Consider the following 282,500-nt stretch of genomic DNA (forward strand, 5'->3'; position numbering starts at 1 on the left):
TGCGTGTTCCCGGGGGCGGGGTTTATGTAAATTTTAGGGTTATTGATGTCACTAACCCGAGAGGAATGTCGTGTAGTCCCTACCAGCTGTTAGTTGTAGTCCTTAAAAAACGATTTCTGTAAAAGCAAATATCTCCTTTTGCTTTGAACTTTGAGCGTTGTAACTTTGCTGTTTATGCTCAAACAGCAACATTACACACTAACTAAAGTTAGAAAAGTGAAATCATAATCAACCACCCCTTTAATAAATATAGTATGTGGTCTTAGAATAACATGCACTGATTCATCGGTTCATGTTATTCTAAAAAGATAAATGTTTGACAACTGTATGTTCAGAACAGCATGCTACCATAATGCTGTACAAAGAATGCCAACTTTCTATTATGCATGGAAAATTCAGATTACTTTCCCAAAATGTATAGTATATAACAGCACACTGCATGCAAAGGTATATCCAAAAACGCAATGCACTTTCATTTACAGTGTGAAGAACGTAATATTAACTGTGATTGTAAACATCTTGGCTCATTATTTGCTTGAATATTATTAAAATGATTTCTGATGTAACAATGTAACATTATTATTTGAAATGTTTATTGTTGCAAAATGCAAATGTTTTCACAGTTAAAAAAATAAAAAAAGGTTGCATGGGTGGAGAAAATAATGTTAACCAATAAAATCAAGAAAATAAATATAAAACAACTAAATATTCCAGAAATATTTCACATTACAGAATTTAAATGCTTCCGAATGTTGACTCACGTTGTCCTTGGAATAATAGAAAAGCAGCCCAACAACGTGAATTAATCATCGTGAGAAATCTCAATGGTCCAAAATCGCACTCTACAAAGCTGTGTAATAAACATCAAATATGTTCTGAGTCTGGCTGTGACTGTGTGGCGTCACACATTTCCACAGACAAATTGTTGATGGAATTTTGTTGCGTTTTGCAGATTTTTGTAGTGGAATTAACCTGTTGTAGTACTCACTAAAACACTGTTTAAAAGAGGATTTAGCTGCTGATTAATTGTTAAAACCAATGCACTACATTAAACATACTGTAGATTCTACTGCTTGAATCTCCTACCTCAAAATGTCCACAGCTCAGCTTCAGAGCGCTGCTACAACCACAGCGTGAATGATCAATCTAACCTAGAGTGATGAGGACATCTGTGTTACTACAGTGAGAAAATGATTACACCAAGTGCTGTTCATCAATAGGTAACCAAGCATGATACTAATTCCATTGAATCTATTTTGAATTTCCAGAAATCTGAGGTTAAAACTAAATCTTGTGGCTGCATGCTTACTGTATATCTGAAGTATTTAGCCTTTTTAGCATGTGAAAAAGACACCCGTAAACACAGTTACTGACACTTTAATGCCTTTTTCTTCTTTCAAGTGTCATGTGGTTGTGGCTGTGGCCACAAGTCATAAACAACAATGGGGTAATTCTTGCAAGCTCAGTCTTTCAGTCATCGTCATTTAAACGTTTCCCTGAATGTCACTTCCCCTGATGTTCCTATCAGCTCTAGGAGGCCAATGTGTTGGGTAAACATGGGTAAACAGCAGGGTCACTAAGGGTCAGTACAGTATGAGAAAAATGCTTTTAAAAACAAGATGGTGCACTTTTACTTGCAGGCTCAAAGGACCCCTTTGGATTGGTTTACTATGTAATTTCAACAGTACCGTTTTCCATGTGTCCTCCATAAAGTGTTTCAGACGTGGCAGATGGACAGACATGCTGGAATGACTGAGACTGTTCAATTTTATAACCAAGCCTAAAACAATAGAAATATAGGAAGTGACACTAAACGGAAACTAATTTTTTCAATTCCACATCTTTTGCCACCAGCACAATTTAAATGAAATCGCCGTATCTTTTCCGTTTTCACTCTGTTATCACTATCTTTGTCAGAACCTGATAAGGGATCAGATCACATCAGCAGGGATTCTCTTCTCTGTAAAGACTTGCTGTTAGCTCTTAACTAACAGTGCATTTCAGCAGCGGGTCTAAACATTAAACTTTAACAAGCAACTCATATTGGACCATCTGAGCTACAGGAATCATGTGGCTTGCTGAAGATAGATGAACATTACCGATCAGACTTTTGAAGGTGAAGGTTTTTCACCTGGTGGATAATAAAATTGTTGGAAAATATACCTATAGATTTACATTGACCTGTGGGTGGCATTGGACTTTTGACTTTGACTCCGGCTATGATTTTTGCACTTAAGCAAATATAGTCATTCATACCTACAGTTTTGCGGGAATCGCTGTTGTTTAAGGGGTTCAAAATGAAAATGTCTTGATGTCACATTCATAATGGAAAGGGTCAGCACATTTTCTAATGCTGCTTTGCCCTCAGACTCAAAAGCCCTTAATGTTACATGGGAAATGTCATATCAGACTGGAGGAAAATGATTAATTCAAACACATCTTAGATATCTAATATTGCCAGCACTGCAACTTGTTTGAGCATGCAAGCACTCACGCATACACAAACAGGATCCCTTTTCCCTGTACCTGTTTGTGGTTCCTAAAACAAGTTGGTCTTCTCAGATTCTGCTCCACAAAGTTCATTTTAGAGTAGTGTAGTGTACGTGTGTGATACACAACAGTACAGAGTGTAATGTTTCTATGTGCAGACATAGGACAAGCAGTAAGCCAATACCATCCTTGCAGCAAAGCTTGGTTAGCAGGGAAAGAGACAGAAAACAGAAAGAGAGGAAGAGTGAAGGACAGAGAGAATGATGGGGGATGATAGATCAAGAGGTTACAGGAAGGTTTAGGGGTCAGAGGCCTTTAATTGCCAGATTCCCTTCTTCCATGTACCTTCCTGTAACTTGGCCGGACCACATCTTTGTGAGCAGGGAACAGAATTAACTTTTTGCTACAGCTACCAATAGTGGGTTAATTTAGAAAATGTAATATTTCACATTTTGGTGATTTACTATCAGAAATAGTCACCATGTAAAATAAACAAAGTTAAAACTTTAAAACTCATGTTATATTTTTGACTCAGATGTAAGTGAGTCAAGATGATTCAATTACAGTATAATCAGTTTGGAATGATTCTTAAAGGGATAGTTCACACAAAAATGAAAAAATTTTCATCATTTACTCACCCTTATGTTGTTCCAAATCTGTATGAATTTCTTTCTTCTGTTAAACACAAAAGAAGATATTTTAAAGAATTTTGGTAACCAAACAGTTTGCAGTAGCCATTGACTTCCACAGTATTTTGTTTTTCTACTATGGAACTCAATGGCTACTGGTTACCAACATTCTTCAAAATATCTTCTTTTTAGTTCAACAGCAGAAATAAACTCATACAGGTTTGGAACAACATAAGGGTGAGTAAATAATGACAGATTTTTCATTTTTGGGTGAGCTAACCTTTTAAGTAGATTGTTTGTATGACTTGTAACACTGAACTGATCATTGAAATGACACAAGGGTGAGTAAATGATGACAGAATCTTAATTGTAGCATAATCTGTTACTAAAAACCTGTGTATTTATTCTAAAATGCATTGAACATGTTTAATCAGACCTATTAGATAATACAAAGTTATTTTAAATGTCAAATCAAGCATTCAAACATAATGATGCATGAATGCCTCATACTGCTGTCATAAGGTGCACCATATGCTTTGCACATGGAGTAATCATGGTGCTTTTCTTCTACAGATGGAAGTGTCATGGCCGACACCATCTCTTTTCTCACCGGACAGAGAGGAAACAAGATGGAGTGCCTCAAAGGAATTCAGCAGCAGGTGTGTGTGTGCATTAGGAGGACAGCAAGTTGAAAGCCTTCCTTCTTTCAACCTCCGGAATCCAGCACACACACAACACACACACACAAAGTCGTGTGGTGAGCATGCTCAGTAGCTCGCTTCATTCAAGGTCAGCGCTGAGAGGCAGGTGATGACATCATTACTACAGCAGCTCTGTTATTTCACCGATCAATAGAGAAGCAGAAATTAGTTCATCTGAGCTAAGGCCAGATGGCTGGAGCCACCCAATGAGAATCCGCTCCTTAAACACACACACACACACACACACACACACACACACACACACACACACACACACACACATATATCCCACAAGCACCGGCAAAGTGAGGCATCTACACTCAAAGCAACAGGAAATTCCCCTATATACGACACAGCACACACACACACACACACACTGAAACGCATCTAACCAGGGTAGGCATCTCCAGCGTTTAAGGCGTGTGGCTGCGTTTGTAATGATGAGAAATGACTTTACACAGGATCTGTGCGGAGGGATGCTCCCTGTTTCCACAGCAATGTTACAGTCTATTCATTCCACCATTTAACATAATGAGACAGGACTAGTTTATTCAGCCAGGGAAAAAGCAATATTTATACACGAAACAAGCGTAGCAAACCAGTGACTCACACTAGAGGACGGATGTCTCGGTATAATATTAATGGAGGAAGGCTTTGGCGTATACACTAATATTATCAAAAAATGTACCTTACAGCTCTGGGAGTATGTGTTTTAGTATAACATATTATGGGTGCCAAATGTAAAAGAAAGTGTGTTACAGAAAAATAATCTTTTAATAAATAAGTTTTTATAAAGGAGCCATTACCATATAATAGAAAAAAATATGTATAGGGAGACTTTCACAGAAATATGCTAAATTATGAATGCCAATATTAAGTAAACATCAATCTAATCTGTTTTTAATGAATGAAAATTTATAGACTTAACACCCTGAACAATTTTTGCATATAATCTAAATGTCAAGCTTATGATTTATATTTGGATTTTTTATTTAATATTGATTTTTTTATTCATTTAACGTTTCATATTTCAGACGAATATTTAAACTTACACTACAGTTCAAAAGGTTTGGTCTATAAGATATTTTTTTGAAAAGTGAAATTTATATATATATATATATATATATATACAGGCTTGGGAGGGTTACTTTAAAAATGTATTCCGTTACAGTTACAAATTACTTCATAAAAAAAGTATTCAGTAACGTAATCCAAGTACTATAATATGAAAGTAATGTAACTGATTACTTTTGGATTACTTCAAGGTCACGTATAGCCTATAAATAAAGTTAAAAAAAAAAAAAAAAAAACTTTTATTTATTAAGAATTTGGCCTTAACACATTAACACAGGCCTGAATATATATTTATGTAAAGGGCTATACAGACATCTAGTGGCTAATGTATGGTATTACAGATTATTTTCTTTTATTTTTAACAAATTTTTTACTAAAAAATAAAAACACATTTAATTTTTTTTACACAATCTACATATTAGTTTATTTTAAAATAGGCCTACATGTTGACTAAAGCCGTGATCTTTCTTAATTTGCCTGACTGAACTTGTGGCGTTGGCAGTGGGAGTTCCCCTATGTTACCTAGACAGCGAACATCCCGTTACGTGAGAAAATATTAAGAAAGGACATTTTGGGTACTAAAAAAGCTACCCTCCGAATTTCTACAAAATAGCAGCGGAATTTCCATGAATTAAAAGCGATTTTACCCGCAGGCAGCGTCGTTTAGCAGCTGTAATTCAATCTGCATCTGAGGAGATTGTAGACAGCTGTTATTTGCACATGCACCAGCGCGTGGCACACGTGAGTCATTACTGGCAACAGAACCAGGAACTACTGTATAATCAAGCAGCGCTTAATATGTGTTATTATGCCAAAATAATTATTTATATAGTTTTAAATGAAACCATTGTAATCCTGAAAGTATTCCCCCTTTTTTCAAAATGTAACTATAATCTGATTACTACGTTTTTTGACGTAACTGTAACGGATTACAGTTACTGGATTTTTGTATCCTGATTACATAACGCCGTTACATGTATTCCGTTACTCCCCAACCCTGTATATATATATATATATATATATATATATATATATATATATATACGTATATGCATACTGTATTTGTAAATGTATTATTTCAAATAAATGCTGTTCTTTCGAACTTTCTATTTATCAGTGAATCCTTAAAATAATGTATCAGGGTTTAAAATACTAAGCATCACAACTGTTTTCAACATTGATAATAATAATAAATGTTTCTTGAGCAGCAAATCAGCATATTAGAATGCTATGACACTGAAAACTGGAGTAATGATGCTGAAAATGCAGCTTTGCCATCACAGTAATAAATTACATTTAAAACATTAAAATTGAAATAATTACTTAAAATTGTAATAATATTTCACAACATTACTGTCTTTTTACTCTATTTTTATAAATAAATGCAGCCCTGTTGAGCATAAGAGACTTCTTTCAAATACATTTTTTTTTTTTAATGGTAGTGTAATTTAAGATTATGATTTATATTAATAGATCATTTTAAATTATTAATTTATTTTTAAATTACTAAAGCATAAATCTAGGTTAAAATGAAAAATAAATCAGGCCTTTTTGTTTTTTTACCAGGGTAGTCGAACATTGATACCTCAGCTGTAGATATAGTCACAAATAAATCATGGCAAGCGTAATCGTGTCATTGACAATCACAAAGCCTGTCACTCAACCAACAATCACCATTCAATACCTCCCTTTTGTGTGAAACTACTGGAGAGGTACAACAGGAGAAGTGGATATCTCTTCCACACACACACACACATACACACACACACACACACGCGCAGGCACGCACGCACGCACGCACGCACGCACGCGCACACACACACACACGCACGCGCACACACACACACACACACGCACGCACGCACGCACGCACGCGCACACACACACACACACACACACACACACACACACACACTCATTTACAACTGTCTAAAAAGCCACTCAAAATCTCAAAAGCTCCTGGTCACACTCAAAGTAGTAAAACTCAATCGGTGACAGGTTCATTCAGGGCCGTCTTTGGGTCATTGTGAGGGACTGATGGAGAGATAGCTTTGTGCTTCCTGCGTTTCTCCTGCTGTGCTCAGCTGGGACAAATGCAGCAGTAAGTGGATAGTGTGAGGGCAGGTACTTCTCTCAGGTTACCGTGTCGTACCCCAGGCTGACCTCATTCCTTTTAACTTCTCTCTTTCTCTGTCTGTCTCTCTTTCTCAGTGCTGAGGGCGTCATAGGCGCTCCTTTTCTCTGACAACCTGACTGACATCATTGTCATCCCATCATGTCAACGTGTGTGTGTGTGCTCTAGTTTGGCACCGTGGTTCTTATTCTGTCAAGGATTTGTTTACCACCTTCTGGAAACAAAATATTTGAAAGCTATTTTCAATAACAAAGGAATAGTAAAGGAATAGGAACCTACAAAATGTGTGACATGGCTCTGAATATCTTGATATAGTAAAAGACAAGCAAAAATGTGGAGAAAAAATCCATCAGAGGAGGCCAGTGTTGTTATCATTAACTGTGACTAAAACTATTAAAAATAATTTTTGTTAATTGAAATAAATCTGAAATAAAATATAAATATTAGATGATTTTCTTGGTGGAAAATTTTTTTTTTTAAATTAAGATTAAGTACTAAAGTAACTAAAACTGAAGAAAAAAATGTCATTAAGAAAGCTGAATAGAAATATTTAAAAGAAACTAAAAGACAAAAGCATGCAACAAAATAACTAAATAACACTAAAATAACATAAATTGTATTTACAATTTTTTTTAAACAACTACAATATGATAAAATGCAGTGTTCTTTTCAACAATTTATCCTATACTAACATGCATAATAAAAAAAGTTCATTTTTATTAATTTTTTTATTTCATGCATCCAGTCTTAATCACTGCACGAGTGTAAAAAGATGCTGACGACGTACTACATTCTTTTATTTTGAGTTTTAATTTGGAAAGTTTGCGCTTTTATATAAATGTTTGGCACTAGATGGTTCAGACAAACAAGAGCTTTGTGACTTGCTACTGCTACTTACTGTTAAAACATGTAGTCGGCTTGGTGCAGAACATAAAAAAATATATAAAAGCAGAATTCAAGGCGCGCTCGGGTCTATTTATCTGCAGTAAGAGAGGACAAGCAAATTAATCAAGCACCAAAGCAAACACACTACATATGCGTAGGCTTTTACTTTAAAGCACCCTCAAGCAAACCCCTGCAATCAAGCCTTATACAAGCTCAGAGACAGCTAAAAAACATCATGTCTAAGAAAAAGAATCAAAGCTACAGATATACAAAGGCAGATGGATAGATACAACAGTGAAAAGCGAGAATATAAAAGAGAAAGAGAGTGAGAGACAAGAACATGGGAGAAAGATGGGAGAGTTTATTTATGCAGATCTTCAGACGTTCAAAGCTCCTGATGACTCCTGGGAGCCGGCTAAAAGTGTGTATAGGACCGCCGCTTCTTCAGCCCCCTACTGTGAGACAAGCCTGAAAGCAAACCAAACTAGCTTTGTGCTAGTTCATGCATTCCTGCATAATTGATAGTATATAGTATATTACGGCTATGCAGAATTATTAAATTCTCCTTGTAACTCCTTGTAGATAGATTATGTAAAGAATAGTAAATTCAAAGGGAAGATAATGTATAGATAGCCTACTGCATTTATTTTCATTCACATATGAACAAGAGGCTGATGCAGTGCTGTTTTTAGACACCAGATGGCACTGTATTTCACCTTAAAGTGATTTAATGGAGAAACTAGAACAGTTCTGGAATCAGTGTACACAAGTATTACACTGTGTATCACTCTCATCTGCAGTCAGTCCTTAATGGGAGTGTCTCGGAATGATGAAGTGAAATCTCAGGATTTGCACAACATAATTACATGTATGTGTATATGACACAGTGGAAATCACCGTGGGAAGAACCTGAGGTATAATAATTGTATGTGGTCAGGCTACCATATGGTCTCATTTTGCGTTTGAAAAGCAGTGCGTTTGAGCCTGACAACAGGCTGTAAAACACCTTTCTGTGGCAATGTGTCCTAACCAAGTTGTCGGTCCACACTGAGAGTGAAACAGCCGTGTGATGTGGCACAATAAAAACCTCAGAACATATTTAATGTTTGTAGTTGTGTGGAGCAGGATTTGGTATATAATTAGTTAAAAATAGGCTGTTCAAGTTAATATAAAGTTATGTACATTTTATTTGCAATATTATCAATATTGACTGTTTTTGCTCTATTCTATCAATGAAAATAGTTCCAAACAGTCAGAGTAGAACTGTTGATCTCTGATTAACACAGTGGTGTTTCCTTCCTGAATTATTCAGCGTTTTTGAATGAATCGGGTGAGTCAATGATTCAATAACCCATTCATGAAGACATTTAAAGGAGACATATCATGCTTTTAAATCGTTCCTTTTTACATATAAATCATACATTTGTAGTCTATATAAAGCGGAACTGCAATGCTTGGGTCTGAATTCCTCATTATTATAGCTCCACAGGCCCCTTTTCTACCCCTTTTCTGATGTGCGTCTGAGAGCAACTCGTTTTGGTGCGGTCTCTTTAAATACAATTGAGACACTTCATACCCCGCCCCCTCTCCAGGATGTAGAGGTGATACTCGGTTCAACTCCACCCCGTTCGGCCATTTCAGAGATACGATTATCTAGCGGCACAGAAACTTTTTATTCACACGTTATTAACAAAATGTCAACAACGGAAGACTTGTCCAGCCAGCCTTACATGTTCGAGCCAGAGTCGGAGCCGGAGCGAGATGAAAATGAAGACGACAAACCTGCAGAACAACGTCTTCATATGGATGTATCGCAATGGTGTGTTACTGTATTTACACATGAAACTTTGGTCTTCCGACCTTTTACCACCGTGTCGATTTATTTTGATTAATATGTGCGAGGGAGAGAGAGCAAGACAGCGTCTAGTTTGGAGACGGTGTCTTGTTTACATTTTCGCCTGGCTCCGAAGAGAGAGAGAGTGCGTGCGCGCGACCGGGTCTCTCTCTCTCTGCTCGTTCTTTCAGTTAAACACAAGCGCGGCAGTTCACCTACATTAGACGGTGTAATGAAGCGTGTGGGTTACTACATCCAACAACCAAACATTTTAACTTACCCTCTCGTAACTTCTGCATCCTTTAGCTTGGACTACAAAATTGCAGCGAGAAATAAAAATGGCGGATTGCTCGAAGTGTTGGGCTGGAAGTCAATGTCCTTATTTGGCAGTTCCGCTGCAAATACTGTGACGTAATAGTTCACAAAACGTCATAGATAACAGAAAAATCGGAACAGGTTGAAAAATATGACCAAAACAGAATATAAAGATATCAACGAAGCACCTGAAGAGAATAATTTAAACTTTTCTGTACTTCTAAACACTCCAAATATACAACAAAATGCATTTAAGGGCTAAAAAAGTGGATTTAGCATGATATGTCCCCTTTAAATGTGCAGTAAGTGATTTTTGAAAAACACTGTTGAAAGTGGATCAGACAGAGCCAATCAGCAGTAGGGGGCGTGTACACTCATGATGGAGCAGAAGAGAGAATGAGCGAGAGGGAGACTGTAGAAAGAGAGACGGCTGAGAGACATTACAAAAGAGAAAAGGTCACTGGAAAAAAATGGTTACGATCAGGCAAGAGCTTTAGGACCCGCGTTAATATTAGAAAAGCTTTCTAAGGCTGGAGAGACATAAGTGGGAAGGCTGGAAAACAGACGCAGAGGTTGCGTTGTTTCTGCTCCATATACGAGTAACAAACTCTTGCTTGTGTATATTACTGTACTCTATGTTCTTCCTTGTCGTTCTTTCACCATCTTCGCTTTATTTTTTCGTGAAGTTTTATTTTGCTTCGCTTCTGCTGGTAAAGAGACATCCAGTCTTGCATTGTGTGTTTGAAAATTTGGAGGGTGGAGCAATGAGGGGAGGGGTGTTTGTTTGGGTTTATTTCAAATATCAACAGTGTTCTACAATAATTCTCAGAAATCGCTTACTGCACCTTTAAGTGTATAGAGGGTGATTCCAGACACAGTGCAAGTGACAAAATCATGCCGCTCACATGCTTGGCTCCAGCTGTATGATTTAAAGTGGGACCCTCCCACCCTGTACAGCCATCTGTACAAAAACCTTCATGCCTGATTTGGAAATGCTGTAACATGAAGTTCTACACTTTCTGCAATGGCAAACGCAGTTTGTATGCAAATGTTTTGAAGTGGGTGGGTATGTGGGTGGTTTCTTGAGATCACTACAATATGGTAAACAGCACAAAACCTGATTAAACACCTCCAGGTCATGAAGTGAGCGTAAAAATGAGACGAAGAAAAGAGAGAAGGTAAACTCAAATGAGGGGGAACCCCGGCGCAAGAGGCTACAGGTTTAGAAAAGCAGCTTTTAAACAGAGCGTGATTAAAATATAACATTTCTTCAAGTATTTTTAGGGCATCCCACAGCCTGTCACTGTGAGGACAACAAACAAGCAGGCATGTAATGCTTACATTACACTTACACTATGCTTTTCAAAATCTCATCCATTATTTGATAGATTGCCGTAATGACATATCTTGCCTTATTGCCTTTCTGTTCCTAAAAATTCTCCTCCTCATCTTCAAAGCCTTTCTATCATATAGTAGAGTGAGAGAGTGTCTATTCTGAGCAAACTGCACACACAATACAAAATCTGTGCAAGAGGACGTCATAAGCCCCCGTTTAACTGGGTTACATGTCGCTTTGAGCATTCGCATACATGAACTCCAAATCGCCCTTTCAAATGCCCTGAAGTGTGCATGTTTGAACGAGAACGTGTCGTGAGTGTCGCTTTAAGAGCGACGTGGTGTTTATTGAGGCAACCACACACTGCGAGTCTATTTATAACCTCTGTCTTTGAGGTCTCCATTACATTTGCATGGGAACCGTGCACACACACTTCCCTCGCATCTCATTTACATATGCCGTGTGGTTTTCCTGCTGTGGGTAACCATTCCGCTGGCTTTAGATATGTGTCTATGCATGCATTTGAGCAAACATGTTTGCGTGTTATTTGGCAGTCACTATGGTATTAGTAGTCCTAACTCACATGCTGCCCTTGGCAACATCAGGTACAAAAAAAAAAAAATTAACTGTGATTTTTCTACCCATAAAATAAAATAAAAAATTACCTATGTAGTACTAACTAATATTTCTTCACTCATGTTTATATAATAAAATAAATTAAAATGATGAAATAAACATCTACATGTTTAAAAAAAAAAGAAAAATGCAAAATAATACAAAATTAAGCAAATTATCTATGTACTCAGGTATAAAATAAAATTATAAAAAAAACTACCTATCTAGTGACAGTCTGTTTTCAAAAAATAAAAAGTTTAATTAAATAGAAAAATGATACAGAATATACAGAATATAGATGTAGAAATTACTTATTTATAAATCAAAATATTAAATTCAAATGTTCACATTGGTATAATTAAATAGAAATAATATATATATATATATATATATATATATATATATATATATATATATATATAATTAAGTTAAATAAAAGCATATGTATAGAAGGGATGTGCCTGAGTACTCGGATGTGACAGCGACGATTGATCACGCAAACGGTAATATTTATACAGTTAAGTGCAAGATGTGCAGCACCAATCTGCCATATACATATAATATTATAATGAGAACACTATAGAATTCCCTATTGTGAATTCTTTGTGCTTTAGTTGCACATGTTTTAGCGCATTGTTACAGGAAGGGTTGATTTTACAACGAAAGTAACACTTTCTGGCAAGCACTTAACTTACTTCAAGTTAAGTTGCATTTGCGTCCTTTTGTGCAGATACAAGTTGTAATGTTCCATTTATTTTGTGTATAAAGGATATCTGATTAATCTCATAGGATGTGTCATATAGAACGGACTTCAGTATACTGGTGTTCATTCACTCTTCAGCTTCACCTCATGCAGCTATTCCTTTTAGATCTAGCAGTTAATAATTTATTAATCTAGCAGTTATTTTCTAGTCATATTTTTATATTTTGATCAACATATTTTCATGTCATATTTTTATTTGTCAACATTAATTTTCGTAACTGTTTTAAGTAAAATATTTTCACTAATCGCCATGACGGAAACGCCTCACCCCGCCCCCCTGCACAAGCCCCGCCCAGAGTACTCGAGAACTTGTTTTTGAGACCTATCAGTACTCGAAATTAAAAATTGACAAAAATGTCCATCCCTTACCCTATGCAACACCAGAAATAGCTGCCACCCTTGGAGACTATGCCTATATTGCCCACGCCCACATTTCTTGTACTATTGTAGCCACAATTGCTACAACAGTGTGAAGTAGTGCATGTGAGTGTTTGTCAGTCAGAAGGCTGTGCTTTCATTTCTCGTTACTACAGTGTGTACGTGCATGCGGTTTAGCAGGGCGGTGTGTACTCCAGCAAAGACAGCCACATGAGTGTTTATGATGAGTCACTGCCTGAAACAGCAGGGGGGATTACTTACACTCACTACACAAGTGTGTGAAAACGAGCATGTGTGTATACAGTACATGTGTGAGAGTATTACGGCGGTGTGCAGAATATGCATGAGTATCAGTGGCCATGTTTAAGTAAAAGAGGCCAGATCTGTACCCTTTCCACGCGTATCGGGTAAATGCAGTCTTGAGAGAGCCGTTGTGTTGCAGATCCCAGGCAGGCGATCGAATAAAGCAATGCAAAACTGCAGCCAAGCACAGTAACACCAGATACACTCACTGAGGAGCGACACGGAAACTCCTCCTACTCCTATACACTTCTCTCTGCGCTTGTTCACCGAGCTGCTGTTCTCAAACTATATCAGTGGTGTTCTAAAATGAGGATAATATATTATAAGTAAATTCATGTCCCAGTTACACTTAATGTTGTCACATTTCCCTAGTTAAATAAACATCACATAAAAAAGTGATGATTTATAAGCATTTTTACTTTTATTCCAAAATAATAACTAACTGCGGTAACAGTTTAATATATTTTATTTGTGGGCTGATGTTCAGCTGTTCTTTTTAAGGCGAGACGCTACAGGTGAAAATTTTAAAATAATAGATATCACCATGAAACTTCCTCAGTTGATTACTTACACAAGTATATAAAAAAAATGTATTACAAGTTTTAGAAATTTGTATGTTTAATTATGCAAATTAGGCATTATCTCATTAAATATGCACGATTTTGCATATATTTTCGGTAGATAGATCTGAACATATGATAAAGCCAGATGCAAAATTCTTTTTTCATTTTGTTTACACACAAGATGAAAATAAAAACTCAAAGGGATTTCAGGATATATGCTTTCATTACCTAGGAAATCAAAATATACTGTCCAAAATAGATTTTCGCCATATTTTTTTTATTAAAATGTCACATAAATCAGGTCAGGAATGATTTATTAACAAATCCCTCTGAAAATATCTTCAGAATACTGCTAAGTGTATAACTGGAAAGTTTGGTGTACACAGGTGCTACATAGGCTGAGATTAGGGTGACCACCTGCTAATAAGCCCAAGGGGGGACAAGGGGTATGTTTCTGAGGGACAATGTGGGACACTGCCTGGCGCGGCGGTGCCCCACTGGCAGACTCACTGATAGTGGTTTACCCATTTCTAGCACATACCACCTTGCATAGTATTAATAATGCCCTATTCTCCTAAACGTGTAATTTTTGATGTATGCTCATGAATAGGCCAACCAATGTGTATTTTTTTTCTAAATAAAGACTCATAATATTTTGAACATTCAATGAATTGACAGATGTACTTCCACTTAAGATTTACTATTTAATTTTATTTATTTTTCATTACAATTTATTTACTTTAAATAAATTAATAAATTATAATATAAATTTATAGGATTAACAGGAATTGTAGTTGCTCAACACCACAGGAACAGTTAAAAAAAAAGTATTTAAAAAAAATACGATTGACCTCGTGCATGTCCGATTGAGAAGGACGTTTTGCAAAGGTCACAAAAAGCCCTCTCGGTATCCCCCTCAACACCTTCCAGCCACAAATATTCATTTCCCCATTCTTGTTTCTTGTACTCACACCTTCTCTTTTTAATTGATGATGGCGTTGGCTCTCAGACAGTCTCTTTCTCGAATTTTTCGAATTGGAAAGCGCGCATCTGAAAGTTCCTTCCATAGACTGTTCCTTCCTTCCAAGTGTGTCTGGTATGCGCGTGCGTGCGCTGTCATGACAACAACGAAAAAGTTGACAACAACCTAGTCAGCAGTTCAACTATTTTTGTTTTTGTGTGGTTTGTGTGGCAACAATAGCATGCTGAAATGTCAAGTAATGTTCGTTTGTCTGCTTGGGGCTCGAGTATATAGAGCGACCAACTTTTTTTGAGCAAGCATAGATTATGCGTGACACGGTCTCAATTTGCGTGACGCGTGAATTGGGCTTCAAACGCTGTGCGCGCACGCGCTACGCGGGACGGGTGGTCACCCTAGCTGAGATGTTTCTACTGGAGAAAACGGCAGTTAAAGATTTAAATAGCTCTAAATGAGATTTCGTCATTGGCTTTAAAGGGATAGTTCACTTTGAAATTAAATTTTGGTATGTTTTAGCTTACCTCAAGGGCATCCAAGATGTAGGTGTCTTTTTTTCCGCAGTAGTTTCAATTTTGATATTTTTAGGTCAAACCGTTCTTGTCTGTCAGTCATTTAATGCAGGTCTGTGGTCACTGTCTCAAAGAGCATGCACAGAGTCCAAATTAAAACAATTCCCCATCGTCCAAATTAAACAATTCCCCATCGTAAGTACACATTGATGGCCTAAGACACGAAACGAGTGGTTTGTGTGAGAAAACGAACAGTATTTATATCGTTTTTTAACTCTTGTACACAGATACGTCCAAGTGATCTGAGGGCGCTCGCGCATCCTGGTGTGTGACGTGTACGCAGACTGGTGCATAGATATATACACTAGAATAGATGCCGCCTTGCCTACGCCATTCATTCCAATGAACTGCTGTAGCCAAGGCGACGGTGTATATATATCTATATACATATATAATAAAGGAAATTTGGGAAACTGTGCTTCATGAGAGAGGGAGGGTGCTAAATCTTGTTTTTCACACACATACTGTATAACAACATGATAGCAACCACAAAGAACACACTAGCAACTGCATAGCAACATGCTAACACCCACTGAGAACACTTTAACTTCTGCATAGCAACATGCTAACAACCAGTCAGGATTATTGTTCTGAGAATTATTATAATATACAAATATTTTAGGTGGGGTTAATTTTATAAATATGTTTCTCATGTTCGTCCACACTAAGGGGCCTCTGTCACAGGCTTTAATTCAGGCACAATGTAGAGGTCATTAGCAGTGATAGCCACTGACGTGGGCTGATCCTTCCGCTCAATGCTATTTGCAATCCAATCAACCTTGACTAGAAGCCCAGCTGGTTTTACAGCTCTTTCCGTGGGCAGCGAATCACGGCAGCCTACAGCTCGCTCGTCCAATTTACAACCATTGATGACCCTTTGCATTTAGCATGCTTAGAATTTCTCCCAGACCAAGAAGAAAGCAGGAGAAACCGAATGGTTTCACAAACTTAAGTCTAAAAGGCTGAGTCAACCGCACACGTGCCCTTTCATGCACTTTATCCCCAACATAGGTACATTCACAGACAAGAACAGATGCTTACTAAGTAGCATGCACACTCATATTCACTCACACAAGCAGACGCAGCTGAAAAGGATTTACCGATACACTGCAAAAAAATCCTATTCTTAATCAGTGTCTTGTTTTCCAGGAAATATATCTCATCAGTAGGGATGGGTATCGTTAAGGTTTTAACGGTATTACTACTCTTACCGATACTTCTTATCGATCCGGTACTTTAACGGTATTCTTATCGGTTCTTTTTGTTATATTAAAAAAAAAGGGGGAAAAAAATAATTTAGAATAGAATTAATATTGCTTTATATTTTGAAATGTAAAATAAATATCTTCAGCAAAAGAAAAAGCAATGCTTTAACAAAACAAATAAAACATGTATGTTATGCAGAAGGGTGCAGGCTTTTGTGTTTTATATTCAGAAGACATAGGACACCAAAAACAAAGTACAAACACATGGTCAAACAAAAAAAGGTATACAATAAAACAAATACAAATTATATACCCAGTGCTTTAATTTCAGTAATGTCTACTGACATTACTGTTCAGGAGTAATATGGGCTAAAAAGACAAATAATAAAGTCAGATGTAAAATAACACTGCATAGTTTATCATAGATAGATTAAAGCTTATAAAAGCCAAAATTATTCATTCAAGAGCTGCGACTGACTGACCTGCAATCGTCAGCAGGTTTATTAAGACTGCTGCCTCTTTAAGACCATATGCAAATCTAATCATTATTACGCATCATATTTTCTCCCAGCTATTTACGCCCATTTAAGACATAAACTGTATTTAAGTGAATAAACTGTTTAAGTGAATCTCCAAGACGGCCATTTTGACATATTTTTGTGTATATTTGATCGTTTAGATGCGCACACGAAGCCCAAAATATACGTTTCTTGTCTCCTTGCGGTGTGTTTCGGAGCGCGTGCCGCATTTGGAACAGCGTCTATTGCGTCAATTTTGGTACTTTTAATATCAAACGCGTCCCGCAGTTTAGCAACAGTATAGACTACATTTTACAACAATCACCGATCGAAGTTACGTTTGGGTTTTAGGGACAAATGACAGTGCACCGCTGTGAAGGGAAGGAAGTTGCGCTTGACAGAATGCGGCTTTAGTTTTTAATGGTTATACCTCAAATATCTTCCTTTTTATAATCATTGGAAGCCAAAATCTAAATCTAAAATAAAATTTGTTTAATATCAAAGATCTAAAGTGTAACCGTTTGAATGTTCTGTCCTCATCGTCAGATCGCTCTCTCTCTCTCTCTCTCTCACAAAAATGCATCACAAACAAATGGTTCAATATTATTATATATAGAAGTGGCTGGCGAGATTAAATTTGCAAGATAATAATTTCTTACTAGCAATAATAAATAGCACGTGTACTTTCTTAATTTCTCCAGTACCGACAGCAGAACCGGTAACGTCCGAGCTTATCAATCCAGCGGTCTTTCATAATTCAGCACCGGGGCCCGTTTAATACCGGGTTTCGGTACCCATCCCTACTCATCAGTCTTGAAACAAGATCATTTTACTTGAGAGGCAAGATTTTAAAATAAAGCAAGGGTGATACCAGTTTTTCCTTTTCGATCTGATATAAGTACGATCAATAAATCAATACTGATGATCAATTCTATTACTCTATACCTTTAGTAAATGGATTTTTTTTTATTTTCAGAAGTTAAAATGAGTAATAATAACCAACAGACGGTTTTGAAAACCACAATATTTCACATTTAAAAGAGCCCAATTGGCAAATTATCAGATTTATTTTTTGTTTGCCCCTGACTAACCATTATAGAAACCTTTTAACTTAGCAAACATCACACAAACACATCATAGCAAATGACACATTGCCGTTATTCAGAGTGGAAAAACTCCAGATGTCGTTTGCCTGTTTTTCTGTCATTTCTGTCTTTTCTCTATCCATTCTGTTTGAATGAGTGCTGTGACTGTCTGTTGCTGTCTGTCATTTGTTGTCAACATTTCTGCACAGTAAAATAAGTGAAAGAAGAAACGGTTCTAATCTTTCAGAACTACATGCTAATACACATTTTGTTCACTTCAACGCTTATAATATGTATTCATTTTTAAGCAAAATAAAATCACAAGTTAAAAGTTAAATCATTAAAAATAAGTGATTAGAAGAAATATTCAATTATTATGTTTACGTGAAACCAAGTAATACGCAATAGGATTGAATAGCTTTCATGTAAACACCTCAATCCATCTGACTGAGCCTGATCTGAATGAAACTGAGTTATAAGGGATGGTGGATACCTAATATAATCTGAAAAAAAAAAAAAATCATGTAAACACCTGAATCTGACTATTTTCTAACTTCGATTCAGAAGTACTGTACCTTGCACACATGTGTAGTGCCAGCGTACATTCTACATCTACACAAGATCGATCTCGATTAAAACATCCACACGATCTTATTCCTAAATGACAATGATACGGCTATGTCTACTAAACCTTTGACAAGTATGATCACAGCAGAACATTCAAATTTTGGCATTAAAATGATAACAATGAAACTAATAATTATTGTTCTAACATTTATTGGTATATTTATTATGCTACCATTATAGTATAATATTACAATTTAATAAATACTATAATTATTAAATATTTTAAAAAGTATTTCTAGATTTTATTTCTTACTTTCTAACAGTAGCCTAATGTTTTACAGTTCACAACATATACGAACATCTCTCAAGAATCCTGCTAAAAATGGCAAGTTATGGTTACAGGCTTTATTAAAACAATGGCGGAAATGTATTTTGATTTACAGTCATTTGATAGGTCTTCACTGCACACACTAATGTCCCAGTGGGATCACCAGTTAAACGGCTCTAAATGGGCAGTATGGAGATCCGTGCAGGGCGCGGGGGCCGACATAATTGGTTAGCATTGCCAGTGCCATCCTCCTATTTGTGGCGGATTAGGGCTATCCACAGTTTGACAAACAGCTTTCTACACAACGCACCAATCATGGCTTTTTATCCCATTTTGGGCATGAGGAAGAAGGGCACTAGAGAGGCAGCAAATTACATGTGTCATTATTAATGGACCAGCGCTTGTGATAATGCATCAACATTAAGGCCCACACATTCCACACACACAGCTTACTCTCTCCCCACAGCTGTCTGCACCTCTCAGCAGGGCTTTTAGTTCTCAATCAATCAAATCCACTACCTCTTACACAATTATGAAGACGTGTGCACACACAGATGCACGCGGCAACACGTATATAAGATGCTCAAATCAAGACACTCTAGAACAAGTCTGACATTCTCACAGTCATTAAACACACTAGCTTGCACACACACAAATGCCATGACGTTAAGTGTAGCAGAAGGTCCAAAATAACAATAAATTGCCAAACTCCCACGTTCTTTAATTGAAACCTGCTTGCTTCGCTCTGTTGCGCTGCACAAGTCTGGACGGTAAGTATTTCAAATCAAGAGAGCCAAGAACAAGAACTGAAACATAATTCCTGTGGAAAAAAAATCCATCCATGCTACTGCTTTCAGAAGAATTTCCATAAAGTGAGCTTCCATATTGTGCTTTAATACACACCAGTGAGCTGTGGAAGAAAGGAATTGCAATCTTTGTAGCTCATGAGAACGATGAGGTCAGATTATACATCTAAAATTTTAAATATGGTTTTAATTTAAAGTAATTTTTTTTTTATATATATATAATTATTTATTTATTTATAAATATCCTTCAGTCTTTGGGGAGTCACATCACATGACATTTTACAACTTGAACTAGCATTGCCTTTCAAAAAAAGGTCAAAGAGACATGTTGACCTTGACACACACATACACACACACACTATGATATAATTTCCTGTTTTATATATATTTTTTCTGTACATTAGTTAAACCACATATCCTTAATTTGGCAGACCATTTTTCCTCCATTCTCTTAAATATATATATATATATATATATATATAAAGATTAATTAGCAGTGAAGCAAAAAATAAATATAGACAATTTAAAATTTAGGTTAAAATATAGAAATAGAAATATTAATAATAAAAAAAATGCCAATAAAACCTCATTAGAATAAAAGATTTTAATAAGACTTTTTTATTCATTACAATGTCAGAACAGTTACATTATCCTGACAATTTTGACTTTATAAACCCTAAAGATATCAAAATGATTTTAATATCAAAATTATGCATATAGAAGAGCAAAAACACTGTCAATGCTGGCACTTTATAATTATTCCCACATAATTCCCATGATGTGCTTTACCAGGGTTTTTCCTGGCTCAAAACGAGGCGGAGGTGGTAAAGTCCTGATCATGTATTTTAATAGTAAGATAATTACTATACCAACATATAGCATCATATAGCCTACTGTGTTTTCCACAGTATTTTTGTGGGTGGTACCTCTAGGGGGGTCCAGGGGCGGCCGCCTTGTAATTCTCTAAGCAGGAAAAACCCTGGCTTTACTACACACCAGTGTACAGAAAACGGAAGTGCCCTCTCCACACTTCAAGAGCAGAAAAGCATTACTACTAGGAAGTTGGTCTGTTTTGGTCAGTGCATAATGTTTGTGGCCACAGTTTATCTGTTTATACACTAGTCATATGATAGTGAATACAGTCCAGTTGAGTGGGAGTTTAAGTGCCACTTCACCACACCATCAGGCAGAGAGAGAGAGAGAGTGTGGTCTGGCTTTGAGATTTGCTGCCCAGATGGGTCCCTTGTTTTCAACAAAGTGTTAAACAGAAACATACCAACTAAAACAAATGGAAACTCCCTCACACATCCATTAAAACACACTATAGGCACACTAACATGTCTCATCCATATATTACATTATATATTACATCATATATGCACTGATGGCAATTCATTGATGTTGCAGCGATCACTCCCATCTTCTCATTAATGATAAGTGCCCTTGTCCTACGTGCAAGACGAGGAGGTTTCTTCAGCAGCTCTCAGGCTCACTCTTACCTAATCAATGTGTTCTGCTTCTTTACGGCTCCTACAGTGTCTACTGTAAATCACCCTGATCCATTTATCTGTGTCTCAGTCTGTAAGAATATCGAGATCAGGATGTGGTCTTGAGGTGATCTACCATGCAGTGTGATCGATGAATCGATTAAGAGATGTGTCAGTGGGTATGCAGTGTCTATGTGTTTCACAGGAAAAGTGTAGTGTGGGTTGGGAATTAAGGATCGTACATGTTCAGAATTGGTTTTGGATATTAAAAAACACAGAGCCAAGTATTTTTGTGATACTTGGTTCTGTCAACAGTTTCTGAACATGTATTAATCAACGTGGAAGAAATGCCTTAACAAGACATGAAGTTTGGGGTCTGGATTGAATGTGATATGAGAGAAATAATACATGAAAAAAATAAATTTTTCCAAAACATTTTTCCATTGTGTAGTTCCTGCTTGAATGCATGTCACAATAAAAGGTGATTCACAAACGAGTGATTCTTTTGAGCTGGTTCTATTAAATGATTCAAAATGACTCACAAATGAGTCTTGAACTCTAAAACGGCTTACGCACTGAATTCACTCTATTTTAACAATTTTAGCAGTAAAATACACTCAATCAATTTTAACAATCTCTTCTGTGCGCCATCCAGCGCTTCACACTCCAGTCCAGGAGGTGGCTGAAGCCCTGATATAAAAAAATTTATGATAATATGGTATGGTATTATTGTAACGTGTAGTTTAGTATCATTGTTAATTTAATTTATGCACCAGTTCTGTTTCCCATTGATTACTCTCCCTTGCATTTAAGTCCTCAGTTTGCATTTTGAGTTTACGTGGTGGTTGTCTAAGTTCATGTTTTTCCTAAGTACTGATATTAATGACTGTTCTTGTGAATCCTTTATATTGCACAATATAATCCACAATATATTGAAATTGTCTAAATTTTACATATTTGTACTTATAACAAATGTGCAAATCGCAAATTTGACACACTTTAAGTTTTTACTTTTTGTATCACATATCACATTATTTAACAAGTTGTCTGATGCAAACCCTTCATTATGTACTGTGGTGTACCAGTGTTTGAACCAATCACTCTTTCCCATTATCCATAGATTCTGAGGGGTCATATGGCTCAGTTTCCTCTAGTTGTTCATTACGGTACACACAACACTGACTCAAGGTTGGTGTAATTATGGGTGCTTATATAGCAGCACTGCTTACACTGACAACCTCAGGGCAGATACAGAACAAGCCCTCAAGCTTTTCACTGTTGCCCAATGGAATTGTGGCAGATGATAAACCACAACCTTGACTAAAACCAGACCTAGACTCAAAAGTGCATGAGAAAAGGAGAAAGCGAGAACGAGAAATACATTTCCTATAGATTAAGCAAGATACATTTCCTTTATAAGTTCAGACCGTAATGTGCAACCCGAGATCTAGAAATGACATCTTTGTATGTGCTCCACATCTAATGGGTGTACGTGCAAGTTCCTTTCACATGACTCATATCAGGGCTTCAATGAACCTTCCAACAGGCACCGCTTTGACCTCAACACGAAAAGACAATGCTACAGAAGGCCGATTTTATTAACCCCATTCTCTGACTTTCTGTCATGCATTAATACTAAAATTGTTTACAAGCTGATAATTATCTTCCTATTTTGGTATAAATAAATATGGAAAATTCTATAATTTGTCTAAAACTAAAATCAATTGTTTTAAATGCTCAAATTAAAAAAGTGATTTTAGGAATCACAAGAATGTACAGTACAGTATGAAAATTGATGTACATTTTGATATTTGCTAAATATTACATTTAACAGTGTTATAAACTTATTAGTGTCTTTAAAGATTAACTTAAGATGACAGCAAAGGTAATCTAAATGTAAAAATAGAGGAAGTGATTATACACAATTAAACATCCAATATTGATCAATGCAAAACATTTTTAAAAACCTCTAATATCATCTGATTAACGATGTGGTATAATACTCTGCATATATCGTTCATTGCAATTTTTTGCCTCACCTTTATTTACTTTACTTACCAAAACCAAGTGTTGACATGAAGGTGCCTAAAATCATCTATTAATGAACCTAAAAGCTCCATTTCCCATAACAAGTCTTCACTTCGAGTCAGGGATCACCAGGTGTTGCATCACACTTTCATAGCCCTGATTAGAAGTGTGGAGGGGGCTATTAAAAACATGCTACTCCTTCATTTTCATCACCTCTCATGGCATAAGATATGCTCTGAATCGAGATGGAGCTGTAAAAAGGCGTACAGAAATGCACAAAGACTAAAAAAGTAACATAAAAATGGCAAGAACCCTGTCAAAGAGATTTCACAATCACTCCCTCCCTACAGGCTTTCCCATTTCCCACCTCTTCTCAGCCTCATCGCATGCTTTTCAGCGAACCCTCGAGCCTATACGGAAAATAACACAGCAGCCTCCATCGAAGCTGTGAACTCGAAACTGTGAGCTTGTATTTTTAGGTCTAAAGTAACAGCTCTTCAAACACAGATCTCACGCCGACGCAGAAGGAAAGATTATAACTGTACAGACAATGGATACAGCATGTGACATTCATAGTCGAATCAATAACGTAATGCACTAAACAGACTCTGTAACAACATCACTGTACTCCATCAAAATTCTCCAATGAGCTGACCAAATGAGGACATCCATCATTTTCCAGCACTCCTCGTCCAGGCCTGTTTCTTGTCACTTGAGTACGGATCGACTCCTCCTGGACCTTGATACTGTATATACTCTTAAAAATAAAGGTTCTTTATTAGCATTGATGGTTCCACTAAGAACCTTTAACATCCACAGAAACTTTTCATTGCACAAAAGGTTCTTTATAGTGGAAAAGGGTTCTTTAGATTTAAAAAAAAAATCTTGACACTAAGAAGAAAATGGTTCTTTCAAGAACTGTTCTTTAGGGAACAAAAAATGTTTCTTCTTTGTTTCTTCATTTTGGAACCTTTATTTTTAAGAGTACACACACTGAATGCTTATCACATACTCACACGTACAGTCAAACAGGAAATGAATCAATCGGCTGTCCCAGATTCTTTCGTCATTCAACATGTGTTTAATGATTAGCATATGGACCAGGACCATGAGAACAGAGCCCAGGCCACATATTTTAAACAGCACTGGGGGTCTTTTATTACTGACTCAATGCCTAGACCACATGCTCATGAAAGACACAGTGACCTATCAGAGCGTCCAGTGTGAATTCCCCGCATCAGCCTGTCTGTGAAATTAGGCTGTGCAATCTTTCATACTGCTGCAGTTTGTTTCCTCTCCAGTCATATCAAGACTACCTTGATTCAAAATGAAACCTATACAGTATGATAAAGTCAGTCAAAGTGCAACAAAATTCGCAACCTATAATATTTCCATGACGTTACATATGTCGAAGTGAAAAAATATATAGCTTGTGCATCCTACATCAGCAGTTCTCAACCTTTTTGAGGCCAACACCCACAATGTCCAACACATTGTTCAGAGATCCAATATGCAGGTAAAAATATTTCTTCTGGTACTTCTGATGTAATGATGATAAAGCTGCTGCAAGTTAAAAGCACTGTTTTGAAACAGAAACTTGGGAGTCTGTCATGATCTGTGTCATTAGTTGTCACGGACATTCATTAAACCATCACACCTCTTCGTTATTTAGTCATCACTGTTTTTTTGCATCTTTATCATCATCATCCTCTGACCTAAACCATGACAGAGTGTCTATTTATAAAATATTACAAATATATTAAATATATATAATATAATAATTAATCGCAATTCATTTTGTGATTATTTTTTAAGTTACAAGAATTGTATGTTCTTCATTAAAATCTGAAAAAAACAATACATATTATTATTATTATTATTATATAAATAAATTATATAAAAATAATTATGATTAAGATTAAGATATATTCCTAGTGAAATTATTTTAATATAAATTATATTAAATAATACTGTAATAATATAATAATAATAGTAATATAACAAAAAAATTAATAAAATTGGAAGTTGTCCGAAGCCTCTTAGTTGAGAACCACTGGCCTAGATGAGATCAGCTGACAAGCAAAGTTGTTTCTGATTGGTCAGTACACAGTTTGTGTTGAGTGTGTTGATTGGTCATCAAACATGTTTTGAACACTTAGACTAACATGCACCAGTGAATTGTGTGAAACAGAAAGACCAGAGGACCAGAAATGACCACTAAAATAAACAGGGTAAAAAATAATTTGGATTTCACTATGACTTTAAGCTTTTGAAAATAGCAACAGCATGACTTGAAATAGGCAGCGATTAAAAAAATACAGCAACGTTTTCTCATGCGCATGCCTTGTTCTGTACATCATATCAAATATCTTAAAGCTGGCCACTACTATAAATTGCCTTTATGACATTATAGTGTCACTGGGCACAGCGACATGTCATTTGACCCGAGTGTAGTGTCCTGATAGCCACAGCCCTAATTAAAGGATCTAGGAAATGGGCGATGCTCAAAAAAAAAAGCACATTGATAGATTAAAAAAACAAATGAGAGAAAAGTTATGTAGGGGTGAGAGACATTTGATGGATTGGTCATCAATTGTTTGGTTGCTATCCTAACCCTATCCATCTTGCACCCTCTATTAGTGTACGGGTTCCTACAACACTCACGTCAGTTGTGCCGCTAACCAGGGCATCAATTCAATTACAACACACAGCACTGGCACTGCAATCTGCCCTGTGACCATGGAGACGAGGAGAGCGTAAAATAACAACACTGCTCTCATAAGTCTCACTGTTCAAATGGTAGTTCCACTGCCACTCAACTCAGTTCTTAAATAGAAGCTCCATTTCTTATCCATTCAGGTCTACTAAACCCCCATTGGTCCTTCTGAAGGGTTAAAATGGACTTGAACTGAGAGGTTACATCAGCAAGCTTTGATTCCGATGGTGTGAGGTGAGAATCTTTCATGCTGGCATGCCGAAAGATGGCCTGGTCCATTTTTAAATGTAAAACCGATGTAGGCAGTGGCTGGCTCATTTGTCACCTGCCTTATCAGTGACAGCAGCCTACCCCGTGTGCTAGCCAAGGCTGTCAGGAGAGAAACCTGAGGAAAAGCCACCCAAAGCAACCGGAGGATATAGGATGAATACCGACTTCGCCCCCTCTTCACACCCTTGGATTGGTCCGAGGCTCCAATCAGTGCCTATCACTGTCGGGTGAAGAAATGTGCGTTTTGAGGGCTCAGGAAACCTCCAAACAAGCATGACAATAAGACCATAAGGAGAAATGCATAGATGGACGCAAGGATGGATACGGTAGCAGAGTTGGTGGGCGTCTATTTTCTGTGGTGGTTATGAATTTATGGACACTCTTACACAAATCTTACACTGTCTCTTAACAACCAGATAACCAGCTGTTACCTTATTTTGCAACTGGCCTAACAATTTTATCAATGTTGAAAAAGTACAATATGTTTAATATTTTTGTGTTACTGACCCCAAACCTTTGCATGGTACAGTATTATATATATATATATATATATATATATACATATACAGCATCATATATATGTACAATTATTCATGTGTTCAAAATTTTTTCATAGATTTGATCATAGAACATCAAACACGTTCTGATTGGCTGAGATTATGTTGCTTAGCATTTTTGCTGCAAACTTGTCATACTCTGAAATTCTGAAATCCTTTTCTTGCTGCGATTTCCTTTTGCCTGTCTTATTTCTTTCCCTCTCAAACCCTTTTGTCACCGTCACGTCACAATCACGGTATGTAGTTCAAACATTCAAAGCAAATACGTACAGTGAAAAGAATAAATGCCTTTACGTGCTGATCCCATAAAGCTCTGCTAGACTGAAAAGACGTTCCTGCACACAATGCGATGTATTGTATGCAAGCGTGCAGGTTCAAGTGCGAACGCACACACAGACACGCCGTCACACCTACAAACCCCATGCTCTCACTCACTAAACAAGTTTTCACTCACTCAGAGTTGTGAGCGAAGTGAAACACCTAAGAGAGTGTGAGAGTGAGAGAAAGAGAGAGAGAATGACAACCACACCTCACTCATCATATTCATCTAGACGGAGAGAACAGGTTGTCCATCGGAACGACTAGAGGAGCATTTCCACCACCCGTATTAGTATTAAAGTATTAACTTTGCAAAACCATTCCAGCCCGGGTCTCTATATGTGGGTGAGTTATGAGAGAAGGCCCAGGCAAGGACAAGGGAACTGGCCAGGCATTTTAATTATTCAGAGTCAGCGCTCATTTACAGAAGAATGGCTGCTTCGACTAAGCTCCGAGCCTGACATATGACTCACATAAAGGATTTAGCAAAGACCAACTGGAAGTACATCCATGCTAATTGAAATGTATTTCTATTAGCAGAATGATATAGTGTCTGTGATATGCACTAGAACCTTCATTTCGGGCAGGGCGGTGTTTACACTACATAGCTGAACGATGAGCGCTTGCAGTAGCATAGTGAACATGCCCAATGTGCAAATCACAAGAAACACTTTTATGGTGCTATGAGGTCACTGTTTATTTGATTTTAGTATAAAGTCTATGACTATGTTTATAAAGTAATACTAGCACACTGCTTTATACATACTGTGCAGTATATTGCAGTATACACTTATGTCTTTTAGCAGTCTGATCAAAAAATGATATTGAAATCAACATGGATATTTCTTCCATTTTATTCATCACATTTCATCATTTAAATAAATAAAAAATACACTAAAATATTTGTTGATGCATCACATAAAATAGTGTTCATGTTACAGAACACCCAAATTATTTTGTGTCACCTGTGTTGATTGGTCAGTAGTGTCAAGTAGTGTCTGTGTTCTGGTTGCTGATTGGTCAGTATAGTTTGTAGCAAGTGTATTGACTACTCAGTGCTTTGGTCATAGTGTGTTGACTTGTGTTGGGTTTGCATTCATTCATAGTCAATGCCTATAATGAGTTGTAAGCGCTGTGTTTTTTTACTGGAAGGAGACTCTGAGTCACTGTCTTTGCTCTGATGTGACATTACTTCTCTGATCACGTTCTGGTTTTGTCTATAGTACTCACTCACACACATACTCACACACGCACGCACACACGCACGCACGCACGCACACACACACACACACACACACACGCATATCTCTCTGGATCCCACTGCTAACATGCTCTAAAAATATCTGCATCAGAAGCTCTCCTTGCTGTGTGTGTGTGTGTGTGTGTGTGTGTGTGTGTGTGTGTGTGTGTGTGTGTGTGTGTGTGTGTGTTGGGATGAATCATTCAACCAGAGACAGCTACTCAACTGGTCCCACACTCTGTCTCTGTGAATGTGAAAGAAATAGAGAGAAACAAGGGAACAGAGGAAGAGAATTAAAGAGGGCATGATTTTCCAAGAATGGACTACTGAATACATGCTCTAACAATTCCAACCAAAGGCTTCCATCCAAGGAGGCAGTGACTGCTCAAAAATATGACTAAGAAAAATACTGACAGTATAGAAAATAGAGCAAAACAAATATTACAAGATAAAAGTGTGTTTTCCAAGGATTTGTTGACTAATGGTCTCAAAAGAAAGTGACTATGAATAATAGCCTAATAATTGTTGGCAGAAACAAATTGTTCTTCTATTGTTTTTTCACTTTGACGTGACTTAAGTTTGTCAAGGTCAAGGTCAAGGTCAAGGTAAACTTTATTATCCACAAGTAGGAAATTCATGTGGTCACCATTACACGCTCCAGTGTAAACAGAACAAAAATTATTATTGGTTGCTTGTTAATATAATAAGGTAAATGGGGTTTCATATGGCTGGGGATTTCAAACATTTCGATACAAAGGACCCTCAAATGAGATTAATATTTTCAATATTCTACATTTTATAAAGACCCTTTTATACTGGATGAGAAGAATCCTAAGTATGGTATTATCAAGACAATTGTGTGCTACATTACTGTATATATAAAGTTTTTTTTTTTTAATTTTACTAAATTCAAAGAAGAGATTAAAATATTATCTGACAAATATTTACTTTGTACTTAATACAATGATTTCTCACTTTTCTACCCAATATTTATTAATGTTAGATTTACTTCTATAGCACAAATACTGTTCTGGTATATTACTTTTAATAGAGAATAGTTCCTTACTAAACCAAGGTTACAACAAGATATTATATTAAAATAGATATTAAAAGATATTAAAAAAATAGATATTTTTTTCTACAAAAATGTGTTGTAATTTCTTATTGTTCAAAACTAATGCTGTCAATAGAATTAAATGATTGTGAATGCTGTCATGATTTCTGATAAGTCTTTAAAGGGGTCATATAATGCAATTTAATGTTTTCCTTTTCCTTTAGTGTGTAATCTGTTTCCTTTAGTGTGTAACAGAGCTCATATTCTCCCACAAAGGGATTTATTCTATCTAACAGGGAACCCTGATCCAGACCTGCCTAAAACACCTTAATCCAAATCCAAATTACCTCTCAAACCTCCACATCACAATGTGAAAAATTGGCATAATGATATTATGCCGACTCATGCTTGAACTGATACGGTAAAAACCGACAACATTATTATTAACTGTGTGTTTACAAATGCTTTGAAGCCTTGAAAGCTAAAGCTTGAGATTATAGTAAGGGACGTTACATTTCCAACACACGCTTGAGGTGTTTGGCCAATCACAATGCACTGGGTCAGCTAGCAAATCAGAGCACTCTGAGCTTTTCGGAAGGAGGAGCTTTCAGACTGGGAATAGAGGAGCTACAATAATGCACAGTATGTGAAAAATTATGTTTTTTTGAACATTAAATCATGTTAACCTATTCTATTACACCCAATAATTTTTTTTTGTTTACTTGTTTTTTTTTTTTTTATTATTTTTCCCCATAGAACTCTTTGAAAAAACCTGCCATGCATGAGTTTAATAAACATCAAATGTAAATGTAAATATCATTTGCTAACATGAATTTATCCTCAGAGGGGATATGAATTCATGAATTTATTTCAAAAGTCACGGATCACTACATGCAAATGAGCGTTTTCTGAGTGTCGCTGCATGTTTTGTACGTGTTGATTAAACACTGCTGTGCAATGTTTGCATTTTCACGAGGGTGTGACAGATACGAGCATGCTAAGGTTTGCATTCCAAGAATTGCACTTCCTGTCAGTCAAATTAATCAAGTTTCACTCTGGATAGCAATAAAGAGAGCGCAGGAAAGAGAAGTGAGGAGAACGTGAGTGAGAGCAAAAGGACAAGAGCTAAACAAAGTAGCGATTGCCAGAAAAATAGAGACATTAATCTGTCCTCTCCCTCCGAGGATCCATCAAATCAGGCAGGACCCGTCAATCACGGAGACCTCAAGCATCTTGCAGCACATTATGGAAGCTGCCCGTCCTGTGAAAAAAACATTCACGCTCACACACACTGCCTACGATAAACTCATCACCTCCCCTGCCTTGCACCTTATCTGCCACATGTCTTTCTCTCGCAGCTTCAGAGCGCAGAAGGACCTGGCGTGTCCCTGCCGAAGGCTTCCCTTTAATTCTTCCTCAAAATCTCACATGAAGAATGACTCATCTCTCCCCGTCTCGGTGAAAGACTTGATCTGTTCTCTTCTTTCTGGCTTCTTAGTGGCCAGTGTCCCTGAACCAGACAAAACAACCTGCAGGAATGTATAAGAACAACTATGATTTATTTATATGAATATCTTATTGTCCACTAGTATCCCATTTATCCCAATAGTAGCGCAGGACCACCGAAAGTGCAAGATTTCTCGAACAAATATGATGAAATTGAAAAGAATGCACTGGTTGTTTTTTCTCCCTTGCAGTTGCACAGTACTGGGAATGAACAATACAGATGCAAAAGCTCTAATAAGCATAAATGTGCACATTTGTGGCTGGATCAGATTGAAATTTAAGCAGAAATATAAGTTGTCATTGGCAAATTTTCATCTCCAGTGAGTCTTTAATTGCTGAAACTTCAGACAGTGAGTTTGGTTTTGTGAACTGGATCAACTGGACTCCTCAAAAAGATCTGACTGATCTTAAAGAATGATTAATTTTTTTTTACTTCTCATCAGCAGGCCAGGGAAAACTTCAAGTGGACTTAAATTTCAGTCTGTTTGACAGATAAAGCATCATAAAGCTACTTTTTGAAATATTGAAGCTCAAGTCCTCATTCATCGTGATTGCATGGAAAAGAGTGACCAGGAAGCTCTTCAAAACTTCACCTTTTGTGTTCTACAGATGAAAGTTATAGAAGCCAAAACAGAGCCAATCAAAACATATTGGTCCAACGTCTTGCTTGACATTCCAGTGTGGGTGAAGCTATCCAGCAAATAAAACCGTCATTGTGAGGCCATCAAAACGTCACGACGCGTGGAAAGAATCTATGCAAACTGAAATAGCCACAAAAAGGTTTGGTTGTAGTTAAAGAGGATATGTAAAAAGAGTAGACAATGATACATAGTCGTCACTGATACCATAATGTAACGGCATAAAATAATAATGCTAATATGTGGATTTGCAAGGTGGGGAAGATAAGGATGTTTCAATTGTTTTGTTTCATTATCTGGCTGAATAAAGTGTGAGAAACAAGCACCCGTTTGATAATAACTTCTATGAAAAACAGCAGCTCCTTTGAACTCATTGTTCGTGAGACATCCGTCCTGCGGCTGACCTTTCCTCTAAGTCTTTATCAGGGAGGCCATGAGGGAAATGACAGCGCTTCAATACGTCCAGCGCGTTTCATAGCAGTGATGATTTTTTAATTTTCTTCATGTCTTTTTCATGTGACATTGACCTCCTATGACCAGCAATCCTGTTCATTCACAATATAATTTCATATAACGCCTACAAGGATTATTTTACCATTGTAAACATATTGTTCACTGAAATCGCTGTTGAATGTAAACAGATTATGAAACTTTTCTTCCCCAGTCGCCCTTCAATCGATGCAATTTCTCTGCAGAGGAGAAATTATCTCCCAATAAGCCGCAGATATTAAAGATCATTATGCGACGCTTTCTGTACACAGTAACTCTATAGATACTAAAGTGGCTGCATTGTTGTGCAGTTTGTGCCGAGGGCTGTGGAGAGGACAGGCGCGGAGCTTGTCTTATCGGCACAAAGACTCACTTCAGGATGGACTAACTGGAAACGGGCCAATCGATGGAGTTCTGCCTTGAGCTTGTGGACAATAACACAGCTGAAAAATAACTCCAGCCCTCCCTTTTCTCAGTCTTTTCCAAAATATCGTTGCTGTAAACAATGGTGATGTAATGAGTTATTTTGTCACTCATTCCAAGTGGAAATTGTAAACATTCATCTATGAGAACAGAGATATGACTTTGATAATATGAGATGTAAAAATAGCATGATAAGTCATCTCTTGGTAACAGCATTATGGTCACCGTGTTCAGATACAGTAAACAGGGGGCGCTCAATGCTGTAATGAAGACATGAACAGTCCCTTTGCGGCAGAAGAACCTTTCTGCTTGGTACACTACAAGCTTTTGGTAATTACCAGAGTGCCAGAGAGCATATTAATAAATTCATGAGCTCTGACTCAGGTAATTAACTCATTGTTTAGTAATTAGAGATCAGGAGAAAGAGAAAGAGAATGAAAGACAGAGAATGAGAAGAACATTTGTTGGAGATTAAAAAAAATCAAGATATATAAATAAGGATGAGAGGATGAGAATAACAAAAAAAGGAATAAGGGATGTCAAAAGTACCAAAGTCAATACTAACATACTGCAAAAAAAATACCTAAAAGTAAAATATAGAAAATTTTATTTTAATTATACATACACTATAGAAATAAATAATAATGATTTCTATTTCAAATAAATGCTGTTCCTTTAAACTTTCTATTCATCAAAGAATCTTCATGGTTTACACAAAATCAGCATATTAAGATTTCTGAAGGATCATGTGACACTGAAGACTTGAGTAAAGACTGCTGAAAATTCAGCTTTGCCATTATAGGAATAAATTACATTTTACATAATATTAAAATATTAAACTTTGTAATAATGTCACAATATTACAGTTTTTTTATCAAATAAATGTATCCTGAGCATGTTTTCAAAATCATTGAAAAATCATTTCATTTCATTTGTTAATATTAGTATATAATATGCAGTCAGTGAGCTTTTATTGCGAAATAACCCAAAAGGACCATGTCTGTACATTATCCAGTTTTAAACAATGGTATAAACCAAATAAATAGGAATGAAATATTGATTTGTGTTTAATTTATTTTATTATGTGAGAAATAAGTGAATGTGGAGTGAAACAAGAGACACAACATACACAGTTATGTAGCAAATCAATTTAATGGTCATTATTCAAGTACATTTAACCACAAAAGGCCAATTTTACACACTCTACTTACTTGGGGCAAAAATTATCTCCACACACATTTCTCACTCACATATTCTGGTACTCAGTGGAACTAAAATAGTCAGTCATATGTTAAAATTTTACTTTCGACTTGGTACCGAAGTACCAGTACTTTTGACATCCCTACTGGAGAATGATAAAAAAAGGTTAAGAGACGTGAAGGACGCCGAATGAAGGGGAAAGAGAGAATGAGTGGATTTACATTTCGACCAATGAGGGGGGACAGGAGTAGAAAATGAGGGAGTGTGAAATGACACCAGAGGCAGAGTGAGATTCCTGTCAGAACTCAAAGCTGAACAGACACTCCTGACGGGTTTATCCACGCACCGCTGGGCCTGACTACAGCTCAACCAGCATCAGATCCCGTCCCCACAGACACGCTACACGCAAACACACAGCCAATCTCACAGAAACGTCATCTTGCATCACATATCACATTCAGTCTATATGTGCACTAACACGCTATGACAGACTGGAAGCTTCTTCCTTTCCAAACAGAAGCTCGTAGTCAGGATGGGAAGTGAAATTAGTTCCACAACAGAAGCTAAATTATTTCCACTGTCTTATGGCGCGGAGAGGAAAGACAGCTTTTGGAGGATGAAGATCAAACCTATGATGAGGAAAAGGTGGGCCTAAATGTTTAATAACGTGACTACCACATTTCTACACTCACTGTGGCAATTTAAGGTAGGGTAGGCATTTTTCGGAGAGGCTAGCAATAGCGAGCCAACTTATATCTCCAAAGCCACGCCTCCTCAAAACAACATGAACTAACAAGAGAGCAAACAAAAGCATTAAAGCCCATGTTGCAGGTTAACCACCACTGTCGATTAATGGGTACATAAATCACTCAAGATATGTATATCATTTTTAAAATGTCTTAAAAATGGTCTTAAAGACCAGTTTTTTACGTTTTTGGTATTAACAGGGTTTTTTTTACGCAATTCGGTGATGACGTCACGTTGGGTAGAAGTGGAGGAAAGGTAGCCTCAGCCTAGTATTATGGTGCGTTCAAGTCATCTCGTATAGATCGTATTTACGAGTTAAACGCACTTGAACGCCACCACAATATCGTAAATACTTAATAATTAAATGCATGGTCCGAGGAGAATGAGTGGAGCGTTGGTGAAGTGTCCTGGTGAGTTCATTTAGCAACGCAGCAATGAGCACTGGAGCTAGTCTACGAGTAGCAGTGCACAATAACGGCACTTTTTTTTTTTTTTTTCTGTCATTTAATAGCACAGAGTGAAAAATCAACGTTTTCTTTATATCTAGTAGAAGTGATCATGACGTTAGTTCAGATAAGTACCGCTAACCTTTGTCATAGAGTAGTACTGGTAAACTTGGTCTTTGTCATCTAGAAATAGAAGGCATCATGCTAGCTATATGGGCGTTTCTTAGCGTTTATCTCTTCCTCCGGTGAAAATGTTGTTGCAAACGTAGCCGCCGCGTGTCTGCCGCTGTGTTTGGCAGGTGCTTGTGTGAGCGGTGCCGTCCCATGGAAACTGCGTTAGAAAGCATGTGCTGTAGGGAAGTGAGTGCGTTTTGGTCGCTGGTCGAGAAACTCACCCAGCGACCAGATGTGACGTGCCTCACTCAGCATCCAGAGTTTTTACACTCAGCACAAACACAGTAGTTCACCATTGTCAATCTACCTACTATATATTTCTATATATTTATCTATCTAGCTGCTAGCTATCTATGCTAACGTTATGCTATCTGGCTGTCTGCCTATCTCTCTCTATACTAGCCTATCTATCTATCTATCTATCTATATCTGTCTATCTGTCTATCTATGTCTATGTATTTATCTATTTATCTATAATCTGCACTATCTGAATACTCTCGTCTCTCTAGTCACTCTCAATGCTCTCAAGGCGGGCTTTATTAAATTCTCTCCCCAACGTGACGTAATGCAATGCATTGTGGTGGAAAGGAGAATGGCAAACCGCTGTAAGATAGTACCTACTTTTTCGTATTATATTCCGTTTTGTGATACCCAACAACATAAAATACAATGGATAACAGTTTAAATGTTTATTACCAACAAGTAAATTGCACAAATTCGTTGAAAAATTACCCTGCAACACGGCCTTTAAACTACCTCATGTCTCAAAGCACATAATGTTACAATAATAATGAACACAAACAACTTAAAGAGCACTGACCTCTACCACCAGATTGCTGCAGATTCATTTTGCCGTTGATAAGTGTTCGAGTCAAGAACCACTTCCAAAAATGACATGTATACATATAAATACATTTAGACCACTTAACTTAGTGATTGCTATCAGGATGTATAGAGATTTTCAACCAGCATAACAAAAAATGTTTCTGGAACAAATCACCTACCTTGCCTTTAATTGAAATAAAGCCTTGGCTTGGAGCGATTAATTGGAAAGACTGCTATTGTTTTTGCTACTCCATCTCTGAAAGCACTGCGAGTTTGAGTAACGTTCATTTGAAAAAGCAAACATCTTCCTAAACTTGTAATGTGAAGCATTTATAAACCTGTTGTCTAACAAAAGGCATTTAATAACATTTTTACTCCAAACTCACTTCATAACGTCAGTCGAGTGTTTGAAATAACTTCCTTTTGTGGGCTGAAAAAAGCTGTCTCCAAAATGTCTCAAAAAAAAAGTCTCATCGTCCATTTTTTGTCTCGTTGTTGTTTTGTTTTTCCATTCAATGAAAGTCAGTGAGGTCAAGTGTTGCTTTTGAAAATATCTCATTTTGTGATCCGCAGAAGAAAGTCATAGGGGTTTGGAATGACATGAAGGGGAATAAATCTTTTTTTTATTTTTGGGGGGGAAATATCCCTCTAAGATGGAAATAAACATGAAGGCATAGACTGTGAAAATCAGTGAACAAAAAGACAACAAAACACTGTGATCACAACAAAAGAAAACTGGAGGTAGAAACAAATGGCAAACAATTGGGAGGACTTTGAAAAAGAGGAAGTCAAGAGTTGAGTCAGCAAGTGAAAGAGAGATAACAAGTAAATGATCAATGTGTAGAGAAAGAAGAAGAGAAACATAGACACTTAATACATTTCCACGCAGCTGCGTGATGAGGCTGACCTCACGTCAACTGTCTTTACACACAAACACTACTGAAAAAAGGACTGAAAATATTCCAATTTTTTTCCAGTAATCACATCTGACAGAAAATCCTACAGTACAGGCAGAAGAAAACACAAAAGTCTAGAGATGAACCTGTCGAACAGCCATAAATCGGAAACGGTTTTTAGTTTTATTTCGGCCAATCTCTATTGCGGACTTGCACACAGACTGCATTGCAAACATTTCCCAAAAATGTAATTGTGTGGAAATTTTACGAAGTCTGTAAAAAGGACTTTAACACAGGCCAGAGATGGGACACGCCGAAGACGGATGCAAAAAAGAGATATAAATTGTAGGCATGAAATATAGGAAGAAAAATATAAATATTGAATTGGGGGTGGGAATTTATATGGCAACTGACTATCTTCAGAAAACTTTTGATGGCATTTTCTTTTCCTCTTACCTCTGTGTAAAGTAGTGTTTATAAGCACAACGCCTTTGTGTATTAAAGAAACCGCTGCTGTTCCATAAGCGCCACCTACTGTCAGAAAGTGAATTTGCAGATTCATTCAGTCCGTCTGCTGTTTTTGTTTTGTGCGGGTGTCTTTTGTAACATAATTTCACAAATCTAAAGTCAGACCATTGTGTTTTTGCTTAAAATCTTGTACTTGTAAAATTATACAATCTAATTCAAAACAAAAACAACTGCTCATGCTACATGTGTGTAGGATCATCTTAGTTTGAGATGCCTCCAATTTCAAATGGCTACAGATATTTTTTAAGATCAGTGTGGCCTATTAAAGAGCAAATAAACAACAAATAAATTTGCTTAAAGAAAAAAAATCGGCAACTGGTATCATTTTGCTTGTAAAAAAAAAACGGAATCAGCCATGAAAAATCAAGTCTCTCTTTCATAAGAGGTCTATTATGAGTACATGTGTTTTGAAGTTGGAGGTAAATAAGCTTGACCTAAGAAAGTATGAGTCTTGTGCACAAGCCAATCTAGAAACGTTCAAGTGCAAGTAAACTGCTGTCTTACCCAATCGGGAGGATACAGGTGGATCTTGAGCAGGTAGAATGTTCCGATGTTCAATCGGAGAGAAGGGTCCAGCTGAAAGCACTGTGATGGGGACGAGTAAATCTCTCCTCCTGCTGTCTGAGGGGACGGCTCGTGATTCCCACTCTGTCTGTCCACGTCTGCGTCTGTCTGGCTCCAACTACCCTCACCATTCCCTGCCACATTCAAAGAAAAAGAGGTTTACACTTCAGCAATGAGCTCCAAACAGCTGTTGTGCTATATTACATTATATTGTACTGCTAGACTCTGTATTTGATCATGATTGGAACTACTGTTTTGACCAATCAACATCCAGAACTGAAACTGTGTTTTATAAATTAGCTTTAATTGGATACATCATTTTAGAAATATATTAAATATGTAGATATACATTTATATCTATCATTTATTAAAACAAATGTGTTCTGAAATCCTCTTGCAATGCTACTGTCACTCCTCTTGAATATGTAACCAAGGTAACAAGGGACTAGTTGAGAATGTACTTTAAATAGTTTCAGCCATATGATCCAGTGAGACTTTAGGTTTGGGATTTACTTTACTATCAGACTAAAACCATCCATCGAAAATAAAAAAGATTAACTAAGGATGGATGGATGGATGGATGCTTTATTAATCCTGAAGGTTATTCAACAAAAAGACACTAGTACACACAATATCAAATACAACAAATATAATTGATAATAACAATCCATATATTTTTTTAAAGAAATTATTACTTTTTCAGCAAGGATGCATTAAACTGATCAAAAGTGACAGTAGAGACATATATAGTTACAAAAGATTTCTATTTCACATAAATAACGTTGTTTTTTTCATAAAAGTATACTGAAAAAAAGTATTACAGTCTCCACAAAAATATTAAGCAGTACAACTGTTTTCAACATTAATAATAATAATAATAACTGTTTCTTGAGCACTAAATCAGCAAATTATAATGCTTTCTGAAGGATCATGTGACACTGAAGACTGCAGTAAAGACTGCTCAAAATGTATCTTTGCCATCACTGGAATAAATTACATTAAAAAAAAAAAGTATTTTAAAATAATAATAAGTAATTCTTACAATTACTGAAGAAGAAAAAAAGTACCGACCCAAACATTGCATAAAATACATTATATTTATTAAATTACGATACATTTATCTGATTTCATTCCAATAATACAGTCGTTCATCAGTAAGTGTGCATTCCTCTAAAGCCATTTTTTTAGCCATAATGTTTTGTTTTTTTCTTAAACTGCCTGACCTCTCTGTCCAGTTTAATGGTTCATTCCAGGACTGAGCGGTATGAGGAAAAGCTGTTTAATCAGAATCACTCTCCGGGTCTCTGAAGCTCCTTGGGGAGACCGCATTCACAAAACAAACATTGGACACTATTTATAGATGCCTGTCGACATGGCAACCACTCTTTGTTTGTTTGAATCAGAAACTATTTCTCCTTTTTTCCCCTCAAATGTTTCGCTTCTTGCTTCAAAGCAGACGCTGAGACTTAAGACGCTCAGTTGTCTCATTTTGCTCTGGTATGTTTCTCCAAAACAAGAGGCAGGGTGGAGGGTATGCTCTGGCAGGACGATACGAGTCCTTTTGTGCGTTTGTGTACAAGCCTGTGCACTTAAATATTGCTGTGTCAAATCTATTCCGAGTAAACCACAAGTTAATCTTGTTTAGATGCCCATCACCTATGGCAACAAGGGCGGCACATACAGTATTTACGCATGTAAAGGAGTCACAAGCTGTTTACATCAGTCTAAATCAGATTGGTTGAAATTTTATTTGAAAAACTGCAGGTCAGTTTCACATCTGATTGAAAGAGCAACCCGCAGAGTAAAACAAACCCTGGTGCGAGTTTTTTGTACAGTACATTAAGGTCACAGATCTGGCAGAACTGAAAACACACAATTTAAATTAATTTTCTCCATAGAGAAATTGATCTTTAACATACATAATGTAAACTTTTCAAGACTCTGAATGACTTCTCACTCCTATAAAAGCATTGCAACTGACATAAAAGTACCTGTACAATCTCAAACAACTTATGTATTTCAATAATTTGCAATAACCTTCAATTATATTGTGGTTTATATGGCATAATTAGTAGTTCACTCCCTCAGTGATGTGGTACATGGTTTAGAACTCGTTATTAAAGCTTAATTTGAAATTCCTATGGAGAAAATGAATGGGGAAAATCATTCTTGATCTTTACTGGAACCTTGAGTTCTGCTGCTACAACACTTAATAAAGACTAAACGCAAATTTTGTGGATCAGACATGCATACAAACAGGTATACGTAGACACACGATTATACTCACATATAAACCATCACCCTTCCTTGTCTTAGTCAGCAGCGCTGAGTTTTGCTGACTGTTCAAAAAGGCAGGAAAGAATATTAATGTCTGTCTGATGCCCTGCCCACTGTTAGTCAGACACCTCCCACCTCTTTCTTCATAGGGATTACATACATTACACCACAGGATATATTGGCTTTATAAAGTTGCTATTCAGAGAACTATTTTAGTTAGTCATAATAATAGTACTAACAGTTAGTCATCTGATACGTCAAAACCTAATCACATCTCAGTCAAAATAAGATATAGGCTTACTGGCACACTGGTAATTAGGAAGTGACTAATATATCTATATATACACATCTATCTCTCTCTCTCTCTCTCTCTCTCTCTCTCTCTCTCTATATATATATATACACACACACACACACACACACAGACACACAGACACAGACACACATGCAATAATAACATTATTACAAATTAAAGGTGCCCTAGAATTTGAAATTGAATTTATCTTGGCATAGTTAAATAACAAGAGTTCAGTACATGGACATGACATACAGTGAGTCTCAAAGACCATTGTTTTCTCCTTCTTATTTAAATCTCGTTTTTGAAAAACACCCCTGAAAAATAGAATATTTGTTTCAAAAATTTGCATATGCCAGCCCATGTTCAATGCCAGGCGGAACTGTGCAGCCGAATCATCGTCCGAATCATTTTTCTTCGAGAGACATCATGGATTGCAAACGAGCGAAGCATGGCAGTTGCTCAGTGTTTGGATGTACAAATGAACACAAAGGTATTTTTTTAGTTCCTTCATCCGAGCCTCTGAAGAACCAGTGGGTTATGTGAATGTCTGATGTGTAATTGTTCAAGTTCAGACAGATAATCTTTCTCTCAAAGTCGTTCAATACTGTTTATGCATCAGTAAATCAAGCCAGTGACTAAACGATCAACTTCACGTCGTTTCTTAGTAGGATGAAAATAATCTTACTTAAACTGTGATTAATATACAGATAGCGATCAAAGAACAATCCCTTTCCAGTCGCCCAAGCTGTCAATCACACAGCGTGAGTTTATCTGGACACTTGCCAAAACTCGTTATGAAATCAATGACGCTGTTACACCGCACAACGAAGCTCTTACTGTACGTACATTATGTTTGCATTGGTGAAATCATTAGTGAGAGTGCAGAAACTGCGTTGCAATGATAAGATCTTCATTCACGTGATCAACAGACACGCCCCTTCAAACAGAGTGTTCAAATCAGAGGCTAAAATCAGGCTAGGAAAAATGCCTTTTATTTCTAAATTATAACAAATTTTGATCTAAAAAACATACTAACATTATAAGGGCACCCCAGGAAACATTCTAAAATAATAAAATAATCCATGCAATGGCACCTTTAACATTCGTTGTTCATAATTATGCAATTGTAATAATGTATTATGAACAAATATTAACAATAAAAAATATATATATTTATTAAAAAAACATTAACCTAGATAAATGCTATCTAGGATATCTAAATGCTAACATTAACCTTATACATTGTAAAAGAAAAAGTTATTTATTATTAGTTCATAATGCCTTATGCTTTAACTAATGTTAATGGGCTGAACCGTATACTTTAAACTTATTAATCTGTTTAACTAGACAAACTTTACAGATTAAAATAAGACCACTTTTTAATGGCAACCAATTCTTACTATGATATTTAGAATAAGCATAAGCATTGTGACATTGTAATATTACCTTACCGTAACTTTTTCTCTTCTCGTCAATAACAGTTTGTATTATTTTACGTGTCAAACTGCATTTCTGCCTCTCTAGTATCTAACACAAAAAAAGAGCATCTCCTGCTTTCACAAAGAGCAGTCTCTGTTTCTGTTTCCCAGAATTCAGCAGCTGAGAATGGCTGCAGGCTGCCGTTTCTCTCTCATCTATCTGACCAGTTACAAGTGTAATGGGTAAATGGCAGCTAACCACAAACAGTCAAATTTGTATCACTTGTATTCAAGAGAATAAGTCAACTTGTAAGTTCACTTGTAAGTCAAGAGATAATATTATTCACATGCTGCTAACAATGCTAAGTGAAATGTCTTGTAAGTCGACTGTGTATTTTGTTGGACAAACTAAACCAAGACACAGTCATGGAGTTTTTTTTTTTTACAAATCCTGTTTTTAATATATAGCCTGTCTGTCTACTAGAATATGTATTTTCATCTGCTGCTGATTGACGCTTAAGTATACAACAGCATAAACTGCACTTCTGTCTCTCACAGCCATATTCTGATTTCTGGTAGAGAAATGGTTCACCCCAAAAAACAAACAAAAATGCTATAGGGTTATTCCACATTACTCTGAAGTAGGAGAACATAATAACACAAAAAAGACAGACAGGAGCTTTAATCTCCCAAACAAAATGACCTTCACCACTCATATTTCTAACGCTATGGTGTGTGAGAGAGTGTGTGTTCCAGAGGGCTTTCAGTCTTTAGAAAATTCATAATGTCATAAGTTCATCTGCCCATTCACATTAGCAGCTGTGTTTAGCTTACTAAAGAAAAGGTTAAAAATGTCTTAACCTCAACTTTCCCTCTCTTTCTCCCTCACTATATTAGTGAGGACATCTCATAGACTTTGATTGGTTTTATATCAATATTTTACATTTTCCATGGACTAACCCGACCCCTACCCTTACACATAAACCTCACAGAAACCCTTGCAGAACACTATAGAAACATGATTTGGCCAATTTATAAGCCTTTTTAAAGAGGACATATTATGCTTTTTTACATTTTCAACTTTCTTTAGTGTGTAATATTGCTGTTTGAGCATGAAAAATGTCTGCAAAGTTACAAAGCACAAAGTCACTCCAAAGGGAGTTATTCTCTATATCAGTGCGCACTGTTTCTGAACTCCCGAAACGCCTCCATTTTAGTCTTGAGTTTTCTTCTGCGAACATACACATCACAATAATATGAGTTGCATTAGTGGTGTGTTGAAACTCGCAGTTATGGTAAGGGACGTGACACTTCCGAAACACACTTGAAGCGGTTGACCAATCACAACACACTGGTCCAGCCAGCCAATCAGACCACATTGCGCTTTTCAGACTGGAACTAAACAGACTGCGAAGAGTAAAATATGTGCAGTCTGGCCCAATCATTGGTGTTCAACAGGTTTCACCATTACTGAGGACATTTTTGAATGGACATTTTGGGCCTCACAAGCATCGTCAAACCTGTACACACACACAGTCGGTTTAATCACAAATTTGCCTGTGTTCCTTTGTTCTCACCATAATCAGTTACCATGGATATTCATTTAATCATCACAGCTGTTCATTATTTAGTTGTTCTTCAACATGTGTATTTAAGTTCCTCACCTTCACTCATTCTTTGTCCGGTATTGTTTGTGCATGGCACGCTTTTTCAAGTTGTTGGCTTATGTTTAATAAAGACTGTCATTATTTGTACCTTCTTCTTCATCATTGTATTAAACCGTTACAGGCAGATGATACAACTGCAGCATGCGCTTATGATAAACAGAACAATATTGTACGTTGGTGTGGATGCTAATATAGTTATCGTTATTGTTATCATTTTTGGTGTAAATTGGCCTTTACTTCTTGCACCCCCTAGTATTAGTATTACCAATTATTATTATTCAGTCTTCAACATCAACAACACAAATATGGGAATTTACTCCCATTTAAAAATTATAGTTATAATTATTATTTTTGCCATCTTAATTATATGGTTAGTTCAGTTGTATTATTTGCATTTAGCATTGTTGGGTTTTTTTGTCTCGGATGTCCGCAACCCCTATCAGAAAAGAATGTTTGCATAAATGTTTTCTATGTCATGGCAAGCGCTCGTCGGAAATCACGTCACCAACTCTCATTGAAAATGAAAGACTTCGGGTTTCTGTCGCTACGAATCGCTGTCAATGTGAACGGCCCTTTAGAAACTACTGAATGAAGCTCCTGGCACACACACGCTGGGCTCAGCGGCAGTTACATAACCGTGAACACACACCCCTATCGGTCAGCTCAAAGTTCTTCTGCTCACTGCAGATGGCTGACCTCTGACCTGTCAGTGCGCAGCAGCCAGTCACGCAGCACACTGCTGACATGGATAATGAAAACACACACAAACACTCCACCCAGAACAAGCTCCATGACAATGACTTACTAGTGAACTGAATGGACTCTTGCTTCACAGTAATAACAATGCGGCCCAAAGGGAGTATCTACAATCTAATTATTAAAGGGACAATTAGAAAAAAATTTAAGTTCTGTCATCATTTATTCACCCTCATGTGGAACAATTAGATATTATAAATAATATCTAAAATATTAGAAATTAGATATTTTGAATAATGTGCTAGCCTAGCTGCTGTATTACATAAAATTACTATTAGCGTGTAAATTCATTTGTTTGTGTGAACTATACCTTTAAGTCCAGACATCGTGAGCCTTTAGTCGCTTTATGACATGAACGTTGATAATCTGGCAGTTTAGTATTTGCTGTTCTGAACTTGCGTAATGTGTGTGTCCATGAAGTGTAAACGCCATGTAGTTTTATTCAAGAAGAGAACTTGGACTTAGTTATTTGTTTGTTGAAGATTTTTTTTCCACTCAACAAAAATGGTTGAGAATCTCTAGCTTTTTAAACCAATCCACATTTTGATGGAAACTACAGGTTACAGAGGCATCGGTGATGAGGCCAAGACTACAGATCCAAATGCATTATGAGACAAAGGGATTATGATTGGCTAAACCATCCCCACTGTCATCATATAAAGCATTTACCCCAGTGCGTATATTTAAACAACATTATAGACTAGGGATAGACTAGTCTATTTTCTTTTCAAAAGCACAACACAGTTATTAATCCTTTCTAGTGTAAATTTATAGTGTAATCATTAACTTTGATTACACTATAAATGTACTACACACACAAACATGCACTGAACATGTTTCTATAGCCCTGTTAAATTTGCCCACAACATTCGGAACATTTGACAAAACTGGATAACTTCATTAATCATAATTTTCTAATTATTTACCATTTTGCACACATTTTCTGAAGTTCAAAAATAACCAGTCTTAATAACTGATATGGGGGTTAGACAAAAGGAAGCATGTTTCATTCATCATTCTCGTATTACGCAGCACATTTGAGCTTCAACAAGAGGATTGTTCTTGCGCATCAAGCCGGTTCAGTTGATCTTCCGTTTATGTTAGCTGATTAATGTTTATATGTGAATAATAGCCTAAATTCAATCTGTTCATCATATTAAGCGGCCGAGTCTCTTCAGAAAATTTAGACTAAACCACTTAATTCATATGGATTAGTTTTACGATCCCTTTATTAACTTTTTGAAGCGCCAAAGTTTGTTGCGTAGCAGTCTATGGAAGGGACAGAAATCTCTCAGATTTCATTAAAAAGATCTTTATTTGCGTTCTGAAGATGAACGAAAGTCTTATGGGTTTGGAACGACATGGGGGTGAGTAATTAATTAAATAATTTGCATTTTTGGGTGAACTAACCCTTTAAGTACAGCCATTTCTTTGTAAGTAGTAGTAGTGCAATTAAAAATTGCTGTATACACACTTAGAAAAACAACTAAACAAAAAAAAAAAAAACACTTTGCCAACATCAACCTCTCCCACATACACACAAGACAGCATGCTCACACACACCAGGCCTCCGCTTCTCTAATTCACTTGCTATGTTGCTGCTGGTTTGTTTCACAACACTGTCACATCCAATGAGATTCTCTCTCTGTGTCCTGGCTTTCTGCCACTAAGTAAGAACGACACAGTAGAGACCCTCTCGCTGTCATTCAGACCAAACCCTCCCCCCTCCATCAGCATTACTTATCAGCGTCTGGCCACTGTCAGCCCATGCACGGCCCAGTCAAACACACTGAGCTCTTTACTACAGAGTAATTCCATGGGCAAATCCACAGAGGGTATAATGCAGGGATTAGAGCTGCAAGGCATTACAATCCAAAACACACACTTCAAACGCATCTCTATTCACCTGCCTTCTCTCTCTCTCTCTCTCTCTCTCTCTCTCTGCTCTTTCAATAATTACACATGCTGCCCTAACAAAAACATACTCTGGTGTTACCAGATGGTAATATTTTGACATATTCCATGACTCGGAATGATTGCCATATTCTAGGGGTGGGCGATATCTCGATATTTACGATATATCGAGATACTTTTTAAACTCGATATGGATTTTGACATATCGTATATATCGATATATTGTTTATATTTAATTCTGATTTCGCCACTTTGCTTGTTTGCCTTCTCTGTGCTGTGCTCGCCCCCGCCCTCCTCCGCCTCCTTGCTTTTGTTCCCCCTCCCCTCGCGTGTTGTCTCATTCAACCAAGTCCCCCGAGTCCGGTCAGGCACATCAATCTTTCCCCGCCCAGCGAGTGCTTGAAGTGCGTCAGAAACAGCGCGCGCGCGATCAACAAATATGCCAAATACCACATATCGTATATATCGATTTGTTATCGATATATACGATATGTCAAAATCCATATCGAGTTTAAAAAGTATCTCGATACTTCTGAAGTGCGTCAGAAACAGCGCGCGCGCGATCAGTTGTTGTAGGTAAATTTTTGTGTAGCGTCGCCTCTCGCCGCATTGCTTTTGTTTGAGGGCGCTTAACACACTCACACTTAACATGCTCCCCTGTAGAAACGGGCCTGGCAGCTCGCGCCAGGTCTAGACACGGTGAAAGTTTCCTGATTGTGACGGATGGCCGAATTTACATGACACATTATAAATTAGCATTAGCCTACCTATTCTGCTATAGATACAGAGCCAAAAAGAAGAGAAGAGGATAAAGACAGAGGTAAAGTGATGTAATGAATGAACAGTTTATCTAATTGCATAGTAGTAAGATACTGTAATTTAATGGCAGTTATTTTTACCTTAAACTTTATGCTAGCAGTTGTTCTGAGTTCTCCAGAGGCCTAAGACAGTGTGATTTTGTAACAATCATGTCAGTTTTTAGACGCATTTTTATAACTTTTTTTTAAATTAATGTTTTACTCTACAGTTGTGCAGTTTTTGGGGGATATATGGCATTTTTTAAATTTATTTGCCAAAATTAGTAATGATATTTATATACAGGTTTATTAAAAATAGTGCAATATGTATTATTTCTTCCTTTATTTTACAGTTAAATTATTATTTTTGTATAGGCCTACAGGGATTTTTTTTTTTTTTTAAATTTCGCAGAAACATTTTTTTCATACATGAACTGCCTACCTATTTGCACTTCAATAAAAAAAAAGACTTGTAGTATTTGGCATATTTGTTTTTGCAGTAGTTTTTGGGGGGTTATTTTTCCTGTAAAGATATCGAGATATATATCGTATATCGAGATATAGCCAAATATATCGAGATATATTTTTTGCTCCATATCGCCCAGCCCTAGTACATAGGCTAGCCTATATAAAAAACAAGGTAATCCCATTGTACATGATAAAAAAAAAAACCTAGTGATTATAACATGGTACATCTATAAACAAGGTAAAACCACAGTACATGTCTAAAAACAAGGTAATACAATGATACATGTAAAAAACGAGGTAATATCATGGTGCATAATGTAAAAAGGTACGCACTTATCTAAAAAACAAGGAAATACATGGTGCATGTAAAAACAAGGTTATATCATGGTACAGTAAATATCTAAAAAAAATAAGGAAATTCCCTTTACATGTATAAAAAACAAGGTAATACCATTGTACATGACAAAAAAACTAGCAATAACATGGTGCATGTCTTAAAAACAAGGTAATATCATGATGCATTTGTAAAAAAAAAATAAGGTAATACCATATTGCATGTCTAAAAAACAAGCTAATACCATGGTACATCTAAAAAAAACAAGGTAATACCATGGTATGTCAAAAATAATTCATTTTAATTTTAATCCATTTAGACAAAATAGCCTCACTTGGCTAATAATGTTGGATAGCTAACAACAATTGATCTGATAGGGAGATTTTTTTTTTTTTAAATGACAAAAGTGAACAACAACATAAAAAAAGTTGCATAACGTTTCAGTACACATTATTTCATGTTATAAAAGTTATATACATCATAAAACGATATTACTTACCTTTCACAATCAGGCTGCCGCTGATGTCCGTTGACTGTGACTGGACCGTTAATATTTGAACCATCGAAGCGTGAACGTATTAGGTTATAACTAAAAATAACCCAACGACGTAAACAAATGACCCAACGAATTTTAAAAATAACCCAACATATTGACCCAATATGCACAAACCAACGGTTGATTTAGAAAAAATAACCGAACGTTTTTTTACTGTGTAGTAACAGCACCATAACATGAAAATAATTATAAGACAGAATTTTAATATCAGTGCAAATGATATGGAGAATGCCCCCCAAAAAGGCCTACATATATCATGGAACAGTACATGTTCAGAAATCATAGTGGCATCCTACTTTTTTGTAAGTACAAGATGTCTACATCTCTTCTCTGCCCTCTTTCGCAGAGCATAAAGGATGAACACAAGCATGCGCTTTACGGAAATGGGGGCCTCCTCACAGAAATCCGTGAAAGCAGCACAAACAAAGCTGGAGTGAGAATGAAACACCACGAGCTCTCTGATGATCCAGCAACGACAGTCAATCGCGTGACACCCCCGCCGCGCGTGTATGTGCGCACATGCGCTATAGGCCTGGCAGACAGTCAGCGGGGACCTGCCGATTCAATCCAAACCAACACAAGATTTCATGACTCTGACAGCACAACCTTTCAGCCTTCCCATGCTCCCCTACAAACGGTTTGTTAACATTACAGCCTTGGAATGGCCAGATAAAAGGTCGCAAAACCTTTCAGAAAAACTTTTTCTGTCACTTTCAATGAAGACTCTTACATAACAGCTCCACAGAAGTTAGCAACCCCTCAGTGAAACAGGAAAAAAACGGTTTACTGCGTAGGCCTACTGAACTGACCCTCAAAATCCTCGTTGACGGTCGGGTGTAGGACACATGATATGACTAATTCTGAAAACAAAACCTGTTTTACAAAGCGGAGCTGTTTTTCCAAAGAGCTACCCAGTGACCTGAGTATGCCCGTCATGTGACCCACCTTGTGATTTTTATCAAGAAGAGTATTTAAGACCTGCACGCCTGGGGTGAAAATGCTTGTTTGTTGTAAGATAGTTATTTTTATTTGTCTATTTTAGGGTATCTAGGGTAGGTATGTACAGCTTTTTATGATCTTTAAACCCATTTAAGAAAAGGGAGTGTTATAATGAAATATGCGTCCTGCATAAAAAAATAAAAAAATGGGTTGTTTTTTGCATAGGTCTGACCAAAAACAGACTCCCTGAGTCCCTGCCAGTAGGTGGTGCTTATAGAACAGCAGTGCTTACCCCGGTAACACCTGTAAACAAAGCAGCTGTATCTATTAGAATGAGGTGAAGAGTCTGCAGGTATATAAGCACCATTAAGAAAACATTGTCATAATTCATCAAGAGTAAATCAATAAGCAATCGCTTAGCATAAATGCGTGGTAGGTTATTCATTGATTGCGAACTGCTCTGAAACCGCGAGCCTGTAGAACACGCATAACTTTTACTTTGAAACATGCAGCACTCTCTTTTAATTAAATCATATCCATTTCATTTAATAAAATGTTTAATAATCAATCACAATACACTATATTCCAGTGCCCAAATTTAAGACTTGAAATGATAATTTAGACTTCTCTTATAACATTCAAGACACTTAAGACTTTTTATAGCCTTAACTGTGATAAAACATAATTTAAGACTTGACCCGTGGGGACCCTGCTATATGATCACTATTCTGTAAAACTACTGACAAAAAGTGTGCGTGTTTGTGTGTGTACAGCAGACACATCAGGGTCCCTCATTTCTTGTCTCTGCGGGTCTCTGTTTGCGATGACCCTGCTTATGTAATGAAGGATGCAGAGACACACACACACACACTTACTCTAAAGAGCTTCTTGCTGCTGTTATTTAGCCACACACTTGGTCTAAGGATATCTGCTAAGATCTGAAGCCTTCTGGTGTCCGGCCTATTATTATTATTATTCATTACTAAATAAATAAATAGTGTAGTTCATAACCTTGTGGGTTGAAATGATTGTTTTATATGTTTGAAAGAAATGCTCACCAAGGCTGCTTTTATTTGATCATTAAAAAACGTAATATTGTGAAATATTATTACAATAGAAAAAACTCTTTCTGTTTTAATATACATTTTAAAATGTAATTTATTTCTTTGATGGCAAAGCTGAATTTTCAGCACTTTCAGTGTCACGTGATCCTTTAGAAATTATTCTAATATCAACTCTTGCATTGTCAATACAAGATATTGACCAAAAATAACATCATAACATTTATTTCCATCAAGAGGTGCATACATTTTTGGTCAAGATAATGCATTGACAATGCAAGAGTCCAGCACTCTGTAAAGTCTCCTCCAGCACATCCCAAAGACTTTCAATGAATTTAAGACTCAATTTCATGTGTGAAAATTATTCTTCATACTCCCTCCCAACCATTCTTTCACAATTTGAGCCTGATGAATCTTGACATTGTTATCCTGGAATATGGCCGTGATGTGTCTTCCTACATGGTCGTTTAAGAAAAGAAAAGCTACACACTCCATCAATTAGGGCTAGAAGAACTGTTTCCAAGCATATAACATGCTAGAAACATAATAATCACTGCAATAATGATCCTTAAGCATTTGCTTATTTAAATCCAGACAGCGACTTTTTTATGGCCGGGCAGTGTAGCCACAGAAGAAGAAATAAACATGAAGAATAAATTCACAACTCTGACGTTTTATTGGGAGAAAAAAACATATTTATGACCAATAATATATTTTGTCAATACAATCATCATGCGCAGGTGTGGTAAAAAGTTCATTTTAGGCCTTGTACATAACTCAATGAACTTTAACCTCATGGTAAACTGATATAAGACTCCTGAGAGGTACCATGGATCAGGGGATCCCACAGTTGAAGTTTCACCAATGACCCCACTAGTTTCCACACACCATATCGATTTCAGCTCAACGTTCAGTCTCCGACCCACGCAATACGCTTACAGATTCAAACACAAGAACACAAGAGGCCCGAAATAGCTCTTCCCTGCATATACTCACCCTATATAAACCGCAGAGTACACACCCATTTCACACACAACATTACATAAAAGCGTGTAAAGGCATCTTACTCGCACGCACACAAAAACACAAGGTGACACACGCCCACACAAACATACATCTCCTTGACAGTCCATTCTGAAGATGAAAGACTGAAAGTGGGGCAGATGATGACAAGAAAAAATGAAAACGACTGCAGTGGTAGAAATAAAAAGACCCCCTCCTCCTCCCCCCATAAGCATAAATACACCAACACAGCTTCACTTCATTATACGGTCCCATTCAAATCCGCATCACCAGGGGGAACGGGCCAGTCAGCCCTGCAGAACCACAGAGAAGCACCGGGATAATTGATAAGTAATTGAGGGAAAGATCTGGGGTCTTTTAATTAACCATAAGAGAAGCTCTGCACAATTTTAAGTAATGGTTACCGAGAAGCCCTTAAGAAGAATTCCCAGATTAGACTGCAGTGCTTCATGTCTTTTCAACTGACCTATTTAATGGAAAAAACTTCTTATCAGAAACAGAAATACTACCAGTACCATCTGACCCCTAGTGATTAGTTAACATGATTAAACTGCAGTGAGAAAACTAAATAAACCAAGCGAGAGTGGAGAGCTGTCATCTATGGAAACAGAAATTAGTTGACTTTGACACCATACAGATTGTTTTATGTTTGTGTGTAATAACAAGCATTCATTATTAGTTATTAATTATATGTTTTTTTTTCAGCTTTTTGACAATCATAAAATTATATAAAACAAAATAAAAATGTACTTTCATTATATTTCTGCTATCTAAACTACAATGATTATTTATTAATTATTGTTTTTTAGCTTTGACACAATAACACAATCAGTAGAAAACAAAAACATGGCGTGCATTATAAATAATAATATGATAATTATTATTCATTTCTTTATTTTTATCCCATCATATTTATTCGGTCGTTTTGTAAGGAATCCCTTTTTGTGAGGAAAACATTTTCGAGAAAACGCAATAGAATTGACAATTTTTTTTTTATATCGCCATGTCCCTTTAGGGGCTCTGTAGATTCTTGTTATTGTTGATTTTAAATTATATTTATGCAAAATAGTTTTTCAGTCAAAACTGTTCCAAATGCCTTAACAGTTGCCCACAACACTAATTGTTTTAAATATATAAAAAAATAAATTAAAAATGAAATGCTCCACATTGCTCATATGAGAAGGAAGGGCTATGAAACGTAAACAGGAATAATTATGCAAAAACTTATGCTACTTTAACACTGTTGTTTCCTATTGAATGGACAGTGATGTTGAGTGCTATTCTTTGGATAACTACGGATAAATATATAGATTGATGATGTTATTGAGGATAGCTATCTAATGTTATGTGTGCCTTGCCATAAAATGCGGTTCTTTTGAAAAATAGTGAGACTGAATGGGTTTTTTTACCACACCAAACAAAACAAAAATCCTCTTTACAAAAAAAAATGAATACAGAATGCTTACTGAAGGGCTGATTTATCCTCTGAGATTTGGGAAATTGGAGTAACAATGGAAAGTTGGTGTAACAATGTGTAATTCCTTTACAATGTATTACAAAATCTGCCCTCAGGCTTAAGAGATTAAACACCACCACCGACGACAACAACAACAGCAAGTACACTGCTTTCTAAGCTAGAACAGGCAGGATTGTGAAATATTACTATTGATGGAACGATCACGAGCTACACTTGGCAAACAAGACTGTGAGAATTCAATGAAACCTGCTAATCTAGCAAAATCTGAGCAGTTAGAGCGAAGTCTACGGCACATCATCTGCCAACGTTTTTCACACAGGAAACTATTTGGAAACTGTTACGTTCCCTTGTCTTTGGACTTGAAAGTTTGAAGGCTCGCCGGAGAATGGGAAAGAATGTCTTTGTGCTCAAAGTAGACTATCCTTGAAATTGTGAGTCTACCATATAATGTTTCTCTAAGGGTGGGTTCCTGTCAGAGAATGCTCAAAAAAAACAAAAAAACACTGCCTCCTCTCTGAAGTTGTTCAAAGCCCAAAAAATACAGTGCTATTCTGTGTTCCACAACACACCCCATTACCCCGCTGTCTCTCTGTCACCGGCTGAGAGAAAACGCCAAAGCTTGGCTTGTGCTCTAACGTTGAGGTAACTAGTATGAATGTGTTGCTGAGAACACAGGCGACATGAATCAAATCATTTCCCCAACAGGAAAAAGAAGAAGCCTCCAGCCCCTTTCTGGTATGCCTTTCCTGATGTAATCTCCAGAACAACACAAGCACGCTAAGCGAGATGGCCTTCTTCCCAACAGTGACCCCGGCCACAGCGAACACTGACATCTGTTTATTAAGTTCATGGACACTCAAGGTCACATCATCTGAGTCAGCGTCAACCAGAAATCCTTGTAAGCTAGTCTCTGGGAGCTTGTTATGCATTATGTACAGACCTTTACTTGAATCACAATTGCGATGAACGTGGGAACGTGCCAGGCCGGCTTGGTTTAGTAGCATTTACCATGATATGCATGGCTGGTGCTACACTCAGTCAAACCAGACCATCTCCATGCATTTATCAATTGCACACGCTGAAGGTTGAACTAAAAGGTTGGTAACTGGCTAGTGATGCACCAAAATTTCAGCAAAAGAAAATATTTAGCTGACGTTTAATTAGCGCTTCTCCAATGGTGCATTTTGATGAGGTGTCAGTGTCTATTTTGTGCAACAATATAGATAAGCTACAACAGGTTAACATGTCAGCTTTGTGGATGCAAGGGCTGGGTGTGTTGAAAGAAACAGTACAACTGATGTGTATCATGTCTCATGTAATTGTTCCATCAGTGTTTCAATTACATAAAAACGTCAATAAAACAGCTTGTAAACAATATGTTACACACGCTACCTCAGGAAAGCCATTCAATGACCATAAACATGTTAGTTAGCTAGAAAAAAAGAGAGGAGCATTTTGCTAAATATGTGCACTATATTACATTTTCAGTTTCATGAAAATAAAAAAATTTCAGTGCATCACTAGTGCTGGCATGTAATGTTACATTAACTAAGTGGATACAGGACTTTTTAAAATAATTTATGGTTTTAGATCTAGCTAACTATAATAACCCTGGTGCTGATTCCTTGCAGGCTTTGAACATGCCCCTATGGAAGCTTGTTTCCGCCACAGAATAAAAAATAAAAAAGGTAATTGCAACTTTTTATCTCACAAATCTAACTTTTTAAGTTATTTTTTTTTTCGTTTTTTTTGCGTGATATAAAGTCGCAATTGTGTATTATAAAGTCAGAATTGCATGATATACAGTGCTATGCATAAGTTTAGACACCCATGCTAAAGTTGACTAAAAAGAGGAATAAAAAATCATCTTTTGGAAATTGAACTTAATGCCTTAATTAAAAAAATTAGGAAAAATCCAACCTTTAAGGACACCAATTTTCTTTGTGAATGAATAATGTATCGTAAATAAATAAATGTTCTTCCTTAAAATACAGGGTGCATAAGTTTGGACACCCCTATGTTAAATTCCCATAGAGGCAGGCAGATTTTTATTTTTAAAGGCCAGTTACTTCATGGATCCAGGATACTATGCATCCTGATAAAGTTCCCTTGGCCTTTGGAATTAAAATAGCCCCACATCATCACATAGCCTTCACCATACCTAGAGATTGCCATGGTTTTATTTCAGTTAGCCTAATAGCTAGTTTGATTTGCATTGAGAGATGATCTTATGGAAAGTACTCCATGCCAATCTCTAGGTATGGTGAAGGCTATGTGATGATGTGGGGCTATTTTAATTCCAAATCTGCCTGCCTCTATGGGAATTTAACATAGGGGTGTCCAAACTTATGCACCCTGTATTTTAAGGAAGAACATTTATTTATTTACAATACAATATTCATTCACAAAGAAAATTGGTGTCCTTAAAGGTTGGATTTTTCCAAAAAATTTTAATTAAGGCATTAATTTCAATTTCCAAAAGATGATTTTTTATTCCTCTTTTTAGTCAACTTTAGCATGGGTGTCTAAACTTATGCATAGCACTGTAAACTCGCAATTCTGAAAAAATAAAAAAAAATTTACTTAGAATTGGACTTCTTACTCGCAATTACGAGTTTATATCTCACAATTCTGAGAAAAGAATTCAGAATTGCGAGATATAAAGTCGCAATTGCGTGTTATAAAGTCAGAATTGCGAGATATAAACTAAAAAAAAAGTCAGATTTATATAAAAAGTATATTTTATAAGTGGTGGAAACAAGCTTCAATATGTCCTAACCACAACTGAAGAAGAGAGATTTATCAAGTTATCTAGGAAATATTTTCTGTTATTAAATGGTCTTTTCTCATGAAATGGATATCTGTCTGCATTCAGCCAGATGAAGTAGAGAACTCGCCCTGTGCCCTTCCCTTGCGCCTGCTCTCCTTCTCACCTCCAACTGTGAAGGGTAAATAAATAGCAATTCCGGACGTGACATGAAATGTTTAACAGAACCAGTGCCAAGGCTGTAGTATCTATTTTGCATACCACACCTCTCTCCCTAAAAAAAACAACCCTTCAGACACAAACAAAAAGCCCTCAAGACTGATCAATCATTCGTTTTGCTGTGGATATGATGTGTTTTGTTTCAAGTATGGGAAAATTCTCTTTTACCGTTCCAGCAAAACCATTGACTTTATTTACTACGCTCAATATGGATTTCTATGATGCCCTTAAAATGCACGCTGGGACGAGCAGACCTCTTTAAACCTGCATTTAGAATCAAGTGTGGATCTGCAGATGTCACAGACAGCTAACATTTCAGGAACAAGACCCATCGACAGCAGAACATCCTCATGCCGTGTACTACAGTGACCCCTTTTCCATGTGCTTTCTGAGATGGTGGTTTCGGTTGGGTAACCATCACAAGAGGAGTACAGTAAACAAACAGATATCTGGACTTCCTGTGCAGTAGCTTATGGTAAAAATTCTCAGTCACTGCTGACACCTGGGATACCGCTTTACACGGTGGCCTTCAGATTAACCTCATTCATCTGTGTCAGGCCTCATCAGTCCACTGCCTGCTGCTCATTCAACCTGCAAACCTCCCCATCCCAAAGCTGCTTCAGCACGCTGACAGCTGTTGACTCTGTGCAAGAGACGGCCTATTTAGCAAGAACCTTCACATTTATCATTAACAGGCTTTTTAGCTTAGATATAAGCCACTCGATTTTCTCATAAACATATGCTAACAAACAAGTTGCTAAGGTGTTATGATTGCTAGCTATTGCTTACTGTCAAAAGAGCCCACCCTCAAGTTTAAATTATATTTTGGTCTCTAAATATAGAGGACCCCCCCCCCCCCCCCTTCTAGTGATTTTTAGGGATGTACGCCATATCAGTCGAGATTAGAGATATTTTAATTCATACATATGCATATTGGATATTCATCGGCCAGAATTGGATATTAAATTGTTCATGCTCATTTCCTCTATTTTACATTTAGATTACTTTTGCAGTCATCTTATGCTCACTTAAAATTAATCTTTAAAAACACGAATAATTTAAAGTTAAAGGGATGGTTCGGAGTAAAATCAACCTAGGGTCCTTTGCACCATGACCTCGAGCCAAACACCCCACCCAGAAGCCTTTTTTCCCTTGGTCGAACATTATTAAAGTTAGAGCTTATTTAGAGATATCAGCCGAATGGCTTAGTGCAGGCGCTAATGGATCCAAGGATGTATCTCGTAAATTACCCCACTAATAATGGTACCAAACTTCTACAGTAGTACAAATAGGTTCTGTACTCATAAAAAGAGGCATTGGAAAGTTTGTAAGTACATCAGGAGTTTATTCAAATAACACTACGCCTGATGGCTTATGCTACCGCTAACCCGGACGCTGAGGTCACTTCCGTTATTTGGGAAAAGCATGTAAAAGTCCTGGCAGAAAGCGATGCATATTATTTTTTTCCGAAGTTTTGACAACTTAGTGTTAACCAATAATTGTTGCAAACTGGTACTACCAACAAAATATTAGTGCATTCCTGGAAATGGGCGTCGTTACACTACATCCTTATGCATCGCTTTCTGCCAGGACTTTTACAGGCTTTTCCCAAATAATGGAAGTGACCTTGACGTCCGGGTTAGCGGTAGCATGAGCCATCAGGCAAGTGTTATTTAAATAAACTCCTGATGTACTTACAAACCTACAGATAGGAAACTATTTGTACTACTGTATAAGTTTGGTACCATTCTGGGCATTATTAGTGGGGTAATTTACAGGATACATCCTTGGATCCATTAGCGCCTGCACTAAGCCATTCGGCTGATATCTCTAAATAAGCTCTAACTTTCATAATGTTTGACGAAGGGAAAAATGGCTTCTGGGGGGGGTGTTTAACTCGAGGTCATGGTGCAAAGGACCCTAGGTTGATTTTACTCCGAACCATCCCTTTAAATGGAAACTTCAAATTATATATATTTAATATTATAGCATAAATGGAATATTTAAGATGACAAAAAAAAAAAAAACGATTTAGTAAATGAATATCCATTTTTCATTCAGTACATTATAATGTTGCAAAGCCTAAATTCACTTGTAGCATTTAACAATTTTATTTAACAAATAACTTTTTCATTTATTTAGACAAGTGCAACACTATTGTTTTCCTGTTTTGCTCACTAAGAAAATGAATAACACACCTCTCATCAATAAACCACATGATTTGAGGATAGCTAAAGTTTAGTTACTTAATATTCAGGCCTCTAACTTTAAAAAAAAAAAAAATCACCACTAAAAACGTTAGCCAATGGAAAACAGACAGATTATCCTTTTATGATACAGCTAACAGTCATTAAATAATACTTATGAGATCTGTGATCTCCTCCAAATGATTTGAGAGCTGTATAATGTTAATGAACACACTCAATTGTTCTCAGTGTGCCCACGTTGAGAATTTATGTTGTAAGTACCTCTGGCTGACTCAGACACACATTGTTGGAGGGATTGATGGAAAAAAAAGAAGAAAAAACAGAGCGGTAGAGATGCGAGAGGGAGGAATGCTTTTCTGGCTGACTCCTCTGAGAGTCTCTCTGGAAAGACTTTACGGGATTTAAAAAAGGGGAGCGTCTCTCCCTCCAAAGTTGGCGCGTCTCCACCGCTCCAGTGACATCATTTAAGAGGGAAAACGGGACGGAACTGGGATGGCCGTTTGCTTGTTTTATCTCGGCATGCAGTATTTTGCTTTGCGTCTGCCTGGTTTTTCTCTAGTGCGTCTCCCCTTTGTCAAAACCACACTTTGTCTATTCAAGGCCAACGTTAACTTCAGGAAATTCCTTCAACGTACTGTAACTGCACTAAGTACGGCTTGTAGTGAAGTCCCTGCACCCTGCCCAAAAACTCTGCATTCTTTCCACAAAATTCACCAAGGTGAGTAGTTGCTAGGGACTTCACATCACCTGCATAATACAGCATGCATATTAAGGAAATACTCTATCATGCCAAACATAACAGTGGTAAGGGTGGATTTCGGTATTCCACGGATTGTTTGTATCCATGCAGTTTTCCTGTTATTGAATTCCTCTCTCGGTGCATATCCTCCTTTGTGCTGGAAGTATTCAATCCTGATACCCACTGTGAGACCCATGATGCTTGGCAGGTCCCACTACGTCCCTCTCACCTGGTAAGGTGGAGACATCTTCCGGTATATTCCCACCTCTGTGGGACAATCCTTTGTGACAGTTGCGATAGTCCTTTCTTCCCTATTGTGACGTATATCTGAGTGAAATGGCTTCTCGAACAAGAAAAATGTAGGGCGGGACTTGATTTTGTCCATCAGGAACTGATTGGATGGTTGTGGTTTACAATTGCTGTGATCTCGTGTGAGTGACCGGTTGCCTCGTCATCGCGCCGGTAAATGCATCATCAGAGAAGAGATGTCGTTGCAAGTGGGAGGACTTATATTGGTTAAAGATTATGAGAGCACATGTATTAAAAAAAAATAATGATGTGCACGGAATAATCATTCATAATAAATATTGCAATATTCCATAAAAAAAAAATGTTTGATGTCATGTACTGTAAAAAAAAATATATTTTTAAGTACAATCAACTTGGATGTTTAAGTCATTTCAACATTTCAAAAAAAAGTTCAAAAAAACATACAGTATGTTGTCATAACTTGTTGATCATATCTTTTTTTTTTTTTACAGTGTGGTGACTCAGAAAATACTGAGAAGTTTTCAAGAACTGCACCTAGGAACATTCATGTGAATTTCTTAATATTTTTCTTAAGAAATGTATTGACTTCTTTCTTAAGAAGATTTTCGTGAATTGGTTCTTTATGGAATCCCTACCTTGCCTCCCTCACTCTCTCTTCTGACAATCAAGCTGTCACTCCAAGGAAGTTTAATTTGTAATCCCGCCCTGTACTGCATGATATGTGAGGGCAGACAGAAGTATGCTTTGCGGCTGAAGAACATTGGTGGTCCTATTTATCTGCCTAGTTGCATCAGGAAGGATGGCATCTTGGCAACAGGAAAATTGGTCTTCATTTGTGTGTTCTCTGCTTCAGGGCTCATAACATGCTGGTCAAATGGTTCCAGCTGCCCTTTGTTTATGAACTATATGCAAAACAGTTCAAAACAAGCTAAATTTATTGCTGCTTCAAAATGTAATACATATCAGATGGAAAGGAAGAAGCAGAGATGAGATATTCAGCCACATAATGCTCTATTATTTAGTCATTTTCATACTAAAATAATTACTAGTGACATGAAACATGAGACTGACAGTATGGAGCCTAAAAATAGGTGGGCGATTTTTCCCTACCAAGTTCCTCATTACAAATAAGGCAATTCTAGTTCCAAACTACATAGTGAATGCCATTAAAAATGAATGAAGGCCAACTGCTGGGATAAAAAGGTTGAGAGACATGAATGTACACTAACTGCACAGACGTCTAGCTTTGTGCAGAACCTCAATAACAGACAATTTTTGCAATATATGTTGAGAATGAGGCTTTTAGACACATTTTTCTCATAAATTCTCAGAACCATCATATTCTTGCACATTGATAAACTGCAGTGCATAACAGACAACTGAGAAACATTAAAGAGATGGTTCCCCCATAAATGAAAGTTTCATCATTGACATCTTCAAAATTTCTTTATCACTTATTCACCTTTGTGTTGTTCCAAACCAGTATGACTTTGATGAAACACAAAATGATATTTTTAGCATGATGCTAAAGCTGCTTTATCCCAACTCAATGAAAGTAAATGGTGACTACTACTGTAAAGGACGATTTTTTTGTCAATAAGGACATAACTTTCAATCTGTTCACCACACTCAGCTTCAAATGACTTGCAAAATAGTGGAAGAGTTATTTATGATGCTTTTATCATCCCTTTTTTTTACTTTTTTTTTTACTTGCCAGCTCTTTGTCAAGTCACATTTATAGTGATTTTCACAATATTTCAAAGCAGATTTATAGAAAATCAAGATGTTAACGTTTATGATATCTTAATGATATATCTTCACACAGCCAAGATTTGCTATAGTACATATTGCTTTACATGAGATATACTATAGAGCAAATCTCGACTGTGTGATACTTTTGTGATCCCCATTCACTTTCACTGTATGGAAAAGATTAGCATGAATATTCTGCTAAACATCTACTTTTCTGTTCCACTGAAGAAAGAAAGTCATACAAGTTTGGAACTATAAAGATGAATAAATGAGGGCTGAATTTTGGACTAGGCCTATCCCTTTAAGGAGGCTCCAAACGAGGGTTCTGCTTAAGGATTTCACAAACAGGCCTTTTCCATGACAAGCTTAAAGCGGATTTTCTACGTGTTCTAAACCAGCTGCACATGAGCGTGAAGCTTTGCTGTTCTTTGTTGCTTTCATGGTGAAAGAGTGGCATCAATAGTGGCTCTACTGTCTGGATATGCCCAGAGCACACAGATATCCGCACCAGAGTAGAATACCGGCCCATAGAGGGGTCATCGATCCCAACACTGACATAGAGCCGCTACACTTACGCTCGGCCATTCAGAACTTCAGCTATCGATTCCTTCGGAGCCAATCTTCACTACAATCAGCTGATGCTGCCTTGAAGTGCCTTCACATGCACCTGGTAAGCTGCTACTTCCAAAGTAGGCAGCCGATCACAGAATTTAAGCAGGAAACAAAATACAGAAGTAGACAAAACCAATCAACTAAATAGACCTGATAAGCTTCTATTTATGGTGTTTCAGCGTCTCAGAGTGACTTGATTCATTTACACTGAAACACTCAGTTGACATAATGCATAGACAGTATATAAACTGGACACAGCGACCCCATTGGATTCAACGGAGGAAAGTGAAGTCAATTAGAAGCACTAACTTCCTGATGGTCGAGCGTACTGCGCAGACTCAAACTGAGCTTGACGACGTAGATGTGACGTGAGCAACCCGTCTGTCTTCTAGTAGCTGTGCCGAGAGAAATCTGAATCATTCCCTTCCGAAACTTGCAGAGACGGAGAGTGTGAGTAGGAGCTGTCCATGAGCTAGCAGCAGGAGAAGCTTTTGCTAAGTATTCTGATTAATTATTTTGTCATTTTGCCTCCACGTCCCCCCGATTGCGCGCGAGCTTCTCCTCCTGTCCATACGGTAATCTCTCTACTGTGCGACAGAGAGTCGCGTGGGTATGACGCAATCGTTAGCCTATTTTTACAAAAACTGCTTCTACGGGGCCATAACGTAAGATACAAGGTAATGGAGCCTTTTATACATTTTCGTGTTTCTTTAGAAATAAATAATGGACAAATGGAGTCTTTAAACGCCTCAGATGTAAAGTTATTCGCTGTCAAAGTGACGCCAAAATGAATGGGAGTCAATGGGATGCTAACAGCAGGTGATGGTCTGATAGCCAATGGCGGCGCCCGGGGAAGCTTCAACATAATATGAAACGCTGCCCCCCTGACATAATGCCACACTTCACTCTGAAACCATCGGTGTTTATATTTGTTTGCTGGGCCAACCACCAAAATAAAAGCTTGATGGTGGTTTAATGGTAATGCTGAAATTAGGATGTAAATATTAGAGAGTGCATTATGAAATACCTTTTTTTAAATAATATTTTATGTTGTATCACAATAGTATTATTGCAATATATTTTTATATTTTGTTTAATATTTTTATTTACTAAAAATCATATTTTATAGTCATAATGTCAAAACAGTGGGAATGTGGAAACTCAAGTGGAAAGATTTTATTTCAAACTCTTTTGTTCAACTGAAATAGGTTTAAGTTGGATCTTATGAAGAGGACATCAACATTTCTTAAGTTTTTAACCAATCCAAAATGTACAACCAAAACCTGTATTTTTTTAATTCTGCAATATAGCCTATATTGCAGAAAGAAAATCACATTTTTCCAATATCATGCAGCCCTACTTGAATCTATACTGAAGCGTTGCCTTCCACCAACATGTTTAACAACCCAGTTATCACTTCGCTTGCCTTGATCATTCATGTGCTTTTAACTCAAAATCACAATATTTCTGACTCGTTAAGGCCTCACAAGTCTAGGACTTTAAAGACTTAAAAATGACTCCTGGCCATCCAGAAACCACATACACATAAGTTAATCTCCAAGCAGTAGAGCCTGGATATGATTTCTGAAGGCTTGCATGTGATTTATTCATGCAAGTGCTTTATTTTTAACTATGCTTCTAGATGGATGAAAAGATTAATTGATGAACCTGAAACGCCACACTTTGACAAAATGAATAAGAGGACCTAAATACATTTTTTTTTTTTTAATTACGTAACATCCACTGAACAAAGAACAGTTTCAAGCACGTTCACGTTTATCCCATTGTTCAGCTGAAAAAGAAAAAGCTTCAATTCAGGCTATACATAAAGCCATCACGGGGAGTCTAGAGGAAGACGAGCAGCCCGCACGCTGACATCCACTCATTGGAGAAAGGAATGTTTTTCATCTCGATATCAAAAAAAAAGCTCTTGAGCGCTGCAGTACAAAAGCAGGTTGGGGATGTGTACTGCGCCCATGGAGGGAGAGCAAATGAATAGAGCTGAGAGATGAAAGAAAAGGGCTATAAAGGTCTGGAAACAGAATTGCTCAATCGATCCCATTCCCCTCCCATTCCTCGCCTCCTTCTCCCCACCTCACACTCTCTCTCTGCTGTGAGACTTTGACGCTGTGAACGGACATTGAACTCCTGTAGACTCCGTTTAAACAGGGTACTAGCATCTAATCACAAGCCTACAGAGATAATAACAGGTGTAAATGGGGTCCAAAATGTTTTGTGATCAAATCTCTCACATCACATTCAGAAGTAGTCGAAAACGCACGTGACTACATGGCATTTGTAGTCTAAACTCTAATCCATTTTGAGGCGTCCAGGGAAGCAGTGAAGGACCGCCTACTCACCTGTCAATCAACCACTACACTAAAACAAGAATTTTAAAGTCAACATGAAAGGAAAATTCACGTTTTTGATCTTATTGTGAACAACTTGTCCATGCATGTTGCATTTAAAAAAAAAAAAAAAAAAATTTACCTCACAATTTTTAATCACAATGTCATAAAAGGATCTTTGGGCGAAATTACAGACTTTTCTCTGGTGACGTATGCAAGACTTCTCCAATAATTTCGTATACATAAAAGCTTGTCATATGACACAACATCAAGTTGTCACAACACAAGCACCACTGAGGTTTGATGTTAATAATGTGATACCATAATTGAATATGGGGTCTGTATACATGTGTTGATCAATGATTTAATTTGATAGTGAATGGCTCCTAAAATATTCGTTTCCATTTTAAGCTCTGTGGAAATACATGTCTGTGACAACATTTCTGTAAAATGATTTTTCGTTGCCACCAACACTAAACTCTAAACCCTTTTATCATAACTAATGTTTCACATCGTAAGTGCAATGCTGTACCAGATGAGCTACCGAGCAAGTTTACTAGTACATCGGAAAAGCCATTCATGTGGATCTGATTATGTGATGCAAACATCTAAATGAATTACTTTACAAATCATGCCCTATGGTAAAAGTGTTTTGAGGTCATAATAACATAACATTGTGCAAGGAACCATGTGAAAACAATTATTTATTAATCAATAATCATGATTTGCGTGAAAGAATATAAAGTTGTTGGTGTTTACTTCCTCTAGTGTTCATTTCAGCTGGAAACTAGTGAATTGCATGCAAAAATGTAGGTAGAGAATGGGTTGAAAATGTACAAAATGGTAAAACTTAAACTTAAATGAAACCACAGGACTCCTTTTATCTTGAAACTTTTGGACCCCATTGACTTGAAAAGCTGAAACATTATTTAAATAATGTCTCGTCCTTGAGACGTTAAACCGAGATCCCGACTCTCTATTGTCATTAAAAATCCTAGGATGTCCTTCGAAAAAAGAGTAGGGGTTTAACCCTGGCATCCTGGCAAAATTTGCCCATTGGCCTCTATCCATCATGGCCTCCTAAATCATCCCCATATATATACTGCTTAGCTTCATCACTCCGTCTCCTCTCCACCAATAAGCTGGTTGTGGTGGGCGTTCTGGCACGATATGGCTGCCGTCTCATCATCCAGGTGGATGCTGCACATTGGTTGGTGGTTGAGGAGATTCCCCCTTTTAATCCACCAGCACTTGCCAAGAAAAGCGCTATATAAATGTAACGATTTATAATTATTATTATAAATATCATTTTTGGGTTCTGTAGAATAAAGATAATAAGAATGGGTGAACTATTCCTTTAAAATAATGCAAAGTATTCTGCACAAACATCACATGTGTGGCGAGATTAAAACTCAAAAGTATATATGGAACAAGCTGCCAGGTGTATAAAGAAAAAGATGGCCAATTTGTGATCAAATAACCAAGACTCCATGAAGTGTTAGATTTAAGGGGCAACACAGTGGACTGTCATCCCTCAGATTTCAATCACAGAAAAGCAGCTAAAACAAGAAGGTTGGAGCTAAGAGAAGAACTTGGCGTAACATTATGCTGTGCCTTTTATGCTGCAGAACAATGCCACCCGAGTCTTGAGTTCATGCATGCATACCTGTGAGGGAGTGTACTTTAAAAGCTTGCCTGGATAGGTCTAACTTGAAACTAATTTCCCAGCAAAGGGTGAAACCAGGTTGACTTTAGGCTCCACCCCTCCGATGTGTAAACAAATTTCTTGTCCAGTTGGCTCTACTCACCATTTGACTAAATCTTTCCCTGTCAATCACAGTGGAATTATGTAAGCAGTGTCTGCAGGTGGAGGTGTGTCCCTCCATAGTTCACTGGCACTCGAGTGTGTCAAGTTAACCTTGCATGCATCTGTCACAAGCTCAGTTGGGTTCATCGAACTCAACTCCACTGACACTGTAGTAGTTTGAACAGCGCAGCTACTAAGGAGAAATAAGAATGGGCACTTCATAAGTGGCAGGTGTGTGTGTAAAAACGAACAAATGAGCAGACGCACTAGTGCAATTGTGATTAGGCCACTCGGTGTCTTAATTACTGCTCATTAGCATTTAAAAGTAAGTGGTAGTGGGGCCATTAAAAAGAGATTTGCTTACCGAGTTATAGCACTGAGCAATTCACCACCGCACAAATCCCTCTGAAAAAAAAAGCATTCACTGCATAATCAGAGCAGACAGCTTAGTCCCCAGGTTGCAAAGGGCAGCCCATACCGTTTGAAATGTATTACAACCACACAAAAAAGGGGAAACACTAATCCGCTCGCTCTCCGAAACAATAGGATTTTCATTAAAAGCACTAGGATTTCTTAATCATCCAAGAGCCATGGAAATGTACACTAATAATAAACCAAGCATGTGGCGGCAATACAGAACACGGTGAAACTGCAGCACGGTGACCTTGCAAACAATCCGCCTTATTTATTTGAACATGCTGGTCTTTCAACAAGAAATCAAGCGGGAATGTTTCGCTCTATAAATTTCATTTCTCACTACTGCTGTCTTCTTTTTTTGCCTGTTTATGCATGCGAATTCTAAAAGTGAATTAAATCTCTTCAAAAAACTGAATCAAAAGGAAGATGTTTTCTTTCTATTTAAACAGCCCTTTGGGAGTAACAATGTTTCCACAAGGAATTTTTTGCTTCGCTTCACTGCAAAGTCCTACAAGCTGTAAATCTGCACACAACTAAATCCAAAAATGTAAGCTACTGTACATACATTGCATAGAACAGAATAGAATATGCTGCATTTGTCCTATCAACAATGAATCATTGCATAATTAAGTCCATTCAAAAGCAAAAGCTCTACAGTACACATTGCATCATGGTATAGTATAGTATAGTATAGTATAGTATAGTATAGTATAGTATAGTATAGTATAGTTTGTGCATTAACTGCGGTAAACCTGTGCAGAAATATCTACAAAAGAAATTAATAAATTAAAAACTAAATAAATAAAAATGACATTTATTCATTCCAGTATAGTAATAACTTATTTTTATTTAGTTTTCTTTCTCTCTACACTGATCTCTAGTCTAAGAGTGTGTAGTCATCCCTTCATTTGCTAGGCTCAGTAAACGTTTTTATATATGTATGTTTTATTGTTTTTAGTTATAACTGAAGCACTTTAGGCAACAACGTTGCTATTAAATGTGCTATATTTAAATAAATAAAAGTTGAAGTTTGAAGTATAGTTTAGAATACACAGTGCAGTGCAATAAAGTATAGTAGTATAATACATAGTATAAGCAACTGTCCCATGAGCCATGAACCTATTAGCCACAATCAGCTCAAAAGTCAAAACAATGTGTTAAAAAGTATAGTGCGGCATATCATAGTATCCTGCAGTATAAAGTGTAACATAACTGTCATATGACATGTGCAATAAATCGTTGCAAAGTAAACCTCATTCAAATTGGTTAAGGCTATTTGCACAATATAGTTTAGTACAGTGTAGAGTATGGAACTGTTTGTAAAATGCACAAACTCTGGCTACATGTCGCATAGTATATTAATAAACAGAACACACAGAACAGTATATTAGTATGTGACATCATGATACTGGCCGTAACGAAAGACCTACTTAAGGCTGTCTTAACCAACTGTTTACATAATCAGAGCTAAATTGCACCGTTTATTTAGTAAAGCAACAAAACCCGGCAATGCATGTCGGTCACAATGCATCTAGCGCCCCATCAGCCCTGCCAACATGAAATATACACAGCAACAGCTCATTATATAACCAGCCGGGATGAACCGAGTGACATCACGACGGGATACACTCAATGGCTGCGTCTCCAAACCTAGTAAGGCTGCCTACCTAGACAGCAGTATTGGAGTCAATTCAAAACGCGCCAAACAAATCACACTGCGTTTTAGGAATCATACATTATGATGCCCGAAAACGACACATAGCCTACTGGGTATTAAAACACAGCCAGTTTATATTTAATAATAATAATAATAATAAAAGTGACAGTGAAACGGAGACAAATGTTGTCGCATACTATAAAGGGCTATTATCAATTTAAAAGACACTTGCATAAACCGCGTCGCCGAGGAATAAACAGTGCACAAGGGTTGAAATTGCAACTCTTACTAAAACTTCCGCGATTGTGTTTTCACATCAAAAGCCTTCCAGCAAGTGTTGACTCAGCAGAAGTGAGCACGGACACGGTGAGTGACAGTGTCTTTAAAAAGTACAGCTGACTGATCATTAATCCACCGATAACTTGATGTTTAAGTCTATCAGGAGCGATGGAAGAAGGCGGGGTGGCGCAGTTACTCCAGCCCCGGCGAGAGCGCTCCCTGCTCGGGCTTACAGCTCGCAAGTAACCGCCCCGCTTCCCGTGCGCTACTTCAAAGTAGTTATATAATTTTTAATCGAGATGACAAACAGCACATCTTGTACGTCTCGCCCAGTCGATCGCAGACAGGATGACATAATAATTAGTGCAAATGTCACAGTAAATATTTACAAGGGTTTTTAAATAAACGTCACATTCTGTTCCCCCTGCGTCTTTTAGTTCCCAGCCATTTTTCCCAAGCAAACCCAAAAGACAGTTTTGTGCTGGTAACAGAAATGCACGGACTTACTGTACGGTCTAACGGGCAGGGAAGCGCGAGGCTCTCCGTGTTGCCAGGGGCTCCGTGCGTTCTCGCGCACTACCGGTGGAATCGTCTCCCCTCCGCTCGTACAATGATGTCTGCTGCAGCCCGAGCTAATAGCTCTATCGCTCCGTGCCCCCACCTCCAGTGAGTGAGTGAGTGTGTGTGTTTGACGGAGGGAGTGAGTGTGTGGAGGCGTGCGTAAGAGTGTGTGTGAATGTGTAATCCAAATATGGAGCAGTTGGCCGGCCCAGTTAAAGAAGGGGTGGGAGGTTGTTCCAATAAAAAGTGTAAGAAAAACATAATGACGTTTGTGGCTCCGTAAACAAATCGTGTTTTAGAATAAAAAGGGGTTATTTAGTTTCTCTAATTTAAATGATAGAGCGGCGTTCAGCTACTATTTAGTATAACAACACTGGGAAGTTGCACCAAATGTTCAATTCGCTCAGAACAGGGAACGGGAAATTGAAACGGAGTGGAGCTGAAGACGAGTGATTACAGAACGCTATGAGCCATGAATCTGTCACTCCGCTCCACTCATTTAAAGCGATCCAGACCGGCCTTTAGCCTGTACTTTAATAGGCAAACTAAAGACTGTGTGGTATCTTTTCAACTTTGCCAGCGATAGTTCTTTGAAGAAATGTACAAATTAGACGATTTTTGTCTGAAATGTAAGTTTCTCACTTTTAATTTCTTCATTATATTACTTATTAATGAAAGCAATATAACAAAAATATCACAAATAGCAGCATGTCAGTAGTTACCCTTGGCCTTGTATTAAAATAACTGAATGATCTGCATGATTTCCCCCCCAAACCAGTTCAGCCCAAACCTGCAGCCGAATTCATCAAGAAAAGTTCAGAATTCATGGATTCAGTTCAGCCTTCAGAAATATCATGGCTGGATCCGATCACGACAAACGGTAATATATTATCTAATGTGCTACCGCTGAAGCTATTTTAAAATTAAATTAAATTAAAATTAAATTAAATAAACATGAAATGTAAGTTATGATATACTTTTCTTCCCTATTGTGACGTATCCGAGTTAAACAGCTTTTCGAACAAGAAAAAATGTAGGGCGGGACTTGATTTTGTCTGTCAGAAATTGATTGGATCGTCGGATCACCAGTAAACGCATCATCAGAGAAAAGATGTTGCTGCAAGTGGGAGGGGAAGTTATTTTGACTAAAGATTACAAGGCACATTAATTATAATTTAAAAAAAATGCATGGATAAACCATTTATACTAAATACTGCAATAATCATCACTGTGATTGACATGACCAATGAAATCTTTAGAATCTGCTGTGGGGTGGGGTTTGTGCTTAACTTCTTTTTTGGGGGGGGGGGTCCATATTATCCACTTATTTGAAACACGTAAGTAAGCTATTTCCTTTGAATATACAAGACTTCCGATTCATTAGCAGCTATAGGTAAATACTTAGAAGAATAATGAAGTGCAGTAAACGATAAAACTATTTTGTGGATAAAAAACACAAACCAGTGTGTTTTAATTACGATAAGAAATTAAAATAATATGATAACAAATACCAGTTTACAACATCAAGAGACTAAATAACAGTAAAAATAACTTGAAGCAGCTGACACTGGAAGCCTTGTGCATGTTCAATTTAAAATGGCCGAGCCTGTACTCGTGTAAATACTCGTGTAAATAGTCATATTAAACTAATTTTCTGTTCTGCTTGAGTAGAACATTCTGTTTCAACATGACATGTAAGATTATTGTTAATTGTGCTAAGACATACCTGTTTAAGTAACAATGGTAGTCTATAATATTTTCTTTGTATATTTACGCTTGCAATTTAAAACCCATTATGGAGGTGAATAGAATTAGACTAAATGTTAAACGCATGCACTCACACACTGACACATTGTGGTCAGTGTTTGGGAAGGGACTTTCCAGGAGAGTTTGTGCCTGTGTTTCTATGGAGACTATAACATAACCATCCACCACCCTGGAATACATCAGCATATCTGCACTATTATTTAAGAGTTTCAGCACAGCATTTGGTCAAGAAGTTTTACATGTTCAAAACCTGTAAATACAACATTTGAGAACATTGCCAGAACAACCAGAGCTTTAGGAATTACAACAGTCCTCAAAAACACTCAACACTCAAAAAGAGTGGGATAGATAACTCATATCATATGTTAAAAAGGTACATTTCTGAAGAATACGATGACTGCTCTTTTCAGTATAATGAAAATGAACTGGGTTAATCGATTCCCAAAATGACAAAAAAGCAGTATTACAATAGTACAAAAATAATTTTGTGAGAGGAACAGACTGAATTTTAAGTGGTTATTTACCGATAATCGTCTCCACTGAAGCACTGAAATGAAATGAAAAAATGGTGCATTATCACAAAATGACATTGGTTCTTATGCATCTCGTCAGCAAACATTACTGATGTAGTGTCTAATGAGCTACAGAGAGGTGAATAACTTAAACTTACAGTAAACTTGTTTGTCACACAAATATCCTTCAAAATACTTGGAATATAGTGTGCAAGAGTCATATGAAGTGCATTCTGACAGCCCCTTGTCACTTCTATTAATAAGTAAATAATGACATCTTTATTTTATGAGAATCTAAGTGGCAGAAAACTGATAGTAAAATACTGGCGATCTCAAAGGCCCTGTCTCAAACGAATCTAAGCCTTCCTCCGAGTTCGCACTTTCATGATGCAATGGCACTTTGGGCCCTATTTTAACGATCTAAGCGCATGGTCTAAAGTGCACGGCGCAAGCACACTTAGGGCGTGTCCGAATCCACTTTTGCTAGTTTAACGATGTAAAAAATGGTCAGCGCGCCCGACGTATGGTCTAAAAGGGTTGTCCCTATTCTCTTAACGTGCAATAAACCAATGAGAGTCTCATCTCCCATTCCCTTTAAAAGCCAGTTGCGCTCACGCGGATTCACTATTTACATGGCGGAATATGCGAACCCAAAAACTGAACTCGTGCACGAGTATAAAGCGTGCGAGCAGACCATCTACGGGACAAAGTATACGCGTGTTGTGGACCTGCCTACAGGCGCAAAAACATTGCGCCATTAACTTTAGACCAGCTCGCGAGCACCTTTCTGAAACCTAAAATGACAAACGGGACACCCTACGGTCTTGTGGAGTTAAAGGGATAGTTCACTTTGAAATTAAATTTTGGTATGTTTTAGCTTACCTCAAGGGCATCCAAGATGTAGGTGTCTTTTTTTCCACAGTAGTTTCAATTTTGATATTTTTAGGTCAAACCGTTCTTGTCTGTCAGTCCTATAATGCAGGTCTGTGGTCACTGTCTCAAAGAGCATGCACAGAGTCCAAATTAAAACAATTCCCCATCGTCCAAATTAAACAATTCCCCATCGTAAGTACACATTGATGGCCTAAGACACGAAACGAGCGGTTTGTGTGAGAAAACGAACAGTATTTATATCGTTTTTTAACTCTTGTACACAGCCACGTCCAAGTGATCTGAGGGCGCTCGCGCATCCTGGTGTGTGACGTGTACGCAGACTGGTGCATAGAGATATACACTAGAATAGATGCCGCCTTCCGGCATTCGTTCCAATGAACTGCCGTAGCCAAGGCGACGTCTAGTGTATATATATCTATGCACCAGTCTGCACCAGATCACTTGGACGTGGCTGTGTACAAGAGTTAAAAAACGATATAAATACTGTTCGTTTTCTCACACAAACCGCTCGTTTCGTGTCTTAGGCCATCAATGTGTACTTACGATGGGGAATTGTTTAATTTGGACGATGGGGAATTGTTTTAATTTGGACTCTGTGCATGCTCTTTGAGACAGTGACCACAGACCTGCATTAAATGACTAACAGACAAGAACGCTTTGACCTAAAAATATCAAAATTGAAACTACTGTGGAAAAAAAGACACCTACATCTTGGATGCCCTTGAGGTAAGCTAAAACATACCAAAATTTAATTTCAAAGTGAACTACCCCTTTAACAAACACGTGCACGTGGCAGCCTATAAGTCCACAAGACCACAAGTGCATGAAGTGTGCCATTTGGGACAGGGCCAAAGACTGTTGCAAAGGATAAGAGTGAGTGTGAATGTGTATGTGTGCATGAGTGAGTGGCAAGCTCTCTGTGGATGGGCTATTGATCTTCTGTGAGGAGGGTACGTTTAGGCCTTTCCCTGTGGGCCTGCTGCTGTTTACACTTTGTGCCCTAATGATCAGCCACTGCTTCTCCAACCCACATCCACATGCTAGACCACACAATCATACACCGCCTGTTAAAAAAACACATGCAGCATTATTCAATATGAAAATGAAGGATGTTAGCATTTTCCTTTCTCTAAATACCGACAGACTGAGTTGTCTGTACCTGTTTTCGCACCACACCCAAGCACTGAGACTATCTGCCTGTCAAATCCACTGCACAGCATGCACAGCACTCCTTCTTCCCCTGGCATGTCAGATGTTCATCTGTGTATCAGCCACGCACTTTATGCCAGTCTTTACTCCGCCTGCAAGCACAGTCACGCTCGGTAGGCATCTTGTCAAGTTGTATTCACTATGATGGAAGGACGTGTTGATTCCCATACCTTATTTCTGCTCTATTATCGCAGCCACAGATGTCTTGAAGTTGAATAGAGTTTGGGTTGTCTGAGGAAGAATGTGTGCGGATTATGGGAAATGGAAGAGGGTTGTTTCTGAATGGGTTTCATCAAGACGTCTGCCCTCTACTGGTCACAGAAAGAGGTTTATTTCTTAACTGAACTGAAGCATTAAAAATATATATTGTGAAATGTGAGGGTGGGTCAGTGAGAAATAAAAGTGTTTTAATAAAGAAAATGAATAATCTATTTCGTATAAATTTACTCTTTGTATTCATGCAGGCAATGGTTTTGACGAATTATAACATATTTGCCTTAAATCTTTAATACATGTGAGTGGACACTTTTTTTTTTTTTTTTTTTTTAAATATATTAAGGTAAAAAAATTAGCTTTTTTCAAGTATTTGAATATTAATATTTTCTAAGAAAAAATAATAAGAGATTATACCAAATAAGACTTTTTCTCTTTGTTAAGATATCAGTTGTATCACTTGTAAAAAAAAACATCACAATAAATATTCATTCTTAAATAAAGATGTATTCAAGGCAGTTTATGAATGAATTACATTTTTTATTAAATTAATTTTGGACAAAACAATATTGACTCAAAAGTAATGGCACACATTAACATGAAAATAGCTTTAACAAAAACAGTATAGAATAAGTTCTATACTTTAATACCAAGTTCAATACTTAGGTTTTTTTTTTTTTTTTTACTAAACCAAAGTATGAAAATAGGAATTTCTAATTCTTTGGCAAACAACGCTTGCTTAGCAAACATCAGTTATTACACATAATAATATAATAAAAACAGTGATTGGTGTATTTTTCAGGATAGTCCCTGCAATACTTGGCTGAAAAAGAATCAGTAATTTTTTCTGCTGTATGTCGAGAGAACTTTATATTAGACGACGTTCCGCTTGAGCTTTTAGCAAATAGAAACTGCCCACACAGGTCTCTCTAAATTAGATTCATCTGTTGTATAAACTTGACAGGGAAAATGTTCCCTTATCAGCCCTCACTCTCTCTGAGCTCCTTATGAGTTTCCACTGTAATAATAATTTATTGAATGTGAGATTGTCTTGATGTGATAGTGGATAATGCATCACTAAATCAAACCTCTTCGGCATTTTTCACAGTGCTGCGCATACATGCTTCAATCTGTGCTGGACTTCAGAGAACGTCTGTGTGGATGATCTCTGTACTTGTAGCTGTAGACATGAGAACAAATGCATGTGTGGGTGTTTGCTTTTGCACACTCTTCTCTAAATTTATTTTACACTTAAATGAACTCAACAAATAAAGAGTGCTAAGGGATTTATCTTGAGCAATAATCTTACATCTACAGCCAGAACACTCTCTCCTCCGATCTTTAGTATAAATGTTTGGTCTGCCTATATAAACAACTGTTATTTAAATCATACAAAAAAAAAAAACAGCTTAAGAGATTTCAATGTATTAGCTACATATTAACTAGTGGATTTAGATGTGTGTTTATACTGTAGCTATATTGACACTGTATTATGACATATGTTTATGTTTTTAAGTTCATATTCATGTCATATGAAGTGTGGTCTACACATGCAGATGTTATCATGCAGTTTGACAAATATAGAATCTGTTATTTTATAACTGAATTTTTGACTGACATTTGAAAGGACAAAAATAGGAAAGAGGGATGTAGTAGGCCTACTGTTTAGAAGTGAAGGAAAAGAGAACTGCTGCAGAATCATCTGTTTAAAGTCTTTATTTGGGGTTTTTCCTTTTTTATACCTATATATGTTTTATATAGATACGTTTTTTTTATATGATGTGTTTATGTATATGTTTCAAAAGCTTTTTTTTTTTTTTTTTAAAGAGGCCATATTATGCCCTTTTACATACTGTTGATTTTGTTTTTGGGGTCTACAAGAATAGGTTTCCGTGCTTGAATTTTCCAAAAACATTATTTTTTAAAGGGGTGGTTGATTATGATTTCACTTTTCTTACTTTAGTTAGTGTGTAATGTGTAAGGACTACAACAAACGGCTGGTATGGAAAATTTACATAAATTCAGCCCCCAGAAACTACACATAAGCTACATAAATTCATCTACTAACCATTCAAAAATGTCCTGTTGTATTCTACATGTTGCCACTTCTTCTTGAGTCTCTCCATCTTTTTCTGACTCCGGTTTGAACATAAAAGGCTAAAAGTTTTTGAAATTTTCAGTGCATGTCTGTGTGAGGAGGTAATCGAAGCTCCGCCCTCTGTGCCGGGAGCAGCAGCTCATTTGCATTTAAAGGGACACACACAAAAACGGTGCGTTTTTGCTCACCCTCAAAAAGTTTTAACATGACACAATTTTAACATGCTATGTAAAAATATCTGTGGGGTATTTTAAGCTAAAACTTCACATACACACTCTGGGGACATCAAATACTTATTTTACATCTTGTGAAAAGGGCATTATACCACCCCTTTAACATATTTTACTTTGTTGCAGCACCTCACTTCCCAGTCTGTCTGTTTTTTTTCTTTCTGTCTCTATGAAGCCCCTCCTGTTGAAAAGCGTAATGTGCTCTGATTGGTCAGCTGGACCAGTTTGTTGTGATTGGTCAACCACTTCAAGCGACTTTTTAACACACTACTAATGCAACTCAACCATGGCGTAAAAACAAACGCCCCTCACAAATGTTTTTTTGCATATGTCTTGGGCAGGAATTATTTAAATTAGGATTTATTTAAATTAGTAATATTGTGACGTGTATACATTCCAGGAAGAAAACTCAAGACTAAAATCAAGGTGTTTGAAGTGGACTTTGTGCTATGTAACTTTGCAGACCTTTTTCATGCGCACACAGCAACATTACACACTATAGAAAGTTGAAAATATAAATAAAAGCATAATAGTTCCTTAAAGTTTACCACAAATTCAGTAGCCTAATCACTGAAAGATGCCTGTGGAAATAAGTCATGTGTTTCTGAGGAGCAAACAATAGGACTTTTTGTTAGGATCTCAGATAAAACACAGATACATAATAAAACAGTTCTGTTATTATTTATCACATTATTGTTTACAAACAACTTTATTGTGTTAAAGAAACTGTTTTCTATTTTAATATATGTAACCCTGAACCACAAAACCAGTCACAAGTCGCACGGGTATATTTGTGGCAATAGCCAACAATACATTGTATGGGTCAAAATGATCGATTTTTCTTTTATTAGGATATTAAGTAATGATCATGTTCCATGAAGATATTTTGTAAATTTCCTACCGTAAATATATTTAAAAAAAATGTTTTTGTGAGTGAATGCAACACAATCGTGAACATAAATGCACAACTTTAAAGGAGATGTTCTCAATGTTTCGAGATTTTCAATAGTTGTATCTCGGCCAAATATTGTCCTATCCTAACAAACCATACATCAATGGGAAGCTTATTTATTCAGCTTTCAGGTGGTGTATACATCTCAATGTCCAAAAACCCTTGACCCTTGTGACTGGTTTTGTGGTCCAGGGTCACACATGTTAAAATATAATTTATTCCTGTAATGTTAACGCTTAATTTTCAGCAGCCATTACTCCATTCTTCAGTGTCACATGATCCTTCAGAAATCATTCAATATCAATATGTAACATTCCTGTGTGTGTGTGTGTGTGTGTTTTAAAGTCATAATTAACAAAGCAAAATTAATGGTTGGGAATCACTGCTTATACTACAACTGATATACGAGGTATTCAGTCACTGGTGTGACACGAGCAGACAGGCAGGCACAGACAAAGCCGGGAATTCTCCAGCGGATATTTATCAGATGACAGTGTAGTGTAAACCTCAGCATGGCATGCTGTTTCACATTAGCATTTCACATCCCTACCATTCTCAGCATTCCATGTGTCGTGGAACATACATTCAGTTATCTGGTGCTTTTTGCATGCCATGAATTTGAAGCTACACACTGCTCTGAAGCAGCTACAAGAAATAGTTCTCAGATAAGACATGAAGAGTGCTATTATCGTGCTATTAACCACCCAATTTAATCAACATGTTTGATAAAGAAAGATTAATGCTAATCTTTGTATGCCTAATGCGATCTTCAGAAAATTTAGCGTTAATTAGTGGTTGGAAAATCCATGAGAACATGCAGAGTCAGGGAGAAATCTTGCCCCTCACCGTCACAGAGCCAGATAGAGCAAGCAAGCGACAACATCTGAATTATGCAGAACGCAAGATCAAAGGTAACTCATCTAACACTTATCACGCCACATTCAGCAACACAAGGCGGGAATCACAGAGAGAAAGCCAAGAGCTACAGACTATAAACCCCCTTTGGAGCTCTCTCTCTCCTTTGAGACTTTGAGGTGCTCTTCAGATGGACGGATAATGCCTCCAAAAGCATATGCACCTGGAAAAGAGGCTGGCTGAGGAACCTTGCCATTCAAACAGTTATTTAGTCATTAGAGAGAAAACACTGATGTATCTTCAGGATCTATAGTTCCTGAAGCAGAAGTGATGTGTAGTTTACTTCTGCCTTCTTGAAGTTCAATTGGACTATTTCTCATTATGTTGATTTGTTTACAGTACAATGCTGTTGCAAATGTTCAGTGCATGTGTGTGTGAGGTAAAAGCACACAAGCTCTTGTAGCTCCGCCCCCTGTGCCGGGAGCAGCAGCTCATTTGCATTTAAAGGGACAGACACAAAACGGTATGTTTTTGCTCACCCTCAAAAAGTGACAACTTTAACATGCTATATAAAAATATCTGTGGGGTATTTTGAGTTAAAACTTCACACACACACTCTGGGGACATCAGAGACTTATTTTACATCTTGTGAAAAGGGCATTATACCACCCCTTTAAATTCAGAATTTTGTCCAACCCTGCTGAGGGTGAGACCATGTCCCATTAGGGGCCGTTTACATGACACCGTTTTAAAAATGTAAAACATTTTGGCCGTTCATCTACACGACAACAGCGTTTCATTGTTGTGTAAATGTACCCTTAGTTTGCACAGGAATCCAGAAATATCGGTTAACATTATCCGTTATGATAATAGGGCTTGGTGGTGACATCAACTGTAAAGGAAAATCATTATAGAGTCAAAGGATGTTACTACATTTTGTAATGATGAATCATTCACTGTAATACCAGGGATCAGTTTTGATTTCATGCTAACTTTAATCTCAGACAGCTCAGTTATACGCTTGTGTTCGGAACAAGTGAAAGAGGCAGAAAAAGAGAGTAAAAAGCCGAAGGAGTGAGAGAGAAAGCCATTGGTTAAATATTGACATATGGAGAGAGCAGCCCTGACGATACATTAACCCCCTGTCACTTACTAGCTCACACACACACATGTAACACGCAGTGACATTAGCATGCTATACAGCATGCAGAGTGTGTCCCTGTGAAAGAGGGGTCGATCTAGGGGTGGCTGAATTATGGATGAGAGAAACAGCGGCAGGCGGTGAACAAAATGGGAATCAGCTTTCGCAGCGGCTGCTGTAAACTGTGGTGGAACAGAGATGGACGTGAGTCAATGGGGTTTATGAGCTGAACTGATAGGGAACTGGTGGGAATTTCAAGGGATTAGCAAGATGCATCAAATGGCACAAACTATTAAATGAGTTATAAATTCAGACTTGATGTGTCTGTAGATCAGTGGTTCTCAACCAAGGGGCCGGGACTCACTAGGAGGCATTAGCACACTTCCAAGGGGGCTGCGAGATGACTTAAATCGATTTAAAATAATATGTGTTTTAAAATAAGCTAAAAATCAAGATGTAAGCTGAAAAAAGATTTCTTATTTTAATTTGTTCCCTTAAATTCCGCCATAGTTTTTTTAAGAACCAGGGTTAACATGAGCATATCCAAGCATAGGCTATTAATATTATCAGGTAGAAATGTAGAAAAGTAATTTAAATTAATTGTTAATAAAAAAAAACATGCAAACCATGAAGAACATTCAGCTATTGGGATTATTATTTATAATTATTAATTTAATTATTTGAATATATTGCCACTCCCAGTTTCTTTAACCCTTAAATGCATGAATGTTTCACCAATCATTATTACATATTCAGGTCTTTAGTGACCCGGATCTATTTTCAACACGGAATAATTTTTACCAGTTTCGACAATATAAGACTCTCCTGATATTAGAGAAACAATTACAGAAGAATAAAATTTTGGAGCTTGGAAGGGTTCCCAGTGCATTCAGCATCTGGCTCATATTCGCGATCTCAAACATATTCTCAAAACTATCATTTTCAACATCTTCAAAATCAATATTTTGATCACTGACAGCTTCTTCAGCAGATCCACCATCAAGTGACTGTGACTGACTGTGATAGCATTCAGTACTTAGTAAATCGCTGAGCCATTTCAAGTTTTGCTGATGATACTTCCTATTCTTTTGTTTTCTGCCTGTGGTAACTATGAGTGAAACTTCACAACATCATTGTGTATCAGACATTGCCACCTTGTGGAATAAAGGTGAATGGCACTTATTCAGTCATCAAAAATTCAATTATTGTTGTGCAGAAAAAATATATACTTACACTGTTATACACCTTGGGTCGTTATCGACCCTATACAATTTTTACAAAAAATAAATGGTAAAACAGGCGTACTTATATATTATATACATTATATATTTATAATGAATTAATTTAGGAATGCTTAGAAGGTTGAATGAGGAGGAGGGCAGTGAATGACATCCTGGGTCACTAAAAACCCGAGGTATGCATTTAAGGGTTAAATACAAAGTTTAAAGCAGAATCAGAAATTTCTTGGGGGGCCTTAAAGTATTATCTTTGACAATGGTGCATCAAAGTGTTGGACATTTATGACAATGGAGTCATAAATGTTTGAGAACCAATGCTGTAGATTACTATTGTGTTATAAAAAAAAACATTATTTTTCACATACTGTACATTATTGTAGTACCTCAAGTCCAAAACCACACTTGACCCATTTGACTTGACTTGACCCCACCCAAACACTTAGACACTCATATCTTCTTTTGTGATCAGCGGAAGAAGAAGAAAAGAATACAGGTTTGGAACAACACAAGGGTGAGTAAATATAGAATATTATATCCCTAATTTGAACTACCCTTTTAATACAAAGTACAAGTGTTCTATTCTATCACCAATCTTTAGTACTAAACATCACTGTTGACAGGCGATATGTTTCTAGTGTGTAACTGCAAAAAAAAAAAAAAATGCCAGTCACATTGATTTATCATGTGAAGGAAGAGTTCAGTCATTGCTAGAACAAGGACAGACAAACACAGCATCATCAGAAACTTTCTTTTCAGATTTCTCTTTTTTTTCCATGAGCTGATTGCTCATTAGCAGCGGATCTGCAGAGAGATGACGCTCCTTCGACACGGTATTTTGACTACTGACTGAGAGAACAAACTGTGAAAACGCGAGAGTCTATCTATCGCAGCATCACATTTTTTCACCTTAATCTTTCATTCCTATTAGTGATGGAATGGCACATGGACCTGATGACCTCAATCCATCCATTGATGTTAGCATCACTGAAGCATGTACAGGTATGAGTGCGTAACTCCCTCGTGACTGCAGAGTTCGCTGTGGAAAACAAGTAGTAATGGCATAGTACAATTAAACAGATAATGGTTTCAGAAGATCTGACAGAAGAAGAGACAAATGTAGCACTTTTCTCTCTTCATTTTGTTGTTTTTAATGACTGGAACAACTTGTTTATATACATTAAAAGGTACACTATGTAATTTATTTTGTTCAAAATTAAAAGAAAATTTGCATATGACAAAACATCATCAATCCTTCTTCCAAAATGTGTATATTTCTTACCCTGAATCACTATGGTAAGCCTATTATAAGTGTTTATACTTTAGACCTAGCAGGATGGTTTTCGTGGGAAACTGTGTACATACCAACCTCACTCACCCGTGTGTGTCTAGTCATATCCGTAAATCCAGAAAAGTTGCAGCTACTTTGAAGTGTGTATGGTGTGGCAGTGGCATAGGTTAATTGTCACAAGGAGCGAGAAAGGTTAACATGGAGCAGCAAAATCTCGAACCTCCAGGGAATAATCTTCTTTTTTTTTTTTTAAAGGTGAACAGAGGAGAGTCTGCTGACAAAGAGAACGTGCAGAGCTCGTAACAAAATGAAAATCAACATTGGCTTGGGAGAACTGAGCGATTTGAAATGTTGTAAAAGCGATGCAGCGATGGAGTTTTTATTACTCAACAGGTGAGTATAAGGTATTTTATTGAACAAATAAATTGCCATATGTAGCTCTCTAACAGAGTTTATTGTAAAGAATCATTTATTGTGAAGGGTCATATCATCCGCACAGTCGAGCAGAGCCAAAGCACAACCAAAACAATGTTCTTCCGCAAAATGGATGCAGTTTTGTTTTTTAACCGCTAGTTACAAAGTGCACCTTTAAATTAGAGTTTCAAAATAAATTTGAAGTACTTAAGATACATTTTTTACTCCACTGTATAGAAGAGCCAATGTTTATCTCTGAAAATTCTAATACAGATAGGACCAAGATTACAAAATGTGATCGCTGATAAAAAAGCAAAGTTAATAAATTAACTGCATATGTCTGCTCTTCATTCTGTTTGAGCAAAATGAGAGAAAAACTGCTCAAGATGGAGTGACTATTTATTATTATTTAGAATTTTTATTAATTGTATATAAAATAATTATATTTTTAGATTTTTTCCTAATTTATAATATAGTTAATTATTTATTATTTTTATTTTATTTTATTACGGATAACACACACACACACACACACACACACACATACAGTATATATATTATTTAATTTGTATCTATATATATTCTTTAATTTGTATAGAGAATGGGAGAAGTGGAGAAATGTCATTAAATATTTAATTAAATATGTCTGTGTTCTCAGTAGGTCTTTTAATTCAGATTTGTCTATGCACTACACTAAACAACATATTTCAAAAGAAGCCTGGGGCATGTGAAGCCTATTGAATCAACATTATCCAGCACACAACGTACTGTAAGAGCAGCGTCTGATAAACAGTCCTGATCAAGTGTCCCAGATCTTTGGTGCTTCTGAAGGGTTGTTGAGCATTGTCTCGTGGCTGTTACAGTGTACACTTTTCTTTAACTTATTTTTTTGTTCCCTAGTTTCTAGGTCAAGGGCTCCCCCTATGGCAAACTGCCAGTTGTAGCCCAGTCTCACATAACTCAGCACAATAAATCAAGCCTCCTCTGAGTTTCTGCTGCCCTGCCCTAGCAACCTGAACTTGACACATAGTGCACACACTTTATTACTCGCAACAGCTAATAGATAAAGAATGTGTGCGTGTGTGTTTGTGTGTATTTAAAATGAATGTCTTTCTCCCTGCCCTCTGGCAAGTTACATAATATGACAGTCACAGTCTGCTCACAGTCTGGTTGAGTAACTGGTTTAACCTACGGCTGGATTCTCTTCAGGGAGTTTGTGAGTGCTTATGTGAGATGTTTGTTGCACAATAGGTAAATATATAAGAGGTAGATTGAATGTAGTAAGATTACATGGGCAGTTTCAAAAGATGATTTTGAAAGTATGCTTTTAAACAAACATACAAAAACATGTTTAATAATCAAACATATGTTAAAGTATACTTTTTTACACATATACACGAGGGTCCGCGTATAGTGGTATGTGACGCAAATTTCATCACCAGAATCAGGGTTTTAGCTGGGCAGGATGTTGCTGTTGGGCCCCCTTGAAATCAGGTTTTGGTCGCCCTGATTTTTGTAATGCGCATTGAATTTGTTTTGAACTAATGGCAACACTGTCCCGGCCAGTTGTTTCACAGAAGAAAACAAAACTAAAGGTTGGTTACACAACAATGATATACTAAAAACGGAAACGTTTTTCCTTTATTTTCGCCGTACAGATGACAACGTTGTTAAAGTGATCCCCATTCACATGGATCCGCGAAAACGATTAAAAACGCTGTATTATGTATGCCAGGCCAGTAGTTGGCGATGTCACTTTGAAAATAAACACTACATGCCTATAGACTGAACAATACACATGCGCCACTTTCACAAATGCACAATTTTGTAGTTTACATGATAACAGTATCGTTTTCAAAAACTTGAAACCCATTTTGAAAAGTTTGTGTTTTCAGGCCCCTAAAATGGCGTGGTCATGTAAATGAACAGCCGTAATAAAATATTATAGTTGAAAAATTGTGTCGTGTAAACGGCCTCTTAAAGAGTAGTACAACACCAACAACAAACATACCGGAGACTGCAACAACAATACTGCCCTACAAAACAAAAAGGCAGTAACTGCATTTTTGGTCAAAAATTAGTTATTATCATTTTCATGACATTCAAGGCATCCTTTGTTATGTGACAAAACATCTTATCTCAAATGTGTGTCGTTTTGGAGAAAAATGGTAATAGTTTTTGGAGAATCTGTAGTTACTGCCTTTTTCCTTGGTATGGTGCCACGTTTTTGGTAAGTAATACAAAGCAAATTTACAAAGCAAGAATACAGTAACTGCAAAATAGGGGTAAAATATCAAATTAAATATGAGGATTGATATGTACAAAGAATAAGCTAATATAACGTAACAAAACAGCCACATGTCCAATAATCTACCTACAACTACTTAGGCTGGATGACAGGATAAATTTAAAGTCATTTTTCTCAGTTCTGCACTCTGCGTAGTTACTGCCTTTTTGCTTTGTAGGGCAGAATAGACGCCCGCATCAAGTGCTTGTGTGAGGTCTATTTTATTTTAAGACATTTTTGTCAGTCACAACTTCTGGAGTAAAAAAGCACAGACACTGGACAAAGATGATCTTTGCGGATGTGAAGTAAAAATCAAAAAATTTGTGCACGCTATTAAATGGAGTAGGCCATACTTTGAAAGGCTATGCGTTCGACTGTATCCATATGCTTAAAAATATTCTAATAATGGGCTTTAATATTCTATTTACCATTTAAAAGTTTGATTTAAAAAAAAATTAATAGTTTTATTCAGCAAGGATGAATTCAATTGATCAAAAGGGACAGTAAAGATTTTTATAATGTTACAAATGATTTCTATTACAAATACATTCTGTTCTTTTGAACATTCTATTCATAAAAAAATCCTGAAAAAAAAAATATATACTGTATCACGGTTTCCCCAAAAATATTAAGCAGCACAACTATTTTTAATATTGATAATGATTTTTTTTTTTTTTTTTAATGTTTACTTGAGCACCAATCCAGCATATCAGAAGGACGGATTTCTGAAGGATAATGTGACACTGAAGACTGTAATGGCTGCCATCATAGGAATAAAGGACAAAAGAAAACCCAGTAGGGGTTCAGCGAAAAATCGGCAGCTGGCAGCAGGAAGTAGCTGCCACTGGCAGCTGACGTCAGCTGCCGCTAATAACCGGAAGTCGGAGGTGGATGCCGCTTTTAGCAAGGCAAATAAATTATTATATCAATGTATATATATAATTTTAGTACTTATTTAAATAAATTACTTAAATTTGTAATTATTTTGTAATTGGTTTAAAAAGGTTTATCAAATATAAATTAAGAACCGAAGATCATAGAGATAGTACAAAAAACAAACATTAAACTACACTTGAAATTATGAATTTGTACGTGTATAAATATAATTTGTGCACATGTTTGTCAAAAAATGAAATATATACATAAATTAATGCCTATATAATAATATTGTATATTTATTAAACGTACATAAACATTCATTAAACAAATAATGAAAGTCATGTCTAAAAGAAGAAAAAAAAAACATTTTCTCAATGACCTTTATTTAAAAATTATATTTTTCTATCATTTAAGTTCAGTTTTACATTTGTAGTATTTCAATACATTCTTGTCTTTGTTTTATAAAACAGCTGTAACTTTGAAAACAGGCTTGATATTTGTTGTTCTGAAATCGGAATGAACAACAATTCTGAACTAGATGTTAAAGTTCATAAAAAACTAAGTTGGCTTGAAAAAGAAAGTTTGAAAACGTTTTACAATGTTCTAGCATGGTTTAACATGTTTCTAGTGTTAGGGAATAACAGCTTAAAGACCCAGGACCAGATATGATGAAAGAAGACCAGGAGTCGTGAGGTTCAATCAAATAAGTAAAAATTTACTGAAGAATAGTTTCATCGGTAGAGCCAGGCGTCAAAGTCTCACGGGGTCACAAGCCAGAGACTCTACTGTACACAAAATCTCACACCAGTTATACCATTTCCAAGGGCATGATTGACATCAGTAAATACAGGTTGGCTACTTCTCATTGGTAAAAGAACAAAGTTAAAACAATTCTACACTTATGGATAGACAGGAGGGTAAGTCGACATTGTCATCCGAGTCCAAGATGGTCCGGTGATGACCTCGGAGGTCGTAGAAAGGCGTCTTGGGGTCAGCTGCTGCATATCACAAGACCTGCACAGAACATTCAACACACACACACACACACACACACACACACACACACACACACACACACACACACACAATGGAATCGCAGTTCCTCCAAAAGTAGTACAGATAATGTTCACTTTAAAGAAAAACACATAAAAGTACAATTCTGTGAATCAGATCACATAGTGTTTAACCCCTGTAACCTTAAGATTAGTAAGAAAGACAGATGTTAGAAAAAGATAGATAAGTTAGGTATAAGTAGATAAGATAGATATGTTATGGGGAAACAAAATCACCGTAATAACTTACCATTAGCATGAATACACTGCAGTCCACAGATCCCAACTGAGCTGGAACATCCTGGGAAAAAAAAATCTAAATGGAAAAACTAACATTTTATTTATACACTAAAGATAGCAAAGAAATCAAAATTGTTGTAACATGAAATCAATACCTTATTTTTAACAAGCTTCCAAGATCCCGGATCCATCTTTATTGCAACTGAGCTTAAAAAGAAGGGGGAAAAAGTTAGTTATTTTACACACACGAGAGAAAGAGAGAGATGAACTCCGTGTTGAACCACTTAGCCATGTTGCAGCAGTAGACAGTAGCATACCTGAACTAGGGAGCAGGTGTAATTTATTTTTTAAATGCCATTGTCTATGCCTATCTAAAGCCAGAGAACAAAGTGTTGAACTGAACCACTGGACTAATATGTAAAACTTTGAAACTCGGTTTCACAGATAGGGTTTAGATTATGCCAATATTAGGCCTTAGTGCAATTAGGACTTTTATAAATATGCCTTAGAAAAAACATTACTGTTGTGAATCTTAAAAGAAACAATGGCACTGATATTTTAAGATACACAAGTGTAATTTGCTTTCAGTTTAACATGCATTTTAGTCTGGGATTAGTTTGAGCCTTGTCTGTGAAACTGGGGGTGAAAGTTATATGGAAAAAGTGAACAGTTCCAGTATATTTTGAATAGATATATATAAAATAATTATTTTATATTTTATATATATATATATATATATATTCTGGTCTCATCTGGTGATTGGGTCCCATCCAAAACATGATCAAACTAAGAAAATAAACAGACACTGAAATGTCAAATTTTCGATACAATCTAGAATTTGTATAAAAAAAATAAAAAGATAAAAAACAGAATGCCTTTTGCCTGCTTTGATCAAGACAGGATATAATACGTGAAATGTGTGAAAACATACCAGTGAGTTTGGTTGGTTTTGCAACTGGAAATCTGGGGTTTCCTTCATGGCACATATGTTTGTCCATCCCCAGCAATCTGTGACAGGCTGTGGTGAACTTGGTGAAACTAAAAAACAGAAGTTTAGTATATGGTGAAGTAATGTTGATTAAAATGGTGTTGTATTAAAACATAAGTTAGATCATTTGGGATATGTTTTGTTAGCGTTGCACGTACGTGTATCATAAAGGCTTTATGACTCAATCATAAAGACGCTAATATTTAATGATAATGGTAACGTAAGTTAGTATTTTAAATTAATGATAGCCCCTCACAAACCAGGAGCATACGGTGCACAAGCTGCGTTTCTACAAATGATTAAATTAACCAATTCAACTTAAGTAGTCACAGATACACTGTCTCTAACATAAAAGTTAAACTCCAACGTACAGAGCAACAATTATTTATTAATCTGATAATATACGAACTTACCGAGCCAAATACCACCGCCATTACTGAAGATTCACTGGCGCCACCATTGGCTGCTGTCGCTTGACTTCCAGGTAAATGTGATTGGTTGCTACTACGTTGGACGATACTGATTGGCTGCTACGAAATGGCAGGTCCCTCCTAATATGGCAGGGCTTCCGGCTGTCAACGGCAGCTACTTCCTGCTGCCAGTGGCAGCTACTTCCTGCTGCCAGCTGCCGATTTTTCGCTGAACCCCCTCTCAGAAAACAGTTATTTTAAATTGTAATAGTATTTCACAATAATACAGTGTTTACTGTATTTTAGATCATATAAATGCAGCCTTGGTGAGAATAAGAGATTTTTTTGATAAAAAAATTCATCTTGCCAAACCCAAACTTTTATTTATATATATTTGCTTTATAAATCTAAATTGTTAGCCTGGATGCCAGCCGAACTTAGCCCCGCCCACAAAATTTTTAGGTCGGGAAGTTCGGTCTGGACTCGATCCGTTGAGGAGCTATTATGCCCGAACAAAAATTGTTCGGACCAATCAAATTGTCAGGGCGGGCTTTATACGATTATGGACAGATGAGCAACGGTAACGTAATCATCCACGTCATCAACGAGCGCATGGGTTGAATTCAAATGACTGCCGCTGAAGAATTGAGATTTCACGAGTTCACGCTTACAAATCGCTCGGTATTCGGCCCGAACCCAAAGTACTCCCCCATATTCCTGGCTGTGGAAGAACAAGCCAAGAGTGAGTGGAGGGATGCTGAAAACTGTCAAGGAATGTTAGGTGAGTTGACAGAGTGAATAAATTATGTTTCCTCTCATGCTGATAGTGTAGACCGTAGACGGTTGATTGGATTGATTATTTGAATGTGCTCCTCCTGAACTTTGTTTATAAAACATCATGTGTAGATTCCGCCATCGCGTCTGTTATAGAAGATAACGACAGCGCATTAATTTTAAAAGAGGAACAGAGAACCGCGATCGGAAACATGAATGAAAAACATACGTCACTTACTCCGTTGCTCTGATTGGTTGTAGGTCTATCCAATTGAGTGCAGTGGCATTCTTTTTTCCTGGTTCGGTTGAAACACGCCCCATAATGAAAGCTCAATGGAGCAGTATCAGACTCATATTCTGACTAGAATCTGAGTATGACGACGTCAGGCTACTAAATTGTGGGAACAGACCATTACAAACAATGAAAAAAAAATAATCATGAAAATAAAATGAAGCTCCTGAATTTTGTACTGACATAAATTTGTGTAAAAACAATTAACACAGTAAAACATGCCATCAGATCTTCATTGTTGAAGTAAGTTTTTACGCATGTATATTATGGACTCAAATGGCACCTTCTTTGCAGAATGACCCACAGGTTCTCATTGAGTTTTGGGAAGCAATCCATGGAGAATGAAGCATCTGTGAGACTGAGAACAGAGAATAAACTAGGCTTGGAAACTACACTGAGCACAAGGAAGGGATGTGAACTGACACAGTCCTTTCAGAGGTTACAGAGATGCTCGCTCACACAAACACACACACACATCTCACTACTGCTCCCCTGAGAAGTTCAGTTAATGTGTGCGCGAATGCCATCTGAACAACTACAGATTCTTTCAAGCCCCCATCAGGCCTGTTCTCGCCAGTTGCTTTCCATTCTTCCCCAGAGACTTCTGACATTCTGTTGTGTACTTGCACCCAGTCAGCCATTCACCTCACACTCACCTTACACACTCTCAAAACCCCCTCCCTCATCTGACCCTTCACTCTCGAGGCGAATAACAGCGTCTGCTGAATGATGCTCTGTGAGGAAAATAGTCCTCATTAAGCAAACCAAGCTGCTATCGTTCCTGTCGCCGGGCTTTAAGACAAAGTAGAGGCTACGGTCCAACAAGCCCTCCTGTGGTTCTGCTGTGTGCTTCAGTTCAGTGTGTTTTTTAACGTTTTCTAGTAATTCAGTTCTAGTCCTACACATCTACAACACTGGCGTGACAGTTTCAGTGATTAAATCTCCTAAGACGTGACTCAAAGTGATTTCAAAGCTACATTAATCTAAATATGCCGACTGTAAGCCATAGCATTTGTCATTACCCTGAATGAGCTTTGGAGCTCGCGTTAGACAACACTGCCATGACTATTTTTAGTGGTGTGTAATCACCTCTGCTGAGCTACAGTGTGAAATCTAGTGCTTCTAGTCATACAACAACAACAACAAAAAGCTGTTTAAAACATGATATAGAGAAAATAAGACTGAGGACTGTAATGGCACTTGAAAATTCAGCTTTGCCATCACAGGAATACATTAAATCTTTCAAATACTGTATATTTAGATTGAAAACTGTAGATTGAAAATTGTAATTATATTTCACAACATTGCTGTTTTTACTGTATTTTTATGATCAAATAAATGTAACATTGGTGAGCATAAGAGACTTCTTTCAAATACATATTAAAATCTTGCAGAGCTCAAACTATATATATATCTTTGGTAACACCACTAGTTTCATTTGTTATGCATTAACTAATAATGAGCAATATATTTGTTACAGTATTTATTCATCTTTGTTAGCATTAATTAATAAAAATACTGTTAGTTCATCTTAGCTCAGGTGTTTGTGTGTGTGTGTGTGTGTGTGTGTGTGTGTGTGTGTGTGTGTGTGTGTGTGTGTGTGTGTGTGTGTGTGTGTGTGTGTGTGTGTGTGTGTGTCTGTACGTGTGTATGCATACATACTATATGATAATGATTCTAAAATAAAATGATAGCACACAGGGCCAAGTAATGTATTACAGTAATCAAATATAATTTATTACTATACTAAATTATATTCATTTATTCAATTAGATTAAGAGGGAAATAAAATGATATAAGATCCGTGTTGGGTCTATTCCCTGTATGTCAGAGTCAGAACAGGCTGTCAGGTACTACAACATTTATTAGTGAAACAACTCATCTTTTCCTGGTGAAATGTCCCTTTATTAGCAATGTGCCCAATTCACAGCATCACCATAAGAAAAATCTGTGTTGTGTGCAGTGCTATTATTGGTAACTGAACACCATTAAGGTGCAGTTTCTCTCATTACAGCTGAGAGCCATGAGTCAGAGTTACTACTGCATCCTTCAAATGACTTCTGCTGCACGTATCAGAGCCAGGGTTATAGAGACAAGACAACACACCCACACAAACGCATACAGCCACACACAGATGGCTGGCCTCTGCTGCAGTGTATTATTTGTGTGATCCCTCACTCCATCTTTGCCGGGCTATTTTTAAAAACCCTTGCAGCGCGCGGCCATTCTTAAATGCATGCTGTCAGTCAGCAGGTTCACAGATTAGGCTGTTTTTCTACCATCTGTGACCATATCTTGTTTCGCGTATACAGTATCGTCTTCTACTGAAGCCTCCAGGCGTCAGGAACACAAGTTCGTGTTGTTGGGAGCGCGGTGGGCATGTCAGTAAGGTCGTAAAGCTGTGGGTTATCAAGCTCAAAACATATGGGTATTGATCATGGCTGTCGCATGTAGAAATGATGCAGAAAAGATATGCACTCATACACAGTGGCATAGCTTTAAAAAGCCATTAAAAGTATGAGACTACACTGAAAATCTGAGATCTTATTAAAGGCACACTATGTAAGTTTTGGCCCTCTAGCAGTTAAAAAACAAAACTGCATGCATCTTGGTGAAGAACACAGTTTTGGTTGTGCTTCGGCTTTGCATGACTGCAGATGAATATGACCCTTCACAATTGATAATGAACTTTGTTAGAGAGCTACATACTGTATTGTAATTGATCTGGGGTGCGTTTCCCGAAAGCATCGTTGGCCAACTATGGTCGCAAGTTCATCGCAATGTCCATTGAACTCTATTGGTAACGACGGAACTTGCGACCATAGTTGGCCAACGATGCTTTCGGGAAACGCACCCCAGTTCAGTAAAATTCATTTCTCAGCTGTTGAGTATAAAAACGCCTTCTCCACGTAGCTTTTACATTTCAAATCCCTCAGTTCTCGCTATCTCCGTAAAGCCAAGCCAATGCTGATTCTGGTTTTATTAACTAAGTTCTGTTGCATTCTCTTTTTGCAAGCAGACTCTCCTCTTTTCTGTGGTTTTTTAACGGGTGATTCCTTGCCTGGAGGTTCAAGATTTAGCACGATCCATCACAACCTTTTTCACTCGAACTAACCTATGCCACTCCCACACTCGGGCCGTCACTAGAGGGGCAAAAGGTGGTGATGATTTCAAATCGATTTCAACCGAGGTAGACCCACAGCAACAACCCGCCCCGGGGCCCCGGATACCATTTTCTACTTTTCTCGATTTACGGATATGACGAGACACACACGGGCGAGTGACGTATACACAATTTCCAGCGAAATCCATCCCGACAGGTCTAAAATATAAACACTTATAATAGGCTTGCTTACCATAGTGAATCAGGGTAAGACAAAAACACTTTTTGGAAGAAGGATAGTGTGTAGTGTGTAGAAGGATGGTGTATATATACATTTTGAACAAAAAAAAAGTTACATCGTGTCCTTTTAAATCTACAAATAAAGAGAAAGTTTAGCCATTTAGAAAATAAGTAAAAATAAATATTTTTAAATTCTGCATCTCTAGGTCAGTCAAATAAGCACATTTGTACCAGGCTAAATTGTTTTTCAGTTAAAGCAGCATTCAGTAGTTTCGCATGTAGTTTCGGGATTTCTTCGCTGTATTCTCGCTTTTTGCTCGCAGGTTTCTCTCTAGAGCTCCCCCCACAGCTTCGGAATAGATATTTGACAACACTGTTGTAAAAACTCGTTGGCGATTCTCAGACACCAGAGGCTAGTAGATCAACGACATCAAAGCAGATGGGACAGTCTTTAAAACGTCTTCTTCATTCGGGTTCGAACAGCGTGAGGGAGCGCAATAATGACAGCATTTTAGCAGATTTCTTTTGGCCGTAAAGCAATTGTTTACATCGCGAGACCTTATATCACGCGAGACTTCCTGACGCGGCGGCCCGCCGGCTCAAAGTTGCAAGTGCGTATTTTCCGCTCACGGGCACCAGGGGGGTGCGAAACGACCACCATTCAACCCGAAATAAGTAATATAACCATTCCAAAGACTCCGAAGCTGTTCATTTAAGGTAAAAAAGTTACTTAGTTCACCTTTAAACTTTTCACTCAAAATGTAATGCATTTCATATAATTTGTAATTAATAAAATTGTATATAATTAGAAAAATGCAAAACAGAAGCATTTTTACTAGAGGTATCAGACTTTTAGCTTTTGGACCCCACTACACACACACACACACATGTTGGATTTTCATGTTTTATGGGGTCATTCCATATACATAAGGATTTGTATACTGTACATACTGTATATTCCATCCCCTAAACCTATAGCCATCGCAGAAAACATTTAAAAATAAACATAACAGTGTGATTTATAAGCTGTTTTCCTCATGGGGACCAAGAATTTTCCCCACAAGGACAAGGATTTTGGATATTGCCATCTCTGGGGGACATTTACCAGGACCACACACACACTAAACATGCAAAACACATACAAACTGAGTTACACAGGAATGTGTTACCACCAGACAGAGCTACTGAAGGTAAGCTGCAATAATGTTGTGTATCTGAAGTGTGTCTCTTTAACCCCTGCTCCTGCTCATGATTATTTTGGAGGTATGAGCCACAGGCCTCTCGGCATAGAGTACATACCTTGTCCGGGTGAACTAGGTGCACCGCCTGCTGAGGCCCCATTGTAGGCACTTGTCCTGGGGTATTGCAGGAGAATCTGTTTCTCTGAGCCTGGGTCGCCAGGGGCACATGCTACACTATTCGCATTTGTACACGTCGCCTGCCTGTCTGGCCCTGTCAGCAGCAGAACTAGGCCATGAGAGGTAAGCACTAAGCAGGTGCCTGATCTCAGCTAAAACAAGTTTTACAAAGCAGCACATGTGTATTTTATGAATATAGATATAATAACCTTGCTGGAAAATCCAACTTAAGTTGGTAGCTGGTCCAAACTGGTTATTAACTGGTCCAAGCCCAAGAGTAAGTATACTGTAGTTTTGATTTTTAGTTTAATTTTCATTTCTATTTATTTTATATATATGGCATTCAATTTCTCAGCAAGATCCAGTGATATTTTAGTACCATTGATATAGTGTATTTTGTTAATATTTTTTAATTCATTTTAATTTTAGTTATTTTTATTTTTTTTGTATGTCTTTTATTTATTATGTTAAGTTTTAAAATGATCTAGTGTTTTAGCTATTGTGTGGCATTTTCATTTGTACCATGCATCAAAAACTAAAACAAAAATTATTATTTTTTAAATACTATAATTAAAATATTTTAAGATTGGTTAAATTAACTAATTAAATTAATGAAAATAATTAAATTCATTTAGACCATCTTGGACCATCTAGAAACCAGCTACCTTGTTCCAATCTTTATACCATCTTATGTTGGATTTTCCTAAAAGGGAAGTTCAGCAAGTGCTACACAGGTGGGGAGATTTTGAACAGCCTCTGCTGTGATGTTTAGTAATTCCCAGGGTCACTAAAGCCTTACTGAGGGCGTTATGTGCCTGGAAACATGGCCCGTGAGTCACCAGCGCTTGTCTTTTCCCACACAGAGAGCGCTGTGTTTGCGCAGAGACACAACCACGAGAAGTTGGGCTGCAGCCCATACTTTTATAGGGAGTGAAGGAGAGGCCAGCCAAGCCAGCAGAGAGGCTTTGAGTGAGGGGCTCTAATGGCTGTGTAAACAAGATTATCGGTAGCTGAGCTTGTTCCAGTAATATGATACCAGTTACCACACACCCACGCACACATACAGATAGTACTCAATGCAAGAGCTCATACATACATGCACTGTTTCAAATACACACATAAAGCAATAGCAACAGGTCATGCTTGGTCAGACAAATGTAAATACACACTGAAATGCCAGTCTGTTTTCTGTCTTGCACATATGCGTTTGAACCCATGACACACACCTCTCAGAGTCAGGTCACTGTCTACCATCTACGTGTCTCATTTAGCCGGTCTAGAGCAACAGGTGCCCTTAATACGTTACATCAATATCACTGATGGTGAAAAACATGACACTTACATAAAGCACTGCATACACAACTGGAAATTTTCCATTGACTCACAACCACCAGCAAACAAGTAAATACAACCACAACAAAACTAAACTAAACAGATAGATAGATAGATAGATAGATAGATAGATAGATAGATAGATAGATAGATAGATAGATAGATAGACACAGTTCTAACTGACTAGAATGCTTTGTGCATACATATTGAATTGACTGAGAAATACTGCACAGCTACAGCTTCACTATATATATATATATTGTAGTCCTGTCATCAAGTGTTTAGTCCTTCCCCTAACTCTTTTTTTCCCTCTCTTCCTCCCACGCTCTGTCTCCTATGCTCCCTCCAGCAAAACCCAAGAGCTTTTAGTACTACACTTTACAGCTGACAGCACATGTTGAGGCAGCACATTCCACATTATTACTACTTTAGATACTTGTGGCCCAGAAGACCTCTGATTGGTGGAGGAGCCTCTGACACTGGAGACGCAGACAGCCAATGAGGTTCCTGCTCCAGAGTGCCTTGAGGAAGGTAGTAAATCAATGGCATCTGGTGTACGGGGCAGTGCTGACACACACAGTCACTGCAGACTGCTGAAAACACACAGTCGGGTGCCTATTCAGCTCTGAACTCTTTAGATTTAGTGGAGACTGTTCTGTCACTTTACACATTACACAACATGAAACATTTTTGACTATCCTGCTGTTCTTTTGTCTGTTTTATACTAATCTCACCCAGACATGTGAAAAAACATCTGTGAAGGAATGAAAGAATGCCAGACAGCCCTCAGGCCCATTTCAGAGGGCACCTTATGGTTAATGCCATGGGGCCTGACAGCTGAAGCCCTGGTTGTTATGGGCATACGCTTACTCATTTATTCAGACTATGTCAAACCATGAAACATTAGTAAATAGTTTTAACAAAGATCCACTGAGCCTTCATTCTTCCGCAGACAGCCCCCTAATGCCTCACATCTCCTCTCAAAGACATTTTCAAAGACTCTGGATCAGATACAATGGAAGACATCCACTAAGCTGAGGGAAAATTGGATCTGGTGCTTGTGAAAAACTGTTATCAGTATGCAAAGAGAATGAATTAACCAGTGTGAGGATGCTGACTGATGCAATGAAACGTTGCTTTCCATGATGCCACTCTTTTTTTATGGAATATTCCAGTATTTATTAAATTATTTATCTGTGCACAACATAATTCTTTTTTTCCATAAGCCTTTAACAATCAGAGGTGGAGAGTGACGGAGTACATTTACTTGAGTTCTGTATTTAAGTATAGGCCCTACACTTTTTGAGTCTCTTGAGTATTATTTTTTCTAGAAACTTTTTATTTTAACTTCACTACATTTGAAAGGCTAATATCGTACTTTTTACTCCACTACATTTCTGTCAAGGTCCTTCAGTAGAAGTAATGTCAGTCAGGGGATGATTTTGGTTGCAGGGGTTGCATTTTGGTTGGAAATAAAAGTCGGGTTGACGTCAGAACCTTATTTTTATTTTCAACCACAATACAACGTCTGTCCAAAGTTGGAGATCAATGTCAATCTGACGTTGGATTCTGACATCAACCTGATTTTCATTTTCAACGTTGGGTTTGGTCTTCTAAATGCGAATTTTGTCATTGTTTGGGAGCACACTAGCTTATAGATAAGCCAAAAAACTTTAAATAGGGCACTATTTGAGGAAACAGCCATTTGGGGGTCCGAAACCATTCTGGACGTTATTGAGTGCACTTATTCAATCTCACATTCAATCTCACTACTGGAACTGTGTTCTAGAAATAAATTTGATATTGATATGAGGGTAGGTATAGCAGGCATAGATTCAGAGGCATAAGGTACTGTAAGTATTACATACAACAATGCAACAATAATAAAACAATACATTGACATTTACTTTTTACTTCTGATACTTAAGTACTTTTAAAAATTAGTACTTCTTGAGTAATATTGGACCAGTAGTATCTGTACTTTCACTCAAGTAAGGAAGTTGTGTACTTTGTCCACCTCTGTTAACAAGATAATTTCCGCTTCCCCTTGCGTTAATGATGTTACTGATCACTACCTTGTAACGTGCATACTTCATACTGCTAATATTTGCCATACCACATCACGTTATCGACCAGATAGAACAATTAATATACAAATAAATGTGAATGTGTGTGAACAATTATCCTTATCACTAAAGATTCACAAATAATCTGCCTGATCTGCCTCAGTGGCTGAGTGTACTCATAAACACAAATGAACTTGATGAAATGACTAGCGGTGTGGGCACTATCTGCTGTAGTACATTAGAAACTGTTGCAACCATCAGATTAAAAAAGGTTACAAAGAAAAGTACTGCACCATGGTGCAACAGTAAAACTCGTAACCTAGAGCGCAAATGGAAACAAACTCATTTAGAGTCTTTAGAGTCGCGTGGAAAGACAGTATGTCCTGCTATAAAATTAAAAAGGCTCTAAAAGCTGCCAGGTAACGCTGGGTACAATTTAAGCTAAAACGGCTTGCCATAATAGGAATGGATTAAGGGATGTAGAATATGCTCAAGCAGAATAAGGCATTAATATGTGCTTTATAAGTAATAATAAACAGCCAATATCCTAGTAATATGCATGCTAAAAAGCAACTAGTTAATAGTGAGAACTGTTCTCCCTAAACTAAAGTGTTACGAAAAAGTCTTTATATGGTCAACGTGTTAGCAGTAAAATATCTGTAGCCTATACTACAGTACCAAACCATCTGAATGGCGCCACTTGTTGGTCTTTTGAAATGCAACCATCAGTTCTAACTGTTAAAAATATTAAAAGCATTCTGAGGTTATGACCTGAAATTACAAAACAGTATGTCTGCTTTGTGAGGCCTTTACATTGATTGGCATGTTTTCCTTCTTTCCAGAACAAAAGGGTGATCCCTTTTAAACAAACAGCAGTGTGTATCATGTATGCATACTATATGAGCAGATAATATGTTCCCTATATATCTGTCAAGTGAGCTGACCTTAGTTATCATCAGGCAGAATGTGCTAGGGCTGCCTGGGAGCTACAAATCTACCTCCAGTTACCATCTGTTCTCTATTGGCTGATTAGCATTATACTGCAGGCTAGTAGATAAAAGGACATATTTCTGAAGTTTTACAAGGTTCTTGCAGACCCAGCTCCTCAGAGGGGCCTTATGATACCCTTGCAGCCCCTACCAGAGCTGGTCCAAACCAAGAAAACCTTTATCTTTGTGCTGGAGTCATGTAAGGGTTTTTGTAACATCATGAGGAAGAAGATAACCTATACATTCAGACTACACACTTTAGCCTATACTTCAGGGTGTAGTGTGTGTATATGTATAGTTAGGCTTTCCACTCTATAGAGTACGTCAAGCATCAATTAGGTGGGCTAACCTTGTGTAATGTAAACATTCAAATGTCATAAATCTAGATAACAGGTCTGCAAGCAAGCACTCTCTGATCTGTATGGACAAATATAACAATACCACGCTAGCAAGAACATTATGTTTTTCTCAATTGCTGCAATTAAATATTCAGACAACACAGTTGATACAATATATGATATTAAAGGGGTCATATAATGTCATTTTTGTACAAGCTAATATGATTCTTTAGGGTCTAAATTAAAAGTTTGTAATATACTTTAATTAAAAATTCTCATTAGTATTGTAAGAAAACACTAATTTTACCTGGTCAAAAACAGCTCTGTTTTCAGCACGCCGTTTGAGTGCATGTGTCTTTAAATGATAATGAGCTTTGCTCACCCCGCCCCTCTGTTCTGTACGTACACCATTTGTAACACAATAACCACAACGCATTGTTTATTATAAACATGGGATTATGAATTATATTGAGAACGTCATACATAGAAAACATGCCTGAGTGTAAACAGCCGCATTCATTGTGAAGCGTGCAGCAAGCGATTTGCAAAGATTAATATAAAGATTAATATAAAGGTTAATAAAACGTTACACTCACTCACTTCTTCTGGAGGTGCAGCAGGAACACGAATAGTTGGTACTGATCCTTTTTTCAGGAGCAGCTTCTTAGTAAAACCAGCTTTATACTGACCCTCGTTTGTAAAGCAGTCTGGTGAAATGATTCGCGCATACATGAAAGCATTGACGTTGTGGGGAATATTCCCTTCGAAAACAAACTCAGCCACTGCGTCTTCAGCGGTTCGGATTTAGGAACATCAAAATTACTGCTGTGTTCGTTATTACACCCAAGAACACCACAATTGCTTAGACGCCATTCTGCCCATAGACAGTGCTCCAGCTATCAGCAATGAACGCGCCGGTTGGGGCGGGCTATGATTGACAGCTCGCTCACGAGGGCGCGAGGGCTGGTCTGTGTTGAAACGGGTCTGTCAATCACCATTGTGGGAGGGGCGTCCGACCGTGTGACGTCACACGGTCGAACGGCTTGATTTAGGAGAGGGGGAAACATATAAGATGATTTAAAAAAAAACACTGGATGGATTTTTATCATTTTATGATGGTTGTGTACAGGCACTGCCAACACACATTTCAGTACAATCAACTTGTAAAAGTGCATGTACCATTATATGACCCCTTTAAAGTTCAGTAAACAAAAAAAATAATGTTGAGTAACTTACATTTTAGACACAATACTGCCAGCTACAGTTTGTCTGTTTTGTTCCACCAACGAAAATCCACAGCAGAGCCGTTGCACCTCCGAGCTCCTCTCTGAATGAATTAGTGTTTTGAAGGAATAGGTTGAGTGAGTGATTCAATGACTCGACAGCCAATCTATTCCTGAATGAATCAGTGTTTTGAACAAATCGTTTTGAGTAAATGATTCAGTGACTCACTTGTAAACATAACATTGAAATAGTCACTTGTCGCCACCTACTGGCACTGACATAATGATTTAACCTATAGAGTCACTAAAAAATCGGCACCAAATACAGACTAGCAAGTGATACAAAGATAATAAATCAGTGTTTTTGGACTGTTATATCCGGAACTAGCTGTTGTATAATATAATATAATATAATATAATATAATATAATATAATATAATATAATATATAATTGGCTACTACAAAAATATAACCTTTCAGTATCCATGCTACAAATTACATCAGGAACTTTGTGTCAACACTGGATTTATTACCCTTGTAGAGCACACATTGCACATGTTGAATATCTTATGTAACTCCAGGCATTGTTAGAATCTGAATCTTAATGGATTCCTGCAGGGAATTTTCACTTAGCAGACTCCATGTCTAAACATCAGACAGAATATACAATCGCTACACTTTCGCTCATTCTCCTGTTCTCCATTCACTTTGCATTTGGCCCACTCGAGATGCAATTATAGCTAAAAATCTTTACTTATTTTATTGTGTGGAAGACAACAACTGACGAGCCTCCTCTCCAGAAACTTCACAGAACTCTCTGGATCTCAGCGGGACCTCAGCGAAGCCTGACCCGTGCGTGACTATCACAGTCTATCGCTATCACAATCTTCAATTCTGCTGCAAATGCTCTGCATAAGATGCTTGAGTAGAATGCGAGTGAATATCAAACTTTAGTAACCCTGTTTAGAGCACCACATGTGCTTTTCTTGTGCAGGCTATGAGGAAAATAGTGACTTTCGCCTGTCCGGAAATCCAGTCACACTAAATAAGGTCACTCGGTTCAGACTTCACCACAGTGGTATCAGCATACAGCAGCAGTGTGGTTATTCGTGCACAGCGTGACTCTTGTTTGAAAGGCACTAATTCTCCTTCTGTCCCACTGTAGGAAACCCGATTAGACCACGTCTTAACAACTCTGCCTTTCAGTTTCGGAAGGGGAGTACAGGGATCTGCAAGATGGGCTACTTGTAATATATAGCTTTGGCTTCATTGGTGATTTCAGCTCTTAGAGTGATAAAAAATGGCAGAGAGCTATAGTGATTATGAATGCATAAGGATTAATGGAGGCTATTTAAAGACTCTACACAGAGGAGAGAAGACAGAGACACATTTTTCCCTTCTGAAAGGAAGTGGAAAATCCATGGATTATCCCCAAAATGACTATGCTGTGTAGTTCAATCTTCAGACTTACTGTTTTGCCATAGTTCTGATACCAGATGAAGCTTTTTACGCCACTGTTTGTTGTATTGATCAGTCATTGGTTGGTCGGCAGTAACCAGTGGTGGTGAACCAGAATGAACCAGATGCAACCAGGGTCACACATCTTTTTGCTTTGTACTGTTATAAAATGCATTTCATTTCAAATGTACCCTTTTTACAATCAACCTAATTATATGTTTATGATTAAAAGTTTGGGGTCAGTAAGTTAGAAATATTAGTACTTTTATGCAGCAAGGTCATTTCTTTCTATTTCAAATAAATGTTGTTCTTTTGAACTTTATATTCCCCAGACAGCAACATAGTGTCGGCCCAGATCAGGGCCACATCTGGTACGTGTGGATTCAATGCGTTCCAAATGTGTGCCGGATATGAGCCGACACTGTTGCTGTCTAGAATCCTGAAGAAAATGTATCACTGCTATGATGACGTATCTGTGGCCAAATAAAAGTAAAATGTATGCAATTTCACTGGCTTGTTATTCCAGTAAGATAGATACAAAATAATTTTTCAGAAGTCAAAAGATTTAGACCTAGGTCATGATGACTTGTGAAATATGTAGACCGCTTTATACTTTGAAGGTCTGGTGTGCACTTTAGTGTCAATAACATTGATATTTAAACCATTCCTGTACTTTATGCATCAGAAAAATAAAATAAAAAATAGGTCAGCCAAATGTAACCTGTTGTAAACAGTATTACTTTCCAAACAGGCCTCATTAAGTCGAGGCATTAATATTGCGCTCTGCTTTCAGTGCTGTGGATCGCTGTGGGATCAGCTCAGGAGAGATCCTTCCTGTCGACGGGGCTTGTTATTGTCACAAGCATCCTCACCAGCTCCTCTCGCTGTGAAGTTCCCTAATTAGTCACCTCGTCTCTCCTGATTCACAGTGAGCGGCACACAATACACAAAACATAAAAAGAGTCATTTTAATGAGGCCGTGTTTTCAGGTCTACTAGAGATAAAAAATGCAAAGGGAATTTTGTTTCACAGGTAGTGGGTCACATGTAAAAACACTGAAAGCAAAAATAACTGAATAATTAAAGTTCATGTCGGAATTATTTTGGATTGCTCGTTTCAACATGTTCAGAGTCCTTCGCATTTGTTTGTGTTCCTCATCTGCGTTTTCCTTTTTCTCACAAAATGTGTGCGCTCAATATAGACAGAACACCATCAGATAGCCTACAACAATTACATGTCAAATATTTATTAGAAATATTGATTAGTAGGTCATTCAGGTTAGCTAGTGTTTCAAACTGATTCTCAGATTTATCTAAGTGAGATTTTTTTCTTGTCAACCAGAAAATCATTGGCGTTGTCGAAATAACCATATTTTGACATATCACACGTATTAAATGCAGCAGTCATATAGTGTTACCAACAGGGCCTAATTATCATTATAAAGCAAATTATCTAAAAATGATCTAAAAAAAATCTGTTCAAAGTTTGTGGTCACTAAGATTTTTTTTAATTTTTAGAAATAAATACTTTTATTCATGCATTGAATTGATCGAAAGATGACAGTAATTACATTTATAATATTAGGCTACGAAGGTTTTCCGTTTCAAATAAATACTGTTCTTTTGAGCTCACGCAAAGAATCCTGAAAAAGGATGATCAACATTTTCCACAAAAATATTAAGCAGCAAACCTGTTTTCGACATTGATAATAATAAGAAATGTTTTTTGAGCACCAAATCAGCATATTAGAATTAATTTCTGAACTTGAACTTTTGAATGGTAGTGTATAATAAAACTCACCAGAGCCTTTGATGTTTTTTTAATTATTAGGATATAATTACAGCTGAAGAATCATGAAAAACCAAAACAGACCCATGATTAACATTGGCCCAAAAACAAACTCTTTATTAGATTCCTATGATGATGTGACTAAATTAAATCAGCTTTTTAACATCAGCCATTTGTTACAAGCAAGATTCATATCTGCATGGGAAACACCGCTGGTTAAAGTCCAACACTTTAACCACTCAGATGATGCTCATATGGCACAACATTATTAAACATAATGTTTGTTTTCACATTGGAAATCAAGACTAATCCAACTAATAATTTCAGCATGCTGTCGGTTCCAGGTTGGGCTGCACTGCGGTTCAGTGGCAAACAAACCTACCATATCAAGTTGTCTTGAGCCTGCCAATCAGTCCTCTCAGCAGGGTGAAGTACTATCCATGGGGACGGCTTTACCAGAATCCCGGATGAAGAGGATGTGGGAAGAGCCAGCAGCTGTGAACCCAGTGGCCTTGCCAAGCACCGCTGGCCAGCCAAACCAGATGTGCAACCCAGTAAAAATTCATATTAGAAATGACGGGCAGACATTGGTGGGGCTGTGGGTGAGTAAAGATTCGTTGTCTCTGAAGCAAACTGGCAGACCTCACAAAAAGAGAGCAAGACTCTCTAAAATGAAAACACTGAACACTATGCTCTCAATGACATTTAAGTTTGCTTGAAACTAAGAATAAAACAATGTTAAGTTTTTATTTTTAACTGGAAATGTATGCAAGTTGAGTGTGCCTATGAGGCAGTTTCTATGTTAAAAATGCACTTAGGTTACATCCGAAATCGCATACTTCCCTATAGAAGGTGAAAAACAGAATGTGACAATAGAAGTATGTCCGAATTCACAGTACTATATTCAACAGCATCCGGATGACATAGTACTTCCAGCGAGATTCTGAAGGGTGCATACGATGAACACTTTTAACACTTTAGTGACGCAACTGACACAAGCTGTGGTGTGAACTCTGCTATTCTTTAATATTGAGAACCTTTATCGTTATCTTTGGACTAACAGGGGTTTGGATGCAGTAAAAACTAATCACAGCAAACGTTTGTGATTAGTGATTCTACTGTATAAAAGTGCTATACGCAGTTAGCCGTGATTCATTTATTCTGTGAGTGAAAGTGTCCAATAATAAAGTGGTTTCCAGGAAAAGGTTAGTATTCATCATGTGATCTCAAAATGGCTGCCTCTATGAGACGGTCTTCTCCATGTGAAATTAAACAACCTTTATTAGGTGATGTTATATGACTGGAGTACATCTCATGTGACTGTACTTAAAACATTTAGCATTTATTTTTTAAGAGGGAAAAAAATCACTTTTAAGTGCCGTTAATGCTTATAAAAGAAACTCGTGCTGCACAAGACTACAAATTCAATAGGCCTATGCATTATCAGATGAACTTGAATGATCCAAGTTTATCTGATAATGCATATCGAACAAACATCACAAGATGATATAAGTTGTATCATCTTGTGATGTTTGTTCAAACCCTTATTAGACTTAATAGTACGTGTTTGTGTGTGCATGTTGGTGCGCACATTTGTCCTAGCTAAGACCCGTGTGTCTGTTTTCTTCATTTGCTCCACAAGGTTTGGATTATGAGGAATTACCCCTGGAACACCAAGACCTCCAGAGAGACCAGGACGGGCAAACAGAAAGAAAAATCAAAACAAAAAGGCTTTATAGTTATGGATGAGATATGTATTTCAAAGATCTAAATCATCAGTGAGTCTTACCAGAACAATGCAATTTCACAGTTTTTTGCATGATTGGCACGTGATCATTAGGAAACATTCTCTGCTTGTGAGAATGTGGACTGCCACTATCTATGGAATGTGACTGTGTAATTGAACAATGCCAAAGGACATTGGCTTTGAATTTCAAAGAACTCAGGGTTGTGTTTATGAACAAATATCACCACCTAGTGGTTATCAAGAAGCACTGTTTTAATTCTCTACACTAGTAATCAATATCCTCATCATTCCTTAACCCTGTACTTATATGCTTAACTAAAACCAAAACCATTAAAAACCTATCCGTAACTTAAAATAAAATAAATGTTACCTGAAATAAAAATATAAAAAGCTTAAACTTACTTTATTTTAGCTAGTTGCTAGGCAGCATTTCTCATTTTCATTTCATATTTCAATTTTAACTTGATATGCTTAAGTAAAACTAAAACTGAAATAAAAATTAATTAAAACTATGGACATATAAAAAAAACATGATAACAAAATGACTAAAAATTGCAATTTCAATTAAAAAGAAAAACGTATGGATAAAAAAATATATATAAATAAAAACTATATTAGTATCTCAATGATACTGTGACACGAGAAAGATAATGTATCCCATAGAGTATCGTCTTCAAGGATTTTAATAATTTTTTATATATGAATCATGCACAATGATAAATCAAAACAGCTGATGTGTTTGGCATGCCAAATACTGTAGGGGCAGATAATGTGAATTTCAAAATGTAATACTTAATTCTTTACATATAAAAGATCATAACTGAAACAACACATGACAAATAAAACAGGTTTTTAAGAAACCCTGAGAAATGTTGTGAGGCATATCAGCCACCGACTGAATTTACAACAGGAACGGAACATTCCGGACAGCTGCATGCATGTGTGGAAGGACACGAGCTCAATTCCTTGCCTTTGGTAAGATTAATAACAGACTCGTCTGGGCCATAAAGCTCAAATCTGGGGAGAAGTCATCAAAACCTTGTGGATTAAGCTGGTGTTTAGAGTAAAACATTCCACCCGGATGAAATTTCCAAGCATGTCTACATAAAACATGTGTCTTGAGCTTAATATCACTCATCATTCTTCAACATGAAAAACTGTTTGTTGCAAGATCAGTAACTTCTCTAAGAAAGCAGATATTTCCCAGTGTTGTAAACAATAGCTATGTGATCAGACATTGATACTGGGATCATTAGTGCAAATCTGCAGTAAATACTATTATGATATATTAAAATAAAATACTGAGAACATCTGTAAGCATTTGATGTTTGACAGGGGCCGTTTTCACATGACTTTGACACAAACAGACCTGTCATCTGGCTCTTCTCCGACGAACCACGATGGTTCCAGCCACAACGTCATAAACAGTTCTGTTGTGTTGGAAAAAGAGTAGCGTGATAAAGATAGGGAACAGGAAGGCGATGGAGAAGTTTTTGTTTAAGGCCCGTACTGTGGACCTGCAAGATGAAAAAAGAAGTCATTAAATTAAAATACTTCTAATGTATAATTTTAGTTTGTCTGCCCATGCATTATAAATACACGCATAACTCACGCAGATAAGCTGACATTGGATGCCGGTACTACCAAAACCCGATTAGGCTGCACCAGGACTGTCGTGTCACATGTGACGACTCGAAGACCCAGCAGGAACTTTCCTGGAGTGGCACCTCCAGCTCCCCAAATACAGATGATCTGCAGATAAAGACAGCACACAGACTGAAGGAATGTGTGAGCTGTCCAAAACCACACACTCATTCAAATCATTTCTTGACTACAGAGGCTTTGCACCAGATATTAAGGATGGAATAAACAAAAGAAAGAAATATGTAAATTAAAAACAGACTGAGCGACAAGGCTTGTAAAATGGAAGACAAATGATGCCAGAAGCTTGCGGAGACTCACTCACTTCATAGACGCACACTAGGACTCTGTATGCTAAAGCCACAACCATCATCTTCTGCAGGTCCTCCAATGATGTGGTCTCATCAATCTCTTCCACGATAAACTGCATCATGAATTTGGAAATATCTCTGTACAGAAGATCAAAGACATGTCATTATACGACATATGAGTCGGTTATGAAAGATGTCTCTTATGCTCACCAAGGCAGCATTTATTTGCTCAAAGATACAGTAAAACAGTAATACTGTGAAATACTATTACAATTTAAAATAACTTTTTTTTCTATTTTAATATATTTGAAAATGTAATTTATTCCTGTGATGGCGAATCAGAATTTTCAGCAGCCATTACTCATTCTAATCATTCTAATATACTGATTTGGTGCACACTGCACATGAAACATTATTATTATCAATGTTTAAACTTCAATAAAAATTAACTTGAAACTCTTTATAGGATTCTTTGATGAACAGAAAGTAAAAAAAACAGCATTTATTTTAAATAATTTTAATGACTTTAATGTAACTTTTTTTCCATTTAATGCATCCTTGCTGAATAAAAGTATTCATATTTCTTTAAGAAATCTTACTGACACCAATTTTTTAAGTAGTGCATATCTCTATATATAATTGATAAACTACTATTTTAAAAATATAACTAAATCTATAACTGTACAGTGATCCAGAAGGAAATAATTCTGACAGTAGTTAGTATTTTGAACAACTTCTCAACTCACTTCATTCCACTGAGATGCATGATCCACAACACTATGGTTGCCTTTACACAGAAGAGAAGGAAGAAATCCACAGTTTCAGCCAGAAATCTACGTAGAGGGGAGGGGATGGTGTACTCTCTACCTGAAAGAAAAAAGATAACGTTAGGACAGAGAGTGCCATCATATAGGCAGACATAAATGTATCAAATAATATGATTTTCACATGAAATTCAACAAACCTCAGTGTGCATTCTCAAGGTAGTTATGTGACAGATAATATGTGACATGTGCACTAAGGTTGGTTCTGTGCATTTGTGTCATTTATATGTGGTGGTGTGAGACTTTTGTACCCAACGTCATACACCTTAGTGAAAAGGTGGCACAGACGCGCTTCAGACGTGGATTTTAAGTGTCTACACAGACTGCTGCTTAGAGGTGGCATAAATGCATTTACACAGCTATTTCAACTGCATACTTTGTAACTAGAGGTTGAAGTAGATCGGAGCAGGTATAATTTAATCTGTTTTTATACAACATTCTGTCTTTACACTAAATGTTGAGTAGGCACAGTGTAGTCTAACAGGGTTAGTTCACTCAAAAATTAAAATTGTCCCATAATTTACTCAGCCTCAAGCAATCCTAGGTGTATATGACTTTCTTCTTTCAGACAAACACAATCAGAGTTATATTAAAAAATATCCTGGCTCTTCCAAGCTTTCTAATGGGAGTGAATAAAGCCTTAGTTTTTGAAGCTCCAAAAATTGCATCCATCCATCATCAAAGTAATCAACACTGCTCCAGGGCGTTAATAAAGGCATTCTGAAGCGATGCATTTTTGTAAGAAAAATATCCATATTTATAACTTTATAAACTATAATCACTGGCTTCCGGTAACTGCCGTACACAAGTCTAGTTCTGGCAGAAGAGTGACCTCTGACCCAACGCATGACGTAGGATCTAGTCGTAGCGTAATCTTTGGTGAGAGGACACTGGTAGTGCAAACAAATACGACTGGGCAACAAACTGGGCTCCTCCAACATTTCTCTTTAAAAATTCTCATTTTACTTTCAATTCGTGAACGGTGTTTTGTTTTGCTTCCACTTTCATCAATATGTCATACGCCGGGTCAGAGGTTACTCTTCTGCCAGAACTTGACTCACGTATGGCTGTTACGTTACTTTGCTTCAGAAGGCCTTTATTAACCCCCTGGAGCCGTGTTGATTACTTTTATGATGGATGGATGCGCTTTTTTGGGCTTTAAAATCTAAGGTACCATTCACTCCCATTATAAAGCTTGGAAGAGCCAGGATATTTTCTAATATAACTCTGATTGTGTTTGGCTGAAAGAAGCAAGTCATATAGGATGGCTTGAAGGTGGGTAAATTATGGGATAATTTTCATTTTTGGGTGAACTAACTCTTTAACTTGACTGTGTAAAACACATTTAAAGTAGCCTACTTAAAACAATATGGAAATGGTTTATATAATGCTAAAAGTTTATCCAGCTGGGGATTATGGAGATATACTATAGCTAGATAAAATGTAAATAGTTCAATTCTTCATTAACGTAAGTTAACGTGTGTTTAATGATGCAACTGATGATAACTCCGTCTCCTCCGAGCATTGGGTTGACAGCTACAGTACCTGCGGGCTGGGGCTGTGCTGCTGGTCCTCTGTCAGCAGTGCTGGATGTGGCAGTGGCTGCTGGACGGCTGGACGGTGGGCTCGTCTGGTTATACCAGGCGGCGATGTCAGCGGGCGTCGCGGCATATGCAGATGTGGAGCTGCCGGGTGCCTGGCAACCGAACTGAGGCGGAGGAAACAGCGGCGCGGACATCAACACCCAGCTCTGCCAGCTCGCATAGCCACAGTAATAGCGCCACATCCACTGCTGCAGCTGCGCGCAGTATTCAGTCGTTGTCATGTTGTCACTGTCATCGGATTTCTGACCGTTTTTGGCCGTTTCTTCCGCACTATCCGCTGTCATGTTGACTCCTTTTGTTAATCTTATTTAGACTTCAACTCACTAAATAGGCTAATCTGCTCAGGCAGCGGCCATGACAACCGCTCATTCGAGCCGGAATATACCACTATGCTAATACATTTGTCGTTGGTGTTTTTCGCATCAACTGCCTTAGACCGTTTCTGTAATTTTATTTATCATAGCAAAAAGACTTGTCTGCTACAAAAGATACAAACTGTGCAAATAACTCAAAATTAAACTGCACCAACTGTTTGCGCACCCCTGTGATATCCTATAGTGGTGCAGGCTGCAAAGACCATTCATTATGCGATGAACATTACTATACCAGGATGTAAAGAAAGACAGTCATGATTAATCTGAAACTCGGTTATTTAAAATATGAATACGGTGATCATATAATTTTAAACTGATTATTACAATATTTTTAATAATTTTTATAGTAAAATAATTATTTAGGCCTACATTTATGCATTTGGCTGGCCTTTGTTATCTAAAGTGACTGACATTGCAGGAAGTAAAGTTATAGGCTGCTACATTTTATTAGTTAATGTATTCCTTAGGAATCGGTCACCACACTACTGTTTGAGCTTCTGGAATTATGGTAAAATAATTAAGTATAATTACACAATAAAATAATTATTTTCATTTATGCTTGACAATACACATCCAAACCCAATTGTGCATTTACATGTCTGATGAAAACTTCCTATTTTCTCATTTAACTTTTATTATTATTATTAAAAGCACTACAAAAAATTCTGAAACTTTTGGAAAATTAATACAGCAGTATAAATTGCTAAAATAATTGTCTATATTTGTAAGTTGGGTATTTTCAACACTCGCTATACTTATAAACTATTTAAAAAAAAAATTCTAATTATTTTACAATTATTATCCATACAGTGTTCATTTCCTCATATTTATTTAGAGTATCATGTTTGTATTTTTATTAAATAATTAGTCACACTGAATGACCATTTAAAATGAACTAGAAAATAAAAAATAGAACCATAAAATTACAATTTCATTTATACATTCATAAAAAAATCAATTATCTTGATAATAAAAAAGTCCTCAAATAGAAGTGAGACTCATCACCACTAGGTGGCGACAATGTCATTCATATGATTTTGCAGTTATGAAATTGAACTGGGGTGCGTTTCCCGAAAGCATCGTTGGCCAACTATGGTCGCAAGTTCATCGCAATGTCCATTGAACTCTATTAGTAACGACGGAACTTGCGACCATAGTTGGCCAACGATGCTTTCGGGAAACGCAACCCTGGTCAATTCTCAATTATTCAGATTCTCAAACTTAAAAGTTATTTCATTTTAAAAAAGGGAACGAGAAAGACAGAGAGGGGATGAATTGTAAACTCTACTTGCGAGCATTCCTAAATTGAGTTTCTGCGGTTAGAAAGTGTACTGATTAAATTAGATTAATTGTGCTTATTTAGACATCCGCATGTCAATGCAAAAGGGTCAAATGTAGACGGCTTCAAAAACTGTCCGCCGGTTTTGTCTTTGGACGCTTGTTATGGTGGCCAGCTGTTAAAAGACCGGGATGTATTTATGTCTGTGTGTTGCTCTCATTCTCTGTTGGTGGTGTATTTGCTGACTGGGCTGCCCTGGGCCTGTGAGTAAGGTCTGGCCGGCCTAGTGACTCTGCTGGTCCCTGAATGGAGGCCCCCAGGCGGAACAGAATCTGCCCATGTGAGGATGATCACCCCTGACAGGATGTGAGGTGACTTGCACAGAAATAATCAGGGGCAAATAAAAGCTGTGTCCAGCAAACGCTGACCTGCATGGAACCTGCCACCGGCTGAGGATTACGAGCGAGGTGTGTGAGCGTGTCTGTCTGCTGTCCATACACAGATAATCATAGTACCTGCATGGTTTAAAGCGAAGAACCACGATGGGTTAAAGTTTTCCAAATAAAATCACATAGTAAACGCAGAGGAGGACATTTTACACTGGAATTTATTGTGTTATAGCCTACTTGAACTTTGTTACTATTGTGTCAAGAGTTGTGAAGAGCTTTGCAATGTCTGAAGCAATAAGTGACTTGAAACCTTTGCTGAACTCTGTGTCATATGTTAACAGATGATCTGCACAATTTAAATGTTAAACACCTGTTTTCCTTCAACATTTCATGGTATATTCAAAGCATTTCTTATGCCTGTTCACACCAAGGACGATAGCTATATTGATAATGATAAAGAAATTGTTCTAAAAATCATTTTAAATATAAAAACAATAGCAGAGTCCACACCACAACTATAAGGATAAGGGCACAGAGAAACGATCTCTTGGGAAGCTCTCTCAGAATTTTTTTTTTTTTTTTCAGTTGATGAAAAATGAAAAAGAATGACAGCCAATCAGAAACCGCAATACTTTAAAGAGCTCGAGCATTTAAAGCGACAGACAAAAAAAAAAAAACTGCAGCGCGCTTATAATAAACAAAATCGTTCGTTGCTCTGAACACTAATTAGTCTTGGTGTGAACGGGACTTGTTACAGCCTGTAGCTCATACAAGTTAAAGGGATAGTTCACTTCAAAATGAAAATTCTGTCATCATATACTCATCCTCAAGTTGTTCCTCATATACTCACCCTCAACTGGAACCATTGACTTCCATAGTATTTTTTCTCCTATTATGGAAGTCAATGGTTCCAGTTAACTGTTTGGTTACTGACATTCTTCAAAATATCTTCCTTTGTGTTCAGCAGAAGAAAGAAATTCATACAGGTTTGAAACAACTTGAGGGTGAGTAAATGATGACAGAATTTTCATTTTGAAGTGAACTATCCCTTTAAGAACTTTGCTGTCCTCACCCTCACACACCCAAAATAAACTGGGGAATCAACTTTCCTGCTTGCAAGAACAGCACAACCCGTCCCAATCTGCTGCAGATTCAAAACTCGCCTCTTTTGATTAATAATTGGGGTAAAGACAAACTCTGTAGCAGGCTTTTAATGTCATGCAGCAGATAATGTTTGCATTTGCGGTTTCGCATTTGAGTTAAAAAATGTATTTTGGTTTAAATGAAAGGTTTTTATTAATTCTAGGCTTGACCTTGAAGACGTGAATGATTTCAAAACTATTTCAAGCTGTAGGCCTACAATTCCTTCATGCAGTCGATGATACATCTTTTCTTTGCTGACTTGGTTTCTTATGAACTCCTATCTCTGCAAAGTCTCAGTGTTTGTGATTTAAATGCCCTTATTTCAGCGCTAATGTTAAGGGAGTTTAATAAGAAATTGTGGTGACAGTGCAGAAAATCATTTGATGTCAGCACCCACACCGAGATTTAACCTCAGATTTGCACACATTATATTGTAACTTAATTCAGAAATGTCACTAAAATCATTGTATAACGTTTTATTAGGGTAAATGACACTATTATATCCTGATAAACACTTTATTGTTAAATCTAGGTAGGTCATGGGTAATGGATGCATATAAGCCTTTACAAATTTAAAACAGTAAAGTTTAAACTGTTTAAAACTGCATGATAAATAAGGAATCAAAAATAAAATTGGTCATGACATTCTTTTAAGCCTTCACTATTTCATTTTAAATAGTCTAGTAGTGTGACAAATTATTTATTTATTTATTTTAGCTTTGTTCTGTTCTGTTCTGTTTTGTTTAAAAGTACAACATTTCCATGTATTTATAAATTTATTTTGTTGTTGTTGTTGTTGTTGTTTTGTTTAAAAGTACACGAAAACATTTGTTTTGTTTTGTTTGTTTTGTTTTGTTTTGGTTTTTTTGTTCTGTTTTGTTTAAAAGTAGAAAACATATATGGCTTGTTTATTTTGTTTTTTGTTCTGTTTTGGTTTTTGTTTTGTTTTGATACAAAAATTCCATTTAAAAGTGCATGTAATATGACTCAAAAGTATATCATGACATCTACCCATATATCAAAAAAAAGGAAGATCTTTTACTGCTTCCGTATACGTCGGCTGCTTACGTATTTTGTTCCTTAACTGAGAACTAAGAGCACACAAATCCCTTTTCATATGATTTGTAGCCATTATTTGACACATAGACCCCATTAAGTTAATTATGTCACATTTCAGAGGTGAGCGCTACTGTGAAGGGCTTGGCGTCATGCGGTCAGAGCTCATATACCTCCCACCACCTCCCTTTCTGTGGCCCATTCAGAGTACCTCTCAGCCCTATATGTGGCTCTGTCTGTCTGATCACATGAGCCACTTCCCCCTCGGCTTTTCTAGATCAAAAGTTAACCGTGGGAAAAGCCATAAAGCGTTCCAGAACATCTGACATTTGAAAATGTTTGTTTGCCATACGCTACTTGCAGCTGTGTGCAGACAAAGCCGAAGACAAGCAGCCATCACTTCAAAGTTGCTTTGTATTCCACATTTAGAGCACTGAGCAACAAAGCAATGGGTTAAATTTATCATTCTTGAAATAGCATTGATCTGAAGGTACGACTATAGTGATATATTGGTGATTCTGAGCTAAATTACACCAAATCCTGTTTGGTGTTTCAAATAAATCTCAATCCGTGATGATTCGGGGGTTAAATTTCAAGTACAACCGTAAGTGTTTTGTTTACAAGCAGTAAGAAGAAAGGTCAGTGAATGACTTATAGCTTCCTTTTCCTCTGAGCTATCACAGACCCACGTTATCTCCCCCCTACAGCGTGTGGAAGTACGTGTTTGAAAGTAATTAAAGGGTGTTCACAGAGCTATTGTTCTCTAGACTCTTAAAAATAAAAACACATAGATATATCTCTTTTTATATAAACTATACAGGCAAAGTATTATGACGCTCAAACGTCAATTGCTCCTCTCCAACAGGAAAAAAGTACTTTTTCATTGCTTGACATGTATTGAAATTGATCAGCGGAAAACAAGGAGTTGACGGAAAAGGTTTGGAGAACTTTGTTCATTCGGAACGTAACAGGCATTTCATTGACATGATCATAAGGGTAAGAGAACCTGAGTGGATTTATAGGGTACTGCCCACAAATTGGGTACAAATTCAAAGCATTAGAGGCACAAATCATATGTTTTTGTTTTGTTACTGGATAAATTATTACCTAACTTACAATTAACATGGCTCTATAAAAAGTATATTGTTAGGAACACATTAAAGTCCCTTTTGATTTTGGCCTGTCCAGTTTACAACCCTAACCCTAACCCTAACTATTTTATGAGGAGGCAATTTTGCATGACTTTTTACGATGTGATTCATATAGAAACATTTAAAAATTAAAAAAAAAACATAAGGATGAAGGTCCAGCCTTAACCCCACCCCTACATCTATCAGTGGGGCATAACAGATTGTATGAGTGATATATCAGTTCACCTAAACATAAAATAGTTATGATTTGCCATGAGAGGTGGGCCTGTCCCACCGCAGAAGACCTTCTTGACTATGGCATATTCAGCGTAATTTATTTATTTATTATGTCATAAAAAAAAAAAAAATTTATATATATATATATATATATATATATATATAATCCATAGAATTGTGGCAATCAGGACATAAGATCTTTTGGACTGTACATAATTTCAATTTCTCAAATTGTACGCAAATTTTATTGTTGACTGTATTTGTCGAGCTCAACCATTAATTTTTGGAAAAATTATCAAACAACTATTGTTCTTTGATTTATCAGAAAGAACTAACACAGTGTGTTACAATTACATATTTTTATAGTTTTTTTTTTGCATTCAAGAAAAAAATGAAAAAGCAAAAAGTAAACACTTCATAGAAAGGAGAGTTTACCTGACACTTACAGTCAACATTTAAAAAAAAAAACTCTTTTCACTGACCATGTTTAAAAAGGAAAAAACAAACAAAAAAAGCTAAGCTTTTTTAATTCTAAAGATTTTCTAAGGCCTTTTCTGTACCTTATTTGTGTAACATGCCATATTCACCGCCTTAGGATGGGTTATGGGAATGAGATTTAACTCCCACTTGCACATTCTCTTATCTGAGACGAGTATACTGTGTTCCTCAAACTATATCTAACAGGAATTCTAAACAGAATTCCAAAGATCTTCCTTTCATTCCTTATCTGGTCCCAAATGGGAAGATTCACAGTGTTCCAGAAAATCGGGTATCAAGCAAATGTAGTCCTCAAGCTTCCTAGCATTAAAGACAGCTGATTGTTTGCAGCTGAGACAGCTGAGTGTTTGCATGCTGGACTGAATTTGGGATGGGGAAGCCCAATGGTTACTTTGATTGTGGATTCAGCATTCAATAGTTAAAAGTTTCAAGTTCACAATTGTGTTCTGTTACCATTGTGCCCTTGAGAAACTCCTCTACAATTATGTAGGATGAACATCTGTGACTGTTTTGACTGGCCCCTTTTTTTGATGTTGTACAGAGGCTCCATACTGAGCAGTTCTCTGTATGGGATTACAGATCACATGTCCTCAGTGAATCCAAAGGACGAGGAAGGAAATCAGCTAAAAACACTCATTCATGGCTCATCCCACATTATTAAGGTTAAAGGGAGAGTTTGGACAGATTGCAGTGTTCTTAAACAAAGCTGACCTCATGTTTAGCAGTCTTGAGTAATGAATACAAAACAAAGAAATATTTTGCTTATAGTCCAAATGCAAAAAATGAGACAGAGTATGTGGTATATAAAATTATCAGTTTGATTTAAAATACAGTAATGCATTAAAAGAACAGTTGAACAATTTCATTTTTTTTTAATCGGTTGGTTGGACGGTTGGTTGGTTGGTTGGTTGGACGGTTGGTTGGTTGGTTGGACGGTTGGTTGGTTGGTTGGTTGGTTGGTTGGACGGTTGGTTGGTTGGTTGGTTGGACGGTTGGTTGGTTGGTTGGTTGGACGGTTGGTTGGTTGGTTGGTTGGTTGGTTGGTTGGACTTTATTTTACAGTAGGCCTATGTGTACTTATGTGTACTTACAGTGTACTTACCTAAGAAAGTACTGGTTAACATGTTAACTAAATGGATTAAGGTTAGGTTTCAGGTTTTAGTTATAACCCGCAATTACTATAAAAAGTATATAGTATGTACATAGGGAACAGGACTGTAAAATAAAATTTATTTATTTAGTTGTTAGTTAATTATTTTTCTTAAATTAGTTAGTCTATTTACTGAAACATGTTCCAAGTTAGTTAGTTAGTTAATTTCTATTAAATGAGTTAGTCTATTTACTGAAACATGTTCCATTGCAAAACTGATTTTTTTTAAAAAAAAATTCATGGAACACAAAAGCAGATTTTACAAAGTGAATAACCATTATTTTTTTATTTTTTGGAAGCAGTTCAGACATAGTGCAAAACAAAATATCTCATTTTATGTTGCACAAAAACAAACAAATAAACGCATACAGTTTCAGACAGAAAAAATGAGTGAACGATATGCCTCTGTCAAGTATTAACATATTTGTTCATTTATTTTCGGACTGTAAGATAAAAGATTCCTTGCATTTACAGTCATTTCTCAAGACTGTTAAGCATGAGGTCAGCTGTGCACTCAAATCTTTCAGCCCAGTTTCTTGCAGGTATGGGTTATTTGGCCACAGACGTCCATCCTTCAGTGACCATTGCAGCTCTTTGTGTTCTGAGCTGGATTTGGAGTCCAACAGGCTAGTTGCGTAGCAACAAGCTTCCCAGAAGCCCCTGCTGATATCAGCCCTGACTCAACTGACACATAGCAACCCTGATTCCCACCAGGCAACTGAAGTGAACCCAAAACCCTTTTCAGCAGCTATGTCGACAGATTGATTTGCAAATCAAAGCATTTTACAACATATCAGCAACTGTTGTGAAGGCACGAATTGAACAATTAAAACACAGAGGTCATGGTAGGCCTCAGGAAGATTAACATTGAAAAACTAGGGAATGTTACAAACATGCTAGATGCTAACTGGCAGGTCTTTATTGGTTTTATAACCTTCACTGTCTGTGGAAGAGGCTCTGTTGATCTGTCAATAACAGAGGAAGCTGTTTTATGGCAGTGTGAGGGACTGTATCCGAGGCCGATTTGATTGTCCGTTCCAATGTAAGGAAAGTGAGCGGAAGGGTGCGATCCGTCTCCTGCGGTGCAGCTTTCCAGATGTTACTCAAAGGATATGATTTCATTCCTGTAGTGTTATCTGCACAAGCAAAACAGTCTGCAGGTCAACACACGAAGACAGGACCCCTGTGAATCCGACACACAATACTGAGACATCCCGCAAGCGGTGCACACACCCATAATGCAATACACAGACGCTCACAAGATCTGATCCATGCAGTCAATATCAGCTTACATATAACCTACCTTGTTACATGGAGATTCACCAAATTAATCAATGTTTTTAAAGTTTAAAGTTAAAAATTTTTTATATATAACTTTACCTGTATATTATTGTAATGCATCCACAACTAAACAAAATAGTCTATTAAAATCGCCATGAAATGGACATTGCTAGGCTAGTCTTTTCTTCCCCATTATGACATGTATCTGAGTGAAATGACTTCTCAAGCCAGAGAAATTGTAGGGCAGGGATTGTTTTTATCCATCGCGAATTTGTTGGATCGTTGGATTGTTGTGGTTTGCGATTGTGTTGACGTCTGAGTGACAGGTTGTTCCACCCTCGAGCCAATAAACACGTCATCATCAGAAAAGAGATGTCGCTGCAATATTTCATAAACAAAAATAAGAATTGTCCATTTTGATTTCATGGTTACTTTAAGGTGCGGTCGCATTTACCGTTGCTCGGCAAAATTTTGCGGGTGAAATCCAGTGGTTCTAATGAGCCACGATTTCGGGAGTTTTGCATGAGTGAGAAAACGTTTCCCACGCTGATTCCGTTCATGTTCAAATTAGAATTCGCCGCCCTGATAATTAGAAAGCTTCTTAAAAGGGACTTGACTTGTTCTTCAGGCATTGCTACATTACTGACAAAAGGCATGCACCTTTATGATGTACAAAACAATCGGATGAACATTGTAAAAACATTATAGAAGGCTAATTTTAACTGAAGTTTTCCTACGTAATTTTAACTACAATCAATAACTGAGACGCAAAATGGCAGCAGTTGCGTTTGTTCGAGAAACAAGAGCGTACAAGCAAGCAAAGCCGCTTTAAGGCAAGCCTGCAAGATTAGCACAAAAAAAATGAAACATAAAAATAAAAACGTAATGTAAGGTAGGAGGCCTTTGGATGTCAGTGGAGGAGAGGCTTACTACACTGAATAAACTGCTTTTGTGGGAAAACAGCTTATCATTTAATGAATCGACAGCATATTGGCTAATCTTCAACACGTTTGCCATTACGTGTACTTACTATAGGGTTAGGGTTAGAATTAGGTTTGTTGTAGGGTTGTTTGCATTTAATTATGCATAATTAAAAGTTATTACTTTAGTAACACATGTGACATGTAACAAGGACACTAAAATAAAATGTTACCCATGATTGTCTTTCCAGTTTCCACCCAAAAAAAAAAAAAATCAATATTGCATATTGTCTTCGTCTAATATTATAACTTTAACGTACAACTGGGGCAACAGCACTTTCCCTTAATTCTGTAACAACAAACATGAAACCTATTGCTTGTAATCTAACTTCTCTGAGCCTTGGCTCAGTTATGACAACAAACATCTTTTTATGAAGTAAATCATTCCATATGCTCAGCTCTTCTGATCTCAGCATGGCGATGAGAGGTGCATCAGGCCAAACCCAAATCAAATGAGATAGGAATCACTATGTTAGAATTAGAGCGTAATAATGTGTCTGAAAATATGTGATCTTCAAACATTCAAAACACATTTCCAGAACCTTCCACCTTTTAAACTTTGTACAGGTTGGGTAATAGGAAAATGCATTGTTTTTATTGAATAGGCTGTACAGAGAGAGCTGGCTCATAACCTACCTGTTTCAGCTGTTTTTGCTGTCAATTACAATCAGTGTATCTCTACACTTTCCTGTCCTGGGAAAGTAGCCACTGGTGGAACATTCTCTGCTCTTTGTGTGGGTCAAAAGGAATGACTCTGGGGACTCGTTGTGTTCCAGTTTCGTTACGCATGCTAAAACTATGTTCAAAAAGGGAAATGTTCGACTAAAAGGAGGAAAGAAATACATATCCTCTGTACCCTTGGACACAGTCCACTGTTACAGTAACTCTCTTGTTGTCTTCATCCAACTGAGGTGAAGGGGCAAAAAAGACATGGGAACGCAAGAACCATCTGGATCTACATATAGTTTAATGAAGATAAATCACATCAGTCCATCAGGACGGTAACTTTCATTTTTAGTGAAGAATATCTCAGACAGAAGCTATAAAAATAGTAAATGACTTTATCACAAAGATTTGATATGTGGAAATAATGTACATTATAAACACTCATAGATGACAGCAAGGAGCATTTTTACTGGAGCATAAGATTGTAATAGTTGAACATCATGTCCTGAAGCAATACTCAACTGTGTAAAGCTATAAAAGTGTTAACTTGTAAATCTTATGAATTAAAATGGCATTACTCAATTTAATTTTAAATGCTGTGAGAAAATACATTTTTTGTTGCTCCATAAAGGGAAAGTTCACCCAAAAATGAACATTTTGTCATCACTTACTCACCCTCAAGTTGTTCCAAACCTGTTATGTTGAACACAAAAGAAGAAAATTGGTAACCAGACAATTGGTGGCACCTTTCTTTTGTAAAGAAAGAAACTCATAGAGGTTTGGAACAACTTGAGGGTGAGTAAATGATGACAACATTTTCATTTTTGGGTGAACAATCCTTTTAAGGAGGGTTCTGTCAATTTTAGATCTTGAATAATTAATAATGAACTATTAAACACTTTAACACATTTTCTGAGATGTTAATCTATATGTAAGGGTTTCAAAATATGGAAGACTAGAACAATAGGGCAGTTAAAGTTAGGGATTTTTTTTTTGGATATATGGATGTGAAACAGATATGTAGTATTTGACAGTTAAAAAAAAACTCATTATGTAATTAGTGAGATAATCCTTATAATTATAGTAGATCATCCTTATTGCATAATCCTTGATTCTCATGAGGAAACATCTCTCACGCCTTGTATTATGCGAAATCTTTCAAAGTATGCACAAACGAGAAGTTTATTCCTTACTGTGAGTCAACGCTAAATCTCTGGCCTAGATTTTTCGAAAACGTCGACACATGCATTTTGACTAAGCCTATGTTAAAACAGCAGGGATCAACAAACCACAACTCAGCTGAAGGCAAATAAAAACAACTTTATTCAAAGCACCATAAAGACTGATAATAAATGCATTTTAAAAGGGTCAGCACGCATTTGCTTTGGTGTCAAAAATAATTTTTCAGTAGAGAAATAATGTTTCACTTTGGCTTTTTGCTCATTGAACTGAGCCTGGCATCTTCAAATCCAGATTGGATAACTTCATGCCTCCTTCACATATGTCCTTACAGCCACCACATCACCCATAGTGCATTTCTGCAAAAAGAAGATATGGTTATAAATACCTCAAAAGATTCATCTGAGAAAGTAAATGGGAAAAATGTCTATCTTCAACTTTTCTGTACAATGGTTGTTAAGCATTACTACATTAGGCTATTCTAGGCTATTTCCATTTATATTGCACAACTCTATCATCTTTAAAAACTGAACATCTGAGAATGGAATAATTAGGTAACATTTTAAAGTAACTTAGCTGTTAAAATAACTAATAGCTGTCCATGGTTACTGGATAAGGATTTGAATCATTTCAAAAAGATTACACTCACAAAGAGCAAACTATAGCAGAATAAAATATTTTAGAATATTATAAATTATAAAATCATATATATTCAATACAGCAGCTTCCATTTTTAAATTTCCTGATAGTTCCAGTTTTCTATGGGAACCCTGAATATTTATACATGGAAATATAATAAGTTGCATAAAAAATAAAAAATAAAATAAAAATAAATAAAAGTGAAATCCATAATTTCTTCACATTTATTTTCAAATTGCAAATAACATTTTTTTAAGTTTACATACATATATACATATATAAAAAGTTAAACAACATTTTTAAATGTGAGTTAGCAATTATATTATAAGCATTATATAATGTAATACCATTTGTTAATGTTATGAACTTTTCTATGACGTGTTTATAATAAATAAAAGAGCATTCTTACAGCTATTAATTTCCCATCCGTCACCTCCCTCTCTATCGTCGACTCCTTGCCATCCCAGGTCTGTTTCTGCACAAGTTTGCCGTTCTCAAGAGTCACGACAGTCTGCAGATAAAAAGAGAGAGAGGAGCCCGTTAACTTTCACAACTTTTTATCTTTTGTCGAATCAACTTAGATAATTAATGTAGTTCAGATAACACAATATTTTGAGTTTCTATATATTAAACTAATCTCCTTTGTTGTATTAACTAAAAATTATAATTTCAATGAACTCAAATTTTTAAAGCAACCAGTTAAACCAACAATATTTATTTTTACAGTGTAGATAGCTTCAAACCACTGAAAATATTCCAACTATTCCATTACAAACCGTAGTCTTTCTATCATCTGCGGTGGTCTCCTCGAATGACTCGTTCAGTTTAAATTTGACCTCAGTAGTTTTGAAGGTGCTCTGCGACTTCATGCAAATGAGCCCTTGGTCATCCACACACACGACCAGGTTGGGTTTGGTCCGGTTCCCGACCTGACGAGTAGCGAAACCGACACCTGAAAAAGGAAACGTACCTCTCATTCACGAGACACCTTGACCATCAACAGAAAATTAATAATGCACGTTAAATGCACTGACAATTTTTCTTTTTCTTTTTGCATTTAACAAAATTGAGAGATTTGCAAAATAACATGCATTTGATTTCTTAATAAATTATTAAATGATGAAGAATAATACCTATAGCCTTCATGTACTCGTCAAAGTTGTCGCTGGTGGTCATCTTCCATGTTCCCACGAATTTGTCAACCATTTTTCTGGATGATGATGTTCCCTGTCACTCAAAACAACAGCTCAAAGCTCAGATTGGGTCTGATGTGATCGAATGACTGCGGGGTTTTTGAACAGCTCCTCCAGCACGTGCACGATCACACTAGCCAATCAGATCCTCCGGCGTCAGTGAGCGGAGTTCCTCAACCTCCCACCCGCAAACGCAACTCAGAACTGGGGAAGGGTTCGCATTTTTTTAGGACCACAAAAACGGTCTAATAACATTCACTGGGTCAGAGGATAACAATCACAAAGATCATTCACATAAAAAGGCTTAATAGTTTTACAACTGCGTGTTTTACCAACTATAAGAGGAAACCTTTCCTGACTGAAAAGATGACCATCCCTCACTGTGCCTGACAAGGTCTCATTTGTGAACATTATAGGCCTACATTAGTTTACATGAACAAATGAAACAATGAAAAACACTTCTATAGCATTTATTAATCTTAGTGTTAGCCTCAATATTTACTGATAGCCTACATATTAAGTTCATGATAACAGCCTAGTTCATGATTGCACCCCAATCTAACATTAATATGAACATTTTTTATTAACTAACATCAACCAAGGTTAATACATGTTGTAAAAATGTATTGCTAATCGTTAGTTAAGAATTGTGCATTAACTAATTAGACCTTATTGTACGAAAAATGTTACCATTGTACTCTAACAACTACGTATGTAATAACATGCTTATTACAATGAATATAGACAACTCAAACATTTTTTCTAAGCATTCAAGAATAATTATTTCACAGACAAAAGCAAATTATGTCCCTGACATTATTTTCACATAAATAATCATTCAGATATAGAACGAGAAAACCAGACTCTACCAAATGAATGGTTATGCGTCCTGCTACCATTCATATTTGGCTATGTTCAGAAGGGAATACTGACATACTATTTATTTACTGTGCAGAATACACTTTATACTGCATTACTTTCTCTAATAGGAATGTATGTAATAACAAACCTAAAAATCTCCTTTGTGATTTTAAAGGTTTTAGAACATGATACCACACCAGAAATTCTTCAACACTAAATACATTATTTACCTGGATGTGATGTAAAAATAACATGCACACATTTGTTTGGTCAAATCAGATTCATATTTCCACAAAATGTTTGTCAGAGTGGAACATTAGATGAGTAGAGGCCTGTTGATATACAAAACTGTACAAGATAAAGTGACTTCAACTCACAAAGACATGACAGATACCAATTTTATTACACATCTACGCACATATAAATACATAATCAACAATACACTACTTCTTGTCTCCTGCTTTAGCCTGAGGATCTTTAGCACTGCAGCGGGTCTGTAAGGCTGAGAGCATTTCTTCAGTGGTGAGTTTGGATCCCTTCATCACCAGCCTCTCTCCATCCACTGCAAAAGACCACAACTATGTTAACTGAATGCATATTTACAATATTGGAGATGCACACTGAGGTCACTCACAGAATGTGATGTCAACCGTAGGCTCTGATCGGTCATGCTTTACTTCTGTGATAACTTCACAGTTCATATTTGTGGCTCTGACTTTTTCGGACCCGACCATGATGAGAAACTCTCTGTGGGAAGGAAAGGGACATAAGATATGCATGAGATGTGATGGAATGAAGTGTTTTTGGGACTTGACAGTTATGCAGTGCGACTGACTTAAAAAGCAATAATTAAAAGCCATTTTAATTTCTGCAACAAATGCTTGAGGACTGTGGGATAATCAACCTAAAGTGGCTCTTGAAGTAAAAAGTTCAAACTAAATATGTCATCTATACAGAGTGGGCAGTTTGTCATCAAGCTTTTCCCAGATTTTGAGAAAAATTTCATAGCAGCTGATTCTATCTACATAAGGAAATTTGTCTGTAGAATCAACTGCCATGAAAAAGAGAAACAGAAATTTGGTATGAGGCTGGAAAGTAATGTACAAAGCATACAGAAATTGTACGTACTGTGCCACATAGTAGGGGAAATACTAGGAAAATACTAGTTCGTTCGAACATAGCAGTAGCTCTCATAGTTCAAGTTCAAAACAGTTTGATAGCCTGCTGTAATTAATGCGTTTAGGCTGAGAGGGGCGCCAGAGATCTCACTGAGATAATATAACACAACTCAAGCATCATGACATTTGGTATCATAAGCATGTTCATGTAACGACGTTTAACAATAAATTCGCGAATTATCGCACATAATCGGCATATACTAGTGCACTTTGGTCCTCTAAAGTAAAATGTCGGGTGGAGAGCAGTTCAACAGTGGCGACTGCTGCTTTAAGAACGCTGGAATCAAACGTAGCCTATATAAGCTGAGAAACACACGGTGACATCTAAATTATTATAATTGGCATCATATATTCCGTCCCTATGACCGCTATTACGGGACGACAAAAAAAACCCCAGCAAAGCTCATGAAGTCATTCTCATTCACAAGATTTTACTGTAATAGACAGACCTGTTCTTTAACCTCTTTAACTTTAACCACGCTCATTTAAGGTAAATCGATGCATGTACAGTATACTTACCTTGTGGAGCGAACATTAGTTTCAAAGGGGCAAAACTGTACAATAACTTTCTTAACCGCCTTTAACACTACAGCTCCCCTGGACGCCGCCATCTTTCTCTACATGACCTTTCACCTGCTGATGATGACGTAAGCACCCGGACTCGCCAACACAAAATATGAAAGCATATTAATTTAACATATGTTTGTGATGCCCTTTATTTTTAAGTTTCTTTATATATATATTATATATTTATATATCTTTTTTTATTTAAATTATTGTTGTGTTTCAAGTTATAGTTAAAAAATGTGAAAATGTGTAAAAGGAATGGGTCAAGAACTTGATATTGAATTCTGTAATTTTGTAAATTCAATAAATAAATAAATAAAATAAAAATATGAAAGCATCACAAATTCTAAGTGAATTGCAACCTAGTCTTAAATATATCATCTGTTTTACTTCATTAAAAATAGAACAATATATATATATATATATACATATATATATATATTAATAAATATTGATGTGTTTTTGTTATTAGGAACTTTTTTATTCATCAGACTAAAAGGAGTAACTCAAAACCCAATTTTGCTCATTTTCAAACAGCCTTTAAATGTTTATTTAGAATCTATAAAGCTTTTAAAAAGAACTGTCTCTGTTGAATTAATTTAATATATTTTAATTTCTATTTTATTTTATTTTACTTCGCTGTTTCAAATTGTACTAGCAAAATGTAAAAATTGTGAAATGTCTCGAGAACTCGTAATTTTTTTTAATTGATAAAGTTAAATTAAAAATACATTAAAATCATATATTAAAAATAAACAAATAAAATGTGTCGTTCATTTATTATTTAATTAAAAAATATTTTATTGATAAAATATAATTTTGCCGTCAATATAACAGCTTATATTTGTACTTTTCTTCTAAACAGCGGTGTCCATTCCATCAAATTCATTCAATTGATTTAAATAATTTATCTAAAACTTCATTGAGAGTCAATACTGTACTGAAATAAAATAGTTGCAAATAAATACCGCCTGCTACCTCGTTTGTATAAGTAAAAAATATAAAATGTTTACAGCATGTTAATGACAAAACAGGAAGCACATCCAGTAGATGGCGCAAGTGGATAGTGTATTATTCTTTAGGACCCCACGGTTTATCTTCCACATCATTTTATGTTCAGTTCATTGAGTTCATTTTTAATAGTTTAATTTTGCCGTATCATCCTTCACACGCCTGTCCATCATCTGTTGGATAGCCTTCAAATTTAATTTGTTTAAAATGCACTTTCAACAAGAAATCATGTTGATCATGTCATTTTGTACCAAATAACCAGCCAAAACACTATCCTTCTAATATAGTATCAAGATGACTTTCATAACTTTCTACATCCGTTTGCAATTATGTCACCAATAAAGTGCTTTTGACAGACCATACTCCCATTGTGACATTTTATAGAGTCCCTAAATTTGAGATGTTATAACAGAATTATGCAAGAGTTGAAATGGAGAATCTGCCCTGTCCTTTTAAATTGATTTATAGGAAGTTTGAATATTTAAACAAACAAGCACTTCAAAATTCGTGAAGCTATTTCTGGCACAGATGAGGGGTCAGTCTTAGTCTTACACTTTAAATAAGAAGTGAATGAGTTATATCACGCTGAACAACATCTGAACTAATATTTCAGAAGTATAGACAGACATATAATGTATAAGCCCTCAAGACATATTAATATGCTCACATATGCATTCAATTTGAACAGTTAAATTAGCAATATTTTAACAAATGCAGATATATTTATAAAACTCTTTGAACAGAGATCATTTTGAAACATATTAATCAAACTCTTGCACAGGCCTACTTAACTTAGGCCAATATAAAATGTACAGCTTGAGCATTATCATGAACAATATCAATATTTGTGCCTCTGCCTTATTGTGACACTTCTGCAGCTAAATAAATGTGCGCACTATAAATGTGCTATCGTCAACATACGTTCAGTTTTTCTGTTTTGAGGAACTAACAAGTTGACTATTTCTCATGTCACCAAAAACGTTGCCCCTTACATATACAGTATACACAAGTGTTTTACTAAGGCCCCGCTCTCATGCTTCTGGTGACCAAAGGGTTTCTTTCCTGAAAAACTAAGTGCACAGTTTGGTCACACATTAGAACTATATTTAGACACGAGCTTGAAGGCTGAACTTCCTATCAAGCCCTTTCTAAAAACAAGTTTCTCTTTTCCTTACTAAAACAATGACAGTGAATGCTCCTGCCACCACATCCAAAATAAAGAAAGCTATAAGCAGCAAAGGCAGAACCCCGCGGGAGGAGTTAACCTTTTATAATGCATGTTAAAAGTTATTTTAGTATTGCTGTCATTGCTTTGTGTTCTAATTATAATTTTGCAGGACCTGATACTGAATTTGATCAGTGATATTCAAGGTTCTTCCATGCTGATGGTATTGATAAGTAAATCACTGTATATTGTCATTGTATATTATATTGTGTATTGTATAATTGAATATTTGTGCGTGCACACGCACACGTAAAAATGTATATGATCAATAAGTTATGACAACAGATGTTTTTACATTGCTTTAACTCATCAAAATAAGCAATTTTCAACTTCTTTAATAACTAAAATTCAAATATTTATTTTAAGGCAGTTGAATGTGATTTAAGTTGAAATTACTTAAATATCCAAGTTGCTTGTACTTAAAACGTATTACAGTGACACACACACACACACATACACTTGTGGGGACTTAATGGTTTTTATACTGTACAAACTGTATATTCTATCTCCTTACACTAACCCTACCCCTAAACCTACCCATCACAGAAAACTTTCTACATTTTTACATTTCCAAAAAAAAAAAACTCATTCTGTATGATTTATGAGCTTGTTTAACCATGGGGACCTCAACTTAGGTTCCCACTGTGACACGAGTCCCCATGAGTCTGTGTGCATTCAGGGTGAAGTCCCCACCGGGATAGAAAAACATGAACACACACACACACACACACACACACACACACACACACACACACACACACACACACACACACACACACACACACACATCACTGGATAAACTGAAGATTATATTTTATTACTATTATTAATATTTTTATGATAAAATTTCCCTTAGCAATCCTGTAACTTCATATTCCAATTGAATTGTTCCAACAATATGACTAAACTAACTTTTGAAAAAAGCAGCAATATAAATCTATATATAAATATATACAAACAATAAAACACAATTTGAAGAAGAAAAAAACTAAAATACAATATCAAATTCAGCTAAATGTTTCATTGTCCCTCCCACACTGACATATGTGGAGTTAAAATAAAATGTATAAGCTTGATATAATTTGTATATCAATAAAAAATATTTAATTGACTTAAATTTATATGGCTTTGCAAAACGTCATAATATAATAGGCCTATGAAAATACATATGGAACTACACACATTATTAAAGGCCTCGCTTAAAATGCAGCACTCAATTACTTTTCCTTGTCGTTACTTTTTGTTATTTTTTTCATTTTCACATCATCCACACACCACAAACTGAAAGCAGCCGCCTGAACACACCCGCTTTGTTGCGGTGTCCATATGAGCAGAACTACACCTCCCGTGACACATTGCGCGGCTGGGATCTGTCACTCCACCCCTCTGCATCTGTGAAGTGTTTCGGAGGATCGCAGTCACAGAGTCACAGCAGCGGACCGGTAATGGTGTGTGTGTGTGTCAGTGACACACACCTCAGTGCGCACTGCAGCTCTCCAGCCTCACTGGCACTTTCCTCTGTGATCATCTGTAAATACAGCATGTTGTTTGAGTGCTGCCCTGAGCTCGAGGAACCTGCGCTGATCATATAAACTCGAGACCGGAGAAACAGCTGATCCACGGATGCTCGTCTGGGGTAAGTGCTCCTTTAATATCAGCCCACCCGGACACTATGACTGGAAAAGTTGCGCGGAGGGAGAAATACCTGTAGTGAGAATGATCCCGTTAAGACTGTGACTACATGTACACTGAACTTCTCTCATGTAGTTTGCATGGCGCGCGTGAGAGACAGACGGACAAACGGACACTGTATCCCAGTGCTATTTATTTATACGACAGAATTCCCTGCATACCGATTGAGGGAAAAGTGGAATGTAACGGAATGAGACGGAATGAGTAAGTCTGGATGATTAGGTGTCAAAGATTCTACGCATAGCCTATCGATGGGAGTCATCTGTTGATTTCTTAGTTCTGCTTCTGTATGAGAGACATGGGATGTTTAAATACAACTAGCCTACATGTCATTTGCCTTAAACAAGAATTATCCCAACGTGTAAACAATCATCTCAAGACAGTGTGTTCATATCATTTATTGGATATGAGCAGACTTTCGACAATTATTTGGATTGTCTCTTAAAATTGTCCAGTGGAGTAATTATCCAGTAAAAAGTAGCCTAAATACTTAATGCACTTTCAATAAATGAGCATTTATATATATATATATATATATATATATATATATATATATATATATAGGCTATATATATATATATATATATATATATATATATATATATATATATATATATAGGCTATATATATATATATCTTGACACCCAGGGGCTAAAGCAGTCATTAAATCATTTTAGGTTATTTATACATCATATATATATATATATATATATATATATATATATATATTAATAATAATAAACGATTTTACCAAACTGCTAAATGTCAACATTTCTTTTTTCAAATATTTTAGCTTTTTAATGAGTGTTTGTTTTACAATCTCTGGACAGTTACATTATGTTTTACTTTAAGCCCCACAATATGCACAAAAAATATAATCGAACACGTTAATTTTTCATCAGAAGTATAGGCTATTGACGTAATTAATCAAAACAAAGGAGCATCACGTCACATTTATGCTTCTATGATTTGATCAAAAGGCAAATGAAGACCTTTAATTTGTGTAACATGTACTAAGTAAAAATAAAACGTCATACACATACAGTGCCTTTGAAACAGCATTGGACATTCTTGTCTTCTACAACTTTATCTTAAACAAATAGACAGATCTATTTTCCGCATGCTCATTTTATAGAGCCGATCTTAAACCTTAACATTTCCTGGTCAGAATAGGGCTAAGGGTAATTCCATTAGTGCACTAGTTGCATGATAAAGGCTAAATGCATATCACACATAACTCATCATTACATAGATCTGCCAGATGGTTATCTGCAAGTCAGCAAAGCGTGTAAATATCAGTTCACTGTAAATGTACACTCTCAGCACAAAATAAAGCCTATTGCGACATAAACGCAGACAACATTTAAAGTAGGATCACGATACAGGCTATTGTCTTAAATCCATCGGTTTTCCCACATCTAAGAAGCATCAAAACAGTTGGATTGAGGTCAAACACTCGGGACAGAAGCCCTGCCTCACATGTTTATTAGGCAGATAGTGTTTTTCTGGTTGGCAGAGCAGAGATTCAGGCTCCGTTCCACTGCTGGCACTCTCGACTCTGCAGCAGTGCAGGTTTTACTCTGTGTCTGCACCTGTCCTTTACACTTGAGTTTCCCCCGACTGATTCTAGTATAGCAGAGTCCAGATTTCATGCTTTGGTACAACAAAGCATTGTCAGAAATGGTTTTTATTGTTGGAACTTTGGACTCTGTTCTGGCCTTGGAGCTGTTTCTCAAAACCGATGCAAATGAGCACCAGTGGAAGAAGGCTTTTGTATTCAGTATATGTTGGTTAGCACAGCTCTGGTGCTTCATGGAGTTTTACTCATAAATGTCAAAAGGGTGGGAGTGAAAGAAAGTGAAGTTTCCTTCAAAGGGTTTGAATCTTAAATGGAACAGAACTAGTTTGAACTGTGAAGTCTGAAGCTGTTTTTGCTATCGAGAAAAGTCTGATTGGATCCATGGATGTTTCTGGAATCTGTTCTATGGGGGGTGCGCTAAATCCTCTCAAATGGGGATACCGTAATCTGGTATATAATCCCCAATGCATAAATGGATATTCTCTACATTATCATTGAACTTAATTTTATTGTTGTTCAGCACTTGTTGCTAAGATACACAGCAGCAGATGAGATGTGATGTTCAGTGTGAGTAAACTGAATAAAACCAGATGTTCTGCTAATGATCATTAAAGAACAAACAACCAGGATGCAAAAATCTTTGCTGCTTTGATTCAGTAGGAGTAGAGAACATTGCAGGTACAGTGGGTCAGTGACCCAAGTATATCTGTAGTCAAGGGAACAGGCAGCACTAGAATTCAGCTTTTCACACATGAAAGACTCAAGAAAACATTTGTTGAATTTCTCTCAAAACGACTAATCTTTTGTTGATTCGTTCCCATTCAAACTGTTGGTTGAACTTGAGGACAGTGTGTTTAATGTGTCTGAAGTTAGACTTTGGAGTGTCTAATATTTTCAAATATTTTAGACAGAAAATCTGTAAATAATCATGGCAGACAGATTGCAAATGTTACGTAATGTTACTTTGACTAAACTGTAGTGTACACAAGTCTATGCAAACGATAAATGCAAATGATGGAATCCACCATTAGTTGAGATAGCTTCCTGATGATGATAATGTTTCTGAGAACAGAATATGAACAAGAGCTGAATTTATTCCTCGAGTTCCAAGATGTCCTTGATGAAATGGTTTGATGAAACAGTTTTGCATTCTCGATTACCCAACAGTAATGGGGAAGCACTAAATAAAGAGTAGACCATTCATGATGAGCGTCCCAATTCACATACTTATGAACACTTCTTTGCTGTTTTGTAAAATAAAGAGTGTGAAAATTCCAAAAAAGAAAAAGTGCACTTTAAAAGGTTATTAGTTCACCCAAAAATGTACATTCTGTCATATTTTACTTATGTTATGTCATGTCATTCCAAACCGACTTTTGATTATCTTCTGAACATATAAAGTTTTTAATGAAATCTAAGATATTTCTGTGCCTCCATTGACATTCCATGCAACTACCACATTGACGCTTCAAAAAGTTGGTTTAGTCCAATTTTTTCTGAAGAGACACGATCGCTTTATATGATGAACAGATTGAATTTAGGCTATTATTCACATATAAACATTCATCAACTCACACATCAGTTGTGGTAAACGGAAGCTCAAGCAAGTTCGCTTGATTTGCGAGAACCAATGAGGTTCATTCTCGTGTTACGCAGCACGTTTGAGCTTCCGCAAGAGGTTTGTTCTCGAGCGTGAAGGAGATTCGGTTGAGCTTCTGTAAATGTTCGCTGATCAATGTTTATATGTGAATAAAAGCCTACATTAAATCTTTACGTCATATAAAGTGATTGTGTCTCTTCAGAAAATAGAAACTAAACCGAAAAAACTGCTTATTTTTAAATAACAAATAATAACTGTCCCAAAAACTATCACTTATTAATCACAATAAGCATTTTAGAGAGCTATATTGAGTTTCTTGAAAATCACTCAGAAAGTTGGTAATCAAACAATTGACGGAAGCCATTGACTTCTATAGTGGGGGAAAAAATACTATGGAAGTCAATGGCTACTGTCAACTGTCTGTTTACCAAAATTCTTTAAAATATCTTCTTTTGTGTTCAACAGAAGAAATAATCTCGTACAGGTTTGGAACAGCATGAGGCTGAGTAAATGATGACAACATTTTCATTTTTGGGTGAACTATCCCTTTAACATCATGGGATTTTCATCACAAATCCAAATTGTTTTAGTATACTTTGTGATAGTTTGGATTTATTATCAAAATGAAATTGCACGATAAGATCTTTATTTAATTGATAAAAGATTTATTTGATAAATGTTTCCAGAACACAGTCTTAAGGAGTTAACTTTTTGTAACTTGTAACTTGTTTCTAATTGAAGAATCACCCAACTGCAGAAAACTGCACAGCAAAACAAAAAATGTGTTGAACACGTTGTGTTGAACACGCATTAATAATTGACACAAGACACATGTGAGATAAGTGATAGGTTATTGAGTTACTTTTTGATAAAGTCCTGTAATTGTCATTACAATGCTGTCTAGATGTAATTTTTTGCAATATTGTTTTTTGTTACAAGATACAAACTTTTCATTATAGGTGTGTAATATACTATAGTGACTTTGTATGATTTAACATGAGAAGAACTACAATATCTGCATGACACACCAGCATAAAACTCATTAATGACACATAAAATGTTAAATGATGGGAAGCCGCTGCAGTCAGTTGTTTCACTCCTGAGTCACAAAATGAATGTGACCAATTTCTCTCGCATGTTGCGTCGACAAAATGTAACGCTGGAATGTTGATTCTCTGCTTCGATCTGTTTTTTTTTTTACGTAAAACTGACAGCGTTAGCTGCCATCAGACATGTTTGGCCAGTCTCAGACACAACAGGGCTTGCCTGATCTTGTCGCACTCTGTTATCGAACGAGGGGCCAATTGCAATTTTCTCTGGATAACAGGGAGCTATGTTTGATTGCTGTTTTGTTGACTGCACTCACTCGCTCCACGCCGCTCAAATAGAAATTGCTTCCTGCTGAGGAAGTGTGTGACTCCTTCACGTAAAAACAGAGCAAATTTAATTAAACCAAATTATCAGAGTGGTGCTGGGAAATCTAAGGCTTCTTGAGAGCGTACATAATGTGCCACATCAAGCTCACCCTGTGTGTCATTTGCTTCTGTCCTCAATGGGTGGTCATGCTGCTGATAACTGGACTATTACAGTAATGTGACATCCTATCATGACTTCAGTGAGCTACTACAAAGCCACAGACAATCATGGATTATATTCTTTTGTTATGATTAACATTTCACAGAGACAGTATAAAAAAACAGGAGCCCTGCAAGAGGTATAACTATTTTAGAAATAATAATCATAATTGCATCAATTTGTAAGCCAACCTGGTTATTTATTTGAACATAGTTCCCTTGGGGAATTTCTAATGGGTTTTTAGAATAGAGGTTTTGGATTTATGAGTGAAATCAGATCTGTGGTTATTATTACTTGAAGAAACTTTGTTCTGCTTCATAAATTACACACGGTTATACCTCGAACATGGTTTCAAAACCAAGTTGCTGACAGTTGCTAAGTAGAATATGGTTTTCTGATTTATCAAGTATATCATTTCACATTTTTGTAGTAGCTGTAGCCCTTGTGTAGAAAATAACATTTACAGTGTGTATGGCCTGGGGCACACAATGATATCAAATTTACATTTGAGGTATGGCTGTAATTTCTGTTGTACAGCAAAACAGGAAATGCTAATTGTCTACAAACTGAACAGTTGAATGCTAAAAATGAATAGATTAATCATAGTCCAGTGTTTCCTGCACTGCTGAATCTGTGCCGTTGCTTCTAAATAAATGAAGTTGTGAATGTGAGTGTGCAGTCTCAAGTGCATACTTCAGTACTTCAAAAGAATTGCAAAAAAGCATATAGTGCAACAAAAGTCAGAATCAAAACTCTTGTTCCTTTATTGTATCATACAAAATGGTTCATAAAGGCTCTGGGTTCTGGTTTGAATCAGTCCAAAAAATTCTATATTTGACTTGCTTACGGAGCTGTAAACTACTATTACTGTATCTTTAAATGAAGCATGTTTTGTGTACTTGAGGTTTGTGAGATCTATATCAGTATCATTACTGACTAGGTGTTTATATGATGTCATTTAGTTAAACGTACACATTTGCATGTGGCGAAGGACCTAAACACTGATGCTCATGTAGTACTAGTGTTTATGGATTGTCATTCAATTATGTTCTTGCAACAACTGCTGTGAAAGGTTTTAAACCGTGTGTCTACCTTCATGTTTATGATTGATTTCATTGAGAGAGGTTTCAGCTGAATGTTGGGTCTGTGGGAATGTCTGAAGAGCTGTAGACCGGGGTTAGTTTGGCATGCTGCCCGTGGGTTTATATGGCACATGGAGGGTTTTCATGCTAACCATTCAGCCATACAGAGAGCCAAACACTGCCGTCCAGTGCTGCCTGTTTGAGAACAGACTTTAGAGTGAAGCTGATTTGTTTATGAGAAATGAAAAATTATGGTTTATGTTTTTCCCTCTTTTGCTTATGTTTTCATTTTAGGTGAAATGTCATGCCATGTAGACACTGCGATGCAAAGATTACAGCGTCTGTCCTGCGGGATGTGGCTCATGACCGAGCCGTACAAATGTTCTTCTGTTTAGTCGTCTTAAGAAGAAAATGAAGGGAGGCATATTTACTCACTGGCTGCATTCAGACAATGTTTGTGTTGTTAAACAGAAATGTGTGAAGTCAGGTTTCTGATGTGCTGCTGAAATAGCAAGAATGGGAATTAAGGAAAACTGCTATGACAAGCGATTTAAGCTCATTTATCGAGCAAGGTTTATGACTAGGGTTACCAGGATCTGCAGAGAAAAATCTTTTTGGGAAAATTAATTTTTTTTTTTTTTTTTTTTTATACCACATATGCCATTTGAGAATTAAGTAAACTTTTGCTGGCCTCGCTTTTACATACTCAGTAACTCTCCTTAAAGTGACCCGACAACAATCATATTTATGGATAATTTCTGTAAAATTGCACTTAAAACATACAAATCTTTTATAGACTTGCATTACAAAAGAGATGCTGAGGTAGAGTTGTTCAGTAACATTTTAAGGCGGGGCTTGACAAGGGATTGGTTGCAAATGTACACAAATATTATTTTTTTACTCATCTGTAATGTTTAGCACTGACAGTTGACAAGTTGCGCTTTCTCGGCTGACAGCGAGTTGACACCACAGTGCATGTATTTTAGTGTATTTTGTGCATTCAAGAGCTACACTGTGATAATTTACATACGATCATTGTGTCAGAGCGGCTCGGTTCACAGTTAATGCTGCAAAGTTTTTTGTGGATAGATGATTACATAATTTCACTATATTTGTAATGAGATGTGTTTAGGGTTGCAAAGGGCTGAACATTTCCAGTAAATTTCCAGAAACTTTCCATGGAAAGTCAAGGTGGGGAATTTTGGTAATATTACAAGTTGGATAATTTACGAATTAATTGAAAATTTGGGGCCATTTATATAAACTGTATCATATGCAAATATAAACATTTTGTTTGGTAATTAGCAGACATGCATGCAAAATATTTTTTTTAATTGATTTATTTAAAATCTGGTTGTTTTAACCAAGATTATGCTGCAAAATTTTTGTTCAACTACATTTAAGTTCCATGTTATAGGCTATCCTGTAATTTTTTCAAATTTTAAGTTCATTCCCATCAATACCCATTCATTCCCTTATATTCCATTCATTCCCATGGAAAGTTTTCAACTTTGAAAATTTTTGGAATATTGCAACCCTAGATGTGTTTGTAAACCTGTTGTCACAAACTTAAAAGGTCATCCTACAGTTTTCCACCAAAATAAAAGTGTGAGGGTTTAACTCTTGCAAGAGAAGATGTTAAGCATTGTAATACGTTTTGACATAAGTAATAAAAATTCATCTTTTATTTTACATTGCAGTTGTATTACAAAAGTAATATATTGTGCTATGTTAGAATTATTATTATTGATATTATTATTATTATATTATCCCCCTCTGTGGTATCAAAAATGGTATTGAAGAGATATTTTTCATTGTATTGAAGTTATTACTGACAACACTAGATGTATGCAAAACCAATTCAAATGTGATAAATCGTGAAGCCCCCTCAGATGTTTGAGTATACAGTAAGTTGCCAAAATAAGGGACAAACTGTGTTCTGTATGGATTTAATAGGGCACACAAATCTGTTCCTACGGACAGCTCTGTACAGACGGCTGGCTACCCTATTTGCATGATTTGCGCTCAATTCATTTCTTTGTCCCAGTGGACGTAAACTTCCTGATCACTCTGATCTGGTGGCCGCCATCCTGCATGGGTAGGTGGGTGTGAAAGTGGAGACCATATCTGAAATGTTATATTGAAATAACCTGCTTGCAGACTAGACTTTTCTTATTAACTAACCCTCCCCATTTCCCTTCCTTTCGGAAATGTGCCGTTATCAACAGAGGGCATACTGTATTAATAACAGGCCTTGAAAAACAATGGCTAGCTAATAGAGAGCTGCCCTAGCCACATCTGTGCCCAGACAACTTCAAAGAACTAGTGTGTGTGCGTGTGTGTTTATGACTGGATTATTGGACATTGGATCAACAAGAGAACAGGAAGTGCATGAGAGTTTGGCAGTAGTGCTGTCTGCTGGGTGAATACCTTATTGCTGGAATTGATCTGTAAACGTTGCACTGGGTAGTATGAATAGTTTTTTTGCATTTCTGAAATGACTTGCAGAAGTGAAACTAAAAGTATTCTCCAGTGGTAAGTGATGCTGTGAGATGTTTGTGTACATGTGTGATAATGACACAATGAAAAAAAACCCTGCAGAATAGAAGCATACAAGTACTTGTCATGGTTAATTGCAGAAGATAGAGGTCATTAGTGTGAGGTCTATTTTTCGGTCTGTTATGTTTTTTTAATTGTATTCTTGTCATATAGACAGAGAAAGTAGCTCCGTTCTAAAAACCCAGTGCCTCACTGCATACAGTCTTCCCAGGCAGCCTCACAACTGAAATACAACCTCAAATGGGACTGATTTGGATAGCTCTACACAGACAGGAAGTTTCTGAACCAGAAATCACAAACATTGCTCCTCAACTATAGTGCTCACAGTTCATTACATTCGAATTTGGTGTTAGCATGTTGCTAAGCTAAAAGTACCTGAGGGAGTGTGAACCACAAAAACGCACAATACTCTAGAAGTATTAGTGGAAGTTCCACCTTTTAGGATAATTTTCACATTGGATAGAACAGTTTTTCTACAATTTAAGGAAGAAGGAAAATAATAAATGCAAATTTAAAATATGTTATATTGACAAACAGATTAGGTGACTTTGGTCTTTCCTCATTCAAGCAAACTAGTGTTCAAAAGTTTGATGTCAGTAATATACACTCACCTAAAGGATTATTAGGAACACCTGTTCAATTTCTCATTAATGCAATTATCTAATCAACCAATCACATGGCAGTTGCTTCAATGCATTTAGGGGTGTGGTCCTGGTCAAGACAATCTCCTGAACTCCAAACTGAATGTCAGAATGGGAAAGAAAGGTGATTTAAGCAATTTTGAGCGTGGCATGGTTGTTGGTGCCAGACGGGCCGGTCTGAGTATTTCACAATCTGCTCAGTTACTGGGATTTTCACGCACAACCATTTCTAGGGTTTACAAAGAATGGTGTGAAAAGGGAAAAACATCCAGTATGCGGCAGTCCTGTGGGCGAAAATGCCTTGTTGATGCTAGAGGTCAGAGGAGAATGGGCCGACTGATTCACGCTGATAGAAGAGCAACTTTGACTGAAATAACCACTCGTTACAACCGAGGTATGCAGCAAAGCATTTGTGAAGCCACAACATGCACAACCTTGAGGTGGATGGGCTACAACAGCAGAAGACCCCACCGGGTACCACTCATCTCCACTACAAATAGGAAAAAGAGGCTACAATTTGCACGAGCTCACCAAAATTGGACAGTTGAAGACTGGAAAAATGTTGCCTGGTCTGATGAGTCTCGATTTCTGTTGAGACATTCAGATGGTAGAGTCAGAATTTGGTGTAAACAGAATGAGAACATGGATCCATCATGCCTTGTTACCACTGTGCAGGCTGGTGGTGGTGGTGTAATGGTGTGGGGGATGTTTTCTTGGCACACTTTAGGCCCCTTAGTGCCAATTGGGCATCGTTTAAATGCCACGGCCTACCTGAGCATTGTTTCTGACCATGTCCATCCCTTTATGACCACCATGTACCCATCCTCTGATGGCTACTTCCAGCAGGATAATGCACCATGTCACAAAGCTCGAATCATGACAATGAGTTCACTGTACTAAAATGGCCCCCACAGTCACCAGATCTCAACCCAATAGAGCATCTTTGGGATGTGGTGGAACGGGAGCTTCGTGCCCTGGATGTGCATCCCACAAATCTCCATCAACTGCAAGATGCTATCCTATCAATATGGGCCAACATTTCTAAAGGATGCTTTCAGCACCTTGTTGAATCAATGCCACGTAGAATTAAGGCAGTTCTGAAGGCGAAAGGGGCTCAAACACAGTATTAGTATGGTGTTCCTAATAATCCTTTAGGTGAGTGTATATATATTAGCAAATTAGCATATTAGAATGATTTCTGAAGGATCATGTGACACTGAAGACTGGAATTCAGCTTTGACATCACAAGTCATCATAAATTATGTTTTGAAATATATATATTAAAATAGAAAACGATGATTTCAAATTGTAATGATACTTATGTTATTACTGCACAATTTTTACTGTATCTTTGATCAAATAAATGCAGTCTTTGTGAGCACAAGAGACTTTCATAAACATTACCCCAAACTTTTAACGGTAGTGTAGAAAAGAAAATAGCTGCCTGATAAGATGGTCACAGAGTGAACTGACTTGCCTTATTAGGACTTTAACAATACACCAATGAGCACAAAAAATCACTGAAGTATTGCGTGACATGGTCCATTTTTTAATTCGATGAGGCTTTTTATCAATGTTTTTCAGTATTGAATAAAATATGAGTACATTTCATCAGGCCACAATTGCAATGCATTCTGGGATTGTCTTCTCCTCAAAGGATACATGCAATGCTGCTTTAGAATATAGACAAAATTAGGCATAATTATGCTGCTTATTGATTGGTAACATGCCAATGATGCCTAAAACTTCTTGTAAGTTAAGCAATAAGTGCTCTTGTGAGTTGCCTGAATCCTTACCAGGATGAAACCAGACAGCACAATAACGTCATTTGCTCTAATGGTCCTGTAATATGAATAGGCCACATCATTGAATTTCCCTCATCTCTTTGCTTTCAGCAGTGTATGTCAAAGCAAATCAGTAATGGGAGCACAACAGCATGGTAAAATGATGCGATTAGGGCCATTACCCATGTTATTACATTATTTGTTGCCACTGTGCCCATCTCTGGGGCTGTTTTCCGACAAAGCAAGTATAAGTCTATTCAAAGAAAGTGTTTGTAAGCAGTAGAAAAAACAGCGGCTGGTGGCTTGCCAGGCCAAGACAATATGGAAATGTCTTTCACTCAGTCCTGGACAATAGCTTGGGACTCCATTGTGAATCAGGCTTTGCCATAAGAGACCCCTCTGAAAGACCATGTGACTGAAAGCATGCTGTCATGCATTGGTTTTGGTACGAACTGAAGGAATGCTTTCTTAAATCGTTGTATTATTATCAGAAACATGTTCCCAGTCCCACTTTTCAGTCTTGAGGTTCCTAGGAATGTGCACGTTTTGTGAGTGGGGGGATTCCCTCCAGGGAAAAGGGTTTTTCATTGTCAGGTTTTTTTTTTGTGTGTGTGTGTGTGTGAGAGCGCTGATTAGTGTGACAACCATTGGTCTACAGACGTTATTACGATGATAATGGCCCCCGTTTTTGATGCCTTCATAGTATCCGCTCACCAAAATAATTACCGGTCATGCTAAAGAAATAGTGCTGGGGATTATGCTAATTCATACCAATGTGATTATGTGAATGAGCTCTTCAATTAATCTCTCTCTCTCTCTGTGGGTCCTGCATGCTTGTATGGCAGGATAATCTGTCCAAATGATACCAGTGTTTGTCAGCAATTGCCTAAATGGAGCAGCCCTCTCTCATAGACACATATGGCCTGAAAGAGCTGCAGTTGCCTCCCTTTGAATTAATGATGCATCTTTCAGCAGACCAGACTAGTTTAAGGCTCGTTTCTGTGGTCTGTCTCCCTGTTATCTTTAATCAATGTGTCAGAGCTGCTAAAAAAATGCCGTTTTTAGAGTTTCACTGCAGGAACACCCCAGTACTGAATTTTTGATCTATGGTTTCTCATATTCCACAGCTATTGGAATTCTCTATTTTAAGCTTGGAGATCATCATTTAGAAGTGAGAAAGCCTAATAAAGCCAAAGATGCATGGTTATGGTTTGGTCAAATTTGATCAGCGTTCTTTCAAAATTCAGTATTTTTGTCTTGTATAATGTAAAAAAATGATGTCACTGTAAAAACAAAAGTTGCTGCCTTTCATTTAACTTTCAAGTAATTAACTTTGATATTTAAGTCATTTCAACTAATTACATGATAACTAGTCATTACATTAAACTGACTTAAAAATTTGTTGAATTTTGAATAACTTATTAAAAAAAACAGAAAATTGCTTAACTTATTTTGATGAGTTAAATCAATATAAAAATTAGGACTGGACCCGAATATTCAAATATTCGTTCGGTGGGTTGGTATTCGATTTTCAATTTTGGGATTTGAATATTCGTTTTTTGGGGGATTTTTTGCACACCTGGCATCCCCCTTGAAACGGTTCTCATTCACACTTGAATATGTTTACACTATAAAAGCTGGCGAAATACAATAGCCTACTCTTTTTTACAATTATCTTATATAGCCTAGCCGTTTTTATTAGGATGAACAGTTGAAGAAACCCAACCTCGTTATACTATCACGCGTCTTTGTGTGGAAATATAAAACAAATGTTTTTTTAAATATTTAACTTTATTATATTAAGTTACCAATACCATTATTTACTGATATTTATTTCAATGCTTTACAGGCTTTAGTGTGTTTTTTTCATTGACGGAAGTGCTCAAATAAACACGCATGTCTGAATGTTTGAGCCTCATTTATTTTTATTTATTTTTATTTCCCTCCGAAGCTTCGAATATTCGGTGTTGATTAATACCGAAGCCTCGAAGCTCAAAAAATGGCATTCGGACCAGCCCTAGTAAAAACATATGTTGTCATAACTTATTTATCATGTATTTTATTGGATAATAAATATCACTAGATTTTGTTGTTTATTGCTTAAAACAAGCTTAAAAGTTGAGCAGTTGTGCCTAGAGGAAAATTTGATTGCGTTTTCATGGGTCAAGAGACTTCCCTTCTCTCCCTTCTTTCCCTTCTCTTCTCTTCCCTTCTCTTTAAGACTTCTCTTAAAATTCCCTGGGTGAAATAAAAATGGACACAAAATGAAACATTCAGTACACTATAAAGATATTATATCGAAAACAGACAATGACAAAAAGATTTTTATTTAGTCTTTGACTAGTCTTTTTTGGTTACTTGTTTTATGAATAAGTTAAAAACAAGTGAAGAAATTTCCAAAGCAATAAAATGAAATGCTCATTTTAAAGATTTTTTTTGCAATATGAAATTAATGTGGATGGCATATACCGGTATGAGTCTCATATCATGACCATGCTTCATGCAGGCCAGTCAAGATCTTCCACACCAGACTCAGTAAACCTTTTACTAATGGAATCCTATGAAAGCACCCTTTAAAAGCAACTGAGTCCCGCAGAGGACTGAGCACTTTAGCAAACGCTCATGCAGAACAAAAGAAAAAGCGGAAGAAAACCTGAGAACTGTTTGTTTGTCCTAATCTAATGAGATCTTCAAATCAGGATGTCCCTGGTCTTCTTGTAATCAACACTATGTGAAGTTTGATATTTGACAGGTAATTTAAAAGAAACATTTAGAGGCAGAGAAAGGAAGAATGAGGGGAGGGAGAGGCGTGTGACTCAGGGCTTCTTTTTTTGAATATGTGGCAGCAAATGGAGAACAAATGGTGGTGGCAGGAAGAAATCAAGGGCAAGTAAAAAAAAAAAGGAGCGGACTCTTGTGCTGAGGGTGATTCAGGATGTATGAAGGGGAAATCCTAACGATAATCACACACCAGGAGATGACCGAGAGAGACCTGAGGGTTATTTTGTAAGAGACATGTTGTGTAATGTTTCTTTAATACAATAGTATTTTATCTTACTGCATTGGCAAGTTTTAAGCATAAACCAGTGAATAAAAAACATTCTTTGAAAACTGTTCTTAATATTTAAAGGAATAGTTGTTTCAAACCTGTATGAATTTCTTTCTTCTGCTGAACACAAAGGAAGATATTTTGAAGAATGTCAATATGCCCATTGACTTCCATAGTAGGAAAAAAAAATACTATGGAAGTCAATGGGGTTACCGGCATTCAAACACATGCTTTTTTTTTTCTTTGGAAGAACATACACTGATGGATTGTGCATAGTAAGACCAGGAACGCTTATTAAGAACGCAATTAGGGTTCATTTTGATTTCATGTTGACTTCAAGCATCCCTCAAATTTCAACAGATTCCTGCTGATGGGGTTGAAAGTGTTTCTCTTTCATTTGCCCCTCATTTTCAATCTCATCCCTCCAAATATGTGACGGGTCATTTGAGAGTGTCTCTTTTCATCGCCCGAGCTCCTTCTTGGCTGGATGCCAGTACGACAAGAACTTGTGGTTTGCAAGTGAAGAAAAATTACTTAAAGAACACAGGCAAGTAAATCTTTAGCTAACCTGTCTACCATGGTTTCTGTCAGACCTGTAAAAGTCGTAAATGTAATTTTTCCATCCTGACCCTCATTTGTCATTGGTAGGGACTGTGAACTAACAGGACCCTAAATCACATGCATACATACGATAAAACACACACTCCCCCAAGACATCAAACTTCCACCCCAGCTGTTGCTGCCGTTTAACCACCACTGAGCAGAAATAATTGCTACAGAACGTTCCGGAGAGTGACTTTGCGACCGAATCTCAGTGAGAGCCGAGAGGCCAGAGAGAGGCACAGACCATCAAAACAGATGCTTCATGTTCCCTCCAAAACTGTGAATGAGCCTTTATGGTTTGGACTGGTGCTAAGATCTCTCACATTACACTTGCTTTGTCTCTTCACTTCACACAAAGTTCTCCATCAGAAATATACTAAAGCCATTTCACACCACATACTCAAGCGGCACGAAAGCAAAGCATCTGAGAAACTAACAGCAGGAACGCCTTGTAGTTTCACACCAATGTTGTTTGGGGTTAGTAACTGAACTGCATCGTCATACAGAAATGTAATAGAAATTTACATAAAATGTACTTATTCAATATTGATTATTTCCTTTAATAATGGCCAGAAAATGATCAAATTGTTCAGCAAAAGTTGGCCATGGTGAATTATTACAAACTTGATAATAGTGAAATCTAATTTACACATATAGAGGAGAGGCTCATTTACACCCAATTCATATTTAATCTACCTAAAATGGAACCCAAACCCCATGGCGTAACCACAAACTGCTTAACTCATCTGAATTCAGTCAGATTTACTGAATAGAAACTGTTTAACTTCCATGAAGGCTGACTGACATATTTTTCCACATAATGGGTGAGTAGTTCCCTCCAGTATTTGCACGCTATGGCCGTTGATTCAACTTCGCTTGCTAAACATTATGCTGACAAATAGTTTTATAGTACATTTTCACTATATACTCTCTGCTAAGTTCAACCCCAAAGCCCCTGTATTCTTCTTATCCACAACACTGTTTTGCTTGGGCGGACTGTGTGAATGCTGTTACCTTTCAATATGGGCGGTAAAATAAGTATGTGTTGCTTCAAGGTGACTCAGATGCTATAAAGTTTGCTTTTGAGAATATTTTAGCGTGATTCATCAGCTGCTAATGTCTCACACTAACATGCTTGGTCCATTGTCTGTTTATTTATAGATTTTTGTTCTGATCTCACTAATTACTTAGCCTGTCTGTGCTGGGATTTAGGGAGGATGCAGCATTTTTTGGTGCCATGACCCGGACGTTCTGTTTTTTAATACAGAGCAGTGGAGTGGGCAGAGAGGTGCCTGTCGTCTGCCAGATGGGCACTTAGAGTCTTCATTGGCCTTCAATCCCACAGTTAGCATTCCCGACAGTACTCGTCTCCCAGAAAAACTGCCCATGTTCAGGATTTCAGCCAAAGGCGGGAGGGAAATTTTGGTAAATTTTTACCTAAATAAACCGTCATTTGAAATATTATGTTATTGTAGGCTGGAAATGTTACATATTTTAGAATTTTTGGCTAGCACTGTAAAGTGATCTTCTCTTTTTTTGTGGTTAGAGGAAGTTTCCATATCCACTTTAGCATTTAAATGAGAAGACAAGTTTACATTGACATGAAAAGGGAAATATTTAAAATTATGATGTGCGCGGGAATCAGGCCACATGTGTTGATTTGGTCTCTCTCTGAAGTTTTCTTTTTGCCGTCACTAGGGATAATACTGGCAGCTGTGACGAATGTAAAGCTAAGGATTATGGGAGAATAATAAGAAATGAGCAGAGTTGCCCGCCCATAGTGTGCTACATGTTTGTCTGATGTTGTGATTGGACACAGATGTGGATTCTTGAAATGGACTGTGGCCATACAGTATATGTACTTCCACATGCCAACCACAATTATTGGAAACGGTCATCACTATAGGTAACACTTTATATTAAGGTGACGTAGTTACATGTACTTACTATAGTAATAACCTAAATTATGCATAATTAAAAGTAACTAACCCTAAATCAAAACCCAACCCTATCCATAACTCTATAGTAAGTACATGTAGTTAATTAATATTACTCATCTACTTATATGAGTAAGGACAGTGTTACTACATCACCTTAAAATAAAGTGTAACCACCTACATTTACTACTGTTCAAAAGTCTGGAGTTGGTGAGATTTTGTAATGTTTATAAAATAAGTATCTTATGGTTACCTGGGATGCATTTATTTGATCAAAAATACAGTAAAACAGTAATATGGTGAAATATGTGTTGCATGATCCTTCAGAAATCATTCTAATATGCTGGTTTGCTGCTCAAGAAACATTTCTTATTATCAACGTTGAAAACAGTTTAGTGTATTCTCACTCGTCCATTTCACCGAGGTATGTTGTGTCGCAACATCCATTCAAGGCTCAGTCAAACTGTTTTACTTGAAGCTTAATTTACCGTGTAGTGTATATGAGAGATAAAGTGGCTATCATATGAAACAGCCCGTCCCCTCTGAGGACAGGACAGACGGGAGCGAGAATTACATCGGCAGCTGGAGTCCATCACTAGTGATTATAGTATCACGGCTTTGATGCCCTGTGTCGTAACTCCATTAAAGGTCCTTTGTGTGCTGTCATCTTTACAAACCAACCACTCACAGAGAGAGCGTGAAAGAGATGGACTGTCTGAACAGATACAAGATTGTAAAAAGAAAGGAGCACATTAAAAAGAAGCTGTTCTAATGAGCAGTAATTTAAGCATTTACTGAAAAGGAAAAAAACTATCAATAAAAAAAACAGACAAATGATATTAAAAATTGATGATTTTGCTCAATATTTTTTATGTGCTGAGTATTTTTATACACATTAAAGCATTGTGTTTGCTTACTGTAGCAACATTGTGTTAGCTTAGCAACATGGTAACATCCATCAAACTCTTGATTGTGGAATCAGGGTGTTTCAAAGGTTCATTTTAGTTAGGATATTCATATTGCCTGAGAAGACAGCTGTCTATAAATTCATTAAGACAGCAAGGCAGCTTGCTAGGTTTTAAAATAGAGTCTATTAGACTCTGGAATGTGAATAGAATAGAATGGAATGCAAACTCAGAGATGACACAGCTTAAATATTTGCAACTGTTAGAGTGGGGTTTAAAGTTAGCTGTTTTTTAGTGGATTTAATGTCAACTATACTATGGTTATTGTGTGCATGGTTTCTTTCAATAGATGCTTTATACAGTAATATTGAAAGTGTAATTTTCAGCATCATTCCTTCAGTCTTCAGTGTCACAAGATCCTTCAGAAATCATTCTAATATGCTGATTTTGGTGCTCAAGAAACATTTCTCATTATTATCAGTTTAAAACAGTTGTGCTGCTTCTTTCCTTGCTATTGACGGAATTTTCTGTCATTTACGACACAACCCTTCCCTGCCATTGAAATTCCGTTATACGATAGGGGACGCTATTACGCATCTTCTGAAAGAGTATAGATTCTCAGGATCAAAACACAGGCAGAGAAAAAGCAGAAACAAGCGATAGAAGCTTTGTTTATGCACATGTAAAATAATCCAATCATCAAACATTAAACAGCATATAAATCAAAACTGCGTAATGAAATGTCGACCCAGGACGAGGTATAGAACTGTGCATGTATGTTTTGATCATTGTTCTAAATCCGATCCAATTTCTTTTGATTAATTGTATGTTCAGATATGTATACAAAAAAATATTCTGTGGGCCATGAATGTTTTGTGAAAATTATCAAAAATGCTGGCGCTGACTGACAAGTTTTTTTAATTTTAGTTCTTTGATGAATAGAAAGTTCCAAAGAACAGTATTTATTTGAAATAGAAATCTTTGGTAACGTTATAAATGCTGTTAGTTTTTATCAATTTGATGCATCCTTGCTTAATAAAAGTATATTAATTCCTTTCCAAAAAACCCCAAACTTTTGAATGTTATGTCTTTCAGACTGAGATCATGGTGTGACTCAGTCTCTCCCTGTAGGCAAAAAGTCAATTTTCAGATTGATCCGCTTCTCAGATTTTTTCTCCTGAGAAAACAGATCCCTCACACCTTTCATACTGAGAGTTTCAGAAGATATCTCTGCACTCTTATGTCAGCAACTGCCTCATTGTGTCTATTTTTATTTCTCCTAAGGACTTTTAGTCTCTTGAGCAAAGTCTGAGCAACTTCTGAGAAATAGCATTTTCATTTTCGTCTTTAAACAAAAACGCTAGGCCACTTCCGAAGGTCTAAAGACGACTTGCTCAGCAGAAGGGAGTTTCACTCTACCTTCCTCATTCTCTCTTTCTTCTCTCTCTCATTCTTTCTTGTCATATACTCTCTCTCATCTTAAAGGAGCCCACATCAAAGCACCCGTTTATTGCTGGTTGGCAGGTGTAGGGTTTTTAGGACTGCATAATGATTTTCTCTCAAAAGCAAACCTCACATGGTCCTGATTTGTGTGCTCATAAAGCAGTGGGGTGTACCTTTGGGGTGTACCTTTTTGTTAAATTAAAAGTCCTAAAAGAAAAGAAGGTTAATACATTATTTGTGAAGTAAAAACTTGCTTTTACAGACTTTGACTGTTTGCACTAAATGCAAATATATAAAATGTATTCATCATTTTTTTTTAATGTACACCCGTTTTCAGGGAATGTATCAGAATTGTGACACTCCACTTGATTCAATAGAGCTTTGCTATAATGGATGAAGAGGTTTTGCCTTGTTTAATGTAACAGGCTCATAATCATAATAGTGAAAAGAAGCACTTTGAAAACTATTAGTGTAATACTTGCTAATGATTGCATGGGACAATATTAGAAACTGAAACTTTTCAAATGAACCGCAAAACAGTTTTAAACCACATAAGTAAATGGGAAGTTGTAGTTCTTTCTTTCTAATTGCAGCTCATGTTCTCAACATACCAGGTCACTTTTTTTCTTTCTTTCTTGGTGACAGTGTTTTTAAGAGTTTGACCCGTTTGAGACCTCATTCATCCCTGGTCTGAGACACTGTCCTAATCTCTTATTGACCTAGAAAATTCGTTGTCCCAAGCAGAATGTCAAGTACAAGTATAATGATACCATTCGTCTCACAATCCAGATGTTTAGCGAGGCCTTCGACGGAAAGCGGAAGCAGGCTTGTGTACTTTTTTCACCTCACTTGTACTATTACTTGTTTCTGTGTTCAAGCAGATGCAACAGCATGTTAATCATGATTTATGTTTAGCTCACACTCACATACATACATCTGAGATCATAAACCTCCAGTTCATCTTCCGAGGTCTCCACAGGGCCACATTCCTTTAATGCCATTGAAAACGTCGATCCATATTCCTTTGTTAATCCTAATGCCGGTGTATTTTTAGGCTGGGTTCTTTCTATGCCGCTGAACTTATGGTTTCCTGTGGCCTTGTGCTCTGTCTGGTTTATTTAAGGCCCTTGAGGGTCCTAGGGCTGAGGTCCTAGCCTTGAAGAGTCCCTAGAAATACCTCCTGGTGGTGTGGCATTAGGACTGGATTTGCTCTCTCTTTAATTATGAGGGGCTGTACTCTGTTTACTGCAAAGGCTCAGAGAGGAACTAATCCATCATCCTGTTTGTCAACTCCAGCGGGAGTCTCAAACCGCCTGATATGTGGAGAGAGAAATACGGTCCTGAGTGTACACCAGGCAACGGCATAAAGTCCTCTGTCACAGGTAGAAATACTGCATTTGCTCACAGAGGATTACAAATATTTCTTTTTTCAGGCAGTGTAGGAAAGTAATGCGATCTCTTCCTAATTCTTACTGCATGTGCTCTCAAAAGGAAAATGTACCCAAAAAGTACAGAAATTCCCACCCATTACAAATTATTATATTATATTATATTATATTATATTATATTATATTATATTATATTATATTATATTATATTATATTATATTATATTATATTATATTATATTATATTATATTATATTATATTATATTAATTACTGTCCCAGTATTAATACCAATACCCAATTATTATGTTATAAATATAATATAATATTTATAAAAGGAAAAATATATACTGTCTCTGAAAAGTTTTGGGTGAACTATCCCTTTATTTACAAATTTCCCACCCTTTAAATTTGATATTATATTATATTATATTATATTATATTATATTATATTATATTATATTATATTATATTATATTATATTATATTATATTATATTATATTTATTTTTATGTTTATTTAAATTTAAATTTTATATATGAATATTTATAAAAGGAAAAATATATACTGTCTCTCTATCTGAAAAATATTAAATATTTAAAGGGTGGGAAATGTGTAAATAAAGGGATAGTTCACCCAAAAGTATAAATTATTCCTTTTTATAATATAGCCTAATATAATATAGCCTAATATAATATTATATAATATAATATAATATAATATAATATAATATAATATAATATAATATAATATAATATAATATAATATAATATAATATAATATAATATAATGAGAGCAACGATAGCCCAGCATTCGGATGGTTATTGTTTATACAGGATTGAGGTCAGGGCCCCTCAGTGGATATAAGGTTTTCCAGCTTGTGAGGGAAAAAAAATATGATAGCCATTATAGAACCATTTTAACAGAATTATTAATGACCCCGTAGGTTTGAGGGAAATATGAAAAGCGAGCTGCCGGACAGTGCGCTGGGACTCTGGTGCTTCATCATATTTCATGCTAACAACGTGGGCTTTGAACGGCTGCTCAAATTACATCCTGATAGAGTGATCAGGCAGAAAGCCAGACAGACATGATGGGCAATATGTCAGCACTGAAGAATGGTGTGTATGGATGTGTGTGTGTGTGTGTGTGTGTGTGTGTGTGTGTGTGTGTGAGAGCTTTACTTCTTCGGCTTTAAGTATCTAGGGAATTAATGCTCTGATAGGAGACATTAAGGCAGTTAATTGCGATGTAATTGTTGCTAATGGAAGGTGGTTTTTCAAAACCTTTTAAGCCAGATTTGAGTACAAACACTAAGAGAGGAGATTCAGAATTCAATAGCCTATTATGATGTCATTGTTGTCACTTAAATTTTTAATTCAAAATATTATATCTGAAGCTGAATTTAGCTACACGGACACCTTTTTTTTGAATGAAATCATTCCGATTGATGAATCCGAACATGCTTTTTACTTGAACACTAAATAAAGTGATTGGGTTGATGTGCGCATTTATATGTCGCAAGCTTCGAATCGGAATTGATCTTATGACATGCGGCACACTGCACGAATATGTTCATGTTGTCGAAATTACTGTAATTAATAGATGGCAACTCTACTGAGATTCTACTGAGAGCTGTTCACATCCTAGAATTCTTTGTTTCTATGGCAATGTGGAAGTGCAGCTTTATTATTGATGACTGCAAAGCACTTTTAAAAACTATAAATTCACCTTGATGCTATTGCTAAAATATAAGAACAAACATTAAAAAAAAAATGTCTTAAGAAAATATGTACAGTATAGAGGTTGCATAAAGAGCTTTTAATAAATTCAGTATTTCAAACTTGTAATTAGGACTTTAATGGTTATCACAAGTTGGAATCTGTAATTATGGTAATTTTGGCATGACATGAAAGCAGCAGAAGCTCTCAAGAGAATGCAATTACACATTGCATGCATATTTATTTATCATTATTTACTATACAGGAAACAAACGAAACGTACAGAAATGCCTTTATTAATCTCTAAAAATATTTAAATTCATATATTAGCAAGTACATCAGGGTCTGCAAACTCCTAATTAAAGGCTTTTTGTAGCTGATGGTACCATTCATGTACACTTTGTAGCACGAGAAATGACTGGTAAAGACCCTCCCCTTCATGCTTTCTGCTATAATCGACTGCTTTCAAATCTGTGGTGTTGACTACAGCCAACTAAGCACCTAAACGTGTCAAACACATCTGCAGATCCAGCTTCACAGCTTGCTAATGTATTCTCCTGCTCAGACTGAGCTCTGTTGGGCAGGCAGTCGCTTTAACTGGTTCATTTCTATTCTGTTAGCATTAGCAGACATCTCAGTCGACTCAGCTCAGCTGAATCACTCCGTATTATGGATTCAAACCCTTTTTTGGAGAAAAAAAATACTATAGGTGTTAATCAAATTGAACATGATTACATGATATGCTAATTAATCAATATTTGCTGAGAAAATCCCCTTAATGAAAATAGTTCTAATACAATATATTGTTGTGGTGGACCAGAAGAGGGCCCTCAGAAAAAAGTTCTATATAGAATCTTTAAGGGTTCTTAGGCGCTTCATATAGAACCTTAGGGGTTCCCATATGGGATCATCTTATGGATTTAATTTAAATACATTTTGTTTTAATAAATTTTTTATAGACAGCGTGTAAACATACTTTACTAGAAAAAAATGAAATAACCCATTAAATAAAAAACACGGATTATGCAATCATTTAAGACATTTCTTCTTGTATATAACCTTTTTGGCATAAACAATTCTTTGAAATTGAGTCAAGAACCCTAGGTTTCTATTTTGAAACCCACAAAGTTTGAAAAAAAAATACAAATTCTGTCATAATTTATTCTTCATGTCATCCTGTATGACTTTCGTTCTTCTGCAGAACAAAAAAACCCAGAATATTTTTTTGTTGTTGAAATTTTTACTAGTTTTGTCCATACAATAAGAGTTAATGTGGTCCAAAAACAACAAAGACAAAAAAAAATCTTCTTTTTTGCTCCCGAAGAAAACAAGTCATTCAGGTTTGGATTTGAAACAACATGAAGAGTAAATTATGGAATTTTCATTTTTGGGTTACCTGTACTAAATGAATGTGTTAAAATTACCTATACTAAATACAAACTACAATTTCTTAAATCAGATGTTACTCAAAAAATAGCTGGTTTGATAAAGTCTTGAATATTGCATACAGTATGATACCAACCAGGCTGTGTTGGTGCATTTCCACCATTATAACCTTTATTGTCATTCAAATGACCCTTCATTTCACGCTGAGGTCGTACAGCTTCCATATTTCCCATCTTTACAGGCTGATATTGCTTGATGATACATTTTGTGTAAGCAGAGGATGTGATGAGATATAGAGAGAAAGAGACATCCTAACAAAAGCAATATGGATTCATACCCTGTGGTGGCTCTGCTGAAAAATGGTGTGTTGGAAAGGTCAGTGTAATCGCCAGGAGAGCTATGTGCTAAACCCCCCGTCTTCACACACATACATACACAAACACGCAACAGACACACACTTGTTTGACCAGCACCCCCACTCCACGTTTACTAAATCAAATAAATCAGACGGAGGAGGGGTGATACTGTTATGAGGAGCTTCCCCTCCCCCGCCTTCAAATAAATCACATGGAGGTGCAGCCCAATTCTGCAGAAACCCTCTCCGCTCGCATTTCAAGGCGACCACAAGGAAGGGTGGAGGGGTGAAAGCATTTTTTCAGTTACTTTGATGACTTGATGGTGAAATATTATTCATTATGAATCCTGGGTATGAACACATTGTTATAAAACAGGGATTTTGAAGCTTTGATTTCAAGGACCCCCAAATAGGCCTACAACAATTTGTTGGCCTATTTAGTGTTCTAATAGTATAATGATATTATGAAGACAAATAATTTGTCTTTTATTTATTTTAAATATTAATATGCTATCTGGAAAGCATTTACTTTCTATTAAGTTGACATTGTCTTTAAGTTAATAGTCGGTTTCCCCCCCCAAAATATTATTATTGCTTATTTTCAGTTCAAGTCAAAGGTCGGATAGTGTCATACATCTAGTTAGCTCTGAAATACAGTGCCAAGAAAAAACTCCCTAAAAAGATAAACAAGTATTTAGAACATTTGTATGTTGCAAGAATTAAGAGATGAACACTTATTTGAGGTGTATACACATACACACACACACATACACACACACACACACACACACATATGTGTATATATATATATAAAGTATCTTTAGAATATTTGATTACTGAAAGAATTGTTATTAATTGTTAGCTATACTCCTATAAGGGTGGAACAAACCACTTGTCAGTTGTTGGACAGTTTCACATCTCCCTATCAACATGAAATCAGACAAGTCATCAGTTGTGGTGAATAAGTGCATGTTAAAAGGATGGGGTGGGGTTTCATTTAGGCGTTTACAGATAGCTTTTAATAAATCCATTTTGCCGTTGCTGAACTTAAGAGCCCTTATTAAGAAATATGATACTCCCATGTCATGTGTCCAGTGCATTCCTTATTTGCTGCATTAAAAGCTCATTGCCCAGCAGGAGCTTCTCTGATGCTGAGATGTGTATAAACTGGACTGGCGATTGGGTGTGGTCGTGCTCAGTTCAAAGGTTTTAATATGTGACTAAGATGATGATGATGATGATGATGATGGGATATTCACAGGGAGGAAGCTCTGATGCTCTGTATTGTGATTAATCCCTTGAAAGGTGTTAGACTTGTACCTTCCCTGCAGAGCAGACGGAGAGCAGGGCAGGAGTTATTCTCATACTGTGTGCTAATCCCTTTATCTGCACAGCGATGCCTCTCACCGGAGCTCCAGTGTCAGGCAGCAAAGTTATCGGCATCTCTATCAATCAAAGTTATATGGGTTCTCATTGAGAGGCATGTTCAGCCTGTTAATCTAATAAACATTGTCTCACCAAGACAACCCTTTCTCCTCCTCCCCCCTCTCTCTCTCTTTCTCTTTCTCTGTCTGTTTCAATTTAGTGTGCTTTATTGGCATGAACATTTTTTATTTGTATAGTTTTAGAAAATACAATTAAAAATAATATTTTAGAAATTATTTTAAAATATTTATTTTACAATTATTTTAAAATATTTATTTTACAATTATTTTAAAATATTTATTTAAAAAATACTTATTTTTAAATTATTTTAAAATGAATTTTATTTTTAAAATTAATTTTGATAAATAATGATCAATTTCAGAATTAGAAGTTGAAAAATAAGACCAAATATGTGTGGTATTCTGAATCTGCATATAACAATAGAGACAGATCACTCTGTCTCTTCAAATTTGATGCTCGCAACATCAGGATTAAATTCTTATAGAGAATGTGTATTAAAATGTATAGCCTATACCTTGAACATACTGTAAGTCGCTTTGGATCAGTTCTACCCCTCACAAAATTGAAGACTCCCTGTTTAATGCTGTTTATATGTCTATGTGGTGTTTTTAATATGCTTTAAGACAAACCATGTGCAAATTCATCATTGCTGAGTATTTTCTTCTTAAAACTGCAGTGAACCAAAGACAGTCTCAAAAACGCGGTTTGAAATCGCCGTTGTTCTCGGTCACAAAAATGTTGTAACCAATCCCGTCAACGTGTGGGCAGGCTTTAGGATATCATTAACTATGCTCTGAAGCAGTGGAGTCTCCTGGTATGTTTTTCTGTTGATATGAAAAATTGTGTACATTTAGCAGTATAGCATATTACAATGTTATGATGAACTATATGCCTTTCTCTACTAAGTTGTTCAAAGCATTTCTAAGGATAGTGATTTTTAGAAGGCAGACTGAGATGGCAAACGGGAACATGGTTTGTGTAACATTAGCAACACGTTATTACGCTTAACGTAGTCAAACAAAAGGCTAATCATATTAATTACCGTTATGTGTTGTAGAGAGTGATACATTAAACCTATTACCTTTCTGATACATCGAATTGTAGACGACCCTGTATAATTCACTCTTCCACTTTTTATGAATCAGTTTTTGGTTCAAGCATATACTGTATGGCTGAACTAAACCAGTATTTCCATTTGACAATGTGCAGCGTTTACTACAGTAAAGTTGAGCAAGTGGATCAGGTAGTCAGGTTATCAGGTAGTAGCTATTAAATTCATATTTTGTAAATCTTGTTTTGATAAAGTGGTAGTTTGGCAGACATTTTGCAGGCATGATTACTTAAAGTCTCACTACAAGTGTGGGGAAATACACTTGACTGAGTTCTGACAGTCACACACACATTTACAGTAGGGTGGGCCTCTTTTTGCAGAGTGCAAGCATTGTTTGGCCGTTGTTAACACAGTTCAGTGGTTCTGATCTAGTCTAAATTTGTTGAGGAATGAGATAAAGGTCAAGAATAATCTGGGACGCTCCCTATAACATGTCACTGTTCATCTGTCAGCGCTGAATGTGCTTAGCATTTTAAAATGATGCAGTCTCTCTGGCAAATCTTTGCATCTACTATCCACAGCGCTGTGATCATTTTCTTGCTCAGCTTGATTAGCACCTGAGCATTATCTCCACCACAATGGCAGGGAAATTTGATTCCTCTTTGTTTGTGCTGAATACAGAGAAGGGGAATTCAATAAGAATGAATTGCGCCCACTGATAGCGTCATTTATTTGCTCATGCTTTAGTGTCCAGTTCACTAAAGGAATTTGCTAATCAGGTAACGTGCAAACAAGCCTACAAAATCTGCGCTGAACTCAATTTGTACGGACAGTTTGTGCAAAAATAGCACGAATTGCCCCAGAGCGCTTTGCTTTCAGCTGATTTCTCTCTCTCCTCTAAATAAGCAGTGTCAAATTTATTTACTTGAACTGGCATAGCCTGCTTTTTTTCTCCAGTGTTTACTAAAGTGTGAGAGAGAGAAAGCGGAAAAGTGAGTGGAATAGGTTTACACAAGCTGATTTGGACCGACAGCCAAGTGAACCAAGGCTTTGTTCATTTAATTTGGTCAAAAGCAGGGGATACTAGAAAAAGAGGCTAAATCAGAGAGAAAAAGGGAAAAAGGAATAAGGGGTCTGTACCAAACGGCCAAATACACCAAATCCCAAATACAGGATCACTGTCACACCCACCCTCACAAAAACCCAATTGCATCATTTACTGCATTTTGAACCACTTTCAAGTGGTTAAAACACTGTTTTTTAATAGGTTTATTCTTGTTTTTGCTGTGGTTTAGAGTGTTTTTTGTGTTTAAATAATCTTCACAACTTCTAGTGGAACAGTAACACTCAGTCTGAGTTGTTCATTACAAAATAAACGTCATGCCTGGTTTAATAGTTATACAGTTTAGCATTCATTCTATTTTAAAAGATTCATAGGTTAATGTTAATCTAGGTAATGCATCTTGTTGTTCTTGCTTTAGCTTGTGCACTATTGCTTACACTTGACACTTGGCAATGTGTACTGTAAATATTGTGGCTCTTATGATAAATTGGCAACATCGTTACTCATTTGTATTGTGCTAAACCTTTGTGAAAAAGAAGTGTATTTAATTTTATTGAATGCGCACTTGCAGTGTGATTAAAATCTAAATAAACTATACTTGTATATAATATGTATATATTATGTAGATAATAAAATATTAATGAGATTTAAGATTACTTATGTCTACTTATCTAACATCACAAAAAATACTGTGTGCAGGGCTAAATGCGCTTGTCGTATGTGCTTTGCCTACATATAATGGTATTTTGACCAGCTGAGTTTAAAAAATATGTGAAGGAGTCAAAACAGCAGCAGGAATTTATCCGTCACACACACAAACGAAGATCTGCTGTGAGGAGACGCAGTTCTGATGCCTGTACCAAACAGGTACAGGTGTATGCTTGAGCATTCTGTCCTTTTTAGGCTTGCATCTTGTGACGTCATGTCCTGTTTTTGGTTTGTTTACATGTCTTTTGTCCGTGTTGCGTTCATATTTCATTCGAACTGCAGAGTTTGTTTGGAAGCGGACCGAGACCCATCTTTTCAGTGGTTTCGATTCGCTTGTTTGTGCACTGGTGTGCGCACCAGGGTTCGGATGATAGCGTTTTCACTTATTCAAATGAACCGCTCTAACAGAGCAATCACACCAGGGTTCGTTTTAATTGAACTAAACATGCCAAGTGTGAACCAAGTGGCAACCTTCGGATCTCTCTCTTGAATCCAACACGGAAGTGACTTAAATTGCAATTAATCGACTGGCCGCTAGAGACAGGCTCCAAAAGAGAGTCAATGCCATAGAACCCCCATGTTAAAATACCCAACTTTACCATAGACAGTATATAAACTGGACACAGCGCCCCCATAGGTTTCAACGGAGAAAAGTGAAGTCAATTAGAAGCACTCACTTCCTGATGGCTGAGCGTACTGCGCAGACTCAAACTGAGCTTGACGACGTAGATGTGACGTGAGCAACCCGTCTGTCTTCTAGTAGCTGTGCCAAGAGAAATCTGAATCATTCCCTTCCGAAACTTGCAGAGACGGAGAGTGTGAGTAGGAGGTGTCCACGAGCTAGGAGCAGGAGCAACTTTTGCTAAGTATTCTGATTAATTATTTTGTCATTTTGCCTCCACGTCCCCCCGATTGCGCGCGAGCTTCTCCTCCTGTCCATACGGTTATCTCTCTACTGTGCGACAGAGAGTCGTGTGGTTATGACGCAATCGTTAGCCTATTTTTACAAAAACGGCTTCTACGGGGCCATAACGTAAGATACAAGGTAATGGAGCCTTTTATACATTTTCGTGTTTCTTTAGAAATAAATAATGGACAAATGGAGTCTTTAAACGCCTCAGATGTAAAGTTATTCGCTGTCAAAGTGACGCCAAAATGAATGGGAGTCAATGGGATGCTAACAGCAGGTGATGGTCTGCTAATCAATGGCGGCGCCCGGGGAAGCTTCAATGTTTTCCGGAACATTGCTCCCCTGAACTTTACAGCAGAAAGTTTTTTTTTTACAGTCTGGTAGAAAAAGTGGTTTTGGTCTATATAGCTAATTTTGTCCTTCATTTTTTTCCCCTGTGAGGGGGGTGATTTTTTTCTTTTATAACTCATCTGTTTAAATTATATTAAGCCTTAAAGTTATGCATGATTAAGGGAGTGGTCACTTGAGTGACAGGTGGATTGCCGTCGATGTCACTACTAGCTGTTTGTCTGTTAGCCGTCAAGTCACCTCAGCTAATGCCACCTCTTTTCCCATTTTCGGTTTATCCCATTTTCGGTTAGTAACGCGCTACCAAGATGGCGGCGGCCGGCTCCGCCCACTTTGGGCTTCAAAAATGCTCTTCAGAAACCTACGGGTGACGTCACGGACACTACGTCCATATATTTTTACAGTCTATGGTGTGAACACACCCTAAATGTATCATTTTCTTTTTTGTTCCTGACCAAAACAACCAAGAGAACCAAACTACAAGTGTGAACACACCCTTAAACCAGCTAAGACCAACAAACCAGCATATTGTATGCTTATTTCAGAAGGCAGTGTACTAGTACATAAAACTCAATGATCAGTAAATTATTATTCCATTCCCATCATACCCTGTGTCGATGCATCTCTGTGTGTGGTTACTGAGTGTAGATTTGCGGGAGGTCAAGGCAGGCTCGTGGTACGTGCAGTAGGAAATGACAGTGTCTCCGGAGACGGGCTTTAATGGTACATCAGTCTGTCTGTGGGAGAACATAGAGGCACAGCTGTTGCATACACACTCCAACACACACTGCACAGGAAGCTGAAACCGTGGTTTCATAACTCATGGGCTTTCCGAGAGGAACGTGTCCTCTTTAAACATCTGTCACATTTCAGAGAAGGACATCAATCCAAACACACACTTTCAACCTATCTGTGAAATGTAATAGTGTTCAGCAAACAATCACTTCCTCTGATCTGTGTTTTATAGTCTCTCTGTGGTGATGCAGCAATTCTAGGCCGTCTGACCTTCGCGCAGATTGTTATTAGCCGCGTCATTAGTACATGCCGCTGCAAGTTCTCTTTATATGCAAACCATCAGGGGATCGATTTTCATGCCAGCTGATTAACCCATGGGATGAGTGCGGTTGCCATAGAGACACAAAGGCAGTTGATCAAATGTGGCCATTTTAATTGGAAGGGCCCTCTGGCTCGCGCTCGACTACGAGCTCGCTGATTGGATGGTCGGTTGCTGTAAGGCACAGATGACAAACCATTGACCCAAGGAAATTGCTTCCTGTTCATCTGCCCCCAAGACTGGTCTTAATGAAACCTTACATAGTTCATTAGCTGTCTGTAAAGGGTATTATTTCATCATCCTTGACTCCTAGGAATATGTGAATACATTGAGGATCAGATTTATTCTTCAAAACAGGCTGTCCTTTTCGCTCATCCCTCTGTTTTCACCCAGACACGTGGCCTTGTTGCATCCAGACTCAAGATGGCCAGTGTTCTCTCCTTCTCTCACTGTGAATTGGCCTCAGTCTGGTGATGAGGAGGGGGTTGGGCGGACAACTGTGTCCTGCCTGTTGTCATATTGGTCATTTTGTGAAATTTTGTGAAGATGTTGCAGTATGTTGTTGCACATAAGCTGCAGTGTTGCGTTTTAAAAAAGAGCTGTGTTGGGTCTTAAAGGGCTAGCTAAGCCAAAATGTAACATAGTGTGATCATTTACTAACCCCTCATGCCATTCCAGACCTGTTTTATTTTTTATTTCAATTTTCTGTTCAGTTATAACGAATGGGGACTGGAGCTTTCAAGCTTCAAAAAGGATACAAAAGTAGTTTATAATAATTTATAATACCGTTCAAAAGATTGGGGTCAAGATGCTCATTAAGGCTGCATTTATTTGATCAAAAATACAGCAGAAATGTAAAATATTATTACAATTCATGTATATTTTAAAATGTCATTTAAATTATGTTTTAAATTACATTTATTGAATAGAATGTTCAAAAGGGCAGTGTTTATTTGAAATAGAAATCTTTTGTACCATATATGTCTTCTTTACTGTCACTTTTGAACAATTTAATGCGTCCTTGCTGAATAAAAGCGTTAATCTCAATGCATTCTTAAAAGCTTTAATCATTGAGACTCGATTTGTGAACTGGATCACACAATTCATTGAAAAGATTTTATTCAAAAGACCTTGCCACTGCTTTCATAAATTCATGATTTTGGGTAAATGTCAAGATTTTCAGTGAACAGTGGTCTGTACCTTACATAAAGCTATCGCATGACTTCAGATGAAAAACTTGAAATGTAGTGCACGTTTTGGAGCATTTTGACAACTTCATTCCTCATTCACCTACATTACATAGAAATAAAGGCTAAAATATTTTTAAAAATCACCTTATGTGTTCCAAAGAAAGCCATATGTGTCTCTGGAACGACATAAAGGTGAGTAAAGATGACACAATTCTTGATTTTGGGTGAACTATTCTTCCTTTAAATCACTTAAAAGTGCCCTGAAGCAGACTGAGCTTCCTGTCACAGCAAGTGCAATGTAACGACAGACGACATGCACCCCCGTGTCCAGCTGAGAGCCAGAATGCGACATATGTCGAATGTGTCATTCTCCTCTAACATGGCCAGAGAGACGCTGTGAAACCGTTGGTGCTTTATAAGCTAATAGCCTCTTGATTGACACCTATGGAAACTGTATTATTCTCACCACCTCCTGCTGCAAATATTTCGTCAGCTTAGGCTACACAGAATGCAGACTATTTCCATTAGGGGTTACAAATGCTGCAATGTTCTTTTTTTAGAGCGAGCTCCTTTCTCTGCTGGAGATGAGTTATTATCAAAGCTTCTGTCAGCAGAAAAACTTATAATAACAAAGCATCCACAAAATTCCTTATTGCATTACTCCTGCTCCAGTGCAATTATTTATTCAAGAGCTGCCGCTGGCGTTCGCATGAGAATCCTTTACCGGATGCGTTCTCAGCAGCAATCCAGCTGTGCTTTTACACAAAATCCAGCCCTCTCTGTGACCCCTGGGGAGGAAAGTCTTTGCTGTATGGTTGTCTGTAACTATAAAGTAACTATATGCCAGATATCTGTAGGCAGGTACAGTATGGTATTTGTCATACTTTTTTTCCTATTCTGACCCGTGGCAGCCAGATACTGCGTATTTACGGTCACAGATACACGGGATCTTATTTGATGGTATATTAAAGGCTCTAAAGAGGTAGTTCTTAAACAGGATCTGGATCTTAAAGATTCTTAGTGATTCTGGCAAAGAATCCACCAATGGCTTGCACAAAGTGTGTTTGCCAAGGACCACAGTTGCTCACCTCGGGCTGGGACTACAGCCTTTCCAAACACATTCCCCCATTAAATGGCTTTTCCAGTACCTTATTTTATATGGCATGAAACACACAATCCTAACATTCCATGCAAAGAACTTTTCAGTCTAACATTTCAGTGAGAATGGGCCCCGTATTTCATAACCTATAGTTGTTTATTACTGGTGCTTGATTTAAGTATTTTATTTAGAGGGTTACATATTTGAATGATCGATGATGGACAATGAAATGGGAACCAAAATCCCATAGACAAATATTGTAGAGACTTTGGGATGGGTAGTTTGGACTTGGGCTTGTAAGCAACCACCAAAAAGCAGCACAAACATGCCTTTTAAAATCTGAACAGATTTGAAAATACTAGGCATCATGCACTTTCCGAGTTTGTAAAGATACACTAAATGACTGAGAATTACAAACTGACAGATTTTCAAGTCATTACAACAGAACAAACTCATGTCTTGTTGCTTTTAGACTGTGTTCTAAAATCGGCTCAAAATACTCAACATGATTGATGTCCTCCGACTGGATGGAATCAAACTTTCAAGCTAAAACCCATCATACACATCACGATTTTCTGTGAAATCTGCTAATTTCGGCAACTAGTGTTAAGACTGTAAATCGGTGGGGAAATCTGGGCAACAGTCATATAGTGCATTCCAGCCTTTAGCAACCACATAACAACATGCTAAAAACCACTCAGAACACTTTAGCAAGTGCAACATTAAGACAATCATAGAACTGTGGCAGTAACATCAAAATCTCCATTTATGGTTTCCATGTATCTTCATCTGCATGTTATACTCCCTGAAATACATTCATTAGAGCAAATCATTGCAAACTATCTTCAGATCATGGTTGCTATAGTTACTCTGGAGCGTGTTTATGAGGATCAAGAAAATGTTCTTGGTGCATGTTCTTCATGTTCTCGCATGCATTTTAGCCGATGTATGATATGTGCTCATGCTGTGAGACTCTTAGTCATGCTGTGAGACTCATAAGTGCTCAATGATCCATAGACTTCAATAGACCCAGAATGGAGAATTTATCATTGCATACAAGAGTCACTTTGTCTTGCTAGTTTTCTTTTTTTCATAATATGATGCTTTATGTAACAGATTGTGATTTATGGTCAGTCATTTGTAAGTTGGACTATGAGTATCTGATCATTAGGATTGCACGTCAAGATGTCCTATACCAAAATATATAAAAAATATATATTAGTATATTTATTTTTCACTAGGGTTGTCTGGTATACAGTATATGCAGAGCTCCCTTCCTGAATCTAACCGTCTTCTCTCTCTGTTTCCCTGCAGGCAACAGTCACCGGAGCCAAACAAATCTTCAGGTAGGACCCGTTTGTCTTTTATTTGGGACTGAGAACTGTGCAAGGCTTGGTTTTTACAGCTTTTTGGGAAATGTTTTTTTTTTCTTTCTCCAAATGGATTTTACGTATGCGAGGTTTTTGTGGTAGTTTTATTTTAAAAAGATACGTTATGAATGTTGTCTTAGGATATCCTCTTTTTTTTTTTATCTCACACAGACACTCACAGAAGGCCCAGAGCAAGTATTTGATTATTTCTTAAATAAATAAGTGATAATTAATTATAAAACAATCAAATAATAAATAACATTTATCATTATTATTACTATTATTATCAGCAGGGATATCGATCAAGGTTTCCCAAACTGGGGTTCGCAGTTTGTGAGTTGATGAAAAGCTAATAATTAATTAAATAAAAAAATGTAAAATTAAAATAAATAAAAGCTCAATTTACACAATTACAATTAAAAACACTTACTAAAAAGATTAAATATTTTAGTTGTTTACCTGCATGCCATGTGGCAATTTGCTAGCATCAGAGAACCATGAACATGGTCATGTGTTGTTAAATTATTGAAATTTGAATTGTTATAGGTCATTTTTTTTAATTATTGTTATATTTCATTTAAATGAAACCTACACTACTGAAACTAATGCTCAGGAGATGTTGTGCACTGTTTAACAGTCATTATTTACGAATTAGTTTAAGAATCAGTTACTATGTAAATGCCTACGCTTCAGTCACATTTGCATATTTTCTCGAGTTGCACAATTGGCTTTTTCATCTCATACAAACCTACAGTACTTCTTCTGGTATGCATTAACTATTCATTTTACGAGTAGGATGATTGTATTTGCATTTTTTTTTTTTAAGCCAAAAGACTGAATAATTCCAACATTAAAAACTTTGCATCTGTTCAGAATGAATGCCAACTTTATGCTCTTGGTGAATTTGGGTGGCTTTCCATTCTTCTGTTTCTTATCGGAGAGTTTGAGCGAGTGGAGAGGAAAGACTCACCCCTCGGAGAGCCAGTTGAGCTGTCCATCTCCTCTCACACAAAAGATCAGAAGCGCTGCCCGGGCCTCAGTCTCCGCTGGGATGCCAGCCATTTGATTGTTATCTGTCTATTCAGCTTGTGGAGGTGGGGCCCACCATCACACATCATCCCGGACCAGGGCTCTGTTTAATCTGGCTTGGCTTTTTGGACTGCTGTCAAACAAAACTAGCCTACATGTTTAGCTTACTGAGTGAAAAGTCCAAGAGCCGTTTGTTCTGAAGGAGCCGAGTTCACTGCAGTACCGCATGACAGGATTGTGCATCTGCACTAGTCTGCCCCCTTGTGGATGTTGACTCGCAAAGCTCATGTAGACAAAGAGTTCTACCTCAGTGAGGGATGATGGCATGTTTCTTCCATGACGTCATTTGAATTTGAGATTATCTATCAAGTTATTTCAGTTATTTCACTTACATATATCAACGATTTGACTAAGGATCTGGAGCAAAAGTGTTTCTGATTAGAATAAGGTTTCAGATTTTCTTATTAAGCTGATTCGACCTGCTGATTCTATCAAGTGCAAAGGTCTTTTGGTAAACCTTGAAACTGTTTTTATTCTTCTCTCCTCCCCCATTCTTTCTCTCTGGCTCTATCCATTTTTTTGTGTCCAGCCTCTGCAGTGAGGTGCATTTGGTCGATGAAGGCGACTCATCATTGTGATGTATAATGGCTCCTGCTCTGAGTGCTATGTTGGGGTCAGGGGCCGTGGGGTCAGAGGTCGCAGGGGCGGCGTGGCTGGCTAAAGGGGAGCTGGCACTTGTAGGCACGCTCACGGGACTCACGGCTTTCCTGCTGCTCTCTGTCCTCCTGCTGCTGTGTGCGAGCTGCCAGGGGTGAGTAACATTCCTTGAAATGTCTTAAAAAAATGTATTGTACAAACAGGTTTTTTCATGAATATTGTATTGTTGTTCCGAACCCATGGACCATTTTTGGAGCAGATGTCACAGTTACGTCCACGGCCGTCGCTAGCAGGTAGAAAGGTAGTGACGATTCTAGGGGCCCCCAGCTTTAGGATTCTAGGGGCCCCCACACAACCTACACAGGGGCCCCCGTTACCCCAGCTACGGCCCTGGTTACGTCACTGCAGTTGCACGCACATTGCGGTGGCATAAAAACTGTGGTAAAAAGTGGAGGAAAACGGGGAGATCCACGGAATATCAGAAAAATTGACCTATTGTGCCTTAGGATGTCAGAATCGGAATTTTAAAAAAAGATGCTCTTCATTTTTACAGAATACCGTTGTCAAAGACGCCCTTTGAAGGTTAACGCAGACGTTTATGGTTGCAAGCCATTAAATGAATAGACTGGACTGATAAAACCTGCAATGATTACCCTACTATTAAAGCATGACTTTGATGTGAACAATAGATCTACAGTTAATAGGGGGCATTCATCTATTGCAGTTAAATAACATTTAAACCTATAACATTTTTATCTCACAATTCTCAATTCGGACTTAATAACTCACAATTGCGAGTTTATATCACAATTCTGAGAAAAAAAGTCAGAATTGCAGGATATAAACTCGATATTCTGAGGAAAAAAAAAAAGGCAGAATATCTAGGTTTTAGGTTTTTCTTGAAATAACCTTTATTTATTATAGAACTATAGAACAGACTGATATACAATACAATTTCGTGATAAATGAGCAAAATCACATTTCCTTCAGAAAGTTCCAGAGTTCCAAAGAACTGGAATGCCATCAGTCACAATATTCAACACATCCCCTCACCCCTTCACCCTTATATTACATATTTTGTCTAATTTAATTATGCTTTCTAATTTTCATGTTTTCAGCTACTTTATATAAACGAAATATTTGAATTTGAAACAAAAGGTGCACTCTGAATACAAACTATTACTATTAAAAAGGTAATAAAATTTGTAATAATTATATATATATATATATATATATATATATATATATATATATATATATATATACACACACACACATAACATATATATATGTATATGTGTGTGTGTGTGTGTGTTATAATTATTATAATATATACATTATAAAATATTAATAAAAATATGTTTGGATTTGTATTTTAAGTATTATCTCAAAAAATTAAAATAAAATAGTGAATTAAAAATTGGCCTGGCTCATAAAACTCTGTCTGTCACTAATATTTAGTAGCTTTTTATGTCATGGATTTACGTTAAATCCATGCATTTCTTGACAAGATCAGTCTGAACGATAATAATAATATTTATTATTAATATGTAAAATGTATTAATATTTTCCTATTAAATATTTTTCTATTTTAACATATAACCAGCAGTAAACTCCCAGTGGTGGTTTCCCTTGCAACAGATAAACCTTAATCCTTGATTCGGTACTATATTAAATGTGATTTTAAATGCTTTGTTGTCTAGAACAAGGCTTAGTTTGCATCTTGGAATGCGATGATTCAGAGTACACAGCCAAATCTACAGACTTAATCAAAATTTCTCAGTAATGCTCTCCCTCTGACTCCACAGGCAGAAAAAAGGGGGGCCGCCAGGAGACCATGAAAACCTGATGAATGGGGTAAGCATGTGCTACCACGATCCTTTTCATCTCAGAGATTTTAGCCTGTGCTGCCTCACTGCGGCTCAAACAGAGCCATACAATGTCCTTGTTTTTAATTTCAAAAGGCGTTTTCAATTACACAGAGTCCCGAGATTACGCGAACCATCTTTAGAGTGTTTAAGTCATGAGAATGTGTGACCGCTGTGCTTGAGGGCCTGGTAAAGTCAGGAGAACGGAGAGGAGAATGGACGGTCATTGTGAGGCTCGGGTTTTGTGGGAGGAAGGCATGAAGCAGACAGAATAACATTTTTGTTTGACCGGAGGGAGATGAGAAACTTCACGCATGAGTCGCCTTTATCTCTGGCTCTGTTGCGTCTGACTGGGTGTCTTGTGTGAAATTATCATCCGAGGAAAGAGTTCAAGAGTTCAGGAGATGTTTAGCAATCAGAAGATTAGTGTGACCTACTGAGGGCATAATTGACTGCTAAAACACACACACACATGCATATACACAAACAGCTGTATAGGCAGGGTCTGTGGGATTGTGTTATGCTTGAATTGTTCATTGTAACTGTCATTAAATGAGGGGCAAGCATGTGTTCATGGCTTGTTGACTGACTGTGGAGGCTTCTGAAGCACATACATTCAATGAACACATGGATCATGGGGCCACTTCACAGCCAGATGTTGATTTATGTTTATTATAATGTTCATCAGGTTGTGTTTAACTCAACTTTATCATTAACTGCTACATTTGCATGCTGTGCACTAGAATAACAGAACCATGAAAGCTGTAAAAATGTCTAAACTTTGTGGCCTTTATGCAAATGATTAATGACAGCCATTGATTATGCGTACAGTACAACAGAAACTACTGTATATCAGGGGGTCGCAACCTTTTTTACTCATTTTGGATTTCAAAGGTGCAATTATGTTCTTAACCCTCCTGTTATGTGTATATTTCATCAATGTTTTTGTGTGGGATCAAAACGCCCCCAGACATCACCGATTGGGTAAAAATGTGTACAGACTCTGTAACAAGATGTGCATGTTTTTGAATTCTTCTAATAAATGCAGTTAGTTGCTTTGGGGTCTTTTTGACCCAAGACCTTACAGGAGGAATAACAACACATTTTACTACTTTACTACCTACTTTATTACTTAGTCAGTTTAATTGTTGTTGACTGACAAGAACTTTAACAAATCATTTGGGCACTGGGTTGTAGTTGTGAAAAAGAGGTGGGCGAACTATAAAACTCAATGGGCATCCTGCCACGCATTGGAAAAGAGATAAACCACCACTTGCAGCAACCAAAGCATGTAGTCTTTTAGATACTTTGTATGTCAAATAGCTGAGTGCAAACAATTTTACTGCCTTAAACAGAATTTTTTGTTTTGTTTTAATCAAGATAGTTAAATAAAGTTTAAGTTTTACAAATGTCCCAAGGATTAGAAATGGTAAATATACACTGCCATTCAAAAGTTTGGGGTCAGTTTTTTTTAAAGATGAATTATTATTTATTTATTTAGCAAGGGTACATTTAAATTAAAATAAATTTATTTTAAGTTTCAAATAAATTCTATTCTTTTTAATGATATTGGCGGGGGAAAGTATCACAGTTTTCACAAAAATATTAAGCAGCACAAACAGTTTTAAACAGCCTGAGCAGCAAATCAAAATATTAGAATGATTTCTGAAGGATCATGTGACACTGAAGACTGGAGTAATGATGCTGAAAATTCAGCTTTGCCATCACAGGAATAAATTACACACTCAAAAAAAAAAGATTTATGCATTTAAATTAAGTAAAATCCCATCAAATTGAATTGAAAAATATTTACATATTATTCATATTAAGAATTTTAAATGAGCAAAAACAAAATAATAAAATATTTTGTATAAATCTTAATGGAACAAGGGAATAGACCATTTCGTTTATGTGATTCGTATTCATAAAATTGAATATATATATATATATATATATATATATATATATATATATATATATATATATATGAAAATATGTTTAAATTTAAGTTTAAGATTCACACAAAATGTTTTATTAAGCTCTAGTTTTTTACTCAATTTTTAATTCATAATATGAATCATATTTAAGGATTGGTGGAATTTTACTATTAATTGAAATTCGTAAATCTTGAAAAAATATATTTTTTAGAGTGTTTTTAAATATATTCATATATAAAATTTTATTTTAAATTGTAATTATATTTCACAGTACCGGTATTACTGTTTTTACTGTATTTTTGATCAGTTACATGCATCCCTGGTGAGCAAAAGAGACAGCTCTAAAGAACAAAAAAAAATCTTACCGACCCTTAACCTTTAATCAGACAAATGCCATTGAATTAATTGTAATTTATTTATTTTAAGTTAAATGTGAGCAGTTAATAGGTTAATCAACTGGAAAAAACTAAATTTTTAATAAACATTGCACCTAGTTCACAATGTAGTTGAAATGATATTTTACGCTCAAGAGGAGCTACGGGTGGTCAGATATGGGTGTCGTCAATAAAACTTAAAAAATAAAACAAAATTTATAAAGGTTGTGACCTCAAGGTTGAGATCCTCTGTATAATATAAAGTGAGTATTAACGATTGTGAAATGCTTAAGCAATTGCCTGACATTATCTCTCTGTTAACACTGTAAACCTCTTTAGTTTTGATGGATATCCGAAGGCTAACCTTTGCATGATAATGTACATCTTGCCTGTCGATATATTGAGTAAGGCTTCATTTAAATGGCGGTGTCTGTCACAGCCTGACAGGTTAAATGGGGTCTTTGTCTTGCTGTGACAATCTGAGTGGCTCTCAGCTTTAACCTTCTGTATCTGAAGGACTTCATTGCCCTGGCAACAGGCATTTTCAATGGGCTGCCACTAGGTGGTCCCACAGTGCCACTGCATGGTGTTCTTGCTATGGGTTAAAAGATGAAAACAATGAGCTCATTCCAAGTGTCTTTGTCTCTTGTCTCTTTATAGCAGGGGTTTTCAGATAATGTTTTTTGGTCCATGACCCAATTTTACAATTTAAATCCTTGCACCCCTACCAGTTTCACAGAGTTAAGCTATGAACGTTAGCATATCATACGTGACAAATTATGTTACACGGATATAACACATTTTACATTCAGGCAATATTATTAGAACTGATTCTGTGACAGAATTCAAATCTGAATGTGCATATGTGACGACCCTGCTTTTGCATGCTGTCTGAATAGTGATTGCATCAATGAATACTGTTTAGTTCACAAATAGTGCATATTAACATTTCTGTCCTGTTTCTCTACAGGTGTCAGAAAAGGAAACATGTAGTCAGTCAATAGAAAGTCATGGAACTGACTTGGCAGTCAGCAGCTCCCATAATGGGCCTCTTACAAGTGGTACAGGTAACAGTTCTCCATGTACGTCTCACTGACTATAACCAGGGTTCCTACACATATTCCATATCAAAAATCCATACTTTTCCAGACCTCCTTCCAAACGATTCTTAGACCGTATTTAACTTAAATGGTTCACACAGCATTCGGTAAATAGGACAGTCATCTGTAAATATTTTTATTTTCTCTGTTTTTCATTGTTTTCTCAAAGTGATAACATGCGCTTGCATGATGAGAAGAAACCTAAAAAGCTTTATAACCTTCATTTTGGTGCAAATTATTTCTAAAAAAAGAGTAATATTTATTTTGGGTGAACTATCCACGATACATATTGTTGCATTTTTGTATTTTGCATTTTTCGATTTATTGTGACACGATATATTGTTACACCCCTAGTGTTTAATAAATAATTAAAATAAGACAGTATTGCTTTTCATGTGGAATGATTTCAGTAAAAATGTATTTTTTATTAATGCAGTGACAGTCTTCAATGCAATGACAGTCTTCAGTTCAGTGACAGTCTCTAATGCAGTGACTGTTCGGTTCAGTGACAGTCTCCAGATGCAGTGAAAGTCTTCGGGTCAGTGACAGGCTCCAATGCAGTCAGAGTCAGTCGGAGAGGCAATGTCAGTCTTAAAGGGACTGTCAGTCTCAGTGGCAGTGTCAATCGGAGAGGCAATGTCAGTCTTAAAGGGACTGTCAGTCTCAGTGGCAGTGTCAATCAGAGAGGCAATGTCAGTCTTAAAGGGACTGTCAGTCTCAGTGGCAGTGTCAATCGCAGAGGCAATGTCAGTCTCAGAGACAGTGTTGTTTCTAAGGCAGCATCAGTCTCAGAGGCAGTGTCAATCTGAAAAAGAGTCTCAGAGGCAGTGTAAGTCTGAGAGGCAGTGTCGTTCTCAGAGGCAGTGTCGTACTCAGAAGAAGTGTCGTTCTCAGAAGAAGTGTCGTTCTCAGAGGCAGTGTCGTTCTCAGAGACAGTGTTGTACTCAGGTATAATAAAAAACAGAGTCAGCGCAGATCCAGTTTTCTAAAGCTACTTGCTTTCGAACGTGCCTGACAGTCACTCCGACTAGAAATAAACAATATCCCGGATTATATGTTACTCCAGTAACTACGACAGTTAACTGATGGAACTGATGAGCACGAGCATGCGTTTACTGCCGAACGTACAGTCAGGTACAGCCACGGTATCTTTGGCCAGGTGGTATATAGCATAGGGGGCGGGACGCTTCAGATTCTAGAGAGCATTTGATTGGACAGAAGATGTGATGAGAAGACTGTAAAAAAATATGGACGTAGTGTTCGTGACGTCACCCGTAGTAGAGTCCTGCACGGGTTCGGGTACCCGACGGGTGACCCGCAAATTTTGCTCAAACGGGTGAAAAATATCCAACCGTGTCGATACGGGTGCGGGTCGGGTCGGACACGGGGGAAACACGGGTCTAAACACGGGTTTAAAACAATTACATGCAAATGTAAAAATATATGCATATTTTTAGGGACACATCTACAAAAATATGCCTGTATTTCAAGTTGATAAAATAATTTAAAATCCACATCAGTTTATTTGTGCCGACGCGCCACGCCCTCCCAGGAATCTATAACGTTACCTAGGCTACTTTTACTTTTAAAAATGCATCATAACCGCGCGCATGCGCGCGATCTGCTTGCAGTCATTGAGATGGATGCTGAGGAGTTGAAGAAAAGTGGAGATTGTAAAGTTGTCCACAATACATCATAAAAAAATCAAATCCACTATGTGGGAGAAATTTGGAGTTATCTGAAGTATTGTGAAAGGCTTATTTGCTGCATGCATTTTCGTGTTGGATAGCCGCAAATGTGGAACTTCATCGGCGAGGAAGCACGCAGAAACTGTGGTAACAAAGCAGTTCTATCGAACAGTATTTTTAAAATTTAACACTGTTAAGTATGTGTGGTGTGCAGGGCGTGTTTGAACCCAAAATTATCAGATGTAGGCTAGACGAAATTGCGTGGCATATAGTGTTGTCGCTGCGTCTGTTCGATTGGTAAAATGTTAAGGCTACTCAGTTTTGTGGTAACGTTTGCCATGTTCTTCATGTACCGCCCTTTTGACAGCTTCGGCTGAAGTTGTCCTTGTGTTAATTGTCGTGTAATAACTTCTGTATGACCTGGCAATAAACATTTTTGTAATTGTGTCTATAATGTGATTGGCTAAACTGATTTTATTTCGGGTGCGGGTCGGGTATCGGTTCTGTTTTAAGCGGGTCGGGTCGGGTCGGGTGCGGATTTTAATTAGTGCTACTGTCAGAAAATGGGTCGGATGCGGTTTGAAGCACTACGGGTACGGGCGGGTGCGGATTTACAAAATCGGACCCGTGCAGGACTCTGACCCGTAGGTTTCTAAAGAGAGTTTTTGAAGCCGGTGTAGTGCCGAATTTCGACCCCCACCAAATTATTACCCCCCTAGTATTGGTAGGTTTAGGATTAGTTGTGGGGGAGGGGTTAAGATTAGGGGTGGGGTTAAGATTAGGCAATCAGGTACTGACTTCTAGAGCCCTGCATTTCAGCCCGAGCCCGACGGGCCCCGACTTTTTTACGCCCCTAGGGCCGGGCTTCGGGCCAATTTTCACGTCATAGTTCACATGCGGCCGGGCCTCGGGCCTTTTTTGAGTTATCCTTCTTTTTATATTTTTAGACATTAATAAAAAAAAATATGAGAAATTGACGTCGACGATAGAAAAACAAACATAGAAAGACATTTAATAACCTCATAACTTTAATAATCTTATAATTATTTACACTGACATATGATTGACATGACAGTCGCACGCACGCACGCGCACACACAAGTGGTTTCCCGTCAGCGCAACCAACGATTCACCTCATGTGCAAATAATGGAGAATATTAAGAGAAAAATCGCGAGTGATAGAAGAGAGGACTGGGTTAAAATCTTCCACTGTGGATGCTATTCTTTTTCTCCACGATGCTCTGTAAGAGACTATTCTAACTTTTCGCTTGATTGGACTTTATTTTCGTTTAACTGTTGGAAACTTCTGATGTTTTTCGTTTTTCGTTCGATTGGACTTTATTTTCGTTTAACTGTTGGAAACTACTGGAAAAAAGAATGGCCATGTTCTGTGGTGCATTTTTGAGGTAAGATAACCTGCAAGTTTGTTTTTTATTTATTTTATTTAATTTGTTTAGATTGACTATTGCTCATGTCGTTTGCGAGCGCTGTTGCGAGCAGCCTGAGCCTGCCTCAGTATTTCAAAAAAAAATTACTCACTGTGGTTTAATAAATAAACATTAAACTAACTGTCTGTGTGATATGCTTGAAGTGTTTTACATCTATGGATTTTATTGTAGCTAAGTAAAGTATTAGCGTTGATTTGAGAGGCTAAATTGATCAAACATTACTCGCTGTTGGCTCGGCTGCTTGGTCGTCATTTTTTTTTTAAATGCTCCCAACATTTGTCTAAATTAGCTTAATAAAGAAATGAAAAGAAAAGAAACATAACTAACAAAACGAACATATTTTAATGGCAGTATGCCGCTGTGAAGAAAAAAATAAATAAATAAAAAAACGGGCTCGGGTCGGACTCGGGCTGATAATTCTGATGAGCTGTCGGACACGGGTCGGGCTAGGGCCTGAGCGTCTCGGGCCAGGGCCGGGCTCGGGCCTAGATTTGAGGCCCGTGCAGGGCTCTACTGACTTCAACGAGGGGGGTAATAATTTGGCAGGGGGTCGAAATTCGGCACAACACCGGCCGTCGCCACCTTGGCAGCGCGTCACTCCCGGATAACAGAAAATGGGCAAAGAGGCGGGGCGTGGGTGGAGCTGAGGAGCCTGGCTGCTGAAACCACGCCCCCTATCTCAGGCTAAGGAGCTATGCTACTGGCTTCGTGCTACAGTGACAGCTGACTTGAAGAAGTAAAGCCAGTAGTTAAAGTTCATGTTTTTGCCCTTTGAAATACTATAATAGTTAAAAGACATAACTAAAAGTGGGACTATGTGTATCGTGATGCATTATTATTCTGCTAGTTAAAAATGTATTATCATATTCTTACTAGTAAGAATTTAATTAGAGAGCTCTCTAATTGTAATTGTTACTAGTAATAATTGAATTAGAGAGCTCTCTAATTGTAATTCTTACTAGTAACAATTCAATTGTAGAGCTAATTGTCTTACTAGTAACAATTCAATTGTAGAGCTCCGTAATTAAAAATGAATGGAAGTCAATGGAGACATGACTAGTAAAAATTCATTTGTAGAGCTCTCTAATTGGAATTGTTACTTGTAAGAATTGAATTAGAGAGCTCTGTAATTGTAATTCTTAATAATTGAATAAGAGAACTTTCTAATTGTAATTGCTACTAGTAAGAATTGAATTGTAGAGCTCTCTAATTGAATTCTTACTAGTAAAAATGCAATTACGACGAGTAACGCTGGGTACAATTTAAGCTAAAACGGCTTGCCATCGTTTTTGAGCGTCGCGCTACTTTGTGTACAGCCGTTACCATGGAAACCGCTGTTTCTGCCGCTCCTAAAGCTATACAAAGGCTACAACTAACTGGTTGTACTGTCTGAGATACAAATTAAAATGTTATTTAACAACATAAACTTGTTTAAACACATCGTTCATGACTCAAAAATATGCATTATATCAGTTTTGAAAAGATATTTTTAAAACACCTTTTTAAAGCTTTATTTGTCAATTACCCTCATATTTGTTTGATTGCACTGTTAATTCAAAAATAATTCAACTATCTTAAAATGTCAAGATCACCCTTTTATAATTACTTAAACCAGAAGTTAAAGGATTTTGATGAAGTGTATCATCTTTTAAAGCTGGGCTCGCCCTGAACAAAGCATCTTCCTCATCATGAACGGCTTTAAGGCCTAACCCTAGAGCAGCAAATAAAACAAAACAAAACATTTCAATTGATTTACTGCATAAATGATAATTTACTTAATTTACTTGAATATATGCTCAGGTGGAGATGGTACAATGACAATGCGCACATTGATATTTTGTGAAATGCCATTCTAGTTGTCCCTTTGTTGTCTTTGCGATCATTTTTTCTTGTATGGTTCGTTCCGACTGCATTGTATTAGATCCATTTTTGTTCACCTTGGTGGAGAAGTAACGCACCAGCACCAGACTCACAGTGATCAGCATGGCTTGAAGTTTTTTGAGAGCCAGCTCAATCTTCCAGACAACAGTTCAAACTTGGTCTTGTAGATTGAATATATCGACTGAATTCTATGTAATCGAGCAGAATAAAACTTGCAGAATAAATATTATTTTTAAGCAGAACAAATCTTGCAATAAAGCAAACAAACTATTGTATTAGCAGTACCGAGTAATGCAGTTAGTCAAACAGAGTTTTCGCTATAACGATTGTCAACATTCTAATTTTTCTTAGCTGTGATGTCACTAGTGATCTCATCTAGGCCTGTATTTCTCTAATAATCTCTCTGATCTCCTTTATAAAATGCCCTCTCTTATTGCCAGTCTGATCTGCTTTTGAACCAGTATACAAACTAATAGGCCTATATCTATAAATTAAAGGATCGTAAAACTCTAAATCAGATATTTTAAGAGAATGCTGATGTATGTTTGCACATGATGAACATGGTCTGAGGCTAGGATACCGAATGCTTTTATATCACTTTACTCCCAGAATGTTTTATATGAGGTTCTGTTTTCAAGCACCCTTCATCTGGTCATTCTGCTAACTAATCTCATGTGCAATATGAGGCTCTTTTGTCCGTGTATTTGTTGTTGTTGTGAAGTATGTGTGGAACATGTTGTAATGTCAGTGTATTATGTCAATTAAGCTGTATGTGAGCATACCAAGACAAATTCCTATCAACTTAGTTGAAATGGCTTAATAATAAATTGAATTGAATTGAATTGATGATGGGACCCTAGTTAATAATAAATATACTAAAATGTATTTGAAATACATTACAGTATACTACAACTACATTTACATCTTTATGTACTTAGTATAAATACCCTGCAATTGTACTTTTAGTATACTAATTTGGTATACTAAAAGTCTGCTATATTGGATCAACTAATTTTGTACTTAATGCACTTTAGTTATCCAGAAATAGTGCTGAAGTTCAACTAAAGGTATACATATATGTACCTCTGACACATGACTTTGATACTGTAAATGTGGGTTGATGTTGCACGATCACCAAACAGCAAAATACAGTCTGATTTACAGTAGATGATCGTTTGCCTCTTTATCTGTTGCTTGTTTGAGTGGCACACGCACATTCAATTAGTTAAGTTCAAAAGAGACTTGCTTATGGTAAAGAATTCATTCATTCAGTCAGTCATATTCGACAATAAAACAATCACTACCTTTACCATGAAAACACTCCACTTGTAGGGTTGTGTTGACAAATTTCACAATTTGATTTAGATTCTCAAGCATACGATTCAATTCAACTCCAATTCAATTCAATTGCGATATGTATCAGATACAGTACATGGCAAATTTTCAAGGACAAAAAAAATTCTGTATACTATGGGAACCCCAGTACATTACTATAATATTACAGGTTATAGTGGTTTTCCAAAGTTAGTCACTCAGCATTTTCGCCCCCAGCAAAAAAACTGCCATATAGATATTTTAAATATCATCTCATAATTTGGCATCAGATATATTAGGCTGCTGTCACTTTAAGACCTCACGCACGGATCCATTATACTGTTAAATATGCGTTTTCTTTCTCAACTGTTTATGTACACTTAATACATAACTGACTGTGTTTACTCACCAAGACCAGCATTTTGACATTATTTTGTGTGTATTTGTCTTTTTAAACACAAAGAGCAGCGATAAAGAACTCAATTTAGTACTGAGAGGCGGCTTTATGTGTATTTTGGGTGTGAGCATAAAATCTGAGGGAATGAGTTAAATTATGTGCAATTAACGCAATCCCACGCCGAAATTCAAGCTCTGTAACAGCAACAATATTCATCCGGAGCAAATGAAGCGAGAGAGTGAAGGAAGGCAGATTTATGTGTAATTCGCTGTCGGAGAGATGAGAGAGAGAGAGAAAGAGCAGCTGGTATCCTGTATCTATTCTGCGGGAAATAGATACAGTGTTGGAAGCGTTTCAGATATTTCAGTATCGATATGTATCGAAAAATTCAATATTTTTAAATATTACAGAACATGTAAAGTAAAAACACAATAAATATGCAAAATAGTGTGTATATTTAGCAAAATGCTCCTCTCTAGAGTTACATTTTTCTAACTACCTATCAAGTTTATTGTCATTTAATGGCTTTTCTGAGGTAAATATAACATTACGTGGCATATTATTTACAACAGGGGTTCCCAATCCAATTCCAGGAGATCTACCGACATAAAGATTTCAGATCCAATCCAACACGCCTGTCTTTTATTTTGTTAATTAATGCTTCAATTGTGTTTGATCAAGATTGAAGCTGAACTTTGCTGGAAGGTAGATCTCCAGGAACCGGATTGGGCACCCCTGGTTCACAAGCTGTTTTATCCATACTTTTCCAGACCTGGAAATTACTCAAATGAAATTCCATACTTTTCCAAACTGCGTAGGAACCCCTGTGTAACAGATATTTACACTCTTTCCCCTTACCTTTTTCCTCAGTACTCACGGACACAATGGACACAAGTCCCCAGCCTTCAGAAGACATGCTGTCCAGCCAATCAGAGCTCAGATCCTCTAAGTATCACCAGGATCGTGAATTACCCAGCATTCCACCCACCGATAACCTCAAAGCAGCTGTGGTCGATGCTCAAGTTGCCTCAGGAGAGGGCACATATGAGGTGGTGAAGGACTGCGCCTCCCGTGATGTCAGTGTCGAGGACTGTCTGTACGAGACAGTGAAAGAGCTCAAGGACATTGGCCTACCCAACGGTACACTAAGCCCAGAGGAACCGCCTGCGCCTCTTTTCAACGGCCACCCAAGCCCTGCTACACCAGACCACACCATGCTGCCCAATGGTGTCGAGTACGCCTCCGTCAACCTCAGCAAGAAGAGCCGCTACAGCACTGACCTGGAGGCCAGGCGCTCTGCCACCATTGTGGCGTACGCAGATCCTGAGGAAGAAAAACCACCTCCCATACCAAATAAAGTACTGGATGAGAATGACAACCAGCAGATTCCAAATGGACAGGTGGGGCTACCAAACCGTTTTTCTTATAAAAGTACCATTGTTGTCCTGTAGAGTTCATTCTAACAAAAAAGTAACAAAAAGTTCAATGCATGCATCCACATTACTGCAATGTATAACGTACCTGCACCTGTTTTGCCTGGCAGAAACTGTACGGGTACTGGATTTACCGTTCTTGAAACTCTGTACTACCAATATTTCAAGAACGTTATTATAACATTTTTTTACATTTTAGTATCAACCAAGCGGCAACCTTCCGGTCTCTCTGTTGAAGACTAACACGGAAGTGACTTAAACTGCAATTCATCGACCGGCCACTAGAGACAGGCTCCAAAAGAGTGTCAATCCCATATACTCCCCATGTTAATATGCCCAACTTTACAGCAGAAAAAATATGTTTACAGCCTGGTAGAAAAAGTAGTTTTGGTCTATATAGCTAATTTTGCCCTTCATGACAACTGTGAGGGGGGTGAATTTTTTTATAACTCATCCGTTTAAATTATATTAAGCCTTAAAGTTTTGCATAATTAAGGGTGTGGCCACTTGAGTGACAGGTGGATTGCCGCTGCTGACACTACTAGCCGTTTGCTTGCTGTCTGTTAGCTGTCACGTCACCTCAGCTAATCCTGCCTCTTTGCCCATTTTCGGTTATCCAGGAGTGACGAGCGATGACGTGTTGCCAAGATGGCGACGGCCGGCTCCCCCCACTTTTGGCTTTAAAAAATGCTCTTCAGAAACCTACGATTGACGTCACGGACACAACGTCCATATTTTTTTACAGTCTATGGTATCAACTTACCAAAGTACCAGTAAGTTGGTACCCCTGGTACCTTGGGGGTAGCTTAGGAGTGTCCAATCCTTCTGTTGGGTTTAGCTCTAACATACTTGCTTAGAAGTTTCTAGTCACTGCGTCCAAAATTGCGTAGTGTCAGAGTATGTACTACATTGCATGAAAAACTTACTTTGCGACGTCCTGCTGTACTACGCCCACCATTGTCATGTGACTACAACTTCAGTTATGTCACTTCCCCGCCTTTTATGAATAATAAAGAATCCATTGGATACCTTTTTCAGTACCACTTTTTGCTTACTACAGTATATGGTAGGGAATAGTCACAATATACTGGTGTTGATGATTTTTAAAAATTTAAATATTGATATTGTGTTAATACTACCCAGATAAAAACATCGTAAAATACTCTTGCAACAGGTTAACTGGTTGACATTCCAACACAGTAGTTGGCGGTATTGCACCTTATCGCTGGTTGTTGTTACCTGTCATAAATGGTAAAAAGATGAAGATAATCTTGATTAGCTGGCTTAGTTGTTTAATAAGGGTTGACGCTAAGAACTAATGGCCTCCCAGGAGCATGATTGGACACCCTTGGTGTAGCATGTAAATCTCATGGTAAATGAATGTGGCAATCATTCAGTACATGATACATTTTACAGTACCATAGTATCATGGGATTACCATGGTACCACCACAGTAGGCTACTGTTGTAAGTTTCACTAAGGTGTTAAATAGCGAGTTAACAGCATCAGTTGCTCTCCTACAGTAATCACTTCCTTTAGCAAGAGCTTTTCTTTCTCACTCAGGAATGATGCAACCCTTCACACGTATAACAAAGAAGTATAACATGAGAACAAAGAAGAATATTCTCAGAAACAGACCAAAAAGGACTGCACTAACATTCTCTAGAGCAAGCTAAACTTAGAGACCACAAGAGAACAATAGAGAACAGTGTGTTTCCAGTTTAATTACAATCTTTTAGGATATGTGCTCTGGTTGACAGTGATATGCGTACATGCGCCTGTAGCATACAAATGAAGCCATCTGTAGAGGTGAGCAGAGAGGCTGCTGTTGTGCCCGCAGTCAATGTCTGCACACGATGTAAGCATCCACTACAGCCACACGCTACTGTCGCCAGTCTAGGACACTCCGCACCTCTTTTGTTCATCACTCCCTCATGCACTCTCGCTCTGTCAGTCTCTCTCTTTTGCTCTCTCTCTCTCTCTCCTTTTGTTGTTCTCATTTCATGTTTTTTTTTTTTGCCCTGTATTTCTGGTTCCTTTGTACTTGTACAATATCAATTGTATGTCTTTTCCACCAAAAATGGTGCTAGTTGGTTGTTCTCATGAGCTAATGGTGCTCATGCTCGGCCAGAGATCTGGAAAACTCCAACCAAAACTGACCCACGCTTCCACTGACTTGAGCTGAGCTACATTATGACTTCTTTGTTTATGTATGCATTATGAGTCTTTGTTTACAATATTGGAGAACATACTTTAACATCAAAAATGCTTCGATCAGAATGTATAATGAATTAAACTCCAATCAAGCAATCAGTACTCACATTTGATATTTGTAAACAAAATCATTTTAGTCAATGTCGGATTGAGAAATAAAGTGTCAGATGCGGCGTGACATATAGTTCACCAACTGAACCAATGCTAACAGTGAGCAATCTAGTTTTGCTTTGCATCAGACTTGCCAAAAGTGAGTTGTTTCAAAAACTTTCCAGCCCTCGAGCTTCTGGCTTCTGGCTTCTGGTTCCTGATTCGAAACCAGCAGATTGTAGGGGCCGGGGCCAGTACAGAGCCAATTTTTCCCAACCTTTCTGCAGCAGAAATGTGTGTAATGGTTCCAGATTGGCCACTGGATCTGGCACTGGCACTCTGGCAGTGGAAAGGGGCTTTAGTGAATCTGTAGATGTCAGATGGTGAGTCACTTACCTGAACCGTTTGTGGTAAAGTGTCCTCTCCAATACTCAGTAAAATAAGTGGTTTACTCTATTATCCTCTTGATCATTTCGAGAAACTGTTTGTACCCTTCTCCTACTACACTGGGGGTTTAAACTTGACACCTGTCATTCCATATCCCATTTGCCGTGACTTGATGTAGACATGTAATGGGGCAGCAGTGATTCGTCTTATCTGTCACGTTTGTGCTAACATATGCGTATAGGGATCAGAGCGTTCCAGATGTCCACTGCCTGACAGCTCACCCTCATGATGAATGAGACGGCAAAGCATGTGTTTACAGGTACATCAGTCTGTGTTTGAAAAGGAAAATCAGTCAGTTAAAGCTGGGATGCCCAAACTGACAAGTGCATGCTGTAACACATGTACGCACATCAGACACGTTGCCTCATTAGTTTGCGGTGTGGACTGTATGCTTGGTTATTTGAGCAAAGCACGCAAGCCTGGCTTGAGCGGAGCGCCATTTGTGCCATTATGCATTGGTGCCAATATCACTATGCTAGCGTGATGGACTGAGGGCAGCTGTCTTTGATAAACTGTGATTTCAGCACATCAACACTCAGAAGTCTCCTGCTGAAGGGAAGGACTTTTATTGTTAGTGCTGTTGCCTGTCAAAGGATGCGTGGGCACATGCTGACATTTGCGTGACAGTAAATAATAATGGACACCATTGAGTGCAGCGCTACAGGCCGTTGCATCATGCCCTGGCTGTACTGTCAGCATCCTGTCACACTCAGGGTATCTTCCAATGTGAACTTCACATAGTGTTCGACCATTGGGGTATTCAAGGGCACGTATGTGTTCAGTCTCAAGGGCACTACAAACGGAGATCAATAGGGAAGTTACCCACAAGTCATTGCATATCACCTCAGTACTATTCAAAATTTGGCTAAGGTTTGATCCACCTCAGGTATCTACGCAGGTGTTTGTGGATATAGTCCCTTTCAAGGAAAGCCAGTTCACTCGGCAGCCATATTTGAAACTAATCCAGGCAGCTATTTCGGTCAAGCAAGCCTATCTCCAATCTGCCTGAATAGAAAAGTACTGAAACTGCTTGCTAAGCTTTAAATCAGCAACAAAATCTGACATGAACTGTCCCATAAATGTTTTCTTAAAAGCGAATATTTTAAGTGTGGTCCAGCAAATGTGCATGTGCAGTCCCAAGCATGAGTAAATATACTTTGTAGATTAATATAAATATTTAACAATATGAATTTTATATAAATACATCTTAATTTGATATTGATTCATGTGTGATGACGTTGCAGTGTTTTTAAATGCTGATGATTGTTAATTTCTTATATGTGCAAATCAATGGAAGAGGCACTTTAATTAATAAAGAGGGCTGGACAGAGACAAAGGCATGAGTGAATTAGCAGATAAGCTTTATTGTAAGAGACATTTGTTAGTTGTGATAAGGTCAGGGGGGTCTTTGCAGAGCTACTTGAATGGGCTATTAAATTAATTGCTTTGCTAATTAAACCAATATCAAAGCACATCTGGCTAGCTCATGATGCTCATTTTGCATGATCATAATCAAAGCAAAACAGGTTCATTGGGTGAGGTGGCTTCATCAAAACAGGCTTGAAATGTTGGTGCTAAAATTGCTTAGGATTAATCTTGGAGGGGTTATAGCAAAATTTTCCCACTTGACTGTTGCCTCTCTGTCAGTGAGGTGACTGAGACAGGTATTGATATTCTTCTCCAACAGCCAAGGTGTCCGTTATTGACCTTCTGTAGGGTTTACTTTGTTAATTAATGACTCAGTTATTGATTCCTTTTGTAAATATACAACCGCTCTTGCTTGGAGAGGAATTGTACATTTGATTTCAATCAGTAACTCTTAAGTAATGAATGAGTGGCTTCGTTTTTGCATCAATCAGTCCTTGACACTAGCATGTGTCAGTTGAAGTGAGGTATTTCCTGTGTGTTAAAATTGATTAAATATGTTTTTAACTAATGGTCTTGTTTCAATCATTGTCCTACAGTTACACTCCCCTGTGATGACTCCAGAGCTTCAGGACAATGTGTCTCCGGACAGTGAGGTAAGGTCTATCAACATCTCAAAGCCTTGTAAAGACCAACTTGAAGTCTTAGGTTTTACCAACAATTAATAATATTTGCATTTTAAAATCGCCCTGAACCAATCATTCTGTGTTACATTTCCATTTTCAGATATCAGACGTGTACTCCAAGGTAGTGAAGAATACTGTAAAGGAAACAGAGAATGACTACAGCAGCATCGGAGACATCAAGGGAATGGTGCCGGAGTCGACTTCCAGTGATCTTTATGCCTCAGTTGGGGATGATTACCCAATGGCTCTTGGCTCCCAGCCTCCAGAGGGGCTCACAGAGAATGCAGACCCTGCCTACGAGACCATCAAGATCTCCAAATCGGCTGAAGAGGCTCATCAGGGCAACGGGATCGGGGAACCTGACTATGAGAGCGTGGGGGAACTGGGTCTGAATGGGGAAACCTCCCGTCTCTGACCACCCATCTAAGGGACCGTGAACAATGAGAACTCACTTCTCTTAGGTTTAGAGGTGGAATTTTGGGTGGTATCATGAGAATAATGCACTTAACCTTTCCTGATTGAATGTTTTTCAGTGTAGCTTTTATGCACCCCATTGTTTTTGAACATTATTAATGAAAGGGTTCATTCAGACCTGTGACCCAGCATAGAGTCGCTCAGAAGAGGGTTTGTTATGCTATTCATGTGAATAATTGGGTACCACAAACCCGAGATGCCCCTATAGAAGCTGTGTTCAGTGGCATCATGACGTGAAATGCATGTCTCCACCACTTTTTGCCATGGCCAGTTTTGTCCCCACCACTTTCTGAAATAGCTTGCAATAGGGATGTATCTAATACAGAGGTGGCATCTCCAGTTGTTAAGCGGGAGTTTTCAGTGCATTTGTGTGTTGTTATAATAATGTCCCTGAAAGCAAGGATAGCAACGTTCTCTCTAGCACACACGCCTGCTCAGATACGAGTATATGTGCTCTAATCTCATTTTTCTATGGCTCGTTCCTGTTCTAGTGAAATCACAAAACAAACTGCGAACAATTTTGTTCCCACTCCTGATATCCACTGATGTAAAGCTGTAATTATGGTCCTATGGACAGAGTTCCATTAGGGCGGATTAGAACCCCAAACCCCTCATATAGAAAGAAATCGTTTTTGCTAGACCAAAGATTCAGAATTCATATGTAGGAATATACAGCGAGAATGACTGCTGCATCAAGAACTTAGCAACAATGTGTGACAAATGTATTAGTTTAAATGATTTTAAGACACTTATAATGGTAATGACTTTTCAGATTTGGCTCAAAAATACGCTACTACACACTTAATCAGTAAATGACAGACTACTTATTAGAACAGTAAAATATCATGTTTGCATAATATTCAGAAGCTAAGCTTTCACTATTTTGTGACATAACAGCACATCTTTGTAACCCCCTTCCCACATATCCCCACCACTTTTCAAAGCAAAGTCACAGCAGTGGCTGTTGTCTTATGAGAAATATTTTATTCATTGTGTACTAGTAGTTTCCATGCTTTTGCACAGCGCACCTGCTGTAAGCTGCGCTCTGCCTGCCCGTTATCACATGATACTAGTTGAGCAACTGACGGGGTTGTGTCCTTATATAACCCCAAAAAGAGAACCAATCAGATACAGTCAACAGCAGACCTCTCAGCTCAATCCATTAAGGAAGTACACTCATTTTAATCATTCAGAACGGCTGGAGCATTTAGTTTTTACTAGTATGCAAGTGATGTTCACATAACGCATATCAAAATATAAAAGAAGAACATTTAAATGTAGCCATCATTCTGAGCCGCTTAACATGTTTTATAATTAATGTGTCAACTGACAGGCTCAGGTGAGGAAGTGATCTTTAAGGTACGCAAAGTTAAGCACTCATTTATGAGTGTACTAAAAGGGTATTAATGAAAAGTTGACCATTATCTATTGCTGGTGTTCAGTTGTTCACTAATTGCCATTTGTGATGTAATTGAGCTATGTTGCATCAATATGTATGTGTGATTTGTTTTGTTTATTGACGCAGCTGTATTGATTAAGTGTATCAGATATATTATATATTTCAGATATTGTTTGGTTTTTACATGTAATAGGTACGCAACATTTCAAAAGGATGAAAAGCACAGGGGGAAAGAGACATCATGGTACTGCCACACTGCAGCTTTGCCTGGCAGCTTAGTAAATGTACTTTATGATCAGGTATGCATTTAGCTGCTTTTACATTCATGTAGCAGTATAATCAAAAAGCATAGCATGTCCAGACAGCGCATGGGACAACTTCATGCCAAGAGACACTTGTAAATATTCAAATGACTATTTTCATCTGTTAAATTATATCAGTTTAAGTATGCTTCTGTAAAAATTGGCAACAGCTCTCATATGACAGCACAAGGACAATTTATAGTTTGTATTGAGGAACTAATGAAACTTTAAGAGTCAGTGGAATACATGGTGTTAGATACATTTTTAATTCAAGAAAATTTAAAGACTGTCAAGGTTTATTAACATTCAAAAGGCTAATAGCAGGAATATCTATTGGTTTGGAATTCTTATTTTAATGTGAGGTTTAAATAAGGACTGGATTGAGTCCCAATGTTGTCCGTGTTTGCTTGTAATGGTACATTGTGTTGGTACAGGTTCCATATTGAGAAGATCCTTGTTATAGTTAATATCATGGTGAAACATTGTATGTTTTGGTTCTCCCTTTAACCAAGTTCTGTGTATTTAGTTGTAAATAAGAATGAATTTTGCATTTGTTTATTTCATCATAATCTTTGTATGGTGGTATTTGCTTCTTAAACAATATAGTCATGCTGGACTAATATAATGTGTGTGCATGTGGTTGTTTATCCACATAACTGATTTATATAAACATTAACATAATTTGTCCCTATTTACATGCAATCTCAATAAGACAAGGACATTTATATTGCCTTAGAGTGCAAAAACACAGTATAATCTGTTGATATTTAATCTGTCGATACATCCTACTAAATTCTCAAGTGTAGAAAAACAACGTGCAATAAGGCAGTTGTATTATCATGTCAATGCACTGGTATTAGGGGACTTTAAGAACATATTTCACTGCACAGCCTGCTATTGATTGAATCTGTGGTCAAAGCAACATTCATTTTCAATGCAAGTAAGGGAGCGGTGGCAAACAAGCGCACTGAATAGATTTTTTATTTTCACTTCATAAGGATAAATTGTTTCTTAAAAGATTAAATCTTTTCAGCCATTCCTTAAGGGGTTATTCCTATAGACAGTTTGTTATACGAATCATGCCCACAAGCCCACAGTAATTATATACACTGAGAAATGATCAATGCTACCATCAATTCAGAACTCACACTGACAAGCACATACAATAACATGAACGTGTTCGTGTTTAACAGGACACAAAGGTAAAAATGTCCAATTAAGGCAATATAGTGCACAAAAGAGGGTGGATTACTTCTGAAGTGTAATCGGTACAAATTGCACAACTAAAACTGTAATAATGTAAGAATCTTTGTTGAGATGATGACATTGTAATACTTCTACAATTTTGACAAAAAACAACAACGAGGAGCATATTCCTTAAACTACACTGTTATCAAGAACAGAAAGAGACTTACATAATAGTTTATTACCACATGTTTTAGATTAAAATCTAAAAATTTGTATTACTGCTAGTTTAATTTTTTTATTATGTGCTGATAGTCTGAAAACTCTGTAAGTCACGTAAAAATGTCAAATGCATAAATAGCATAAAAGTGAAATGTAAACATTTGAATAAACGATTCAATTATAGCCTTTTGAACTGCAAATAAAAGGATTGAGGGATAGTGGTATTTTCCATGTGTCTGAACGGAAGGAAAGTTATGTCAGTATGTGTTCAAATGAGAACAGAGACAGGTCTCTCTTTATTGTTGTAAGTAGCCTATAGTAGGCCTACCTGTTTGGGAAATGCAGTTAATTTCAGTGTAAACACCTCAATTCAAGTTTGTGGCTGATAGTATTACATTGACATTACATTTTAAGGGAGTATCCTGAATTTATTCTGAATGGTAAAGTCAGTCCAGAAATTAACATTCTGTCATCATTTATCCTTTACCAAGTGAATGGTGACAGAGGCTGTTATTTTGTCATCTCATTTTGTGTTCAATGGAAGAATAGAATTCATACAGACGTAACAACATGAGACTAACTGATGATAAGATCCTCATTTCTGGGTGATCTTTCCCTTTAAGACGTCAAAAATAGAAATATGTCCACAGCGTTTCCTTCCTCAGCATAGCAAATCTTTTAAATATTTGCATTATGGTAAGAGTCACAGAAGTTTATGTTTTGGTATGTGGCAAGTGTGACTGATTTTGCATAAACAGTCAATCTACTGTATTGACTAAGTTACTAATGACAGGTCACAACATTGAGGACCCTCAGGAATCCACACCGCCTGTCAATCATTCTCACCGGGTCACACACCCTCACATTACACTCATAACCCGGTTTTGACAGTTTTTTTTTATCATCATCACTATTATTAATGTTATGTACACTGACCAACCTACCTAAATAATAACTACTCAAAGACTCTCTTCTCTCCATCCTTGGGTCATTGTTTTATTCGCAGCGCCCGGGCCGTTGCTTGTATTTGGAGGGAAACTGCAGAAGAAAGCGAGCGCGAATGAGTGGAGGCGTGTGTGCCGTGAGCCAATGAGAACGCACACTGGCTGCGCGAGTGCACATGTTTACAGGCGACATTCCGCCGGTACAGCCAGTGGCTCTTGAAAACCCGGATGGATTTTGTGGAATGGAGTCTTTCTCACATGAAACCGGATTTACGCTAATCTGGGGGGTAAAAACGGATTTTTACAACAGCACAATCGACACTGAAGACGTTTATTAATATCATAATATTAATTAGATTTCTGTTCGGCCGCTCTTCGGTCATTTATGACATAAATGTTCGTGGTGTGTATTGTGAAAAATACATCGTGTTTGTCGAGTCAACTCGGGTGCTCCGCTCCATGTTTTACCACAACCCGCCAGCTTTAAGGGAACGGCAAGCAAAACAAACAGGTCGACAGAAGAAAGATATCGGTTGCCGGTCGGTCGTTCGGTCGGTCGGACGGAGAGGTTATTAAGCGTAGCTCATTTGCATATTGTAACGGTTCATTGGTTTAGTGTCCCGAACATGCGCGCTCACGCCGGTGAAATATGTGGATGCGGTCCAGATCTGTGGTGATGTTGTATTATTCGCATGTACGGCCCATGATGACGGTCGGTCCGTTCGGGTTTTGTCAGCGTGACATTTCTTGTTTTTAAAGCGACATTGCTGTGCAACGACCGAAGTACTTATATTTGCGCATTTCATTGATATATCAACTATGCATACGCGGCGGCTGGTGAAGCGCTCGGTCATTGGGAGTCGCGTGTACGCGCCGGGTTTAACGGGAGACGCGGCTCCGCTCACGGGAGTGATCCAGGCAGTCAAACAAGACAACAGAGATGCTTCAACCGGCCATCGGCGCAACGTGTACACGGTGCTTATGCAAGACGGGAGCTTGAAAGAATACTCGGAGGAAGAGATTGCACAGATGACTGCGAAAGCACCTCTGAAGTCGAGCTTGAAGGTGTGTGTGGTCAGATGGGCTTGTTGTTGTGCTGCTTGTCGCACACAGTATTGTTTACAGTGCACTGAGATATTGTTTGTTTGATGAACCAAATAATGTGTGAGAGTGGATATTGCAGTAATCATGCTGAGCACGAAGCTACGTATTAAAATGACCATTGAGTCATTGGTCCCTCAAATGAAACATTTAGGGGCCAATTACTTTTTAGCTTACCAAATTATAGAATTGCTCGATATAGATGGTAACGTTAGTTCAGAAGCGCCGGTGTCCATGCTCACAGTCCATTACATGAAACTTTTTTTTGTTTTGTTTTTAATATATGGACAATTTTGGCCTCTTTGTTAGATGGGAATAGTTGCAAATGACTAAGTAGGCTACATATTGGAGTAGCATATGCAATTTGAGTTCATATAGCTTACTTTTTAACCTTCACTATGAATGAAACTATGCAATTGTTAGTTATAAAAACGGGGCTAAAACGATTTAAAACTAAAATGATGTTAGTGATTCAGACTGTATTTGTGCAATATAAATATGTTTATTATTATTTGGAGAAAAATCTCTCATCTTACAGTCTTACCCAAGTTCTCCTTTCAGCACGAATCCATCTTACAAGTGGATTCGACAATTAACTTGTTTTTATTTTTTTAAATTCTTAAATCTTTTACAATATAACTCGACTGTGCAAACATATATTTCGATTTAGGCTACATGTTGTCATATGAACAATCAGCTGAAGTTTAGCGAACCTAAAGCCTGAGTAGCCGTGATCGGTTTATTTTCAATCGAACATAAACGAAAAAAAAAAAATGACTCGCAAGTTCAGTGAGGGAGTCATTTGTTCCGAATGATTCTCTGTAAGATTCAAATCGAGAGAGCTCAACGCTTGGAAACACTTGTTTTTGAATCTTTTGGACTCATTTATTAAAAAGAACATGTTCATAAGAGTCATTTGTTCGCGAACTAGTTTAATGCATTTTGCGAATACAACACAAAATAGCGGTGCTGGAAACCTTGACTAAATATGTATGCCCAATCACGAGATGAAATCTGATGAAACCCCTGTGGTAAACAAACACTAAATTTTGCCGACTGACTAGATTCTAAACGATTGTCGTAAAATAGTGTTGTTTTGTTGCATTTGTGGTCGTTTTAGTCGCAGTCTGTAGCCCTGTAGGGCCCGTGTAAGCCGATGATGATCTGACTTCAGTGGGTGGATGACAGTGGCGAACAAACACACTCTGCAGCATTCATTCATTCACGCGCCAGCAGAAGCATCTGTGCGCGCGCGCGCACATCTCTCCGCTGAAACCGGCTCTTTAGTGATTTTTTTATAGTGTTTTCGACATTAATTGCTTTAACAGTGATCGCGTTTTTGTAAATATGTCATTTGATATTTAGTTAATGCTTTAGATCATGTTCATTTTATTCACTGAACTCTGTGTGATTGCACACCAGGCTGAGTCGCTTGCACGTAATTGCAAAATACAAAGGGTTTTTTATAATGACCTAATTGCAGTCATCAAGTTAAACAGCCTGAGGTGCCATATCAAAACAAAGAGGGTCAAAATTACAAGAATGGCACCAGTTCTTCTGTTTCATTCTCTTATAATCAGAGCTGTAAGACTGGTTAATAATATAATAACTGAAACGTGCATGCAATATTTGCAATCAATTTTTATTTGGATGCTGCTGTATGTAATGATTTGCATGTGTTTGTTTTTGGCAAGTATGCTACACCTTAATGTTTGTGTAACTTACATCTGCACCCCCAAACAGACATCCATTTAATTTGCAATTAGAGATAATAAAGTGTTGCACTTTTCAAATGCAACACAAGCAACTATTATATACAAGACATGGTGACATTTTCTCTGGTGACGCATGATGGGGAAAAAGGTTAAGATGTAAGCAATGCAAGCAGGGAGGGATGTGAAACTAGGGTGGGGGCTAATGGTCCCGGAGCAGCTGCTCCGTAACGGTGCAAAACGGAGCTCTACAGAGGTCATGCTCATAGAATCTGGGGCTTTGGCAAGGCGCCTGGATCCCAAACGAGAGCCATTCGGCTTGGGGGAATGCCACTTGTTGACTGGTATAGTAAGACTAAGGAGGGGCTTCACGTTAAGTGTGTTACAGTGTGGCATTTCCAGACAAAGGCGGACTAGATTGTTTTCGTTCCCCTGTTGTTTCCACTGCTTAATATCAAAATGTAATTAACCCACTCAGGCTATCTACCAGTCTTAACTCTTTACGCACCAAGGCTTTGTTGCTGGTTTACACTTTGTTATGGGTTTATAAAGAGCGGCATAGTTCTTTTTGGCAGAAGATATTTGAAACCTTGAGTGCAGCATCTCGCACGTGAACGTGCATAGTGCGTGTGTTTATTTTCCTCACGAATATTCAAATATAAATAAATAATTAATTTGTTTATAATTAATTTCGAGTGCTCATCTGTGTGCATCCTGCTCTCAAATCTAATTAATTCTCTTATTAGATCAGCCGAGATCTGTTTAAATTGATTAAAACCCTCTAACTCTTTAGCAAAAACAAGAACTTATTTATGAATAGGTTTGATCATTTTGGAGGCTGTGCTCCACATGATGTGAGAAAGCTGTGGCCATTAAAATGCACAAAGCAAGGGTGTGTTTTGAGAGAGAAAGACAGAACTTAATAGTGTGTGAAATTTAAATTTGAACTTGTCAACTGTGCATTTTTGATTTGACGCTTGAAAGTCTTGCACAACATGATGCCGCTTTAACAAATCTGTTCATCTCGTGAAAATACGCCAAAGCCTGGCATTCATTTTCTACATGGAATAGCATGTTGTGTGTGTTTACTCCATCAGGGATGTGTTGTGGTATCGACCCTTCATTTTTTGTGGTTTGTGTATTGTAACTGAATTTTTGACAAATCATGTAACAAAAATCTATTTTTATAGTCTCCCATTGATGTCTATGGGTGAATTTAAAAATTAATTTTTTATTGTTTTTTTTTTTTTTTTTTGGTGGCTGTGTGTGTGTGTGTGTGTGTGTGTGTGAGCAGAGCGTTTAACATTGTGGATGTGCAATAGGGTTGCCAGTTCACTTCGATGTATTTGTGTTCTGTGTTTTGGCTGGTTTAGATTTTTATATTTGACAAATATTTTTTTTAAAAAGTACCACTTTTTAAATTTACCCATTCATACTATTTAAAAAATATTTTTTAATTTGTTCATATAAAATAAAAAATGCCTTAAATCCCCCCCAACACTGCACACATGTAGAGTGAAAACATTAATACAGTGAGTGACATTACATTTTAAAATAATTACATTATTTTGTTACAAAATCACATTGTATTGTGGGTCTCGGGAGACCCCGACCATCCTGAGAGGCACTTTTTTTTTCCAGATATCATTTCAATTTATTTTATTGTTTGTATTGCTAGCAAGTGTCACAACATCAAGTCTCATATTTTAGATGAAGGGAACATTTTTTTTTTTTTTTTTCCAGCAAACGTCATTTGGGGTCAGTAGCGCATAAGGGCTAGAATTATGGCTAATAGAGATAAGCTGATAATTATTTTCATGCTATAGCTGATAATAGTATTGTAATATCTGCCATTTATCAATAATTTAATTTGTCTAAAATAAAAGAAAACACAAAAACACATTTTTAAATCCCAAATTGAAAATGAATTTACACATCACAGCATTACAGTGGGTTAATTTTAACTACATACTGTATTTAAAGGGGTGGTTGAATATGATTTCACTTTTCTAGCTAGTTAGTGTGAAATGTTGCTGTTTGAGCATAAACAACATCTGCAAAGTTACAACGCTCAAAGTACAAAACAAAGGAAGATATTTTCTTTTACAGAAATTGATTTTAAGGTCAGTGACATCACTAACCCTAAAATGTACATAAATCCCGCCCCCGGAACGTGATTTATAGATTATCAAGACAGAATATGCTAATCAATGACTAGAAGATAACTACACATAAGCTACATAAATTCACCAACTAACCATTGAAAAATGTTGTCTACATGTTCTCACTTCTTCTTGAGTCTCTCCATCTTTCTGACTCTAGTTTGAACATTAAAGGCTAAAAGTTTTTGAAATTTTCAGTGCATGTCTGTGTAAGGTAAAATGACACAAGCTGTTGAAGCTCCGCCCCCTGTGCCGGGAGCAGCAGCTCATTTGCATTTAAAGGGACAGACACAAAAACTGCGTTTTTGCTCACCCTCAAAAAGTGACAACTTTAACATGCTATATAAAAATATCTGTGGGGTATTTTGAGCTAAACCTACATCAGAGACTTATTTTAGATCTTGTGAGAAGGGCATTATACCACCCCTTTAACATTGTTGTTCAATATTTTTTATTTTTAAAGATTAAGTGAGCATTAGATAAATGTACAATGTAAAAATAAGGGCAATTATATTCACAATTACCTAGCTAATTTTATATTCAATAATATCCAGTAAATAAATAATAAAATCTTGTTGTGCACCCCAAATTTTTCTCCCAAAGCTATTATATGAAGATTTGAATATTGTACCATATAGTTCATGTTTGTGAACATTTTTATGATGCATCTGTATTCTTTTTTGAAGCTTAAAAGCTCTGGTCCTAATTCACAGTTTTTGCATAGAATAGAGCAGCCAGCACATTCTTCAAAGTTTCTCCTTTTGTGCTCTACGGAAGAAAGAAACCCATTTAGCTTTGGAACGACACGAGCGTGAGTAAATTATGACAAATGGTAAATAAATAAAATTGTTATTAATTCAGTAGAGTTTATTAAGATAACCACACTTCACTAGTGATGAAATGGGTATTGAGGCAGGTAATCCATTTGATTTTTAACTCCATTGAAGTATGTAAACTCCCAGATGCTCAAAGCTCAGCATGATAGGCGTTTACCCTCTCTACAGTCAAGCTAATCATGTTCCGGTAAGATAATGACCTGTATTGCACGCCGCTCACTGTTAGATCATGCTCTCCGCTGGTGCATGAGGTGATGTGCGTTGTCTTGGCCCCTGTTTGTCCGCTCTGTAGCTTGAGGTTTGGTGTACCGCAGCTTTAGTCGCAATAAATAGAAAAGTTTACGGCAGCTGTGCAGATGAGACGTGCAAGAGGAAAAGCTGCTCGTCTTTGCATTGGTGTGGTCACGGATGGTGGCTTGTTGTGCTAAGGGGGAAATGGCAGAGTGAGGGGGATTTATTTTTCTTTTTTTCAGCTGCGCAAAGATCTAAAACAAACAAGCCTGCAGATCAGTGAATATGATTTCTTGATCCAAAACATTGGTGAGGTGTTTGAATGGACCGATGTATTAAATTACAAACAGTTTAAATACAGCCTAATGCACTGTGATTGCAAGCAAACAAGCCTCACAGTTGGGGGTCTAGCATTAACGGCCCCTGTAGGTGTAAATAGGGCTTCATTGATGGGAGGCACGTGGAGAGACTGTTAAGACTGAAAAAACTCGAATTTGTTTACCTCTGCAGAGCACCTGTAACGGTGGCCAGCGGGACGGGCCCACGCAGGGCCAGAATGGAGGTGTGCCGAGAGGAGAGGCGCCCTCCCTCAGCCCGGAGAGCATAGAGGAGCCACGGGTGCTGGAGCACAAGCGAACGGGCCGGGCACTGGAGCCGGAGAAGGATCATACCCGCTCCATTTCTCTGCTGGAACAGAAACGCAAGGTGGTCTCTTCCAGCATCGACGTACCACAAGTCAGGTAAGGCTACAGGATGAGCACCCCCTACAGGCACTGATGAGAACTAAAGGAATTATGAATGGCATTGTTTACTTAATTTTTTGCTTTAGCTTTGTATGCACTGAACAACAAGAGCTGGGGTCTCATTTATAAACGTGGCTTCCCACGCAAAGGTTGTGATCTATGAAAAACAAACTTGACGGGAGAATGTGCGCACCTGTAAGTAAACTCTGAGCCATGCGTACGCACATTTTAGAGTCAAAGCAGTTTGGCGACACCAATGGTGAGCTGAGGGACTGACGGCAGATGAAGGAAAACCACTTTAAATCTTCATTATGAGTCCTAATAAATACAGTGCATGGTCACAATAACAGTTTAAATTAATATATGCCATTCTCATTAATGGAGGTAAGCACTTAAATTACATGAAATCATTACCGAGAAGTTACAAAAATGTTATATTATAATAAATAGAAATATTTGTAGTGGATGCGATGCTTTTGAACACTTTTTACCTGTGGCATGCTGTGTTTTAATGTTTTAACTACGCCGTGGATTGCTTAGCGCATGGTAATAGCAGAACTCATGGTCTGAGAAAATATTTTTGCACAAATAATGATCAATAATGCACAATAGGGCCTATCTGTTTCCATTAAAAATATAAAGCAATTAAAAATACTATTTGGCCATTGGAAAAGATTGAGAAAAACTTTCTCTGAAATGTATTTGATTTATTTATTCAAAAACAAGGCAAGGTTAGGCTACTAAATGATTTTTAGCAATGTAATGTGACGGGAAATCCTCATCTCATATTTTCCTAATGTTATATCGTTAAACATGGAATCCCATGGATGAATATGCTTATGCAAATTATATGCAGATGAGGATATGCATAGTAAAACTATGGTTCGGGGAGGAGACGGGGTGAAGATGCATGCACGCACAATCTTCCGCTGACTGGGTTTTATAAAGGGAATGTTGCGCTGGTTCTGGCGTACGCATGGTTTTGTAAATTTAAATAAATCTTTTTTTTTTTTTTTTTTTTTTTTTTAAGTTTAATAAATGTGACCCCTGGACTAAAGTGCTGGTGAGATGTTGGTTTCACGTTATTTATAAGTGGCGTCAGTCTCCATAGAAACTAATATCAGAATCCCAAAGAACATTAACAAGTTATATAAATGGTTTGATCTTATCTTTTATAATTATAGATAATTTCTTTCAGTAAAAGTGATGTTTACACTGGATATTTCATTTCATTTTCAGAAGTTATTGATTCCAAGAACTTGAAGCATTTCCCTATTATATTATATTATATTATATTTAGGGCTGTCAAACGATTAATCGCGATTAATCGCATCCAAAATAAAAGTTTGTGTTTACATAATATATGTGTGTGTATGGAGTATAATTATTTTATATATATAAATACACACACATGCATATATATTTAAGAAAAAATTGTTATTTATATATAAAATATTTATATATAATATAAATTATATATAATATAAATATATATACACAGTATATACATGCAAATATTTCTTAAATATATACATGCATGTGTGTGTATTTATATATAGAAAATAATTATACACCGTACACACACATATATTATGTAAAAACGAACTTTTATTTTGTATGCGATTAATCGCGATTAATCGTTTGACAGCCCTAATTATATTATATTTAAACATTTTATATTGTTTTGATCTAAATCCATAGAAGCATCAACAACATCAATGCAGTTTTTTTTAGCATGGTAACACCATGGTATTCTTTGCAGGACTGGAAAATACTGTAGTAAATACACTACCATTCAGTAAGATTTTAAATTTTTTTAACCAATGGTGCATTTATTTGTTCAAAAATACAATACAAACGAGCATATTATAATAGTACAATAGTTTAATATTTTAATATATTTTCAAATGTAATGTATTCCTGTGATGGCAAAGCTGATTGTCAGCATCATTACTCCAGTCTTAAGTGTCACATGATCCTTCAGAAATCATTCTAATATTCTTATTTGCTGCTCAATAAACATTTCTGATTATCAGTGTTTTTCTTTTGTGTGGAAACTGTGCTAAAAAAATTTTTTCAGGATTTTGTCATGAATAGAAAGGTCAAAAGTACAGCATTTATTTAAAAAAAGAACTGTTGTAACATAAATGTCTTTACTTTCACTTTTGCTCAATTTAATGTGTCTTTTCTCAATAAAAGTATTAATTTCTCAAACAACTCAGACTCCACTGACTGCTATTACTGTAGTATGGTACATTCACAGTATATGTCTTTGTCCTTTAAAGGAATCATATTGAAAGAGCCTTTTTGGAGCTTGATTAAATAAATGCTTTATTTATAATGAGGAGGACATTTTAAGCTATGAAACTTGCAGGATTTTTTAATGGTACAAAGACAAATGCAAATTTGATTTCTCATGTCATGACCCCTTTAATTTCATGATTTACTGTTATATATTCACTAAATAAAGTGAAGTGTGTATGATAGTTATATTTATTTAGCACTCTTAGTGAAGTGCAGACCACCGGTACATTGATACAAGCTTGTTTGTGAATCTTGTGGTCTGAATGCTTTACAGCATTTGTACTTTCTTTTCTGACACCTCTAGCATGCAGCAAGTCGTAGAACTACAAAAACATAGTTAACAGCTCTTTTCCTTTTGTTTGTCTCATGCAATTTGTAACAGACACACACTAGTGTGTTTTTAGTGTGACTTTTTGCTTTTTAAATATCAAAAATCAATTGACTTACAGCTTTGTGTGAAGCACAACATAAAACATCTGCCGTCTGATAGCTCTATTACTACACTCAGACCTGATATTGACTTATTTGTTGACGAATTATTTAAATCCTAGATCAATTTACATTCTATTCATCCATTCAGGAAAAAAAATGTCTCAGTGAGCTCTGAATTTATTTTTTGGTCAGACAAAAATGTTTATTATTTCTATCTGCGTTAATTGGCCTTGCATGTTTGATTCGCTATAGGTTGACTACTGATATCTCCGGGTGTTATATTGATTGCCTGAGTGGTGCTCCATTTATGAAGCTCATTATTTTTAATGCTTATAGAAAACTGCGATTACTCCTCCATGTACAACATTGTTATGTAGTTTGTTTTGCTACGTCTCCATCCTGACAGATTTTCAGTTGTACTGTGGTCATATACAAATAGTTTTCTGAACAGATTATATATAATACATGAGATATTTTCTGTAATAAATTAGCAGTTAAAACGGGCTATAATTCCATTATCAGTATCGATAATAATTACATTTCCCCAGTTGTCTGTAAATATTAAATCGGCCATTAATATAGATTACTGTTAAAAAGTTTGGGGTCAGTAGGCTGCTCCCCCCTCCCCTCCCCCTTTAAAAAAAAGAAAACTTTTATTAGATTTCTATTTCAAATAAATGCTGTTCTTTTGAACTTTCATCAAATAAACCAGCACAACTGTTCTCAACATATATGATAATAATAAAAAATGTTTCTTGAACACCAAATCAGCATATTAGAATGATTTCTGAAGGATCATGTAACATGTAACACAATATTAATGTTTTTCCTGTATTTTTATTTTTTTTTTCAAATAAATTCAGCCTTGGTGAGCAGAGACTTCTTTGAAAATATTAAAGAATCTTACTGAAACTTCTGAATGATAGTGTATCATGCGCCTCTATACTGAGCAATTCATCACCATATCCTGGCTAAAATCGAACCAATTTTTAGATTTGCGTGCTTGAATTGATTCAGTCTCAGTGTGTGTAACCATGTTTGCTCATATATTTTCTTTTCTGTGTTTCTTTTGGACAACACAAACCTCAAAGCATGTTAAGCTCTGAAGTCTATTAGTCACGACTTTGGACAAGAAGCAGCCGCACGTTAAGACAAAAATAATTGCCTTTTTGTTGGCAGGGCTGGTCGGTTTAGACAAACAGAAAAAGTTCTGGATAGATTTTTCATTTTTTTTTTCATTTCTTAGCTCCAAGATAGTTGATTGATCCCTTAAACCAAAGTAACATGAGGATTAGCTTCACTATGTTATTATGTAAAGTGTCAAAATCAATATATGGAGCCTTGCAACAAATGATTTTATTGTGCGCTTGAGAAGATCATTAGATCCCATGGCCCAAGAGTGTATTGTATGAAATCATGTGAGCACCAAGCACTTAAGTTGATGAACACAGAAAGCCCTTTGACAAAAGAAAAGATCAGATATTGGTTCACCAGCTTCCTTAAAATTCGGTAGGCCTAGTGGTTATTGGTGTGATTACTCTGAAATTTTGACTCATTGCTTTGAAACAGTCATTGGTTCTACCTAAATGGGAACGAGTGACGTAGGAAGGGAATGGAGGGTTTAAGAGTAAATCGTTGTGAGGAAGGTGATCCGAGCACATACATTGAACAAAATTATAAACGCAACACTTTTGTTTTTGCCCCCATGTTTCATGAGCTGAACTCAAATATCTAAGACTTTTTCTATGTACACAAAAGGCCTATTTGTCTCAAATATTGTTCACAAATCTGTCTAAATCTGTGTTAGTGAGCACTTCTCCTTTGCCGAGATAATCCATCCACCTCACAGGTGTGGCAAATCAAGATGCTGATTAGACAGCATGATTATTGCACAGGTGTGCCTTAGGCTGGCCACAGTAAAAGGCCACTCTAAAATGTGCATTTTTATCACACAGCACAATGCCACAGATGTCGCAAGTTTTGAGGGAGTGTGCAATTGGCATACTGACAACAGGAATGTCCACCAGAGCTGTTGCCCTTGATTTCTCTAACATAAGCGGTCTCCAAAGGCGTTTCAGAGAATTTGGCAGTACATCCAACCGGACTCACAACCACAGACCACGTGTAACCACACCAGCCCAGGACCTCCACATCCAGCATCTTCACCTCCAAGATCGTCTGAGACCAGCCAACCGGACAGTTGCTGCAACAATCGTTTTGCATAACCAAATAATTTTTGTCTCAGGGAAGCTCATCTGCATGCTCGTCATCCTCATCGGGGTCTCGACCTGACTGCAGTTCGTCTTGAGTGGGCAAATGCTCACATTCCATAGCGTCTGGCACTTTGGAGAGGTGTTCTCTTCACGGATGAATCCCGGTTTTCACTGTACAGGGCAGATGGCAGACAGCGTGTATGGCGATGTGTGGGTGAGCGGTTTGCTGATGTCAACGTTGTGGATCGAGTGGCCCATGGTGGCGGTGGGGTTATGGTATGGGCAGGCGTATGTTATGGACAACGAACACAGGTGCATTTTATTGATACCATTTTGAATGCACAGAGATACCGTGACGAGATCCTGAGGCCCATTGTTGTGCCATTCATCCACGACCATCACCTCATGTTGCAGCATTATAATGCACGGCCCCATGTTGCAAGGATCTGTACACAATTTCTGGAAGCTGAAAACATCCCAGTTCTTGCTTGGCCAGCATACTCACCGGAGATGTCACCCATTGAGCATGTTTGGGATGCTCTGGATCTGCGTATATGACAGCGTGTTCCAGGTCCTGCCAATATCCAGCAACTTTGCACAGCCATTGAAGAGGAGTGGACCAGCATTGAACAGGCCACAATCAACAACCTGATCAACTCTATGCGAAGGCGTGAGGCAAATGGTGGTCACACCAGATACTGACTGGTTTTCGGACCCGACCCCCCGACCCCCCAATACAGTAAAACTGCACATTTTAGAGTGGCCTTTTACTGTGGCCAGCTTAAGGCACACCTGTGCAATGATCATGCTGTCTAATCAGCATCTTGATATGCCACACCTGTGAGGTGGATGGATTATCTCAGCAAAGAAGAAGTGCTCACTAACACAGATTTAGACAGATTTGCGAACAATATTTGAGACAAATAGGCCTTTTGTGTACATAGAAAAAGACTTAGATCTTTGAGTTCAGCTCATGAAAAATGGGGGCAAAAACAAAAGTGTTGCGTTTATAATTTTGTTCAGTGTGTTATTGGAGACCAGGCTACACACTCTTGAAGTTGTGATTGCAAATAGCAGTGACCTAGATGCAGTAACTCAATTTAATATCACAAGGCTGGAGCTTAAGTAGCCACTTGGTTTCTTTTCAATCAGCGTTCAATGGAGAGTGTGGTGGAGTTTGTTTGGTGACCTGCAGGTCTAGGGGGGGTGAATGGAGCCACACGTTTCCCACCTCACGTCAGCTGTTTTATGTTTGTTATTGGATACCGAATAGCTTAGTTCATCATATTTGTTTACAGAATTACAACACAAGCATTATGTCTTGTATTAGTTGACCGAACATGATTATTGACCTCCCTAACCCCCGCCCCGGCTGCTTTGCTAAAAGAGAGGTTTGTTAAAAGATGGAATGCTGGAATGTGGAAACCATTTTTGGTTCATATTTTCACTAGTGTACAACAAGAATCTACAGCAGCTTTTTTTTTTTTTTTCTATAGCAGGAAATTACCTATTTGAACAAGAGCAGTCAGACTGTAAAGTTGCAGGCCTGACAAATAGCCTTCACTAGACTAATTGCAAGCAGGAAATGAATGATTGTGTGTGTGTGTGTGTGTGTGTGTGTGTGTGTGTGTGTGTGTGTGTGTGTGTGTGTGTGTGTGTGTGTGTGTGTGTGTGTGTAAAAATCAACATTAGCCACTTTAAAAGAATAGTTGGACTAAAAAAAGTTTTTTTAGTTTAAAATTTGGGCATTATTTACTCACCCTTATAATGATGAACCAAATCCATATAACATTTTAACTTCTATAAAGAAGAAAATGTGAAGACCCCGTCCCGAATGGCATCATTTGCAGCATTTTTATAGTTTATATGACTTTTGTAGTCTGTTTAAGAGCTTCAGCGGAGATAAAGATTATTAGTGAATGTGACGTAAATTTTGCCTCACTTATACAGTAGTTGTCTCTGCACAATAAACAGACTTTAGAGTGTTATAACATGTACATACATCTTTAAACCATTAAAAGAAGAGATTTGTGATCCTGAATCATTATTTATGGGTCCTGAATTATAGCTCATTCACCTGTGGGAGACCGAGACTGTAGCAGAGACAGTGGTCAGAAAACCACATGGGAGGATTCTCCAAATGAACTCATTGCTCTGAGAGCTCAGTACCATCAAAATAAGCATTTGCATTACAGTGGTAAACCTACGGAAATGAATGCAACCAAATTACTAGGTTTCCTACAATCTCTCATATAGCCATATTGCTTGATTTATGGGCGTGACCTTTGTTGATGCTTTTTTCTTTTAACAACAAGCTTTTTCCTTCCTCCTCCCCCCCCCCCCATCCCCCCCCATCCCCCCGTTGATCCAGTGTCCGTATGTGCTGGGTGAATAAACTGGGAATGGGACTGCTCTGGTCAAACAGTATGCTTTCTCAGTAGAGCAGCTTTAGTGGCTGCCAAAGAAAACAAGTTGCTTCAGTAAGCGGGTGGTGGTTGGGCTGCAACTTTAGAGAGCATGTGATTACCATCTGAAAAGAGCCTCTCTTTGCAAAAGCTGGAGTTCTGCGACGCTGGATTCTTTCCAGCAAACAACACAGTGCCTGGTGTTGATCTTGGGTGTCTTATCAGACTGGACACTGCATGTTTTTTCCTTTTTTCAGACTTCCCTGAACCTCACGATGATTGGAGTAGTTTTGAAATAGTTCCTATATCTGATTGGCTCGACATGCAGCAAGATGACTACACAATCCATATGCACCTGGTTAAACTTAGTAGCCGGTGGTCAGTGACTAATAGGGCTGGGTAAAAAATATCGATTTCTCGATTTTAATCGATTCTCATTTTTACGAACCGATATCGATTCGTAAAAATCCCAAGAATCGATTAGTCATCCTGTTTTCAGTTGATGAATGAATGTAACATTGTAGCGCGCATCTCATCCAATAAATCGCAATAATATTTGTGCTTTGTTACTATTGATATGAAACAAAGTCTCAGATTTCAAATTACGTCCATTTTCTTACGAAATTCAAAAACATAAACACCGTTTTGGTGCTGTGGCGTGAGATCGCTCTGGCTCAACTCTAGAGAAGCACATGATCTTCTCTTCCGCCTTAGTAACACCAGTTACAGTGCGAAATAAACATGAATGAGCATCTGAAAGTGTGTTAAAAGGTAGAGTACAACTTATCGAAATCCGTATCATGTGACATGGAATCGCTCAATCAGTGTTTCAACCGTGGAAAGACGTCAGTAAATCAGCTTGTAAACAATGTCATGTAACGTCACATTTACCTCAGAAAAACCATATCCAATGACCATAAACTCGTCAGACAGCGAGAAAAATTAACTCTAGAGAGGAGCATTTTGCTTAATATATGCACCATATTGCATATTCATTATAATTTTTAATGTTCTTCAATATTTAATGCATGTTTGAATAAATCTGGAAAGTTTTTTATGACAGCCACCATTTAAATGTTTATATTTCATTTAACTTAATAAATAAAAGTGTAATTGAAGTGTTTGTATACAAATCAGTTAATTTTTACCTTCAATATTATAGTAGGCTAATGAAGCCTAGGCTACAACTGACTCCCATAGTTTACAGCATTAGTTAAGAGATTTGTTTTCCTTGAGAAAATTTGCCATGTATTGTACCTGATATCCAAAATAATCAATATTGAATCGAATCGGAATCGAATCGAATTGCAAGCTTGTGAATCGAAATCGAATCGAATTGTGAAATTTGTGTCAATACCCAGCCGACTAACACACTTTTTAAGCTAAAAAAAGAATTGTGCAAAAGTGGTGCAACTGTTTCCCCCTTAGTGATTTGCTTAAGCCATTAAAAATACCTAAAAGATTTAGGTGGCAATTTAATGGTAAAATGCACGCAAAAATATGATTGGTTTCGGTTGAATGTAGATGACTATAAAATCAGTCATCTGGAAATTGTGTTCAAAAAGGCCATCCGTGAATAGTTTCTCTTTCATTGCTAAGCAATAACAGCCTTTTCCATTAGAAGCTTTAAATCACCGGACGCTTGCATGTCGCGGCCACCTGCGATGGTTTGGAATGAAATGTGCTGGAATTTTTATGCAAATTAGTGGTTTAATTAAAAATCCCTGTATATCAGTGAGGGGGAGTGGCCAAGAATGGATTATGTCTTTCTCAGCAATAATACAGGTTTGGTTGTCACTAGCTGATTGAAGTCACCAACATGACGGGCTCAGATGTTTGCCGTAGCTCGATACCAAACATACCAGATCAGAATTGGCTTCCCATTAACATCCAACCTCCCTAAAGATGCCTGTCTGAAGAGAGTCATTTGTTTAAAAGATCAAAGAATGATTCCATCAGCCTTTCTAGTTACGATAATGTGTGTGCAAGTGTAATACGCTGCATTCAGTTATGAACAATGCCTGATGTGTTGAGAGCTTTAAATGGACAGGTCTATTTACATTTATTAATGTTGTAAATAATGAAGTATCGCCTTGTTTTATGCGTTTAAACACTTCTATACTGCAGTCATGGGAGTAGAAACAAATGTTCCAGCTGTGTAACTCTGACAGTCATGTTACTGTAAATCACAATGTAAATCAGTCAGCGGTGGAGGGACTACTTTAAATGTAATTGCAGCATAGCTCTTCATTGCATGCTGCCTATTTGAAGGTGTGTTAAGAGTGCCTGTGGCATTCTCTAGAAAAAATATTACATCAATACTGGGATCATATGCAGTGCTTTGTTTAAATCATTGATGGAGGCTTGTTGGGCTGTCTCATTATTTTAAGAGGCTGCAACTTTGATGAGTGTGAAAGGATGAATTGATTGCATGTGTGAATTGATATATTATGTGCTGTAGCAATAATCAAAAGGACTAATATCACGGTTTTCAGTTTTTTTGAAAGTCAAATGGACTGTAATTTAGTGTTCTCTGTCAGAGTTTCACAAACAACGATTCATAATGACACTAGGGTGGTTTGTGAGATTTCTATAGAAATGTCGAAGAAGATTTGATAATGTTTTACAATAAAGTCCCATTAGTTAATGTAAGTTGCATTAAGATTGAGCAATACATTTGTCACAGTGGTTATTAATCTTTGTTAACATTAGTTAATAAAAATACAACTATATATAAAAATGAACAATAAAAATATTCATGTTAGCTTAGGTTTATTAAATAATATTAATACAACTTTTGATTTTAATAATGAATTAGTCAATTTGTTGATATTAACATTAACTATTCATTAAATGATTAATTAATAAATGCAATTAATGAATGCTTTAGAAGTATTTTTCATTATTTCATGTTAACTATGTAGTAAATTAATATTAATGAATGAACTTGTAGTAAAGTGTTTCTGAAGATTAAAAAAAAAAAAAACATTTGAAATAAAATATATTTATAACTTTATTATATTAATTATACATGGCATATTTCTTTTAATTGGTTAACACATTTTTTGACTGATAACATTAGTCTAATTTTTCATATATTTGCCTAAAAATTATATATTTATATAAAATAATATATGATTTTTAATTATGTAATTCTTATTATGAAATATTTAAACTAAACTAACAATTAACCCTAATAATATATAAGTAATTAAATATAAAATCTGAAGTAAATGTATTGAGAAAATATTTATAATATGAAGATGTATAATTCAGTTTATTTATTCAAAGTTTAATATTACATAAAATCACAGTTCATTCCAATGAAATAATTGATGCCATAGGAGTTCACCTGACAAAAATGGTTGATTTATAGATTCAAGTCTGGATATAACTGTCTCTGTTGCTCTGTTTCGTAAAGGTAAGTGCAGCCTAGTTTATGTGCGTCGTCTCTTGTGGCTACTGAGAGGAACTAATTCAGTTTGAGTTGTAGTTTGGGGCAAAGATTGTCTGGCATGGGGGCATCATGCTGTTGAGTTACTCAAGTGTGTCCTATTAAAATAATAAACCTGCGTAAAATGATCTGCATTTCTAATTATACCTTTCAGTTTTGATAGTGTAGTTAGTAACTTAAATTATCGATCTCTGTCGAGCTGAAAGACTGTATTAATTAAAATGGATATGTACTAATTAAGCTCTCAGCATGGGGGTGTCGCTCACCAATTGTGGCTGAGAAATGAAAGTGAAGGGAGACTCTAGGCTAGAGATGTGACAGTAGGAAAGAGTAATCAGCAGGCGAACAGAAGCACAGATTTTTTTTTTCCCCACTATTAAAATACATAACTTTCTCCTATCCCAGTTCAATGTGTGGACTTGGGTTGACTTCCTGGAAGAGCAGGAACATTGTGGCTCTGTGGTGTTTTCAAAACATTTCTCTGTTTAAGAGGTTTAACATTTGACTGTATGGTGTGAATTTGAGGCAGGCGGGACTTCCTGTTTGTCTAAACAATGTGTGACAGGGCCACAACAGATGTTGGTGATCACCTTTAAATCTAAACATTTAGGCTAATAGGTTAATTAAGATTACATTTACAAGATTTACTGTTATTGTTAATTAAAACTAAAACTATTAGAAATAATTTTCGTTAATTGAACTGAAGCAGAAATAAAATATAATATGACATAAAAATATAAATATCAGATAAAAACGTAAACCTTAAACAACAGTTAGAAATGTTGCCTCAGCAACTAACTGAAATAAGTTGAAGTACTGTGAGTACTAAAACTCTATAAGCTAAATAGAAATATAAAAAAAGGACAAAAGCACATAAAATTAAATTAAAACTTAATCTAAAATTGATATTAAATATCAATTTGAAAATTAATATGATATATATATATTAGATTATAAAAAATAACTTATAATCACACACAATGTGTGTGTGTGTACACATATACACATACGTATATATATAGTGTGTGATATATATATGCTGATATATATATATCACACACTATATATATACATATGTGTATATGTGTACACACACACACACACACACAGTATAAAGGAAGGAAATGAATTGCTATTCCTCTGAGGGAGGAATTAAAAAACTGTTTATGATTAATGGTATTATAAGTTCTTTTTTTGCTAAATCTATATCCCTCTCCCACAGGTTTAGGGCTTATAAAGCCAAGCTTAAGCCAAAACAACACTGTATAGATTAGATGTTATGATTTTGATTTACTCCTGCATGCTGTAATACAGCTTCCTAATTCCCATACTTGCATAACACATTTTTTATATGGAAGGTCTTTACTGACCACAGACATTTTAGTAGACTAACCACTTTAAAGGGCTACTCAAGTTGAGGTTAGCTCATACTATTCTTGGTCTCTTGCTGATCTTTCAGCAGTTCAGTACACTATGTTCCAGATGTTAAAGAATGTCTTCTGAAACACCATATGTATTACATGTTGCAGAGCTTTTGCACTGAGGTTTCGTTATATTGCCCAAGGGATGGAGTATCATTGTGATCGCTAGCTTGCAGCTCCATCATTAAGACTCAGTAGTATTATGCCTGTTGCACAGAGGCACGGCAACTTTCCCTTTGCACTGTGAAACTAATATAACTTTTTTTTTTCTCTTTTTTTTTTTTTTCTTTTTAATGAATTTAGAGACTCAACTTCTCAGAGAATATGATTACAATAACTGTTGACTGTTAGGGCTAAAACTCTCTCCATGAAGCATCTCCAAATCCATCCCCTCCACCGCTACTGCAGTCGTCAAAGCAGCACTTTTAAACCAATTATTCAGCTTCAACAATACATTTCAAGACAATTACTGTCAGACTGTTCCTGTTATATGCATAATTCGAGGTTCTCAAATTTTGAGGACTTTGATACTGCAGTTTTCACATTTTGATTTTTATCCACTGGCACTCTGATACTCTGAATATTGTTTTTAAATATGAATGACAATAGTTGATACCATTACCAGTGAAATTTAGTCTGAAGTCGTAATCAGTGTTGGGTAAGTTACTCTAAAACTTAATTAATTGCTAGCTACTAATTACTTATTCAACAGTGTAATTAGACTACTGTACTAATTACTCTCTCTAAAAGGTATTATATTACTTATACTAATTACTTTCTAAATCCCATCTCTTGATCACTTGACCAATTCAAGGATAGGCATGAAATTGCTCTTAATTCTCTCAAGGAAAAATTTTCTCAAGGAAAACAAATAATAATATGAAATTGCTTAAATTATTCTTGAACTGACCAAAGTATTTAAAGGAATAGTTCACCCAAAAATTTTAATTATTTGATAATTTACCCTCGAGCCATCCTAGGTGTATATGATTTTATGTGTATATGAGTTGCATTAATTAATATCCTGACTCTTCCCAGCTTTGTAATGGCTTTGAATAGTGTCCGAGTTTTTGAAGCGCATCCATCCATCATAAAAGTAATCCATACGACTCCAGTGGGTTAATAAATGCCTTCTGAAGCGAAGCGATGGGTCCAAATTATCCATATTGAAAACTTTACAAACTACTGGCTTCCGGCAACGGTCGTACGAGAGGGTCGAGTTCTGCAAAAGAGTGACCTTTGACCCGACGTATGAATCCACCGACATTTTTCTTGAAAACTTCTCATTTTAGACTTCTAATTCATGACCGGAGTTTTTTCCCCTCTATCCTCTGCGCTTCCACGATCACCAATTCTCACCTAAGATTACGCTACACCTGCGTCCTACATCACACGTCGGGTCAAAGGTCACCTGTAGCTTTCAATTATCTAAGTGAATCAATCCACTTCAAGTTGTCACGTAATTATTCAAGTAAACAATCAGTAAAATGGAACAAAGAAATACATTTTTCTCTTTTTCTTGACAGATTGTAGTTTAATTAATGACATAATAGACAGGAGCAGGTTTATTAAGCTGTTTTTAATTCGATTTTTTATTATTATTTATAATTTTTATACTTTTTTTATTTTTATTTTAGCATTGACTTGGTGCCAAAGTACTTTTGACGTTATAAAACAATGCTTAGCAAACAGTACTGCAATACGAGCGAAATAATTTGATCCCAAGCTCTTCTGAAGAGCTGCTATAGCTGATCTTCACATCTTGTGGTCGGAGAAGCATGTGGAGAACGGCTCAGATCCTTTTTTTCTCTTTGTGGCTGTGACAACAGGTAAAGTCTCCCCACGACGCCTCCTTCAAGAAACATGTGGGTCGTGTTGTGTTTTTCTTCCCAGTCTCCTCTGAAAGCCTGTGTGCTGGAGTAAACAATAAGGCGGTCACGTGAGGGGCAGCAGCAGCGGGTCTGCAGCATCTGTGGGAGCGACTGCGCTCCTCTTACGGGCGCTGAACTTTGCTCTGTTTGGAAGAGCGGCGATCGGCCCTGCCAAACCCGAGAGGCTGCTCCTCCTCTCTGCGCTCGGGGGCTTGTGCGCGTTTTGAAGTCTCTTGTGTAACTCGAGGAACTGTGAAAGCGAGGGGGTAGAGCTTTGGCACTACCTCACAGCACATAGTGACAAGAAACACTGCACAAATGACTCGGCCAACCCCCCCCCCCCCCCCCTTTTCATTCTTTGTCTCAGTCGTTCTTTACACATACATTGTTGCTTGCTGCTTCACAGCTGTCTGCCTATTAGGGATCTGCAAAACAACATATTAAAAATCAACTTGTCGTGGAGTTGTGTAATTCGTGTGTGTGTGCGTGTATAGTTGCTTTTTGGTTGTCAGCTAAAAAATATATACTCAAAAAAATAAATAATAATGTCTGTACAATGCCTTTCTAAAATTTTCTTAAAAGTTTATTTTATTTTGAAATAATAAAATAATAATTATTAAATAAAAAGAATAAAAACAGTTTGAAACATTTTAAAAAAGAAATTATATAATAGTTGTTTTTTTGGTTATCAGCACAATATGTAATTAAATATATAATAATATATACTGTATAATGCCTTTCTAAAAAGACATTTTAAATACAAATGTATCTTATTTCTAATTAATAAAATAATAATAATACAAATTTAAAAAATTGTGTTAGTAGTCATGAAACATTTTTTTTATTATGTAGTAGTTTTTTGGTTATCAGCACAATATGCAATCTATAATATTATATACTATACAGTTGTTTTCTAAAAAGACAAGTTGATTTTATTTCTAATTAATAAAATAATAAAATAAATAAAAATTGTGTTAGTAGTGAAGAAACAGCAATATTTCATTTATAATGCTTTTTTTTTTTATAATTGGAACATATTTTCATGGAGATGTCATTATTGTTAGTTTTGTAACAAAAGTTCAGCACTATTTTACATTTGAGTGGGAAGTTTTTATTCTTATAATTGATTTTGAAAAATATATATATATTTTTAAATCTATCATCTGATAATTGGTTAGATATTGGTATTGGCAAAATCTACTATTGGTCGATCTAGCCTGAATGTTAACTCAGTAATCATTCAGAAAACCCAATCTCTAGTTGGCTGAACTATTTCTTTAAAGTGCTGCAGCTACAAAAAAAAATGTCATGGAAAATGAAACGGGATAAACTAGTTGACCAGTCTTGTTGTATTTTCCAGATTTACGCTGCACTGGCGTGAAAATCCCCCGTAATGTGATTCACCGCTGATAAAATGAGGCTGAACCCCTCTTGAGACCCCTGTGGCTAACTTAACCCCCCTTTCAGCAGCTTGTTGCCATTCCCGGCGAGGGTAGAGCGCTACGTGACGGTCATAAATACAGCAGTGGCCCTCCCACAGCCACTTAAAAACAACCAGCGCTCTGTCCCGTTTCTCCCTCTTTCCTTCCTTCACTCTCAGGTGCTGAGTGGCAGAGACCCCTCTCCATCTCACTATCACTATCTTTCTCTCTTACCTTCTCTTTTCTGTTTGTACCCTGGCTCTCTCGCTCCCTTGCTCTCCCCCTTTGTCTCTGTGGCTGGTGTTTTTCTGCGGCGTAAGAGAGCTGCTCGTCCACCACTGTGCAGGGGATTGAGCTACGCCTTCTCTGGCTTTCACATTTACATAAGGAACAGTAGCCTGGCGCCAGCTCTACCTTAAACAGGGCATCTGCTGCTGTTTACCAAGTGTGCGTGCACAGAATCAACATGCCTCGACGGAAACAAAGGAAAATTAGTTTACATGCTGTTACAGTATAACTTGTTTACTGTTTACATGCTGTTACAGTATAACTTGTTTACTGTTTTGGAGACGCACATATTTCAATTATGTGCTAAATCACAATGTGACTGCATATGCATAAAAAAAATAAAAAAATAAATAAATTTATATATATATAAATGAAGAAGGTGTTCCTGTGCAGTTGCTAAGGTCTTCTGAATGTTTTTAGGGATGCAATATATTTTGGACACTTATCAGATGTTGGCTGAGAGTAGATAGTAATTGTGTATACTCATTTCTCTTTATTTTTTTTCCAACATCTAACACTCACTTACTGTAAACTCAAAAAATTTAACAACACTGTTATATGGAATCTTTAAAAAAGTGCTCCCTTAATGCCTGAAGCTGTCAATCACTTCAGTTGCATCGCGCAAAAGCATTTGACGTTCTTTAGACTACGGAGCGTGAACACAAATAAGTGTTTTAAGTTTCTTAAAAGCATCGAAGCACAGATTGAGAGCCTGTTGTTCACACAGCATACGTTGTTGCAGTTAAAAAACGTGACAAATGTCAGTGGGGGGAAAAACGCAGGCTTTTGAGATGAGACTTTTTAATTTGATTGCCACGTTTTTAGAATGACTTGTCCTGCACTGGTCAAACACGTCTAGTGCATTTACATAGAAAAACAATGGAAAAGTAGCGCAATGGAATGCCAAAATGCGTTCTGTGTGAACCGGCCCAGACGGTCTGCAAAATATGCCGTTAATCGGTTCCAACCAAGGCGGGAAACGCAACAAACCTTTTCCATCACCTGAAAAGGCACCGTAAGTATACTTGTAAAACCAGTATAGTTAATATTTTTCTTTTTTTGATCTAACAGTGCAAGCTTTTTTTGTATAGGGTTATACCTCTTCAAATATTTGAGATGGTTGCTGCCACTATTTTACAAGGCAACCTAACTTCTGTTGTTTTAAGGCAGAAAAAGCATGTTTGCACAGTTAAAGGTTTATGTTATGATGTTATTCTATTTTTGTTAATAAACTATAATCTATAATTATTGAACTCTAATTATTGAACCCTCTGGTTTTTCCAGGCTTCAGTCATTGTCAGGATACTCTTCAAGCTAACAGAATTATCAAATTATAAATCGAGAAAGAATATCAAGATCATACTTTTTTGCCATATCGCCCAACATTATTTTATTGGATAAAGCACTTTGGTCTAAAGGTGCTATAGAAATTCCTGTGATTTGAAGGATTTCTTTTATTTTTATTTAGTTTTATATTTCGTTTTTAGGCAAAACGGAATAGAATTTTAATACCAGCCAATTATTGGTTATTGGATGAAAATTTTGACTATTCTGGTCTCTATATATTGGTGTTTTTTTTTTTGTTTTTTTTTTGAGTAATTAATAAAGCTGAAAAATAAATAAATGCATAAAATATAAATATTAGATGGACATTTTTTTTTTAGAAATGTTGCCTTGGCAACTAACTGAAATAAATAAGTCTAAGTTGAAATACTAAAATGACTAAAACTTAAATAAAATAAAGCTAAATAGAAATACAGTGAAATACAGAAAGATCAGTTGTTTAATCGGTTCAAAGGAGTCATTAGTTCGCGAATTGGACGTGTCATGCACGTTGTGTGATTATCCCAGCAGTTAGGAGGACATGGACATCCAAGATTTGTGTCAACACAGAAAACATTTCATCACTGGATAGTTTTTTTCGTTTAATTAACGTGTTGTTTTATGTCAGCTGAATGTTCGGAACGCTTTTCAGAGAAGATAAGGCAACTTATTTAGCACAATTCACACCCAGCGGTAATTCAGGAAAAAAAAAAAATCCGAATGCTCCATGGAAACTCTTCCGACCTTTTACCACAGTGTCGATTCATTTTGATTAATATGCGCGCGGGAGAGAGAGCAAGACAGCGCTTAGTTTGGAGACGGTGAAGTCTTGTTTACACTTTCGCTTGGCTCCGAAGATAGAGAGCGCGCGCGCGCGACCGGGTCTCTCTCTCTGCTCATTCTTTCAGTTAAACATGCCCCCTGTCACAAGCGCAGCAGTTCATCTACATTACTCACCGATCAAATAAGACTTTGGCGGGCGCTAAAACAAGTTCAATGCAGGAAAATTCATGCGTGAATTTAACTGAGTAGTACATGACCATGCACTCGCACAAATGCGACCACATCAAATTTTAACTCGCACATTCTCAAAAAATGGTCGCAGTTTGGAACCCTGCATTCACCACTTTATATACTTTAAAGGAATAGTTCACTTCAAAATGACTATTCTGTCCTCATTTACTCACCCTCAAGTTGTTTCAAACCTGTATGTCTTTTTTTTTTTGCTGAAAACAAAGGACGATATTTTGAAGAATATCGGTAACCAAACATTTAATGGACCCCATTGACTTCCATAGTATTTTTTTCCTACTATGGAAGTCAATGGGGTCCAATCCTATCTGGTTACCGAAATTCTTCAAAATATCATCTTTTTTTTGTTTGTTTTTTTCAGCGCAAGAAAGAAATTCATACAGGTTTGAACTTGAGGGTGAGTAAATGATGACCTTTAAGCATGCCTTTCTATTGAATATGTTGTTTGTGTATTGCTGTTCTACAGCTTGTCCTGCTCTATCTATGCGTAATGCTGATAAACAGATCACTCATTAATGGAAGCAGTGTTCCTTTGAGCTTCTTACCACAGTCAACTTCTCACTCTTAACCATTTGCACAAAAATGCACATCTGGCATTTTTATTACACCCTTTAGGCGGCTCCGTCGAGGAATTAAAGCGGTGGAAACCACAACAAATCCCCTAATAAGTGTCCATAACACGCTCGCAAGTGACAGGGTCTTTGTCCTGGCCTGAGGCAGTTAGGACATGATGTTCAGGGGAAGACGTCTACCCCCACCACACATGCGCTCGCTTACCCATCAGCCCCATCTCATGAAGTATGGAGTTTTATGAGGCACTCCAATACCCCTCACATTGTGTAATTGGGATCTCTGTCGTAGTAATGGCTCCCTGGGGAAGATGGGTGATGAGGGTGATGCTGGCGGGGGGATGGAGGGGTGGTCACGTGCCGGCGTGAGGGATTGTGGGCATGAGAATCTACGAGAGAAAGGGACACTTTGGCTTTGACATTGAAGCATAGACTTTAAAAGATGCATCATTACCCACAAATCAAAGTTTTGTAGGCAGTCTGCTTCCGTTCTGTTGTTTATCTAATGTGGAGGGAACAAGGAATGTCTCTCGCGGGACGAAGCACAGGTGCTTTGTGGACTTGCACTCAATAAGAATCACATTGTCAATAGTGAATTCCAGTGTGACATTTGTACTATTGACCTCAGCTTTGTGCGTATCACTATTGTTACCACAGACAGCTGCCTTCCTCTAGGGAAGTTCCTACTTATGAGTTTAGAAGCTGTTCAGAAGATATGTTAGATATAAGTGATTTTGGTCATAACACAATTAGACATTTTAGGCAATATAGATATATTTCTTTTTGATATTTCATATCGTGATATGTTTTGTTTTTTTGTTTTTTTTGCTGGTCAGTAGATCTTAGTTTAACTTGCCCTGACAACATTTTCACTGGCCCCACCACAAAAGAATGATCCATATTTATTTTTAGCTGCACTGCCATTCAAAAGTTTGGGGTCAGTAAGATTTTTTTTTTAAATAAATATTTTTTTATTTTATAAAATGGATAGTTCCAGTCCCTTAGCTGTTATAAATTCACTGTAAACCACAGCTTCTTTAGGCTTATTGCTTTAATTTAGCAAGGATGTTTTAAATTGATTAAAAGTGACAGTAAAGACAAATATTATAATACAAAATATTTATTTCAAATAAATGCTGTTCTTTTAAATTCTCATCAAAGAATCCTGCAAAAATAAATCAGTTTCCACAAAAATAAAGCAGTTTTAAAAATATGAACTGTCTTTAATATTGATAATATTAATCAGAAATGTTTCTTGAGCAGAAAATCAGCATATTAGAATGATTTCTGAAGGATCATGTGACACTGAAGACTGGAGTAATGATGCTCAAAATTCGGATTTGCCATCACAGGAATAATTAACATTTGAAAATATTTTTGATCAAATAAATGGAGCCTTTATAAGCATTTCTTTCAAACACATAAAAAAAACTTACCTCAAACTTTTGAACTCTAGTATTTTTATATTAGCTGTATAAATACTTATTTTATTTATTACTTACGCTTACTTTTTCTTTTTTACAACATTTGTTTTCTTCATTTTTTTCTTCACAAAAATAACTTTATAACTCGTACATTTATAAACAGTCTTTTGCTGGAAACCGTTGACATGCGATGCAAATCTTTGCTGATTGGTTTGTAGTTTTTAACACCTGATGCATCTGACACTATAACAAGTACATTTCTTCAAAACCTTATCTTTGTTAGCCAGCTAGAGAAGGTTATCTTAGTGGAAAATCAGCAGAATTTGCACTAAAGTGCTGTAACTGTTTAGTGAATTTGGCCCTTACAGTTATTATGTCTTATTATGTCATTATGGCTCGCTCACTGGGAGAATTAAGGCACGATTTTCTGTAAATCTGCTTTGAAATAATACTGTATGCATTGTGAATGGTGCTATACATAACAAATGAAATGTATTTATTATTAAGAATTCCAGTTAGCACTCCATAATGATTCAGAAAGTAACCTTAAAGGGAAAGTTCACCCAAAAATACAAATTCTGTCATTTACTCGACCTCATGTCAGTCCAAACCACTATGACTTTTCTTTCTTGAAGAACAAAGAGAGATATTTTGAAGAATGTTTCATCTGTTTAAAACAACATTAAACCCCTTTGACTTTCAATGAAGGAAAAAAAAAAAGACATGGTGAGTAAATGAAAGAATTTTCATTTTTGGTTTAACCCTATAAAGAAAACCAGCTGGTTGATATGACATTGAAGTGTCCCATCTCATAAATTTGATCATTCCGACGTGACTTGAAGACAACATGTGAATCTGGCAGGTAGCCAGCAGGAACACACTGGCATTGATGTGAGTTCAGTATTCAGGGAATAGAACAGGACCAAGTGTGATCAGCAGTCATTGTTGCTGCTGTAGACTCTTTTTTACGTGGTTGCCTCTTCCTTTCACTATCACCTCGCTCTTTTTCCTGACAAAAGGGGCAGCTAAATGAATGGCTTGCAGCAGCAACAAGCTCTGTATTCCCATCGCTCATTACGTCAGACAGAAACATCAATTCTCCGAGTCCATCAAAGCAGTTGCTATGCCCGCTGAACGGGCGGCTCTTAAACATCCCAGCGCTGGCTTTGTGAATGCAGTTCAGGTGCTCTATCATGGAGCATCTCTGGGGGAGGTGACGCAAAGTCTACGGTTTGTCTTTTGCCGGTTCCTTTTGTGGGTCATATCTTTGTGTGAACTATACTGTGGGATGTAGACTGAAATGTAGGGCGCCGATGCCACGTTTCATTGATGCACACCACCATATTTCACATTCATGTCTCCTGAGGAGGGACAATGTTTGAGGTTTGAAGTATATAGGTTAATATTCATCACTGATTCCCAACCTGGTTCCAGTGGGTACTTGGAACGATTTAGCTTTTGTTTTGTTTAACCTATAAAACAGGAAAATTATTTGATTAAAGCAAGTAATCGTGATCATATTTTTCAGTATTACATTTATTTAGTTGTTTAAGTGACTTTAATATTGCCTGATGCGATCTCCTAATCACCATTATTTGATCTAATCACTTTTATAATTTCATGGTTAATGTGTGAACTCCTCTGGTGTGTGCAGTGGATCGACACTCATGTCAAAGTTTTAGCTTTATTGTACTATATTTATATTTATATATCTATATAAATATATATGCATTTTTTTGGCAAAATAGCAAATATTTTTGGCCATTACAGGCCATTACATCTTTAAATGCCATATGAATTTAGCATTTTTACCATATTAGCATTTTTGTAAATATTTTTGGACATCATCTTTTAAATGATGTATGAAAATTGATTTATGACAAATGGCTTTGTTGTGATTTATGATTGATTTATGACAAATGGTGTTGTTGTTTTAATTATTTGTTGATAATATTCTAAAGTTCATAATAAAAACAATAGTAATATTAACAGCATAATAGCAGATATTTATCATATTTATAATGAAACAAAAATAATTTTGAATATTTTCATATTTCAAATATAATTCATGTCATTCTACTTCTGTGCAATATTTGTTTACAAAGGAAATAAAACATTATTGGATTGAATTCCAGGTCTAAAGTGAACAAAACAGGCAATTACATCATTCATAAAAATTATTTAAATGACATTTTATCATCAGTCAAAGTTTCATGATTGTGACAGCCATAACTAATGATAATGCAAAATGATATTTAGTAAAAACTAATATAAACAGTTCAGAACAAAGATGTTCACCTGCAACGGCAGCCTGTATGGCATTTTTCTTCGACATGCTTGTCATATCAAGCATACTTGTCATATTTTTTACCCAATAGCATGAATGACTGGGATTTTTTTTTCTTTCATGTTGTAGGCTCTTTTACATTAACACTGTGTGATGGGGTCAGATACAGGCTTGTTTTCTCTTTTCCTTCACGAGGTCGATGTTAACCCTTAATACCGCAGCTCTTACACTAACCATGTTTAGTAGGAATGTGGAAACCTCCCTCTTTGTGAGTGTGTTTACCCTCCTCACATTGAGGAACGCTCATAAACACTGCGGAGAACTGTAAAAACTCGACCCAGCCGTGTGGGGTGGGGCAGGGGTGGCTATAAATGCCGTACGAGTTGCCAGTGTAGCCGAAACGCAGCACTGTATTTTGTCTGTTCTCAGATTAGCAAGTAAACAAGGCTGTCCAGTATTAAGGGAAATCATTGTTCAACTCCAGCTTTGCGTCTGGCCGCGGGCCAGGTTTCACAGGCACAATGTTTATCCATACTACAGGGAGCTGGGCCGTGTGTGTGTGAGGTAAGAGGAGGCTGGCTTTGGGCCGGTGCCAACCACTGTGATTTCTGGACCGCCTTGAGCATCCCTGTGTTGACCGACAGTACCCCCCTCGGGCCCCTGAGACCAGCGCAGCCCACACATTCAGCGTATCCTGTGCGAGCGCTCAGCCTACGGGCGTGAGGAGAGCACTTCTGGAGCCGGGGTGGAGGGGGCGAGATGAAACGAGCGTGGCATTGAGAACAAAGAACGTGCGTGTGTTTGTGCCCTGTGTCAACCACACGCTCGACCTGTAATGAGACAAAGTAATAGATGATTAATGGATTAATCTTTTCTTTAATCAAATTAAAAAAGTGTGTATGTATTTCAGGTTGCCAAGGTTAATGTCTCTCGCTCCCAAGCGCTTTGCAAGTTTCCCTTCCAAAGAGAGAGAAAGGGGGGAGATTTCCAGAACAGTTGGGTGGTAGAGCGTGCAGTAGATTCAATCATTATCAAAACTGGAAACTGTCCTGGACTGGTCCTCTGGGTAGAGCAGACTCAAGAGATTTTCTAAAGTTTCTATTATAGACAGGGTTTTTTTTTAAAAAAATACAGTTTGTTCCTTTTTTGCAGCTTATTCTATCAAAGAGCTGTTAACCTATAGGAGCTGCTTACACGACACCGTTTTAAACTAAAGACATTAAACTTTTTATGCTTTTTGGCCGTTTATTTACATGACAACTAGTGTTGTCACGGTACCAAAATTTCAGTATTCGGTACCAATACCAGTGAAAATCCATGGTTCTCGGTACCAATTCGGTACCAAAGCTTAATTTAGATTAAATTTACATATATTAAAGTGTATATCACGGTTGCAAAGATGGAAACTGTAGTATTAAAAACACTACAATAAGATTCCATTTGTTAGATAACATTAGATAAAATGACCTAACAATTAAAAATAGTTATATACTGTTGCAATTATGTTATGTTTGGGGTTAATTTAAAAATACATTTTTAAAATCAAAAGTTAACATTATTTCTGTTAACATTATTTAATGCACAATGAATGAAGTGAACAAACATGACCAATCAAGTGTTTGTATTAAATAACATTCACAAACATTAATTAATGTTGTAAAAATATATTTTTCACTCAATGTGTTGATGTTAGATAACGCATTAAGTAATGTTAATGAATGGTATCTTATTGTAATGTTACCAAACTATACAGGAGATAAAACGTGTTTTATTTGACTTGACTGTACTTTTATTTAATCCAAAACTGCATTCATATTTTATTTTAAAAGGGCTTTTTAAACCTGCTAAGAGTTATATAGCCAAGAATAAGCCTAGAACTGCTTTTCTGACGGACTGATATTAATGACTTAATGACGGCTTTTTATTTCTCATCTCCATAAATATATCTAGTAGTAAAGCTAATGCAAGGGCCAGAAATCAAATAATTCTTTGCTGATACTTCCTCGTCATCATGGAGAGCGCAGTTCGCACCGCTTTCTCCTTTCCACAAGCGCTTGCTCTCCCGTGGCGTCTGTCGTTGCTATGCAACCATGAACATAGGCGTGCCTGGAAAAACGAGCGCGTCGCTTCTATTATGAGTGCGCTTGCCGCGCTCCTACATTTGAAATAACGAATCTGCACGCGCAAAAAACGCGCTATGTGAACGGCCCCTTATGGCAGCCACCACATCAGCAGCACCGCCGGTCGCCATGTCTCAGCGCTTTTATGAAGACGACGAAACTGCACGCGCTTCGGGCATGCATGCGCATCAAGTACCAGGTTTGAGAAAACCTGGTACCGTGACGTTTAAAAAATGTTTAGTACCGACTTGGTACCGAAGTACCGGGTCTTTTGACAACACTAATGACAACGGTGTTTTGGGTGCCTGAAAACGCAAACTTTTGGGGTTTCAAAGTGCAAGTTTTTGAAAACGGTCTCATTGTAAACAACAAAAACGCGAATCTCTGAAGACATTGACATCATGCACATGCGTATTACGTGCTCAGTCTATAGTGTTTCATCACAATCTAATGGCCTGGCAGCAGAATACAGCGTTTTTATTAGTTTTCGCGGATCCATGTAATTGGGGATCGTTTTGACAATGGTGTCGTCTGTACTCGGAAAACTCAAATGTTCTGTTTAGGAGCGGCGTATCGGTAACATAAATCCAGTGATTATTTACTTTTTTGTGTACTAATGCATCCAGAGGTCCATGGATGTTTCATGTAAAGCTGAGACTTTGCTTTGTTAGGGTCTGGACCATACCAGCTGATAATTTAGAGATTTGACATTACTTCCAGTGTCATTCCAGGTCAAATCAACCAAATTTCAGAAACTACCCCAGCACAAATTTTTTATTTGAACTGCCATACAATATATACAGTACAGTCATACCAACCAACCAGAGCTGCACTGTAATGTTATTGCACAGGAAATTGATAGATATCAGCCCATATATGCCTCCGCCATTTTATCTTTTAAAGGTATGTGATGTTGATTGGATCTGCACACGGCCGTGGAAAACCGCGGAAGGCTCGGTCCATGACCGTATCTGATTAGTATCTGACAGTCAGAGGTCACAGTCACAATGCTACATGTTTATAGCAGGTTAAAGTTTTATAATGCTTCAATGTCTCTCATGCATATTTGTCCCATGTCGTATGCAGATTTTTATGTGGATGGCAGTGATAACAGAACATTGGAGCTCATGCCAGGAGGCTTGAGGTGTCTGATTTATTACCCGTTATTTAGAAGGGAATGAGCGTCATACACTAGTGACTGTAATAAACGATGGACGGCCCAGCTCGAACTACTTCAAAGGCACCTCTTTGCTCCCTCCTGTTCTAGCTCAAAACCGAACAGGAAGGGGATGGCTGCAGGGGAGGAGCTAAGTGCTCTGGTTTTTCGGGGGAATTCCCCTGATTTCCCCAGTGCTATTTCAGTGTTATCAGTGTCTGCTGACACTGAAGTGCTCTCTGAATTCTGAATGGAGTGCAATTTGTTTTTGATCGTTTTGGTATGTTGAAGTAGCACTGTTATTTTGTTGCAAGGAAGAATGGCTTGAATGAGTCCACAGTGATTAAATGCAGGAAGACTGATATTGGCTTAGCAAAATGACTATAATCCAATCAGTTTATTATATCCTCCTAAAGCACCGTTATTTTTGAAATCTTTCCAGTTTTCCGCCACTGTGGGCACAGGCCTCCTCAATGGACTAATTAAACACAAAGGTCCAGATGTCTGAAGGTACGTAGGATAGCCTTTCTCTAGCCACCCGCTCTATCATTTGTCTTACGAGTTTGGACGGCTACAAAAGTTGGCACATCTGTCCATTGAATCGCAACAGATGTCTGTGGACTGCCTCCCCCTCCTGGCTGGCGGCCATCTCACGCATTTACCCCCATGACCAAAAAAAAACCCCATTGACGTTTGTCTTCCTGCAAATGAGGGAAGCCACTGGAAGAATTACCGCGTATTAATGACTCTTAAATCTGGGTAATTCATACCCAAGCTCATATCTACAACATGGTCATTAATTTATATCTGCCTGATTGGAAATGAGCAGAGAGAGCATGATCATATTGTCCCAATCCCATTGAGAAAACCAAAGACGTCAAAGTAAGCCAGTGAGAGTAAGCCAACATCAGATACAGCGCAGGCTCAGTTCACAGCCCAGCGTCTGTTTGTCTGTTCTTTTTCTCTATTTGAGAACAGTAACTCCCATAATGTGTTTTTCCAGCTTCATGGTTGAAGATGTTCTAGTGATGATGGGATGGGCAATGATTAGGAATGTGCAAAATTACATCTTTTTTATAATGTACTTGTTGTAAGTCCGGTGTAAATAACTGTGTCGTTCACTCTGCTGTGCATAATAGCACCAAAGTAGAAAATGCAATATATTGACCCGTGCCCTGTTTTCTACCATGCACCGCGCACGTTTGTTATGACGTAAGATGAACACCAGGGTTCGATAGAATCAAGTTGAGTGTGAAAGCAGACCACCGCTGCGGGGGGAGCCGGGAACGATCGTGCTCGGATTTGGACCGCAGCAATGTGAAAGCTCCCTTAGTCCCCCATCATGCGTGTCAGCTGAATGTATTGCTCACCTTCTCTTTTTAATTACTATTCAAAAATGTGTGGCCGGCTTCACTCCCATGGCTTGATAAGGACACTAATGACTCATGTGATTTGGGACTTCAGAGATCATTTTTTGTTCAAGTGTGGCAATATATCACATGCTAATTACACAGGATCTAATGCATTTCTTGAAATTTACAATATTCCATTGGATGAGAGATATTAAAGCTCTTAATTAGCAGTCATCCAGGAGCACCAGCGTGGCATTATCTGGAAAGCTCCATCACTCCCAGTGTGCTCTCCCAAGGTGACCAGGAAGTAGCCGTAATGATGTGGTCCTGGGGAAAGCGGCATCGATGGCAGCCTACCGTGATTTATCCGAAAGCCGTAATGACATCATTCTCGCCGCACGAGAAACATAAATTAGGCCTATCTCTAATGGGGGTCCCAGGCTTCTCTGTTAGACAGAGGTCGGTCTCTCTCTCTCTCTCTCTCTCTCTCTCTCTCTCTCTCTCTCTCTCTCTCTCTCTCTCTCTCTCTCTCTCTCTCCTCTCTCTCTCTCTCTCTCTCTCTCTCTCTCTCTCTCTCTCTCTCCTCTCTCTCTCTCTCTCTCTCTCTCTCTCTCTCTCTCTCTCTCTCTCTCTCTCTCTCTCTCTCTCTCTCTCTCTCTCATATATGAGATTTCATGCTGTGCCTTTGGCAGGGCAGCTCAGGTTTTCCCAAGAGAGAATGTGCTCCTGTGAGCTGACAGATGAGAAGATTTATTACTCCTTCCACACGTCAACGCATTCATTGCCCGTCCTTCAATCACAGGCATGAAATACTCATCTGAGATTTTACAGATGTCCTTTGCTATATAAAAACAAGTGACGTCTTTCACGCAGCCCTTTTTTGTTGTTTAAAGACCCGCAAACGGCGCAAGATCAGCTGGTCCGTTCCCAAAGCAGAAACGGGTTGTGTTGAGATATCATCATTCGCCATCATGCTATCGTAAAGAGACATGTTACACTACACCTGTGAGTGATGAGAGTCATCTGTCAGGACAGATGTTCCTGTTCTGTCCATCATAGGAGCGCTGTGCAGCGCAGCTTTGGAGATCCCAGAACAATGAACGCAGCAGCTGGCGTGGAAGCTCGGAGCAACATGTATGTAATAGCATTTTAGGGAAGTTTGTAATACCTAACCATTAAGGCCCTAATATGCTCAAGGCAAGGTCCTTTTTCTTCACTTTCTTCACTAAAAACAAGTTTGAAATACCTGAGCAGAAAAAGGACAGCAGTGAGAAAACGGCAGTTGTGAAAGCATTCTGATCAAAGCGATGTGGATATGTTTGCACTAGCTCTTCATTTCGGACTCCAGTCAAGTCGAAATGATGTGACATAAGTTTGTTCTTCAATTTCTCTTGGAATATTGTCCCGCTTTTATTGTCCCACTCTCAAGAGTAGGGGTGGGACAAAATATCGATAGGGCGATCTATATCGTTGTCCTTCTCCGTGCGATACGCTGGCGCCAAATATTGATTTTTTTTTTTATTATTAATAAAATAAGGCTCTCTAAATAGATTTCCCTGCTCCAAGCATCGCTACTTCATGGCTCCTCGAGGTGGACCTCAACACATGAATGAGGGAAACGTGAACATAAGTTAACTAGCCTAAAAAAAAAAAGAAGTTTTTAATGGGATGGCGGACAGCAGTGTGAGTAAAATAATAAGATGCCCCAGCCAAAGTCTGGACGCACTTCGGCTTTTATACCATTGATGGGACAAACGTTGTAAATAAACATCTTTGCCGCTCTTCACTGAGCACTTACACAGATACACACGGGAGTGTTTGAAAGCAGGCGTCTATCAGTGGATATATTAGGGATCCGCTGATAGACGCCTGCTTTCAAATGCTCCCGTGTGTATCTGTGTAAGCGCTCGGTGAAGAGCGGCAAAGATGTCTATTTACAACATGTTTTGGAAGCGTTGATCATTGTAGCCAATCAGAGAAAATTTTAAAATACCGAAGTCGGTACCTTTGAAAACAGTATTCCCAGGTTTATTTTAAGGAAGCTGGTAAACACTGAGATGTTCCCAGGTCTAAATAAAAGTCGATAAGCAGTTAAATGTGTCAGTTTACACACAAAGAAAGGTTTAAGCTTTTAAAAAGTATAAGCATAATTTTTTTTATTTACATAAAGTGTTAAATTTAATTTACAGACTGAAAAACTGTTTGTGCTGTTTTCTAAACAGTTTGGACTTGAATAAAGAGAGAGAACCTTTTCACGGGCATTTTGTTTTCATAGTTAGACAGATATCGTGATGTATCATTATAGGATTGTCTAGCAATATATCTATTGTCTAGTAATATTCCCACCCCTACTCAAGAGATGTTGTTGCGAGAGGGAGGGTAAGTTAATGTTTTTGAATAAAGATTACGAGGGCACATTTAAGAAAATAATGATGTGCACAGATAAATCATTTATTATGAACACTGCAATATTCCATAAAAATTAAAATGGTCATTTTTGATTTCATGGTGAGTTTAAGTAATGTTTCTTGCTCTTACAGGAAATCCGAGGAGGAGGTGGACATGGACAAAGTGACGGCTGCCATGGTGTTGACCAGCCTGTCCACTAGTCCGCTGGTGCGGAGCCCTCCTGTAAAAGTTAGCGGTAAGTAACATTAGATCACAACTACACAGTGATCTCAGTCCTCGTGAGGTCATTTTCACACTGCCTGCTGTGCGCTGCAGAAACGACTTGCTTTTCACTCAGCTATTTCCTGTTTTCAATGTAACATGCGCATGAAAAAGTGTCACATGAGATGGAAGTGCATTAGTTCAGCGATCATGAGACTAGCTTTTGCTGTCTTAAAGCTGTCATCTACTAATAACATAAAGAGGCCATATTATACACTTCTGTATGTAGCATTGCAGTTTATTCCCTGAAGTCCTATTTAATGTTAGTAAAGGTGTCTTGCACCAAAACTGTCATAAATGAGTTAAAATTCTATACCCTCTCTGATCTTTCACTTTTAATACTGTACCTTGAAGTGCTCTCTCTCTCTCTCTCTCTCTCTCTCTCTCTCTCTCTCTCTCTCTATGTGTATATATATATATATATATATATATATATATATATATATATATATATATATATATATATATAGACTTAAAAGAGATTAGAAAAAAAAGAGAGAAGCTAACAATATATTTACACAAAGAAAGAAACAAAGTGCCAGAGAAACAAGTAAAAGATCACAAAAAATATATGACAGATCACAGTTTCAAAAATATTATACAGTAAATATAATATAGCAGTTTCCTGCTGATTCCCATTCTGAAACAGTGTTATTTTATTTTTCTTGACTGTATGTACTATTATAGTATTTTATTTTTCAGTTTTCATTTAAATTTTAAAGTTTGATTCATTTTGTTATGTGCTTTTGTTGTTTTCCTTAGTTTTAGTTCATGTCGATTTTAGTAATTTTAGTACTTCAAAATATATATATATTTTTCTGTTAATTGTCAAGGCAACATTTCTAATTTTAAAGTTTTTAGTCTATTATTTATTTTTGTATTTAAGTTAACAAAAACTATTTGAATAGTTTTTTAGTTGACAACAGCAACACTGCTCAGAATGATAAGTTAATAAATCATGTGTTAATATGTAAACATGGCTGGTCAAGTGCTCAATTCTGGAAAAACAATCATGTTTTCTTTGCTTTACCCAGGGCAGAAAGTCATATGTTGACAGTAGACTTTAATTATATGGATTTCTGGTGAAATCACTGTTCATTTAGTTCACCACTAACAATGCGCTGTCACTTTAATTCTGCACGTGCAGCAGAGCAAAAATAGACTGTGTAGAAACGATTACTGCGTCTGGAACGCATTGCTGGACTGCATTCATGTGCAGTGTGAATGCTCTAACCTGTTAACATGAGCACTGAAATAAATATGTACCTCATACTCACAGCAAACAGATCATGTGGGAAATGGGCATTAAAAGGGCTGCATGATGTAAAACTACATCTTACCTCACATTTAGAAAAACAAGGCAACATATTGGATCGCACTTATCTAATCGTGGAGGTGGGAAAACAAAGTTCTGTATGACCCGCAAGATTTAAATGCAAAAGAAAAGTGTCCACCCTTAAATGGTGAGTTTTATTTAAAGTGCCCCTATTGTGCTATTTTAACAGTTCCTAATTTTGTTTTGGAGGTCTCCTACAATAAATTTACATCCATCCAAAGTAAAACAAAAAATACACATCACCTCATTTCTCAAAGCGTTTGAAAACGGTTTGTTCGAAGATTCTTCCGTCTCTCTAAACCCCTACTTTCCATGAGCCTACTCTGCTCTGATTGGTCAGACGGCCCAGTCTGTTGTGATCGGTCTACTTCTTACAGGGCATGTTGGAAACAAAATGGCTATTACCACATCTGAATTTCAGCTCCGGAGGCTTCCTTAGCACTTGTTTTACCTCAGTTTTACCTCTGTAAATCCTGTTTAATCATCCGGATGTCCTTCTGCTGTCACCTACGCTGTTGTCTTCTTGTAGCTCTTCTCCCCTTCTTCACATTAGCCTACATTAATTTCACCTCCGCTTGTGGTTTTAACACCTTCTCTTCATCACCGCGTGCCCTCTCGTTAACCTTTGTGGTTGGTTACAAACATTAAGTTCAAGGAACTTAATTTTCACACCTTTTGCTCTACATAATAATCAAAGGAAGCCAAATGTATTTGTTTACACCCTACATATCACTAAGTATTTTAGGAACTCAAATAGCATTCAAGCATTTTTATATATTTAAGCATATATGGCATTACCTTAAAAGCAAGCAAAATAATATTTCTTGGAAACGGGTAAATAGCAATGTCAATATCCAAAACAGTATGTAACAGGAACTCGTTTTGGCAGTTCAGAATAGTTCTTTCTTTTAGGAGACAATAACTTTATTTGTTGTGCACTTTGATCTTTAAACCTTTGCAGACATTGTACATTTGCCAACAGCCACATTTCAAATTACACACTGCATTAAAGGTAAAATTCGAAAAAGCATAATAGGGACACTTTAAAATATTACCTTTTAATGTAAGAGAAGTACCATATGTTTATTCTGTATGTGCCACGTACACATATATATCTATATATATACATCTATATAGTACTGGTCAAAAGTTTGGACACATTACTATTTTTTATGTTTTTGAAAGAAGTCTCTTATGCTAATTAAGCCTGCATTTATTTAATCAAAAATACAGGAAAAAACTGTAATATTGTGAAATATTATTACAGTTTAAAATAGTTTTATTTTATTTTAATCTGCTTTAAAATATAATTTATTTCTGATTTTTTTTTACATTTTATCAGCCATTACTCCAGTCTTCAGTGTCACATAATCCTTGAGAAATCATTCTAATATGCTGTTTTGCTACTTAGTTATTATCAATGTTGGAAAAAGTAGTGCTGCTTAATATTTTTCTGGAAAATGTGATACTTGTTCTGGATTCATTGATGAATAAAATGTAAAAAAGATTAGCATTTAATTAAATAGAAATATTTTCTTACAAAATAAATCTTTACTATAACTTTTAATCAATTTAACACATCGTTGCTAATAAAAGTATTAAATTCTTTCAAAAAGTGTGACCCCAAACTTTTGAACGGTAGTGTATATTGTTACAAAAGATTTATATTTGAATACATGGATTACATGGATAACTAATAGTTGTATGTGTATATTGTTACAAAAGATTTATATTTGAATACATGGATTACATGGATAACTAATAGTTGTATATGTGGCACACAGCTGCGCATGGCAAAGTGCAAATGCGTATGGTTTGAAAGCACAATGAGCCTGTGCTGCTTCTGGACTGCATACACACTGCAAATGGACCATGTGTGAAACGCGCGCAAGCCCTTGATGAAGACGTGTTATAACTTTTGAAGGCCTTTAATGGAGTACTATAATTGTAGCTTTTATGTGATATAATAGGACTTTAACTTTCTGTTATGAAAAGCATTACTGCACACTGAGAGTTTCATAAACTAACATGACATTAATGTCTTTACACTCCTCATTGCACTTAATTGAAAGTTTAGTGTATTATAAAGCAGTATATATGTCGGGATGATGGTTATTATAATTACTTAACGCACTTAATGTGTCTTTATACCCTTACCGTATTCCATTCTTTCCATACAGAGGGTCTAAATGGCTCCTGGAAGGATGGAGGTTTCACTCCATCAAGCTACAGCAGCAGTGGATACTGGAGCTGGAGCGCGCCCAGTGACCAGTCCAACCCGTCCACGCCATCCCCGCCCCTGTCCGCTGACAGCTTCAAACCCTTCCGAATGCCCAGCCTCAACGGGCCGACAGATGACAACATCGATGAGCATGACGGCAACAGCTTGCTGTTCGACGAGCCCATCCCCCGCAAACGCAAGGTGAGCCACTGTCATCTCACCTTCACTTATGGAGATTTGATCAGGCGTAACTTAGTTAAACGCTACTATAGGAAGAATGGATAAAGGAAGATAATAGATTTACAATGAGCGCCACAAAAATCTGCAGCCACCCTGCCGCCCGTGTCCCTGGCACGGTTTGTGATCCTTGAAGTGAAATTCAAATGCAATTTAGAATGAGACAAAGACCCTTATGTGAGTGCTGAATACTTCATGTTTATGCTAGAGGTCGATTTGCATATTCATCGGCACCAAAAATGGCATGCAAATATTGAACATCTGTAAAAAAAAAAAAAAAAAGTGCCAGTATTATAGTTTTATTTTTAATTATGGCTGGTGTAAATGGGGTTAAAATGAGGAGAAAGAAAGTTAGTGGTGGTTACAGTGTATTGAGCATCATTTAAACTGCTTTATTTTATTTTATGAATAGCGCGAATAGGCCTAATCATTTTTCTAGTTTTGGTTGCACAATAAACTGCTCCTGGGATTTCATATATTTTGGAGACTGGAAATTTTTGTACATTTTTTTGACATTCAGCTTATTTATTTTACAAATTTCAAATCAGGCCAATCAGAAATCAGGTTTTTAAACTCTTAAGTTATGGCTGTCTACAAAATCTAGCATCAGTCAACCACTAGTTAATGCCATTATGCCTTCTTTTTTTTAGGGATGTTAGTTAATGCATGTGATTCAAGTGGAATATAAATGCTTAAGGGAACATTCCAACATGGTATTAGAAAAATATTAGGCTAATAAAAAAAAAATATCAGCCCAAAACACATTTCAAGACCATGATGAATGGAAAAATCCCTAATCAAAGACTTAGCGCAAAAAACATGATTTCTACATTGTGTTCAGTGCATTTCCCTATGTATTTCAATGCAGATTCAGAAATATGCAACTTGAGCAAAATAAATAATGATTATATTATTTTATATGATTGACAGACCTTGTACTTTGTATTTTATTCCTGCATGTGACATGACTCCTGAATTTAGAGGAAGGCGTGTAAAAGTGATTTATATCTGGACTCTTTCTAGCATTGCAGACAGATTATTTGAGAAGTCGTGGGTACATATTTCTTTACTTTTAATAACACACTGTCCTCTCTGGGATGTGGCTCATTTGGAGGTGCCATTACTAGACATGATGATGCTGTGTAGAGAGGCAATTTACTTGTCTTTACGAAGATATGTTACCAATGCACTAGGCTGCTCACAGGCACCAATCTATTTTATCTTCCAGTTCATCAGGCTCATGTCAGGTGCATCCCAGATTCTGTCAGTCTTCCCTCATTTGTGGGAATGAATAGACCTCCTTTATCTTAGTTATTGTCTCTCTAGCTCAGGACTCCAGGACAACAGCAATACCAGTGTTTGTCAGTGCCTTGTTTTCATTATCACTACTATTATCCTTGCTTTTCATGCCATGGACATAAATATACTGTATATCATTTTTTGTTACATTTTGTATTATAAGAACTTTTATTTATTCTTTTTATTTCAGCTACTTGCCAAATAAACATTTGTCATTTTCATTGTTTAACTTTATGTACTAAAATAAAAATGAATAACTAAATCAACATATTAAAAAAAAAACTAAAAAATTGAATATTATATATAAATAACAAATTTTTCTTAAAAATATATACATGCATGTCTGTATTTATATATGCAAAATAATTATACACAGTACACACACATATATTATGTGTAAACAAACTTTTATTTTGGATGCGATTAATCGTATTAACAATCAAGCTTGAAAAAATATTATAGTACAAGTAATAGTAAAAAGTATAGTAAAATCAAGACTTTGTAAAAGACCGTAATAAAAAAACTGTGGTAGTACTATTATACTGAGTGTACTAAATATTTACCATATTCATGTACAATGGTACTTACAACCTTTACAAAAATTACTTTGGTAGTACCATGGTACATTGATGGTATCATGTAATAATATTATGGTACTCTTCATGATGTTTAGATACTTTAAAAAAAAAGGAATAAATGTTCAAAAAATGCCATGGTACTGTTTGGCACTTTTTGTGTGCTGATAGGTGGTGATTCTCCAAAGTACTTTAGCGAATATTATGTCCATAAAACATGGTAATACCGTAGTACTTTAATAAATACTGTGTTACTGAATGATTACCATATTTATGTATTACCTGTATGGCATTTACACACTCAATGCTACCTAAAATAATACCCTGGAACCACCATGGTACATTACCTTGGTACCATGACCTAAAAACCTTGGTAGTACCACCATGGTACATTTAAAGTAATGATTTCACACCAATTCCTACAAATATATCTAATTAATAATGCTGTTGATGAAGAAGTTAAATTCCTTTTAGATTCATTTCTAGGAGTTGCTGTTCTAGGAATCACGAGCAGCCTCAAAACACATCAATCTGTCATTTCTCAGTGTCTTTCCTGGCAGAAGCTTCAAAAGAGTCTTTCCTAAAAGAAGAAAAATGGCCAAGCTTTCTGCTTTGACCTTCAGCTGCCTTCTAGAGAGTTGACTTCAACACGAGTCACAAGGACACCAGCCGGTTTCAACTGTTGTTAATTAGTAGCTGGTTTATAGCACTGGGAATTGCGGCGCTGTTGTCATCCAGGGACATGGTGAACCGATTATGTGGGAATGAGCTGCTTTGTTTGCCAGACCAACACAATGGCCATCTTGAGGAAATTAAATTAGCGTCACAACAATGGTAAACAAACTACCGCACGCCACCTGACATAAAACCGTATGTCGAGAGATCGAAGTATTAAGACTTTCATCTTCACTTACGCTCACTTGTACTTTCAACTCGAGTGCAGTTTTGACACGGGAGCCGCAGCTCTCAAATGACAATTGTGTAATTAGTGCAGACACATTGTGTGAAAAATGACATGAGCTTTGAAAAACCTGCGCTATAGTGTCGCTCTCAATGCCGACCAATTACCAGCCTCGGAATAGAGCAAGAGAGACATCTAAGGTGGGCGTCCTGCTGAGGCTCTGGGTTCTGCTCTCACCCCTTGAATCCCCCCCCCCCCCCCCCCCCCCCGTGTCAGTCTTTTGTGAGCATCTGAATACTGGATACAAGAGGTCTGCCAATTGATGTTGATTAGTGTACTCACTGTGCACCTGTGTCCTTGACAGAACTCCATGAAGGTGATGTTCAAGTGTCTGTGGAAGAACTGCGGGAAGGTCTTGAGCACAGCCGCCGGAATCCAGAGGCACATTCGAACCGTCCACCTGGGGTAAGCCACCTGTGGTATCACAAAAAATTGTGTTGTATATTCAATAACCACCCACAATACATTTTAAACAGGTGTTAAATGCACTGAAATAGCACTGCGTCATATTTAAATGAAGTCATTGTCATTTTTTTCTGCACAAACACACCTCATTTTATGACAGTTAGGCTTGTTATGGATTGTGCCTTTAACGGTAATACAAATTGTTAATGAGAGGGGTGTTTGGTTCATTACCGTTCTAAAGTTTGGGGTCAATGAGATTTTTAATAAGTTTTGATCAAAAGTGACAGTGAAGACATTTACAATAATTTCAAATAAATTTTTCAAATAAGTGCTATTCATCAAAGAATCCTGAACATATTTTTAAGTTTCCACAAAAATATTAATCGACACAACTGTTTGATAATATGAAATGTTTCTTGAACACTAAATCAGCATATTAGAATGATTTCTGAAGAATCATGTGACTGAAGACTGGAGTAATGGCTGCTGAAAATTCAGCTTTGCCATTACAGGAAATAGTCCGAAATTTTCATTTGCGTTTTTCCGTTTTCGTCATCCTAAAAATTCGTCACGTACAGAAACCTTGCACACTGAGTCCGATGCGTATTAATTAATTCGCAAAAAAAATCGCAAAACAATACAAAATGGAGTCTTCAAGCAGTGAGGATGATTTTGTTGTCCTCTCTTTTCTTAAAAAGAGAAAAATTAAGAGGAAAGATTGGGTCCATCCAATCCTGAGATTACGTATGAAAGGAAAGAGAGTTCTACCTCCTTATCAAGGAGCTGCGGGATTATCCCGAGCAATTTAAAATTTACTTCAGGATGTCAGTGGCCCAGTTTGATGTGGCCCATTGTTAGTGATACTGGAGCCACATATTAAAAACAAGACCACCAATTTACTTGAACCAATTTATCCTGAACAGTTCTAGATTTTGGCCTTCGCTTTTACAGTGGCTCTGAAATGTCAAAACACTTCTCAAAATGCTTGCTACAGATGCGAAAAACGCAGAAAATCTAAGTAACCTTGAGTCCGAAATTCTCGTATGTTTTTTTTTTCCGTATTCGTCATTCAGTGGCTCTCAATTGTCAAAACACCTCTCAAAATGCTTGCTACGAATGCAAAAAAATATTTTTTTATGACGGACGAAAGTTTCGGAGGTAGTGTGTAAACGTGATTGACATAACGTGAGGTCGTATTTATTTTTTTAACGTGCAAAATTTCCGGACGAGAATTTCGGACTCAGTGTGCAAAGACCTTTACTGACCCCAGACTTTATAATGGTAGTGTACATGTGTAAAATAAGTCCATTGTGGGAAAATCATTTAATTATGGTAGATTTTTAGCGCATTCAGTGCATTTCCCTGTGTATTCACCCTGATCATTTTATAACCGAGGTTACACTTAACAAGGAAGGAAACAAACCCAGTACATCAAAAAAAGTTTTACATTTATTACCAAAAAACTTTTCATGTCATTTTCAAAACGTTTCATGTACACTTAGGCAGAATCCATTCACATTTTTATGCTGTTATACTATCTCTTGGCTGAAATTTATCACAGTGATCTCTGGATAGCATATAGTGGGAGATAAGAGACAACAGACTGCTCCTGGTTCAATGTCAAAATGTCAAAACATGAGACTAATTCCAGCAGGATTATCACCACGCTTACACTATTACTGCGGGGCACAAAGTAATGATAGCCAAGGCCAGATGATTGTGAAGGAAGGTTTATGTTTCTCTCTGCTGAAGTCTGATTAAACCACAGACCGGGAGGATTTCTGAGAAAATCTAATTTTCAGAACTATGGTTCAATGGAAGGACATGAGAAACTGACGGTTTTATGCATCAAGTAACTGTTGAAACGGTTGAAAGTATTGTACGATATACCATAGCATACTATACTATACATCATACCATACTGTAGAACACTTACACTACTATATCATACTGAAACACAGAATGCTACACTATACCTTTACCATACCACACTTTTTAAATAAATACTTTTAAAGATGTATTAAATTGATCTAAAGTGACAGCAAAGACATTTTGTTACAATCCAGTTACAATCAATTTCTATTTCAAATAAATGCTGTATTTTAACTTTCATCAAAAAATCCTGAAAAAAATTATGTATCACAAGTTTCCACAACATTAATCAGCACAACAGTTTTCAACGTTGATGATACTAAGAAATGTTTCTTGAGCACCAAATCAGCATATTAGAATTATTTCTGAAGGACCATGAGGCATTTTACTATGGAATTCATATTACACATTGCATTACACCATAATCTACAACACTACACAATAAAATACCATAGCATATTATACAATGGAATGTAATGTAATTGATCATAGTTTATCTGTATGGATGGTTAGACACGCATGTAATTCGTGGATTAGTTGTAAAGTTGATCCATCATAGAGTGAAGGTTTATCATTTGCATGTGTTTCTAAGTCTTGCCATTTTAAACATTTTAATCGATTTTACCATTCAAGTACAAGAAGAGGTGAAAGAGAGCTTCATTCGGTAATTGCGCACTGTTTCAGACAGCGTGCAAACACAGAATTTAGTCCTCTTTCGCGTCTCCTTGTGCTTGAATGGGGACACACACACACAAAACGATCTCAAAATACCCGTCTCGGCATGTATTATTGTAAACACAGTCGCTTATGTCTTAAGTGAACGTAAACAGTTGAGAAAGAAATCAGATGTATATCATTATATTGGATCCGTGCATTAGGTCTTAAAGTGACCACTGCCTACAAATACCCTCAGATATCTGTGTCATTAATGTTAATCAAACAACTAAACGCAACTTTAAATATTTTAATCTATATTTAATTTGTACAGTGAACACTATGGAGTTACTTTACACTTAATTATTACATTTCTGTACCTGAATACTACTGTTAGACCTTACTTTGGTAACATTTTATTTTAAGGTGACGTAGTTACACGTAACTACATGTACTTACTATAGTAATAACAGTAAATTATGCATAATAACTAACCCTAACCCTGACCGTAACTCTATAGTAAGTACATGTAGTTATTTGATATTACTCGGTACAATGTAACTATGTCGCCTTAAAATAAAGTGTAACCCTTACTTTTATTTGTAACTTTGCTCTATTGTATGTGTGTATTTGTTCTTATTTTATTGGTATCAAAGCAGTAATTAAGTTACGTAAAGTATAAAGTAGTACAAATGTTTACTACTATAGTTTCACAATGACAGGTTTGGCTTAACTACTATATGCTCAGATTCAGAGTAAAAATGTTTATATCAAATTCATATTAAATCAGGCAATTAAAAAACTGCAGCCATTTTTTCAGCTTCAGTGTGGAAGTACTGTGATTTGCCTTTATAGGGCTTTACAGTATGACAGAAAAGTATAGTGCTGTATAGTATAGTACCTTTAAAGCAGTTATATTAGTGGTGCACATTAGAAATGTTAAATGAAAGCAAGTCATAGTGTTGATATAACAATGTTTCAATGATCTGTCTCTCTTCAGGAGGAATTGTGACTCAGAGTGTAGTGACGGTGAGGAGGATTTCTACTACACTGAGATTAAGCTGAACACAGACTCTGTGGCGGACGGTTTGAGCAGTCTGTCTCCTGTGTCCCCGTCTGTTCTGTCTCCCCCGCCGGGTTTGGACCAGAGACAGCCGGATGGCACTAACGGGGCGAAGAATGAGAACAGCACCACCACCCCTCTCAGTCGCTCCGCTCCAAGCGCACTCTACCTAGTGCACACAGACCACGCCTACCAGGTACAGCCCATCCAATCACAAGGAGTTTACACACATTTACATAACATTACATCACTTGAGTTGAGAGATCCACTCTGATGCTCTCAGTACACAACCTCTAGACAGAAGTAATATGAAAATGACATAGTAGTTCTATGCAATTACAGAAAGAAAGAAAAACTTTTAATATCAGATGACAGCCTCAATATGATTGAAGTATCAACAGGCCAAGCTGTGCATAAAGACACCACTCAATTTCAATATGGAGGATGATAAGGTCACAACACATGAGGAGATTAAAATGAGAAGTCACGTTTCTCTTGATCACATACACTGCTGTTCAAACGTTTAGGGTCGGTTGGATTTTTTAATGTTTTTGAAAGAAGTCTCTTATGCTCACCAGGGCTTAATTTATTTGATAAAAAATACAGTTGTAACAGAAATATTGTGAAATATATATAGTGACAATGTTCTATTTGAATATATTCTAAAATATAATTTATTGCTGTTATGGTGAATCTGAAATTTCAGAAGCCATTACTCCAGTCTTCAGTGTCACGTGATCCTTCATAATACATGTCGACGTAATCGATTACGCTCTGTTTATGTTCATCGCTAATTCCTTGTCATGTTTCACACAAAACAAAACTCTAGAGCAGATGTTAACGGCTGGTATGGCAGTGCCACTTAATACGGTTGCGTTCATACAGAGTTTTTGTTTTTTTAGGAGCTTGACAACCCCATTCTAGTACCGAACTGACACCAGCATATTTTCAGAACTCACAACTGCATTCTTGACAATCCAGGACGGGATTTGAGAACCACTACTAAACACTGAAACTGAAAGCACAGAACAAAATAATAAAAACCGTTACATAATGATAACCCTGAATGTAATCATACATCTGCTGAACTGTTACATAGCTTTAAATGACCAATAAAGGAAAGCCCACTGCTTGAATGCTAGATGTTATCACATTATATACATGCAGCCGAGTCATAATCCCGGGCCCGTAGAGACTCTATATCAGTGTGACTGTCACCCCACAGGCCACAGCCCCTGTTACCATCCCCTCCACCAGCTCCACTGGCTTCACCCCCTCCAGCAGCAGTTTCAGTATCTCCTGGCAGTCCCCACCTGTCACTTTCACTGGCACCTCTGTGAGTAAACACACATACACACACGCACACTCCTGTGCCCATCACACACATGCACACACTGAACTCCAGTGTGCCTTGCGTTAGACTGTCCCCTTATACACATCGATTGTCTCTCATAACCACCCACTGATCTACCAGTTTGGCCCTTCATTTGATTGCACATTTGAGTTACCTGACATCACTGTCAGACACATCTCTGAGATGTGAGTCAAATATCTCATCACTGATAGATAACCAAATACCAAAACTCTCACAAATCAAGCTAAACAGACTCCATTTTATGCTGAGTGTTTCTGTAAATTACACTTTGATGTTTTTTTACGACAGGAAATGGATGAATGATGTGTTTGGCCGTGTGTGAAGGATTTGAACTCTCTCTCTCTCTCTCTCTCTCTCTCTCTCCAGGCTTCTCCCACTCACAGCCGGACGCAGGGCTTTGGGGAGCAGCGCTCTCAGACCATCGCAGTGCTCTCGTCTCCCCCGAGGGCTGCAGGCTCACTCAGGTACAGTCTTAAATACAGAGCCTTACATCTGAAGAAATGAATATTGTACTTTAAAACGGCTGTGTGAAATAGTTAGACCTGATGAATGCTGGAAGTGTGGTGGCCATAAGGGACATTCTTGCACGTTTTACGAGCGTCCAAATCTATCAGCACATCATAAAATCTGTAAGTAGTGTAGAAAACTACAATTAACAATATGTTCCGCTCTCTATGAAGCCAGAAGCAAATCACAAAATGAATATCCATTTTTCAAACTCTACATTATCATCTTGTGATGTCTAAATTCACTTGTTAAAAATGAGTGATTCCAGTTTTTGTTTTTTTAATTCTGACAAATTATCATCCAGATTTTTTTCTTAATTTTATTGTTTTTACATTGCTTGTATCATGTTTGTTAAAAAAATTATATATAAAAATAAACAAATAATAATTTGAACAAATATGATTAAAATGAACACTCACTTGAGATGATAACTCCAGTCATATCAGTGACATTGAAAATCTTTTCTATTCCGTATATTATATTATATTATATTATATTATATTATATTATATTATATTATATTATATTATATTATATTATATTATATTATTATATATACTATTAGGAGGAGACATTTACAAGCAAAATTATATACAGTATATTAGATATGCCAAAATCATTGCTGATTTGAAATGATTGAAAAACGTGTTGTCCCCCTAACAGGTTTAATAACAACAAAAAACTGAACATGTAAATACAATAAAACAATACACAAAACATGTATAAAGTAAACAAATGTTTGAAACAGATTAAAGTGCAAAAGAATTATTAAGAACATTGGTTTTTAAATTGTTTTTAAAGTCCCCCTGTAGTCAATAACTATCCCTTAAAACTCATCTTTGATCACCAAAATGACATATTTAAATGTTTTTTTTTTTCTTCATGCCTTAAAATAGCTTGAATGTAACTCTACACCCTCGCCTCATTTCATATCCAAAATTTTAAATTTAAAGTTGAAGTTTATATTGGAAGTTTAATAATCACATTAGGATGCATCACTGTTTTCCATGCACAAATTGACTTCTTAAAATGATAATGAAGATGTTTGTTATACCATTTAAGATATTTAAGACATTTTCATGCAGTTCACACACATCTAGTTTAGTTAATAATCATAAGCTTCAGATGAACTTGGCTTGAGCTCCAAATTTGAATCATGCAAGTACACAATTTTTATTAAATGTTTGCTTTTGTTTGTTGAGCGATTTTTGTGAAACTGTTTTTGTGTTTTGTTTTGTTATGTGCTGTGCAGTAGGAAGTCACGAGGCGAGGGGAAGAAGTGTCGTAAGGTGTACGGCATGGAAAACAGAGACATGTGGTGCACGGCCTGCCGCTGGAAGAAAGCCTGCCAGAGATTTGTTGACTGAAACAGCTGATGGCTGAGACACGAAAACAGGGTGGGCTTCCTTTTGCATGCATAGCATAATGAAAAACGTTCCTTCTCTTTGTTACTGACCACAGACCCACCCTGCCTCACCTTAAACCCATGTGGACTTCAGGGGTCAAACCCTTATGCATTTCCTCCAAAAACAACGGACGCACTCTCATCTTTGAATCTTTGAAGATTCACAACTCTCCCTTCAAGGCGAGTTGCTTTATACAGCGTTTGTGTTCGATAGACTCCTGAAAAACATTCTTGTCCGTTCCTAAAGGACCAGTTAAGGCAAGACCAGCCTCTGTCCAAGCTCTTTTTAAAAGAGAAGAAAGCTCTCTTTCAAACTGTGTGAGAGTGCTATAAAACAGAACCGGAGAAAGTGTTTCTTTTTCCACGGGCACTTTTTTCGCATTTCTCCTGCCTATTTTACTAAAGGTTAAGGGTTGGACAGCCAGAAAACCCTGTCTTCTCAAGAATGTACCACCACTGGGGTTAGTTTTGGGATGTTGACTGGACAACTCTCTTGAATTCATCAATGCAAAAAAACAAAGAAGAAAAAAAGTATGGGAAGAGGACTTTTAGCTACCCCCTTTCAGCCGTGCTGTCACAAGCAATTGCACCTACAAAGGATGGATTTTATATCTCTGGTTTTATATTTGCGTTTACCAATAGGACATTTCTTTCAGGGATGCGATCAGTAAAAGCAAAACCAACAGTTAGATTTAACAGCAGAGAACTCAGTGCTTTTTGTCACAGGAATATCTTCTTGCTACCAAAAAGGGTTTTTACGTGCCATTTTCTTTCCTTTTTTTCCCTCTTGTGTAACTTCGACTGAATGAAGTACAAAGACTGCAATCATTAAAATCCGACAGCACAGACTTTCGTCAAAGTTAGCAGTGGCAAGAACCAGCCATTCAGGCAACGCAACCTCTCCTTCCCATCAGCAGGAATGAACTGCATTCATATTAGAGCCATAAATGAGCCTGCGGTGGTTTTACACCACTGTCTGATGCCTAGAGAGGTTTGACCAACATGCCTGACTGAGTAAAGAGTATGAAAACTCTGCAAAGTGGTTCATTTTACCTCTGAAAGGTGTAGAGCTCTTTTCCTCTCACCTTTTTCCTGACCTCACAGGTTCAAGTAGGAAGTAATAAAAATAGCAAATGCCACATCTACTCCGGCACAGGAGCTCATGCTGGAAGCACTCAGATGTGATGGTGTTATTCCTCTGGAATTGGTACAGTATCGTGTAACATGGCAGAATGCTGGTTGCAGGAGGACGGACGTCTTTTCACGATGGGCTTCTTTGCAAAAGATGACCAGGATAGAATAAAAAAAGTTGTTTGTTGAGTTCCACATAATGTCGACACTTAGTTTGGCTTTCAAGGAATACGGCAATCGTAATCTGGCTCTGATACAGTCTAACATGATATAATCTACATAACATCAACACAAGCTAGTTAACTCATCATATGCATGCAAACAGTGTTTATTGTGTTCAGCACAATTGTCTGTTTTGTTCATCACATGGTTCCCCTCTTACTTACTGTCGATATTTGTATATAGATAAGGTATACAGTATTCAATTCTCCAAAACGAAATGTTTTACGCCCAGAGTAATGCTTGGTTTTATTGGTAGAACATGCATTAAGGCTTTGCTCACACTGCACATAAATCCGATTTGGTTTCAAATCCAATTTCAAGTTAATTGGTTAATTTTGGAATGATCAGGATGACGACAAGAGACTCACAGTCAGACATCTTAAAGTATGGTAGACTACTTGGAAAAGCTAGTTGAAATCTGATTTGTTTGTTTACACTGAGATGCATTAAATCTGATTCAATCTGATTTCACTCCTGATCTACAAAACTAAAAGAAATTCAATGGTTCAGATTTTTGCTGCTTATCTGAGTAAAGCCATAGACTAGGCTAATAAAAGAACAATTTGAATGTGAATCTATAATTAAAATCAATATGCATTTAAATATTTAAATAGCGTCTCCAAAACAAAAACACTTTAAAACTGCCATTGGTTTCATGGGCTTTGAGTCTTGTTTATAGAGTTCATGTTTATCAAACTTGATATACATGACGGTTTCTGATCTATAATTTTCCTTTTTTTTTCTTTTTTCCCCCACGTTCTGTTGACACGATTCAACAGATCTTGCATGAAAAAGGTTCTTGCGTCTTTCCGTATGACCGGAGGCAACCTGTTTGTGAAACCACACACCAGCACCCAAAGGCTCTAGCACTCCAATTCGACTCCAATACCCTTCAAAACACTTTGTGATCTTATGCCAGAGATGGAGACGAGTTTCAATAATTAATAGCTGCATATTTTGGCCCCTCAGCTGGTGTGAGGAACATCTCAGAGGCTTCTGCTTGTCCCTCCATTCCCTTCCTGGTGCTGTAATAGATCAAAGGGTCTGCGAGATCTCATGGGTGTTTTACGTAAGAGGGCAAGTTGATTTCTTCAACTGTTTACACTCAGTATATACTTGGGGAAACTCTTTTCATCATGTTTCCTACAAATGAGATTGAAGTCACTTTTAAGAGCAAGTTTTGGTGATATATTTCTAAATGCTCTTGCCTCGGATAAGCTGTTGTGTGAAGTTATTGTACGTAACATCACGGTGCATTTGATTTCTAATGATGTTTCACCATGGTGCTTCGGCTTCGGTTTTATTAGCTAGCCATGGCGCATTACTCGTGTTCATCAGGGGTGCTAGTTTTCTTCTGCACTGGCCTTTTTGTTGTACAGCATGAAATTTAACAAACACACGGTGCATATCAAGCTGCAACGAGTAGGTCGTGTTTTCACTATTTTCTTTGTTTATGGCCAACTTTGTTCACAAGTTAAACAGTATATAATGTACCTACATGAATACATATATAAGCTACCTGGTAAACAGTATTTAGGACACTGCTCATGAATACCTACTTGGGTCCATGTCTCATAGTAATGCAGTACCGAGCTTTTATTGTTCAGATCCAGCGGGACACCGAGGTGTTCGCTGTCTTTAACCTATAAGTAGTCTTTTCTGGTTCTGTGTTAACACACCGTATAGGAAATAACCAAGGTAACTAATAATACTGTTATATTACTCAAAATGTGTAAATGTTCTGATCCATATGTTAAGCTACTTTAACACACCAGGGAACAGAATAAGATGCTTCCTGAACTTTCACCAGGTCCAGAGTTTAACATGCTAGCTAGCCATTTCTCGCCGTCTCTTTTCCCACACATCAAAAATGGGATGTTAATCGGATACCCATATGGATTTTTGTTGGTATTAGTGTCGGATTTGTGCAGATGTTTAGGGTGGGTGTATCCTATGTCAGACTAACCCAATCTGGCAGTCTTTGCGTAGACTGAATTGTTTGTGTAACTCCAAACCGCCACTCCGCTACAGCCAGATGGCAGATGGGCCACTCAGTAGTCTACTTACATAACTTGCATGTTTGTGTCGAACCACAAACAGCAAGAAAGACTACAGGCTGTAGATAGTGCCGAGAAGGGAAAAAAAGGTAGTCGAAAGGAACATTCCAGACTGCACATTTTAATTTTATTATGAAACGGTCATCAGGATAGAACTTGCTCTCTCTTTGAGGGCTTATAATCTTAGCTGTCATTGGACATCATTGGCATTCTGCAATGCATAGTACCGGTCAAATAGATGCTGGGGTCCCCGTCGTGCATGATCAGGTCATGTCTATCCTAGTTCAGGGGGCCTGAGAGGTTTTGCTTTTATTTTCTGTGGAGGGGGGACAGTCCCTCTGACTGCTTTCAGGAATGTATTTGTATGAGGATTTATAGGAGTCTGACTGTGCCTTGGTGAGGTCTGATATTGTGCATGGAGATGCACAGAAAAGCAAAGGAATGTTTCTGGTGTCGGCTTGTCTGAGTTCATCATTTTGTCTGGATTTAAACTTGTGGGAGTTGAGGCCCCTTTTTTTTTACTGATTTAAGGACTAGATCTTGCTATTTTCCCCCTGCTCAAAGTGTTTTTTGATGCATTTGAAGCTTGGGGTGGGGGTGTCTTTTCCTGGTTGTGCTTTGTAAAACGATTTTTGCTACAATATTGTAGTTGTTCTTGTCTTGTTGTTTTCATCTCCGGTTTTGGAAACGCAGCGGGAAACATTTAATCAACATTTCAAGCAGGGGTTTGTTGAATACGGCTGCGTTTTAAAAACCGGGGGGGACGTTTTTCTTACAAGATGCTTAAACAGTGAGATCATCCATTATTGTCAGAGACTAAAACTCCAGTCTAACAGATAGGACCATGCCCAGAAGATCTTAGGGTTATGAATCACAAGTTTGGTCGGGTCTTTCAAAGTAGGGCTGCGTGATTTGTTGGATTTTATTTATTTTTATTTTTTTTACCCTGATAAAAATGTAAAATTAGATTTTTATTACTTGTTTGTAGGGCTGGACTATGTTTGGCCAACATTTTGTAATTTATATATAAATATGACAAGTATTTAAGAAAAATAATATAATGCAGCCCAGACAGCAACGTAGTGTCGGCCCAGATTATGCCCACATCTGGGCCGTGTGGAATCCATGTGTACCAGATGTGGGCCGGATCTGGGCCGACACTATGTTTCTGTCCGGGAGTACTATATTACACCGTTTTATTTCTTAATTTTAAAGTGTTAAACCATAAAGTTTTTATTTTAGCAGAAAGCTCTTTTGTAGACAGCCATTTTTGAGAAAACGATTGGCGCATGTTGCGGAGCTGCTTGCATGTAAACAAACACAGTGCCGCGCTTCCCTACGAAACACGCAGCACATGTATTTTGAAAGAAAAAACAATAACCCATCCAAAAAGGACTCCATGGGAAAGTAGGCTAAGCGCTCTGAATGGATTATCTCACTGCTGACCATTGTCAATCAAGAACCATGTTAACCTCAAGAACTCAAAGACTGTCGCACTGGATTTTTACACTTTTTCAAGTATTTACTTATCTAACTGTATTTTGTAATACTGCATGTGCATGCCGAAGAAAACAAACACAAAAAATATATGATCTGAATTTATGAATATGTTGTTTGTGATGTTTTATCTGTAAAAACAGGCACAGGGCAGGCAGGCTGCTGTCACTATAGGAATTACTTGCAAAAACCACTTCCTCTGAAAATGTATTAATTTTCATCATGCGATTTCACCACTTTTTAAGAGTCACACAATTTCATGGTATGTTCTACCACAAAGGGCTTCTCCCATGCGTATTCCTTAAAGGGACAGTTAAACAACCCAACCCCCCAAAAAAATGTATAAAACTTAACCCTCGTGTCTTTCCAAACCCATATGATTTTCTTTTTTCTGTGAAACACAAAGGAGATGTTTTGAATATTTTCAGTCTCATAACCAAATGCAACAGGTCATGTTTGAACATGCAGATTGTCAATTAAGATTTTAATTTTTTTGTTCCCCAAACAAATTCATATGACTTCATAAGTCTTCGGCTACTTTTATGTTGTTGTTTTTTTGTATGGGAAAAAAAGCAACGTGAACGTTCTTCAAAACATCATCTTTTGTGTTCCACATGAGAAAATTTGTTTTGGAACAACTTAAAAAAGTGAGTATATGACAATTTATATTGATTTGATTTATTTTTTGGTGAACTATCCCTTTAAGAGAGAATGCTCGAAACTGATTGGCTGAAGCGCTGATATAAACTGCCACATTCTTCAGTCTTTCCACTGCGAAAGCCAAATGTGTGTGGCTTCTTCTTAGACCTGTTCTATACTTAGCGCCATGTGCTCGCATCTAGTGAATGGACTGCCATTAAAATCAACAGATGCTGACAATAAAATAACCAGCTTCTGACCGCCGTAGTAGAGGCTATAAAAACAAACGCCTGACGGATACTACATAAGCACTTCGAAATGATCCAAATCAGAGGACCAGTTCATCTCAAGGACCAATGTAGTCAGCCCAAACTGTGCTTTTTTTAATTTTTTTATTCACACATTCTGTCCCTTTGTCTGTTCTTTTGACATTCCTGATTTTACAAGTATTGTTTGATGTTAAGGACGGACGTCTGACGCCCTTTGCACATTATGGAAGTCTACTGTGTAAAGAGAAAAAGGGAAAACTCAGGATGTCATCATCTTTGCATGCCACTGCTAGCAGGAAAAAAAGATGCCGCAGTTGAGTTGTAAAGCCATAAAGGAAAAGAGGTGTGCTTGGGTGATCCATGCCATTTACCAAAATTATTGTTTTGACCAGTAAGCAATGTCTAGACTATATTCAATAACTGTGTATTATCCATTATTGCACATATATGTATATTGAAGCTGTTCATTGAAGAAGGTACTTGATGTCTCTATGCCAATGTGATTTATAAAGTCATTGATGGGGGGCAGATTTTATTGTAGATGCAATAGCTATGAATGTAGCTATGAATAAACGGATGGTTTATTTATATGCTTATAAAAGAAAATGATGTTATCCAGATGAGGGACACCCTTGAAATTGGTGGGTTTTCAAAAAATGAATTCAACTTGATTTGTACCATATTATTCATATAACTTTGTGACATTAACACTAACGAACCGGGGATTACAGCTGAAATTGTAACTAACTTTCAAAAATCAAGAAACCCAAAGATTATCTCTCAAATTTGACATGATATAACACAGTTAATAGCAACTAAACTCTATAAATGTCACTTAAATGTCAAATCAAGACCCAATAAGGGTCGGTTCACACAGAACGCATTTTTCCACATCTTTTGCACCGTTTCGTGCATGACACGACATTCTAAAAATGCGCGCTCAAGTTAAAATAAGTTCAACTTTTTAAAATATTTTTAATAATTTAATAATAATTTTTATTTTTTTACTTCACTAACCTGCATTTCGCGTTTTTAATCGCAATAGGCGTTCTGTGTAAATGCCCCCTAATGTGTACAATTAAAGTTTTATTACTCCACTCTTATGGCCAGGTCACACAGAACGAGTTTTTCCATTCCACTGCACTACTTTTCCATTGTTTTTTAACGTAAACATGCGTTAAGTGTCTTTAACCATTGCGTTTGCTTATGCTCTGACACAGCATTTTAAAAACGCGGTGCTCAAGTTAAAATAAGTTAAACTTAAACAGGAAAAAAAGCCTCCATTGTATGGCAAGCCGTTTTAGCTTAAATTGTACCCAGCGTTACTCGTCGTAATTGCATTTTTACAAGTAAGAATTCAATTAGAGAGCTCTACAATTCAATTCTTACTAGTAGCAATTACAATTAGAGGGCTCTCTAATTCAATTATTACTAGTAAGAATTACAATTACAAAGCTCTCTAATTCAATTCTTACTAGTAACAATTCCAATTAGAGAGCTCTCTAATTGAATTTTTACTAGTAAAAAACGAATTAAAGATCTGTATAATTGTTAAATTCAATTAGAGAGCTCTCTAATTGTAATTGTTACTAGTAATAATTGAATTGTAGAGCTCTCTAATTGGAATTGTTACTAGTAACAATTAAATTGTAGAGCTCCGTAATTAAACATGAATGGAAGTCAATGGAGACATATGACTAGTAAAAATTAATTTGAAGAGCTCTCTAATTGGAATTGTTACTAGTAAGAATTGAATTAGAGAGCTTTGTAATTGTAATTCTTACTAGTAATAATTGAATTAGAGAGCTCTCTAATTGGAATTGTTACTAGTAAGAATTGAAGTAGAGCTCTCTTTAATTGTAATTGCTACTAGTAAGAATTGAATTGTAGAGCTCTCTAATTTAATTCTTACAAGTAAAAATGCAATTAGGTACAATTTAAGCTAAAACGACTTGCCATACCATTGACCTGTGTACTATAGCCTATTAATAAATGCTAAAAAAATGTTTTAGACAAAATCGAGTGTTAAAGGACGGTTCACACAAAACGCGTTTTTGCTGTTAAAAGCGCGTATAAAAAGGTTTTCTTAAAAGTTGAATTCATTTTAACTTGAGCGCAAGTGTGTCATGTCAGAGACGCTGCAAAAGAAGGGAACGCAACTGTTAAAGACTTAAGTCTAGCAGGTGTTTATTGAAAAACAATGGATAAGTAACACCGTGGAGTGGAAAAATTAGTTCTGTGATTGCATGGATTCCTATTGAGATGACTGCATTTCACCAGAGACATTTCGCTATACATACAGCACCTTTAAATTCCATAAAACAATAAATGGGTTGTTGCTTTAAGAACAGCGCAGAGCAGCGTCTTGAGGCACGTTTTAAAAACGTGGTGGAAAGGTCAAAGGCCAAGTGTAGCAAATATTTAAATGGAAAAACAAAAAGTCATCGCCCTTCATTTTTTAAAAGCATTATATTCTATTGGGTATTCCATTCGTGTTATGGTGAGTTCAAGTCATCTCGTATCGTATTAACGAGTTGAACGCACATGAACGCCACCACAATGTCGTAAATACCAGTGGGGAGCTCGGGATTTTCTCCAAGCCCCGATCTTTACGAGTTGTGGGCGTGTCACTGAGAAACATGGCGGAATACCACAATATTTAAAGGTACTAAGCAGTGATATTTTCAGGCTTTTCTATTTACAGCGCAGTAAGCTAATTGCCTGCACAGAATATGATGGTATTATAATATAACAATGCAACATGTAACGATAAAGTTGGAAAGTAAAAAAAAACAAAGTAGCCTACACCTGATGCACATTTCTTTGTTCTTCATCTTCTAGAACAAGAGTTTAAGAACCTTACTGTATTTGTGTGTAATTAATTAAGAGAAAGTACTCCGCCATCTTACTCCGACGAAAGTGACTTGAACGCACCAGCCGCCGTAAAAGCGACTTCGCGCCGCCGCTTGTCCGGGCTCACGTGCGTAATCCCAGCGGGGGTTTGACACACTCAGTCCCTCAAGCTTTTCATCTCTGTAAACCCATCATAATGCAGTGCAGAAAGATTCGAGGCGCAAGTTTCAAAGGTTCAGAGGCTTTTCTTAATGATGGCGATTGCTGCTGAAGGCTGTTAGGCAACAATTAATTTTAATGGAATGAAAAAAAAAAAATGTAGCCCTATTGTTAAACGGTGTCAAGTTTCAGCAGAAACGAGGGCCTTAATTAGAGGATATTTTTAAGGCTTCATGCCACTATTTTGTCATTGTGAGAGTCTAGTCTGTGTTCACTCGATACAATTATGCAATTTAACGCTTTTGTGCACAGGTTCGCGCTGCAACACCTGACAAATATAACACGTAATAGACGGAAATAAATTATTTTTTACTCCGCTCGCATTTACGCGCACTATAGTCTCGTCTGTGGATATAGGACCATAGATGGAACTGATGATATTTCATTATCTGGAAGTTGATAAAATATCGCAATACATTAACTGAAAGCACTTGCTATATGTTCAATGTCTTACAATGTTTATCTAAATGCATCGTTTTGTTTATTTTCCTTTCCCCAAAGTTGAATAGATTTTCATCTCCCTCTTCCTGAGGGAGAAACACTTGGTGACTGTTATTATTATCTATCTCACTTGCTGGCTGTACTAGTTTTTACTCTGAGCTGTGTGTAAATAGAAACTGCCATTGTAATTGTGCTACGGTGACAATGTTCTGGTGCTCGTCAGTGCCGCTGTTGTTGTTTTCTTTGGTGTAAAGACCTTTCGAAGGTGCCTGTGTTCATATGAGCTCCTGGTTATTGGTTATGAAAAAATAAAAAGATTTTTTTTTTTTCCCGGCAGCTGTTTACTATACGATGTCTGCTGGTGTGTGTTTATTAATCTAAATATAACATGGCCTAATGTGCTTATTTCAGAAACTGGGCTTGATTATAATAGGTTGCAGACTGAATTGTTACTTAATTAGCAGCCTTCGGTCAGAAAAAAAAAATTGCACACAAAGCTTTCAAGTTTTTGAGTGTTTGCAGACCCCATGGTAGACGACTAATTAAAATAGTCTCTAGGATATTATGTATGAAATATAACTATTTCGAAATACTGACTGGGGAAATGTTTGAGATTAATAGCCTAATAGATTTCTTCCCTGTAAAAATGGTAAAGATGTCGATTTAGTGTATGTTTATAGACTACAAAGACATGACCTGAGTGAACTCAGTTACATTCATGTGGACTGTAGGCCAGTGATGGGCTTGAAAATAGTATGAAAATAAAACATACTGTTTTTACAAGTGTATAGGCCTATTCAAAGATAAAATGACAACAATGTAACGTCTGAATTGTCATTTAGTTGCCAACTGTCAATTACAAATGCGACTCAGTTACATACAGTACAGCGTTAATTAATACAAAATCTTCACAGCCGTAAAAATGATTACATTAACCCATTAAAAAATGCAGGATGTATAATCTTTTGACATATTAAAGTCACCTTGAGAAAGTAAACATTATGGTGCCATCTGGTGTTATGTAGCGGTAGTACAGCTGAGTTGCAGCAACATTTCAAAGAATGACTTCTTGGACAAAGACAGTGTGTGATGTGCTTTATTATGCATCGACATAAGGAACAAATGCTTATATTAAAGTAGTTCTAGTCTTTCAGGGTGCTAATTATAAATGAACGACAGCATATTCAAATACAACTGCTACCCAAAACAAAAGCCAATTAGCGACATTCAGTGAAAAGCAACATTATTCAAAAGACGATGTGAGGAAAGAGGAAACAACACCTGAGCTACATGTGAGGCAGAAGGGGGATACATTAAAACATTTTTGGTCGCACTGGAGATTTCCACCCTCCATCTAGTAAGTCGCAACACAAAACGCACAAACATTGTTTTAAACAGATTACTGTTGACTATTTTTCATATTAGTATTTTATATATATATATATATAGAGAGAGAGAGAGAGGATATCACTATCAGATCTAGACTGATAGATCGAAAACTTAAACCTCTATATTCCTATATATATATATAGGATATATATATATCTTGCAACAGCATAGCAGCAAGCATAAAACATTTCCTTGTCTCTGTATATCAAAGCAAAATGCAAAACATGAAAGTACACTCAAATGAAGAGCCCAGAATGATATTAATGCATCTGCTTTGAACGCAACAACCAGTTAAGTACCACATGCAGAAGCCCCTGCACCTTACCATAATCATAAATTTGACTAAATATCTACAAACTCAAACGATATCAATAAAAAATATACCTTTATTTAACCTATAACATCAACATAATTTGTAGTTTAAGAATTTGACAGCAGGCATTAGTGTAAGCGGATCCATTAATAATACTAGAATTAGTGCTTGGAAATATTATGTACTGTAGTTGCGCTGGATCTAAAGCTACTCATTTTATATCAATACAACACTGATTTTTGGCTGCATTCAGTTTAAAACTACAGGGAAGAGGTGTCATATAGTCTAGGAGACTATGATGTCTATCCCTCTCATAGTCCTATTGTCTGAAAAATAAAATACAAAAAACGACAGCAGTGGTCCAATTATAGAGCCATCAGAAACAGACCCTCAAAGTGAGTTTAAAGGGATAGTATAACTAAAAAGGAATTTCTGTTTTCTGCTGAACACAAAAGAAGATATTTTGAAGAATGTCAGGATGGACCCCATTGACTTCCATAGTTTTTTTCTTTTTTTTTTTTCTTTCATACTCAGTGTTTGGTTACTCATGTTCTTCAAAATATCTTTTGTGTCCAACAGAAAGGTATGGAACAACTTAAAGGGGGAGTAAATGATTTTAATTTCTGGGCTAACTATCCCTTTAAATCAGTGGTTCTCAACTCCAGTCCTCGGGACCCGTTGCTCAGCACATTTTGTATGTCTCTCTTATCTGACACACTCAGTTCAGTTCATGGAGTCTCTCTTAACGAGCTGATGATCTGATTCAGGTGTGTTAAATAAGGGAGACATACAAAATGTGCAGAGCAGCGGGTCCCGAGGACTGGAGTTGAGAACCACTGCTTTAAATCACCTCATCTTTAGCAACAAAAGGCACTGGGGTCTCAGTGGTGCGACTATCCTAGCGCTACGAAAATAAAGTCAAAAAGCACACAAGTATGCTCATTTTATGACACCAACTAAAGAAAAATATTAATGAAATAGTGTAACGTCACTACAGTTTGATCATATTTTGTATTAAAGTAATACACATACTTACTAAGCAAAATCTTTAAGTTTAAAGTACACACTTAGAGACATAACTCATGCTCTGCATTTTTGGCATTTGTTTTAAAATGGAAAAATAACTATACACACAGACAACGAAATCTGGTGATTGGTGATTTTAAGTAGTTGGATGTGTTACAGAAAATGTACACAAATAAGGGAAATCAATTTCAATTATATATTTAAATTTTTTTATAATGACTTCAGGATATGTTCTTCAAAAGGGACCTTTGAAGGACAGCCTGAACATATCTCCGACACATCTGCTCCAGTGTAGGACTACCACGTCCCGTCTGGAGATGAACCAGACTCCAGTAGACAAAAAATGGCCACAAAGCAAAGCTCACTGTAACTATGCTGTGAAGTAGGAGAGCGAGAGAGGAGCGTTTGAGGCTGGATCCTCAGTGCGGTTGTTGATCTGGTAGAAGCGTTCCCTCTGGCTGTTCGACCACGGGCTCTCCGTCAGGTGTGGAGTCCGAAACCTCTTCGATATCGCCTGTCGATGGTGTCGGGCTCATCTTAGTCTGCAAAGTCAGAAATGAGACTGGGATTTTCCACAATTTCAACTCACATACACAGTGTGTTGATATTATCCTTCACCTTTAAGGTTTCCACTTTCTCCTCAAATGACTTGAAGGTGGGTGTGTTCCTGCAAGAGATGAGATGATGTAAAACAGACTGAATCTTCACACTTCACAATCAAAATGGAAAAGAAGTATATCAGTATATCAAATGTCTTGCAGCCTTTAATCCACTATGGCTGTGCTCTAAATCCTAAAGAGCTGCATATGTAGGCAACAGTTATCAGACACAATCCTGAGGTCTTTCCAAACAGTAGGAGACAAAATGGAGCTTTATAAGATTCATTCTGGCCACAATCTGAGCTAACAGCACATACTCTCTATAGATAAGGAGTCCATTATGCCAAGCACTTGACACCCCTTGAGATTTTAGGTTAATATTTCTACAATTTAACAACAAATATGCATGTTCATGGTTCTGGTTGTTGGTTAATGGTCACATGACATTCAGGAAAACGGCTAAAATATTTCCTCTTTTTGTTAGTGAGTGTTTATTTTGATTGTTTTTGTTTTAAAATAATTAATTTACAGTATAGGGTTGCACAATTAGTAAATAATATTGATTTTATATACAGTTTTTTATACTAATTATAAAACATGGATGGATAAAAATGAAGACTGAAATATGTTTGTAAGAATACAATTGTACTATAAACTAAAAAAGGGATATTTGTAACGCAAAATAATTTTATTTTACACTACAGTTACAATACTAATGTTTTAAATTCTTTCAAATGTTGAACCTTTGAGCTTATATTTTGGAAAACTGAAGGGAGACCTTTAAATCTGGGTTTAGTTGACAACAGGTTTCGAAATGCTTCTTGTAACAAAGTTGGTTAAATTTATGTCCACAAAAATGTTGGAAATTATGCAAATGTTAAAAAAGTCAAGTGAAAAAAAAAAAAAGCTTAACAACATGTAGATATGGAGTTTGAGTGGATTCGCATTTACTGCGTCTTTTGCCATTTCAACTTCATTTCAATTATTGTGCCACTATTAATTTATTTTAATTTAAAGGGGGGGTACAATGGTGTTTCATGTATTCAGAGTTGTTTACAGTGTTAAAGAGATGGATTCTCATGCTTAACATGGCCAACGTTTTTTAAAAATATTTTGGACGAATAACGGAGAATTTCTGTGCCGAAAATCTTACGTCCGGGTTGGTACAAGTTTCGGCTGGGTTTTTTTCGACCGTGGATCTAATGACGTAGACCAGAGTGGAACTCCTTATATGAGCATTTCTCCCGGAAAAGCTCGCCCGCGAGCACGTCGACTAGAGGAGAGCGAGACCGCGCACATCAACGCGCTTCAACAGGAAATCATCGGCAGCGCTGCATAGTGTCTCCAAAGTGTGTTTTTGGATGTGAGGGAAAGCTTACCAAAGAACCCAGCGTTAGGAACAGTGGATGCTGTTTGTTCCCTGCATTTCGACGATGAATGTTTTACAGATCGACGGATTCTCTCTATGGCTCTGGCTTCGCCCACACGGCCCGCCTCCAGACGCTCGGTTTTTTTCCGGAAAGACTCGGTACAGCCTATCTTTTCTGTTATAAATATAATAAAACTAAAGACTTTTTGGAGATATGAAGGATGCAATACTACTCTATAGGTACTCAAGATTAACAGGAGATTGAGTGAAAATGAGCATTTCACCCCCCCTTTAAGTAATTATTAGCTTTTCATCAACTCACAACTCTACATGCTAAATGTGAGATTATTACAATGAACTGTGGGTGTTTATGAATCTCAACTTATTGTTTATTTCAACTTAGCTTTAAAATGATCTTGTTTAACAGCTAAATTCATGGTGAAAAACTACATTACCCATGATGCTGTACAGAAATAAATTCACCAATCAGTGTCGAAACGAGCAAAATCCACCAAATGATCTTGTTAGCTCCGCCCACTCCCATGAAGCACCAGAAATGACGTAATCAAGTCAGTTTTTCTACGCTCTCTAAATAATTATATTTGATTAATTATGCATATTTTGTAATAAACTTAAAATATATTGCTTTTGAGTAGTTTTATATTTCTTCATTGTTTTTAATACTGTTTGCAATGCTTCATGGGATTGTAGTTCTTTCAATCACTAAAGTCATTAAGTACATTTTTGACCAATTTTCAATTACTTTTTTGCTTCAAATCAAAGTTTGTAGTGTTATGATTCACCTCATAGCTGGTTGGCTTGATTCATGGCTTATAACTCTTTAACAAAGACTTTTTTATAAAATCTCTATGGGAGAAATGAATGGAAAAAAAAAAAACTTCCCGAATTAGCGCTGCTTAAAAAGTGTTGCACTCTATTATACAATGAAACGTCATTATAAAACAATATCTGACCACAGAATGCCACAACTGAGCAATCAGAATCAGGTATTCCTGTGAAATACAGAGGATTATGTGGGTCTGCCAGAACTGTTCCTTACCTCATCACTGGCATGCTAGCCGAGTGCTGTATGGAGCGTATACTATCCGTCAGCAGCAGAGAAGAGCAAATAGGAGTTAGCTAAAGCTGTGAGTATTAGACGCATTACAAGAGGGGAGATAAAGTCATGCACCTACACATGTCTATGAGTTTATAATCAGCATGAAAAAACACCTCAGCCCTTCATGCTGCGTGAAATTGAGTATGAGTATAAGGCTTTAATCCATGAGGGGTTTAAGACTTTATTACCGCTATCATTGACTCGGATTCACACCACAGCTGGGACGCCCAGTTCGGATGAATAGGGTGTGTGAGAGAATTAGCAGGGAATAAACAGGGTTTAAACATGTCTGCATCACTGTCAGAGGGGATGATTTGTTCAGCAGAGCGACAGCCAGAAGAGCGATAAGATTCGTGTGGGATATGAGCACGTACACTATGAAGAATGCTGAGAAACAATGAGAGATGATGCTGCTTTTTAGACAGAAAGCAGGAGAAAAATCAGAAAATAAGTCTTTGCATAAGACTGATGGGAGATCATCTTATTAACTTCTATACATTCTTTGATGACAAGATCAATTTTAAAAGCATAATCCTTTTTTTTTAAAAGTTAGTTACAGAAATAGTTCAGCTAAAAGTGAAAATTGTCATTATTTACTCCAAACTTGACTGTTTTTCGAGATTTGAGATATTTTGAAAAATCATATGGACCTAGTGAATTTTATTGTATGGACAAAAACAGTTCTTCAAAATGAATCCTTTTGTGTTCAGCGGAAGAAACACAGTAATATGGAATGATGTAAATGATACATTTATACATTAAAGGGTTAGTTCACCCGAAAAATGAAAATTTTGTCATCATTTAGGCAAGGCCAGGCAAGTTTATTTTCTATAGCAAATTTTCATACACTATAGTAATTTACTCACCCTAATGTCGTTCCAAACCGATTACACTTTTGTTCATCTTCGAAACATAAATGAAGATGAAGATATTTTTAATAAATCTGAAAGATTTCTGTCCCTCCATTGACAGTCCAAGCAACTACCACTTTGATGCCACAAAAAGTTCATAAATAGATGATGAACAGAGTGGTTTAGTCCAAATTTTCTGAAGAGACGCGATCACTTTATACGATGAACAGATTAAATTTAGGCTTTTATTCACATATAAACATTCATTAACGCACACATCAGTTATGATAAACGGAAGCTCAAGCATGCTTACTTGACGTGCGAGAACCAATGAGGTTCATACTTGTTCATAAATGTTATGCAGCATGTTTGAGCTTCCACAAGAACCAATGAGGTTTGTTTTTACGCATCGTGCAAGTACGGTTGACCTTCTGTTTATGTCCGCTGATCCGTTTATATGTGAATAAAAGCCTAAGTTCAATCTGTTCATCATATAAAGCAACCAAGCCTCTTCAGAACATTTGGAATAAACCACTCGATTCATATAGACTCAGTTCAATCTCTTTATGAACTTTTTGAAGTGACAAAAATGGCAGTTGTGTGGACAGTCAATCTCTCAGATTTAACTTAAAATATCTTCATTTGTGTTTCGAAGATGAACCAAAGTCTAACGGGTTTGGAACGACATGAGGGTGAGTAATTGATGATAATGTTTTTTATTTTTAGGTGAACTAACCCTTTTAAGTAAAGGTTTGAGAAGAAAAAGTATGCATGCAATGTTGAAACATGCAGGGGAAGAAATGGGAGACTAACACTACCTCCAAGTGCATGCCACACTATAAAACCATTCATCACACTATGAAGAGGTGTAGCAGCCAAAATAACCGGCTTTTGTTTGAAGCCTCTGTAAACAGTCTTACCCAAAAGAATTGGAAAATGACTGTAATCTGTAAATGGCAGAGGTGTCATTAGCGAAAACAGTTAACAATGTTGCCAGCGTTGCAGCAAGAGTGTCGTAAGATGGTGAAATTGAGCATATGTCAATTCCTTTGACTTCAGTGTATGATGTGGGTGTCTATGGTTAATGGTTTTATTCTACCTCAATTTTGGTAATTCCACTGTGTGTGGGTGCAAAATTCAGTCCTTTGCCATTTTGTCCAGTAGTGTTATGCTAAAGCCACATGTTATGTATAAGTGGTTATCACAATGGCTACGTTCACACAGATGAAGCAGACTGAATACTGTCTGTAAAATCCGATAATTGAATTCAAGTCTCAATTGTCTCAAATAATGCCTGTAAACACACTGGGGCAGATAAATAAAGCATATATTAAAATGTTCAATTGAGTCCTTAAAGAGAATGGAAGCTCAGTGCATGTATGAGTATTGATAAATGTTTATATTTTAATAAAAGTATAAAGGTTTTGGTTACATGGACTTTCAATATATATTATGTGGGGACCTATCCCTTTAAAGATTTAATTTAGTGAAATTTTTGAAAACTCCTACAATTTATCTTCTGGTCAAAAACTCCACCCAGCATTTAACAGGAGTTTTGTCTCATTCTCGGACCACAAGACCTCCCAAATTGCACTTGTGACTCCTTCAAGTAGTCACATTCACCTTCACTTATTCTCATAAAATAACTGTGTAAACTTAGAACTCCAAACAGGAGTGATAAACATTATCTGATGCTGTGTGAACGTAACCAAAGTGGTTTAGAACAGACATTATTAGTAGTTATTAGTGAGTATTCATTCATTTGTTACTAGGTCAAAAGGGTACATGGGATAGTTAAATCAAAGGATGATAACTTGGACAAGGACTTCAATTTCCCTTCTCACCTTACGTCCTCCAGCTTTCTGGTAATGGCTGACCCCACGCTGGAGAACGCTGTCGTTGCCTTCTGACCCACTTGGGATAGGGTCTCTGAGGTCTTCTTATACCTGTCCAGCACAAATTGGGGGGCAGATGTATAGAGAAAATGTTAACAAAAGCACAACATAATCGTAAAACGCCAGATCATGTCATTCTAACAGCTGGAGCGAGCTAGTAAAGTCATAATGTTCACAACTGTACTTCTTTAATGTAATTCAGTCAAATAGCAAGTGTGAATGCACAGCAGAAGCATTAACAGATGGAGCCGCTCCGCAGCAGCAGTACGAGAGGCGGCGGGCGGCACGCAGATGCCTTAGGCGAGTGAGGGCACGTACGCAGTGGAGGTGGTGACTTCCTGCCAGCCTTTGCTCAGGTTCTGTTTAAACTCGTTGAGTGGAGTGATGCCTAGCTTCCGCTTGATCTCCGCCACCTGCTTCTCCTTGGCTGCCAGCACCTGAGAAAGAGTCTGGATCTCATCTTCCACCTGTAGGGAAACAGGACAGAAGAATTCATCTGACATGGAAAATATGGTCAAAATAAAAATGTGGTAAGACTCCAAAACATTCTAATCACTGATATAGCTCATCTATTAGAGACTGGTCCAGCTACAAGATGTAACATACAGCATATGTCAAAATAGTGAAGAGAGTGGGCATTGCAAAATGAGTTTAGCCTTGAGAATCAATCACACTTGGTCCTGAGAGAATCTCAGAGATGTTGTTGAGACAGGCTGGAATCTGAAATATAACTAGACTGAATGATGTCGACCTTAGCTAGTTCACTGCAGAGCTCTGCTTGCTCTTTCTCAGTTAGGGCTGTGCAGGGTGAACAGGGTACTGCATCCACTGCATCTTCGCCTACTTCTGGGATGAAGTCTGGCCTCTGGGTCCCTACAAAAACAAAGACATGCGCTATGAAATATTTGAAAATTGTTGGCCTTAGAAAAGGCTGCAGGTTTTAACCCCACAAAGGGCTATGGAAAGGTGAGACACTTTATATGTCACACTGTAAATACATTAGAAAAAAAAGTTACAATTACGAAAAAAAAGTTGCTGTTACAAAAAAGTCACACTGTGAGATAAAATTACAATTACAACAGAAGTCCCAATTACAAGAAATAAAATCACACTGAGATATAGCTCTACTTAAATCACAATTACGAGAAAGTCATACTGTGATATTTAGTTACAATAATGAGAAAAAGTCACCTTACAAGAAATAAAACCACACTATGAAATAAGTCGCATTTACAGGAAATAAAATTACACACTGAGATATAGTTCTAATTATGTCGCAGTTACGAGAAAGTCATAGTGTGATATTTAGTTACAATAATGTGTCACATTACAGGAAATAAAATTACACTGTGATATGTGAATTTACAATTCCGAGAAAAAGGTTTGTGAGATATTAAGTTACAAACAATTACAAGAAATAGAGTCACATTATATTTATAAATGTTTTCATTTATAATTTTAATTAATAATATAAAAAGTTACATTGTGAGTGGCAATCGCCTTTGTACTTTTGTATTCTGATGCAGAAATTGGCTTTCATATGGTAAAACAATTAAAAGTTTGATTCTTTGTGCTATGAATTTTAGCATCAAGTAAGTTTTAGTTCACTTCAAGTTGAACTGTCTGAGTGTCCTGAAGTCCTGTTAGCTCAGTGGTGAGTGGTAGGAAGATTCTGGTTCTGATTTAGCCATTGTGTAGAGTCAGACATCAGACCAGGAGGCGAAAGAAAAACATAAAAGGAAGATGAGGAGGGCAGAGAGAAGTCATGTGCCAAAGAACTTTAAAACTTTATAAGGTGCTTGTCACATGATGGACACCCACCCAAGGGCTCACGCATGTCTGGAAGATGTACTTTGATGCCTCCACTGACAGCCCATGCAATGGAAATACAAAAGAAATAATAAAACTCCTGGATGACACTATTCAGTGGGCTGATAACTAGGAAAAAAGGTCAAAAATTCAACACTGTCAATCAAACTGACAAAAATATGACAGCCCTGAATGAATAGATCTGTACTACACTGTATAGTACACTGTAATGTTATCAGCTGATGTTCTTGTTCTCATTTAGTCAAATCAGTGTTTTTGGGCTTTACATAATTATTGGATTAACAAAATTACCTGATAAGACCATTCACTTTGTTAAACACTGATCCCAGAGCTTTAAAATAATCAGTCTTTTCTGTGTTAGTTGGCCAAAAAAAACATAAAACATTTAAATGATAATAAAAATCAAAGCTTGCTCATGTCCATTTGATGGACCTAATTGTATGCCTAAAGGTCAATTCAGAGATTCAGGTCTCAGCTTGCAGCTGGGAGGTTTGAAACGTGTTTTGAGGAAGAAACTGCATTTAAAGTTGCATCACATGAGGAAGGTGTGCAACTCATTTGTAAGCAGCTTGTTTGGTATTTCTGGAAAAACTGGTAGGCTGACCTCCCACTTTAACTTACCACAAAGGTAATTAGAAACAGAAGTGAGGAGCTTGTTTCACAACAAATTCCCCCACCCCATTTTCTATCTATCTATCTATCTATCTATCTATCTATCTATCTATCTATCTATCTATCTATCTATCTATCTATCTATCTATCTATCTATATACATACATATATATATATGTGTGTGTGTGTGTGTGTGTGTGTGTGTGTGTGTGTGCGTGTGCGTGTGCGTGGTGTGTTTAAAGTCTCTTGACAAGACTTTTGTGACTTGATGCGAGTAGAAAAGTATTCTTAACCATACTTTGATATTCTTTGAAATAATATAACACAATTATTAACAGAAAGTTATTGAAATGCACTGAACAATGATTATATAAACTGGTAACTTTCTTACTAATATGAACAGGATGAATTAAATACCGATCATACAAGTTTTGGCTAAGTGGGAGGGTGAACGTTCCTAAATTAGTAGCAGTAATTTTCAGTTTGAATAAATTAAAGTCTTTTCCCACCTTCTATGTTCAATTTCACAATGTCTATTAAATACACCATTATCTCTCAAAACACAATTCTTTTGAAACTACACCTGCTGACTGTTATAGTACGCTCTGAGTTACACGCTAGCGCACAGACACTGGTGTCACGTTCATTCATCATGGGAAAGGAACATTGACAGTGTCATCCAAGTTCAACGGTCGATTTGAGACAGTTGAGTGGTTTACCGGAGGACTCACATGACATCACTTGCACAGTAATTATGACTATATCCAATGGCTGAACCTCATACTGAACTTGAGCCGGGATGGGCACTGCCTGAAAGCATGGTTCATCAATAGAGTTGTTTGCAGCATAAACAGGTTTAATGCAAACAACATTTGTGGCTCATTCGAGTGTAGAACCCGGAAGCGCTGCACTGCGTTTACAACATGAACAGTGTCAGAGACTGACATGGAAGAGAAGTCATTTTTGAATAAAGTCACACAAAAAAATATATTCTCGTTGCTTCATAACCACTGAACCACTGTAGTAGTAACATGGACTTTTTTAATGATGTCTTTACTACCTTTCTGGGTCTTGAAAGTGGTAATTGCGTTTCTGTCTATGGGGGATCAGAAAGCTTCAAAAATATCTTAATTTGTGTTCCGAAGACGAACAAAGGTTTTACGGGTTTGGAATGACATGAGTAATTAATGACAGAATTTTCATTTTTGGGTGAAGTATCCCTTTAAGCACCAGAAAAACTGACTATTATGTGTAAGCAAGTTCGCCAAACTCTGTGCCGTTCCTGGATGTGTGTAGCACCTACAGCTCTGCATATCCTCCTACAGGACCCCACTGATAAAAAGGAGGAACTGGTTTTATTTTGAACAAGTTCCCTGGTTTATTCAGTCTGATATTACCTTATCTGAAGGGGGTGTAAATAGTAGGGCTGGGAGAAAAAAATAAAAAAATCGATTCACCTAGCTATCGCGGTTTTTTTTTAACGATTCTAAAATCGATTTTTCTATTCCAGAATCGATATTAATTCAAATTCAATTGCTTTATTTTTATCCTTGCTTGTAGATGAGGTTGACAGAAGTTAGCCACTTTCGTTCCAACAGAGGATGAAATGTGTCGTTATCTATGAGCGTTGAGTGTCGTAATGTTCCAAGTGGACGCGTGGAAGAGACGCGAGACTGAACGCACTGAAAAGCCCTTGCGCTACTCATATGCTTAGAGACAGATAAGACAATAGAGCTGCACGATTCATCTTTAAAAGACTGTGATCTCGATTCCAACACCCACACGATCTTTCAATTCGTCTGTCTATTAAACTTTGACAAAATCATATCGCAATATTCAAAGCTTTGTTGGCGCTGCCGCTGACCCGGAGTGAGTTGTCATGAAACAGTTTCACAAACAGTCTTTTCAACTTCATAGTATTATTTCTGTGATGCAATAGTTAAAATTATCATAGAAGTACTTGGATAAAAGTTTAAAGTTCAAATATGAACACTGATGTCTACGATAGCGATCAAAATCAGCTTTTGATAGAAACTTAGTGCTTAAAATAACGCATTAATCGATTACATTGTTGGCGACAAGTGACTGTTAAAACGTATTTGTTATTGAAACATTTATTCAAGAGAAAGTAGTATTGTGTGATGCTTCTGAAATAAAAGTCAGAAAGATGTGATGATTTGTTTTTGTAAATATGACTCATCTTGTACAGTCTGTATAAGTGTGGTCTGTATTCCCGATGGTCTAGTGTTAAAAAAAATTGCAATATAGAAATCGCAATACTTGTAGAATCGCAATTCTTGTAAAAAATAAAAATAAAAATCGCAATACATATCGTATCGGCGCCCAAGTATCGTGATAAAATCGAATCGGGAGATGGGTGTATCGTCCCAGCCCTAGTAAATATCATATCAAAATTCTAATTTCAAACATACACACAAGGTTGTTTTTTTTTGCTAACAAAAGCCAAAGAGAAATGGCATGAAAAACTAAATGACTAAAATGTGTTTTAGGCACAAACTAATTACAACCACTATAAGTGGATCTCAGGGAAGAAACAATAAATAACAAAAAATAAGAGAGTGAATGTCTAGTAGAGATGGCACTATCCCGGTGTTTGGGAGTTATTCTGCAACCCGACGGCCCACATGAACAGCATCTGCTTCTGAAGGCTGAGCCTCTCCAAAACATCAGCAATTGACAGGAAGAGGGCTCTTACGTACTTTTAATAACATTCTTTGTATCTTTCTCCGTAACACTGCTTGTCTCTCACTGTTACACTGACAAACACCAGTCCACACCTAAACACACACATCCACTCAGCACCTGAACAAACACAGTTACCTCTGAGCGATGGTACGGGTGAGCCAGGGGGAGTGAAACTCTCTTTGGGTGACAGGTAGAAGTAGCTAGTGTTCACTCCCTGCTCAAAGTTGAACGGAGACGTGTACTCCTCGACAGGTTCCTCCATGCTGCCCATGAACAGGAAGATCCCTGGACACTAAGTGATTGCATGTGACTGAGCGTGTTAGGATCACTGTGCCGATTGTCCTATTTGCTAGCTACGGTTGCGAGTATAAGTGTGTATTGCGGATCCTGCAGCGCTAGCAGGGAAGCCGCAGGCTCACATGATGTCCAGCACAAGACGACGATGGCAGCGCGTTAATAAGTTACCTCTCCAGAGTGATCTATTTCCGTCACGAGCCGACACTCCCAGCTGTAATCTTAACTGTCCTTATAGGGATTGTAGACAATCCTGTAAAAATGCCAGATTCTCAAGGTCTGAAAAAAGCAATCGCCATCGTCTTCAGCTTTCTCATGCTCAGCCCCCTCCATTTATCCACATCCACGGGAAATGAAGATCCATTTGTCCCCTGGTCACATGACACTGGGGCAAGCCCACGAAAGGAAACTGTAATCTGTGGTGGCCCAGATTACAGCCCTAATCCATCACAAAGGGCCTCCGCACCGCTTCAGATACACACCAGCTGCACAAACCATTAGGCTACACGCTGAAATGGATTCAGCCAAGCGCAGTGGATTCAACCTTTATGTTTTGATCCATAAAGGCCAACACACACTCGTGAGTCTTCGGCACCATTATACTGCAAACATATTCCATCCATGCTGCATTATATTGAGGAATGCAGATTTTATAGGTTTTATGAAACTGTGGAAGATCATTAATAACATTATCAAAACATAATCGCAAAGGCATGCATGCGTGTGTGTGTGTGTGTGTGTGTGTGTAATGTCAGAGTGAAAAGGCTTCTCGAACAAGAAAAGAATGAAGATTAGAACTTGGTTTTGTCCATTGGGAATTGAAAGGATCACTGGATCGTTGTCATTTACTAACTGCTGCGATTTCATGTGAGCGACAGATCGTTGCAAGAGGATAGAATACTGTCCCGTACTTGCACTGGTGCACACAACATCAGAGATGTCATTGCGAAGGGAAAAGGAAATAAATGTTTGTTAAATAAAGATGACAAGGTCACATGAATAAAAATAATCACTGAAAAATTCCATTAAAAAAAAAGAATTGTCCATTTTAATTTCATGGTGACTAAAAAAAAAAGGTTTACTTTAAATAATTGACAAATAAATACTTTTACTAATATATATATATATATATATATATATATATATATATATATATATATATATATATATATATATATATATATATATATATATATATATATACACACACACACTCACCTAAAGGATTATTAGGAACACCTGTTCAATTTCTCATTAATGCAATTATTTAATCAACCAATCACATGCAACTGCCTTCAATGCATTTAGGGGTGTGGTCCTGGTCAAGACAATCTCCTGAAGTCCAAACTGAATGTCAGAATGGGAAAGAAAGGTGATTTAAGCAATTTTGAGCGTGGCATGGTTGTTGGTGCCAGACGGACCGGTCTGAGTATTTCACAATCTGCTCAGTTACTGGGATTTTCACGCACAACCATTTCTAGGGTTTACAAAGAATGGTATGAAAAGGGAAAAACATCCAGTATGCGGCAGTCCTGTGGGTGAAAATGCCTTGTTGATGCAAGAGGTCAGAGGAGAATGGGCCGACTGATTCAAGCTGATAGAAGAGCAACTTTGACTGAAATATATATTTTTATATTTATATATATATTTATTTTTATATTTATATATATATATATATTTTTTTATATTTATATATATATATATTTATATATATATTTTTTTATATATTTATATATATATATATTTTTTTTTAAATATATTTATATATATATATATATATATATATATATATATATATTTTATATTTATATATTTTTTTTATATTTATATATATATATATATATATATATAAATATATAAATATAAATAAATATTTTTATATTTATATATATATTTATTTTTATATTTATATATATTTTTTTTATTATATATATTTTTTTTATATTTATTTACTATATTTATTTATATAAACTTTATTTATATATTATATATATATAAATATAAAAATATATATTTATATTTATATATTTATATATATATATATATATATATATATATATAAAAATATATATATATATAAAATACACAATTGATGCAAAAATGTTTATTGTTGTTGTAAATATTGTAATATTTATTGCCATTGCCAGAATTTCACTATCAGCACATGCCTACAAAGAGTGTAAACACTTTCTACATGGTCCTGTTTGTTTAAACAGCTTGATATAGCAACACCTGCTCAACCAATAATCCCACTCTGGGACAGGACTAAATCTAATGCTGATTTTGCTACTGAAGTTGAACTCACAAAATCACAATACAAAATAGTAAAATAAAAAGCATGCTCAAATCATCGCAATATTCCTAATATTCCCAACAAAATCATTGGAATTCCATTTGGTGCCACTGCCATTACTGGTGCGGAAACACCTGACACAAGCACAGCGCTGTTCGTTGCCAGTCCAGTTTTCATTTCCCCTCGTTTTAAAATACACACATGCTATGTATGACACACCCTCTATACAGCACTGTCCCTGAGGAGCTGGAATTACATAGATGCCAGACTGCAGTTGCTTTCTTACGTGAAACAGGTCTGCTCTCCCCAGAGATCAACAAGAACAGTCAAATACACAAAGAATCAGGTTCTAAGAGTCACGGCGACTCTATTCAGCTGTATTCATATACAAGAGCCAAGCAGTGACAAACACACGTGCACGTCAATTAACACACTAACTACATTCACCTCGCACGTCTAGGACGGCAGAACCTTGACGCCTCCGCACTGCTGTCTGCAGGTTTGTACCCGGATATTTGCCTTTCACCAAAGTCCTTGTTGGCTTCCATCCAGACTAAATTGCACAACAAAAGCCTGCAGATGTTCAAATAGAGACTTGAATGAAATCTGCAACCATAGAAAACATTTAATTTATGTTCCTTTGCATGCCAAATCATTTTCACACGAACCTAATACAATAAATTTTCATTAACACTTCAGCACATGTTGGCAAGTTCAGACAAAGCCTTTTTTCATGTGCTTTACAGGGGCCTGGTTCATTGTGGGAGAGTTTCAGATCACGTGACAAGCCCCAACCTTCATGTTAGGAGGACCTGTCTATGACAATGTAAAACAAACAGCGGAAATAGAACAGAGATATCAATGAAAGAAGGTGCTTGACTTCCCATTTTAAAAAACGGACGAGAAGTATTGTTTAAAAAGAGGAAATAAGCAATAATCACACATTTGCTTTGACTAAACTCTTTGTTAAACAACACAAATTTAACTAGATACATGCCAACTTCTGCCTCTGGCCCAGTAACATATCCATGACCCCACATGGAGTGGCAGTGATCTTTACAATGCCAATAATAGGATGTACATGGAATCCCATGACTTCATATAGAGCTGGAAAAGCCTTTCAATGGGCTCGTGCCACTTCAACATCAGGAACCTTCTGAACTGGCTCTAGTATGACTCGCATTTAAGCTCAGAGAGCACAAGAACATGAACACCCCAGTAAAGAAACAAAGAGGACATTTGAAGCACCTAATAAACCACAGCTTCTAATCAATTACTGGGTTATTCCAAGCACATTGCATCTCGTGATTGGGACAAACGAGAATCATGGGACAGACAGAGTGCGACTCTAGCAGCCTGGACAGACATTGGGGAATAAGAGGCGGCAAATGGAAAAGGTTTAGCAGCCTGTATGGTGATAGAAAACGGCATTTCTTCAAAGGGTGTAAGAATTGTCAAAAGCATGACTAATGGGAAAATGGAGGAAATTTTAGCTTAACACGTTACTGACATTGTATGTGAGAGGCATTATTTTCTACCAACGAAAACACACAATCTTAAGGTTGGCTGTTCAAAATTGTCTGTGTTCACATGACTGAAAGAGGATCAGTTCAGAGGGTTGGAGGGTCACAGCGAGGCCTTAACTTTCTCCCCTCAGTGCAATGTTAGTCCACACCTTTATTAGGCCAAAACTCTCAGTCATGTGAAAAATACAATAAATAAGACAAATGACACATTTAAAATAAGGACAAAACAGTAATTCAATTTAATCTCATAAAAAAAAAAAAAAATAAAGATCTTGCTGTTTTAATTATCCAAACCATCTTTTGGAAACGGTGAGAAAGCGGTTCTACTGCTACACTCAAACTATAAGTGAAAGGTGATGTGAGCCATTCACAAAGACGCTTCAGGAAGATATTGCATAATCGGATAACAGTCTATCAGTGAAATAAATGTGTGTTATTTCAGTAAAGAATTGTATGATAAATGAGTTTTTTTTTGTAATTTACAACCACAACAACACTTTTACAATTAATGTATAGGTTCAGCGGTCTTAAAGAGTAAGAGCCAATATTCAGGCCCACAGACACTCAGAAAAACATAAGCCACGCACACATTATGTCATGATTTACTCACCCTCATTTGGTTCAAAATGACTGACTTTCTCATGTGAAACACAAAAGGAGGATGTTCTTTCTGTTGTTATCCATACAGGGAAAGAGGCTAGGGGCTGTTAAGCTCCAAAAAAGTACAATTTAGGCCAAGTATCATTAACTTACAATAAACATATTTAATAACAGCTTTGTGTGAGAAACAGATCAAAAACTTAAATCTTTATTTTTGGTTGTTTTCTAAATGTGGTCTGTTTCTCCAACAAAGCTAGGATGTTGGGATAACTTTCAAAACGATTTTATCCAGCTGATGAACGATAAAAACATTGACAGCCAATCAGAATCCATCCTGCTGTAATGGGCTAGAGAATTTAAAGTGACAGACAAGTACTTTAAGTGGCTTTTTCATTTTTAGAGCTCAACAATCAATAGCATTAGCCCCCATTTTAGAAAAGATCATCCAGAACATTCCGTAATATTAAGTTGTGTGTGTGTTTGACAGAAGAAAGCTTTTTTTTTTAAATAATATAGTGTATTCCAGCCTTCAATGATGACAGAATTTTCAGGTGAACTATTTGAACATGAACTAGTCCTTTAAATCACAGTATTATTCCTATGATGGCAAAGCTGAATTTTCAGCATCATTACTCCAATCTTCAGTCACATGATCCTTCAGAAATAATTCTAATATGCTGATTTGGAGCTCAAGAAACATTTCTTATTATCAATGTTGAAAACATTTTTTTATTTTTGTGGAAACTGAAAAAATTTTTTCAGGATTCTTTGATGAATAGAAGGTCCAAAGAGCAGCATTTTTTTTTAATTACATTGTTTAGAAAAAAAAAATTCAATGTAAAAGTCTCTATTGTTACTTTTGATCAATTGGAGAAAAAAAAAATCTTCCTTTGAACAGTAGTGTAATGCATCTGCACACGCACAGACCAAGACAGAGAAAAGAATGACAAATATGTAGCTATAAGCCTTAGAGAACAAGAAGAGTATTTGGAGCAATATCTGAAATATCTTCTTTAAAAAAAAAATTCCTGTTTGTGTTACTTCAACTTCACATGAAAACACGGAAATGACCCGACTCATGCCATCACGAATCTAACATTCCGCTTTAGTTCTGATGTTTTCAGCGAACTGACATCAGAAAGATGAAGAAGTAACAGCGTAACTGTTATAACATGCAGACTGGACGGAGTTAAAAACTGCAGGAGTGGAAATTTCCACCAATGAGATCAAAAGAATTCTCTGCTAGCTTTTTGGCGATCAAGTAAACTTTCAACCTTGAGTTGCTGAATAGTCCACCCAACGGATTCAGGCAAAATCTGCAATTCATAACAGAACAAATGCAACAACACTGGCTATAGAAGATTTGATTGCAGCTTCCTCATTCCTCCCTGTAGTTCTGTTAGTATTTCATCTTTTTTATTTTCCTATGTTGCCATGACAGCAAAAGGAGAACAGCGTGCACATCTACTAACTAGCAACTGGTGACTGCAGAGGCAAACTATGAATTAAAAACATATTCTGATTTTGACAGCGTTAGATCAGATGTCCTAATCCACAGGATTACCCATAGCTTGGGTGCAAGGTCTTCCATTGATGACTCACTCACTGATGCAACAATGCTAAATCACTGTGCAAATCATAGACACATTTACTAACTTGAGTCCTTGGCACTTGATAGGATTCATAAGATGACATGGGTCATAAGTTCAGTATACCTACGGTAAACAAACAATCATCTCAGGCTTTGTCACATTGCACAACGGCCCATGGGCACCAGCTGCAAAAAAGACATGGGCACGCAGAAAAAAGGAATGAGCAGATGGCTGCCCTGCGTGAGAGAGATGAGATGAGGGGAGCAGAAGACTCAGACAGGAAGGCTCTGGCTCCCGGGGAGGCTGCTCACCGACACACTGCAGCCCAGGAGGGATGAGAGAGAACAGGCCGAGCGGGGCGGAGACCAGGAAGAAGACAACATGGTCAGGAGGTCAGAAAGGACTATGAAAACAAAGCACGATGTGACCTTTAGTGACGTCCACAATTGTATCTGCTATGCTTTATTATATTGTTAAACAAGGGCAATGTCTTGAATCTGTTTTTTGCCTAAATTAATAGACTTGTGGTCATCCTCATATGAACAAGATTTGAGAAACATTTGGGTTTGTATTATAGCATTATATGGTCTGAGAAGCTCGGAAAGGCTCAAGCATCTCCACGCCCCTACAGAGGAAAAGCTGTACAGAGATTAGATAGCTATATTATATTATATATTTATATATTTTCAGTAAGGCAGCAAAAATGTTGCATTTATAATAATAAGTATCAATGCTGATCAAAAACAGGATCATAAATCGTAAAATTGGAAATTTTTGTATCAATGTACTTGCATATATAGACTATATTTGTTTTACATTTTTTTTCAATAAAATATTACATCAAAACAGAGGACATTCCGACATCTAGTCTAGGACTACACTAAATTCCAAAGACTAAACTAGTCTAAATCAATAGAATGAAGGCCAATGCATTTCCTGCCAGATGATAACCTCAACACCAGGCATCTGAACACAATTTGAGAACACTTTGAGTTGGAAAAATAGCACACGGCAGAAAAATATTTCATCTTAGCTGACTATTTACGCAATAATGCAGTGGCCGAACGGTAACCCAAGTTAGCCAGATCATATAAGAAGGAACACATTTCCAAAAAACTTACTTTGTAATGATCAGGTATATGATGCACACACACACAGTATGATCCTGCTGATAATCTGACCTTAACCATCATAACATAAATTCTCATTTTAGGTCCATAATCTGCATATGAATGACATCACATAAAAGGAATAAGAAACATGAGATGATAAAGAAGAGGAAGAAAGCTATCAAAGTAGTGATACCATAAACTATAGTATGTTCTATGCTTAATTGTACACTTCCCTGGTCATATTGTTATAACTTAAAATAGAAAGATGGTTTATCTGCACGACATTCAGAGACTAACTCAATTAACGGAATTGGCACGATATAAGATTGGAAATAGGCTAATACAGAGATGAAAAGAGAAGGTTCATCAGTAGAAGCATATTTACAGCAGGTGTTTAAAGCTAACATATGTTTCAATGATGCTGCAAGCAAGTTAAGCCCACGCAAGTTAAATAAATAGTCACAAACATCCTTATTACAAAAATAAATCAAGTTTTGCAGATGGATAGTGGGAGACTATGGTTCTGGTAGTTCCATAATAAGTTTTAACAGTATTTATAAACACAGGTAATTATTAGAAAACGAACTATTGAAAATGTGCACAAATGCTATAACCCGAGAAAAATCCCGGTAAATATATATCATGACTGACTGTCACATAACCAATATTCATAATAATTAAACAACCACTATTCCATTACCAGCTGTTGGCTGTGCTAACAAACAAGCTAGCTAACTTCTGAAAGTTGAGTTTTGTTGCATTTCTGATCTGTGGCGACATGTCATGTCATGTTGTCAAAAGAATTCATCTACCTTGATCGGCTTCCTCCATCCTGTCTTTGCGGATTCTTTATGTTGTGAATTGTTCTGATCCTAGCGGTCCCGCTTTCCCACTTCAATCTTGCAAATTTGAGCTCAAAGCTGCCACTGCATTCTAGGCTGCTGATGCGCGAGGTGGGGTGGGGTCGAGTGACGTCATGACGCACAGCACGTAGAGATGTAAACAGGCAGAGACGGGCACGAGGACCCACCTGGCGCGCCCACTGACGACTAAAGATACGATCATTTATTCTAAATTATTAGTTATTATGTTAATTACATTAACTTAAAAAAAAACTAGATATGACCAATATGTGAAATAACCATTTTATATATCATATTTATGGCAATTCACTATAAAATATTGGCTAATTTAGAAATTAGTTTTCCTCCATGCAGGTTAAAAGAAATATTGGTCTGTTGACATAAATAATAAATAATGTAATCTACGTATAATTACAAAAATAACTCAAATTTATTACAAATAATTTTAAATACATTTGCATAGTAAAATAAAAATAACTAAAGCATGTCAATTGCTATTGCATTTTTTAAATGTATTTTTTATATGTAGTATTTTCTCTTTATGAAAAAGAGAAGAGAAGAACAGTTTAAATTAACGAGGAAACCATTCGTTTTTTTTTCACCAGGCATTAACTAATATTAATTTGATATCTTCTAATTAGTGAATAACACGCATTTTACCTTTCTAATTTCGACATGATAGCGATAGTTATCAGCAGAGGAGATAACTCAGATAAGTCCTTCATGTTCACAGGGTGGGCTCAAAGTTACCTATTTTCCCTAGAAAAATACTTTCCCAATGAAACTATTTTGCCTTTAATCCAGAGGAAACAGTACGAGGCGGTTATTGCTGGTTTATAAATTGTCAATCATGTTGGTACTGTAGGAAATTACGCCACCCACTGGGTGACAGGATTTAATAGCCTAATCCTACAGTATATTTTTTACTATATGTTTGTTTGTATTTTGATGTTTTTTGAACCCCCACATCATAATCCCTATATAAAATACGACTAAAACGAATGTGTATTCTTTAAAACTGATGATATTTACATCATTATATTGTAAGAACATCTCAGTTTCTATCCATTTTGTCAAAATAATATTAGTAGGCTAGTTTATACTAAAATATATGGGTTTCAACTCGATGCCCTTCATCAGTAGGCTTAGGATACATTTAAAGTGATTGAAAAAGTGCATTGAACTTCGAGATGTATAGGCTACCTTGGATCACTTTGATTTAGACTACTTAAAAGGCACATTTTACTTAATGTAGCAATTAATTTAAGCAGCAGCGTAATTAAACTTGACGCTTTTTATTTAACCTAGGCTTTTTTTTTTTTTTTTTTTTCTTTTTTTTACCGTGTATAGAAAATATATGTGTGTGTGAAAGTGTGTAAAAACAAATTAAAAGACAATTCGATAAAACACAGTGACCGTAAATCAATTAAACAATTTTCCTTTAAATCAAGCTCACTAAGGTAATGTAGTATTTGACAAAACGGTGTTGCTAAAGTTTCAGAATTTCACGGAATTCATTTAAATGTATTAAAACAATGGATCAAAAGCTAAATTTACAACGATGATTCAAGATATTGATATCGAAACCCTATCAGTCCATCTCCGTCACCACCAGGATAATACACCTATGCACGCACTCATTATAACGCCAACCAGCCCACCTGTCCCGATCATCACGACTCGCGCGACAAACATGGGGCGACGTCTTTAATGTCAAGCACAGCGGAGGGCGTGAAAGGGATACAAGGACTTATTAGTTCGAGACGTGTAGCTCTATAGATGAAAAAGCATGCGGAAAATGGGTGCAGTCATTGACACAAAAGACCCCTGGCTGTTCGTCGTCACCCCCATCTTCCTTTAACACGAGTCCCCCCTCCTCCTCCTCCCTCTCCCTCTGACCGAGATGCATTGTGGGGGAAGTCGTTGCCATTCGACCTCTGCGGGGCCTGCGCGGACGCAGACAGAACCCTGAAATTCATTATGCCTTTAAAACCCCTATTTATTTCCGCATAACCTACATACTCTCACCAGGAGGCCGGAGCGCAGGAAAACGGCTCATTTCATGCGGAATACTTTATTTAACAGAGCTGCGATCGGAGTTTTGTTTTGTTGAGAAAGTGTAGATTATAATTTATTTCAAGAAAATGTCCGGAGAGCGAAGCCGCAGGTCGCTGGCTTTCCGAGGAGGTGGATTAGCCGTCACCGGTGCCAGTGCCGTCGGAGGAGGCAGCAACGGTAACAGCTGTGAGGCCCCGGCTTGTCAAGACCGACATTTGAACGGGAACAGGCCGGATCAAGAGGACGACAGGGATTTAGGGGCGAAAGGACCATCGCTGGGGAAAGTCGAGGGCGGGGGGTCCGTCAGCGACAGCACGGAGCCGGAGGAGGACGAGGACCCGGAAGGGGGCAGTTGGACAGCGGGGAAACATAATGACAAAGGCGCTTTAAACAGCGTAATGGTGAAAACCGAGGGCTGTAAGTGGGCGACCGGTAACGGCGTGAACCGGGAGGACGGTAGCGCGGGAGAGGCGGAGGAAACGGCCGCTAGAAAGCCGCTGCTGGAGATGAGACCTCAGACGCTGTTGTTGCAGAAACACTCGCTCTTCCAGGACTCCTGGCTGCTAGAGTTTCCCTGGCTCAAATTCAGCCAGGAAACAGGACTGATGTCTTGTTCCTGGTGCCATAACATCGCCACCAAAAACAGCGACGAGCTGATAAAAGGCAGTCGGAATTACAAGCGGGCCTTGCTGCTGAGACATCACCTGTCCTCGGAGCACGGCAGGAATGACCCGACCAGACAGGTACGTCTACACTGCGATATAATGGGGACGGGGACACTCGGATAGGCGACGAAGCCGAGCTGGGCTGTGCTATTCGTTCTTTACTTAACGAATGCTGATGTTTTTCCGTGTCTTTTTGGAGCGGGAATGCTGTTTAGCGAGCTAACAGGTCTGTTAGCAGTAGACTCAGGTCGGAGGTAGCAGGTTAGCATGTGCGAGCTAACTGGATCAGCGCTGTCAGTTAGTGAGATGAGCTGAAAGACTCACTCACTACTATGTGATTTAAATCGGTATTTGTACGGTCATTTGAAGCCTTATAGAAACTGGACCGCCGATTATAGCTGGGTAATCCCACTTTTATATGCTCAAATTTTCTATTTAGGTGATTTTGTGGAATGTAACGTTAATGTCAGATAGCCCTTATTAAATAGACCAAAAGAGATTGTGGCTCAAAATGTTGTCCTCGTTTGCTTGACTGTTTCCTGCATTGCACTGTAATTATCAACCGTGGTTGTCATGGTAACTAACCTGATTGCCACAGAGGTCACACAATGGAAAGGGCCTGACCCTGCTACCTTTGGGGAGCCGCACCCCTTCCCAACCCCCTCGCTGTAAAAAGTGACCTCTGGCACATCTCACCCTCCCCTTTTAGTGCACCTAAATTAGAGGCATTGTGTTAGGTGACTCCCCAAGATCCAGAGATAGTGTGTCACTTGGGCTGGAGTGAATTATGTCATCTGTAACGACACGCAGGCCACTGCAATGAACAGAATAAGATAAGGATTGAATGAAACATATCAGCATCTGAGAACCACTTTTGTAAGTACAATGCACTGTAATAGTGAAATATAATTCGTATTTGATCTGGATGCATTGTATATTCCCAATCATGTCGTTTAAGATATTTGATCAAATTCATTTCATTCCCTGTCTTTTATCAAGTCACATAATGACTGTTGCCATCCAGAAAGATGCCGTGTTCCTGGTTTTGCAGTAGAATCCCTTGGGATTGCGCTGTATGATAATGTCCAGTCAGTCTAATCAGGGTGACACAAAGTGTTTCACTAACTCAATTTATACCCCTCACTAATTAGGAAGGAACGGAGAGATTACTGCCGCCTCCCTAGCAACAGAGGGGTTAAGACTCTACAGCAGATCAGAACCCTGTTACGCTTTCCTGTTTGTTCACTTTCAAGTGACCCCTGACAGTCAACCTTTTTTACAATACTTTTTTTGTTGTTTCTGCGTAATATATGGAGTAAATGTGGTGCTATATTTATTACACTGAAGTAGACACAGTGTATAACACACATACATGCACAGCTGCGATTCTATATTGTTTGTACATATTTTAATTAAAAATTATGCAACCTGTTTGCGTTTTGACCTCAATGTGCACTGGTACGATTTGCGACTCTAAACTATGCAAAAAGCTGGTAACACTTTTGTGTTTAATTGTGTTGAGTTCAGTACGCTACTCAAGCAAGAGGCATTGGCGTAGCCTGCCGAAAAGCAAAAGAGGAAGAGTTTGCGTAATAACTGAACTGCAAAAATATTTTACAACGGCGACATAACATCTGAGCTGCAACAGTGGTCCGTGATCGTCTGTCAGCGCTCGTCAAAGTCAGAATGATTGAAATGGTCAATCAAATCAGAGAAGGCGGTGTTTAACGTTCAACGAAAGCCGAGCGATGAAGTATTAACAGTCAAAAACTGTGTTGTAAGAAGTAGCTGAAAATTAAATATTTGGCAACTGTTTCATGATATAAATGACCTATATATCCTTATCCAGGGATGTTTTGTCATTTTTTATTAAAAGTATATATGTGATTCATAATGCAATGACTGTTTGAGGTTGTGCGTAGGACAATCATTTAGCCTATTAAAATCAGCATGAAATGGAAGTTTCTACTCTATTGTGACGTATATCTGAGCGAAACGGCCCAAACTAGAAAGAATGAAGGGCGGGACTTCATTTTGTCCATTGGGAATTGATCGGGTCGTTGGATCGTTGTGGTTTGCTATCGCTGTGATGTCATGTGAGTGACAGGTTGTCCCGCCTTGTGTCAGTAAACAACTCATCAGAGAAGAGATGTCGCTACAAGAGGGAGAGGAAGTAATTTTGATTAAAGATTATGAAGGCACATAAAATAAAATAAATAATTATGACGTGCATGCATAAATCATTCATAATAAATACTGCAATATCCCATAAAAAACAAGAATTGCCCATATTGATTTCATGGTGGTCACTACATTTTTTTAATATATATAGGCCTATATATTATTAATTTTCAAATGCATTACTTTACCATGCATGTTTAGTACTTTTATAGGGTGGGCTGTATGATATATCATAGTTTGCTATATAAATGTATCCGCCTAGCACAGGAATGCTTTCCTAAAAAGTTATTTTCAGGGCTCCAGACAAAAAAAAATTAATTAAGGAGCCATTGGCTCCAATAAGGGGAACAAATAGGCACCAAATAATTTAAGTGCCACAAAAGAATAAACATGTTTTAATTTTGTCATGAGTTATCACGTCTGCCCTCCTTTTACAGCTTCAGCATTTTCATCCATCTTGTGGATGTCCTGGGAACTAAGATTCACTTAAGTAGGAACTGAATTGTTTTTCCAACTTGAGAACTACATACAGTCACAAAGAATTGTTCAGAATCTGAGCCAGTGTCACAGACCATAATAATGTAACAATAATAATAAATGTTTCTGACGCTGAAAGCTGATTCTCGCTGCATACGCCCATGCATATGTTGGCGCTAAAACTCTACGTTTTTTTTCCACATGCAACTTTGCTGCACGTCGTCTCATTTTATTACGTCAACACAGCAAAAGATGTGATGGGCTACTCAAGATGTGATGTGATCTCAATGAAAATACTTGCAAATTAATATTTTTGGTCACAAATGGAGCCCTGTATTTTACAGAGGTTGATGAAGAGTCATTTGATGTACTAATATTGAAGATATACAGTAGTCAACATTTTAAGTGGATCAAAACCTTTCATCAAAGTTATTCATGAATTTTGAACAATACCTTTTCTTGTTTGAACTTTTTCAACTTTGATGAACTTTTTGATCCACTTCAAATGTTGACTACATATATATATATACACACTTGTGATTCACTTGTGATTTTGTCATTGAAATCTCAGGAAATAAAGAGTATGATAGCGAACATGGAGGTCACGAGATCGTGGATGAATAGTATCTGTCTTAAAGTAGACAAATTGGGCAAAACATTAGGATGTCTGCTGTCCGGGGAAAGAAAGGCTGTTCTGATAGGCCACATCCTCCAATAGCCAATTTCATAATTGTGATCTATTATGTTCTTCAGTGCAGTGTCTGTCCGTCATAATGGGCTAAATTTCTTCACTGGTCCATATCAAACTCCCGTAATTCAATTACCCCTAAAGAAGGGTATCTGGGTTGCCTCACTCTCCAGTCTGGACTTCGCCCTCAAAGTATTTGGCCCCTCTTCCCGTTATTAGTGAGCTCCAGTGAAGACGAGGGTCTCCGCCCCTGTACTGTCTGCCGCTGTGATGTATGTGTGTATTGGGAGGCTTGTTGTGTTGTTGGTGCTTGTGGTTGTGCTGGTGGGGGAGAATTCCCAGGAATTTTGTATCGATGAGCCCTGCTCTTTGTTTGGAGGCCCAGATCCTGGCATTCCCCTCCCACACCTTGGGTCAAGCACACTGCTGTATTGTTCATGCATCTGGATGAGGGGACCAGGCGCTGGCCTCAGGGGCTGGGATGGCTCAGGAAGACTATGCGCAAGGAAAACAAAACCGCCGTCCCTGTTGTCTGAGGCACAATGTCCCCCTAACGTGCTACTTGTGTAGTGTATTCTCACTTTGGCCTTGGTAGGTGATAAAGGCACGGCTCGCTGTAGCTGAAGGCTATGTGTTTAAATTTTGGGGAGCCATTGTTGGTTTACGCCGGTGAATGGAACATGTTGGAAGTGTACAATGGAATAATGGGTGTTGGCAACTCGTCGCCTGAAGAGCTTTAGACGGCTGTCTGTTCAACTGTAGCACAGGAGAACGACAGCGGTATTGGTAGTGGTTGTAAAATGTTCCCGTTTCACATCAAAATGAAAGTCTGGGGTTGGAAACCAGAAAGAGAAACCACAGCGAGTTTCGCATTCGACATGTTTAAACAGAAAAGAACCAGTTTCCTTTTTTGTTTGTTTTTGATGTGTCTCATTCCGAATATGTTTTTTCTTTGATATATTTACACTGTTTAGTAAGAGTTTAGGGTTGATAAGAAAAGGTTTTTAAAAGAAGTCTCTTATCCTCACCAAGGCTGCATTTATTTGATTAAACATATTGTGAAATATTATTACAATTAAAAACAACAGGTTTCTGTTTAAATATGTCTTAAAATGTGATGTATTCCTGTGAATGGCAAAGCTGAATTTTCAACAGCCACCGTGATACTTTTTTTTAGGATTCTTTAATAAATACAAAGTTCATATAAAGTTCATAAGAACAACATTTATGTGAAATAGAAATATTTTGTAACATTATAAATGTATTATTGCTTTCACTTTTGATCAATTTAATGCATCCTTGCTGAAGAAAAGTATTATTTTCTTTCAAAAAGACCCTAGATTTTTAAACACTTGTACAATGAAAGGCAAACATCTCAGGGTTTCTCGTAATATCCAGGCAATTGTGAGCGTAAAAAAAAATAGTCTGAGAAACACAATTAGCATCAACTGTATGAGATCACAATTTTGGTATTTATAGATATTGTAAAAGTAATGTTTTCCTTTCATTGTACAGTTTGCATAGTTTAATGGTGTACAAAAGTGGAACGCAAACGACCCAGTTGCGAAACTCTAGACAATAACAACAACAAACATTCAATTAAGAAAAAGACCATGTCGAATTTCAAACTGTTACCACAGACTCATTTTGACTGATTTTAATGGGGGGAATCCTCAGAAAGCATCTGCTCTCTTGTAGTGCGTTTACACGTGGCACATCTGGAGAAAGGATGAACTGTGTGTGAGCATATATGAGAGAAAGAAATGGAGGTTAATTCTGGACTAGTATGTCCTGACACCCACTCTAGACTGCCACCTCATCTGTCCTCTCACCATAGCTTGGCTTGGCACACAGTCAGGCTCTCTCTCTGGATAGACAGAGGCGAACAATAGTGAGGACATTGTGACACCACAAACGAACGTTCATTCTCGTCTAACACCCCCCCGTTCCTCCACCTCCTCCTCATTCTTCAAACCTGCTCTCCACCAGACCCCTCTGAACTCAACAGTGCTGCCATTTAGACTATTTTCTTCATTTTAAAGAGATGGTTTACAGAAAAAATGAAAATTCTCTCATCATTTACTCATTAAAATCATTTACTTACCCTCATGTCATTCCAAACCCATATTTGTCAGTGTAACCCAAAAAGAGAAGAATTGAAGAATTGTCTTTTTGCATAGCCTACAGTTCTCAGTCAGGCCTGCCATGTCCCCTTTATCAAAAAAACAAAAAAAACACAAAAAGCTGTTTTCAAACAGGTTCTCCAAACACGCAAATATCTGCCATTGTTTGGTCAAACAGATATTACCGTCCCAAACTCACACCATTGGTTGAGCCTGTGTTGCTGGTCAGGATTCTCAAACAAACAGAGAAATGTAATGAAATCAGCACTGAGACGCAGTATTTGCACAAAAAAAACCTACATTTTAAATTTCAATCTGCTCCTCACACACAACTATAATATGACTTCAGAAGACTTAGAATACAGTGCAGTAATACGGACTACTTTTATGATGTGTTTTTTTTTTGTTTTTTTTGGTCTTTTGGCAGCTTGACAGCTCCTGATCACTAGACAGTAGCACAGTTCAGTTCAGTTACAATTATAACAATTCAACCATTATGTTACAAAAATGTCTATTTCAAATAAATGCAAATGTTTACATTCTATTTATGAGAGAATCCTAAAAAAAAAAATGTATCAGATTCCACAGAGACATTAAGCAGCACAACTGTTTTCAAGGAATAAATAGCATTTTAATTGTGATATTTAACAGTATTGCTGTTTTTTCTGTATTGGATTTGGAACAAATACATGAAGCATTGGTGAGTATAATACAAACATAAAAAAAAATCTAACCGACCACATTTAATTTAATTATATTGTAAAGACAAGACGAGCAGTGTGAAAATACTTTGCAAAATTATCTTTTGTGTTGAAATGAATCATACAGATGAACATGAGAGGGAGTTGATGACAGAATTTTATTCCTACTCTGATTTTGTAATTCCAGTTGTGTTTTAGTTGTGTTCCAGTGTGCTAGGGAATTGTAAGTGCTTTCTTCACAAAGCTTCAGTGTAGCACTAAGCAGTAGTGAACAATGAGCCTGGAGGAAAGGACTGGCTTTGTGTGGAGAAATGGGGTTGCTCTCTCTCTCTCTCTCTCTCTCTCTCAGTCTCTGACTACTGGTTGGGCTTGCTGTAGCTGGATCAGGCTACAGTAATAACCCCATCTACCAGGACAAGCCCAGCAGTGTGGAGGAGGGGTCTTGGAAAGCCTCCGCCCTGAGAAATAGATTTAATCTGAATTACTCCAGCAAAAAAAAAAAAAAACAAAAAAAAAAACAGCTGTGTGGTAGGAGGGGGAAAATGTAGGGTGATATACATTTCAGCATGGATTAGGATATCTGCTTTGCAGTCCAGAAATATATTGTGTAGATTCACTCCCATTGGTAGGTACCAGCCGGTTCTCTCTCTCTCTCTCTCTCTCTCTCTCTCTCTCTCTCTCTCTCTCTCTCTCTCTCTCTCTCTCTCTCTCTCTCTCTCTCTCTCTCTCTCTCTCTCTCTCTCTCTCTCTCTCTCTCTCTCTCTCTCTCTCTCTCTCTCTCTCTCTCTCTCTCTCTCTCTTAATTGTGAGAGCAGATGATGGAGATTGATGGTGGGATGGGATAATGGCCAAATATTTCTCATCTTAAAGCGCATTAACAAGGGCACAGAGCGTGCATCCTGTAAGCGGGGGTTTTACCAGTGCAATAGTTCCCACAGTATTGCAGCTTTCCAGCCTGTTAAACCAGTTCTATTGTCAGAGTTGTCACTGTACACCTGCCCTCCACGTTGTGTTTACACTGTAGACTCATGCTGATTGTCATTTTTGTTTGTTGTCACTCCACTAGGAGATGGAAAGGCCTGGGGACGTGGAGAGCCTACAGGTGGAGGTGGAGGACTACAGGAACAAGCCCAACGAGAACTCGTACTGCTACCAGCTTCTGCAGGAGCTGGACAAGCAACGCAAGAGCGGCATCCTCTGCGACGTCAACATCATGGTGAGCGGCCAGATGTTTAGGGCACACAAGAACATCCTGGTCGCCGGGAGCCGCTACTTCAAGACCCTCTACTGCCTGACGAAGAGCGAGAGCTGTGACCAAACTACGATCACGCACCTGGATGTGGCGGCCGTGCAGGGCTTCTCCGTCATCCTGGACTTCCTGTACTCCGGCAACCTCTTCCTCACCAGCCAGAATGCCATCGAGGTGATGTCCGTGGCGAGTTACCTCCAGATGACCGAGGTGGTCCAGTCCTGTCGCGCCTTCATCAAAGATGCCCTCAACATAAGCATCAAGCAGGAAGCCCCTGACTCCGTGGTGGTCGACTACAACAAGCGCCGGACGGTGGCGAAAGACTGCCAGGGTGCCGACAAGAAGCCCAGCAACTTCTGGGCCACCAGCATCCTGTCCAAGCTGTCCATCAAGGCCAGTGGACACGTGAAGGATGAACCCAGCGACGTGGAGGTGTCCGGGGGAGAAGGTTGCGCATTGGGAAGCTCCAGTTGGGGAGGAGAGAACTCGTCCGAGTCTACAGAGATGGAGCCGCAGGGTCCGGGGCAGGTGTTCATCTGGAACGGTCCAGATCCCGGCACTGGGGTGGCCATCAAGAGGGAGGATCGTCCTGAGCCGGGCAGCAGAAAACGGAAAAAACAGGCCGCCAAGCGCTTTGTCTACAACATCCCACCTGAGCCGGAAGAGGGTTTCGACGAGGGCATGTTCATCCAACCATCTGCCTCCTACACCAGAGAGGACTTCTCTTACCTCTCAGAGAATGCTGGTATGTTACCCATCATGCCTTTTTCTCCTGTTCAGGTACCTCAATGGCTCTTCCAGCCAAGTCCTATTCAAATCATCAGTCACTACAAATTTATGTGTGATTAATAAAAACACACCCAGCAAGTTTACATAAAAAATGTTTTTGTTTCCTTGTTTGTTGGAAATGTCTATTGAGGTCTCTCAGGTCAAGGGAGTTTGGTTATTTGAATAATGTTGCCGGCCTATTGTGTAGACTCATCAGCGCACTTCAGTGCTGTCATTAGGATTGTCATGTATGACAATAGTGTTTTTGACACCTCTCTCACACTCACACAAAGGCCAGTATGCATTTCTGTAAAGCCTTTGGTAATGGTATAATCAGTGTTTATCAAAGGCTGAATACACAGCCTTGAGGAAGAGCTCATGCCTTTTTCCAAATAGCATGTTATCATACTACTAGAATTTGATATGTAGAGTACATACTGTGCAAATTTTCAAAATGCAGATGGTTTACGATCTAGGCCTACTATTTCAACACATTTCCAAACAAAGTTGATTAGTAAAATGGCTTGTATCTGGGGATGCGATTAGATCTTAGGTTGTTTACATCAATTTAAATATGGTTATGATCTAACATTTTGTGTAGTCTATTTAAAAAAGCATTTCATATACAGTATGCAATTTTGTAGTAGGCATGATACAAAAACTGTATACTACTAAGACAAAAAAAAAAAGTTCACTGGTATTGCTATGAATGGGAGAAAGTGCAACAAGCAGCAATATGGTGGAATGAGATCTGCCTATCGCCACTTGGTAAAGTCATTGCATCACTGCTGCTGCCAAGCTCCGGTTCCCATAGAAACAGTCAGTGTACTGAAACTCATGCTTTGGACTGGCCAATCAACCTAAAATGTACACATTTTTTAATGCTATTTGAGCATAAGAAACATTTATTGCTAATTTAAAATGTTATTTAAGTGTGAGTTTGGCAAGCACTTTGCTTTCAGTGTTTTCCATTCAAGTAGATGGTAGTTGGTCTTGAGTGATATCACTGTCAGGAGGCGCTGCAAATGCGGCCACCAAGTGAACAGATTTTCAGGGACTTTGGCCTGATGCAGTAGATTACTTAGTAGAAACAGACCTTGAATCAACCTCTTTTGGTTTTACTGTGCCTTATATTATATTATATTAATTATACTATTATAAGTTAGCTGATGTTCAAAACATAAGCTTGATATGTTGTCACATCCTTTCTTTTGAAGCAGGAATATCTCTTGTAATTCTAAAGCACATTCTTACACACGCCCCAACCTTCAGCTATGGCAGGCATCCAGCTAAGGTCTCGCATTATGTTTGCTTCTCCTCAGGCCCTGTGTAGCTCAGGGCCACAAGACCATCTTCCCTTTTTAATTAGAGTGGCCAGTCCGTTTTCTTCTGCCCTTATTAAGGGAGTCGACCCTCCCTCCACCTCATACCACAAAAACCTGTGTAATCTCCAGTCTGCCGAGCTGTCATGCTTCAAACTCTCTGCCCCCATTAAGCAGAGCAGCGTGTGGTATAGTATCATGTCTTAAGTGACGCGGTTCTGAGGAGTGGCTTTCTCTCCCCGTCATCGACTCCTCTAATGCAGGATAATGAAGTAAAGCGGAGGAAACGTTACCCTCAGGCTTCCTAAACACTCTCAAATGCACTTAGCTCGTATTCCTGAGGGCACTTAAATGTGCAGAGCTGACGGCTCACACCTGAAAGGCATGTGTGTGTCGGTGTGTTTGCCTACACATGCCTACGTATGCTTACGTACTCGTCTGTGTACTTGCTTCCACGTTGACTACCCACTTCCTTTTTCACACATGTGTTTCACACATTTTTTCTGTGAGGGGTATGTTGCTTATTGCTTAATGCCTGTCAATTTACAAACTCTATATAAATATAATATAATATAATATAATATAGTATGTTGCTTATTGCTTAATGCCTGTCAATTTACAAACTCTATATAAATATAATATAATATAATATAATATAATATAAATATTATGGGTAGCTTCATCCACTGAGAAATCAAAAACCTTCCGTGCGTGTATATATACACATAGCTCTATATTAAAGATCAAATATCTTCTAATTGGCTGTAGCTGTCACGCAGTGTTATTTATATACAATTATAGTATTAATTAATATTTTGAATTAGCTTTTATTATAATTTTTTTTTTCAAAATCTAAATCAGTTAACTAAAAGAAACAGTTTTAAAAGTTTTAGTTAACAATAATAACGCTGGTATCATGTAACTTTCACTTTCGGTGTGAGCAGGCAATTTACTGTTTAAAAAAAAAAAAAAAAACCTTTTCATGTTGCGCCTGAATGAGCCCTGTCTGTTCTCTCTCACACATCACACAACAGGATCCGTCACCATAAATGCTTGACTCCTTTCCAAACAGGATGGTTGAATTGTTAATTTGCGGTAGTGACACACACACACACATACACAGGCACCACCCCCGATTCCCTCTTCTGAGGTGCAGCGCTGCCAGGGGCCGTCCCGCCCTAATCCTGCTAATGCAGCCCAACTATCTCTGCCATTCCAAATATTGACCCAGGCAGAGTGGACCCACTGCAGAGGTACTTACAATGGGATCTGATGGCTTTGGCCCGCCAGCCTGCTAATCCACAGTGTGTAAGATGATCCACTGTTAGGGCTTCACCCATTTATTTACACATCATATCGCCTTCACACACCCACACAGACACACATTTACAGTTGCTGCCTTACGCAAAGTCGTGATCTTTACAAATAGCCACATATAGTGATGTGAAATTAAGGATTTATCGCTGATGTGTTACAGCGTGAGTGAACAGTAAGGCTGGAAAGTACAGCTACATCAAAATACCTCACCAAAATGTTGCAAGCACGAACCTCAAAGAGCGGTATTGTTTCTATGTGGTTATTTAGTTAATGCTAATGCACTTGCGTACTTGCATTATATTTATATACTTTTCTGAAAATAACAATGTGTAGTTACTAGCTAGAAGCGTTTGCATTCATATCATTGCGTAGTTGAGTATATTTTGGGCCTTTTCGAGCCTGTTGGTGTTTCCTTAGGGGGTTGTGATCAGTCTTGGGAAATAAAGGGTGGGGTCGGTGAAAACCTTGAGCCCATTTACCACCAATCTTTCAGCTGTGGCCTAGCAGGTCTCATCCAGCATACTGTAAGATTCCCAGCGAGGAGAGTCTGGGCATTTTCACAATCTTTGAGCAGTCTCATGACTCGGGCCTGGCCATTGAGATTCCAGGTTA

The 282,500-nt window shown here is 37.2% G+C and overlaps 8 protein-coding genes and 1 long non-coding RNA gene across 25 annotated transcripts in view; 3 read left to right on the forward strand and 6 right to left on the reverse strand.

Annotated features, from left to right (window-relative positions):
• atxn1a (ataxin 1a) overlaps positions 1-68,953 on the reverse strand; it is a 103,329-nt gene extending 34,376 nt beyond the window's left edge. The window contains exons 1-2 of one of the 2 annotated variants that reach the window (XM_079878320.1): positions 68,750-68,953; positions 38,124-38,317 (exon numbers count right to left, since the gene is read on the reverse strand). The gene's annotated coding sequence lies outside the window, so the exon portion shown is untranslated. Of the gene's footprint in view, positions 1-1,086; positions 1,152-38,123; positions 38,318-68,749 lie in introns of those variants that run through there. The other variant, XM_079878321.1, reaches the window with a different exon arrangement.
• Positions 68,954-85,150: 16,197 nt separating this feature from the next.
• Positions 85,151-87,521, reverse strand: LOC307163514. Of its 2 annotated transcripts, XR_013822092.1 has the most exons (5): positions 87,474-87,521; positions 87,004-87,110; positions 86,228-86,279; positions 86,083-86,133; positions 85,151-85,794 (listed from the first exon to the last, which is right to left on the reverse strand). It is a non-coding gene; the product is annotated as an uncharacterized lncRNA (long non-coding RNA). The 2 variants fall into 2 exon arrangements; XR_013822093.1 differs by lacking the exons at positions 87,004-87,110; positions 87,474-87,521 and having other exon boundaries at positions 85,730-85,794; positions 86,228-86,291.
• A 16,651-nt stretch (positions 87,522-104,172) lies between these two features.
• fam8a1a (family with sequence similarity 8 member A1a) lies at positions 104,173-109,114 on the reverse strand. The gene is made up of 5 exons (XM_079880035.1): positions 108,500-109,114; positions 106,877-106,997; positions 106,145-106,268; positions 105,791-105,930; positions 104,173-105,695 (listed from the first exon to the last, which is right to left on the reverse strand). The coding sequence occupies exons 1-5, from the start codon at positions 108,840-108,842 to the stop codon at positions 105,551-105,553; spliced, it is 873 nt and encodes a 290-aa protein (XP_079736161.1). The 5' UTR covers positions 108,843-109,114; the 3' UTR covers positions 104,173-105,550.
• A 10,927-nt stretch (positions 109,115-120,041) lies between these two features.
• fabp4a (fatty acid binding protein 4a) lies at positions 120,042-121,851 on the reverse strand. Its single transcript, XM_079879478.1, has 4 exons — positions 121,693-121,851; positions 121,336-121,511; positions 120,969-121,070; positions 120,042-120,279 (listed from the first exon to the last, which is right to left on the reverse strand). The coding sequence occupies exons 1-4, from the start codon at positions 121,763-121,765 to the stop codon at positions 120,226-120,228; spliced, it is 405 nt and encodes a 134-aa protein (XP_079735604.1). The 5' UTR covers positions 121,766-121,851; the 3' UTR covers positions 120,042-120,225.
• A 1,146-nt stretch (positions 121,852-122,997) lies between these two features.
• mrpl53 (mitochondrial ribosomal protein L53) lies at positions 122,998-124,424 on the reverse strand. Its single transcript, XM_079879479.1, has 3 exons — positions 124,311-124,424; positions 123,248-123,360; positions 122,998-123,175 (listed from the first exon to the last, which is right to left on the reverse strand). The coding sequence occupies exons 1-3, from the start codon at positions 124,400-124,402 to the stop codon at positions 123,057-123,059; spliced, it is 324 nt and encodes a 107-aa protein (XP_079735605.1). The 5' UTR covers positions 124,403-124,424; the 3' UTR covers positions 122,998-123,056.
• A 3,576-nt stretch (positions 124,425-128,000) lies between these two features.
• pag1 (phosphoprotein membrane anchor with glycosphingolipid microdomains 1) lies at positions 128,001-185,857 on the forward strand. Its single transcript, XM_079878333.1, has 8 exons — positions 128,001-128,230; positions 162,075-162,106; positions 163,749-163,970; positions 165,625-165,673; positions 168,966-169,062; positions 176,694-177,223; positions 181,972-182,028; positions 182,159-185,857. The coding sequence occupies exons 3-8, from the start codon at positions 163,804-163,806 to the stop codon at positions 182,471-182,473; spliced, it is 1,215 nt and encodes a 404-aa protein (XP_079734459.1). The 5' UTR covers positions 128,001-128,230; positions 162,075-162,106; positions 163,749-163,803; the 3' UTR covers positions 182,474-185,857.
• Positions 185,858-186,786: 929 nt separating this feature from the next.
• znf704 (zinc finger protein 704) lies at positions 186,787-238,348 on the forward strand. 4 transcript variants are annotated; one of them, XM_079878323.1, is made up of 9 exons: positions 186,787-187,649; positions 193,137-193,366; positions 222,982-223,085; positions 226,628-226,869; positions 230,045-230,145; positions 233,672-233,930; positions 234,960-235,070; positions 235,476-235,573; positions 236,869-238,348. In XM_079878323.1, exons 1-9 carry the CDS (start codon positions 187,404-187,406, stop codon positions 236,981-236,983), a joined length of 1,506 nt encoding a protein of 501 aa, XP_079734449.1. In that variant the 5' UTR covers positions 186,787-187,403; the 3' UTR covers positions 236,984-238,348. The 4 variants fall into 4 exon arrangements, with proteins under 4 accessions (XP_079734449.1, XP_079734450.1, XP_079734451.1 ...); XM_079878324.1 differs by having other exon boundaries at positions 187,070-187,649; positions 236,872-237,524; XM_079878325.1 differs by lacking the exon at positions 234,960-235,070 and having other exon boundaries at positions 187,070-187,649; positions 236,869-237,530.
• A 10,228-nt stretch (positions 238,349-248,576) lies between these two features.
• Positions 248,577-268,436, reverse strand: tpd52 (tumor protein D52). Of its 12 annotated transcripts, none has more exons than XR_013821998.1 (8): positions 260,195-260,740; positions 255,663-255,784; positions 255,230-255,378; positions 254,861-254,962; positions 252,106-252,147; positions 249,696-249,744; positions 249,406-249,619; positions 248,577-248,710 (listed from the first exon to the last, which is right to left on the reverse strand). XR_013821998.1 is itself a non-coding variant. In XM_079878759.1 (8 exons), exons 1-8 carry the CDS (start codon positions 268,305-268,307, stop codon positions 249,497-249,499), a joined length of 633 nt encoding a protein of 210 aa, XP_079734885.1. In that variant the 5' UTR covers positions 268,308-268,425; the 3' UTR covers positions 248,994-249,496. The 12 variants fall into 12 exon arrangements, 6 of the variants coding, with proteins under 6 accessions (XP_079734885.1, XP_079734881.1, XP_079734886.1 ...); XR_013821999.1 differs by having other exon boundaries at positions 248,577-248,718; positions 249,248-249,619; XM_079878759.1 differs by lacking the exons at positions 248,577-248,710; positions 260,195-260,740 and adding exons at positions 253,937-253,963; positions 268,289-268,425 and having other exon boundaries at positions 248,994-249,619.
• A 1,795-nt stretch (positions 268,437-270,231) lies between these two features.
• The window catches only part of zbtb10 (zinc finger and BTB domain containing 10), a 17,132-nt gene continuing 4,863 nt past the window's right edge, over positions 270,232-282,500 (forward strand). The window contains exons 1-2 of the mRNA XM_079879631.1: positions 270,232-271,140; positions 278,299-279,226. Of these exons, the coding sequence (XP_079735757.1) occupies positions 270,484-271,140; positions 278,299-279,226 (1,585 nt within the window). The 5' untranslated portion in view covers positions 270,232-270,483. The remainder of the gene's footprint in view (positions 271,141-278,298; positions 279,227-282,500) is intronic.

Source organism: Squalius cephalus (assembly GCF_949319135.1).
Source record: "Squalius cephalus genome assembly, chromosome: 8".
NCBI classification, from domain to species: Eukaryota; Metazoa; Chordata; class Actinopteri; order Cypriniformes; family Leuciscidae; genus Squalius; species Squalius cephalus.

What these genes read in the sequence shown, in the direction of transcription:
- fam8a1a (XM_079880035.1), bottom strand. Translation starts at nt 108,842, where the DNA reads ATGACAGCGGATAGTGCGGAAGAAACGGCCAAAAACGGTCAGAAATCC. An exon ending in ATGCATCTCAGTGGAATGAA is followed by an intron (nt 106,269 to 106,876) that starts GTGAGTTGAGAA and finishes TCTTCTGTACAG; the next exon opens with AGATATTTCCAAATTCATGA. An exon ending in TCCTAGTGTGCGTCTATGAA is followed by an intron (nt 105,931 to 106,144) that starts GTGAGTGAGTCT and finishes CTTTATCTGCAG; the next exon opens with ATCATCTGTATTTGGGGAGC.
- fabp4a (XM_079879478.1), bottom strand. Translation starts at nt 121,765, where the DNA reads ATGGTTGACAAATTCGTGGGAACATGGAAGATGACCACCAGCGACAAC. An exon ending in CGAGTACATGAAGGCTATAG is followed by an intron (nt 121,512 to 121,692) that starts GTATTATTCTTC and finishes TTCCTTTTTCAG; the next exon opens with GTGTCGGTTTCGCTACTCGT. An exon ending in CAGATGATAGAAAGACTACG is followed by an intron (nt 121,071 to 121,335) that starts GTTTGTAATGGA and finishes TTTTATCTGCAG; the next exon opens with ACTGTCGTGACTCTTGAGAA.
- mrpl53 (XM_079879479.1), bottom strand. Translation starts at nt 124,402, where the DNA reads ATGGCGGCGTCCAGGGGAGCTGTAGTGTTAAAGGCGGTTAAGAAAGTT. An exon ending in ACTAATGTTCGCTCCACAAG is followed by an intron (nt 123,361 to 124,310) that starts GTAAGTATACTG and finishes TCCTTCCCACAG; the next exon opens with AGAGTTTCTCATCATGGTCG. An exon ending in TACGGTTGACATCACATTCT is followed by an intron (nt 123,176 to 123,247) that starts GTGAGTGACCTC and finishes GGTCTTTTGCAG; the next exon opens with TGGATGGAGAGAGGCTGGTG.
- pag1 (XM_079878333.1), top strand. Translation starts at nt 163,804, where the DNA reads ATGGCTCCTGCTCTGAGTGCTATGTTGGGGTCAGGGGCCGTGGGGTCA. An exon ending in ATGAAAACCTGATGAATGGG is followed by an intron (nt 165,674 to 168,965) that starts GTAAGCATGTGC and finishes GTTTCTCTACAG; the next exon opens with GTGTCAGAAAAGGAAACATG. An exon ending in GCCTCTTACAAGTGGTACAG is followed by an intron (nt 169,063 to 176,693) that starts GTAACAGTTCTC and finishes CTTTTTCCTCAG; the next exon opens with TACTCACGGACACAATGGAC.
- znf704 (XM_079878323.1), top strand. Translation starts at nt 187,404, where the DNA reads ATGCATACGCGGCGGCTGGTGAAGCGCTCGGTCATTGGGAGTCGCGTG. An exon ending in ACACAGACCACGCCTACCAG is followed by an intron (nt 233,931 to 234,959) that starts GTACAGCCCATC and finishes GTCACCCCACAG; the next exon opens with GCCACAGCCCCTGTTACCAT. An exon ending in AGGGCTGCAGGCTCACTCAG is followed by an intron (nt 235,574 to 236,868) that starts GTACAGTCTTAA and finishes TGTGCTGTGCAG; the next exon opens with TAGGAAGTCACGAGGCGAGG.
- tpd52 (XM_079878755.1), bottom strand. Translation starts at nt 260,330, where the DNA reads ATGGGCAGCATGGAGGAACCTGTCGAGGAGTACACGTCTCCGTTCAAC. An exon ending in GAAGTCACCACCTCCACTGC is followed by an intron (nt 254,963 to 255,229) that starts GTACGTGCCCTC and finishes TGTGCTGGACAG; the next exon opens with GTATAAGAAGACCTCAGAGA. An exon ending in GCTAGCATGCCAGTGATGAG is followed by an intron (nt 249,745 to 252,105) that starts GTAAGGAACAGT and finishes CATCTCTTGCAG; the next exon opens with GAACACACCCACCTTCAAGT.